The sequence below is a fragment of the Prionailurus bengalensis genome, chromosome B1, assembly GCF_016509475.1.
Source record: "Prionailurus bengalensis isolate Pbe53 chromosome B1, Fcat_Pben_1.1_paternal_pri, whole genome shotgun sequence".
NCBI classification, from domain to species: Eukaryota; Metazoa; Chordata; class Mammalia; order Carnivora; family Felidae; genus Prionailurus; species Prionailurus bengalensis.
In genome coordinates, this window is record NC_057344.1 from 40749058 (window position 1) to 40982990 (window position 233933).

The 233933-nt window shown below is 39.2% G+C and overlaps 1 protein-coding gene across 4 annotated transcripts; it reads left to right on the plus strand.

Annotated features, from left to right (window-relative positions):
* The first annotated feature begins 83195 nt into the window (after window positions 1-83195).
* On the plus strand, window positions 83196-197902 carry KAT6A (lysine acetyltransferase 6A). 4 transcript variants are annotated; one of them, XM_043563144.1, is made up of 17 exons: window positions 83196-83296; window positions 85871-86787; window positions 142514-142622; window positions 146765-146880; window positions 147475-147556; window positions 149826-149961; window positions 151322-151638; window positions 156934-157052; window positions 171609-171724; window positions 179394-179535; window positions 181030-181191; window positions 182271-182364; window positions 184336-184567; window positions 185291-185498; window positions 186684-187286; window positions 190072-190384; window positions 192454-197902. In XM_043563144.1, the coding sequence occupies exons 2-17, from the start codon at window positions 86188-86190 to the stop codon at window positions 195138-195140; spliced, it is 6036 nt and encodes a 2011-aa protein (XP_043419079.1). In that variant the 5' UTR covers window positions 83196-83296; window positions 85871-86187; the 3' UTR covers window positions 195141-197902. The 4 variants fall into 4 exon arrangements, with proteins under 4 accessions (XP_043419079.1, XP_043419092.1, XP_043419089.1 ...); XM_043563157.1 differs by having other exon boundaries at window positions 149826-149940; XM_043563154.1 differs by lacking the exon at window positions 83196-83296 and adding an exon at window positions 85373-85603.
* Window positions 197903-233933: the final 36031 nt, after the last annotated feature.

The window sequence follows — 233933 nt, forward strand, 5'->3', positions numbered from 1 at the left end:
ATCTAGGGTTCAGGAGAGAGGTCTGAGCTAGAGATGTACCATTGGGAGTTATCAGGATATGGATATTAAAGCTAAGAGTCCAGTTGAGATGACTAAGGAAATGAGTATGGAGAAGAGGATCAGAGTCCGGGGGCACTCTGAATTTAAGGGTTCACATAGGAGAGGAAGATCCAGATTCATTTAGTCTTCCCAACTACTCTAAAATGAATTATTGTCATGATCCCCTTTTTATAGATGAGCAAACTGCAGTGGGTGCATAAGTAATCTGCCAGAGGTCAAGTAAATAGGTAAGTAGCCAAGCTGGAGTTCAAGCACACAGGAAGATCTAAGCAGTCTGGCCCAGACTGCACACCTTTGGCCTCTCTCATAAGCCTGGGGCCCCAGTGAAGAAATGTTAAGCGGGAAAGGGAAGTGCTTTCACATGGACATTTCAGAGAGACAAGGGATATGGGATGGGTTAGAGAAGGCCCAGCTTGAGGGTAGGGAGATCATTTAGACTATTGCAGCAATCCATGTGACAGATGCTAGTGACTTCAGCCAGCATGGGGGACTGGAGGGCACTGGACAAATTCTAGAGGTGTTTTTGAGGTAGAATGATGGGGGGTTAATTAGAAATTGAGTAGTAAGGAGGAATGGGGCATCAAGGATCATTCACAGATTTCTGATTTGGGCAGCTGTATGGATGCAAGTGTCATTTGTTGAGATGGGAATCATTGGAAGAGAGCCACATTGACGGGAGGGACAGGGGGCATGAATGCATCCATAGCCATGCCAAGGGTCATGTCCAAAATCAACACCCAAGTATTTTTTTTAGTTTAATCAAACATCATAGATTGGGGAGCTCATATAGTACCATGTCATGGTATTAAGAGGGACCACAGGAAACCATTGACAAATAGCAAGTCTATTTTATGCATAAAAATCTCTGGGAAAAGATTTTCTAAACGTGCCACTGACGCACTATCACAGTGTTTAACAGCTCTCACTACTGAGTTGTTTGTCTACTGTGAGAAGGCAATCTCAGCTCTCAGCTAATAATATTATTACTAATATTTTGGTCTGAGACAAGAGAGGCTTTGCTCACTGAGAAGACATTTTTAAGGGCTCAGTAGTGGGGTCCCAAAACCCCTCTCTGGCTTTGACACATCTCAGTGAGCAAAGCCTCTCTTGTCTCAGATCAAAGCCAGAGAGGGGTTTTGGGGCCCCACTACTGAGCCCTAAAAATGTCATCTCGCTGAGCAAGGCCTCTCTTGTCTCAGACCTCATTCCTGGCCGTGCACTGAAGAAACAGAATGCCTTCCCTCAATGTCTGTATTTTCACTGATCCCTCTACTTGGCATGTATTTGTCTCTTACTCACCCTATTTGTGGAAATTCTTTCCAGCCCTGAAGGCCCAGCCATATGTTTTCTCCTCCACAAAATCTGTCCCAAGCTGGATGCCCCCACATTGGAAGTAATTTCTCCCTCTTCTGTGATTAAGTAGCATTTCACAGCTCCTTCATATAACCTACAGTGCTTTTGACACTGTGCCACACCTTTGGGTATGCAATATGATCACCACAACTGGATTGTAAATCAGTTGAGAACCACAGTGTGCATATCTCAATGCCTAATATACATTCATTCATCTATTAAACTAATATTTATGGAGTGCCTACTGCCGCCTGGACACTGAGGGTACAAAGACAATTAAAGCATTCCTTCGAGTTTACAATCTAATGTGGAAAAAAAGACTCTAAAGAAAGGACCTGGTGTCTTTAAAAACTCAAAAGCAGCTCCTTCAAGGCTGGTCATGGAAGGAGCCTGTCCTTCCAGAGAGGAGAGCCTAAACCTAACATCCCTACCCTCCAACAAGAGACCCATCTTCCTCTTAGGGACCTCCTGCTACTCCCCACCATGCTGGACTTGGGAGATTAGTATTCCTTTAACTCTTCAACACCAATACAGACACACTAGTTTTTAATTTCCCACAGCAGAGCAAGGACCAGGATGGATGCTTATACAAAGCTTGTCTAAAGACTTGGGGATCATAAAGGGGAAATGAACAGAAAAGGGAACATACACCTGACAATGTAGATCACAAGAGGTGATGTGATCAGGATATGCTGGGATGCACACCTGCTTCCAGGTGGCAGAAGTGCTCTCTAACCCTCCTACTCAGGAACCCCAGCAAAGCCAGCTCAAGTTCCTGAAATCCAAACCCTGCCTGACAAGAAGACAGCAGTGTCCCTCTCACTGCAGCCTCAGGCTGGCCTCCTGGTTCTAGTCTCCTGAGGAAAGTAGTCATGGAATCAAATGGCTCCTTCCCTAGACGCTATCCCCAGAAATACCCAACTGTGGATATCCCTGGACTTTATAACGGGTCCACCTAGGGCACAGCACTATTCTGTGTCTTCTTGCTAGATGTTCCTTCATTCTCTCTCTACACTCCTTGCATAGATTACCTCATGAGTGTAAGTACTCTTTTCATTATTGAATTTTGATTTAATATCTCCAACCTCAACCTCTTCATAAACCTCCAGATCTACATATCCAATTACCCACTTGGCATCTCCACTTACGTGCCTCACAGACATCTTAACGGGGCAAAAAGGAACTCTTGAATTTTCTTCCCAAATCTGTTCCTTCTTCCAGCCCTGCGCCACCTCCAGTTTTCCCCATCTTGGTAAACAACATCATCATCCATTCAGCTACTCAGACCAATACCACGAATCATCCTGAAGTCCTCCATTACCCTTGTGCCCACATCTAATATAGAAACAAACCCTGATGTTTCCATCGCCAAAGTATATCAGGAATCCATCCTCTCTTCAACTCCACTGTCACAACCCCCATCCAGGCCACCGTCGCCTCTAGCCTGAAACACCTACAGACTGGTCTCCCCATCGCACTCTAACCCCTTTCAATTCATTTTCTGTACAGCAGCAAAAGTGAGTTTAAAAGAACTATGAATGGTTATGTGCAGCATAGACTCTTCAATGCTTTCCCACAGCATAAATTTAAATGCCTTTACCACCTTGCTATAGACTGTGTCCCCTCAAAATTCATATGTTAAATCCTAAAGTCCAATAGGATGGTATTTGGAAGTGGGGCCCGTGGGGTGTGATTAGTTCATGAGAGTGAAGTCCTCATTAGTGCTCATGAATCCGTCTCTTATAGGAGACCCCAAGGAAGAACCTTGCACTTACCACCATGTAGGGACACAGAGAAAAGATGGCTGTCTATGAAACATGAAGCAGGTCCTCACCAGACACCAAATCTGCTGGTGCCTTGACCCTGCACTTCTCCACCTCCAGAATTGTGAGAAATAACAGTTTGTGGGGCGCCTGAGTGGCTCAGTTGGTTAAGCGTCCGACTTCGGGTCAGTTTGTGATCTCACAGTTTGTGAGTTCAAGCCCTGTGTCAGGTTCTATGCTGACAGCTTGCTCAGAGCCTGGAGGCTGCTTCAGCTTCTGTCTCCCTTTCTCTCTGCCCCTCCCCCACTCACACTCTGTCTCTCTCAAAAATAAACATTAAAAAAAATTTAAAAAAAAGAAATAACAGTTTGTTGTTTAAGCCACCCAGTCTATGTACTTGTGTTGCAGCAGCTTGAACAGACTAAGGCACATCTATCTATCTCCTCCCCTCTCTCCAATGGAGTCTCTTGTCCCTCCTCCAACCCACCCTCCCCACTCCCCATTTCTAGGCCCTGGAATATGTTGTTCTCTCTGCTTGAAAGGTTTTCCCCCTGGTCTTCATACAGCTAGCCCCTTTTCTTTACCTTTAGGCAGTGGAGGAAGAAATTGTTTCATTATATGACTAGGTGAATGAATTATCATTATGTTATATGTCCTGTGATGGTGTATATACAGACTATTATGTAAGCAACTAGTAAGTGTTCAAAAAAAAAAAAAAAAACCCCATTCAATAAAACTGAATTACTAGCCTACTCTGTTCTTATCCTAAATTGGAGCCATCAGGGATTACATTCAGGGGCATGTAACAGAAAACCTAAACTTAAATAATACTGGCTCCAACAAGATAGGGGTTTATGTTTCTCATATTATGAGAAGTCGAGAGGCAAGAAACCCAGGGCTGGAACATCAGCTTCGCATCAAGGATTCAGGCTTCTCTTAGGTTGGCATTCCACCTTTCCTAGGGTGGAACTTGCACCTTCATGCTCACAACATTGCCGTCGTGGCTCCAGGCCTCAAGCTGTATTCCACACACACAAAAAAGGAGGAAAGACAAAAAGCAAATGAACATGAGCCAAAGGGGAGTCAGTTCTCTTGAGCTTTTCATGAGGTCCCACTTTTGCTCTGTTGTTGAGTATTGAGCTAAAAGAGGTCCTGGGAATATTTTTAGCTGGGCACAATACTACCCCCACCTCCCAAACAGGACTCTGTTAATAAGGAAGACAGGAGAATGGAAACTGGATAGACAACTAACAGGATGTCCCCAGCCAGTGGGAGTGAATAGAGCAGTCCATGAATAGATTGGATATTTTATTTTATCAAGTTTATTTATTTTGAGAAAGAGAGAGCAGGGGAGGGGCAGAGAGAGAGGAAGAGAGAAAGAAATCCCAAGTAGGCACCGCACCAACAGTGCAGAGCCTGACACAGAGCTCAAACGGTGAAATTGTGACCTGAGCCGAAATCCAGAGTCAGACGCCCAACTGAGTGAGACACCCAGGTGCCCCTAGCTTGGATGTTTTAAATAAAGTCTAGAATTGAAAGACTTAGGGAAGACTGCCTGGAAAACAGAGAAGTTCCACAAGATAACTTTTATGTAATTTCCACAAGATAAATTAAAATAAGAAAAAACAATAAAAACATGTCCATAGAACAAGAATGTCTGGTAAGTGATGGCCAGGAAAAGGGTAATGTGGTCAGCTCTGGTCTGAAAGGGCTGTAGGATGGCAACTGGTCTCAGGGTCCTAAATAGCCACAAACTGACCATGTGATCTGGGGCAGGTTAGCTAGATAAATTCTTTGGATCAAAATGTTATCTGTGAAATGAGAGGATTGGATCAAACTATCTCTGAGATCTTTCCCAACTCTAAATTTCTATTAACAATGATCTTTCTTTCTTTCTTTCTTTCTTTCTTTCTTTCTTTCTTTCCTAGCAGTGAAATATTTTAGACAAATGAAAGCTTACATAGAAAACAGATAAAGCAGAATGATATGGGGATCAGAATCCTGAAGTTCTGTCTACTTGGTTTCAGTCTTTACCCCCATGGTGACCCCTGAGCTCTATAGAGTGTACCTCTTTATATTTTCATGTGTAACTGTAATAAAATAAAACGATGTCTTTACTGGTATAAGTCAGGCTACAGATACACGGTATTCTTTTCAGAGAGGGAAAGTTGGTTTTATTTGTGAAAAACAATCTTAAACACTTAAAAAAAAAAGTCAAGTTAAATCATTAGCGTTTCAAATTGTGACACTGTGTTGTGACTTTCAGGTGAAAATCACTGGGAAATATTTATCAAATCTCATAGGAAAATTGACAACCTCCTCCAAAATGTGTTCAGTAACATTGGGAAAGAAAGCAGCTTGGATTATAAAGAAAAGTTTTCAGAGTAACATACTTATTATTTTCTAGGTAGTTATTTAGATAAAAATTATTCTCAGAGGAAAAAAAAAAACCACAAACCTTCACTTTGCAAATACTTGTTTCCCGTGTGCCAGACTTGGCTGCTTCCTGTTTACCAAAAGTAATTGTTGGTAATTCAAAGCAAAGACCAGAAAAAAGTACCTCTTGTTAGTCACCTGCTGTACTTCCTTCCCTTTCACTTGTTACACTTTTAACATTCCCAAAGTTTTTTAAAAACCCTTTTAAAACTTTAATTTATTCGAAAAAGTAATACTGGAAAGACTCAATGGATTCTGAAATAGTTATCTTCAAGTTTCTTCCTCTAGTATCTACACTCTTGAGGATAAGATTTTATGACTACTGTTTATTTTTCTGACCCATACAGAAACCTAAGCTTACCTTTATCTCCAAAATAGTCCATTATACCCAGTTTTCCTCTTTCTCCCCACCATAAGCTTCTGCATTTTTCTCTCCACTGCTTTCCTTATTCCTTCTTGATCCTGCTTTTTCTCTCACTAAACGTAACCTCTTTAATTTCCAGATAGGTCTGGAAAACACCATCTGTTCCAAGGATCCCTGGTGCAGACTATACGTTCAGGGGCACTATTCCTTGAACCCAAAATCCCAGACACATGGCCAGCCAGACTTTTTCTCATTTTTTAGTTTAATTTTTGTAAATCTCCTCCCCAGACAAAATAAAGTAAATCGTATTCAGGTATTCATTAAAAGCAATGCAAAACTCAAAAAGTATATATTTTAATGATACATTTCAATTAGATGCTTGAGAAAAATACAGGTTATTGTTTACATATTTGTGTCGCCTTGTCCTCAGCCAGAAGGTGCCTAGCTGTCTGAGTCCGACATCCCTCAGACCGAAGCCTCAGTCTAATGAACCAACTAGTCTTTATTCTAGCGAACGGGCCGAATTTCTAAACGAGCGTGGCAGAGCGTTTACGCCAACAACGGGGCAGACTCGGTAATAAGCTCCTCGCTACAGAAGGTGGTGCTATTGGGTCTGAGGGGCGCAGGGGCTGGCCGGGGAACTCCCAGAGCAGAGTTGCAAAAAGAAACCCGGGATTTCTAAAGCGAGTCCCCCTGCTTGGAACACTCGAGAGTGAGACTTCTAGGGACTCAGAGTTGGAGGTAAAGGCAGAAATGCTCCGGCAGGAGGGAATCCGGGAGGAAACAGACCCCAGAGCTAAGGGTGGCGTCTCGGGGCTGGGCTCTAGCGTCCAGGGGCGCCTTCTGGGGACGGGGTGCAGCGCGCGGAGAAAAGTTGTCGGGCGGAGAGAAAGGGGGGCGATGAAAACCAAATGTCTTTCATCCCCTGGAGACAAAGAGGTGCCTTCTTCTGACAACAGCTGCCAGTGCCACACACACCATACGGCGGGGCCGGAGGGGGAGGGGAGCCGGCGAGGGGAGCGTCTGAGACGGGGACCGGCTCCGACTTTCAATAATGGGGTGGTTGTCATGGCGACGAGCCCTCCATCTAAAGGGGGTGGCTGAAAGGACCCATTGTTCTGGAGCGGGGCTGCCCGGGTTGCGCCTGTTTCTAAGAGACACCTTTGAACACCTCCCCGCGTTCCGGGGAGGGCTGCGGACGGGAGCCGGAGAGCGTCCCCGGGAGTTGCGCGCCAGGACCGCATACCACAGATGGCGACGCCACCGCGGCTTGGCGAGGGGAGCAAGCCGCCGCTTGCGCCCGGGCTCGCCGCCTCCCACGCAGGCATGCGCCAGGGACCAGCGTGGGACTCGCGCGCTTGCCGCCGCTCTGGCGCTCGGTTCGTCACGCCCCCGGCTCCCGCCGCGCGCGAGGCTGACCGATGGCGCGGGGGACGAACGGGCGACTCCGCGAACGCCTGCCCGGGGGTGGGGCCAGGGCGGCGCGGGAAAGCCCCACGGAGTAGCTCTCCCGTCGTCCTGGGAGAAAAACCAGATCACCGTGTCAAGATGAAGTTACAGGGCAGCATTGCAATTTCCCCATACGAGCAAACAGTTCGAAACAACCTGAAAGTCCGTCGCTGGGGGCCGGTTAAATAATGTGGGGCACGTCCCTCTGATGAAATATTAAGCTGTCATTAAAAAATACAAGGCAAAGGGGCTCCTGGGTGGCTCAGTGGGTTATGCCACCGACTTTGGCTGGGGTCTTGATCTCGCAGTTCACGAGTTGGAGCCCTGCGAGTTCCAGCCCTGCGTCAGGCTGTGTTGACAGCTCCGAACCTGGAACCTGCTTCGGATTCTGGGTCTCCCTCTCAGCCCGTCCTCTGCACGTGCTGTCTCTCTCAAAATTAAATAAACACCAAAAAGTTTTTTAAAAAAAATACAAGGCAACTCTGTATGTGAAGATACGGGAATTTTCTGGTATAGTCTAAGTAATCAAGCAAGGTGCAGAACAGTGTGAGCTGCCTGTGTACGCGCATAGACACATATACTGGTGTGTTTGCGTCTCTCTGAGCGGTTGCGTCTTAGTGGGCTGACTGTGGGACTAGAGTATGTAGTGGGGAGACGAAGGAAACTCTCTTTTCAGAAAACCATATTGTCTTCTGTACTTTATGAATTTTATCCTATATACCACGTATTTATTACCTCTTTAAAAAACTTTTAAGAGTTCAAAAATTGTATTTGCTTGAACACGAATGAGATTTGGAACTCTCCGTATGGCATCTAAACACCTTTTTAAAAATGCTTTAATAAATACTAGTTTTAAAAGTATATATGTACAAGCAAATGCCATTAACTCGCAGATATGTAAAGGTAGTCACAGTGACCAGTCGCATATGGAAACATACATTGAGGGCCATCTGATATTGGAGGATTCCACTGTATAATCCATCTATTATTATATCAAATTAACCACAGGGCTCCCAAATTAAATTAATGGCATTACATTAGGGTGATTTTCCTAACTACAAAATGATTTATAATCAGTGAACTGGACTACTGAACCCCAAAGACATTGATGAATTTTCTACACATAAAAATAAAAATTGTTGGGGCACCCGGGTGGCTCAGTGGGTTAAACATCCAACTCTTGATTTCAGCTCAGGTCATAATCTCACAATTTGTGACATCGAGCCCCTCATCAGGCTCTATGCTGACAGCACGGAGGCTGCTTGAGAGTCCCTCTCTCCCTCTCTCTCTCTCTCTCTGTCCCTCCCCTGCTCATGCATGCTCTCTTTCTCTTTCTCTTAAAAAAAAATAAAAAAAATAAAAGCTTTAGTGACTCTGAAAAACAGGGAGAAGGTTGTGTGAATTTCTAGGAGAAAGCACATAGGAAAAGAGCACTCTGCCATTCATGGGGACAGTTGCCACTGATCTTAAAGTAGAACTTTGAAGAAAATTGATTTGGGGGGCTATGAATCCCAGTTACCCCTTCCTCTCCATCGCTGTGCCTGTCACCTTCTAGCTCAGAGCAGTGGCGGTTTCTCCCTTGTTGCACAACCAGAAAGTCCTAGGTTTATGCCTATGGACAACACCTGCTTATAAGAGCCAAAAGCTGTAGGTGTATTTAGGCAGCAAGCCAGAGAACTTTTTGAGTTTGAAATTTTGTTTCTTTAAGCTGGGAAGAACTGTCTAGAAGCTCCTCCACCCAGCTAACAGCTGACTTGTGTTGGCTTGTTTAAAGCACTCATGAAATTGGCCATAGTACAGAACTCTTATGAAGCACTGGACTTACCAGTAGGAACAGAATACTTCCTATGTAATTATGGTAGAGTTCACTCTACTCAATATCACTTAGAGGCAGGCAAACACTAATTCCAGCTAATAAGAATTAAGTTCTGACTATAGAATCTAGGCTTTGGATATATGGGTGTTCACTGTACACTTCCTTCAAATTTTCTGTTATGTTTGAAATATTTTCTAATAAATTTTCAGATAATTTTCTGATCTGAAAGCTCCATTTTCTCAACATTTCTGAAGAACAAAGCAAGACCAATATTTGGGAAAATACTAGAACTTTTCATTTAAAATCATATTTCCCACTCCATAAAACAAAAACAAAAAACACCCTAAGATCATAAGGATACCATGAATAATAACACAGAATGAGATTCAGAGTCTAAATAATTTCAGTGGTTTTCTTAAGCTTGAAAACACTTTGGGGAAAGTATTTGGAATTTCCTAATAAAATAATTCCCAGTATTCTTTAAAAAAAATTTTTTTAAGATGTTTATATTTGAGACAGAGCAAGAGACAGAGTGGAGGCAGAGGAGGGGCAGAGAGAGAGGGAGACAGAATCTGAAGCAGGCTCCAGGCTCTGAGCTGTCGTCAAAGAGCCTGATGTGGGGCTCGAACCCATGAACCGTGGGATCATGACCTAAGCTGAAGTCAGGCGCTTAACCAACTGAGCCACTCAGGCGCCCCTAATTCCCAGTATTCTTAAATTTTAGAGATGATAACACAAATTTTTTTTAAATTTTTTTAACGTTTATTTATTTTTGAGACAGAGAGAGACAGAGCATGAATGGGGGAGCGTCAGAGAGAGAGGGAGACACAGAATCCGAAACAGTCTCCAGGCTCTGAGCTGTCAGCACAGAGCCCGACACAGGGCTCCAACTCACATACTGCAAGGTCATGACCTGAGCCGAAGTTGGAAGCTCAACCAACTTGAGCCACCCAGGTGCCCCGAGATGATAACACAAATTGTGTGTGTGAATGGGATGTTCTTTTTTTCCCCTTTGTATTCAATTTTAAATTGCTATTACTTTGTTTCTCACTCCCAGATTGCCCTCTTTGTAGGCTTCCATCTTCCAGAAGTTCCTAAAGGGCCTCAACCCAGTTTAGATGTCAAAGTCTCAAAGTTTTCTTCTTCCTTTTTAAGCACCCATGGGCATCTCTTCCCACAGCTGCCAAACTACCCACCAACTAATATTCAATCTGTCCTTAGCCCTTTCAGCATACTACGAATAAATAGAAAAGAATCTGAACTATGAAGTGTACAACTAGTGAACATTTTATAGTCAATTAAACTTGATGAGTTTTCTTAGCTTACTATCTAATATTTTTGTATATTAAAATACAAATATAGCACCCTAACTCCAATCCCCCACTCCCTTGATTAAGTGCACAAGAGGTTAAGTACTTATTTTACCAAATTAGAAAAAAGGAAAAAAAAATATGAAGAGAAAATGAAAAGAACAGTAATTATAGAAATTAATGAAGTTGAAAACTGATCAAGAAAAGAGAAAGTAAAAATGGAAAAGAAGTAAGAGATAATCATGGATATAGAAAAGATTTATTTTATTTTACTTTTATTTTATTTTATTTTATTTTATTTTATTTTATTTTATTTTATTTTATTTTATTTTATTTTATTTTATGTTTATTTTTGAGAGAGAGAAAGGGAAAGGAGGGGAGGGGCAGAGAGAGAGGGAAAGAGAGAATCTAATTGAAAGCAGCCTTCACACTGTCAACATGGAGCCCGATGTGGGGCTTGATGCGAGGCTCAAACCCAGGAACTGTGAGATCATGACCGGAGCCAAAGTCAGAAGCCCAACCAACTGAGCCACCGAGGTGCCCCTAGAAGATATTTTTTAAAAAAGTTTTCTTCATAGGGGTGCCTGGACAGCTCAGTTGGGTAAGCATCTGACTTTTGATCTCAGCTCAGGTCTTGATTTCAGGGTCATTAGTTCAAGCCCTTAGCATGGGGCCTACTTTATTAAAAAAAATTTTTTTTCGGGGCGCCTGGGTGGCGCAGTCGGTTAAGCGTCCGACTTCAGCCAGGTCACGATCTCTCGGTCAGGGAGTTCGAGCCCCGCGTCGGGCTCTGGGCTGATGGCTCAGAGCCTGGAGCCTGTTTCCGATTCTGTGTCTCCCTCTCTCTCTGCCCCTCCCCCATTCATGCTCTGTCTCTCTCTGTCCCAAAAATAAATAAACGTTGAAAAAAAAAAATTTTTAAAAACAGCAACAACAACATAAAACAACAAGTGTTGGTAAGGATATAGGGAAATTTGAACACTTTTGGACAATTGGTGGGAATGTAAAATGGTGTGGCCTCTATGGAAATCAGTATAGGAATTCATTAAAAAATTAAAAATATAGAAATATGATCAGGAATTTCACCTCTTGGTATATATTAAAAAGAATTGGAGGGGCGCCTGGGTGGCTCAATCAGTTAAGCATCTGACTCTTGTTTTCAGCTCGGGTCATGATCTTGTGGTTTGTGGGTTCGAGCCCTGCATTGGGCTCTGCCCTGACAATGCGGAGCCTGCTTGGGATTCTCACTCTCCCTCACTCTCTGCCCCATCCCCACTTGTGCTCTCTCTCTCTCTGTCTCTCAAAATAAATAAATAAACTTAAAAAAGAAAAAAATAATTGGAATCAGGAACTTAAAGAGATATTTGCACACCCATGATCATAGCAGTGCTACTCACACAACAGCAAAATGGTGGAAGCAATCTAAGTGTCCACGAACAGATAAATGGATAAACAAAATGTAATATATACATATAATGGACTATTATTCAGCCTTAAAAAGGAAGGATTTTCTGACATATGTGACAACATGCGTAAACCTGGATGACATTATGCTAAGAGAAATAAATCAGTCACAGAAAGACAAATACGATATGATTCCACTTAAGCAGGTATCTAGAGTAGTCAAATTCATAGAGGCAGAACGTTGAATGGCAATTGCCAGGGGCTAGGGGGGAAATGAAGAGCTATTGCTTAATGGGTACAGAGTTTCAGTTTTGCAAGAGGAAAAAGTTTTGGAGACTGATAACCCAACAATGTGAATATACATAACACTATTGAACTGTACACTTAAGAAAGGTTAAGACGGTAAATTTCATGTTATGTGTATTTCTTTTTTTTTTTTTTTTTTAAACATAGTTGTCATATATCTTTTTTTTTTTTTTTAATTTTTTTTTCTTCAACGTTTTTTTTATTTATTTTTGGGACAGAGAGAGACAGAGCATGAACGGGGGAGGGGCAGAGAGAGAGGGAGACACAGAATCGGAAACAGGCTCCAGGCTCTGAGCCATCAGCCCAGAGCCCGACGCGGGGCTCGAACCCACAGACCGCGAGATCGTGACCTGGCTGAAGTCGGACGCTTAACCGACTGCGCCACCCAGGCGCCCCTAAACATTTTTTAAATGTAGTGAAATACACATAACATGGGGCGCCTGGGTGGCGCAGTCGGTTAAGCGTCCGACTTCAGCCAGGTCACGATCTCGCGGTCTGTGGGTTCGAGCCCCGCGTCGGGCTCTGGGCTGATGGCTCAGAGCCTGGAGCCTGTTTCCGATTCTGTGTCTCCCTCTCTCTCTGCCCCTCCCCCGTTCATGCTCTGTCTCTCTCTGTCCCAAAAATAAATAAAAAAAACGTTGAAGAAAAAAAAATTAAAAAACAATGTTTAATTAATTCAAAATAGATCAAAGACCTAAAACCATCAAACTCTTAGAAGGAAACAGGTGTAAATCTGCATGACCTTGGATTATACAATAGTTTCTTAGGTATGACACCTAAAGTACAAACAATCAAAGAAAAAAAATAGATAAATTGGACTTCATCCAAATTAAACAGACACTAGCAAGAAAGTGAAAACACAACTGACAAAATGAGAGAAAATATTTCAAATCTTATATCAGATGAGGGTCTAGTATCTAGAATATATAAAATCTGCATGACCTTGGATTATACAATAGTTTCTTAGGTATGACACCTAAAGTACAAACAATCAAAGAAAAAAAATAGATAAATTGGACTTCATCCAAATTAAACAGACACTAGCAAGAAAGTGAAAACACAACTGACAAAATGAGAGAAAATATTTCAAATCTTATATCAGATGAGGGTCTAGTATCTAGAATATATAAAGAGCATTCACAATTCAGTAAGAAAAAGATAACCAATTTTAAAATATGCAAAGGTTGAATAGACATTTCTCCAAAGAAAATATACAAATGGCCAAGAAACAGTTGAGAAGATGTTCAAGATCTTTAGTCAACAGGGGAATGCCAATCAAAACCACAATGAGATATTTCATACTCACTAGGGAGGCTATAAAGAACAAGCAAACAGACATCCGAAAAATAACAAGAGTTGCGACAAATGTGGAGAAATGAGAAGTTTCACATATTGATGGTGGTAATGTAAAATGATACGACTGCTGTGGGAAACAATTGGGTGCTTCCTCAATAAGTTAAAAATAGAATTATCTTGTGACCCAGCCATTTTACTCCTAGTTATATACCTGAGAGAATTGGAAACTTACGTTCACACAAAAAGTCGTAAATGAATGTTCATAGCAGCATTGTTCATAATTGCCATAAAGTGAGAATAACTCAAATGTCCCATCGACTGATGAACAGATACACAAAATGTAGTATATACACACAGTGACATAAAAAGATAAGTAATGATAGATGCTACAACAGGATGAACCCTGAAAGCATATGTTAAGTCAAAGAAGAACCCAGTGACAAAAATCACATATTATATGATTCAATTTATGTGAAGTATCCAGAATAGGTAAGGTAAATCATAGAGACAGAAAGTAGATTAGCCTGGGATTTGGGGTAAAGGAGAGTGGGAATGAGGAGTGACAGCTAATGTGTATAGAGTTTCTTTTTGGGGTGGTGAAAAAGATTTAATATTAGATTGTGCTGATGCTTGCACAACTTTGTGAATATATTAATATCCATTGAACTGTATACTTTATATGAGTGAATTTTATGATATGTGAAGTAGATCTCAATAAAGCTATAAAAAAAGAATCTCAAAAAAAAAAAAGGAGCTATTATCTCTCTCCCCATCCTCCCTCTTTTCATTGTTATCATGATATTTGCATTTCTTTTCATCTTCCATGTTCTTGGATTACTTTCTGTATACATTATTTTCTCCAATACAGGGTGAGTGTCTTTTTGCCTTTCTACTCTCTCCCTTCAACCTCCATGTGTGAGAACTGGTCACTTGTTGTTTCCTCCTCTCTTATCACTTTGGGAGTGGCAGAAGGACAAGGGGACTGGAAAGAGGCAAGGGATAAAGCAAGAATACCAGGAAAAAAATCCACTGCAATAAGTAAGGTGAGAAACGACCTGGGTAGCCTCGGGAGAGATAGTGGAAGTAGTTAGATTCTTCATAAAATTGAAGGTGGGGCAACGAGATTTGCCAACAGATTGGTTATGAGGTGTGAGAGAAAGAGGAGTCAAGAATGACATTAAAGTTATTGGCCCAGGTACCGGGAAAGAATGAGATTACAACTCTTTACTAACATGAAGAGTCTAGAGAAGCAAGTTTTGGTTGAAATATCAAGAGGTCTCTTTAGACAGTTTGAGGTGTTTAAATCTAAGATGTCTCCAAGTAGAGCTGTTGGGTAGTGTGATATAATAAAGAACATCTCTAGTCTTGGGTGCCTGGGTGGCTCAGTGGGTTAAGTACCTGACTTCGGCTCAGGTCATGATCTCACGGTTGGTGAGGTTGGTGAGGTTGGTGAGTTGGAGTCCCGCTTGGGGTGAGCATGAGCCCTGCATCGGGTGAGCCCTGCTTCTCTCTCCCTCCCCACTTCCTCTCTCTTTGCCCTTTCTCTCTGCCTCTCACTCACTTATGCCCTCTCTTTCTCTCTCTCTCTCTCTCTCTCTCTCTCTCTCTCTCAAGAAAAGAAAGAATAGGGGCGCCTGGGTGGCGCGGTGGGTTAAGCGTCCGACTTCAGCCAGGTCACGATCTCACGGTCTGTGAGTTCGAGCCCCGCGTCAGGCTCTGGGCTGATGGCTCAGAGCCTGGAGCCTGTTTCCGATTCTGTGTCTCCCTCTCTCTCTGCCCCTCCCCCATTCATGCTCTGTCTCTCTCTGTCCCAAAAACAAAAAAAAAAAAAAAAAAAAAAGAAAAGAAAGAATAGATCTAGTGTTTGTCCCAGGTTCCTGACATGCAGCTTCAAATATCCTGAGAATTTTCTAAGTGATAGGAGTGTCTTGTTATGCTAATGAGGTGGTTCCTGGTGTGCCCCTAGGTAACTTCAGGATAGGGACTGATCGCCAGAAAAAACAATCTTGTAATTAGAGGATTGGAACTTTGGGCCAGCCTGACTTGAAGGAAGGAGAGGTAGACTGGAGATTGATTTTAGTCTACTGGCCAATGTGATTTAATCAATCATGCTTTCATATTAAATCCCTAATGAAAACTCTGGACACTGAGGCTTGGAGGAGTTTCCTTGTTGGTGAACACAGTGATGTGCCCAGAGGGTGATGTGCCCTGACTGTGTAAGGAGAGGACATAGAAACTCTGCACTCTTCCCAAGATCATACCCTATGTGTATCCTTTAGAATAAAACAATTGTAAGCATAGCACTTTCAGTGGATTCTGTGAGTCATTCTAGTGAATTATTGAACCTATGGGGATTATACGAATCCCCCAATTATAGCCAGAAGTGTGGTGACCTGGAGACACTGGTGGTTAGCATCAGAATTGAATTGTATTACAATACACTCAATTGATGTCAGACCAGGTAGGGTGGAAAGAGAGGAAGTTGGTAGCTTGATACTCAGTTCTGAGGATTCAGAGAGAGAGTCAGGGCTAGAAGGAAAACACTGTGAGCTTTGAGCATATAGATAGTGTTTAAAGGCCCAAGACTGGAAGAAGTTATCTGAAGAGTGAGAGTACATAGAAAAGACACCTGAAGCCATGCCAACATAGAAGTGAGGAAGATGAGGAAGAACCAGTAAAGCAGACTGAGAAGTGGCCAGAGAGGAAAGCCAGACAAGTGTGATCCTGAAGGCAGTAAACTGTATCTAACAGTGCGGATAAGTTGAGTAAGACAGAGACAGAGAATTTTTCATTAGATTTAACAGTGTGGAGGTTACGGGAGACCAAGTTCAGAGAAGTTTCAGTGGAGTGATGGGAATGGAAGGTGAGAAATCAGGGCAACACATTTAACTTTTTTATTGTAAAGAGAGGAAGAGAAATGAGGCAATAGCTGGAGGAGGTAGTGGAATCAAGGAGGCATTGATTTGTCTTTATAAATGAGTGAAGTAGCAGTAGGTTTACATGTTGATGGAAAGGATCCAATAGAAAAGGAAAAATTTACAGAGAAGAACAGTCACTGGATGGGGCAAGCTGGGTGAGTAGCAGGTGAGCTGGGTCAGAACTTAGTATACAAATGAAGATTATCCATAGTAATCAAATGTGCAGTTCACCTATAGCAATAGGAGAAAAAGTACAGTGCACAGATGGAAATAAGTATGTAGGTTTGATATTAAGAGCTTATGGAAACTTCTCTAATTGCTGTTGTCCCAGGTTGGATTCTCTAGAAACAGACACTAAGACAAAGATGTTCATTAGGGATCAACACCTATGAACAGAAGTGGAGGAAGTGGGATCAGGCAGAGGAAGAATGTAAACGGAGAAGGAAGCCCAACAAAACCTTGGCTAACTCAGTGGGGTGTTATGCAGGAAGTATTGCCCTCCATAGTTGTTTTACTGGGCTGTCCTCTAGATACCAACTTCTCCCAACCCACTCTACAGCCTAGGTAGAGTAGGATTCTCCTGGTTCTCCCGGTAAAAGTCAGTCATACAGGTGGGAGCATGTTTAGTGGGGCTCTGAGCCCCAAAGTGTGCTCTGAGACTGTGCCTCTTCCAGTCTACTTGATATTAGGGACCTGGCAACTTGTAATGTATATACTGGTTCAGTATCTCTTGTCTGTGGGAAGGGAGACAGAGATGTGGTATGCAGGGTGGGGTTGTGGCAGCCTATGTAGGGGAAGAGCCAAAGGAAGATTAAGAAGATAAATGGGATGTAGACCAAACTGAGTTGATTGGTTCAGATGTTGAGAATGGGCTCAAGAATCCATGTTCTGGTCAAGATTAGGTCATTCCCAGTTTTCCATTGAAATGATCCCCTCTCATGTGAATCTGGCTTCCTGTTCATAGCCATGAACTACTCATTAGGTCATCTGGGGGCCCTCTGATGTGGGGAATAACTCCTCTGTACTGTGTATCTTCTGTTTGGCCCTACAGATCCACTTTCCATCCCTGCTTTCTCCTCTGGGAGGCTGACCTGTGTAATTTAGTCTTGTCCCTCCTTTTTCTGGTTTGGGTAGAGTCAGTAGGGAACATCATCAAAAAAACAGAAGCAGGGAGGAGAATGAGGCTACAGTATTTGTTTCCCTCATTCCCTGTCATGGTGCTTTGGGCTGGCTGTCCTTTAACAGAAAGTCACTGGTGCTCTCAAGATAGTTAAATCTACATGACTTTTCTTCAGATTACAGGCAAACTCTTCATCCTCCCATCCCTTCAGGCTACATGCTCCAGATTCCTGTTTAGTTTCTCATGTGGGTCCCCTATACTCTACCCACATTTAGGAAATTAATTCCTTTGTAAATAAACCCTTTAAATATTTAAGGATTAAGTATTTCTTATCCCTGGCTGACCCACCCTCTCAATCCTGATCTGCTGCTGGAACAGCTGGGAGTGTAGAATGAAGAAAACTGGGGACAGAATCTAGAGTCAGAGGAAGAGTATGCAGTAGTGAGGACTCTTTTAGGGGCAGTGGTCAAACCAGCAAAACTAACTAAAGTGGAAAGGGATACCATTGGCTTATATAATTAAAAAACGCAGAGGCAATCTCTCTTGAGACATGACTCATGTAAGGACTTAAACATGTCCTCAAGACTCTGTCTCTTGCTTTAACTGCTGCTTTTGCTTTCTTTAGTGTTGGTTTCCATCATGACCACACTCATTTGTGGAGGCAAAGATGGCTAAAGGCAATATTGTGCTTATTTAATCCTTTAGCTGGAGATTCCATGGAAAAGAAAGCATCTCTTCCCTGATAGCACCAGCAAAAGTCTCCAGTCTTCTGCTGGTTGGCCTAGTTTTGGTCACATGTTTATTCTGGAACCAATCAAAATGGCCAGGGGATAGTGTGATAGAATTGTCCAGACCCGGTTCATCTTCCCAGTTCTGTGGTGGGAGTTGGTGAAGGGCTAACGCCACTTGAAACATACAGTATGAAATCCCCATAAGAAATAAGAGCTCTATAACTAGCAGTGGGGGAAGGGAGATGGTTGGGAAGCAGAAGTTAAAGTTACTACAGTTCAGCACAAGGAAATTCAGCATGGAGGTATGAATGGCAGCTTTTCATGATCTGCTGTGAGAAACTGCTGAGCCCATCTACTCTGAGGGTAGTGCTAGAGCATCATCACAGCACTCTTTCCAAACTTGATGGTCGACCTCACAGGCAGTCATGTTTGGGGGGGGGGATGCAGAGTGTGGGTGGCAGTAGAGAGATGTGGATTCTTTGAGGTTTGGCCATATCTCCTGGGGTGGGAAATGACTTGGAACGTCCGAGTCTGTTTGGATAGCTCACAAGCAATGCTGTGAACAGTATGGGATTCAGAGAGCCATGGCTGGGGGGAGCCAAGTACATCTTTAGCCAACCAAGACAAAGCCTCAGCCTGGGAACCATAGGAGCTTGTGGGCAGATGCGTGTGGGTGCTCATTCACTACCAGCCTTCATCAGAGTGCCCTCTTTGGGGTCTAAGCACTTTCATCATGCATGCAGTTTCCTAATGCATCATGCATTAGGCCTTTTTAGAGCTGTGTGCCTCACCTTTTGGCTCTCTGTCAAGGATTTGTCTTGGACTCAACTCATTGGTTTAATTTTTTTTTTTTTTTTTTTTTTTTTGTAGAAGTTTGAGTAAGAAACCCTGCTCAGTTAAGAAACTCCAAGCCCAAGTTAAGAAACACCAAGCTCATCTCTTCTAACCCCACCATGCTGGCCCCACTATGGAGAGGGGTGTCCACTTCTTGGCTGGCTCTATTAGGGCAGGACCAGCATTTCTGGTTATTACAGCCACCTTATGAAAAAGAGAGGGCTTTTTATGGCTCTAAGGTGGTTCACTCTGCCAATATATTCTCAAGTTGTCCTGCTAAATATGCATTGTTGCAGACCTGTGAAGGATATTGTTTTCCCAATTGTCTCTCACTTGCTCCATCAAATTCTCAGTTTCCTCTCACAGGGTAGCTATGAAGTGAAAGTGTGCCAGGGTCTGTAGGTCAAGAGTTAATGGGCCATCTAACACTCCAGGAACAAGAGTATCTAGTGTCCAGAAGCCAGGAAAAGACATGACCTGGGCTCACTTGGTCTGCACATAGGGTCTATTGGCAGGAAAATGGCCCTGGGCAAGCAGAAAGTCATCTCTTTGGTCAGTAAGACCTGTTGAGCCAGAAGGTGATAAACAGTGAGCCAAGCACTAGCTATGAGACTAGAGACTGGAGACACAAATACAGAGAAATGAATGGGCAAATTTGGTGTCAGTCACAGAGAAGGCAAAGATATGATAAAGTGTAGACATGGACTAAGGTCAGGCAATTAGAAATACTATAGACACCAGGCTTTTAAGAAAACAAAGTCTTGTTTATGTTTAGCTGTCATATCCCCATCAGGTAGGGGGTAGGTCTTAAAGAAGTAGGCTCCACCATATACAAGATTGTCTGTGGATGCCTAAAAGTGACAACCTTATCTGACCAGCTTAGGCTGGAGCCAAAAGTTCTAGGGCCATGTCAATTACCTTTGGAGCCAAATTGCAGAGCCCAGAAGGGTCAGATGCACACAGTCTGTTGGCCTCCATCAGAAGAGTCAACAAACAATCAGGAAGTGAGTGTTTAGGAGGAGGCAGGTAGGTAACAAGTAAATTTGGACACCAGTGAATTGGTTAAGGTGAACTCCTGAAGTTTGAAAGGTCCCTGGAAGCACACGAAGCTAGGAGGATAGAGGTAGAAATAATTATCAATAGGTGGCAGAATTCATAGTTCCCAGCTAAGGCGCTAGTCCAGGATAGGATATGACAGACTTAAATGGCTGGTCCTAGCGTCAGCACTTTTTCTGCTTGAGGCCTTTAGGTGCTTCCAGGACCAAAAGCATGGTTTTGGAGCTGCAGACATTTTCCAGATGCTCAAAGACTATAAAATTATGTGAGGGTTCGGGTAGAAGGGGTGGGGTGTGAGGGGGGCCCTCTAGGGAGAGAGCTAAGCTTAAAACAGGACTTTAGCAATTAGAAATACTGCATATAGATCAGTTGAATTCTGCAGGACTTAGTTTTCCTTCCCTCCCCTCCAAAAAAAAAAAAAAAAAAACGAATAGCAGGAATAGCAGGTAGAGCAAATGGAGCTAACGAAACCAATTTCTGAGACCAGGAATGAGAATCCGTGTGGCTAAGACAAGGATCATTCCCAGTCTTCCATGGAAATGGCCTCCTCTGGTATGCATTTGGTTTGTTGGCCATTGCCACAAACCACTCCTGGGCCAGCCATGGTCATCTGGAGACACTCTGGAATGACTCAAAAGGCCAGTTTTTGGAGGGCCAGGGTAATGGTAGTCTGTCAGTCCTTCTCCAGACTTCCATATGCCACGTAGATGTGGTCACCCACTGCTCACCAGCTCAGCTTTGCTCAAGCCTTGTGTTGATTCTTTTCTAAAGAGGACTATCGTAATAACTCCCATTTATTGAGATGTAATTCAATATTATATAATCCACCTATTTAACGTGTACAGTAGTTTTAATATATTCAGAGTTGTGCAACCATCAGCACAATCAATTCTAGAACATTTATTACACCCTCCCTCCAAAACCCCTCTTATCCAGGAATCATCTCTCCCCACCACCCACCCCTAAGCAACCTCTAATCTAATTTCTGTCTCTATAGATTTGCCTACTCGACATTTCATATAAGTGGAATCACAATATGTGTTTTTTTTAATGACTGGCTTCTTTCACTCTGCATGATATTTTTTCTTTCTTTCTTTCTTTCTTTCTTTCTTTCTTTCTTTGAGAGAAAGAAGGTGCAAAGTGAGTGAGGGGCAGAGAGAGAGAGGGAGAGAGAGAGAATCCTTTAGGGGTAGAGAGAGAGAGAGAGGGAGAAAGGGAGAAAGAGAGAAGCAGGGCTCACCCAATGCAGGACTCGTGCTCACCTGAAGCGGGGCTCAAACTCACCCAACGTGGGGCTTGAACTCAAGAACTGTGAGATCATGACCTGAAGGGAAGTCCGACGCTTAACCAACTGAACCACCCAGGGGTCTTTCTGCATGATATTTTCAAGGTTCATCCATGTTGTGGCAAGTATTAGAACTTCATCTCTTTTTATGGCCAAATAATATTCCATTGTATGAATGTACTACATTTTACTCATCCATTCATCAGTTGATGGGCATTATAGTTGTTTCCATGTTTTTGCTGTTATGAATAATGCTGCTGTAAACATTCTTGTATAAGTTTTTGTCAAACAACCTTTTCATTTTCTTGGTTATATACCAAAGAGTAGAATTGCTGAGTCATATGGTTACTATATATTTAACCTTTTGAGGAAATGCCAGACTGTTTTCCAAAGCAGATGTACCATTTACATTCCCACCAGCACTGTATAAGGGTTCCAGTTTCTTCACATCCTCATCAACATTTTTTATTACCTGTGTTTTCTATTATAGTCATCCAACTAGGTGCAAAGTGGTATCTTATTAGGTTTTGATTTGTATTTCTCTGATAACTAATGATTCTGAACATTCATATTGGTTATTTTTTTTAAATTTATTTAAGAGAGAGAGAGTGCATGAGCAAGCAGGGGAGAGGAGCAGAGGAGGGAGGGAGGGAGAGAGAGAGACAGAGAGAATCCCAAGCAGGCCCCACAGTCGGTGTGGAGCCTGACTAGGGCTCAATCCCACGACCCTGGGATCAGGGCCTGAGCTGAAACCAACAGTCGGATGCTCAACCAACTGAGCCACCCAGGCACCCCCATATTGATTATTTGTGTATTTCTATGGAGAAATGTCTATTCAGATCCTTTGCCCATTTTTAATTGTTTGTTTGTTTATTATTGTGTTGTAAGTGTTCTTTATATATTCTAGATACAAATCCCATTTCAGATATGTGATTTGCAAATATTTTGTCCTATTCAGTCACTTGTCTTTTCACTTTCTTAATGGTGTCCTTTGCAGCACAATAGTTTTTCATTTTGATGAAGTCTAATTTATTTTTTCTTTTGTTGTTTGTGCTTCTTTTGAGGTTCTGTTGTTCTGTGTTTCTTTTGAGGTTGTATTTAAGAAATCATTGCCTAATACAAGGCCATGAAGATTTATGCCTATATTTGCTTCTAAGAGTGTTTAATTTTAACTCTGACATTTAGGTTTTGACCCATTTTGAATTAATTTTTATATATGGTGTGATGTATGGGTCCAACTTTATTTTTTGACACTTAGATATTTTGTTTTCCTAGTATCATTTGTTGTAAAGACTTCTATTTTTCCCACATTGGATTGATACCCTTGACAAAAGTCAATTGACCAAAAACGTATGGGTTTATTTCTAGACTCTCAACTTTATTCCATTGAAAGTTTATTCTTATGCCAGTACCACACTGTCTTGATTACTGTACCTTTATATTAAGTTTTAAAAACAGGAAGCATGAGTCTTCCAACTTTGTTCTTCCTTTTCAAGATTATCTTGGCTATTCTGGGTCCCTTGCAATTCCATATGAATTTTAGGGTTAGTTTGTCAATTTCTGCAGAGAAGTCAGCTGAAATTTTTAGAGAGATTACATGGGATCTGTAGATCAATTTGGGAAGTATTGCTGTTTAAAAAATATTCAGTCTTCTGACCCATAAGCATGGATTTTTTTCCATTTATTTAGGTATTTGATTTCTTTCAACAATGTTTTATTGTTTTCAGAATGTTAAGTTTCACACTTCTTTTGCTAAATCTATTTCTAAGTATTTTTTTTCAAATTGTTCATTGCAAGTGTATAGAAGTACAATTGATTTTTGAATATATTCATTTTGTATCTAGCAAACTTGTTGAACTCTTTATTAGTTCAAATCATTTTTTAAGGGATTCTTTAGGATTTTTTATATTCAAGATCATTTCATCTGAAAGTAGAGATAGTTTTACTTCTTTCTTTCCAAACTGCACATGTTTTATTTCATTTTATTGCCTAATTGTCAACTTCCAGTACAATACTGAATAGAAGTGGTGAGAGGGGAGATTGTTGTCTTATTCCTGTTCCTGTAGGGGAAATATTAATTCTTTCATCCTTAAGTATAAAGTTAGTTGTGGGTTTTTTGTAGAGGTACTTTATTTGCTTGAGGGCCTGTATGCTTTTCTGCAATGTAATAATGTGTCACTATCCCATTGAGAGAAGTAGAGTCATCTGGGCTGACTTCCTTGACTCACTTGTGGCTAGTAGAATGAGGTAGAGTGAAACCACTTGACTTTGGTAGCAAGGTCAGCAAAGGCCAAGCAGCTTCTGGCTTTCTAGACTCTTGGCTCTCCAGATTTGCCCCTCTCAGCATACTCACTTTTGGAACTAAGCCCTCATGCTGTGATAAGCCCAAGTGACATGGAGAGGCTCCAGTTGACAGTACCAGGTAAGCCCAGCCTTTGAGTATTCCCAGCACAGGAACCAGACATGTAAGTGAATGATTCTAGCCTTTAGCCGTGTAAGTCGCTACCAATCATTTAAATCCTCCCACTGAGGTCCCAGACATGGTGGAGCACCATGGTGGAGACAAGACACATCTTGTCCAAATACCTGGCCTACACAATCTACAAGCATGATAAAATGGTTGTTATTTCACACCATAAATTTGGGGTTTGTTACTCAACCACAGATTTCTAGAATAGGTCTCAAGCCTTCCAAAGCAATCATGTTCCGAGTGTTCTTTGCATCAGTGGATGGTGGTTGCATGTCTAAACCTGTGGTACAGTGGGCTGGGAGCTGTGGATGGGGGAGGGGAGGAAATTGCAAGTTTCTCAGAACTTTTCTATAAGCAACCCCTCTGCAGCACCAGCCTCTGGTCCAGGTAGGCTCCTGGGGGTGAAGCCCACCCAGCCTTGAACTTCAGCCTATTTGACTGCTCTTGCTAGTCTCTAGTTACCAAGACTACACTGTTATCCTTCAAGTTCTAGTAGATTCCTGCATTATTATGGACTGTCCTCAATTGGAGCTACTGCCCCGGGCTTTGTCTTGGCCCTGCATCATTTCAGACATTTATTACATCTTTTATAAATGAATGAATGAACTGTGACTCTGAGGCTGAGGATAGCTATAGCCTTTCTGTCCAAGAACCTTCTGGATCAGATTTGAGTTTGCCACTCCTTGAACTTGGTGATTTGAATAGCTGTTTTTATAGAATTTCTTCCCTGGCAAACCTCAGTTTTTATTCTTAAGGCCTTCAGTTGATTGGATGAAGCTCACCCACATTATGGAGGGTAATCTCCTTTACATCAAATCAATTGATTGTAGATAATAACCACATCTGCCAAATACCCTTACAGTAAAACCTAGTTCAGTGTTTGATTAAATAACTAGGTACTATAGGTTAGCTAAGTCAATACATAAAACTAACCATCACAGACATAAACATCTTTGGGGGGGCCATTATTCTGCCTATTTCCAGTGAGAATAGTGAAAATGATAGAAGTGGCCATCCTTTCTTCTGATAACTGGAGGCGGGCCCTTAGGAAGGGAGGGCATTGCACAAAATGTTGATAATATTTGATATGAGAAAATACTAGAGATGAAAATTCCCCATGTGGGAAAAGCAATATGTTCAGCTTACATTTTGGGGTTGGAAAAGGGGTTTCTAAAATGCACTATGGGAGGCTTCCAAAAGAGGCTGTCAAATGGAAGAGAGTAGTAAGATAACAGGTCCCAACCTTAGAAAAGCAGTAAGGTGAGCCCTTAGCCATCCCAAAAGTTTTCAGGTGTGCTAGATGAGGAGTCACTAATAAACAAATTTCCAACTTTCTTGGCATCTCCATGTTTCCTCTACAGTAAATAGAAACTAAGCCCCAAAGTCTTATGTGCTCATTTGTGGAGAGCAGCTTTGAAGGTAAGAGTAAGTGACATTGTGGCCCACTGGTAAGCAGGCTTAAGGAGGTGGAGAGGATGGGGGGAAATGCCCTTAAAATATAGCAGAAGTGGCAGCTTCTGAAAAAAAGGAAGAAGACAGAGTTTTAGGGTCTGTGACAAAAAGAAAATAAACAGATTCCTGCTTTGGGCTTAAGTAAAAGGCTTCATGCGGAGCAGTTGACAGGCACACGCATAATCCCCTAACATTTGGTGAGCTCTGGGAAGCATGAGACGATCTTGAGTCCCCCTACTGATCTTGCTTAGCACCCTTGATTTCATGTCCAATCCACACGTATCCCAGCACAGAACCCAGGATGGTGAAACACAGATATTTTAAGCTTTTCAGGTAAAGGGGAGACTGGATCGTTGGCTCTGGAACTGTCTGAATAGACTGGTTATAGACATGCATTTGGATACCGTTCCCTAAATATGGTCTGGTAATCCAGTGTTCCATTCATCATGTAATGAAGCTTCACCAGATTGAAAGTCTTCAGCAGCCAGCCTCTCTACAAGCCCAGGCTCCCTAAAGCAGGTCTAAGAGATTGGGGAGCACCAGTAGCAGAAAGCAAAGCCTGACATAGCTTTATAATAACATAAACAGATGTCCCAGGACATTTATCAGTAAGATGGCAGCCCTGGCAGGTGAGGTACATAGGCAGACAGACCCATGTTGTAGAGTTTCTCTTCAAGAAGAACTTGTAAGGTTTGTGCCCTTGGTTCTCATAAAGAGATCTGTGCCCCAGGAATTAGGGGGTAACAGGGCTCAGAATGAGCAAATTAAAGTTATTATAAGCAGGTCTGGATTGGGGGAGATTCCTAAAGGTAGGAGCCAAAAAGTTCACTGCTAAACCTTGCTAGAATATGGGAGGGGAGAAGACTTTTGGTAGAATAAAAAGAATTCCCAGCAGCTTCCGAAAGTAACACACACACTGGAATCCTGGAAACACCTAGAGGTTTGAACAAAGAAGTGAAAGCAGCTCAAGGTTTCACATACTCATTTAGGAAAAGAATCAATGAACTTTTTTCAACCTGGGGCTGTCTAATGTTCAAATCTAGCCACTTAACATCAGGTATTTGTGTCATAAAGTACTTTCCATTAATTAGAGCTATTTATGGCCACTTGTTTCCATAATTATATGTGGGATTTGGTGAAAGATCACATGGAGTAAGGTGCTACTTAAGGGCTGAAATAAATGCACCTGAGGGGCAGTTCAGGGTCTTCAAAATGGCCTTGCAGGTGGTAGTTTGACAAGACTGAAGGTAAACCATGGAGGTGGCAATTAGTGGATAGAAAGGCATGTGGCCACAGTCACCATGCACCACTCAGTGGAGTTGCAAAATGCATCCCTATCTGTGAATGTTGGCTTTCTATGGAGGAGGAACCACACCTCTTAGAACATGGTTGCACAGGTTGAGTTGTTTTGCAGAGTCTCTTGAAGCTCGCTGTGTGTCACTATGCAACATCTTCTACTGAGCCCACAGCATATCTGGTCTGCGTGTGCTTGCAGATCCACCCATCTCCCTACCTTGTGTACCATCAGGTGCTAAGGAACATGACCTGATTCACATCTGAAGGTATTCATCCTTTATGAAGATTATGAGTTTCATATGAAGTTTCATATGAGTTTCATATGAAGATTATGAATTTCATGAGATCCCCAACCATCATGATGGAAATCCAAGTAGGCAGCATGGGAACAAAATTTAAATGGGGGAGATCATTTGTTGGGTTCTTACAGAGCCTAATTTTCTGTCACACAGAGGAATTATCTGCCAGCAGAATGGGGAGAGTCGTAGCAAACTCATCTGTGACCTTGCTCACAAATGGGTGCAGTTCAGTGGGACATTTGGTGTCAAATGATGGAATTTGCAGGTCTATCAGTGAGAGTCAATCATATCTGCAATCCAGAAGGCAACAGAGGGGTAGAAGGGGAGGGCTACCAGAAGGCCAGAGAAAATGTTACGCAGGGTTTGTTCCTGCCTTTTCTTTGGTCTACTGTCCCCACATCACATGACCCTAGCAGGCTAACTAACTCCTAAATGTTTCTCTGTCTTTATTCTCTACTCTTGCCACCAAGCATCAGTCATTTCTCTCCTGCTATTGCAAATATTGCCTTAACGGATCTCTTGGTCTCCATTCACACCCCTCTCTAATTCATTATCCACAATCCTCTCACCATTGATCAATTCACTCTCCTGAAATCCTTCAATGAAACCCCACTGGGTATCTACAGTGAAATCTAAACTTTTCTTTTTAGCCAAAAAAATGTTTAATCAAGAAATTTTTCCTGGTTATATGGTTGTTATAAAAACTAGAAGGGAAGAAAGCCTAGGGAATAACAGTAGAGCATGCAAGTCTTGATCTTGGGGTTGTGAGTTCGAGCCCCATATTTGGTGTAGAGATTACTTCAAAATAAAATATTTTAAAAACACACCTAGGGAATATAGATAAGCACAAAGAAAAGGTGGAACATCATCCAAAGATAGCAACTGCAAATATTTTGTCATATAATATGAATGTCTCTGGAAACCCTTTAGACCACTTTAACATGAATGTCAAAATTACAATGACTTTTATTTATTTATTTTTTTTAATTTTTTTTTTTCAACGTTTATTTATTTTTGGGACAGAGAGAGACAGAGCATGAATGGGGGAGGGGCAGAGAGAGAGGGAGACACAGAATCGGAAACAGGCTCCAGGCTCTGAGCCATCAGCCCAGAGCCCGACGCGGGGCTTGAACTCGCCGACCACGAGATCGTGACCTGGCTGAAGCCGGACGCTTAACCGACTGCGCCACCCAGGCGCCCCAAAATTACAATGACTTTTAGATTCCATCTCACAACAATAGAGTATCAATCTCAGCCCTTCCTTGAAGGCTCCCTCAGTTATTTCTGAGGAGTCTGAGATGTGTCTCAGATGGGCTCAGAAACAGGTCAGCATGTGATCTTCCTCCTCATGGAGATTCTGAAGCATTCCAGCCCTTAAGGAGGGGGCTTCTTCTTCAGGTGTCCACCATGAGAACACTCTCCCCCAATCCTTCCACTGGACAGTCCCGCACTGCCCTTGTATGCTGACCCAGAGCAGAAAGAATACTCTTCCCCCATCCCCTGGGGTGACTGCTCACTGGGTTCTGAAGTGCATTGCTTGTGTTCAGAGTCTCAAAGTCTAGCAAGAAGAGACAGACACCACACCATTCCCTCATTTCCTTCATTCTCTAAGCTCCTCCCATAAAAACAAACAGGAGGAGAAACCCCAATAACTACAACAAAAACCTCTTCCTCTCTCAGGGGAAGAAACAACACAAAACGTCCCCAGTATGTAAGAGCAAACACCTACACTGTGCCAGGCACTATTCTAAGCTTTCTCCATACTAGTTCCTTTACTCCACAGCAATTCTCTAAGATCAGTATTACGTGTGGTACTTTCATTTTACAAATGAAAAAATTGAGGCATAGAAAGGTTAAGTAACTTGCCTGAGGGCTCACAGCTAGGAAGCCTCAAAGCTGGGACTTGAGCCCAGGCAGGTTGTCTTGAGCATCTGTGATCTGAGGGGTCACGCCTACTAGTTCTGAAAACAGTAATCCAGTTTGACATTTACTAGGGTTCCATGTTACAGGTATATATTCTTCTAGCTTTTTTGCAGTGCATGTGTACACATCCATAAGTACAAACTTCTCAACATTGCACCGAAGGCTGAGATGACTCCAACTCCCTGCACAGCCTTTTTAGACCCGTTCTCCATCACCCATCCCATGAGGCAACCACTCTGAACCATGGAGCCCTCCCAAAGCTCTCACAGGCCCTTCTGCCTTTGCATATAGCTACTTTGCCTTCCACATTGCTGGTGGATCCTGCCTCATTTTCCCAGTCCTTGTCCAGGTGTGGTGAGGTCTTAGGACTTACTGACTTCTCCAGGTAGTTGGATGTTCCTTCCTCCCCAGTCCTATGCCCCAGGCCTCTGCTAGAGACCCTACCCATGGTATTAGTGTTCTTAGTGTGTGTGTCTGACTTACTGGGGAGCTGAGAGCTCCCGGAGGGCAGCTACTTGTTTTATTACCATATCCCTAGTGCCTAGGTTAGCATTCATTAACTCATTTTTAAAAAACTCATTAGCTTTTACAAATAAACATTTTTTGTTTTTCAACAGTTTCTAGGAAAGGTGATTTCATTGCTTTTCTTATCTGTTGATTCCAATCACTAACCTTCCACTACTTTTTTTTTTCCTGTTTAAATCTGTACACTCACCTTTCTCTCTCCACAATAGTTACAACCTCTGCTTCTTCCCCCGTGTGGAATTTTGCAAAATGGAGTTTACAGACCCAAATGATAGGACATCATAAATAGCTCTAAAAACACAAGCACAAGGACACATTGATTAAGAAACTGTGTGCAAAATAATATAAAAACAGGGAGGGAGACAAAACATAAGAGACTCCTAAATATGGAGAACAAACAGAGAGTTGCTGGAGGGGATGTGGGAGGGGGAATGGGCTAAATAGGTAAGGGGCATTAAGGAATCTTCTCCTGAAATCATTGTTGCACTATATGCTAACTAACTTGGATGTAAATTTAAAAAAATAAAACTGTGCACAACTCCACCACACCCTTCTGGAAGGAGGAACAAATTCCACCTTTTATGGAACGTTAAAGTTAATTGTAATTTTCATTGTTTTGAGGGTGGGGCCTTTGGACTTGCGGTATCTTTTAACTGCACAAACAATATCATGGAAACACTTCTAGTTAGAGTCAAAGAAGTATTATGTCAAAATCGCAAATGTCTGTGATTTTGGTCAAGAGATGTGCATTCTTCTTACAGTATTCTCTTATTTGCTTTGTTGTTTGAGTAGGAGAAAAGTTATTGCCTTACATATTTTTATCATTCAATAATTCCAGTTCACTTAACCTTTCAGAACCATACATGTTTCCGAACACATGTTGTTTCCCCTGGTCTGCATTCCTCTCGGATGCCTTAGATGTATATGTGTCAGCTCATATGGGAGCTTCCCAGAAGGATCTTTCTTACTGGTAAATGCAGGGGAGACACCCCCAGAGGGTTTATATGTCCCAGACTTTATTCATGTTAGCAATAGTTCCTCACTCTTAAATACTCCTCATCAAGCAACAATAAAAAGCAGGGTTTACTTGCGAAATCAAGAGCCACTGGATGCCTCCTGGCTTGGTCATAGTAACTCCTCTAAATGAGAGGTTACTCGTGATTAAGAGATATCTAGACATAGAATTGTCTAGTGGGCTATAAATCTTAAATACAAGATTCTCTGCTACACAATAATGACCAGAATTCTTTGGCTTAGTTTACCTTTGTATTGAAAGTCTACACAAACTAGAATAAATCATCCTGATGTCCTTCCCTCCCACACACTCCTTCTCACACCTACCTTCAGCTGGACCCAGGTGATGATGTTGCCTATACATCTGCTGTCCCCCATCCTCTGTTCCCATCCTCCCTGCTCTCTGGAATGTCTTTCTAGCCCGGGCATCCAGTTCCTACTTAAAAGTTATTGTCTGAATTAATTGGTACTTTGTGCTCTGACATCTTTGCCACCCCTTGTCTTTCCCTGTTAAACCAAAATAATAGAAACCTGTCCAGTTTTTACCACACACAAATGTGCGAATGGCTACCATTTGCTGAGCATTTGTTTTATGCCAAGTATCGTAGGAATATACACAATCTATTTAATGACACAAAACCCTAAAAAGTAAGTATATTCATTTTACATCTGAGACAAATGAGGCTCAGAGGGAATCAAATGATTCCCCAAGGTCACAAAATTAGTAAATGTTAGAGCTGAAACTGGATCCCAGGGCTAACCCAAAGCCCACACTCTATTTTTCTATCATTTTTATGTGTGATAAATAGTTCATGTCTGTAAAATCAATTTTTGAATGTGGAAATGTAATTTTTATTGACATTCTTTTTTTATTTGAGAGAGAGAGAGAGAGAGAGCATGAGCAGGAGAGAGAGAATCTTAAGTAGACTCCATGCTCAGTGTGGAGCACTATGGGGGACTCGATCTCACAACCCTGGGATCGTGACCTGAGCTGAAATCAAGAGTTGGATGTTCAACCAACTGAGTCATCCAGGAACTCCTGCTTATTGATATTCTCGATTTGTCTTTATAACTTGTAAAGATTAAAGACATTCTTTGAAGAAAAGTTGTTCAAATGACCAAGCGAAAACTAGGTGAGTTTTCTCCCTGTGAACGTATCTATCCTTTGACTTCCTATTAGAAGTATTCCCATGATACCGGGGTGAGGCTGCTTCCAGACTCTCTTGGTGGACAGAGCTAGGGAAAGTATGTATGTACGTGTGTATGTATATGTAGGTATGTATGTATGAGTGTACATATGTGTGTATGTACATAATGCCTATGTATGTACATATGAATGTATGTAAGAATACACGTGAGGGGCGCCTGGGTGGCTCAGTCGGTTGGGCGTCCGACTTGGGCTCAGGTCACGATCTCACAGTCCGTGAGTTCAAGCCCCGCATTGGGCTCTGGGCTGATGACTCAGAGCCTGGAGCCTGCTTCTGATTCTGTGTCTCCCTCTCTCTCTGCCCCTCCCCCGTTCATGCTCTGTCTCTCTCTGTCTCAAAAATAAATAAAACGTTAAAAAAAAATTAAAAAAAGAATACACGTGAATATATTCCATATTCACACTCATTTTATTATCCATTGATACATTTATGAAGTTCTTATCCATACCTCTAATTGATCTAATTTTTTCCCTCCCCATTTTGTAATTCCCTTTTTTGATCGTGAGAAAGCTAATTCCCATTTTCCTCAATATATTTACTTCCTGCATGAACCCCTCTGTGTTCATCCATCTACTGTTACAAGTGCCCCAGCACACACGTGTCTTCCTCAGCCAGCCAGGGCTCTGGAACCGCGCGTGCCCCAGCCCCAGCGCCAGCTCCTACACAGGTACCTACTTTGCATGGTCTCACTAACTGTTTTTGCACTGAATTATTCAAAAGGAAAGAAGGAAAAAAGGCCAGTAAATGTCTCTACTTTGCTTTTTGAACATCTGGAATACAGTTGTAATACCCATTTTCATGTCCTTGTCTGCTGATTCTGGCATCGATGTCAGTCCTGCATCAGTTTTGATTGATTTAGCTCCTTATTATGGGTCATATTTTCCTTCTTCTTTGCATGATTGGTAATTTTTTTTTTTTATTGAATGTCAGACATGGTAAATTTTACCTTACTAGTTGCCAGATATTTTTGCATTACTGTAAATATTCTTGACTTTCATTCTGGGACGTAGTTTGTTGGACACAGTTCTATCCTTTTAGGTTTTGCTTTTATGATTTGTTAGGAGGGTCTGGAGCACTCAGTCTAGAGATAATTATTCCCCCCCACCCCCACCCCCACTGAGGCCACACCCTTCTGATTACTCTACCCCAGTCTATGACTCAGCAGGCTTCTGCTCTGGCTGGTGGAAACAGGCGCCAGTCCGGCTCCTGTGTGAGCACCTGGCACTGTTACTGTTCAATTCTTTCGGAGGGTTCTTCTCCAGACCTCAGATAGTTTCCTCCTACACACGTGCTGCTCAGCAGTCTGCTCAAGACCCAGGGAGGGCACTCAGCACATCTCTGGCCATCTCTCTGTTCAGCTCTCTCCCCTTTGGTGACTCTCAGCACCTCCACCTGCCCAGAAGGAATCTCCTAGGCTCTCTCAGTTCCGCCTCCCTATGCCATGCCTAGGAACTCTCTCAAAGCAGTGACCTGAAGCAATTGCAGTGTTCACCTCATTTGTTCCCTTTCACAGGGATCACTGTCTGTTGTCTAGAGCCCAGGGTCCTGAAATCCATTGCTGCATATATTTTGTCTGTTTGGATTGCTGCTCTTGTTTCACACAGAAAGGTAAGTCTGGTCCCTATTACTCCATGGTGGGTAGGAATAGTGATAGTGGTACATACTTTAGGTGAAAAAAAAATGTTTTAAATTCTTAAACTCTTAACCCACAATATATTTCTTGATTCAGATTCAACACCAACCACTGGTACGTGAAAGGTCTCCTAATGTGTCAAAGTTATGAGATTAAGAAATGAACCTAAGAGATAACAAAGAATCTTGGGTCCTGGCTAAATAGTAGTGGTTAGGAATACTACTGACTCTATTTCTGAGAATTAGTTAAACTTACTTTTAAAAATGCTTAGTAATTCTTACTGAATGTCCATAACATACCTATAATTATGCTCAAGCATTTGGGGAGTACCAAGTCCTACCCTTGAAGAAGAACTTGCAGCTTCTCAGGGAGAAAAGACATTTATACATGTGAAATGAAATCACAGGGCAGTATCATTCATGTTGAGATGACTAAGACAATGAGTGATAAAATACCATGTGCCAGAATTTATCTTCTTCCTAATAATGGACATTTTTAGAGGTCCCTCCTCCCCGTTATTATTATTTTTTTAAATGTAGAACAACTATAAAACACTTCCACTCAGATTAACATTCTCATCTTGGGGCGCCTGGGTGACTCAGTCGGTTAAGCGTCCGACTTCAGCTCAGGTCACGATCTCGCGGTCCGTGAGTTCGAGCCCCGCATCGGGCTCTGGGCTGATGGCTCAGAGCCTGGAGTGTGCTTCCGATTCTGTGTCTCCCTCTCTCTCTGCCCCTCCCCCGTTCATGCTCTGTCTCTGTCTCAAAAATAAATAAACGTTAAAAAAAAATTAAAAAAAAAAAACAAAAAACATTGTCATCTTATCTGATTCATTTGCCAAGAACAAAAAACGTCCATGCTGTGGCAGATACAGTAGACTGAAACTCCCAATACTTATTTCAGCCTCCTTCTAGGGAGCCTCCTAGCATTGTAAAAAGAGAAAGGCTAGGGGCACCTGGGTGGCTCAGTCAGTTAAGCGTCCAACTTCGGCTCAAGTTCATGAGTTCAAGCCCTGCAACAGGCTCTGGGCTGACAGCTCAGAGACCGGAACCTGCTTGGGATTCTGTGTCTCCCTGTCTCAAAATAAATAATAAACATTAAAAAAAAAGAAAGAGAGAGAGAAAGACTAAAATGGCATTCCCCAGACTCCCTTGCAGCTTGGGATCTGGAGTGATTTGGGTTCCACCAATCAGATTCCTTCATGCAAGAACTGACTCTGAAACTGAGGTAAGGAGGCAGAGGCATTCATTTTGCTGATATGGATCGCAGGGGGTGGATGTGCTTTGGAGCAGACTGTTCCAGGGGTGCTGATGATCCACAGACTACAGCTAAGACAGATGTGCCTGGAAATAGCAACATGACAGCAGCTTCCTGAACTCCTGACTGAAGCTAAGATTATGATACTTTAAAGCAGTGGTTCTCAATCGGGGGCTGTTCTGTGTCCAGGTGCCATTTAACAACATCTGGAGACATTTCTTTTTTTTTTTAATTTTTTTTAATGTTTATTTATTATTGAGAGACTGAGAGAGACAGAGCATGAGCATGGGAGGCCAGAGAAAGGAGGAGACACAGAATACAAAGCAGGCTCCAGGCTCTGAGCTGTCAGCACAGAACCCAATGTGGGGCTCAAACTCACAAACCGTGAGAGCATGACCTGAGCTGAAGTCAGACACTTAACTGACTGAGCCACCCAGGCGCCCCTGGAGACATTTCTTAACAGCTACTTTTTAAAGTTTATTTATCTTGAGAGAGCAGGGAAGGGGCAGAGAGAGAGAGAGAGAGAGAGAGAGAATCGCAAGCAGGCTCCATGCTTCCATGCTTCAGCACAGAGACCAACTTGGGGCTGGAGATCACGAACTGCTAGATCACCATCTGAGCTGAAATCAAGAGTCCCACACTTAACTGACTGAGCCACCCAGGCGCCCCTGGAGACATTTTCTGATTGTCATGACAGAAAGCATCCATCAGCATCTAAGTGGGTAGAAGCCAGCGATGCTGTCTTACATTCTGCAATACATAGTACAGCCTCCTCAACAAAGATTTATCCTGCCCGAAATGCCAACAATGTCTGTCCTAGAGCCTGAGTTCTAGATGGTTGTGTCCTGATTCCCAAAGCTCTCGATCAAGGCAAAGTAGTCGTTCGCTCGGAGGATAACTTTGGTTTTGTGCTTCTACTTTTACACTGCATTTATTCCCAAGTCATAAGTTTTTGTTTCTGCAGTTTCTTCTGGGATCTTTTCCTTCTGTGAAACCTCATCTTCTGGTTTAGGAACAATCTGCTCCTTTCCAGTAAGATTCATCCCAAGGTGGCAGGAGGAGCTCATGGAGGGGTTAATCCAACCGGGAGCTCTGTAAATCCAGTGGTGTGTCTTGGGGGTTTTGTTCACCTGGATGAACTCAATGACCAGAGAATCTACCATCGAAATCCTTAAGTTCCATGTTACTCTCTGCATTTTTACATATGTGCAACAAAAATTCAACATTCTTTTTGGGCCACTGACCCTGTGCTCAGCCCCCCACTATTTGGTTTTGGCACACCTACCAGCTCTGTCATCGTAACCATGTAATGGCATACATGTCTTCTGTAAAGTAACACCTTTTGGCGCTTTGGGGAATTTTCAGGTATGTATGTATATCTCTGATGGCCTGGGCAGTTTCACAGACGTTCTTGAAGTGAACACGAAGATCTGTATCTTAGATCTGCACAGTTTTGTGGGGGTTTCTGGGTTAAGTAAGCAGTGAAGCATTTTCAGACATCACATCAGGCCACTTTCGGGAAGAACAGAGGGTCACTTCTGTAGAGTCATTCTGAATTAATCCCAAAGGTCCAACCTAGAGCCTGCTTTTCTAACCTCTCAAACAATCTTGTAAACACCTAATTCCTTGAATTAGGTTCATTACCTGTTTAAGATACCCGGAGCAGCTTCTAATGTGCTATTGACAATGGCTCGCACACCATTGCGTGAACTGACCCCCATATGGTACCCCCATTGAAAAAATGCATAAAGTGTAATTTGTGCTAACCAACTATGAAATTGTTAAGCTCTTGCATATTTGTTTGTCTCTCTCCTTTTCTTTTACCAAAGATGTCTGTTGATCTGTCTGTAGAATCATGTGTAATGTGCTTAGATTTTAAGATTTTAAGACACAACATAGGGCATCTGCATGGCTCAGTCAGTTAAGTGTCCGACTCTTGATTTCAGCTCAGGTCATGATCTCACAGTTCATGGGTTTGCGCCCTGTGTTGAGTGACATGCTATCAGCACAGAGCCTGCTTGAGATTCTCTCTCTCCTTCTCTCTCTGCCCCTCCCATGCTTGTGTGCATGCCCTCCCACCTCAAAGTAAATAAATAAACTTAAAAAAAAAAAACACAAAAATGAAAATGTACCAAAAGTAAGAAGAAAATGGAAGGGGTCTTTTGTGATTTTTCAGGATGTAAATACCAGCAAATCGTTTTAAAATATAAGCAAACAGGGCGCCTGGGTGGCTCCATCGGTTAGGCATCCAACATCAGCTCAGGTCATGATCTCATGGTTCATGAGTTTGAGCCCCCATCGACCTCGCAGCTGTCAGCACAGAGCCCACTTGGGATCTTCTGTCCTCCTCTCTCTCTGCCCCTCCCCCCGCTTGCACACACACACACACACACACACAGTCTCTCTCTCTCTCACAAGAAATAAATAAATAAAATATAAGCAAACAAACAAGAATTCACTATGGGCTGGAGAGGGCATTAAAGGCCTAATGCGGGCAGCATGGCATGGGGTGACAGCAAGGACTCTGGTCTGGAGCAGGTGTTTGGGCTCAAATTCTGGCTCTGTGCCCTTGGGAAAGGTTAACTTCTTCTATAAGCTGTAAATGGTTAATAGTCCTTCCGTCACAGTGACGTTGTGCAGATTGAAGTAATAAATATATGGGTAGCAGTTAAATAATGTTTATGCATAGCAATGGTGTTTGTGTTAAATGCAATAAAAGTGAAGGTAGAACTCCAGTTGGATAATATGAGTATTGTTAAATGAAGACATTTCTGAGGTAGGTGCAAGAGTGGCAATGCTAGACGACAGGAGGGAAGTGGGCTCGACTGCTGTGCAAGCTGGGTGCTGAGGACCAGTGACACGAAGTGGGAGCAATAAGGTAAGAGCCTGAGTGGAGAGTCCTGAAACTCTTCCCAAACCGGCTGGGCTTTCACCTGTGAAACTTTGGGGCACTACTGAAGGATATCTGACAGGTGATGTAGAGAAAGTGATGTTTTAGGAAGAGCATTCTGAGGGCGAGTTTTTTGCTGCCATCCTACAGCTTTATGCCAACCTGACACACCCATGAATCACTTGCCAACTGGCCCATAAAAGGATTCTTTGAACACCTACAGCCATCATGGCAACCATGTTGCCTTTCTCTACTCTGAAATTTCTGTCCTGCCCTACACAGCTTCAGGGGTCCCTCCGAGGGGGAAGGGTGTTTGGGGCATCGTTAATAAACGCTGGTCTTTAAAGAATCATTCTATCAAGTTCTATTTTAGTTTAAAAAGTATTGGTGTCCCTGGACTGATTTATTTTCTTTTCTTCTTTTTTTTTTAAATTTTTCAAAATGTTTATTTATTTTTGAGACAGAGAGAGAGAGAGACAGAGCACAGCGAGGGAGGGGCAGGGAGAGAGGGAGACACAGAATCCGAAGCAGGGTCCAGGCTCTGAGCTGTCAGCACAGAGCCCGACATGGAGCTCAAACCCACCAACTGTGAGATCATGACCTGAGCCGAAGTCAGACGCTTAACCAACTGAGCCACCTAGGCGCCCCTATTTTCTTTTCTTCTTTAAATGCCTCAGCTATATCTTTAGAGGTCCTGGATGCCCCCTGATCACTGTTGGTCTTTTAGACATTCATTAAGGTTCCTAGAAAATACCTTTCACTGTTACCCATCTCCTATCATGCCCACTACAATAGGTACTCCAGACGATGAACTAAGTATGAACTATTGTATCTTTCATTCTGATGGGAAGAAAGTATCTTGAGCTTAATTAAAAACAGGATCCTTTAGGGGCGCCTTGGTGGCTCAGTTGGTTAAGCATCTGACTCTTGATTTTGGCTCAGATCATGATCTCAGGGTCGTGAGATTAAGCCCCATGTCAGGCCCTGTGATCAGCATGGAGCCTGCTTAAGATAGTCTCTCCTTCTGGCCCACCCCCCCCTCCCAACTTGTGTGTGCTCTCTCTCTTAAAAAAAAAAACACCAGGATCGTTTAAAATTTCTTTTACTTATCTGAACTAGTCAGTGGCATTTAAAAATGAAGATACTAGAAAGATCTAGAAAATAAACAATTGAGTTCTTTGCAAGGAGATAAGAGAGAAGGAAAAGTCAAGGATAATTCCAGGATTTCTGGCCTGGGTGACTGGATTGATGGCACCATTGATTGAGACAAGGGAAAAAGAGGAGTAGTCAGGGCCAGCTACATAATTTACAGGGTTCAGTCCAAAATGAAATTGCTGGGCGCCTAAATGTCAAAATGTCAAAATTTTAATTTATATTTGAAAACCCAGTGAATAAAATTATTGATTTAAAATAATTAATACTTATAATACTTACACGCTTATAATACTCTGTACAAAAATTGAATAGTGTGTGTGGTGTGGTGTGTGTGCGTGTGTGTGTGTGAACATTAATACCAGCAGCCAATAATGCCATAAGTAGGTCTCAGAGTCAAGGTGGTGGTTAACTTCTGAGCCAACTACCAGGCTATATGTCAATGGATTTACTATCCTGTACTGTGTTGGACCAAATAGACTTTATGATAGTAACACTAGTAGTGACCTTCAGTTTCTTTTTCTTTTTATTAATTTTAAGGACTTTGCTTCTTGGGTATGTGATTGCTGTCATCTTTTTTTTTTTAAGTTTATTTATTGATTTGGAGAAGAGAGAGAGAGTGTGAGAGGGGAGGGGCAGAGAGAGAGGGAGAGAGAGAATCTCATGCAGGCTCCGGACTGTTATCGCGGGCCCAATGCGGAGCTCAATCCCACAAACAGCAAGTTCATGACCTGAGCTGAAACCAAGAGATGGACATGTAACCAACTGAGCCACCCAGACACCCAGTGATTGCTGTCATCTTGACAAACAGGAGGCGGGCAGATGTTGACCTGATATCCTACTCAAATATTATTATTTTGAGAATGTAAATTCATATAACTCTCTACTTAGTGTCTTAGTGTCAAAATGCAGGAAAACTCTTTTTCCTTTCTTTCACTCTCAACTTGTCATGGTGGTCTTCATTTCCCACATGATGTCACACTCTCTTAGGTACAGGGACACACACAGGGTAGATGCAGGCCTTCCCAGACTCCTGGGGCCCCACTTCAAGACTGGGCACAAAGCTACCAGGTTAGATCGTGTGCCAACCATGGATAAACACCCCTGGAACTCAAGCCAGGGGTGTTTTTTTCATGAGGCCACAGTCCCAACCAACGGCAGATGGGTGACTCCCAAGAATATTTTTACTTCTGTGCCAGTGTGCACTAGGTACCTGGATAGGATGGGCAAGAGGTTTGCCCGCCTAGTTCCCCCCTGAATGTGCCACTGCACTGCCAACCTGGAGCTGAGACAGCCATTGCTACACCCTGTCACAAGAGGTGCCAATGTGAACGTGAATGTGCTGATCCTCCCTGCACCCAGGCCAAAGATCCCACCAGTGGGGACATAAGGTGGCAGCAGTCACAGGGGATGAGGAAGAGAGGCCCTTGGTGCTGAGAGCAGGGGCAGTTGTCTGAGAACCTACCCAAGGGATGCAGGGAGGTAGTGGGAGGCAGGATGCTGTGTGAGCCAACACACACGCTCCACTGTCTCATAGGACTCTATTCACAAAACATAAGTGAAAAGATAAAGTTATTAAAATTTTCTTTTTAAAAAATGTTTATTTATTTTTGAGAGTGAGGGAGTATGAGTCGGGGAGGAGCAGAGAGAAAGGCAAACACAGGATCCGAAGCAGGCTTCAGGCTCTGTGCTGACAGCAGAGAGCCTGATGTGGGGCTCCAACTCAAACCATTGTGATCATGACTTGAGCCAAAGTTGGACACTTAACCAACTGAGCCACCTAGGTGCCCCTTAAAATTTTCAAAACAACCAATGCAGAGCATTAAACTTCAAGCACAGTGTCCTTCTGAGCTTGAGGCCCTGTGGGACTGTGCTAGTTGCAGGTCTGTTGCTAGGGACTGAATGTTTTTGTCCCCCACCCCCACCCCCAAATTCATATATTGAAGCTCTAACCCTCAATGTAACTGTATTTGGAGACAGGGCTTTTAGGAGATACTTAAGATTAAGTGGGGTCATAAGGGTGGGGCCCAAATCCAGACCTAATAAGAAGAAGGACACACTCACACACCGAGGAAAGGCCATGTGAGCCCACAGTGAGAAGGCAGCCATCTGCCAGCCGGGTAGAGAGCTCGCCAGAACCCAACACTTGGCACCCTGGTCTCAGACTTCCAGCCTCCAGAACTGTGACAAAATAAGTTTCTGTTGTTTAAGCCACCCAGTCTGTGGTGTTTTGTTATGGCAGTCTGGGCTAAGACACCTGCCAAGCCAGACCTGAGAGCAGGTTGTTTGAGAAAGATCATGAATTCCGCTATGTACCTGTTGAGTTCTGAGGGACCAAAGTGATATTCGACTGGCAATTTCTCATTTATGGACGTGCAGATCCAGCAGCCAACAGCAGGACTGGAAATACCAGTTTGGAAGTCATTAATCCATAAACAGCAATTAGATCCACGGGAGTGGCTGAGATCACCCAAACACAGTGTTTAGGGTGAGAAAAGGGTGAGGTTAAAACCAAGGTGGGTGTGCCAACAGGTGGCCAGAGGTGGAAAGATCACAGAAAAGACAGTGAAGGTGAAGAAAAGATCAGAAAGAAGGAAGGAAATCCAAGAGGAGAGTATGGTATTTTGGAAGCTAAAGAAAGCTTAGAAATTGGTCAGCTTGTCAGATGCTATTAAGAATTCAAGAAAGAAGAAGATTGGAAAGTGGACAGTGGATCTAGGCACAAGGAGGTCTCTGGGAACAGTTGGACTTGAGGATTGAAATGAGAAGCCAAAGTGGGAGGAGCTAAGGATAATGGGCAAAGTATGGAAGACCTGAGTCAAATTGGCTGTATCAGATCCACCCGAGGAGTTTAGAACATACAGATTCCTGGGCTCTTCATTAGATTATGATTTGGTAGATGAGGGCTGGGACAAAAGAACCTATATTATTTAAGAACCTGCCCTGCCAGGTTTGGGAACTACTGATGGGATGCAAAAACATGACTTGCATTCCCATACACCTGGGTTCCGATCCAGATTATGTCACATTTTAGTTGTTTGAGCCAGAATAGATACTTAAATCTCCTTAAGTCTTAGGTACCTCATTCATAAAAAATGAGAGTGAGAGTCCCACTTTGTGACAGCTAGTGCTATTTAGCAGTAAATACAATGAATGTAAACTATTCTCTTAATGAATAGCTTGGCTCCGAGGGGCAGGAGAAAGGGTCCATAGCTATAAGATTTAGAGAGGGATAGTGTTTTGTTTTGTCTTGACTTTTTGTGAGATGGTTTTTTTTTTTTTTTTGAGCATATCTGTAAGCTGAAAGGCAAGAGAGGAAGATGGGGTGTGATAAGCCCAGATCTCTGAATTGATGAGAGGAACTGTCTCCAAATTCTGGGTGGAAGGGTCAGTTTCTGAAAGAATAAACTCCCTGGAAAGAAGTTGGTATGGGGGTAGGACATTCAGGGTTTCACTCTTTTTTTGCCTTTTTTTTTTTTTTTTTTCATTTTGAGAGAGACAGAGACAGCATGAGTGGGGAAGAGCAGAGAGAGAGGGAGAGAGAGAATCCCAAGCAGGCTCCACACTGTCAGAGCAGAGCCCTATGTGGGGCTCAAACCCACCAAGACATCATGACCTGAGCAGAAACTGAGAGTCGGACACTTAACTGACTGAGCTACCTGGGTGTCTCATGGGGTTTCACTCTTAACCATCCCAATTTCCTTACAGAGTAAGAGGCAATATCATATGCTGAGAGTGGTAGGGTTCTCGAGAAGAGGCACAGGTTTGGAAAGAGTATGTTGGAATTTTGAGGAATGGGAGAGCTAGATGAAAGATACATAGAAGTTTTCCAAAATATATAAAGAAATTTTACAAAACAACCAAACAAAACAAATAATCCAATTAAAAAGTGGGAAGAGGACCAAAATAGACATGTTTCTAAATTAGACATACAGACACATATGAAAAGATGCTCAACATCACTAATCATTAGGGAAATGCAAATTAAAACCACAATGAAATATCACTTCAAACCTGTCAGAGTGGCTAAAATAAAAAACACCAAAAGTAACAAGTGATGGCATGGATATGGAGAAAAAGGAGCTCTTGTGTAGTGTTGATGGGAATGCAAACTGGTGCAACCACTGAAGAAAACAGTATGGAGGTTCCTCCAAAAGCCAAAAATAGAATTACCATATAATCCAGTAATTGTACTACTATTTTCCCAAAGAAAACACAAGCACTAATTCAAAAACATTAGTGCATCCCTGTGTTTATTGCAGTATTATTTGCAACAGCAGCCCAAGTATCCATTGATAGATGAAAGAATAAAAGATGTGATATAAATATATATATGTATATGTATATCTATAGATACAGATATAGATATTGATATATATAATATACATTTTATATATACTTGTGTGTATATTTTATACATGTATATATTATATATACTGGAATATTATTCAACCATAAAAAAGAATGAAATCTTTCTATTTGCAACAACATGGATGGATCTATAGAGTATAATGCTAAGTGAAATAAGCCAGAGAAGGGCAAATACCGTATGGTTTCACTCATACATGAAATTTAAGAAAAAACAAATGAGGAGTGCCTGGGTGGCTCAGTTGGTTAAGTATCTGACCTGGGCTCAGGTCATGATCTCACAGTTTGTGAGTTCAATCTCTGCATTGGGCTCTGTGCTAACAGCTTGGAGCCTGGAGCCTGTTTCAGATTCTGTGTCTCCCTCTCTCTCTCTGCCCCTCGCCTGCTCATGCTCTGTCTCTCTGTTTCTCAAAAATGAATAAACATTAAAAAAAATTTTGTTTTAAAAGAACAAATGAAAGAATAAAGAAAAAAAAAAGGAGGCAAAAAAACCAGACCCTTAAATGCAGAGAACTGATTATTGCCAGAACAGAGGTAGGTGGGGGATGGATGAAATAGATAAAGTGGATTAAAAATACATTTATTTTGATGAGCACTGAGAAATGTATAGAATTGTTGAATCATTATATTATACACCTGAAACTAATTTAACACTGTAAACTCATTATATCTCATTAATAAAAATCTTAAAAATAAAAAGGTACATGGAAGGATCAAAAAATGCCCAGTCTTAGCTTAGGTTGGAGACCACTGATTTCTTTTTTGCCTTCTCTGTAATATATGTGGCTTGTTTTAGCCTCTATTGTTATTTAGAAATAGTAGATTATACTAGTGGCATTTGCAGAATAGTTAATCCATGCTGGCATTGTATTCGGAATTTTACATTATTATCTCACTTAATCTTCACAACAACTCTGTGATGTAGGTACTTCCCATCCATTAACCCCACTTTGTAGATGATGAACTGAGACTTACAGAGGTTTAACTAAGTGCCAAGGTCACTCAGTTAATTCTCAGCCTTAGGTTTGTCAGATTTTAGAACCTCTGTTCTTAACGGTGGTATACCATGCAATAATTAGCATTTGGTGCTGGTAGCATATACAACAGAATGGTGAGCTGGGGAGGAAGGAACTGGGCAGATATATCCAGGCTGGAAATCATTAATTATTATCTGTATTATACAATCTATTTATATATATTATTGCTGATATCTTTGGATATCCTTTATCTGTAAAAAAAAATCAAGTTAAGTCTGTTTTTCACTCTTTACTGGTTTTAAAGATATGAATTAAAATTCTTTTCTTACAGACGTGGGGCTTGGACTCATGAACCATGAGGTCATGACCTGAGCCAAAATCAAGAATCGGATGCTTAACCAACTGAGCCACCCAGGGGCCCTGACTACCTACTTTTTAAAAAGCTATAGATAGGGGTACCTGGCTGGTTCAGTTGATGGAGCATGCCACTCTTGATCTCTGGGTTGTAAGTTTGAGCCCCAGGCTGGGTGCAGAGATTACTTAAAAATAAAATCTTAAAAATAAATAAATAAAAATCTAAAGATAATTGATATCTTTAAACTTCAAGTAATGTTTTAACTCCAACAACTCTTCCAAGCTTCAAGCTTACAGTGTTACTGTGGGCCAACCAGTTTGTTCTATCTTGCTGGGATTTTTTTAACCTCACACATTATATATCATTATATGTCATTATTTTCTAGAAACCAATGTTTGTTTGGAATTACCTGCATCTCAGATCTTCTTTCTACGATTGCTTTCAGTTTTTGTGAGGCATGTCCTTTGGAAATTCCTTTAGTGCAAAATAAATTTCTTTTTATTCTTCTTGGAACTTATTGGAATTCCTGAATATGTGGATTAATGTCTCTCATCAGTTATGAAAAATTCTCAGCCACTATTACTTTGAATGTTGGCTGTCCCTCTTTCCATTATCTACTTCTAGAACTCTGTTAGGACAGATGGCAATTTCTCATTTTACCAACACCTACCTCAGTGAGCCTTTAAGAGTCTCTATCATTTTTATTTCTGGGCTGTGTTCTTTGAAATTCCTCCAGATTTATCCTCTAGTTCCGTATTTAAATTCTGTCCATTATGCTGCTTAACATTCCAGATTTTCCCCAAATATTTTACTATGATAATTTTCAAAGTGCAGGTACATTGAAAGGATTTTACACTAAACTCCCATATGCTCACCACCTATATTCTACAGTTAACATTTTACTGTACTTGCTTTATCACATATGTATCATCTATCCCCCTATGCATTCATCAGTCCAACTTTCTTATGTGCATATCAAAGTAAGTTGTTACCCTAAATCCTTCCATTTAGTTTTTATTTTTGATTCTTTTATTTTCCATTTCTCAAAGGTCCATTTGTTCCTTTTTCATATCTATCTGGTCATTTCTGGTGTTTCCTAACATCACTCACCTTTCCACTTCCTTCTTTTGTTTCTCAAACATATTAGACTTATTTACTTTATAGTCCATAAGGCTGTATTTTAACAATTAAGGGGCCCCTGGATGGCTCAGTTGGTTAAGCATCTGACTTCGGCTCGGGTCATGATCTCACTGTTGGTGAGTTCGAGCCCCACATCAGGCTCTGTGCTGTTAGTGCAGGGCCTGTTTGGGATTCTGTCTCTCCCTCTCTCTGCCCCTCCTTTGCTCATGCACTCTCTTCTCTCTCTCTCTCTCTCAAAATAAATAAATCAACTTAACAAAAAACAATTGAGAATATAGAATGCCTAGTTAAATTTGAATTTCAGGTAAACAACACATTTTTTGTGTATGTATGTCCCAAATATTGCATGGGACATATTTATGCTCAAAATGTATTCATTACTTACCTGAAGTTTGCATTTAATTGGGTGCCCTGTATCTTATCTGGCCATCATCTGTTAATTCCCATATCTGAAGTCTTTATAGGACTGGTTCATTTGTTTTGTTGAATCTTCCCATGGTGGCTTGTTTCCTTGAGTGTTTTGTGTTTTGGGGTTGTTGGCTCATCTTCAAGTTTCTCTGTCAGATTTCTTCTAGGCTTCAGCTGAGGGTACATTCCTTCAGGGTATATTGCATTTGCTCTTGCCAGGTGTCTGGGGCACTGCAGATCTGGTCTACTTTAAACTAAAATTTTCAACTGATGCTTTTCTGGATCATGCAATGAGTGAAAATTTGGGCCAGGAAACCTCAAAAAAAGCTAGTACTACAAAATGTCAACAAGAGGCTTTTTCTTTCTTTTTAAGAAAACTTCTTTACAAAGAAAATGTGGAAACAATTTTTGTTGCCATCTGCCTTTTCTAAATGTGTATTCTCCCAGCTCCAAGTCTTGTCATTGCTGAGTCAGGGCTTTATTTTCTCAGGTGTGGGGAACTTACCATCCTGCACAGACCCAATGCCTAGTAGCAGGTGCCCCAGGGCAGTAGTTCTGAGTTAGTATGCAGCATCATCAGTGTTTAGTTCCTTCCTTTCTTTCATGGACTTCTGTGCTGGTTTGTTGCCGGCATCAAAGAAATTCCACCTGAACTCTTCAGATGCACCCATTAATTTAAATGAGTAATTTTAATATTTTGGTTGGCTTTTTAGATGTTTTGTAGACCCTCCAGTTAGCCTTATTCCTGAAAACCTGTGCTCTTTAGTCATCAAACCATTGTTGGATTTTATAAAGAGTTGCTTCAAGTGTTGTTAAATATAGAGATCTAAACCAGAGAGACCCTATCTGATTATAAACAGGTGTACAGCAAAATAAGCAGAATTCCATCTTAGGAAGCTGATCTTTTTCTAGGTACGTCACATGATATAAAAATAAATCTATTAACATAGTCACATTAAAAGAAAAAAACAAAAGCAGTGCAACTGGAATGACCAGCTTTCGCCAGTTCAGTGCACAAATAATGTCACATTCCTTTATTATTCAAAATCCACCTTATTGGAGGGAGAGCTAGAGCCTCTGATTGTGATCAGTGATTCTCATTTCCATTATTGTAGGGCTCTCTCTCTGTGCCTAGGGTTCCCCAGGGACAGACTCTTTATTTCATATTCACACACTCTGCCTAAATTTCTTAAACTCATCCACAGGCCTCAATGGCTGGGTCAGAAGGAGTGTCCAGCCTCCCTCATGTGATAGTGTTCCTAGTTACACTGCCTCCCTGATAATCTAGCCTGGGTTTTATTTCAGATTCCCCTTCCCTCATAATAAATGAGGGATGCTTGGTATCTTTTTCCTGATGGAGGATGTCAGTTAGGCCTGACTCATTACAGCTGAAATGTTCTGACAGTGTAGCTCGAGAAGGGAGGAATGAAGGTCTCAATTCTATAACACCTTGGAGGAATCTTGGTCTTTATGCAGAATTTCCTTTCCCCTTGGCATCACAGCAAGGAATATTGGGAGGAGTAGTCTTTGTTACTTTATTAACAAATGCTCATGCTGCATCCTTATCCTGGGGCATTAAGTGCTTAATTAAGAAGATGCACATAAATGATATGGAGGTGACTTATGATCTCTAATATTAGACAGCAAAGCAGACTGAACCTTTTAATTGCCACCTCATGCCTTAAAAAAATGTGCGACTGGGGGCACCTGGCTGACTCAGTCATAAAGCATGTGACTCTTGGTCTCAGGGTTGTGAGTCTGAGCCCCACATTGGGTGTAGAGATTACTTAAAAATAAAATATTTTTTAAAATGTAAAAGTGTTTATTCCATGAGAAAACCTCTACCGAAAGGTGTATAGTTTCCCCATAGATGGATTATTCACTGCAAGGAGAAATATAGTAACTCTACAGTAGTAAAACTAGACAATAACTAGACTTAACTTTGCAAACTAAACATCTATATTTTTAAAAAAGAAAGATCTCAAATCAATACCTTGACCTTTCAACTTAAGAAATTAGATAAAGGAGCGAAAACCCAAGGCAAACTGGAGGAGGAAAATAACAAAGACCTGAGTGGAAATAAATGAAATCAAGAATGGAAAAACAATAGAGGAAATCAACCAGACCAAAATTTGTTTCTTAAAACAGATCTGCAAAAGTGATAAACTTTTAGCTAGAATGAAGAATGAAAAAGAGAGAAAACTCAAATCTCTAAAATCAGAAATGAAAAAGAGGATATCACTCCACCTTTACAGGGGGAAAAAAAGGATTAAAAAGGAATACTATGAACAACACTGTATATCTAAATTAGGCAACTAGACAAAAGGGACAAACTCCTAGAAAGACAAAAGCACCAAAACTGACTCAAGAAAAAACAAAACAAAAAAGACAGAAAATCTGAGTAGACCTACAGGAAGTTAAAGATTAAATTAGTAATTTAAAAACTTCCCACAGGGGTGCCTGGGTGACTCAGTCTGTTGAGCGTCTGACTCTTGATTTCAGCTTAGGTCATGATCCCGGGGTCATGAGATCAGAGCCCTGTATCGAGCCTCCCATCAGGCTCAGCACTGAGCATGGAGACTGTTCAAGACTCTCTTTTTCTCTGCCCATCTCCCCCAGTTGCCTTTGCTCTTTCTAAAATAAAATAAAAACAGGGGCACCTGGGTGGCTCAGACGGTTAAGTGTCTGACTTCAGCTCAGGTCATGATCTTACAGTTCATGAATTCAAGCCCCATGTGGGGCTCTGCTCTGACAGCTCAGAACCTGGATCCTGCTTTGGATTCTGCCCCTCACTGCATCGGTGAATTCTACCAAACATTTAAAGAAGAATTATATCAATCCTTTACAAACTCATGTCTTTCCCCTGTAAGACCAGGAATAAGACAAGGATATCTGCTTTCACCACCTTTATTTAACATTGTACTGGAGGTTCTAGCCAGGGCATAGACAAGAAAGATAGGCAAAAAAGTAAAAAAGTGACATGATTTTGTATATAGAAAATCCTAAGGAATCAAACTATTAGAGCTAATAAGTGTGTTCAACAGGTTTGCAAGATATAAGATCAAAATATAAAAGCCAGTTGTGTTTTTATACATTAGCAATGAACATTGCAAACATGAAAATGGGAAAGCAATTACACTTACAATGGCATCAAAAATAATAAAATACTAGGTATAAATTTAATGAGAGGTGCAAGATGTATGCTGCAAACCATAAAATACTATTGAAAGAAATTTAATAAAATCTCAATAAATGAAAAGACCTCTCATGTTCACAGATGGAAAGACTTAATACTGTTAAGGTGGCAATACTCCCCAAATTGCTCTGCAGATTCAACCCAATCCCTACCAAAATTCCAGCTGGCTTCTTTGCAGAAATTGGTAAACTGATCATAAAATTCCCATGGAAATCAAGAGACCCAGAAGGGCCAAAATAATTAAAACAAACAAAGAAACAAACAAAGTTGGAGGACTCATAATTTCTAACTTCAAAAGTTATTATAAAATTCAGTAATCAATATGTTATAGTGCTAGTAGATACAGAGATCTATAGACTAGAAGCGAGGGTCCAGAGATAAACCCTTAACATTTGTGGCCAATTGAGGCTGGATAAAGATAACAAAATAACTTAAGGAAGAAAGAATAGTCTTCAACAAATGCTGGGAAAATTGAATATCCACATGCAAAACAATGAACCTGGACCCTTATTTCACACTACACAAAAGAAATAGCTCAAAATGGATCAAAGACCTAAATGTAAAAGCCAAAATTATAAAACTCTTAGGTTGAAACATAGGAGTACATCTTCATGACCTTGGGCTTAGCAATGGTTTCTTTAGAGACAAATCAAAGGCACAAGCAATAAAAGAAAAAATGATAATTTGGATTACATGAGAATAAAAACTTTTGTGCTGCAAACAATACCATAAAGAAAGTGAAAAGGCAACTTGAAAGTTGCTAAAAGAGATCTTCAGTATTCTCACCACACACACACACACACACGATGTAATGGCTAGGTTAATGTGGTAATCATGCCACACTATATATCAGTATCAAGCTATATTATATACCTTAAACTTATACAATGTTATATGTCACTTATAACTTAATAAAGCTGTGGCAGGGGGAAGGGGAAGAAAGTGAAAAGACAATCCACGAAATGGCAGAAAATATTTGCAAATTATATTATTGATAATGGGCTTGTATTTAGAATACAAAAAAAAAACCCCACCAAAAAACAAAAAACAAAACCTCTTATATCTCAATCATGGAAAGGCAACCCAATTTTAAAATGGGCAAAGGATTTGAATAGACATTTCTCCAAGGAAGATATACAAATGACTCTTAAGTACAGGAAAAGATGCTCAACATCATTACTCATTAGGGAAATCAAAACCACAATAAGATTCTGCTTTATACCCACTAGGATGAATATAATTTTAAAAATGGACAGTAACAAGTTTTGATGAGGAGGTGGAGACATTGTAAGCCTCATAGGCTGCTGGTGAGGATGTAAAATGGTGTAGTCACTTTGAAAAACAGTTTGGCAGTTACTAAAAAACTTAAACGTAGAGTTACCATATGACCTAGTAATTTCACTCTTAGGTATACATACCCAGGAGAAATGAAAATATATGTCCACATAAAAACTTGTACACACATGTTCTTAGAAGCATTATTCATAATAGCCCCCAAATAGAAACAATCCAAATGTCCATCAACTTATGAATGGATAAATAAAATGTGATATATCTATGCAATGAGATATTACTCTGCCATAAAAAGAAATAAAGTACTGATATATTCTACAGTATGAATGAACCTTGAAAACATTATGCTAAGTGAAAGAAGCGAGTCACAAAAGACCACATATTGTATGATTCCATTTATATGAATGTCAAGAATAAGCAAATGTATAGACACAGAAAATAGATTAGTAGCTATTTAGGGCTAATGGTAAAATAGAGGCAGGTTGGAGGGGGGGCGGTTAGGGAGGTGGGGAATCACAGCTAATGGTATGGTTTTTTTAGGGGGAATGAAAATGTTCTAAAATTAGATTGTGGTGGTAGTTGCATAACTCTATGGATATAGTAAAAACCAATGAATTATACACTTTTAAGTGGGTGAATTTTATAGTATGTGAACCATGTCTCCACAAAGTTGTTTTTCAAATTAACTTCATCAGTGAGGGACAAGTGGAATTAATATACCTCCAGAGATGATACCCTGAATGGGATATTTCACTTTTGTGGTATTCTGGCTAGGGATGAGTAATGGAAATCTAATCCTAAGAAAACAGAACATAAAGTGCAGACCATTTCATACATTAATTTGTGTGTATTCTTCATATATATATATATATATAATTTTTTTAAGGTTTATTCATTTTTCAGAGACAGAGAGAGTGTGAGCGGGGGAGGGGCAGAGAGACAGGGAGACACAGAATCTGAAGCAGGCTCCAGGCTCTGAGCTGTCAGCACAGAGCCCCATGTGGGCCCAAACTCATGGATGGTGAGATCAAGACCTGAGCTAAAGTGGGACGCCTAACCATCTGAGCCACCCAGGCACCCCTTCCTGTATATATATTTTAAATAGGCTCCACACCCAACGTGGGGCTCGAACTCACAGATACTCTACTGACTGAGCCAGCCAGGTACCCCCAATTTGTCTCTATTCTTAAAAAAATATCAGTGTCATGAAGGACAAAATGAAGGCTGAGGAATTTACCACATTAGAGACTAATGAGACATTCAATATGTGATCATGAACTGGATCCTGGCCTACAGGGGGAAAAAATGCCTTAAAGAACATATTCAGGACAATTAACACAATTGTAACTGGATTGTAGGTTAAAATATCAAATCAAGGTTAATTTCCTGAACTCCATAAGTACACTATGGTTAGGCAAGAAAACATCTTTGCTATAAGGGGAAAAACCTAACAGTAAGAGGCATGGTACATACAATCTACTCTCCCACAGAGAGATTAGAAATCAACATAAAGGAATACAGTAAAGCCTTGGTTTGCGAGCATAACTCATTCTGGAAACATACTTGTGATCCAAAGCACTTGTATATCAAAGTGAATTTCCCCATAAGAAATAATGGAAACTCAGATGATTCGTTCCACAACCCAAAAATATTCATATAAAAAGACTACAATACTGTAATATACAAAATGATAAAGAAAATACAAAATATAAAGAAAAAGAAATAAACCTGAACTTACCTTTGAAAGCCTTCATGGCTGGTGTGAGGGAGACAAGAGAAAGGGTTATTGTGTAGGATGACTTTCACTATCACTAACAGAATCACTGGTATCTATTGGTTCAATGGAATCTTTTTCTTTTCGTACATCTTTAACAAGGAACCTATCCAATGACACTTGCTTTTCCTCCTTTTGAGAATTTCATGGAAATGTGACGATGTTTAACGACAGTTAAACAGATTCATCACTCGCGCTGCCACAGCCTTTATTCAGGTGGTGCTTTTCTACCAAATTTTGCACTATTTCCCACATTTTACACATCTTCCTAATCTCATTTGAAGTGAGGGATTCCTCCGCCTTTTTCTCCTCCTCATCTGCAGACGAAATGCAGACGTAGACTTATAAAATCTTGCAATTTCAGCCATTCACATGCCTTGTTCGTACTTCTCTATGATTTCCTTCTTAACTTCCACCAAAATCATCTTCTTATTGCCTTTCTTTTCAACCTTTTTCTGCTTGGGGGCCATTGTATACAGTCACAAGGATGTTGACTACAGTACAGTATTAATAAACTCTTATTATATACTGTATTTAATGTAACTGGCAATAAGGCAGCAGAGGAAAGGGCAGCCTGACCTAGAATGGAGCAAAGCTTTCCTAAGCTTACTCTTGGATGGAAAAGCAAAGGACTGTCCATAGGTGCTCTGAAGTGACAAAAAATACACTGGTGTCAGTTGTGGGCACCTTCCAACGTTCTGAAAAATCACTGGTTTCTGCCAAACACCATGGCCTGAGACCAAGCATCCAGGCAGAGGAGATGATCACCCACAATCCTGGAGAGAGAGAGAGAGAGAGAGAAAGAGAGAGCCATTGGCTCAGTTTGTGATCATGTGACGTTTGGTGTCATGTACTACTCGTATTGTGAAACATTGCTCATTTAACAAGTTAAAATTTATTAGAAATGTTTGCTCATCTTGTGGAACACTTGTAAAACAAATTATTTGCAACCTAAGGTTGTACTGTATATTTGAAGAAAAGCAAAGGAGTGATGATCACAAAAGTCAGCAGAGTAGTGCAGAAGGAGTAGTGGTGAAGAATATAATTAGAGAAGGACACAAGGTGTGAGAGAACCTTGCAGGGCAAGGGAGAGGGCAAGGGAATACTGTTCTGTTTTAGCCTGGGTGATAGAACACAAGTATTTAGCAGAAGACATGAATAGACACTTTTCCAAAGCAGACATCCAGATGGCCAATAGACACATGAAACAATGCTCAACATAACTCATCATTAGGGAAATACAAATCAAAGCCACACTGAGATATCACCTCACACAGATCAGAGTGGCTAAAATGAACAAATCAGGGAACTATAAATGCTGGTGAGGATGTGGAGAAACGGAAACCCTCTTGCGCTGTTGGTGGGAATACAAACTGGTGCCGCTGCTCTGAAAAACAGTGTGGAGGTTCCTCAAAAAATTAAAAATAGATCTACCCTATGACCCAGCAATAGCATTAGTAGGAATTTACCCAAAGGATACAAGAGTGCTGATATAAACCCCAATGTTTATAGCAGTGCTTTCAACAATAGCCAAATTATGGAAAGAGCCTAAATGTCCATCAAATGATGAATGGATAAAGAAGATGTAGTTTATATATACAATGGAATACTACTTGGCAATGAGAAAGAATGAAATCATGCCATTTGCAGCAACGTGGATGGAACTGGAGGGTATTATGCTAAGTGAAATAAGTCAGAGAAAGACAGATATATGTTTTCACTCATATGTGGATCTTGAGAAACTTAACAGAAGACCATGGGGGAAGGGAAGGGGAAAAAAATATTTACAAACAGAGAGGGAGGGAGGCAAACCATAAGAGACTCTTAAATACAGAGAACAAACTGAGAATTGATTGGGGTTAGGAAGAGGGGGAAAATGGGTGATGGGCATGGAAGAGGGCACTTGTTGGGATGAGCACTGGGCGTTGTATGTAAGCTAATTTGACAATAAATTATATTAAAAATTTTTTTCTTAATGTTTGTACTTATTTTTGAGACAGAGAGAGACAGAGCATGAGCAGGGGAGGGGCAGAGAGAGGGGGAGACACAGAATCTGAAGGGGGCTCCAGACTCTGAGCTGTGTCAGCACAGAGCCCGACATGGGGCTCAAACTCACAGAGTGTGAGATCATGACCTGAGCTGAAGTCAGACACTCAACCGACTGAGCCATCCGGGCACCCCTACAATAAATTATATTAAAAAAAAAAAAGAACACAAGTATTTTATTATTGTTGTCCTTGAAAATAAGCATATCCTTTTTTATTTTATTTTTTTTTTTTTTTAATTAGTCTCCATGCCCAATGCAGGGCCTCAACTCATGACCTTGAGATCAAGAGTTAGATGCTCTACTGGGGCACCTGGGTGGCTCAGTCGGTTAAGTGTCCAACTCTTGATTTTGGCTCAGGTCATGATCTCATGGTTCTTCAGTTTGGGCCCTGTGCTGGGCTCTGTGCTATGAGCATAGAGCCTGCCTGCTTGGGATTCAATCTCTCCTTCTGTCTCTGCCCCTCCCAGATTGTGCTCTCTCTTTCTCTCTCTCAAAAATAAACATTTAAAAAATATTTCTAAAAAAAAAAAAAAAAAGAGTTGGATGCTCTACCAAATGAGCCACCCAAGCATATCCTTTTATATGCTCTTTTGTGTATCTGTTACATTTTACAATTAAAAAATAATTTAAAAGGAATAAACCTAAATTTCTATACCACAATCTAAAAAAGAAAAGCCAAAACCAGAATATTCTAATCCACCTGACGTTTCCTATGACTTGCTTCTGTCACTCAATATTATGATTTTAATACGTTTTCTCTGTTAAAGACACCTTGCTGAGGTCTACCTATTAAATAAAAAAAATAAGTGTTAATTCCAGATAGTGGGTAATAGATTAATAGTTAATAGTCAAATTCTCTAAATTTCTCAGTTTTTTTTTTCTGACAAACTAAAATAAATTTAAAATGCATGCCTGGGGCACTTGGGTGGCTTGGTTGCACTGACAGCACAGAGCCTGCTTGGGGTTCTCTCTCTGCCCCTCCCCTGGTCACTCATGTGCATGTGTACACATTCTGTCTCAAAGTAAATACATAAACTTAAAAAAGAAATATACTATGTGAGACTACTTTTGTTCTCAGGAAATACACACTGAAGTATTAGGAGGTAAATGAGCATGAATCTCTATTCTCAGATGGTTCAGAAAAATAAATAATAATGTTTATGTGTGGGGGGGTTAAAAAAATGTTAAATGTAGCAAATACTAATAATTGGTAAATCTGGATAAAATATATATGGAAATTTTGGGTACTATTTTTGCAACTTTTATGTAAATTTGAAATTACTTCAAAATCATAAGGTGTTTTTTTGTTTTGTTTTGTTTTTCTTTTGAAGAGAGACAATGCAAAGAACACTAGGCCCTTTCTACCACTAGCCCTTGGCTATCAAAATGCCTGTCACCAGATCTTTACCCTACAGAAAGGGGATTTGCATATCCCTCTCTAGGGAGTTTGAGCAGCTCAAGAGGAAAGACCTAAAGGTATATGGAGTCTTCTCTCCCCAACAGCCCACTGAGACTGTTTTCATGAAGGTAAAGGTCTGTGACCCCCAACCACATGGTCAGACTTTCTAATCACCTTTTTAGTTCTCCACACTTATTTATGCACAGAGAGCTAAAAAGGCAAGATACAAAAACAAATAGGAAAATGTTTCTATAATTCTCTGATCCTTTCTTCTCTTGCTCTCTTTCAAGGTTTGTTGGCTTTCTTTAGTGATATACATGGATTCCTTTCTCTTTATTTTTTGCAATATCTATTACAGGTTTTTGACTTGTGATTATGATTAGGTTTGTATATAACATCTTCTGCATATAACAGTCTATATTAAGTTGACAGTCACTTAAGTTTAAACCCATTCTTTACTCTCTCCCCCGTTTTAGGTATATGGTATATTTTACATCCTTTAATTTTATGAATCCCTTGACTGTTTTTTACAGAAATACTTATTTCTTCTGTTTTTATATTTTTTACTTTTCATACTCTCATTTTGGGTCTTCTTTTCCACTCAGAGAGTACCTTTAAATATTTCTTGCATGGCTGAGTTAGTGCTCATGCACTCTTTTAGCTTTTGTTTAAGAAACTCTTTATCTCTCCTATTCTGAATGATAGTCTTGCTAGATAGAGTATTCTTGGCTGCAGGTATTTCCCTTTTAACACTTTGAATATATGAAGCCACTCCCTTCTGGCTAAAAAGTTTCTGGTTTTAAAAGTTTCTGCTAAAAAATCCACAGATAGCCTTATGTAGTTTCCCTTGTATATAACTGCCTTCTTTTCTCTTGGTACTTTAAAAAAATTTTTATTTATTTATTTTGAGGGAGGAGGGGCAGAGACAGAGGGAGAGAGAATCCTGAGCAGGTTCCATGCTGTCAGCACGGAGACTGACCTGGGGTTTGATCCCACAAACCAGGACATCATGACCTGAGCTGAAACCAAGAGTTGGATACTTAATCGACTGAGCCACCTAGGCACCCCTCTTTTGCTACTTTAATGTTTATTTATTTTTAAGAGACAGAGAGAGACAGAGCACAAGTGGGGAAGGGGCAGAGAGAGAAGGAGACACAGAATCCAAACCAGGCTTCAGCCTCTGAGCTGTCAGCACAGAGTCTAATGCGGGCTAGAACCCACAAACCATGAGATCATGACCTGAGCTAAAGTTGGATGCTCAATTGACTGAGCCACCCAGGTGCCTCTTCTCTTGCTACTTTAATAATTTTTTTCTTGGGGTGCCTGGGTGGCGCAGTCGGTTAAGCGTCCAACTTCAGCCAGGTCACAATCTCACGGTCTGTGGGTTCAAGCCCCGCGTCGGGCTCTGGGCTGATGGCTCAGAGCCTGGAGCCTGTTTCCGATTCTGTGTCTCCCTCTCTCTCTGCCCCTCCCCCGTTCATGCTCTGTCTCTCTCTGTCCCAAAAATAAAAATAAACGTTGAAAAAAAAATTAAAAAAAAATAATTTTTTTCTTTATCACTACATTTTGACATTTTAATTACTATGGGTCTTGGCATGGACCTCCTTGGATTGAATTTTGGCGGGGGTACTTCTATGCTTCCTAGATCTGGATATCTGTTTTCTTCCCCAGATTAGGGAAATTTTCAGCTATTATTTCTTCAAATAAATTTTCTGCCCCCTTATCTCTCTCTTCTTCTGAGATTCTTATAATGTGGATGTTATTATGCTTGATAGAGTCACTGAGTTCCCTAAAACTATTCCCCAATTTGCATAATTTTCTTTCCTCTCCTTTACCTTGCTTAGTTACTTTCTATTATTCTGTCTTCCAGGTCATTAATTCATTCTTCTGCTTCATCTAGCCTACTATCTATTCTATCAAGTGTATTTTTAATCTCATTTATTGTGTTCTTGATATGATTGATTCTTTTTTATCTCTTTGTTAAGGGTCTTACTGATATCCCTTCACTCTTTTCTCCAATCCAGTGAGTATTTTTTTTATCATTTCTTTGAATTCTGTATCAAGCATATATTACTTATATCCATTTTGCTTTGGTCTCTTGCTGTGGTTTCATCCTGTTCTTTCATTTGGGAGATGTTTCTCTGTCTCCCCTTTGGTCTGACTTTATGTGTCTGTTTCTGTGTGTTAGGAAAGAGAGCTACTTCTCTTGCTTTTCACAATAATAGTCTTATGAAGCAGAGGACCTATAGTGCCCTGCAGTGCAGTGTTCTCTGTTTCCCAGGGCCTGAAATTCCAGGAACTGTCTCCTATATGTGTTATGTGTTCTTCTACTGAGCCTTGGCCACTTTCTCCTTCAGACCAGGTGTCTGCAGAGACTCTCTTTGTCTTGTTGGCAGCAAGTTGCGTGGTGGTGTGCTTGTGAAATGAGACCTGCCCCATCTGCCACTGGAACTGAGGTCTGGCAAATGTGCAGGTCAGGAGATATGGTGTTGGCTGGGTTTGCACCAGTCTTCTAGGGTAGAGGCCACAGTGTGAGGACTTAGATGAGCATGACTGGGAAGGCAGATCTGCCCAAGTGCAGGGCTGGACCTTTGGTGCAAGTAAGTTAGGTAAGAAGTGTCAGTGTGCTGGTTCCCATAGGTGGCCATTGTTTATGTGGGGGTTGGGAGGGAAATGGCACATACAAACTCCTTTATTTCTGGAGGGGGTCTCCCCATGATCCCTTTATTATTATTTAAATATTTTATTTATTTATGTATTATTTAAAATTTTTTCAATATTTTTGAATTTATTTATTTATTTATTTTTTAAATGTTTATTTATTTATTTATTTATTTATTTTATTTATTTATTTTTACTTTTTTTTTTTTCAACGTTTATTTTTTTGGGACAGAGAGAGACAGAGCATGAACGGGGGAGGGGCAGAGAGAGAGGGAGACACAGAATCGGAAACAGGCTCCAGGCTCTGAGCCATCAGCCCAGAGCCTGACGCGGGGCTCGAACTCGCGGACCGCGAGATCGTGACCTGGCTGAATTCGGACGCTTAACTGACTGCGCCACCCAGGCGCCCCAAATGTTTATTTATTTTTGAGACAGAGAGAGACAGAGCATGAACAGGGGAGGGTCAGAGAGAGAGGGAGACACAGAATCTGAAGCAGGCTCCAGGCTCTGAGCTGTCAGCACAGAGCCTGACGTGGGGCTCGAACTCACAAACCATGAGATCATGACCTGAGCCGAAGTCGACGCTTAACCGACTGAGCCACCCAGATGCCCCTGAATTTATTTTTTAATGTTTATTTATTTTTGAAAGAGACAGAGCACAGGTGGGGGAGGGGCAGAGATAGACACACACACACACAGAATCTGAAGCAGGCTCCAGGCTCTGAGCTGTTAGTGCAGAGCCTGATGCGGGGCTCGAACCTACAAATTGTGAGGTCATGACCTGAGCCGAAGTCAGGTGCTTAACCGACTCAGCCACCAAGGTGCCCCTCTCTGACATATTTTTGGCATGCATCCTAACAGTGGCCCTTTTTTTACACAACTAGATTTCTACTTGTTATACAGTTTTCCAAAAGAATGTATTGTTTAGTTTAGAAATACACTGATGGAAAACTGTAGAAGAGTAAGGAAATTATAAACAAAGCATAATGGTTACTTGGAAGTTAGGGAGGGAGAAATTAAGGGAAAACATTAAAAGTACCAGCAATATTCTATTTATTAACCTGAACATAATTTTTTTTAAGGTGGTTTTTTTTAAAAATTATTTTTGAGAGAGAGAGAGGGAGACAGGATCTGAAGTGGACTCTGCACTGATGGCAGACCGTCCAATGCAGGGCTCAAACTCACGAACTGAGATCATGATCTGAGGCAAAGTCAGATGATTAGCCAACTGAGCCACCCAGGTGCCCCTTTAAGGTGGTTTTATTAAAGCATGGGGACAAGAACTGTGGGCAGAAAGAGCTGCCTAATCTGAACATGTTTAGCGGTGTGTGTGTGTGTGTGTGTGTGTGTGTGTGTGTGTGACATAGAGAAACAGACACAGTGAGATGTAGATGTTGATTGTATTATTATTCTGCAAGTTATATATATTTTATATTATATATATGGTATCTGCATGTTTGCTATATTTACAACAAAAATTTCTTTTAAAGGAGTGCAAGCAAAATTACTGGCACTTTGCTCAAAGTTCTTTTTCATGAATCAAGAATTTATAGATACTGGCAGATAATTTAAAGCAGTTTCTTCCACAAGGAATTTTAAGGGTCCTTCTAAAATCCATTTTTAAATGCTCAAGTAGTTCCATATGGTTGGAGGAAGGATGAATGTAACAGAGTGCAGGAGATGAATTTCTAGAGGCAGACAATGCCCAATCTAGAAGGGCCTTGTATTCTAAAATAATCCTGACCTGCAGGGAGGTCTCTAACTAACTTAGATAAGGCTTACATATGTATGGCTAGTGACTTCCCAATCCCCTAGCCTTTCTTCAACAATGTGTCTGGGGAAGATCAGGAGGTACCTTGGACCCCCAGTAGTAACATGTAACGAGCAAACACACGGGAAATGTGCCAAGTTCTTAGAGTCGGTAAGTATTTTTTTGAGAAACAGCTTTTGGCTTGCCACTGGGCTTTGGTAGAGTTTGAACACCTGGTCATTAAACACCAAGATACCATGTAACCTAAGCTGCCTTACATGGACCAGATGTTAGCTGGTCCAATTAGCTGTTATACTGCACCTGCCCAGAGGTGCTACATCAAAAAAGGGAATTAGTATGTATAATAAGGACGATGCCTGAACAGGTCCTGAAAGACATTTGTTTCAAGAGCAGATGGATCATATTTGCTGTATGTCTACTTATGCTACATTCTGGCTTCTGCTTGACTGTGGACATTACTGTGTCATCATGGGGAATTCCCTGAATCCAACTGACTGAGGATGAGCTATTTTGAGCCTGGTTTATTGATGGTGCTTGTCGTGTAGCCCCTCTCAGAAGTTGCCCTAAAGGACAGCAAAACAGAACATTAGGCAGTGTATCTCCTTGTCCACAGAATCTAGAAGGAGAGATTAGCCTGAATTAAGAACCGCGGTCAATTCATGGACAGAGGCTTGAGTCTTGAATGGATGATCAGTGACTTGAAATGACCATGATGCAGAGAACTGATGTCTGTTGACAAAGAGCTTTGGGGAAGAGGTTTAAGGACAGACCTCTCAGAACAATTTATGCCCCAGTAAATGTTCACAAAAGCCCTCCACTATGGAGAAGGATCATAATAATTAGTTTGGCAAGATGACTCACTTTGTGGATGCCAGTCAACCTCTAATCATTCAGCTTGCTCATGAATAAAGTGGTAGTCATGTCAAGACAGAAGCTATGCAGTCTCATCAACATGGACTTACTCTCACCAGACTTGTATATCGTGCGCTGATTGCTGTTGCTGAGTGCCTAACCTGCCAGCAGCAACGGCAGCAATGATGCTCAGCTCGCAGTGTGGGGACTTTCCAGGGGAATCAGTTGTCACATGGCAGTGGGCTGATTGCATACCATTGGACCTCAGTTATGAAAGGGGCAGGAATACAGCCTCACAAGGATACTTCTTCTGAATTTGGATTCATTTTCTCTGTTTGCTATCCTTCTGGCACTCCATCCAGGGACTTAGGGAACACCACACTGTCATGGTATTCCCAAATGTTACTTCTAACCAAGAAAATCAGTCTGTACTATATAAAAGAAGAAAGTCTTCTCTCGTCGGGATTCACTCATCTTGTATTCCGTCACACAACAGCCATTGGGTAGCTGCCCTTATAGAGTAGTGGAATGGCCTCTTACTGACAGGTGGGAATGGAATTGGAATTGCCTGTGGCCTCAGACAGACAAAGAAAAAAGCTTTCTAGTCTGAATAGAACTGTATATGCAGACACATGTAGATATGAGAAAACACAGCCTATCTGAGGTGTTGCAGGTAATTCAGGAAGGCAGAGAACATGGAGGGCAAGAAAATCAGCTCAGCAGGTAAACTTGATAGGGCTTATGGAGAAGCGCAAGCTTTCTCCCATGGATGATAGGGAGCCAAGCAAGGTTGCCAACAAGAGTGACAAGGACCAGCTCAAATTCCAGTAACATTTATGGTTTGGGGGGAAATTCTCATAACCTCTTCCCCTCCACAAGCTTTGCCGCTCTCCCCTCCTCCTCTGGAGGATAATTCATTGCATGCATGCTTGGTGGTTTCAGCATGTTCCTAAATCCTTTAATACGCTTCTCTTTGAGAGGTAGAAGTTCACCTTCCCCCTGAGTGCAGGTTGAAATGAGTGACTGGCTTCTAACACTATAATACACAATGGAACAATAATTAACTTTACAGTAGGGAAGTCCCCTTATCTAAGCCATTGAGGTTAACATCATTAGAAATGTACCATAGTGAGGGGTGCCTGGGTGGCTCGGTCGGTTAAGCGTCCGACTTCGGCTCAGGTCATGATCTCACGGTCCGTGAGTTCGAGCCCCGCGTTGGGCTCTGTGCTGACAGCTCAGAGCCTGGAGCCTGCTTCAGATTCTGTGTCTCCCTCTCTCTCTGCCCCTCCCCTGTTCATGCTCTGTCTCAAAAATAAATAAATGTTAAAAAAAATTAAAAAAAATAATAAATGTACCATAGTGATATTACATATCCCCTGATATGATGCAGTGCACATCATCTCTGTGTTTTTCCCCAAAGCTGGATGAAGGACAGGTAGGAGCTTTCTGTAGTATCTTTGCAATTTTTTTATAAATCAAAAATTGCTTCAAAATAAAAAGTTTTTAAAGTTATTTCAAAGTTAGAAGTAAAAAATAAAAGATAATACCTTTGCTTCCAAAATTTTCTCACTAAGGAAAATTTTAAAGGACCTATTCAAGCAGGTACGAAATGATCATATATGGAAGATCTGAGATTTAGGAAGGAATGATGAGCAAAGAAAGCCACTAAGTAAACAATTAATAATGTTTTGAGGGCTTAAAAACAGAGACAATATGTATAAAAACAATACCAAGTTTTTAAAAAGGGAAGTATCACAGTTTAAATGTTCTAGAATTCTTGTGCCATTCAAGAAGATGACAAGGATATTAACTTAGACATTGACATCAATACATATTAAAATTTCTGGCAATCCCACTAAAAGAAGGAAATCCAAATCAGTAAAGTTTTGTAAAAATCTAAAAAAAAAATAAATCTAAAAGAAGACAAGAAAGTAACTACAAATAATTATAGAAATATAGGATACATAGAAACCACAAAATAAAATAATAAAATTAAATACAAATAAAATAAACAGATTAAAGCTCTAGTTAAAAAAAAAAATCTTTAAAAATATTTTTAAAAGTTAAGATGTGGGGTGCCTGGGTGGCTCAGTCGGTTAAGCGTCCGACTTCAGCTCAGGTCACAATCTCGCGATCCGTGAGTTCGAGCCCCACGTCGGGCTCTGGGTTGATGGCTCAGAGCCTGGAGCCTGCTTCCGATTCTGTGTCTCCCTCTCTCTGCCCCTCCCCCGTTCATGCTCTGTCTCTCTTTGTCTCAAAAATAAATAAACATTAAAAAAAAATTAAAAAAAAAAAGGTTTAAAAAAAAAAAAGTTGGGGCACCTGGGTGGCGCAGTCGGTTAAGCGTCCGACTTCAGCCAGGTCACGATCTCGCGGCCCGTGAGTTCGAGCCCCGCGTCAGGCTCTGGGCTGATGGCTCAGAGCCTGGAGCCTGTTTCCAATTCTGTGTCTCCCTCTCTCTCTGCCCCTCCCCCGATCATGCTCTGTCTCTCTCTGTCCCAAAAATAAATAAATGTTGGAAAAAAAAAAAAAGTTAAGATGTACCAGATGTACCATGGCTTACAAGAAACACTTCCACCACACGGATATAGAAAGTTTAAGGAAAAGAGTGGGGAAACATATAACAGGAAAATACTAACCAAAAGAAAGCTAGCAGTAGATCAATTAAGCTTTAAGGCAAAAAGTGCTACTGGACCTTACATATCAGTGTGTATTGGGTTTAATTCCCGGGAATGATGTCACAATTCTAAATGTTTATGCACCTAATACCATAGGCTCAAAATAACATAGCCTCAAAATATATTTGTATTTTTTAACTTGGAGAGAGTTTTAAGAGAAAATAGACAAACCCTCATCATAGTAGATTTTACAACATTATTCTCAATAATGGATAAGTCAAGCAGGAGAAAAACATCATAAGGAAACAAGATTTAAACAACAAAATTAAGGGGTGTCTGGGTGGCTCAGTCAATTGAGCATCTAACTCTTGGTATTGGCTCGGGTCATGATCTCATGGTTTTGTGAGTTTGAGCCCCGAGTCAGGCTCGGTGCTGACAGTGCAGAGCCTGCTTGGGATTCTCTGTCCCCTTTGCTCTTTGCCCCTCCCCTACTCTTCCTATTTCTGTCTCTCTCAAAATAAATAAACTTAAAAATAAACATTAAGACGCCTGATCCAATAGTCATAGATAGAGTATTGGTTTCCAAAATTACTTTTTCCCAGACACGGTGAAATTTTTGTGAAATTGATCATGCACTCACTGGGCAATAAAGCAATTCACAACAAACTTTAAAAGGATCAATATTATGCAAGTTATGTTCTGTAATTATAGCTCAATTAAGTCAGGAATGAATAATTAAAAGATAACCAGAAAAATTCCGTGTATTTGAAAATTAACAAATAGAATTATTTTAATGTTTATTTCTTTTTGAAAGAGAGAGACAGAGCATGAGCAGGGGAGGGGCAGAGAGAAAGGGAGACAGAATCCGAAGCAGGCTTTAGGCTCTGAGCTGTCAGCACAGAGCCAGACTTGGGGCTCGAACCCCCAAGATCATGACCGGAGCCGAAGTCAGACGCCTAACCGACTGAGCCATCCAGGCACCGTCTATGTGATAGTATTTTAGCTTTACTGCTAGTAATTGGTATGCCCTGCATGAGAAAACTCAGGAAGTCTTAAAGCCAGGCAATATAACTCCTACAACTTTGTTCTTTCCAAAGTTGTACGACAATTCTACATCTGTTGTATTTCCATTAAGAATTTTAGAATCTGTTCATCAGTCTCTACTAACAAATCCTGCCAGGATTATGATTGTGATTGCATTGAATCTATAAATCAATTTGGGAAATATTGACATCTTTTTTAAAAGTTTATTTATTTAGAGAGAGAAAGAACACGCACGTGCAAGCAGGGGAGGGGCGGGGGGGGGGGAGGAGAGAGAATCCCAAGCAGGCTCAATGTGGAGATTGATCTCATGACTATGAGATCATGACCTGAGCCAAAATCAAGAGTAGGACACTTAGGTGACTGAACCACCCAGATGCCCCTATCCTGCACATCTTTTGTCAGATTTACCCCTAAAAATTTCATATTTTTTTAAAGTTTTATTTTTATTTATGTAATGATCAAGAGTTGCTCACTCTTCTGACTGAGCCAGCCAGGTACCCCTAAATATTTCATATTTTTGATGCTCTTGTAAAATATGTTGTTTAGATTTTCAACCCCAATTGCTGGTATATAGAAATACACTTTATTTTTTTTAATTGTGGTAAATACACATAACATAAAATTTATCATCTTAACCATTTTTAGGTGTAAAGTTCAATGGTGTTAAGTACATTCACACTGGCAACCTCCATTCTACTTTCTGTCTCTATGACTCTGACTATTCTAGGTATCTCGTATAAGTAGTGTCATACAGTTTTTGCCTTTGTGGCTGGCTTATTTCACTTAGCATGATGTTTCAAGGTTTGTCTATATTGTAGTATATGTCAAAATTTCCTTCCTTTTTAAGGGTAAATAATATTCCCCCCTTTTTAAGTGTTTATTTATTTTTGAGGAGAGGGGCAGAGAGAGAGAGGGAGACAGAATTTGAACAGGCTCGAGGCTCTGAGCTGTCAGCACAGAGCCCTAAGCGGGGCTCAAACTTTCAAATTGCGAGATCTTGACCTGAGCCAAAGTCGGACCCTTAACTAACTGAGTCACCAGGCGCCCCAATAGTATTCCTTTAATAATATGAATATACTACATTTGGTTTATTCATTCATCCATCAGTGGACATTTAGGTTGCTTCCACTTCTTGGCTATTGTAAATATTGCTCTGCATATGGATATGCAATTAGCTCTTCAAGACTCTGCTTTCAATTTTTTTGGATATATCCCCAGAAGTGTGATTGCTGGATCAAATGATATTTTTATTTGTAACTTTTTGAGGAACCACCAGACTATTTTTTACAGTGGTAGCAACATCTTACATTTCCACCAACAATGCACAAGTATTCCATTTTCTCCACATCCTCATCAACACTTGTGCCTTCATAGAGGCATCCTAATGCATGTGAAGTGGTATCTCGTGGTTTTGATTTTGATCTCGTGGATTTGATCAATTTTAATCATTGATCCCTAATGATTAGTGATGTTGAGCATCTTTTTATGTGCTTATTGGCTATTCGTATATCTTCTTTAGAAAAAATGTCAATTCAAATCCTTTATCCATGTTTTATTCAGTTTTTAGATTTGAATTTTGTATATTGCCCTGCAACCCTAATAAATATTAATTCTAGTAATTGTAGATTCTGTAGGATTTTCCAGATAGATAACTTGCTTTCTATGAATAAAGACAGTTTTATTTCTTTCTTTCCAATCTGATGTCTTTTTATGTTCTAGCCTTATTGATCTAACTAGAATCTAGAGCACAATGTTGAACAGAAGTGGTGACAACAGACAACTTTGCTTTGACAGTGTCTCAAAGAAAAAGTATTGGTCTTTATTCACTGAGTATCCTGTTAGTTGTAGATTTTTCATGAATGCCCTTTATTGGTATGAGAAGGTTTCCTCCTGTTCTATTTTATTTTATTTTATTTTATTTATTTTTTATTTTTTAAAATTTATATCCAAATTAGTTAGCATATACTGAAACAATGATTTCAGGAGTAGATTCCTTAATGTCCCTTACCCGTTTAGCCCATCCCCCCTCCCACAACCCCTCCAACAACCCTCAGTTTGTTCTCCATATTTATGAGTCTCCTCTGTTTTGTCCCCCTCCCTGTTTTTATATTATTTTTTGTTTCCCTTCCCTTATGTTCATCTGTTTTGTCTCTTAAAGTCCTCATATGAGTGAAGTCATATGATTTTTGTCTTTCTCTGACTGACTAATTTCACTTAGCATAATACCCTCCAGTTCCATCCATGTAGTTGCAAACGGCAAGATTTCATTCTTTTTGATTGCCAAGTAATATATATTATATTGTGTGTATATATATATACATATATATGTATACATGTGTGTATATATATATACATATATATGTATACATATATGTATATACATATACGTATATATGTGTGTGTGTGTGTATATATATATATATATATATATATATATATACCACATTTTCTTTATCCATTCATTCATCGATGGACATTTGGGCTCTCTCCATACTTTGGCTATTGTTGATAGTGCTGCTATAAACATGGGGGTGCCTGTGTCCCTTCGAAACAGCACACCTGTATCCCATGGATAAATGCCTAGTAGTGCAATTGCTGGGTCGTAGGGTAGTTCTATTTTTAGTTTTTTTGAGCAACCTCCATACTGTTTTCCAGAGTGGTTACACCAGCTTGCATTGCCACCAACAATGCAAAAGAGATCCTCTTTCTCCGCATCCTCGCCAACATCTGTTTTTGCCTGAGTTGTTAATGGTAGCTATTCTGACAGGTGTCAGGTGGTATGTCATTGTGGTTTTGATTTGTATTTCCCTGATGATGAGTGATGTGGCGCATTTTTTCATGTGTCGGTTGGCCATCTGGATGTCTTCCTTGGAGAAGTGTCTATTCATGTCTTTTGCCCATTTCTTCGCTGGATTATTTGTTTTTTGGGTGTTGAGTTTGATAAGTTCTTTATAGATATTAGATACTAACCCTTTATCTGATATGTCATTTGCAAATATCTTCTCCCATTCTGTCGGTTGCCTTTTAGTTTTGCTGATTGTTTCCTTCATTGTGCAGAAGCTTTTTATTTTGATGAGGTTCCAGTAGTTCATTTTTGCTTTTGTTTCCCTTGCCTCTAGAGACGTGTTGAGTAAGAAATTGCTGCGGGCAAGATCAAAGAGGTTTTTGCCTGCTTTCCCCTCGAGGATTTTGATGGCTTCCTGTCTTACATCATTTTTGTGTATGGTGTAACAAAGTGGTCCAGGTTCATTCTTCTGCATGTTGCTGTCCAGTTTTCCCAGCACCACTTGCTGAAGAGACTGTCTTTATTCCATTGGATATTCTTTCCTGCTTTGTCAAAGATTAGTTGGCCATACGTTTGTGGGTCTATTTCTAGTTTGTCTATTCTGTTCCATTGATCTGAGTGTCTGTTCTTGTGCCAGTACCATACTGTCTTGATGATTACAGCTTTGTAGTATAGCTTGAAGTCTGGGATTGTGATGCCTCCTGCTTTGGTTTTCTTTTTCAAGATTGCTTTGGCTATTCGGGGTCTTTTCTGGTTCCATACAAATTTTAGGATTATTTGTTCTAGCTCTGTGAAGAATGCTGGTGTTACTTTTATAGGGATTGCGTTGAATATGTAGATTGCCTTGGGTAGTATTAACATTTTAACAATATTTGTTCCTCCTATCCAGGAGCATGGAATCTTTTTCCATTTTTTGGTGCCTTCTTCAACTTCTTTCATCAGCTTTCTATAGTTTTCAGTGTATAGATTTTTTCACCTCTTTGGTTAGATTTATTCCTAGGTATTTTATGTTTTTTTGTGCAACTGTAAATGGGATCGATTCCTTGATTTCTCTTTCTGTCGCTGCATTGTTGGTGTATATGAATGCAACCGATTTCTGTGCATTGATTTTATATCCCTCAACTTTGCTGAATTTATGAATCAATTCTAGCAGTTTTTTGGTGGAATCTTTTGGGTTTTCCATATAGACTATCATGTCATTTGTGAAGAGTGGAAGTTTGACTTCCTCCTGGCCGATTTGGATGCCTTTTATTTCTTTGTGTTGTCTGATTGCAGAGGCTAAGACTTCCAATATTATGTTGAATAACAGTGGCCAAAGTGGACATCCCTGTGTTCTTCCTGACCTTAGGGGGAAAACTCTCAGTTTTTCCCCATTGAGGATGATATTAGCATTGGGTCATTCATATATGGCTTTAATGATCTTGAGGTATGCTCCTTCTATCCCTACTTTCTTGAGGGTTTTTATCAAGAAAGGATGCTGTATTTTGTCAAATGCTTTCTCTGCATCTATCGAGAGGGTCATATGATTCTTGTCCTTTCTTTTAGAGATGTGACGAGACACGTTAATTGTTTTGCAGATATTGAACCAGCCCTGCATCCCAGGTATAAATTCCACTTGGTTGTGGTGAATAATTTTTTTAATGTTGGAGCCATTTGGCTAATATCTTGTTGAGGATTTTTGCATCCATGTTCATCAGGGAAATTGGTCTATAGTTCTTTTTAGTGTGGTCTCTGTCTGGTTTTGGAATTTTTCCTCCTGTTCTTAATTAGCTGAGAGATTTTTATCAGGAAGAGATGCTGGACTTTGTGAAATACTTTTTCTGTATCTATTGAGATGATCATATAATTTTTCTTTTTTAGTCTGCTACTGAGGTGAATTACATTGATTGATTTTTAAATGTTAAACTGGCCTTACATTCCTGGGATAAACCCAATTGGTCACGATACATTATCTATTTTATATACAGTCAGATTCAATTCACTAAAAATTTTAAGAGAGTTTTGGATCTATGCATCTATGTTCACGAAGGAAATTCCTTTTCTAGTAATGTCTTTTGTGTTGGAATTAGAGTAATCTGACCTCAGAAAATCAGTTTGGAAATATTCTCATCCCTTCAGTTTTCTGGAAAAACTCATGTGGAGTTGGTTTTATTTATTGTTTGTTTGTTTGTTTGTTTGTTTGTTTGTAGAATTTACCAGTGAGACCATATATGCCTGAAATATCTTTGCAGGTTTTTAAACTATTAATTCCATTCCTTTAATAGATGTAGGGTTATTCAAATTATCTGTTCCTTCTTGTGTGACCTGTAGTAGATTATGTCTTTCAATCCAACTTGTCGAATGTATTAGCCTACAGTTGTTCATAATATTCCTTATTGTTCTTTTATTGTATGGAGGATCTGTGGTTATGTCTCCCCTTTCATTTTTTTTATATTGTTCATTCAAGTCTTCTCTGTTTTGCTAGTCAATCTTCGTAAAATATAATGGTTTTCTAAATATTTTCAACATGCCCTTAGTTTCATTTATTTTATTTTTCCATTGCTTTTCTGCTTTCCATTCTGTCAATTGCACCTTTTATTATTTCCTCCTTTCTGCTTACAATGGGGGGGGGGAGGGTATTTGCTCTTTTGCTCTTCTTTTTCTAATTTCCTAACGTAGATGACTTGCTAATTGATTTGAGACAATTCTTCTCTTCTAATATAACCATTTAATGCTCTAAATTGCCTTCTAAGCACTGACTTTAGCTGGACTCCACACATTTTGATATGTTTCTTTTCATTTTCATTCAATAAAACATTTTATAATTTCTTTTGTGGTTTCTTCTTTGATCCATATGTGGTTAATTGGCAAATATTTACTGCTTTTCAAGATAAATTTCTGTAGTTAATATCCAGTTTAATTTTATTTTTATCAGAGGTAATACTTTATATAGTTTTAATCCTCTTAGATTTACTGAAACTTGTTTTATGACCCAGAATATAGTCCATCTTGGTGATATTTTGTGTGCACTAGCAGAGAACATGGATTGTTCTTTTGTTGAGTATGATGTTCTATAAGTCTCAATTAGTTGACAATGTTTTCCAAGGGTTCCATATCATTACTCATTTTCTTTCACTGATTTTTATCAGTTACTGATATAGGATGTTGGAAGGTTTAACTATAATTGTAGATCCGTCTATTTCTCTTTTCATTTCTTTCATGTTTTGCTTCAGCATTTTGAATGTCTGTTGAACTAATTTCAAATATTGTTGACCCTCTAACAGCACAGTTTGAACTACATGAGTCCACTTATATGTTAATTTTTTAAATATTTATTTATTTATCTATTTATTTATTAATGTTTTATTTATTTTTGAGACAGAGAGAGACAGAGCATGAGCAGGGGAGGGGCAGAGAGAGAGGAAGACACAGAATCTGAAGCAGACTCCAGGCTCTGAGCTGTCAGCACAGAGCCCAACACGGGGCTGGAACTCACCAACCACGAGATCATGACCTGATCCGAAGTTGGACGCTCAACTGACTGAGCCACCCAGACACCCCCTTATGTGAATTTTTTTTAAACAAATATGTTGGACAATTTTTTGGAAATTTGAGGTTTGTAAAGCTTAGAAATACCAAAACAATTAAGAAAAAGGTATGTCATGAATACAAAAAATGTATGTAGATACTAGTCTATTTTATCATTTACTGCCATAAAATATATCCAAATTATAAAAAGTTAAAATTCATCTAAATTTATGCACACCAACACTTAACAGACCTAACAAGGTGCCAGTTGGTTGAGAGAAATGTAAACAAACATGAAGATGCCATACTAAATCATAGCTGCATACAATTAACTGCAGTATATACTGTTCACCGTAATAATTTTGTAGTCACCTCCTGTTGCTATTGTGAGCTGAAGTGTTGCAAGTAGTCCCTTAAAACACCCTGTGATGCTAATCATTTCCGTGTGAACAGTTTGACTCTCCAGTAAATTTTGTATCACAGTAAAAAGTGATTTCTTATAGTTCTCGTGTATTTTTCATTGTGTTTAGTGCAATACTGTAAACTGAATAACACCATAGGACCCATACAAAGCCCCACTTGGTGATGTCGGAAGTGCTCCCAAGAAGCAGAGATAAGTCATGACATTACAAGAAAAAGTTGAATTGCTTGATACATGTGGTAGATTGAGGTCTGCAGCTGCAATTGCTCACCATTTCAAGATAAATGAATCCAATGTAAGGACCATTGTAAAAAAAAAGAAAAGGAAATTCCTGAAGCCATTGCTGCAGCTATTCCAGAAGGCATGAAATGCCTTTTCCTCCTGTATTGAAAATGCAACTTTAATGTGAGTACTGAATTGCTATAAGGCATACCCACAGACTCTAATAGGTTTGGGGAAAAACTGAAGTTATTATATGACAACTCAAAGCAAAAGGAAGGTGAAGGATCTAAAGCAGGGAATTTAATGCCAGCAAAGGATGGTTTGATATTTCAGAAAGAGGTTTGGCTAAAAATATCAAACCCTAAGCCTTGGAGAGCAAAGATAAATACCAGCTGCCAATCTTTTGGATGTACAACAAGAAGTCTGGGACAATAAGAATCCCTTTTCTTGATTGGTTCCATTGATGCTTTGTCCCTGAAGTTAGAAAGTACTTTGCCAGTAGAGACTGCCTTTTAAGGTTCTTCTGCTATTGGACAATGCCCCTGCCCACTCAGAACCTAATGAATTCAATGCCAAAGGTATAGAAGTGGTCTACTTGCTCCAAAACAGAACATCTCTAATTCGGTCTCTAGATTGGGGGGCATAAGGACCATTAAGGCACGGTACTCTATGAAAAGGATTGTCAATGTTATGGAAGAGAACTTTGACAGAGAACATCATGGAAGTCTGAAAGGATTACATGACTGAAGATGCCATTGCTGTTATAGAAAAAGCTGTGAAAGCCATTAAGCATGAAACAGTTAAGTTCCTGCTGGAGAAAACTGACTGAGTCCAGATGCTCTGCATAACTTCACAGGATTTACAACAGAGCCAATCAAGGAAATCAAGGACTGTGGATATGGCCAATAATGGGGGGTGGGGTGGGGTCAGGGCGGGGGGGGGGGGTTGGTGAAGTGTCTCAAGATCCGGATCTTGGAGAAATTCAAGAGCTAATAGATACCATCCCAGAGGAATTAACAGAAGATGATTTGATGGAGATGAGTGTTTCTGAACCAGTGCCAGACAATGAGAAAAGAGAGGTAGAACAAGCAGTGCCAGAAAACAAATTGACATTAGACAATTTGGCACAAGCCTTCTGATTATTTAGGACTACTTTTGACTTCGTTTACAACATGGACCCTTTTATGGGAAGAAGGATTGGTGGAAGAAGGATTGGTATCATATAGCAACTTTTTAGAGAAATAAAAGAGCAAAACAGTCAGAAATTATGATGCATTTCTATAAGGTACACTGAGCATGTCTTTCTCTCCTGCCTCCTTCCACATCGTCCACCTCTTCCCCCTCTGCCAAACCTGACACAGCAAGACCAAACTCTTCTCTTCCTCCTCCTCCTCAGCCCTCCCAACAAAAGACGATGACGATGAAAGCCTTCATGATGATCCACCTTCACTTAATAGAAAATAAATAAATAATAATAATCATGCCATACAGCTAATAAACCTATCTGTTGTATATGTGTGTGTATCTTTGTGTGAAAATCTAATAACTGTACAGTGAGAATTGCAAGAGACCTTTTTTGTGTTATCATCACTGTCATCACCTAAGTATTCATGGTGTAAAATATCAGGTGCAGGGGTTCTGGCTGGCTCAGTTGGAACAAAATGTGAGTCTTGATCTCAGGGTTATGAGTTCAAGTGCCATAGTGAGTGAGGAGTCTACTTAATAAAAAAAAAAATCACGTGTAAGGCTCGTATGGAAGAGTGAATAGCCTATCCTCACATAGGCACAAGGTGATATTTGATATTTAGTATAAGATTAATAATGTGCTAGTTTTCTTTTTTATAATTTTGCTTTCAAAGAATTACATCACTATATAGTACACCTCTCTCGTAGTTGAAGAAACTATCAGCATATCATCACCAATAAGTGGTTTTTAAAAAGTATAACAATGTTTCCAATACTGCATTATAAATATGATGGTAATACTATATGCCATATATATTGTATAATAATTCATTCATTAATGTATAGGCTAGGGTACTGTGAAGCAATTGTTATTGATTGATTGATTGATTGATTGATTATAGTAGGCATATTGTATTGATTATGGCAATCATATTGCTACTTCTGTTATCAATGCATGAATCATTATACCTGTAAATAAATATGAATTTCTTTTTCACATTATCGTTTTATTTTTGGCATCTACTGTTAATAATATGTATAACATCCACAGTGTTTTGTATCATATAAGACAATATTGATGTAGGTACTGAGAGACATAATCAGAAGATGTAAATTTACAGTACCAATAAATACAGTACAGTATTATAAATATATCTTCTCGGGGTACCTGGATGGCTCAATCAGTTAAGTATCTGACTTACGATTTCAGCTCAGGTAATGATCTCATGGTTTGTGAGTTCGAGCCCCACATTGGACTCTCCGGTGATGCATGGAGCCTGCTTGGGATTCTCTCTCTCCCTCTCTCTCTGCTTCTCCCCTGCTTGAGCTCTCTCTCTCTCTCTCAAAATAAAAATATTAAAAAAATATTTTAAAATGTACTTTCTCTTCTTTATGATTTTCTTTTTTAAAATGTTTATTTATTTTTGAGAGAGAGAGAGAGAGAGAGAGAGACAGAGCACAAGCGGGAGAGGGGCAGAGAGAGAGGGAGACACAATCTGAAGCAGGCTCCAGGCTCTGAGCTGTGGGGCTTGAACTCAAGAACCGTGAGTGAGATCATGACCTAAGCCGGAGTTGGACAATTAATGGACTGAGCCACCCAGGTGCTTCCTTTATGATTTTCTCAATAATGTTTTCTTTTCCTTGGCTTACTTTCTTTTTACATTTAAAAACAATTTTTTTATCCTTATTTATTTTTGAGAGAGAGAAAGACAGAGTGTGAGTGGGAGAGGGGCAGAGAGAGAGAGGAAGACACAGAATCTGAAGCAGGCTTCAGGCTCTGAGCTGTCAGCACAGAGCCTGATGTGGGGCTCAAACTCACAAACTGCAAGATCATTACCTGGGCTGAAGTCAGAGGCTTAACCAACTGAGCCACTCAGGCACCCTATCCTAGCTTAGTTTATTGTAAAAATACAGTATATAAGGGTGCCTGGGTAGCTCACTCTGTTAATTGTCTGACTTCAACTCAAGTCATGATCTCATGGTTCATGGGTTTGAGCCCCGTGTTGGACTCTGGGCTGACAGCCAGGAGACTGGAGCCTGCTTCAGATTCTGTGTCTCCTTCTCTTGCTGCCCCTCCCCCATTTGCATTCTGTCTTGCTCTCTCAAAAATAAACATTAAAAAAAAGAATACAGTATATAATACATATAACATACAAAATATGTGTTATTTGAGGGTTCATGACTGTTCATGTTGTTAGGAAGGCTTCCAGTCAGGCTGTTAGTAGTTAAGTTTTTGGAGAGTCAAAAGTTATACACAGAGTTTTGAGTTTGCATGGGTTGGCACCCCTAAACCCAGTATTGCTCAGGAGTCAACTGTACGTTTAGATTGTTAATGTCCTCTTGATGAATGAACTCTTTTGTCATTCTAAAATATCTTTTTTTATTCCTGATAATATTCCCTGTTCCAAAATATACCTTTTTTTAATATTATATGTAGCAATTTTAGCATTCTTTTCACTAGCATTTGCTTTGCATATCTTTCCCCATTCTTTTAATCCAAGCTACTTGTGTATTTTTACTTAAAATTTATTCCTTACAGGGATGTCTGGGTGGCTCATTTGGTTGAGCCTCTTACTTTTGATTTTAGCTCAGGGTCATGGGATCAAGCCCCATGTCCTCTGTCTGCATAGAGCTTGCTTAGGATTCTCTCTCTCCCTCTACCTGTCACCCCTGCTAATGTTCTCTAAACTTAAAAATAAATTGTTTGTTATAGACATCATATATTTGGTTCATGCTTTTATCCAATCTAATAATCTGTACCTTATAAATTTCTTTTTTTAAAAGTAATCTCTGCCCCCAATATGTGGCTCAAACTCACGACTCTGAGATTGGATGTTTTACCAACTGAGCCAGCCAGGTGCCTCAATAATCTGTACCTTTAAATTGGATATTTTATACCATTTATATCTAATATAACTGCTAATATGGTTGAGTTTAAAATCTATCATTTTGCTATAGTTTTCTATTTGTCTCATCTGTACTTTTCTCCTTTTTTCTTAGAATCTTTTAGATTCTGTAATTTTGTGACTCTATTTCTAGTATTGGCCTATTATGTATATCTTACTTTTATTATTGTTATTATTATTATTACTTTAGGGGTTGCTCTAGAGTTAGCATATGCATCTTTGTCTTACCTCACTCTACCTTCAAATAGTATACCATTGCATGTACATGGTAAAACCTTGCAACCAGGTTGCAACTGCATCTCAACCTCACTTCTACTGAGTTTTAAACTCCACAGACATTATTATTAATTTGCCTTAAAAATCAATCTTATAAACAGATTTAAATTTTAAAAATATATAGATATATATTTATCCACACATTTCTCATTTCCAGGACACTTAATACTTTTCCATAAATCCAAATTTCCATCTAATAAAAGATATATCCTTTTCTCTTCTTTCTGAAGAAAATTTTCCAACATTTCTGGCAGTTGAAGTCAGCTAGTGATAAGCTGTCTTAGCGGTTTTTTTGGTCTGAAAATCTCTATTTTCCCTTCATTTCTGAAAGATATTTTTACTGAATAAAGAATTATAGTTTGTTCTTTTTTATCTTTCTGAAACGTAAAGGTATTAAAAAAATTTTTTTTAATGTTTATTCATCTTTGAGAGACAGAGCATGAGTGGGGAAGGGGCAGAGAGAGGAAGACACAGAATCCAAAGCAGGCTCCAGGTTCTGAGCTGTCAGCACAGAGCCTGACATGGGGCTTGAACCCTCGAACTGCGAGATCATGACCTGAGCTGAAGTCGGGTACTTTACCAACTGAGCCACCCAGGTGCCCCAAGATATTTTAAAAATTTTCTTCTTGGTTGTATAGTTTCTAATGAGAAGCTGGGTATAATTCTTTGTTGCTTTATATATATCATGTCTTTTTTTTTTCCCCCTGGCAATTGTTAAGATTTTTCTCTTTATCATTGGTTTTCAGCAATTTTACTAAAATATCCCTTGGAGTGGTTGTGACTTTGTTTATTCTGTTTGGTGTTCATTGAACTCCTTGGATTTGTCGGTTGATAGTTTTTATTCAATTTGGGAATATTACAGCCATTATTTCTTCAAATCTCTCCACCAGCCCTTAATATAGGAAAAATTCATACTGAGGGATAATATTAAGTCCTCCTGAGGACTGTACCTAAGGCCATAAATGTTTAAAGGTTTTTCTATCCTGGCTTTTGGAAACAGGTACTCTTTCCATCCATATGGGTATTCTGAGAATTGTTTTACCTTTTTTGGTGATTCTTTTGGTAATTCACCACCCTTTTTTGGTGATTCTTTTCCTCAATTAGTTTCTCCTCGAAAAGGTACAAATCAGTGTTCATCCACAGAATCAAAAGGACTCCTCTGTAGATACTGAATTCTGTATCCATGCATCTTCTTCCTTTCTGTTTGTCTGTCTTGCAAATGTTAGCTGTCTTGGTTTCCCTCAGTTCTGATATTAGCCTCCTCAGCTCAGCACTGTTGTGAGCTCTTAGGTCCCCACTCTCTGTGCTATGGCCTAGAAACCTTCTCAAAGGAGTTGGCTGGAACAATTATATGGCTCAATTGTTTACTTCTCTATGTTTTAGTGATCACTGTCTTATGCTGTTATCCAATATCTGAAAACCATTGTTTCATTTATTTTGCCAGGTTTTCTAGTTGTTTTTGAGGGGAGGATGAATCCAGTCCCCATTATTCAATCATGGTTAGAACAGAAGTTCTTACCTGGAGAGTTTTTAAAAATAGAGGACCAAATTCATCTCACTCTCAAAAACTCTAATTCAGTAGGTCTGGTATGGAATTCTGGAATCTTTACTTATTAAAAAGTACTCACATGATTCTGATATACACACAGTTGGAAACTGTATCTTGATACTTTAGGAAAGGCTTGTTCAGACATTCTTCTAATTAAAAGGAAGGACAGACGTTTTTCATTTTTAAAACTTTTCCTCATTCTGAGTATGATGGAGTAATTACAGCCAACCAATAATGATCCAACTTAAAATAATTAAGTGAGCAGATACAATATAAAACATCTATTTGGAGGCATCAGCAAGCAGCTGAGGCAACCAGGACTCAAGAGGACACAATCTCAAAGAAGGGAATCTAAACCTAGAGGTGATATGATATTCTTTAGCACCTTTGTCCCTCAGGAAAATTCTGGGCATCAGACCACCTGAGTTTTGGAACAGAGCAAAGAAAAAGGCCCCAAGAGGCAAAGACACAGGCAGGGATTTGGGCCATTAAGCAAGCATGGAGAGACAAAACTTAAAGACCAGAAGGGCCAGATTCCCAGGGAGAAAGGAGAGTGAACGAGCCTAATACTCTGCTAGTTTCCCACAGGGGACTTGCCAAATTCTGAAGATGCATGAGAAAGAAAGCTAAGCTACCAGGCAGAAAACCTCTGAAAAGCAGAGTGGAGTTTTTTGTTCTGAGAAAACAAGGATTAGACTTGAGTATTCACTGGGGCCAAGGACCCCAGGGAACACACAGGACTCTCAGTTGAACACCTGCAGAGTTGTGCAACAGGAAAAGCAGCAAAACAGAGGTGGACTAAGCCTTGCCAAAACCCAACCTCAAGTTAGTTCAGTTTCTGATTAAGGTGTTCAGGTCTCACTCCAACTACTTTGTGGGACAGAGTGAACCCTCTCTAAATGAGGGTAATACTATCCAGAGCTTCTGTGATTTTTCATACTTAATGTGTGGCATTCTATTAAAAAGTACCAGGCAGGCCAAGAGCCAGTAAAAACAAAATGACCAAAAACAAATGGAAAGTATATACAATAGAAATAGACCCACAGAAGATCTAGCTATTGTAATGATCAGAATGAGGTTTAAAATTGCTAGGATTGATATATCAAGAAAGTATAGGCAAAAGTGGAGAACATAAATAAAAAGATGGAGAATTTCTCCAAATGCATTGATTTTATTAAAAAAAATATGAAAATTCTAGAACTTAAAAATACAATGACCAATATTAAGAACTCAACAGATTGAAGAGAAAATTTAGATAGATGGGTACATCATATACAGACTCATGCAAAAAGAGGCAAAAAAGATGAGAGGCAATACAGATGGTAAAGAGTGAAAAATTCTGACATATGTATAACTGAAATCCTAAAAGGAAAAGAGAGATGGGAAGATAGTGACCAAGAATTTTCCAAAACAGGTAAAAGATATTATGCCATAGATTCAAGGAATGCCATGAGAGGTACTCATCCCACTCAAGAACCCAAGTGAGATACATACAAAGAAAACCACATCTAGACATATCACGGGAAAACTGTTGAAAACTGAAGAAAAAAAAATACTAAAAGGAGCTAGAGGAAAAAAGACATTTCTTTCTTTCTTTCTTCCTTTCTTTTTGAGAGAAAAAGGGGGTGCAAGTGAGGGAGGGGCAGAGAGAGAGAGAATCCCACAGGGGACAGAGAGGGAGACAGAGGGAGGGAGAGACAGAGAGAGAGAAGTGGGGTTTACCTGAAGTGGGGATGGAGCTCACCCAATGCAGGGCTCAGTGTTGTGACTGTGAGATCATGACCTGAACCAAAGTCTGATGCTTAACCAAGGAGGCACTCAGGCACCCCAAAAGATGTTATTTTTCAAAGGAGTGACAAAGGAATGATGGAAACCAGAGGACATCTTCAAAGTGCTGGGGGGAAAAAACTTGCTAAATCAGAATGCTAAACTAGAATTACTATACTCAGTAAATATATTAAGGATAAAATGAAGTTTGTAGGCAAACAAAAATGGAGAGAACTTGTCACCAGCAGACCTGCTCTGAACACAAGAATTATTCAAACACAAGGCAAAAATTCCATTCAGAAGCACATAAATGCATATTGGAACAAGGTGTAAATAATGGATAAATGTGTAGGTAAACATAATGAGTACTGACTGTACAGAACACTGATTATAAAATCTTGCATGTCTTAAAATATATGTGCAATTAAAATCCATAACAACAATAAACAAAAAAGAGGAAGGGGTAAGTGGGAGCACAGTATTCTAAGGTTTTAGCATTCTTGGGGAAGTGGTAAAAGTAGTCATTTATAATATAGTGTAATAAGTAAAACAGGCATGTTGTAATGTAAGACTTCTAAGAGAATGTGTAATTAAGGGACATCTGGGTGACTCAGTCTGTTAAATGTCCTACTTCAGCTCAGGTCATGATGTAACAGTTTGTGAGTTCGAGCCCTGCATCAGGCTCTCTGCTGTCAGTGCAGAGCCTGCCCTGGATCCTCTGTCTCCCTCTCTCCCTGCCCCTGCCCTCCCCTGCCAAAATAAATAAACATTAAAAAAAATAGTTATTTAAAAAATATAGGAGAATGTGTAATTAAGAAGTTAATAGAGGAGATTAATGGCATATTGAAAATATTTTAATTCAAAAGAAGGCAAGAAAGAACAGAATAAGGGATGTAAATAAGTGGGCAAAAGGAAATACCTAGTAAGATGGCATGTATAAATCCAAATACAGCAGTAATTATATTAAATATAAATGGGCTAAAGCTTTTCCTGTTGAAACAAGGATAGAACAGCTCTCCAATTTTAGGTTTGGCTTAACTCTGCGTAAAATGTAGTTAACAAATACAACTGAAAAGTCAGAACTCCTAGAGCAAAATGTGGAAGAGGTAAGTAACTTTCAGCTGCCAATGCCACAAGGCTGAATTCTGCATAAAGTTTAACTAAGAAAAACTGGGGGCACTTGGGTGGCACAGTCAGTTAAGCAGCTGACTTAAGCTCAGGTCATGATCTCACGGTTCGTGGGTTCGAGCCCCACGTAGGGCTCCGTGGGACAGTTCAGAGGCTGGAGCCTGCTTTGGAATCTGTGTCTCCTTCTCTCTGCCCTTTCCCCACTAGTGCTCTGTCTCTCTCTCTTTCAAAAATAAATGTTAAAAAAAAAAAAAGCAAAAGAGACAAACTGTCCTTTCAAGTCTGGGATTGTTGTTTTTTTTTTTTTTTTTAATTTTTTTTTCAACGTTTATTTATTTTTGGGACAGAGAGAGACAGAGCATGAACGGGGGAGGGGCAGAGAGAGAGGGAGGCACAGAATCGGAAACAGGCTCCAGGCTCTGAGCCATCAGCCCAGAGCCCCACGCGGGGCTCGAACTCGCAGACCGCAAGATGGTGACCTGGCTGAAGTCCGACGCTTAACCGACTGCGCCACCCAGGCGCCCCTGGGATTGTTTTTTAACATGCAAAAGATAAGGACTTTAATCTTTGTTGCAAAACTTATTTTGAGAAGACCTGAATGCACCATTACATTATGCAAATGTAAAAGCAAAGATTCTCTATGGAAGCTTTTTGAAATGCTAAACTGTGTTTTGTTGTTGCAAATGGTTTTAAATTTTTGCTACTGTGTGCCTAAACTCCAGTTTGGTCTTTTCACAGGATTGGCTATGAGTTAGTTTTCTTTCAAATTGTCCAAAGCAAACACAACTCATCTCTGTATTGTTTTTCTTGTGAAGACCACATACAAGTCTCAAATGAAGAACTCATTTTTCCCCTCCACCCAACACTACTTTTTTTTTTTCCCTGGATGTATTTCCTTTATAATGGCTCCCATTTTACCTGAGAGTACATCTGTCTGATTCATCCAAGATGGAAAATATCCTTTCTATAGATTATTTTGTGTCCCCAAATTTCTCTCCTCATTTGGGGACATGGCTTGGATATAAGTGATGAATGGTGATTCAGTAAATCTCACCACACCACACTTAGTTATCAGTGTCGGTATTGGATATTGAGTTGGCTCGGCTATCATCTGAAGATATATGTTATGTTATTACTGAATGATCTAGACAGTCTGTAGTGTAGAACAATAAGGCTAAGGATTGGAATGGAGAAAAGCTATAGAGAAAGGAAAGTAGAGGTCCAGGAATAAACAAGGCAGGGCTTGTGTTGGGGGTAAAAATTCCATCTTTTTTAAGTGGCTGAAAAAATTTTCATTCACTAGCAACATTTTTTTAAATGTGTATTTATTTTGAGACAGCTAGTGAGTGCCGGGTAGGGAGGAAGAGAGAGAGAGAGAATAGAATCCCAAGCAGTTTCCGTGGTGTCAGTGCAGAGCCCCATCCCAGGAACGTGAGATCATGACCTGAGCCAAAATCAAGAGTTGGAGGCTTAACTGAGCCACCCAGGCGCCTCTAATTTTTTTTTTTTTTTTTTGAGTCTGTACTGCTTGTACAAGACTATGCTGCTGGAGATGCAAAGAGGCATCGCAGAAGAGCATATGTTTGGGAATAGAGTCATTAAATGTACGCAAGAGCAATGTATCAAGTGCCAAAGGAATAGGGCAAATGGTGAATACTGTAAGAGTTCAGAAAGGAGATACACATTAAAATTAAGGCAGTGAGTGAGAGGGTGGTTTTACAAGGGAACGCTGAGATAACATGAGGTATGGGGAGGACAGTTTATACAGAGGGGTACACAGCAGTTAAAAGTCCAGTAGCAGGAATACACTTCCACTAAGAATTATTAAGCATTTAGTATGTCTTTTTGTCATTTACTGCAGAAAAAACAAAACAAAACAAAACGTATGACTCAATCTCTGCGTCAAGGAGTTTACTAGATGAGAGATAAGACAAAGAAACATACATGCCACCAGAAGACAGGCCATGAAAAGTGCCAGTTCGTGGTTCAGCTTTCAATTTGGAAAAGAGCAATTCTGCATAGGGAATGGGTAGAAGACAAGCACTGGAACAAAAGAGATCAAGCCTTGAAACTCAGATGTGTGCCACAAAAGAGCTGTGTGACCTTGTGTAAGTCACTGGACCTGAGTCTTTGCTGTTTCTTTTAAAAACGGCTTGGTAAGGTCCAACAAGCCTCTCGGATGTGGGGAGGATGAAGTCATTGTGGTGAAAGGGCTTCACACGGGTGTCTAAGTTTCCACCCTCTCCTCCCTCCTCATTGCACCTACTCTTTTTCCTACAGTAGGGTGACATGTGTGGGGTGCGATGGGAGCCAAAAGGGAATGCTAAAGGGAGGCAACTTCCTCCCCGCTCTTTGTCCCCTCCCCACTCCCCCAGCTCTTGACCTCGGGTTCCGGGAGAGTTACTGTGGAAGTGGGGTGTGAGCACAGAAGTGGGGAGGGAGGATCTGCTAACTGTAAACAGACATCATCAGGAGTTCAGATAGTCTGGCTACCGGATTTCCGTGCCATACTGAAGCCACCCCACCCATGCGCCTGCCCTCAGTTTCCCCAGCTGTGTAATGGGGATACACCATTTCCTTTTCCCGCTATCTGCCTGACCTAACCGCGTGAGAAAGACAAGAAGGAACCCCCAGTTCTTGGCCTCCAGCCCCATCAGGTCCTCCTCCCACTTTGGCTTTGGCCTTTTGTACCGGCCCCACGTGACCTGCCCGGCCGGCTCTTCCCTCCTGTCCCGCCCCGCCCTCCGGCCTTTCCCGGCTTTCGGCGCAGCTCTTCCCGCTCCTCGCCCGCCCCCCTCTCGTGCTCCCCCTTCTCCTTCCCCCACGCCTCCCTCCCAGGCTGTTACCGCTCCCTCCCCCAGGCAGCCGTTCCCTCGCGACGCTTCCCCTCCCCCCGCGGCTGTTCCGCCGCCTCGCCTCCCCTCCCCCCGGCCGGAGCTCACTGTCTCCAAGATGGCGGCCGTGTCAGTTTGGGGCATCTCCGCGGTCCGGCCCGGGGCTCCGGGATCCCGGCTCTCTTCTCCCCCGGTAAGTAGCCGAGGAGCCTCCGGCGACTGCCCCTGGCCGTCGAGCCCGAGGCTGAGCCGCTCCGGAGCCGGCTCCGCCGCCTTGCGGGGTCGGCGGGCCGCTGCAGGCCCCGCCGCGGCCTGCGCCGCCTCCCGCTGCTCTGCGCCAGGCCTCGGGCTGGGGCGCCGAGGCCGCCCCCTCGCGCCCGGCCGGCGCCCGGCTCCCCCCGCCTTGCGGCCCGCGCGCCGCCCGCCGGCCCGGCGCTCACGGGCCCAACGCCCCCGCCGCCCGCCCGCCGGCCGGGCCCAGCCCCGGGGAGCCGGCGGGTGGGCGGGCGGAGAGCGGCCCAGGCCGCGGAGCCTCGGGCTGGGCTGTGCCGGCGAGCCCGCTCTCCCTCGGGGGCGCGCCCACCGCCCCGGCCCCACCTGCGCCCGGCCGCTCGCTGCCCCAGGCCGGGCGCGGCCCCTGCTGCCCGCGCTCCCGGGTGCTCGCTCTCCGGCTCCGGCGGGGTGCGCGGAGATCCGAGCGGGGCTGAGGCTGCAAGTGGGGGTGACAGGCTGGCGGGTGTTGTGGTGCGGAGGAGGCAGCACGTGTGGTGTTGTGTCTGTCGGGCTGTCAGCCCCTGAGCTGGGAGGGGAGGCGGCGGGCTGCCTGTCAACCTTCGGCCGGTTTGGACGGGAGCTGCCGGACCTGTCAGGCTTCTTGGGCAGCCTGCGTGCCCCAAACGCCTCCTTTGAACCGGCCTCTGTGGGGCTTAGGATTTGGAGGAACCGGGAATGGGAGATACATTGCTGTTAACTCTTTCACGTGATTTCATTGTTAACTTAGTCTTTGGGTTCTGTTTCCATCTGATGGGTACGGCGAAGCTACCCGTTGGCAAGCTGCAGGGTTGTGCAGTTTGAAGTTTTTAAAGTTTCTCGCTCTTTAAAAAGAGAGCGCGAAGATGTGTTTGGGGGTGGGGAATCCAGGCCGGGGAAGGACTGTCGGAAGCAGGGAGTAGTTTTTCTCTAGCCGCTGGTGTACTTTCAGAGAGTTAAAGTTCAAGTCTGCAGGCGCTTTACTGTCTGAAGACCTGGAGACTGGTGAAAACCCTGACCTGAGAGACAATGACTAGCTGTCATTCATTCTTTCTCCTGCGAGCATAATCAATTAGGACGTTCCCGGCTTCTTAAACTCAGATTGTAGCTTCTCCTTCAGTTTAGCGTTAATGCCTACGTAATGAACGTTCTTGGAGTAATAATACTATGATTTCTGTCCTCTCGAGACTCTCACCAGAATGAAGCATAGCTCTCTCAGGGGGCTTCTTTTTAGCCAGCTAATTTAAAAATAAATCTTGGCTCAAGTTTGAGTGTTTACTTCAGCCTTTTTCTTTCCTATCAGAGTTTATAGCACTGTAGCTTTTCTAATATCTGTTAGTTTTGCTTTTGGTTTTAATATTAATTTTAAGAATAATTACTGCGGGAGCCATTTTTCATATAATTTTTTAGGTTGTAATGTAAATGCTTCTCAGAATAAGAGCAGGCGTCCTAAAAATCACCTAAGTTACATTTATTTTTGGAAGCAAAGAAGTCAATTGGTTTCAGAATTCGTTATTTTGGTGATTTTTAAAAAGATCTGTATCTGCCAGATTCTTTTGTCTGAAAGAAGAATATTGACTTTGATCCTGGAGAGGCAATGTATTTATGTGTTTGTGTTTTACTCTTTCACGTTCATTTCAGGACAGAAATCTTGAATCTATGAGATCTTCTCTTTAGACCTGCCGACAGGCAATATTGTGCATTTGACATGTAGTGTGTGCATTTGAACCCTGTCATTCTGGGCCTTTCTCATTTCTAGTTGCTATATCTGTAGCTCGGTTATGAACATTTTGACAGTTATTCCTGCCGTTATATTGAATATTAGTGTTTTAGTTTGGTTTAGGAGAAGCTATCAGCATGTTATTCTTGAAATTTGAATGAAATTGGATTATTTTAAAATTCTTTAAGCACTTCTGACACTTGATAATTTTCAATATTTTTGTTTCCATTTGCAGTGTTTACTTAAAATATGAACTTGATCTGTGTAAATAGTATTTTTTTTATATAAAATAGTTAAAATTTTCTCAACGGTTTTCTTCCTTATTTTATTGACTGTTTTTATGCAGTCTGAATGTCTGGAATTTTGAAAGATGAAAGATTCACTCTTACTTTCATTGCAGGATTCTTTCTACTAATCCAGATACTTGTTGAAGTGCTGAATAGTTTCTTGGGGAAAGATGACAAGGAAGAGTTTGAATTCATAGACTGGTGAGCAGAGATTGTGGAGTACAGAATAGTCAGCACCCCTCTGGTTAGTTGTAGCCTAAGGTCATTCATAGTATATCTCATCTTGTATACCTGTTGTATCCTAATTATTCATCTTTTTTTCATTTTTATTCCAATCCTTTACATACATACATGATTGTTTCAGAATGTTGATAGAAACTTGTTAAAACTCTACAGGTGCTCAATAAACATTTGCTATTTGATTGTTTTTAAAGATTAGGATGTTTCATTTATAGCTTATTTACAAAGTGGGATTTGATAGGAAACTGATCTTGTTTTAATTGTTTTTCAGGCATAAGATGCACATTTTTCTGCTGGGAATGGGATGTTCTTGAGTTCTTACAAGTTCATGAAGAGACCCATGTGTGGTGCTATTGAGAAATTTATTGGGAAATTTAAAGACATTTCAAATAACAGGTTGTTTTGGTTTCTGAAGTAAAAGTGAGGAGGCACTCTGTTTTGTGCAAGGAGGAAGGACTCAGGCCAGAAAACTTGTATGCTATGGTTAACTGGTTCCCAGCTTCCGAGAATGTTGTTTTCCATGGTATAAAACTTACTCAGCATCAGGATAAGGGATAACGACTCTATGGATATACAGAATCCTTCACCATGGTAAAACTCGCTAACCCGCTGTATACGGAGTGGATTTTGGAGGCCATCAAAAAAGTGAAGAAGCAAAAACAGCGTCCTTCAGAAGAAAGGATATGCAATGCAGTGTCTTCATCCCATGGCTTGGATCGTAAAACTGTTTTAGAACAATTGGAGTTGAGTGTTAAAGATGGAACAATTTTAAAAGTCTCAAATAAAGGACTCAATTCCTATAAAGATCCTGATAATCCTGGGCGAATAGCACTTCCTAAACCCCGAAACCATGGAAAATTGGATAATAAACAAAACGTAGATTGGAATAAACTGATCAAGCGGGCAGTTGAGGGCTTGGCAGAGTCCAGTGGCTCAACTTTGAAAAGCATTGAACGTTTTTTGAAAGGTCAGAAGGATGTGTCTGCATTATTTGGAGGCAGCGCTGCCTCTGGCTTTCACCAGCAGTTACGATTGGCTATTAAACGAGCCGTTGGCCACGGCAGACTCCTTAAAGATGGACCTCTTTATCGGCTCAACACTAAAGCAACCAGTGTGGATGGGAAAGAGAGTTGTGAGTCTCTTTCCTCTTTACCTCCAGTGTCACTCCTTCCACATGAAAAGGATAAGGTAAGAGTGGTATACGCATCAGTGTTCATAGAGCTGAAGATATAGCATGCTACAAAGTCATGTTTCTAGGAAGTATGTAGAAGTTATGATCAAGTTTTGTGTTTGGGGACTTAGGGAATGATCATCTTTGGTTTTTTATTGGTAAGTTGTTGGAATTCAGTAGATACCAGTTGCCCTGATACTTTGAAATATTTGACACCTGACATTCAGAGTGTATTGATGTACCGAAAAGAACAGATTTAGATTAGAGTTTAAAAGTAGCATTCAACTTTAAGGCTGTTATAAGTTCTTAGAATATCTTATTGCTGGAAGTTGATGAGCACTCCTAAATGTTCGAGGCTTGGATTTGAAACAAGCAGGTGACTCTAAGAACCTTTTTCCTTTTTTTCTTTTTTCTTGCACATTACCATTAGGAAGGAGTGAGACTGAGTCTCCTGACCCATCCGTAGTTGTAGCTAAGCAAATTTATCAATTCTTATTTTTGTCATATTCTAACTTTTTGTCATGTATTCTTTGCATATGATGAAGTCCTAAGTGTTATTTATGAGTGGTGTAACTACATGGGTCAGGAAAAAGTATTCTGTATTCCTAAAGTTCTGTGGAGTTGGGAGTTTTGGTACACAATGGTAATGTGCTGTGTTTTATGCTGTTATTTTGTGCAGTTAAAAAAGTATGCTAAGAAACAGCAAATTTTGGCCTTTCAATAGATATTAGGAGATGAAGAGAATTTTGTCAGTAGCAGTTTTTTACATTGACCTAGTGTCTTAGCTGTGAATTTATTTCAAGTGTTCTGAATTGTAGTTGTGGGGAGAGTGGTAGTACTTAATGCACATTTTAGTATACAATAGTAAAATAATCTTTATTTTGCCTAAGATCATGGAAGCTACTTCTAGGATGAGAAGATTGTAAAGTTAACACTGCATGTGTTTAAAAATACTTGAGGTCCAGTCTAAATTTATTGCAGTTAGTAACCCAGCTATAGATTTTTGTTTAAATAGCAACTGAAAAATAACAGTATTTTTCTTTGATGAAGTTTTAGAGATCTATTTTAAGGTTCAATTTTCCCAGTGAACTTTGAAATAGAAACATTATCTTAACCATTATTACTCTTGAAATTATTCTGTTAGAATGGTTGTGTGTCATTTGAGCATTTTATTTAAAAGTGTGGTATTAAAATTTCAAGGTGGACAGATAACTGAAATGCTTTACTCTGTAGTCCAGTGCTGTAAGAACTCTTACTGTAAGAGCTGTTTCTTGATCACATATGGCTGAAGTTAAGTGAAATATAACGATTGATTCCAAAAATTGTTACCAAATGATTTACAGGTTAACTGCATGGAAACAGGAAACAATTTATAGTTTAGAATGAATTCAGTGTTGTATCAGTGAATTAGGTATTATAAATTTTTTGCCAGAACACCTGGGTGCTTGCTTTTACTATAATTTCCCTTGCTTGAATTAGATATTTTAATTTTTGAAAATATTAGCCATATATAAAGTATCAATTGTGTATGTATTTTTAAAAGGTAGCCAGTATAGTACACTATGGGACAAATCTAAGTTTTGTCACCCTGGGATTTTACTTTTGAAAGGGGACCTTGAGAACCATCTTATTTTGCAGTTGGGCTGAGACCTCTATATTCAAAAAAAAAAAAAAAAAAAAGCTTAATCCAGTAGAGATTTGTTGGTTGACTTTAGTTAGAAATATCTTTTAGGTTACATAACTGTAATATATAGTGTTGTTAACCGAAGTAACTAAATTTGGAGTATACATTTAAGAATGTATTTTGAGTTTTGTTGAATAGACTTCTATATATGTGTATGGGTCTGAATTAAAAACTAATTTTATGATATCTCTGGAGTTAGAGTTGATGAGATCTGCTATATATTTTTAAATAGTCTTATTTTAAGTGGTGAATTTCCTGAGTGACTTCCCCCAAAGATAAGAAAAGCTCACATTCAAAATCATAATATGGTGAGGAATTACTCCTCTGAACAGATTATATGTTTGTTCTTTTTATTGTATTTTATGTACTTTCCTTTCTCTTTTAAAAATTGATTGGTTTGCTGTTATGAACCTAGATATTCTCAAAAAAATTATACAGAGTGTATTTGACAGTGATGGAGAAAGGAAAAGATAGGCCAGAAATACTTTCACATTTAGGCCTTAATTAATTCAGCAAATGGTTATTGAGTGAGTACCTATTGTGGGCCAGGCACTCTGGAACTGAATTGGCATTATCTCAAGTTCCTCTTTATTTTTTACTGTATCAATTTTTAACTTTTATTGCTTGGAGATACCAGCCTTTGGAAGGAACCGTAGAACTGTATGTTAGATTTTCAGCAACTGAGTAGTGTTTGCTGCTTTTTGTGGGATCAGCTGTGTAGAAATAGTTTTTTTTTTTTTTTTTTAATTTTTTTTTCAACGTTTATTTATTTTTGGGACAGAGAGACAGAGCATGAACGGGGGAGGGGCAGAGAGAGAGGGAGACACAGAATCGGAAACAGGCTCCAGGCTCTGAGCCATCAGCCCAGAGCCCGACGCGGGGCTCGAACTCACGGACTGCGAGATCGTGACCTGGCTGAAGTCGGACGCTTAACCGACTGCGCCACCCAGGCGCCCCAAGTTTTTTTTTTTTTTTTAAGAGTTTTTGTGAACACACTTGAACTTAAGTGTGTTTTCACACTGATAAATAGGAAAATCCATGGGATACTGTGATCTAAAAGTTAAATCTATGTTGTAAGGGAAATTTCTGAGCTAGCTTTAGGGTTGTGGTAGTTTATGGTAAGTGTATTTAACTTGATGTGTTTACTACGTGCCACGCATTACTTTAAAGGTATACATCTATTAACTCATTTAATTCTCATACATATCCATGAAGTAGGTACTGTTTATGTTACAAGTGAAGAAACTGAGGCATAAAAGAGGTTTACTAATTTCTCTCAGTCGCAGAGATATTAAGTGGCAAAGCCGGGATTTGAACTTGGGCAGTCTGGCTCCGATCTTTGTAACAGCTTTAGCTACCTGCTGCCTCTTGGGAGTTGTTACATACAGTGCCTGACACTGCACTCAGGTACACAGTTGTGAATATTTTTGGTGTTAATTCCATAGCACATTCTCTAATTATGAAAGGCCATATGTCCTTCTACCCCCTACCCCTTCTTGGTTTGTGTCCCTTTTTTCTCTTTCTATCATAGAATGAATTCTAAAACTGACTTTGAATCAGTGATAAGAATGTATCAGAAACCAAAGATTATGAAAAATCTAGTTTTGTGTGCCTGCGATCTATAAAAAAAATAATTTTGTTTACATGACATTTTATTTCTCTTAAAGATAATTTCTGTGATTATTAATTTTCATTTTATTTATCACTGAAATTTTCTGATTTGCACTTTGGGATTTGTTGCATGGTTGTAAGTAGAGTGCTTTCATTTTGGACCAAATGTTGCTTTCCCTTGAATTGTGGCATATAGGTGAGAGTGATAGTGTGACACTGGCTTAAATAACAACTTGCTTCTTGAAAATTTATTTGCTTTTGAAAGATTTTACTGTAAGATAATTTGTTCATTTATTTCATTTATTCATATAACAAACATTTAGATGCCTACGGTGAACAATGAATTTAGGATTTAGGTCTTGTTGAGGATTAAGGTAGAGAGATGTGAAATAAATATTTTTGGAATTATTTTTTAGTTTATGAAATACAGCTTTTAGTTTATACATTCTTTTTTTTCATATCAATTAAGCATTGTGAATCTCAGAAATAACGAGATGTTTCTTGGGTGGGGCTGTATTATTTGAGATTGTGATGGTCTATTTAAAAAATTATCTTTAGGGGCGCCTGGGTGGCTCAGTTGGTTAAACATCTGATTCTTGATTTTGGTTCAGGGCATGATCTCATGAGATCGAGTCCCCGAGTCCCCCTGCTTAGGATTCTTTCTCTTTCCCTCTTTTTCTGCCCCTCCACCCCTCTAAAAAAATAAACACTAAAAAAATTATCTTTAGACACTGAGTCTTGGAAGGAACCTTTTCAGGAATAATTTTCACCTTGATATCAAATTTCTGGGTTCATTTTACACACAGAAAAATCTAGCTTATGTTCCTTCTTACTAGTCCAGAAAACTGTACTCTTAATGATAACCACGGCATTGAAATGTTATTTTGTGGAGTAGTATTGTGGAACAGAGTTATAATTTGCGGAAGCATTACAATTGGAAAGGGAAGAGAAAGTATTGTCAACTAATGTTATTGTTTAGTTATTACCAAGGTAGGTAACTTAGAGTAGAAAGATCAAGCGATACATTTAAAACCTTCTAAAATTAAGTTACGTCAGTACAGTAAACTCTTAGTATACTGAATCCAAATTATTTTTCTGAGTGGAATTTGACATTTTAAATTTGTAGAATAAATGGGACTTTGACAGGAACTTAGATTTTTTTTAAAAAAAAAAATTTTTTTTTCAACGTTTATTTATTTTTTGGGACAGAGAGAGACAGAGCATGAACAGGGGAGGGGCAGAGAGAGAGGGAGACACAGAATCGGAAACAGGCTCCAGGCTCTGAGCCATCAGCCCAGAGCCCGACGCGGGGCTCGAACTCACGGACCGCGAGATCGTGACCTGGCTGAAGTCGGACGCTTAACCGACTGCGCCACCCAGGCGCCCCCAGGAACTTAGATTTTTGATGTAGGGATGCAAATATGTTTTCATATTTGAAAACACTGAGTTAAGAATAATAAAGCTTTGATTTAGCTATTTGGAAATGGCCTTTATAGTAAGATTGATGCTACATCAACTTTTGGTGACTCTAACTGGACTGTGAGGAAAAGCTGGCTAGAAATAAAAAATAAAAATTTGTTACTAACAATTTATCGAGGTAGATTAAATATAAATGGGGTTAGGAATTGACTTTGTCTCAGCAGACTTGTTCTTATTTAAAAAAAAAAACAACCCAGAAATTTAAAAATAATTCAGGCAGAGATATACTTATAATGCAGTATTTATTTAAATTCAATCAACTGTACAGGTAATTTTTGGTCTTCTAGTTAGCTTGTGAGCTCTGTGTGTTTTGGTAATTTTCAGTCCATGACACACCCTGAAAGAAAATTTGAGCTACTAAAGCAACCTTTGGTTTAGCCATTGCTAATCAAAACTTCTATACCTGGCCAATGCACACAACCTAAACATTTTTCTTACACTTAACAGTTACTAGCACTCTACTCTTTTTTGGACTAATTTCTAATAAATTGATGAAATAAAGGGAAGAAATTAATGAAGACATCAGATACTACAAAGTGCTTCAGGAATAGAACCTAGAGGATCTAACCATTTTGACCTTTCTTTGCCCTGTATCAGTAGGCCAAGGGAATGTAAGCAGTTGCTTATAGAAACCTATTAATAGCTAACATTTGTTAAAGGGCTAACAATGCATTGAGTACTGTTCTGAGTGCTTTGACATGTTTTCTTATTGAAGGCTCAGAAGAATTTGACATGGTTAAATTTTATAGGTGTAATATATTTATATAATAGCCATTTAATAACATTTAATAATACAGGTTTTCATTATGGCTTCTCATAAAACACCAAATGGAAAATGTATGCAAAATACATTATCTTCTTGTCTTTGCTGCCTGTTTTTTATTTAGTTCATCCTGACACATGAGCCAGTGTTTTTTTATATTACACTTATCTTTAATACTATGAAAGCAAATAGATAATAGGATTTTTTTTCTTTCTATTTAGAGTATTGGAGAAAGTATATTTTCTATACTGACTTGGATCTTAGCTATATAAGAGGACTGAATCTGGCTGCCATGTTGGCTGGTTAAAGTAGAATTAAGAAGATTTTTAAAAAGTGAACTGGGAAGTGTTAAAATTAGAATAATGAATACTTTTCATGTTCTGATTTAAACATTTTTAAAGAAACAAATGAATGTTACGCATAGGAATTATTAAGAGCCTCCTTCTGATAAAGTTGTTTACCAATTGGCTACTCATGGGTGGAGTCAGTTCACAAAGGACCTACAGCAGATGAATTAGACCTGTAGCGACTTCACCCTTCTGCTTTTCCCAGCTGGAGCAGGATTAGGACTCATTCAGCTGCAGCTGGTTCCCAGGAAAATCTAGACTGCTTCTTCTGGTGTTTTCCTTTGACAGGAAAGTCATAGTTCCCGACAGATGGCTTTCATCAGCACTGTACATAACTCTGTAAATTCAAGTCCAAAGAACTACTCTCAACTTCATTAGGGAACAGGCAAAGAAACTGTTTGTAATATGGTATTATTTGGTTAAGGGTTGAAATTAAGCATAGGGATTATAGTAGTGTAGTATTTCGATTTGCAGAATGCCATTCTGGGTCAAAATAGTTTTTAACTGCTGGCAATTAAAAAAAAAAAGACCTAAGGAAAAATAAGTCTAGCTATGGTGTTAGGTATATTTTATACTTGGATTATATTATGCTTACAAAGTACAGATACATTCTTTGAAAAAAAGAATCTTTTGCATTTTGTAGAATTTTGAGCCAGTAACAGTCTTGGATAACAGTATTTCTAATCTTATTTCATGAATAGAGAAATTGAGGGTCAAAGAGATTTAAGTGTCTAGCTCAGTGCCATGCAGCAGGTTAATCTGGGAGAAAGTGGTCAGACCCTTCTCAGTTCTTTGCTTTTTTTTTTCATTAGGCTGTAGTACTGCTTTAAAGTGTTAGAGAGCAATAAGTATAAAATAATGTTTTTTAAAAAAAATTTTTTTTAATGTTTTATTTTATTTTTGAGACAGAGAGAGACAGAGCGTGAACGGGGAAGGGGCAGAGAGAGAGAGGGAGACACAGAATTGGAAGCAGGCTCCAGGCTCTGAGCCATCAGCCCAGAGCCTGATGCGGGGCTCGAACTCACGGACCGCGAGATCGTGACCTGAGCCAAAGTCGGACGCTTAACTGACTGAGCCACCCAGGCGCCCCTAAAATAATGTATTTCTTAATGGAAACCATAGAATAAACTCTGGTCTAGAGAGTTTTGGTGGTTTTTATAAACCACAAATATGTAAATCAGCTTGTTTCAGTGTTTGAAGATAGCTGTACATTCTTGAAAGTTGAAGCAATATTTTATCGTTTTGTAAAAGACTGCTTTCTTATGGTCCATGTTAGAGGAATTAGAAAGTGGTCCTCTGGTTTTAGGTATGTATCAGAAGAACATGTTGAGCTACCATAATGCTGGAAGAGAAAGTACTTGAATTTTGAAAGAAAAAAAAAAAAGGTCTGCTTATAGTTAAGTCTGATTTTCAGAAAGTCGACAACATAGATCTTTGGAGTGACTTGGATAATTGGTTAGAACTTAAAATGTTTAGGACTGAGATAGAAAGGCACAAGCTTTTCTATTAATGAAGTAATTCTTATTAAAGGCGTTAAATATGGGGAAAACAGAAATGTAGAGTCTACCATGCATTGTTAGGTATACATAGAATCTTAATTCTGGGTGATGATTTGTAATAGGAAACAAACCTTAAAAGAGAAGGCAGCAAACAGATTATGTTTGTCTTTTTTGGTTGTTTTGACTAACAGTTCATCTCTGCATTATTTTACTTCGTGGTAAAATTTTGCAGTGCGTTACAGTAATGGCAAATAAAGATTGAGATTGGAGACAGTTATTTATACAATAACTGGGTGGTTTTAAGATTATTGGTAAAACTGATTAGGGAGAAAATGACGTAGAAAGAAAATCTGTCAGCTAAAAAACTTAAAATTTTTGTATGTGTGAAAGAAGACAGCTGATTCCTTTGCCATTTACCTTTCGTGCAGAAGGTAGAGATTCCGTGTGTGTGTGTGGCGGGGGTGGGGGGGGTGGGGGGGGTGGGGGCGGTGTTATCATGCTTATATTATAGGCTGCTTTTTCCTCCAGGGAATTGTGAACTGTAGTTGACCTGGAGAGGTGCTGTTAAGTTGGTTTTCAATTCTTTCTGCTTAGTAGAGTGCAGGTTTTTCTTTTTCTTTCATTGGCTACAGTGAAGCATTTAACTCCTGAGTTTTCTAGAACCTGTAACAGAACCCTTAGAAACATTATTAAATTTTTTTGTGTGTTGAGTGTGATGCTGTGCTTTAGGGTGGTTTCCCAACTTTTCTGTTGAGCACATCTTTAAATATCTGACTTAGGGTTTAGATCCTCTTTTACCATTTTCCTGCTTTAGTTATTTAGTTTCTTCTCATGCCAGTAAATTCTTAAATTTGTAACTTAAATCTAAAGCAGTGATACTAAATCCACTTTTGACCCAAGGAGCCTCAAAAAATAAACACCAGGGCAGTTAAATTTAGCAGTGGGGCCCAGATATGAGATTTTTAAAATTTTGTTTTGTTTTGAGGTCGCCATGTGCATCTTCAGTACAGCCAGGGTTGAAAACCCTCTATTTCAACTTGCTGAGGGGGTTAGGACAGAAGCAGATGCTTTTTACCTAATCATCGAAATTCAGACAAATTCATGAAACAGCATACTTCACCCCCACTCTCATGAACACACTTTGAACCAGGACAGTGTACTTATGGAAACCTAAATTTTGTTTTATCCTACTTCCTGACCATAAGTGCCCTAATGTTTCACCTTTCTCTCCTACGCACCTGCTCTTTTTTTTCTCGTCAGGGTCTCCTTTGGTGCATATTCTGGAGAAGGTTCCATGTGTGAGTTTGATGGGTGCCCCCCTCCCACCACTCTAATGCTTTTCTTCTAATTGCTTGGCCTTATGGTTTATCACCTCAGTTACTCGCTTTACTCCTCCAATTGGCAAACCCCAGACTTGACATTAAGCCAATCATTTTTCTCTCCCTGCTTTTTATGGGACTGTTTATCATTTTGAAGAAAATTACACGAACCATGTGGTGGGATGCCACTTACAAATTTGTAACATCTAATCAGTTCTGCTTTGGGATGTATGTCTGTGTCTTTAGTCTGTTCTCTCTGCAGCAGTTCAGTATTTCCTCCAGCCCTTTCACTTTTCTCATTGTCAGCTGACCCTCCTGTATTCTCCTTCACAGAATGGAATCTCTCTGGCCATATGAGCTCATTCAGTTTATACCCCTCCCACACAAAACTACATACGTCTGTAGGTATTTTACCCCCTTTGCTACCTTTTCAGAGGTTATAAAAGAAGTGTCTTGTCTAGAGCTCATCTCTCTGTGTATAGGATGTTCTCTCCTGTCTTGGGGGCTTTGTTCCATCAATAATATTCCCAGTCTTCCCCTTAACATGGGGAAGTCTCTCCCATCAAATTAGAGTAAAAGCAAACAAAAACACTGCTCCAAATCCTTCTCTACATCTACACTCTATTGTCTTCCCTTCATTTTGAAACTCCTTGAGAAAAAGTCTGTATTCATTCCATATCTGTTGCAATCTGCCCTTTGGCCTAGAGCACCATTGGAAACAGCTCTTATGGACAGTTTTCAGTCTTTATGTTACCTGACTTCTCTGCAGCATTTATGGTTGTTAACCATTCTCTCCTCCCTTGACCTCTGGGATAATTTTTTGCTAGGTGTCTGTTTCTGCATCTTTGTGATTAATTTATTTTCAGTTTACTGGCTCCTTATCTTTTGCCTGAATCTTATATATTGGACTCCCTAAGGTCCTGATCTGTGCCTACTTGTTGTTTCAACCATCTGAGTTCTGTCTAGACTTAACCTTCACTATACTAATGACTAAATTCATAATCTAAACCTCTCTTTTGAGCTGTAGACTTGTATATCCCATAGTGTAGTGTCTTTCCTCAGCCATTTCAAATTCAGTGATGACCCAGATGGAATTTATCACCTTCAACTTGTTCTTTTGATTTCTTACTGTGGTACAAGACATTGACATTGACTCTGATTCCTAAAAGAAACTTTGGTATTATCTTCTACACTTCACTTGCACTTCTTTTGGATTCAGCTCTAGTCTGCCCCCAGTCTTTTCTGCTTCTTTAACGTCTTTTAATTAACTGCTATTCCAGCTGCTACTCTCTCAGTGCAGGTCCTTGTCATTTCTCTCCTGATTTACCTCAGTAGTTTCCTCATTGGTGTTCCTTCCTCCAGTATCCTTTCCCTCCAGTCCACATTATTGCCAAGAATGATCTTGTTAAGAAGTGATTAAGAACACAGGCCCAAGAACCAGACCATCTGGGTTTGCATCCCATATTGGCAGCACTTGCTTTATGGCCTTGGGTAATTTGCTTAATTTTTCTTGGCCACATTTCTTTCTATAAAATAGAGATAATACAGTACCTATCTCAAAATGAAGTTTTGAAGATTTAATGAGTTAATATGTATCAGTGTTGTCTAATAGTGCTTTGTGTGATGATGGAATGAATGTTCTATATCTGTGCTCACTACAGTAGCCACTGGCCATATGTGGCTCTTGAAATGTGGTTGTTTGACTAAAGAACTTTAATTTAACTGAAATAGCCATATATGTCTAATAGTTACTGGACAGTACAGAATACATAAAATCCAGTGCTCTATAAATACTAGCTATTATTACCATCTTTCTGAAGTTAAACTTACTTCTCTGGTTAAAATTCTTTAGTGCCAAATTCTTTGGTATAGTGTATATAATTTTTAACCCCCTTCACCCCATCACATTGCTCTGAACTTGTCTACTGCTATTTCTTATGCCCTCTGTGTTCCACTATACTAGTGGTTTTCAAAGTGTTGTCCCAGGGGTTAGAAGTAGTAGTGTCACCTAAAAATGTTTGAAATGCAGATTCTTGGGCCATATTCCAGGCATACTGAATCACAAACTGGGGGGTGGGGTCTGGCAACTTGTATGTTAATAAATCCTCCAGGTGATTATGATGCATGCTAAGGTTTGAGAACCACTGTACATCCCAAACTACTTGTAGTTCCTCAGATCCACCTTGTTTTCTATTGCTCTTGTTTTTCTCCTGTCTGGAATGATTATCCTTTCTCTTTTCTTCACTGATTAGCTCTTATTTAATCTTGCAGGCTTAATTTAGGCATATCCTCTTTCCATTTCTTTCTTCATTATTACTCATCCTGCTTCCGGGGTGACTTAGGGCTCTTTATGCCTCTGAGATCCTGTACATGCCTCCATCGTAGCCCATTTTATATTGTATTGTTGCTTTAGCTTGTCTCCTACTAGACAGGGAATTTAGGATCTTGTTTTTTTTTGTCTTTGTATCCCTATCTGGCACAATGTCTGGTATGCTTTGTAAGTATGTATGGAACATTTTCAGGTGCCAGCACAGTGATTAAGTCCTGGGTAAAGGACATACTGTCTGTGTAATTAACACAGTGATAAGGGCTCTGATGGGGAAAAACCGAGTGCTGTGGAAACACAGGAAGGGGTGGAGAAAACTAGGGAAGTCTTCTCAGAGGAAGTCACATGTGAGAGGTTAGTGAGGTGGGGAAGCAAATGGGTGGGGTGGGAAAGAGTGGTTCCTGCAGAGGGAACAGCATGTACAAAGGCCTAGAAGCAAAACATTGTAGGCTCTTTATAAATGTTTAATTGAATATGAATAAAGAACCAAATCACACATCTAACTTTTAGATCTTGGTTTTGGAGTCACTACCCTCCCCAGCCAACATTAGTTAGCATTTATTCTTGTATACTGCTTTCTTTGAGCTGATGGTAAGGTGTGATAGGGTAACCTCCAAGCCAGCAGGATACATTTGTGTGTGTGTGTGTGTGTGTGTGTGTGTGTGTGTGTGTGCGCGCGCGCGCGTGTGCGCGTGTGTTTGCTAGCCTTTTAGTGGTAGAAGATAGGATTTGTTTCATCTGAATCGTGAGTATACATCAGTGGTGGCTGAGGTAAACGAATTGCTCTTATTGCTTAAGAATAGACCAAGATTTGGGGCGCCTGGGTGACTCAGTCAGTTAAGCGTCTGACTTGGCTCAGGTCATGATCTCACAGTTTGTGAGTTAGAGCCTGCGTTGGGCTCTGTGCTGACAGCTCAGAGCCTGGAGCCTGCTTCAGATTCTTTGTCTCCCCCTCTCTCTGCCCCTTCCCCACTTTTGCTCTGTCTCTCAAAACTAAATAAAAATTAAAACAAAACAAAACAAAAAAAGAATAGAGCAAGATTTTAAACAAGCAACTTGAAACTTAAGAGCACTGACAAAGCATATCATTAAGAAGGCTGAAAGGCTACCAGCATGACAGCCACAGCTGTTGGTACTTTTGTAGCTCCACTCTGTATTGGCCCTTTTTGCCCTTATTGCTGCCACCCTAGGTTTCCTGTTGGTCTCATTAACCCTCCATTGTAAGAGCATCAAGGCCTTGGTTAATGTGCTGTGTAAGCTCCAACTTTGAGTTGCAGATGAATACCTGCTTTCCTCTGTTTGGGATTTTACATATGTAACTTTGAGTAAAAATGTACCTTTTTCTTTGAATGCTTTACAAGTGGGTTGGCTTTGTCATCTATTAACTTTGAAAGAACAATAAAAATAAAGTTTTGTTTCTAATAACTTCAGCTAAGCAGAGAACTCTTCAGCAAAGAAAGCTAGAGAAAGAAAAAGTGAAATAAAATATTTCTCCCTAAAACTTCATATGGGTGGTATAATTATGTTTCTGAAGTGTTTCACAGATGATAAAAGATTTTGGTTTCACACATATCTTCTTTTGCTCTAACACTTTCGTAGTACGGTAGGCCATCCAGGTGTTATGATTGCTAGATTTTGTGTATGCAGAGTTATGTGGTTCATTAAGGGAAGAAATGGAACTATAGTCCTGGTCTCTTTCAATCCCAGTACTTCTCAGCAACATCAGGCTGCCTCTTGTTCATGAAAATGACAAGTGTTAAAAAAAAAAGTGGTGTATTTTACCGTTTATTACATACATCTGTCAAACCATTTATCAGATCATACATGTTATTAATCTTTGTATTCACTTTGTAAGATGCTCAGAAAATGTTGACTTGAAACTGTCAGGTTTAAACTGGAAGGAGGAATGATAGAAATCAGGTTGACTTAAAAAAAAAAACAACTATTAACTCTCTTAGTAAACTTAGAAGCTAAACCATTTATCCTCTCAAAATTTATAGCCTCTGTAGATTTAAAAGGGGAGATAGAGTTTCAGATGTTTTTTGCAAATGTTTGATACATCAGCTGTAAAGTATCATTTGCTACTTCCTTCAAGATAATATTTGTTCTCTATTACCCATAAAATATTTTAAAAAGTTTAAGAAATTGTGTTTCCCTAATAGGTAATAATAATTCATTAGTGCATAAAATTAAAAAAGTACAAAAGAGTTCCATTAAAAGTATTCTTTTAACTCCAGTTCCACAAGCACCCAGTTCCCCTCCTGGGATGTAGTCAATGAGTTTGGTTTCTACCCTCCAAAGAGATTCTCTGTGTATATAAGCAGTCACTTATATATATGTTTTTTTCTCCCATATAGAGCATACCTTAGAGCATACCTTAATACACTTTTCTACATCTTGCTTTGTTTTTCTTCCCGCTTAACAATATCTTAAAAGTGTGTTCCATGTCATTATATAAGATTTGGTGGTATTCTGTTTTATGGATGTACCATAATTTACGTAACTGGTTCCTCACTGATGGACATTTCTTTCCAATTTTTTTTTTTATTACAAACAGTACTCAGTAACCTCCATTGCGCATTATTTTAGACTTGTAGGTTCCTAGAAATGGAACAATTGGGTCAAAGAATATGTATGCCTTTGTAAGTTTGGTATTTCTGAATTCCTCTCCATAGAGATTACCCAACAGTGTATCAGAGTACTTTTTGCCTACATCCTTCACAACACAGTGTTATCAAACTTTTTGATTTTTGGCAGTCTTATAATAAGTGAAAAATCATTATTTAAAAAAATTTTCTTTAATGTTTGTTTATTTTTGAGAGAGAGAGAGAGAGAGAGAGAGAGAGAGAGAGAGAGAGTAGGGAAGGGGCAGAGAGAGAGGGAGACACAAAATCCGCAGCAGGCTCCAGGCTCGAACCCACGAGCTGCAAGATCATGACCTGAGCTGAAGTCAGATGCTTAACTGACTGAGCCACCCAGGTGCCCCTATCCATTTTTTAATGTTTATTTTTGAGAAAGAGAGAGCGAGAGAGAGCGTGCGCGGGAGCAGGGGAGGGTGAGGGAGACAGGATCCAAAGCAGGCTCTGTGCTGACAGCAGTGAGCTGGATGTGGGGCTCAAACTCACAAACCATGAGATCATGACGTGAGCCGAAGTCAACTGCCTCAGCCACCCAGGCGCCCCAATCCATTTTTGACTGCATTCTTTGACTCTTATTGGAGTTTGTTCTTCCAACCTAGTGCCCAGAGACAGCCTCTGATCTGTATTTCTACTACTAGTGTGTCTTAAGCCTGATTACTTAAAAACATACAAACATACATACTTAGAGGTAATCAGAAATTTGTTTAGTTGTTTTTTTTTTTATAACTGTTATATGGTGTTGCTTTGAGAAATATGTAGGTCGTTTTGCATGGTCTTTTGTAAGCTGTAACAACTTCTCTCTTGTAGTGGCCTGTACTGTTAGATTACTGTCCTGTAGAATCACCCTCCACACATCCACCCGCTCCCTTGCCCCACCATCTTAGCTTTGTTGCTTTTCTACTGATGGTGGGGAAACCTTGTTTGATTATGTTCACGTTTGTCAGTCTTTTTAAGTGCATGTTATATAGTACTTGCATTTGAAAACTTACATAATTTTGAATAAATATTATGTACTAGATATTTAAGGAAGATTGTCTGTTTTTAGATGAACTAAAGGCTCATAGAGGTCAAGTGATTTGCCCAAGATTATATAGCAAAATATACGTGCTTAGAATATAGAGGCTAGTGGAATGGTCAAAAGAAAAAAAAAACCACTATGAATTCAGAGTTGAGATAAACTAAGATTCTGGTAAATTGGTCCAGTAGTTTAAAGTACTTCGCAAATTATTACAACTCTAATTCTGATTATTTTGAGGCTTATATAAGAGTATTTAAGGGCCATACATCTCAGCCTCATCACTTAACTTATTGTTTAATCTTTAAGTTAGTTTATCCTCAAGTGTCAGTTTCTTTTCTGCAAAAGGGATAGTAATAGTATCTAAATTACCAAACTCGTCGAGTAACAGCCTTTTTGAAGATTATTTTTAGTCCAGGCAGGTCATAGCTGCTATGGTTTTTTAGCGTTTGTTTCCAGAAACAAATATCAGGAAGTAGTGCTGACTTCCCTTTCTTTTCTTCAGTGAAACAACAAAACAAATCAGTTTATTAACCTGCAGAATATTGCCATTGTATTTTGAAAACTATTTGAAGTCTTTATGAACACCTCTCAATTTTAAGAGGACATAGAAACAGACATCTTGATAGGTTAAAATTGTTCATATACTTTATAATCCATTTAAATTAGGATGGACATTCTCTGGTAATACTCCTTTGGAATAGGCAAAATATTTGAATAGTCCCCCCCCTTTGGACCTATTTTTTTAGTAACAGTGTTTCTCCCCCTACCCCCATAAAAGAATAAAATAACAAAGAACCCCCTTTGTCAAAGTCATCAAAATAAGTCTTTATTTTATGTCTTGAAGCTCAGGATTAGGGTAAGGATGAAGTCCTGGAGCTGCTGTTTTTCCCCATGCAAAGTGACCTAGCTCATATTAGGAATCAAACTAATGAGTTTAATATAATTAAGCACCACATTGTATAGTATGGTTTCTCAAATTTTCATCTGGGAATCTTGTTAAAATTCAATTTTAGGTCTTTGGTGAGGCCTGAGATTTTGCATTTCTAACAAGGTCCCAAGTATTCCATTGCTGAGCAGGATACACTTTGAGTAACAAGTTTCTGTAGGATTGAATCTCTCCTGTACTCTTGACTGATTGTGTTAAATCATATGCTTATTTTCAGACATGCATTCAGCAGATATCCACAGAATCTCTGTGTTCCAGCTGCTATGCTAGGTACTGGGATTATTATATAACAGGGATACTACATAGATACTCTGCCCTTAGTCAAATGAGGGAGCCAAGGAAATAACAATAAATTACATGAAGTGGTGATGCCTAAGTCCAGGGAGCTCTGAGAATCTAAGTACAAAAACTGCTTAAAAAAAAAAAACAAAACAGGAAGAGAATGAAACTGATTTGTCTGATGTATTGACATGTAAGTTCCCAATACAGTGGAGCTTTGAATGATTGTCGGTCTGAGATAGATGTTGGCAGACTTTTTCTTTAAAGTGTCAGAGGATAAATATTTTAGGCTCTGTGGGTCATAGAGTCTCTCATCTCACTTCTTAACTCTGTGCAGAGCAACTGTAGACAATATGTAAACGAATGAGAGTGTGTTTCAATAGAGAATAGACTTTACTTACCTAACAGGTGGTGGCCTGAATTTGGTTGTAGGCCCACGGTTTGCCCACCCCTGCTCTAGAACAGCAGTGTTTTACATTCAGTTGTGAAACATGTTGAAAATAATTTAAAGTAAGAAGTGATTTATTTAAAAAATTAAGGTGGTTATCTCTATAATAACATCACTGATTTATTTGCATTCAAATATACTGTCTGGGAATATGAATTGTTTATACAGTCGTATGTTGGAGATATTGCGGGTTCAGTTGCAGACCAGACAGACCATTGCCGTAATTGCAATGAAATGGATCAAGTGAATTTTTTGGTTTCCCAGCGCATAAAAAAGTTATGTTTATGCTATACTGTAGTCTATTAAGTGTGCGATTGTATTGTGTCTAAAAAAACAATGTACTTAAAAGTAGTTTATTGGTAAAAAAAAATGCTGTCATCTGAGCTGTCAGTGAGTTGTAATCATTGATCACAGATCATTATAACAAATATAATAATGAAAGAACAAGTTTGAAATATTGTGAGTTACCAAAATGTGGCACAGAGAAATGAAGTGAGCAGATTCTATTGGAAAGATGGCACCAATAGACTTGCTTGATGCAGGGTTGCTACAGACTTTCAATTTGTAAAAAATGCAGTATCTGCAAAGCACACAAAGCAAAAGCCCAATAAAACAGTAATGCCGTACGTATACTGGGGGAATATATTTTACCTGTGATTGTCATTTGTCTCATGTGTATATACTGGGGGAATATGTTGTACATGAGATTGTCATTTGTCATGTATATATACCAGGGGAATATATTGTACATGAGATTGTCATTTGTCATGTGTATATACTGGGGAATATATTGTACATGTGATTGTTATTTGTCATGTGTGTATACCAGGGGAATATATTGTACATGTGATTGTCATTTGTCATGTGTATCGCTGGGAAAAGAAGGGTAAAAACTGCTCTAGGGGCGCCTTGGTGGATCAGGCGGTTAAGCATCCAACTTCAGCTCAGGTCATGATCTCACAGTTTGTGAGTTCGAGCCTCGCGTCAGGCTCTGTGCTGACAGCTCAGAGGAGCCTGCTTTGGATTCTGTGTCTCCCTCTCTCTGCACCTCCTGGCTCATAGTCTGTCTCTCTCTGCCTCAAAAATAAATATACATTAAAAAAAAATTAAAAAGTGTGGACAACTGAGTCCCACTTGACCTTTAAAAAAACTACTGCTCTAGAATTTTAGTTTGCACTCCTAAAGAGCAGCACAAATGACTTTTCTCCTTTTATTGTGTGGGGAAAGGAGCCATGACAGGTAGAAGAGTTAGGGAATCTCACATAGTTATGCAGTGAAGTATTTTTGTAAATTGCCTTTTCTGGTCAGTATTGAAAAATATATATATAATACAGGACCAGAAGAGGAGAGACCTCCTTGGATACTGAAATCAATTACCATCATTTAGGGTAATAAACAGAATTTGAGCTCTGTAGTTTGCTTTCTGGTTTCACCACTTAATTAGTTGTATTGTCTTGGGCAGATTATTTAACCTCTTTGCCCCTCTGTTTCTTCATGAGATCATGATCCTGCACACAGTTTTGGAGATGATAAGAAACTCTGTATTTGATAGCACCTAGTACAGCACTGGTACATAGTAAGCCCACAGTAGATGTCACTTTCCTTCCCTTCTGACCTGCTTGCAGAGCAGTTTATTGTGTACACTTGGTAAATGTAGACTCAGGTTTCTGACCTCCACAGAGATAGTAACTATAGTCCTGACTGTAAATTAATTTTGATTTCCTTAAAATTGCCACTAGGAACAGTTTTCTATGACATTTTTGTAGCTCTGTAGTAAAGTTGGATTTTTTACAGAGCTTAGAATTTAAATTTACAACATTGTTAGTCTCTTTGAGCTGTATTAGAAGGGAAAGGTGACATTCGCTACTGACAGGCTATGTATAGCTACAAAAAATACATATTTATATATGCATATAAAAAGTAGGGGTGCCTGGCTGGCTCAGTTGGTAGAGCATGTGATTCTTGATCTTGAGGTTGTGGATTTGAGCCCCACGTTCGGTGTAGAGATTACATAAAAAAGTAGTCTTTACATATATAGAGAGAGCAATGGCTGTTTAGCAGCTTTAGTTGTGCCACCTAAGTCTGTCTCCCATTTCCTTACTTTTCAGTTCTTTTTTTCGGCTACTGCATTTAGTTGTTTTTAGGCTGGTTTCCCTTCATTCATCCAATAAATATTTAAGGATACCTGACATGTGGTAGGTACCATTGTAAGTGCTGGGGATTTAGCAGTGAACCAAATGGATAAAAATTTCTGTCCTCATGGAGCTTAGATTATCTAGCTAACTGCAGTCTAGACTTCTCTATACTTTTGTCTTATTACTCTCTCTAAAATATCATGTCCTCCCTTTGTTTAGAATCCTCAAGTGTAGTGGAGCTCTGTTGCCTTTTGGGTGAAGTTCAGGTTCCTCAGCCGTTATGCATTGTCATCTGTTGCTACACTCTGCTTAACCCTCTGCCTTCCAACATATTGCAGTTCCTTGCAGGCACTACACTCTTGTGCCTTTCAGTTTTTATATAAATGTATCTCTGCTTGGAGTGTCATTCTTTTAGACGCTCCTACAAACAAACAGAAAAATAGCTGATGCTCCTCTTTTAAGCCTCCACTACCATTACTGGCTTGGTGAGATGACTTTCTTTATGAACATAACAAACATTCTCGTGGCATGTTAGGCATGCTTGATGCTATGACATTTTTTTCCCTCTCTATTATGATAGTCTATTTATCTGCCTCTCCTAGTGGCATTAAAGGAAAGGGCTGCTTTATATTTCTTTCTCAGTGTCTGTCAAGGGGCCTGGCTCATAGTTTGAAATATTCATTGAACAAATGAATGAAATGCCTGAACTTCAGTCTCTCAACCTGACTGAAGAATATTGGGGGGTTCATTCAATAAACTTTTGAATTTGTGGAGTGTTTACTTTGTGCCAGATAATGGAGATAAATAGATGATTTGTTCTGGGATGAGTCAAAAGAAAGGCTGACAACTTCCTTATTTTCACAGCAGACTATCTTTTTTATTAGACACATACACACAAGTGTGTGCACACATGTTACTAATAAATAAGTCTCAGTCAAGTATCCAAACAGTGCTGATGTTATCTTTTTTTAATGTTTTTACTTATTTTTGAGAGAGGGAGAGAGAGAGAGACACAGAGCACAAGTGGAGAGGGGCAGAGAGAGAGGGAGACACAGAATCTGAAGCAGGCTCTAGGCTCTGAGCTATCACCATAGAGCCTGGCACAGGGCTTGAACTTGTGAACCATAAGATCATCACCTGAGATGAAGTCGGATGCTTAACTGACGGAGCCACCCAGGTGCCCCATTGTATTATCTTTTTTTAAAAAATGCTTTTATTTATTTTTGAGAGAAAGAGAAACAGTGAGTGGGGGAGGAACAGAGAGGGAAACACAGAATGTCAAGCAGATTTCAGGCTCTGAACTGTCAGCACAGAGCCTGATGCGGGGCTTGAACTCCCGAGCCATGAGATCATGACCTGAGCCAAAGTCGGACGCTCAGCTGACTGAGCCACCCAGACGCCCCTGATGTTATCTTTTTAATGAAGTAGTGTTTTAAACTGTTGAAGAAAGGGGCGCCTGGGTGGTTCAGTCAGTTAAGGGTCTCAACTGAGGTCATGATCTCGCAGTTCGTGGGTTCGAGCCCGCGTCAGGCTCTGTGCTGACCGCTCAGGGCCTGGAGCCTTCTTCAGATTCTGTCTCCCTCTCTCTCTGCCTCTCCCCCACTCACGCTATGTGTCTCTCTCAAAAATAAATAAGTATTAAAAAAAAAATAAACGGTTGAAAAGAGACCTAAAAATCTGGGGATCTGCAAACCATTTTAGGATCATATGAACAAGGAATATGAGTCCTGGTTTGTCAGAAAACCTTCTGTAGATCTACCTTCTGGTAGATCAAGAAAGTGTCATCATCTGACTTGCAGAATAGGGTCAGTAGCTTGGAAGAAAATTCTGGAGACCAGAGGGAAATAGTCTTTAAAAATTACCACATCACTGATACCCTGGGTGATTCAAAGAATGACACTGTAAAAATAAGAACAACAACAAAAAATGAGCACTGACAACTTTGAATAGAAAGTGATTAGAAGAGATGAATTCTGAATTCAAAAAAGGTTTGTGGATACTTAATTTTATTTATATTTACATTTTTCTTTTTTGTATGCACAAGATTGATATATGATAAAAATATGTCAGCACTTTCAGTAAGTTTATTATTTTTTAAAACTAATTTTTTTAAGTTTATTTTGAGAGAGGGCATGAGCAGGGGAGGGGCAGAGAATGAGGGGGACAAAACTCCAAGCAGGCTCCACACTGTTAGCATAGAGCCTGGTGCAGGGCTCAAAACCTGAGCCAAAACCAAGAGTGGGACACTTAACTGACTGAGCCACCCAGGTGCCCCTCGGTAAGTTTACTTTAAAATTTTAAGTAATAAAAGAGTTGGGGGAAAAAGCTGGGGAAAATGGGAGTATAGGCAATGGTAATATTTTTTGCACATCCCAGAGGTCCATAGTCATTTGGATGGTTTAGTTACATACAAAATATATTTTAAACAACTGTGTTTGCTCATTATTGTATTGCTTGTCTTTAAAAATGTGAAGGCTTATATATGGAAGTGCTGAATTACTGTATTGTACACTTGAAACTAATATTACACTGTATGTTAACTAACTGGAATTTAAATAAAAACTTAAAAAAATGTTCACACACAAAAAATGTGAAGGCTTGTAAATGTTTTCTTTTTTCCAGTTAATAGTAAAGTTTTGACCTTTTAATGCTACTCTTGGAGAAAATTTTTTGTCTCCCCACTCTCACTTTTATAGTAGAGCTATCTACTCGTAGACCTCCTATTTCACCATCATTCCTCTTTTTTGAAATAGTAGATAAGTCATTTTCATATTGCAGTTCTCTTTGAATCTTATTTTATGGATGTTATTCTTTAAAATTGTATTTGTAACCATTAATCTGTCAATCTGTTGTGTTTACAGGGATATTAACAGTGTTTTGTGTATTCATGCTGATGTTTTTTAAATTCAAGGATATGCATACGTAAAAAGGATTGTTAAACTATACCACGTTATGTATATTTGTTAAAAGGAAAAAAGTTTAATCTTTGACTAATGATCCTTGATGTTAATTTTTACTGCTCACTTTTAATATTGGTTTTAAGACAATAAGTAGGAGAGAGTTGTTTCCTGAATCGCTTCTTTGGTACATCAGTTCCTGAGTATACATTCGAAGAACAGAGGGAATCCCTGTCACAGTAAATTAAGGAAACAGTGCATATTCATAGTTCACGTAAACATATTAAAAGAATTGTGGAGTCCCCAGCTCTATACCTCTTTAATTTTGCTAACCGAATTTATTTGTATAAGGGAAGACCCTAACCCCTTTGTCCCACCTCTTACCACCCTTAAGACCTGTTTAGGAAACACTGCTGTTTTGCTTTTTCTGGGGTTCTAGTATTTCGGAACTTAGCTATTTGGTCACCAATGGCAGTTAGAATCTTTGTGCTTTTCTGCATTTGCAGTAAAATAATCTGTGGGAGTTACTTCAAGGGGGGAAAGGAGCCAGTCTATTTCAGTTGGAAAAGCCTGTCCTTAGGGTCTGTGTATATCCATGAGCGAACTTCTTTATTGTCTTTTAATTCCTATTTGAACCTCAGACTTGTTGGGCTGTTTGGATGGTTGGAGTAGGAATAAATACAGTGATGTTCACATCAATTGTTCATTGCATTGGAAGGGACAAGATGGTTAAAACAAAATTATGATTAAATTAAAATGCCTTTTTTTTTTTAAGAAAAACTTTCAAATGAAGTAAATTACCCTTGAGCATTGTTTTGTTCAGGTAATAAATTACCTGTTTCTCTGCTGAGAGGATAGGATAATAGATATTCTAAGAATTGAAATCTGTCTATAAAACTGTAGGAAGTTGTGAATTGGCATTGGAGGCTTTCTAGATCTACTAATTTGTAAGCACCTTGAAGGTAAAATGTTTGTCTTCTTATTGCTGACAGGCAAATACCGTTTTACGAATGACAGTAATCTGTCTGAATTTAAGGCAGAATGACTTTATATTCACTTACAAAGTGCCTCCTATGTGTCTGACATTGTTAATCACCTGTAATTGGCCATTAAATGCTATTGTGGTATCTGGAAAGTTGTTTATATATTTGCCTTCTGATTCATCTGTCCTCTTTTGCTTCCCAGCTCTGCTTTCCCCCAGCACCTAGGGGCTGTGTATTACATTCCTGCTTACCATAGTGTAGGCTGCCAGCTTGAGAGTCAAGATTCTCATTGGTACAGCAGAGACACAGGCCATGGTCCTGACCTCGTTGGACAGATTGTTATGGATTTTGATAAGTCGGTGATGACTCAGTAGGTTTTGATATGTCTTTGTGGATGACATTGGTGGAGCACCTCTAACTTTGACTTGACATTTTCTAGCTTAGTCTAGTATGTTCTCATTGCCTTAATGTCTTCACTCATATAGTAGTTAAACCATGTGAAATAGAATCTTGAGACTTAAGGATGAGGAGTAGTGGAAGAATTATGAACAGTGATTCCTCAGCTAATTAAAGAGACCTGATCTTATAGTCTGACCTAATCCTGAACTGGTAAATACAAGTGAATCACTGAATGCACCAAAGTATGTTTGTATCTTATGTATGAAATTGCTCATCCTAAAATATCTCTAGATCGCTTAAAATTTTTTTTAATGTTTATTTTTGAGGTGGGGTGGGGGAGACACAGAATTCGAAGCAGGCTCCAGGCTCTGAGCTGTCAGCACAGAGCCTGATGTAGGGCTCAGACCCATGGGCCATGAGATCATGACCTGAGCCACAGTCAAAGCCGTATGCTTAAGTGACTGGGCCACTCAGGCGCCCCTAGATTGCTTTTTTAAAAAATGTGTATAGATAGCTAGATAAATCTGTTGTCTTCCCTGTCCCACTTTATCCTTTTCTTCTTTCTTTCTCTACTTCTCTTGTCCTCCCTTTTGTCTTTGTCTTATTGCTGTGATTTCTGCCCCACCCTAAATAAAAACAAAAATTAAAAACTGGTCATGCTGTGGATTCGACGTGTATTTGTTGATTTAACTTTGTATTTCTTTAAAAAAAAATTTTTTTTTTTAACGTTTATTTATTTTTGAGACAGAGAGAGACAGAGCATGAACGGGGGAGGGTCAGAGAGAGAGAGAGAGGGAGACACAGAATCTGAAACAGGCTCCAGGCTCTGAGCTGCCAGCACAGAGCCCGACGTGGGGCTTGAAGTCACGAACTGCGAGATCATGACCTGAGCCGAAGTCGGACGCTCAACCGACTGAGCCACCCAGGTGCCCCTAACTTTGTATTTCTTAAAAAAAAAAAAAATTGGTAGCTTGAGACTTCTCTCTGTATTTTAAGAAGGAGCATAGCCCCTAAATGTGGTTCTTTTACTGATGTATTGCCTTCAATTGATTTTTCTATGGGATTTGATAGCTATAGCCTGGGTATGCGTGATTGTGAATAGTTTGTATTAGCTGATTACCCAGTTAAAGTCCAGTATTGTATATGGGACAGTTAGGTAGGAAAACTAACGATAGCAAAGAGATTGTATTAGCATATCTGACATCTCCTCTTTGTACACCTTACATGCAGTCCAGTAGCAAATACTTAGGGCTCTGCCCTTAGAGCAGGGGTTGGCAATTTATGGCTACCAGCCAAATCTGGCCCCTCACCTTTTTTGGTACAGACTGTGAGCTAAGAATGTTTTTCACCTTTTTAAATGATTGAAAAAAATCAAAAGAAGAATATTTCATATGTGAAAATTATATGTAATTTAAATTTCAGTGTCCATGTGAAGTTTTATTGGAATACAGCCACACTTGTTCATGGCTTCTTTCATACTTTACAGCAGAGTTGAATAGTTGCAACAGAAGCTTTATGGCCTGTAAAGCCTAAAATATTTACTGCCTGAACATCCTCAGAAAAAGTTTGCCAAATCCTGCTTTAGAGGAAATGCAGAATCCATCCACTTCTCATTTCCTCTGCTGCTGCTATCTGGTTTGGACTTCTTGGCTGAACTATTGCTATTGCCTTCTAATTATCTCCTTGCTTTTTGTCTGTGTCCCCCTACACCTATATAGCCAGAGGAATGATCTTCATAATAGGTAAGCCAGATCTTGTCATTGCTTTGCTCAAAACTATTTAAAGTTTGATGTCTTGTTCAAAGTAAGTGTGAAAAGTAAAAGACTATTTATAATGGCAGGGGTTGGGAATATAAAGTTTCTTTGTTGCAACAATGCAACTTCACTGTTGTGTGAAAGCAGACATAGGAATATGAAAACAAATGGACATGGATGGCTGTGTTTCAGTAAAACTTATAAACACAGGTGGTAAGTCAGATTTGTCCTAGAGGTTGTAGTTTTTTGACTTCTGCTCTAGATAGTATGAAATCCTCCCAAACCCTTACCATTCCATGTATATATACTTCCTGGTTTTACTTCCTATTATTCTGTCTCTCCCCTACTATCTACCAGCTACATTGATTTATAGGTACATCCTTACTTCACGGCATTTTGCATTTGCTGTTCCTTCTACTTGGAACACTTTTCCCCCAGATAGTCCGTATCTGTTGAGTACCTGCTGTATATGAGGTGCTGTCCTCAACTCTTGGAATGTATCTGTGAGCAAAACCTAAAATCCCGCATTGTATGTAGTCAGCATTCCTTTGTGTGTTTATGAAAACAGTGAAAAAATTAGCAAACATAAAAAAATAGAAGATACATTATTTTATGATATATGTGCAGTGGAAAAAATAGTGTGCTCAGAGAGACCTCATGGATAAAATAACATGTATGCAAAGACCTGGGGGTTGGGTATCTCCAAAGTAAATATTTGCATGGCGTTTTTACCTTAGTGTTTGACACGTAGTGTTCAGTAAGTATTTATGAAATGAATCAATCTAGGGGAACTGATAATCCCTAGATTTACTCCTAACCAGTGTATTTATAGCATGCTTATCATCACATGTGTTTATTACTTCTTAATAAGAAATAGGTTACTGGGTAATAAATTTGGAAGCAAAGGAGGAATTTAGCATCACTAAGAACTCTTCAAGATGATTTTATTTCTTTTCAGACCAAATGGATACTTAACCTTATATTGAGGAAGATAGCCATGAAGAAAAGTGATGTTGGGAAGTGATTGAATGGGAGAGAAAAGAAACATAGGCTGTACTCAAATACAAATTTAGTTAGTGACATGGATCTCCAACTTCTTTTGCTATAAGGGAGTCTACCCAAATGTTTCTTCCTTCATCTGTCACTGTTCTGTTTCCCAATTCAAAATATCCTTTAAACAATTGATTTAGAGCAGGGCTCAGCAAACCTGACCCATCCTGTGGTCCAAATCACACCTGAGACCTATTTTTATATGGACCTTCAGCCAGTTTTATATTTCAAAAACAAAAACAAAATAGATAATATGCTCTGGATGATATGGATCTGATGTGGTCTGCAAAACCTAAAACATTTCCTTTTGACCTTCTACAGAAACGGTTTGTCAGTCTCTGACTTACAGGCACCTTCTTGGTTGCTTCCAGGGTAGAAAGATACTTTTCTGCTGTGGTCTTCCTAAATAATGGAACTTCACAGTTGGAACATGCAATCCATCTCACTTATTTTATAGGTTGCATTGAGACTAGAAAGCTACATCAGCTTTTTGGGGTCACACAGCTTTCTAGGTATAGAGTCTCTAGCCCATTATTATTATTTTTTAAGTTTATTTATTTTGAGAGAGAAGGCGGGAGGAGGGAGGGAAAAGATAGAGGGGGAATCCCAAGCAGGTTCTGTGCTTTCAGTGCAGCCCTGTGTGGGTTTTGATCTCATGAACCATGAGATCATGACCTGAGCTGAAATCAAGAGTCCCACGCTTAACCACTGAGCCACCCGGGTGCCCTCTACTTCATGATTTTTTATGTACCTTTTTTCATAGCAGTGATGAGTGGTATTCCCTCTTCTGTGACATCTTAGGCAAACTATCTTTTCTAAGCCTTATTTTTTTTCATCTGTAAAACAAATCGATGGTATAGGGTTTTTGTAATGGCTAAATGAACTAATACATATAAGGTATGAGTATATAGTTAAAAATACCTAACAGAACATAGCTCTGTTTTGTAAAGGTGTAGTTAACAGATTTCTGGTGCCTAGGAATCACTCCCTGCCCCAATATATTTTAAGGGATAGGGTCAGGGAAGGAATGTGTTTCTGTCATCTAGAATTTTAATTCAAACCTCCTTTGTGTCTTGAAAAGTAGTTAGAGATCTATTTCAGTAACATTGTACTTCATTGATTTTTTTTTGGGCTTAACTAGTTTTTAGAGCATCGTTAAAATGGGATATTTTGTTCCAAGTTGTAAACAATTGATTTACAAACAGACTTTTGAACAAAATTGGGTTGCAGATTGAAGATTACTTTCCTAAAAAGGTTAGGCAGAAGAGATTTTTGGTCATTTTGTTCTATATGTTTGTAGTGACTGAATTTGTGAGGAAGCTGAAAGGGAAAGATGGAGGGCAGGAAATGGGGCACCTCTGGGAATTCAGTATAGTATTCCAGGCCAGTCTTATTTCTAGGGCATGTTGACAAAAATGCTTGGCAGTTATTAAATTGTTCAGAATGTCATTCATGTATGGATTAGTGCTGTTTTCAATGTTTACCTAGTCTGTGAGGGGTAGGTATATTAGATTGGGAAGGCCATCATAGTGTTTCAACTGTCTCCCCTCTCAGCCTCTGTCTAGATGAAATAGGGTTAGTAAATTAATATCAAGGACAGTTTTGAAAGAAAGTCACAAAAAGACTAGCACCCTTGGTTAAGATAGGAGCAAAAGATCACATATCTGTTTAAATGTTTATTAAATAAAAGAGTGATTACACGTGTGTATATGAACATTAAAAAAACCCAGCAAATGGCAGTTTACTTCTCTTTATGATGTTATATTTATTTATTAAAATTTTTAAAATGTTTATTTAGACAGAATGGGAGAGGGGCAGAGAGAGGGAGAGTAAGAATCCTAAGCAGGCTCCATCCACACTGTCAGCATGGAGCCAATGCTGGGCTTGAACTGATAAACCATAAGATCATGACCTGAGCCAAAATCAAAGTCAGACACTTAACCGACTTAACCCAGGCGCTCCTATATTTATTTATTTATAAATTTACATACAGTGATGCATTCCATTTTGTTTTATTTAAGCAACTTCTGTACCTATCATGGGGCAGAGACTCAAGACCCCGAGATCAAGACCAAATGCTCTAGTGACTAAGCCAGCCAGGTGTCCCAATGATGCATTCTTTTTGATGTGTAGTATAATGAGTTTTGACAAGTGCATAGGGTTATATAACCACCACTGTTAAGATACAGAAAGGTTCCATTATCTCTTCCCAAAAACTTCCCTCATGCTACCCTTTTGTAGTCAAATCCCACTCCCTGCTGTCCCCCCCCCCCCCACCCAAGCTGGAAAACTGTTGAGCTGTTTTTGTCCATATAGTTTTGCATTTTCCAGATTATCATATAAATAAAATCATATATAGCCTTTGAGTCTAATTTCTTTCATTTAGCATAATGCACTTGAGATTCATCCTTGTTGTGTATATCAATATTTTGTTCCTTTTTATTGCTGAGTAGTATTCCATTGTATGAATGAACCAGAATTTATCCATTCCTCTATTGAGGGATATTTGGGTTGATTTCAGTTTTTGGTAGTTATGAATAAGGCTGCTTATTTATTCATGTGAATGCTTAAACATTCATTTCCAGGTTTTTGTGTGAACATAATGTGTTACTTTTCTTGTGACTGCTGTAATAAATTGCCAAACTAGGTGCCTTAAAATAACAGACGTTTATACTTCTGCTGAAGGCCAGAAGTCCGAAATCAGTATTCCTAAGCTGAAATCAAGGTGTTGGCAGGGACTCACTCTTCCAGGAGCTCTTCCAGCTTCTGGTGGCTCTTGGCATTCCTTGACTTGTTGCTGCATCATGTTAATCTCTGACTCTGTCTTCCCATCATGTCTTCTCCTCTGTCTGTGTCAAATCTCCCTTTGTCTTTGCCTTATATGGACACTGAAATGGCATTTAGGACCCACCTGATAATAGAGGGTGATCTCTAATCTCAAGATCCTTAATCAAATCTACAGAGGCCTTTTCCCAAATAAATTAATATGTACATGTTCCAAGGATTAGGAGCTGATACCTTTGAGGACCATTATTTAGCCTACCACAACAGGCTTTCATTTCACTTGGTTAAACACCCAGGAGAGGGATTGCTGGGTTGCATATGGTAAGGGTATATTTAATTTTATAAGAAAGTGCCAAACAGTTTCCATAGTGGCTATACTCTTTTGCATTCTTACCAGCAACGTATGTGAATTTCATTTGCACTACATCCTTACTAGCACTTGGTACTGTCATTTTTAAGTTATTCTGATGGGTATATAGTGGTATCTAATTATGATTTAATTTGCATTTCCCTAATGATTAGTCATGTTGAACATCTTTTCATGTGCTTATATCTTCTTTGGTGCAGTGTCTGTTCATGTATTTTTCTCATTTTAAAAATTGGGTTGTTTTCTCTGTTGAGTTTGCTTGTTTTTTTAACACCTCTGTTCTGCCCAAAGTTAGTCCAGGGCCTTAGGGAATTAGGAAGATGTTGGTTCTTTTGTAATTCTTGTTGCTTCTCATATTTACTTGGTGCAAACTTGTTTCCTTTTGGAATTTCTAAAGCTAAATAAATTAGACTTGAATTCCTTTCTGGCTCTTAATAGATTTACTCAGTAAAGGAAATAGAATCTAAATCAGCATGTAGTGGGTTAGTCAGGTCTGGGGTTCAAGTGATTGAAACCCTTGAGTAAAAAGAGTGATTTATTTATATTGCATGCTATCAAGCTGTAAGGAAGGATAGGGATGGAGTTGGCTTTAGGGACAGCTGGACAAAGGGTAAGATTATTGCTTGGTTTCTCCTCATTTCTCCTTCTCTCTTTGAATTGGTTACAGTGTCTCTTATTTCAGACAGGTTTTCTCCAAATGGTTGGGATTATGGTTGCAGGTGTCTTACGACTCAGATCCTTCCACCTTTGTGACCCTAGAGGAAAAAAAGGATCTTTTCAAATTTTGTTCAAAAGCCCCTGGAGTTTTGAGTTGAAGTCACATGCATGTCACTAAAGCAGTCACTCTGACCTACTTAACTCAGATTCATCGTGAACAAAACAAACTCTTGATTCCTTTTCCCTTTTTTCCCCCACACCAGTAAATTCACACCTTATCAAAGCCAGAAAACAAGGGGTCCTTTTTGATTCTTCCTTGATACCATTTAAGGAATAGCCAGCCCTTTTCCATATCCAGACCATCACCCTTGCTTACTATATTGTAACCACAATGTTCTTCTCTGTTTCTTTTTTTTAAATGTTATATTGCCAAACCACACACACACACACACACACACACAGGCGCGCGCGCATGTGTTTATATAAAATTTTTTTTTTTTTTTTTGAGAGAGAGCGTGAGTGGGAGAGGGGCAGGGAGAGAGGGAGACCCAAAATCTGAAGCAGGCTCCAGGCTCTGAGCTGTCAGCACAGAGCCTGACGTGGGGCTTGAACCCACAAACTGTGAGATCATGACCTGGGCTGAAGTTGGCTGCTTAACTGGCTGAGTCACCCAGGTGCCCTCTTAGTTTCTCTCTCTCTCTGTCTCTTTCTTTCTTTCTTTCTTTCTTTCTTTCTTTCTTTCTTTCTTTCTTTCTTTCTTTCTTTCTTTCTAGTTTCTCAATATATATCAAGTTCTTTGTCTTCTCGAGACCCTTTTTTTTTTTTTAAGTTTATTTATTTGGAGAGATAGAGAGCGAGCGAGCCTGCATGAACAGGGAAAGGGTAGAGAGAGAGGGAGAGAGAAAATCCCAAGCAGGCTCTTTGCTGTCAGCGTGGAGCCTGACATGGGGCTCGACCCCATGAACCTGAGCCAAAATCAAGAGTCTGACACTCAACCAACTGAGCCACCCAGGCACCCTTCTTGAGACCTTTGCACATGCTGTTCCTTCTGCATGCAGTGATTTACCTTTCTAGGGGCAAAGCTTTTCTTTTGTTATGTCTCTGCTCCATTGTCACTTCCGAGAGGTTCTTTTTCTTATTTTATTTTATTTTTTATTTTTTATTTTATTTTATTTTAAATGTTTATTTTTGAGAGAGAGAGAGAGAGACAGAGTACAAGCAGGGGAGGGACAGAGAGAGAGGGAGACCCAGAATCTGAAGCAAGCTCCAGGCTCTGTGATGTTGACACAGAGCCCGACACGGGACTTGACTTCACAGACCATGAGATTATGACCTGAGCTGAAGTCGGATGCTTAACCGACTGAGCCACCCAGGCGCCCCAGTTCTTTTTCTAAAACAGGTAGCTTCTTCTTCATTCCCGTCTTTTTACAAGCTTACTTATTTGCTTCACAATACTGCTTAAAACAACTAAGAGTCATTTTATCCATCTCTTTACTTGGATTTTGCCTTTTCATCACTAGACTATGTAAACTATTTTAATGTAGGGACATTGTCTTGTTTACTTTTGTATGTATAGTTCTAGTACAGTATGGGGCATATGGTAGGTCTGTAAAGGTTTTTGACTGAATAAATCAATGCGTTTTTACAATTGGCTCAATCTGGGTTTAGTGGCCTTGTAGGGTGGGGATTGGTGGATAGACAGAAACACAGTTGCCACTGTGTTTCCAAGTGAACCTACATTAAGATGCCACATTTAATGCCTTTTTTTTTTACTTTTTGGAAATAACAATTGTGGTATTAATCGTCATGTGTGTTAATATTTTTATTTGAATAGAAATAATCTCTAAGTTACCTGTAGGCATAAGTCCAAACTAAGTTTAAGATCCTTATTTAAAACAATAATCAGTCGGGTGCCTGGATGGCCTAGTCAGTTAAGCGGCCGACTTCGGCTCAGGTCATGATCTCGCGGTCCGTGAGTTCGAGCCCCGCGTCGGGCTCTGTGCTGATAGCTCAGAGCCTGGAGCCTGTTTCAGATTCTGTGTCTCCCTCTCTCTGACCCTCCCCCGTTTATACTCTGTCTCTCTCTGTCTCAAAAATAAACATTAAAAAAAAAAATTTAAAAACCCCCAATAATCAGTAGAGTCTGATTAGCGCTCTTTTTTCTAGTTACTTAATGCAGTGGACTGAATGATATGTATGGGCCAACCAGGTGTTTAAAACATCAGTAATGATATTCATTTTCATGTTGCTCTGTTATACTTACCCTTGGGGTCTTCTGTTCAGCTTCTTGTATTGTCCCTTTTTAGCACTTTCCTGTTGACTCTTTATGTGTTACTCTCTGAAGCAGCTGTGGGAAATTCCAGACAGAGAGGGGTTTGGAGTCCAGAATGTTTGAATACATAGTAGAATATAAGAAGCTATAGGGTGGGTTTGACTGCTGAGTTAGTGAAGGTTGTTAGAGTGATTATGTAATTTGTCATCCAAACCAGGTCATTTTTGAAAGGGTGTGCCAGGTACAGGTGTAAACTTGGACTGTCTCACGAATCCCTTTGACGAGGTGATAATTGGTTTTTGCAGGATAGGATGCTCTGAGTGTGAGGGCTTTTGAATTGGGCAGACTTGCCTAAAAGTGTATATGAGGAAGCTAGGTACAGCTCTAGGCTTTCCTAAATCCTTTTGAGAACTGAATGTAAACAGAGCCAAAGGTTCTATAGATCTGTCCTAATTAGTAAATGTAATTGCTTTATGGATAAGGTTAAAATTCTAGAATCGGAACCTAATTCTCTTTTCCTTTCCATAGGAAACTAGTGCTTAGCTATCCTGTTCACTCAAAGAATATATGGGTTGTCTGATCTGCAGGCTTCTGGCCTACTGTCAATAGAAGGTTATTGAATGTTTCTTTGTACTAGTGTTGAAAGATTTTCCCAGATAAATTGACACTCTCTTGCCATTTTGTCCCATAGATAGTTGTAGTACACATTTGAGAGTAGGTTGGAAAGATGGGCTTTAAGATTAATTTCTAAGTCTTAAAGCACACTTGAATTCTTCAGTTAGGGAGATAGCAGAAGTTTTTAGTCAAGTACATATTGTAGAATTTTATTCTTGTTTTTAAAAGTCCTGTTTGGGGGTTGTTAATAGGAGCATTGTAATTGAGATTAATCATTGTGACAGTATATAGCAAGACTGATTTCATAAAGGTAAACTTATTACTCCAGAATTGGGTTTATTATTTTTTTGGTTAGGTAAAGGTATGATTTTTCTTTAATGGGACTTTTGTGCTTTTGACAAAGGATGCTAATATCAAATATTTTGAGGAAAACCAGAAAAAAAACCTTAGAAGTTTTGCAAAGGATGTAAAACACATATACTCACATGTTAGTCATCTTAGGGCCATCTCATGTTACCTTTCTTATGAACACACTTTTGTTATGCCTTTTCTTTATTTTAATTCCCTTGCTAGGTTATATACACCTAGAATAATGCTATATATATGGTTGTTTAGTGAGAATCACAGTTACTGTGAAGTTTCCTGAGATAACAGCATTTAGAATAATATTTAAAAATTTTATTCCTATGTAAAGTAATAGCAATGCTTTTTTATGTTTCAATTCAGAATATTGTTTTGGTTTTATTTTATTTAATCAAGTCAGACAGATGTAGTTACTGTTATCTCCATTTTATGGAGGAGGAAAGAGAACCAGTATAGGTAACTAGCTATATTTTTAGCATCCAATTAAAATGAAGCCTGAGAACATTATATTAAAGGTGAGGGATGATCTACAATATGAGGCACTTGGTATAGAAAGCAGTCTTGCATGGGGTAGTGTGCATGCAGAGTCATACACTATAGAGTTCATGTTAAAAATTGTTTTTCAAGGTAAATTGCTATGTAGACATTGCTGTATTCACTTTTCATATTGCTTTATTCATTAACTTTAAAATTTTAAAACCTTATTAATCAGCTTTAAACTGTCTTCCCTTTATTAAGTTTTCTAGAACTATACCAGGACAGTTGCCATGAGCCACATGTAGCTATTTAAGTTAATTACACTTTAAGAAAAATTAATAGTAGCCACATTTCAAGTACCCAGTAGCTCACATGTAGCTAGTGGTTACCATATTATCATACCATACCATACCATTACATAATATCTGTACAGATACAGAATATTTTCATCACTGCAGAAAGTTCTGTTAAACAGTGCTGTTCTTAAGAACAGTGTTAAAGAGGGGCGCCTGGGTGGCGCAGTCGGTTAAGCGTCCGACTTCAGCCAGGTCACGATCTCGCGGTCTGTGGGTTCGAGCCCCGCATTGGGCTCTGGGCTGATGGCTCAGAGCCTGGAGCCTGTTTCCGATTCTGTGTCTCCCTCTCTCTCTGCCCCTCCCCCGTTCATGCTCTGTCTCTCTCTGTCCCAAAAATAAATAAACGTTGAAAAAAAAAATTAAAAAAAAAAAAGAACAGTGTTAAAGAAAATATCATTTGAGGACTTGTTTTATTTTTGTTTATTAGGCTTTAGGACTTTTGTAGTTAAAATGTTAGCTTTGGATTATATATCCTAATGAGAGGGGCTTTGTGATTTACTGTCTGTGGATCAAGCTTGTCATGTTCAAACTCAACCTAATATTTTATTAGTCTCTCTGGCCCTGTGTAAATCAGTCATACTGGGCCTGAGGAGTAATTTGGACTAATACAAAATTTGCAAATGTGTGTTTTAGGTTGTTAGTGCTTAATATCTTTTAAGCCTTAATGTTTAATATCGTTTTTCCTTATTCTGTTGGATGAAGATAATGAGATAATAACTACATGGAATTTGGATTAATTGATTGGGGTTAATGAAGTTAAAAAGTCAAATCCTAATGAATCTAGTCCCAGCAGAACTCTTTGCTCTGTTTTGAAGTTATCTCAACTTCAGCTCTCCTTTAAACTCTAAGCCCTTAAAGTCAGGACTCTAAGTTTAGTGCCTTCTGGAACAGTCTACACACTTGTTAAGTAACTACTCTAGACCTGTCAGTGTGTTACATTGTTTACTAATTCATTTAAGACTACCCTTAACTAGATTTATGAGCTCCTTGAAAGTAGGAAACCCTGTTTTGTACTTCAAATACCTGTAGTTGTATATATTAAGAACAAAAGAGACTTTAGAGAGAGTCATGGTATTTTACTGATAAAGAACCATGATAGGTTAAGTTCCTTGCCCTTCTTTGGAGAACTAGGACTAGAGAGCCTTCTATCAAGCCATCTCCTTAATTAGTTGATTGTTCAGTTTAATCTCAGGGAAGTCCTAAGGACTACTGTTGTTTGAAGACTATATTTTGTGTGTATAAACAGTATCAGTGTAGAACAAAGTTATTTATAACTCCTGATTTCAACACACGATATTTCCTGTTTGTTTCTTATGACACATTCTTAGGGGCAGATTGTATGCTATTTTTGGAGATGCAGCATTTTGATCTTGAAAAGCATTTTTGGTTTTTAGACTAGAATAGATTGAGTGGTTTCTCAGGTTAAATAAATGCTCAGGGTTTGTATTTTCATGTATTGCATTTGGTAATAGTAATTTATATAATATGTCATGGGATTGAAGTGTCCATTTATAGAAACTACTAGTCTTGACTGTTTCCCAGCTATGAATTTTAATCTCTATTTTTATATTCCAGTTTCAGTTTCAATATTACTATTGTGTATACACACTCATAGGACTGCTAAGAATAGCAAACTATCCTCCGTATAGTCGAGATTTACGTTTCGGGGGTATCTTAACTGTTTCTTTTTATTCCCTATAGTTATTGACAGAGTGTCATCAGGTATTCATAAGGTAATTGTTACTTGACAGGATACTTTTGCTTCGTAGGAGTGTTACTGGTTTGTTTCTGCAGTAGCATATGTTTGTAGTTGGCATGGACCAGACCAACTCAGCCTTTTTTTTTCGCAGAATACTGGTTGTTTCCTCACAGGGTTAGAATACCTTCCCTCCTCCTCCTTTCTCCCAAGAACTGAAATCAGCTTCAGAAGGGAGTCTTTGGCTTGTGAATCAAGACTTTAATTATAGGCTTTCTTCTTTTGAAAGACAGTTTCCTTTTTCTGCAGTTGTTCTTTGGGTGGAGTGCATGCACGTGTGTGTGTGTGTGTGTGTGTGTGTGTGTGTGTGTGTTCGTGCGCGCGCACACACACACACAGGCGTGTGCGCAGGCACGCCTGCTTGTAGCATTTGGATCTGTGCAGCACGTTGGCTTTCTAGACATCCTTTGTATAGTAACAGCATGTGCAGAGGGTCTGGCAGCCTGTAAAACAGTTTTTTTCTCCTCTTCCCCCTTCTCTCAACCTTACTCCCTCCCTAGATCTGGTGACATTACATAGATAAATGTGCTGGCTAGGAAAGCAGCAGAAGGAATTGAATGTCTGCCAAAAATTTGCAGCATGAAACCAAACTGGCTGCTTCAGCCTCGCTTTCCTGATCTCTTATTGTGTGTGTGCAGTCTACACTTGTCAGGGCTTTCCTTGTTGAGCGTTACGTCACTGTTCTCCACCCTGTCTTTTCTTTTGAAGAGCTACTGTCCTCAGGCTTCAAACTTGTTAAACACTTAAGGCTTTATTTATACTATTATGGTGGTGATATTGAAGATGAAACACATTTAAGTCTGAAAGAGAAATTTTAATTTGATGAATATCGACTTAGGTATGTATGTGTACATGTGAGCACATGTGTTTCTGGGCAATATTATGATAGTGTAGAGAAGATAAGGTACTGGTAACCACCTGAAATTATTACATTGCTTAACAAAAATTCTTCAGCAAAAGAGACATTTTCTTAAAGGACCTTGAAGACAGCTTAGAGAGGTATTGATTTTTAACTGTTGATCAGCATTGCAAGGAGACATTTCTAGAATAGAAGTGATTTAATTTATTTACTGTATGTTGAATTAAAGAAGATAATAGGAGACCTTTAAATTTGGGGTTCTTAGTTTTAAGACTGCTCATAAAGTTGAGGATCTAGACTGTGCAAAATGTGTCCGTGATTTCAGAGAAAAAAATTAGTTTTTATTCTTTTCCACAGTTTGGTGAAACGCTTAAATCCATGTCTAAAGAAAAGGTTTTGGCTATTAAAGCATTACATAGTCCTTAAAAAAATAAAGTAAGGTCCTACTTTTTTTCTAAATCCTTTAGTCTTATTATGATTTAGTAAACTATAATTTTGAATATACCTTTAACTATAGTATTTTCGTTGCATTTGTTCCTTATCATATGCTATTCTGTATTGTAATGTATTTTTAATGCATGTTTTATTTTTACAATTAGATTGTAAGACCCAGCAGCAGGGAACCAGTTTTGTTATATCTTGTTTCTCTAGCATCTAACTCAGTGTCCTTATATATGAGAGATACTATGGATAATGGTATGTGGAAGTAACACTGAATATGAGAATAATGTGAGGCCGTTTCACAAGCTGACTTAGTCATCTAAGGCTCCCCAAACAGAATACCATAGACTGGATGGCTTAAAAAATAAGAATTTAGGGGCGCCTGGGTGGTGCAGTCGGTTAAGCGTCCGACTTCAGCTGGGTCACGATCTTGCAGTCCGTGAGTTTGAGCCCCGCGTCAGGCTCTGGGCTGATGGCTCGAAGCCTGGAGCCTGCTTCCGATTCTGTGTCTCCCTCTCTCCCTGCCCCTCCCCCGTTCATGCTCTGTCTCTCTCTGTCCCAAAAATACATAAAAAACGTTGAAAAAAAAATTAAAAAAAAAAAAAGAATTTATTTTCTCACAGTTCTGGAAGCTAGAAGTTTGAGATCAAGATGCTGGCACAGTTGGTTTCTCCTGAGCCATCTCTCCTTGTCTTGCAGATGGCCACATTCTTGCTGCATTTCACATGACCTTTTCTCTGGGTACAGACATCTGCCCCCCACCCTCCATGTCTCTTCCACCTCTTATACTAGGCTTATAGGATTAGGGCCCCACCCTTGTGACCTCAAGATCTTAACCTTAATTACTCCTTAGAAGCGCTATCTCTTAAGGGTTTGGGCATAAACATATGAATTCTGTGGGGAATATAGTCCAGTCCATAACACTTGAAGATAGACAGATATGCCAGGTTATTATGCTATTAGATAACATATCAGTAAAGTTACAGTAAGGGAAACAGAAACCATGAGTGACTGTAGTACAGGAGTTGATAAAGCAGATGTTGAAGTGACAAAGTGGGAACATTGAAGTGACACAGAGGTAATAACTTCCTTAAGCAGCCACCACTGCTAGGGCTGGAGGAACAAAAGAAAGAGATTTGGGTTCTTAGAACCTAGAGGTTTAGAGGAGGGGCCCCATGGAGCTGGGGTTCAGACCTTTGAAGAGGTCTCACTGCTTGGTTGCTTTTAAAACCTTAGAGAGGGCCTGCACAAAGGTTGGGACGCAAGACTCCCAAGAGGATATGTTGCTCTGCTGCTGCTGGTACTTCTGAGGGAACATGATGAAGCTAGTTTTATGAGAAATCAGTCTTCTGTAGGAAGCTGAAGACTGCCAGCAACTGTTGCTGCTGGGAAAAAGGACCCATGCTAGGGTGACACTGGCAGGAAGAGGAGAGTGTCTGGAAGGAGCAAGTCCATTCTTTTGTCATCTTCTTGTCTCCCTCTAGTGTTCCCTGTTGGTGGAGCCTAATGGAAGGCGGCTGACAGAGGAGAAATGACATATGCGTTCTGAGCCTAGCACCACAAAGCAGAGTAAGGGCGAGCTTGGAATTGAGAGACAACAAACAGCTTCATAGCTGGCACAGATATTATTGGTGGGAGTACAGCCTGTGTAAAATCCAATTTGGCAATATGTATCAAAAATCTTAGAAATGTGTAAATCTTTTGACCTAGCAATTGCAGTTCAAGAAATATATCCTAAGGAAAATAATCCAAAAAGTGCACAAAGATGTATGTATGTACAAGGATTTTTTAAAAAATTTAAAATGTTTATTCATTTGAGAGAGACAGAACATGAGCAGGGGAGGGACAGAGAAAGAAGGAGAATCTGAAGCAGGTTCCAGGGTCTGAGTTGTCAGCAACAAGCCCGTCGTGGGGCTCCAGCCCACAAACCTTGAGATCATGACCTGAGCCGAAGTTGGAAGCTTAACTGATTAAGCCACCCAGGCGCCCCTTTGGGTGTTTGATTACAGTATTGAATGTGATAAAAAACATTAGAAGTGTTAAATGTTTATCTATTTGGGATTGGTTAAATTATCTTACACATGTAGTGAAATGTTATATAGCCATTAGAAAGATGAGGCTGACTTGGATTGATTGATGTGGAAATAAATTTAACAAAACAGATTATATGCTATATGTAGTATGGATTTCTCTTTCTTTCTTTCTTTCTTTCTTTCTTTCTTTCTTTCTTTCTTTCTTTCTTTCTTTCTTTCTTTCAATATATAGGGAAAGTTAAGGAAAAAATACATAAAAAAGAGAGCACAATGCCAAGTTGAAGAGTGCAGGCTTTGGAGCCAGGCAGCTTGGGCTTTGTATGTGGACTCTGCCACTTTTTATGACCTTGGGTAAATTAGTCTTTCTGGATCTGTTTTCTTACCTGGAAGATGGTGATAGTAGTACATACTCAATAGGGTAGTTGTTAAGTCGAAAAGTGTTAATATTTATAAAGCATATGTAGCTGCTTCAAGTGCTCATTAACGTTAAGTATATATAATATATAGAGGAGGAAGAGAAAGATTAGAAGTTTACTGTTTTTTCTTTTTCATTTTTTTAAAAGTTTTTTTTTAATGTGTATTTTTGAGAGACAGACAGACAGGCTGCAAGTGGAGGAGAGGCAGAGAGAGAGGGAGACACAGAATCTGAAGCAGGCTCCAGGCTCTGAGCTGTCAGCACAGAGCCCGATGTGGGGCTCGAACTCACAAACTGCGAGATCATGACCCACGCCGAAGTCAGACACGTAGCTGACTGAGCCACCCAGGTGCCCCTCTTTTTTATTTTATTTTTTAAATTTTATTTATTGGGGCACCTGGGTGGCTCAGTCGGTTGAGCGGCCGACTTTGGCTCAGGTCATGATCTCGCAGTCCGTGAGTTCGAGCCCTGCGTCGGGCTCTGTGCTGATGGCTCAGAGCCTGGAGCTTGTTTCAGATTCTGTGTCTCCCTCTCTCTGACCCTCCCCCTGTTCATGCTCTGTCTTTCTCTGTCTCGAAAATAAATAAACGTTAAAAAAATTTTTTAAAAATTATTTATTTATTTATTTTGAGAGAGAGAGAATCCCAGGCAGGCTCCACCCTGTCAGCACAGAGCGCAATGTGGAGCTCGATCTCATGAACCAGGGATCATGACCTGAGCCGAAATCAAGTTGGACACTTAACCGACTGAGCCACCCAGGTGCCCCTCTCCCTTTCTTTATTATCTAATTTTTAAGGTGAGAATATCATGATTTTGTAATTAGAATAAACAGTAAAGTTTTTCTGTTATAACTGAAAATGATGAAGCTGGCAAAGACACATTCAGTATTTCATTACTTTTGGAAGTCCTGATACTAACTCCAACATGCTTTATGGGTAGAATAGCACTTCCCACTGCAGCCTAGATGCATCTGACAACTGAGGCTTGTCTTTTGACAAGATCCTTATTCCTCATGGGAAAACTTCATTCTTTTCTCAGGTCCCTACAAATGCTCAGGGACTTGCATTATTATGATGCTTCTGACTAGGTTCCTGAGGCCTCCGTCTTACTTTTGCCTTGGTTCCTTGGGTGAGTTCTCTTAGCTCTGCTTAGAACCAAACTTAGTGCTGTGAATAATGCTAGTCTTTGAAGAAGGCAGGAGAACCTCTGGTCAGTCATATGTATATGTATATGTATATGTATATGTATATGTATATGTATATGTATATGTATATGTATATGTATGTACACAGACACAAGTTTAAATCCTGCCACACCATTTTGTTAATAAATAGTATCATTAATTGCCAGTAATGGAAACTCAACACTTACCATCTCTAAAGTCTCTTTTTCAAAAAATGAATTTGTCTGTAGGTTGTTTACTTGGGTGAGTGAGTTAAAACTGTTTTGTGAGTTAGACTTGGAGAACCTGACTTTGAATAACTTTATTTACTTTATTAGTCACGTATAGCCTTTGGCAATGATTTTTATCTTTGGTAAAATGAGTATACAGTTGACCCTTGAACAACACAGGTTTGAACTGTCCGGGTCCATTTTTTGCAGTTTTTTTTGATAAATACAGTATGGTAGTGTAAAGCATATTTTCTCTTCCTTATGATTTCCTTCCTTCCTTCCTTCCTTCCTCCCTCCCTCCCTCCCTCCCTTCCTTCCTTCCTTCCTTCCTTCCTGGTTTTATTTTATTTTTAAGTAATCTCTACATTCAACATGGGGCTTGAACTCACAGCCCTGAGATCAAGAGTCATATGCTGTATTGACTGAGCCAGCCAGGCCCTCCGACCCCTTATAATTTCCTTAATAAGGTTTTCTTTTCTTTAGCTTTATTGTAAAAATACAGTATGTAATACATATAACATACAAAGTATGTATTAAATGACTGTTTATGTTATTGGTGAGGCTTTCAGTCAGCAGTAGGCTTTTAGTAATTAAGTTTTGGGGAAGTCCAAAGTTATACATAGGTTTTTGTATAGGGTCCATGCCTCTAACCCCTGTATTCAAGGGTCAGCTGTATAATGTTTTTTGAAGTTCCCTTCCACTTCCACAGACCATGATTCTGATGGTCGCAGAATACTATTTATCAGTTATTATTTTTGGTAGGTCTTGAAGAAAATGATGCTATTTGCCAATTTATTCAAACCATTACTTCTTTTAGATGTCAGTTTGGCCAAAATAAATGCCTACAGTTTCAGTTTCTTAAAATTGCAATGAATAGGAAAGTCTTGTTGAACATCTTGTTCCTTCTAAACCATTATTTCATACATTTGTAGCATAAAAAATACTCCCATGCTAATACTCCTGAACTCAAGTACTACTAAAGACTTTTCTAAACGTGGGTAATGCACAGTATGGTAAATGTGTCTTAATGCAATCATGTAGATAAGTACCATATATAGAAAATATATTAGTCCACACAAAATTTTCATCACCTTGGCTTTTTTGGGATGTTAAAACAAAACAGAATCTTGTCCTGACTTAAAAAGTGGCAACTGGTTACTTAACAAAGATGAGCTTTGAAGGATAGATACAGTTTTGAAAGGGATATAGGAAATCCGCATTTATTAGATACCTCTTATGTTTGAGTTACACTCCTGTATCTTTATCCCATTTAATCTTTATGGTAACTTGAAAGGTAGGTATGTTGTACCATTTTACACCAAAGAGGCTAACTTACATAGGCAAAGTGATGCCGTAAGTGGCAGAACTCAGTCTTTCTCTAAGCTCTGCTGAGCTGATTCCTAGTGGGAGGAATACAAAGAACTTTGAGGGGAATGGTAAGATAACCAGGAGAAAGAGCATAAAGTGTGATCTCTGAAGACAAGTAAATAGATTGGGAGAAGAGAAAGGTAGTATGAAAAAACTAGTTTGGTATATGGTGGAAGGAATTGAATACCAAACCATAGGAGTTAGCATTTGGGATATGTTTTATAAGTTTTGAGCCAGCATGGTAGCTAGATTTTAAAAATAGTATTTTAGGGGTGCCTGCCTGGCTCAGCCAGTTAAGCTTCCTACTCTTGGTTTCAGCTCAGGTCATGATTTCACAGTTTGTGAGATTGAGCCCTACATCAGGCTCTGTGCTGACAGTGTGGAGCCTGCTTGGGATTTTCTCTCTCCCCCCCTACTCTATGCTCCTCCCCCACGCGCACATGTGTGCTTCTGTGCGCATTCTCTCTCTCTCTCAAAATAAATAAACTTAAAAATCTATATATATTTTAAAAAATAGTATTTAAGGGGCTTCATCTGGAAGCAGTGTGCAGAAGAAAAATCAAAGAAAGGCTAGAGTCAGTCCATGTAGAAGATTGCACATGGTGATGTGACTCTGAATTAGGGAAGAGCCATACTTACATAAAACAAACTAAAACAGAAAGTAAAGGACCACAAAGGGAAGGAGAAGCAGTAATAATTTGGCAGTATCTTATTTGGGTGAATGAAGAGAATGATTTATTACTGACAAACAAAGTGGAACTTTCAATTTAATTGATGAATATGGGAAAGATAACTCTTTACAGTTTCTTAGCATAGAATTTAAGTTCAGCAAATATGCACATTGTTATTTTTTAGTTTTTAAAAATGTTTTATTTATTTTGAGAGAGAGAGAAAGTGGGCGAGGGGCAGAGAGGGAGACACAGAATCCAAAGCAGGCTCTGGGCTTTGAGCTGTCAGCACAGAGCCTGACTTGGAGCTCAAACTCAAGAGCCATGAGATTATGACCTGAGCCGAAGTCAGACGCTTAACTGACTGAAACCCAGGTGCCCGGCACATTGTTATTTTTGATGTCACCTCTGATTAGGAAAGAGAAAATTGTTATAGTATCTTGACAGATGATTGCTATCTCATCTAAATTTATGGTAATGTGTATATGTAGTAAAAGTGTAGGTTGAAATTGATTATTACTATTCTAATTATATCATTAACTTATTTTACCAATAATCTTGTTGTGTCTAATTGTACAAGTCATTGAATGGACTCATCAAAATAAGAATGAATTCAATTTAGTACTCCTCTTAAAAGCTTTGTAATGGCTAATGGGTTATGTTGGAACTGATTAAAATTATACAAGATTACCTTATTGTAGACTATTAATAATGAAAAATGGGCTCTTTTCCAGGCCTAGTTGTTTTATTATTATATGTATTTTGCAACTGTATACTTTGGAGGAAAATGTTTAATAAGCAGCCATGGAGTACTCTTTTTTTTTTTTCTGTTTATGTATTTTTGACGAAGAGAGCACAAACTGGGAAGGGACAGAGAGAGGGGGAGACAGAGGACATGAAGCGGGCTCTGGACTGAGAGCAGAGAGTCCGATGGGGGGCTTGAACCACGAACTGTGAGATCATGACCTGAGTTGAGGTCATTTAGGACATTTAACTAACTGAGCCACCTAGGTGTCCCTGCCATGGAGTGCTTGATAGTATATGGGGTGCTGACAAATTTAAAGAGATTAAATCCTACCCAAGTACAGCTCCTCTGAAGATTACTGAATCTTAGAGGAGAGGCTTTGAGTAAGAATTGATAAACTTATTTGGAGCTAAGCATGATTTTGTTGTATTTTAATTTCATTGCATTCTTGAAATTTAGCACACAGAATTTAGTACATAACTGTGTGCAAGGTACTTAAGAGGTGAATTAAGATGTCTAGCATGATATCTGCTTAGCTAGTGCTGTCTTTCTGGAAAAGATCAAGGAAAGCTAAATTCTGAACTATCATAAAGGATTTGGGAGGAGCAGGAGTTCGTCTAAGGCCATTAGTAGTGAAGACATGAAGCACTGGGTAAAACCGAGAGGAAGGTTTGCCTGAGGAGAAGAGAACACTGTATTAGAATGTTCAGCTTTCTCAACAAAGTACTTTCCAACAAAGCATTAATTTCCTAACGTGAGCTTTGTGTGCTCTTACAGTATTGGAAATAAGTAATTGTGTAGATACCCTCTCAGAAGACTTACTTTTGAATTTTTTGGGATGTAAGTGGATAATGGGAGTAGTATTTAACTGTTTTCTAATTACTTTGTGTGGATTTTGTTTTGTATTTATTGACATAAGTGCTTTGAATTAGGTGGGTGGATTTGAGAGGGGCTTATGATGTTTCATGCAGAGTAACCTGGCTGGATTAGATACATAGCAGTCAAAAAGAGGTTTTAGTTGGTAATTTAGCAGTGCATGATAGATTTTAATTCTTAAAAAAAAGTATTTTTTTTAGTGTTTGCTTATATTTGAGAGAGAGACAGAGAGACCATGCGTGGGGGAGAGAGGGAGACAGAATCTGAAGCAGGCACCAGGCCCTGAGCTGTCAGTACAGAGCCTAATGTGGAGCTTCAACTCATGAGCCGTGAGATCATGACCTGAGCTGAAGTCGGACACTTCACCGACGGAGTCACCCAGGTGCCCCTAGATAGATTTTAATTCTTAGACTTGTCTTGTAAGAAAAATATTAAGGTGTAAGGGTGACCTATTTTTATTTAATTGGATTAAAAGGTGAAACTAACTTTGATGTGCATATAGTGAGAATAAAATGGCTGACCTTTAAATTCAGTAGCCAGAATTTACTATTAGTAATTAATTTTGGGGGGGGGATTAAAGTGGTATTTCTAAGTCTAATCACTGTAGTCAAGATGAACATAATAAGGGGTTCCATGGGAACAGTTAAAAGATAACAGGTTTTGAAAATGAAGACAGATTATAAGTAGTTGCCTCTCTGTGTGACAGGGTTTTTGTTTTTTGTTTTGTTTTTGAGAGAGTAAGAGCACAGGAGCAGGGTGGTCAGGAGGAGAGGGGAGGAGAGGCGGAGGGAGAGGAAGAGGAATCTTAAGCAGGCTCCATGCTGCGTGTGGAGTCTCACACAGGGCTTGATCTCACCACCATGAGATCATGACCTGAGTCCAAATCAAGAATTGGACGCTTAACCAACCAAGCCACCCAGGCGTCCCTCACTGTGTGAGTTTTGACCTATTATTACTTAAATCATGTGACCTGTGAGACTGAAACATACCACTTAAGTTTTTAGTTCAATTTTTTATTGTAAAATTTACCATTTTAAACATTTTTAGTATATAATTGAGGGGCATGAAGTATATTCACAGTTCTTTGAAACCATTAATACTGCCCATTTCTAGAACTTTTTTATCATTTCAGTCTGTACTCATTAAACAGTAACTTCCCCATTTCTTCCTTTTTTCCAGCTTCTGATAACCTCTTTTCTGCTTTCAGCCTGTATGATTTTAACTATTCTAGGTTCCTCACATAAGTGGAATTAAACAGTATTTGTTCTTTTGGTATACCACTTGATTTTTTAAAAAATGAGTTGCAGTAATTATAGATGCATGTTAAGTTTTTAATGAGGTATTTATAATTTTTATAGAATTTTTTTTATTTAAATGAATGATGTGACCATTATTGCTTTAGTGCATCTTTGGGTATTATAGCAAGTCCTATATGAATTATGTGCTTTCATATTCTTAATGTTAGCTATGTTAATTTGTCTCCGTAATTTCCAGTGTCCATAAAACCTGAGAAAATTTGTAGCTTTTAAGAAATCACACATCTTTATTGCCTGATAGCTTATGAAATGCTCTCTTAGAGGTTTCTGAAGTCATAAGTCTAAATTTACACGTGCAGTCTTTTTACTTGAAAATTCTGGTGGTCATAAATTCTAGAACTTCTCATTCAGTTCTGTCTTGAAAGAACTAGAAATAATTACATAGAACAAAACAGATTCTTGACTATTCTTTATGTCAGTGTTTAAGAATGAAGACAAGATGTTTTGAGTTCCTCAGAAGATATTAGAAAATGGAGACAATGACAAGTGGATAATGGCTTCAAAAAAATTAAAGACAAGTTTTTGGGGGGAAATGAAAATTCGACTTTCAGATTGGAATATCTCATAATACAGAAATATTGAAGATATTCTAAATGATTATATCTAAAAATTCTTTTCTTTCATGGTATCAACCTCATGTAGCAGAGCTCATTGGGCAAAATTTTTGCTGTTTTTGTTTTTAAAAGTTATTTCCAAAAGCTCATGTCAGAATGCTGGCTGCTCAACGGCTGTTTACGTATCAGAGTATCTACTTTGCCTCAATGCTGCCATCTGGCGATTATTATGGAGATCGCAGCATGTGCTTAAAGCACCCTAAGAGATGCAAGGTGCAATCTAAGTGCTTCCTGCCACAAATCTCCCCGTTTTTGAGAAATTGAATAAAAGTGGGTTGTGTGGCAGAAATATTAATTTGGTTATTGAGGCCATGAGATTACTTTGTAAACAGAACATTTATATATTATTAAGATGCACATATCTTTATCAGGCCCTTGCCAACTCATTGTTCTAAGATAGTATTTTTGTTATTTTTATTTCTACAAGGTAATTTAAGGTATTGAATGCTTATTGGATGCATACTGTTTGTTAGACACTGTTCTTACTGGATCCTATAGTACTGTTGACAGTATTAGCAATACAGTCGTGAACAAACACATGGAAATCAGAACTTTCATAGAGTTTATATTTATTCATTCATTCATTCATTCATTTATTTATTTATTTAATCTTTAACGTTTATTTATTTTTGAGACAGAGAGAGATAGAGCATGAACAGGGGAGGGGCAGAGAGAGAGGGAGACACAGAATCTGAAACAGGCTCCAGGCTCTGAGCTGTCAGCACAGAGCCCGACGTGGGGCTCGAACTCACGGACCCTGAGATCATGACCTGAGCCGAAGTCGGACGCTTAACCGACCAAGCCACCCAGGCGCCCCCATAGAGTTTATATTTAGTGGGGGACAAATAATAAGATACACACGCACATGCATGTGCATAATATGTTAATTAATGAAAAGGGTTAAGGAGAAGAAATAAAGCAAGAAAGGGGGATATGAATTATTGTGGTTGATGAGTTGTTTTGAAATGTTAGATGCAGTGGTCAAAGAAAGCCTTACCAAGCAGGGGACTTTTGAGTAAAGATTGGAAAGGTCTGGGGAAGAGCATGCAGATAGAAGGAAAGCAAATGCAAAGGCCCTGTGATTAGGACATCTGACTTGCAAGCTAGGAAGCTGGAGTAGAATGTAAGAGGAAGAGGGCAATAGAACATGAGGTCAGAGGGGTGTAATTATGTATTTATATGTGGGGGTACAAGTCACATAAGGCCTTGTAGTTCATTTGGCATGTAATCTGAGATGGAAGGTTCTGGACTGGATGGAGGGTTTGGGGCAGCCGAGTGAGGTGCTCTGATTTACCTTTTAACAGGTTCACTCGGGCTGCTGCGTTTAATGGTATGTAAAGTCATTTGCTACAAACTTTTTTTCTTGTTTTATTAGCTGTAGGAACAGGTTCACTTTATATAGATATGAGAACAGGCTTTAAGACTTAGTGTGGACAGATTTGGGAACAAGCGATTGTATGTCATGTTGCATATCTCTGCACAGGTTTTTTTTTTTTATTTTTATTTATTTATTAAAAAAAATTTTTTTTTAACGTTTATTTTGGGACACAGAGAGACAGAGCATGAACAGGGGAGGGGCAGAGAGAGAGGGAGACACAGAATCGGAAGTAGGCTCCAGGCTCTGAGCCATCAGCCCAGAGCCCAACGCGGGGCTCGAACTCACGAATCGCGAGATCATGACCTGAGCTGAAGTCGGACGCTTAACCGACTGAGCCACCGAGGCGCCCCTCTGCACAGGTTTTTAAAAACTGTATTCATAGGTTATCAGTTATTCTTTGTGATACAGAATAATTGAAATCAGCTTGTAGAGTTTCACTTGGAAAATGGTATTAATATCTCTTCACTGTCCTAAAATCACCCCAGTGCATTTTCAGATTCAAATCTTATAGTAAACCCAATGTAGTTTTAGCCCCTTTCTTATTTATTTTCATGCTTCTTAATATTTTAGGAATGAGAATGATCTGGAGTTGTAATTTTTTATGTTCTATTTAGGCATATTCTAAAACAAATCACACAATTACTGATCAGCAGTGCTGTTTGATCAAAGAAAAACTCAGATTTATGTTGTAACCGAGATAATATGTTTAAACCACTTTTTTGGCTTGTGTTCTTATCAGCTAAAATGACCAATCTTCAGAGTAGTAGTATGCTTTCCCAAATTGCACTTTAAAATCCTGAAATTACCAATTAAGATACAGTCATTGCCAGTAATAGTATTTCTTTGTGGATTTAGTTTTGTTTTGGTAGCTGAAAAATTTATCATATTTGTGCTTGGTTCTGTGATGCCAAAGAGTAAATATCTTCAATGTGAAATGTGTAGGTTAGGGAAATTATAACTGTACCCTCTGTATTACTGACAACTCTCTTTGTAATTTGAATCTGTTTGGACCAGTGTCTTTATTTGACTTAACAAATATCTTTTCAGCTTATGTCTTATTTTCACACTATGCATATCAATACTGAATAACTAAATTGTACACCTGAAACTAATATTACACAGTATGTTAACTGAAATTTAAATAAAAACTTTAAAAATATCAATATTGTTTAAACTTAGGTAAGATTTCATACTGAGAACAATCAGCAAATTGTTTTGTCTAGTAAGTAGGCAAGGTCTAAGACTGTGGTCATTTGATAAGAATCAAAATAATTGAGTTAAACTATCTACACAGCTCTAAGTAGCCAGGCAGCCAGTTTGTCTAAATCACTCCCCTTCTCCCCGCACCAACTTTAATGAACACTTAAATGACATCAGTTATTTTGTTTTGAGATAGATAAAATCTAGTAATACTAAGTGATTGATCATATATAAAAATATTAACAGCAGTAATATTACAGAGATTATACAGGAATATATAGGGATAGTTTTGCTAAGGAATTCTTAGTTATGATTTTAAATAACATTTTCTGTCATTGGGAACTTTATTTTCTAGATGATAAAGACACGTATTTAAAAACACAAATTGCTATGTCAGTTTTAATTTTCGAACTGTTTTCCTGTGCTGAAGAATAACAATAATTTGTTTTTCAGACTTTCTCTTTTCTTCATCCTTGTATGTTTGCTCCCTTAAGTATGATATAATCTCCCTTACATATAATCTAATCCTAAAAGTAGCAGCAGATTAACCAAGTACTTTGCTATTACTAATGTTATTAATTATGGTAACTGAGTTTGAATCATAATACTATTCCTACTCTGCCCTACAGCTTCTTATAATGTAGACTTCTTCTCCACTATGACTGTAGGTTACACAGGATTCTTTATCTGAACCCAAGTTGTTCTTTTTTTTAACCAGACTGCTGCAGTAATATAATATACTTTATATGTGAAAGTGGTACCGGTTTAGCACTAGTAGGTCATTACATTGAATTATAACCTTATGTCCATATGCCACTAGTAGAGCTACTTTTCGTACTCTTACCCTATTGTAAAAGGAGGGTAGGGGTGGGGAGAGACCCAAGAAGAAGAGTTGACACATTGGTCACACATTGGTCTTCACAGCCTCTAAGATGATTTTTGTTCTTTTATTGAACAAATTCTTCTGACATGAAGTTCTTCCCATCTGCTTTTTAAAAAGTGTGTAGTGGGGGCACCTGGGTGGCTCAGTTAAGTGTCTGACTTTGACCCAGGTTATGATTTTGTAGTTCCTGGGTTCGAGCGTGGCATTGGGCTCTGTGCTGACAGCTCAGAGCCTGGAGCCTTCTTTGGATTCTGTTGTCTCCCTCTCTCTTTGCCCCTCCCCCCACCTCGTGTGCACATGTGTGCGCGCGCTCGCGCTCTCTCTCTCTCTCTCTCTCTCTCTCTCTCTCTCTCTCTCAAAAATAAACATTAGGGGCACCTGGGTGGCTCAGTTGGTTAAGCGTCCGACTTCGACTCAGGTCATGATCTAACAGTTTGTGAGTTCGAGCCCCGTATCAGGCTCTGTGCTGACAGCTCAGAGCCTGGAACCTGCTTCAGATTCTGTGTCTCCCTCTCTCTCTGCCCTTCCCCTGCTCATGTTCTGTCTCTCTCTGTCTCTCAATAAATAAACGTTAAAAAAAAAAAGTTAAAAACATAAAAATAAACAGTTTTCTCTAAAACTTCAGAAAAGTTTTTGCAAAACCTCCCTATTCTTGGGCGCAATCATCATTTTTGCTGACTTGAACACATTTATACGATTCTTCTAAAATCATGCATTCCCAGCTTCTTGACTTCTTAATTTTTTTTTAAATGTTTGTTTATTTTTGAGAGAGAAGGGGAGAGGGGCAGACAGAGAGAGAGAGAGAGGAACAGAGGATTTGAAGCAGGCCCTGTGTTGACTGCAGAGAGCCTAACGCATGGCTTGAACCCATGAACCATGAGATCATGACCTGAGCTGAAGTTGAACACTTAACTTACTGAACCATCCAGGCTCCCCTTGCCTTCTTAATTTCGTTGTCTTTAATTATACTTTTTTCTGTCATCAGCTAGTGTTAACTTTATGAAAGTTGAGACTTTGGCTGCCTTTTACCATTGTTCCCTCAAATGTCTGTAATAGTGCTTACTAAATATTTTTTTTTTAATTTTTTTTTCAACGTTTATTTATTTTTGGGACAGAGAGAGACAGAGCATGAACGGGGGAGGGGCAGAGAGCGAGGGAGACACAGAATCGGAAACAGGCTCCAGGCTCTGAGCCATCAGCCCAGAGCCTGATGCGGGGCTCGAACTCACGGACCACGAGATCGTGACCTGGCTGAAGTCGGACGCTTAACCGACTGCGCCACCCAGGCGCCCCAGTGCTTACAAAATATTTAAGAATTCATGCACATTTGCCATTGGAGGTTTCCTTTATTAGTTAGGACTTTAGACTTAGAAATCACAAATTCTAAAGTTTCCCTGTGGACCCCAGTCTTCAATCCTTTTTTCTTCCTGTGGACCTTTGTTTTCATTTCATCAGATTTCCATGGTACTTTAACTCCAGACACTTTTTATCAACCCCCACCTGCTTATGATCCAGCCTCAACGTTGTGTCCCACCGTTTTAGTTGACCCTTCTTAACGCAGCACTCTGACCCCTGTGTAGTCAAAAATTCATATATAACTTTTGGCTCCACAAAACTAAATAAATAGCTTGCTGTTAACCTGAAGCTTTACCAATAATGTAAATAGTTAATTAGCACGTATTTTGTATGTTATATAATTATATACTATATTCTTAGAGTAAGTTAGAGAAAACAAAATCATAAAATAGAGGCGCCTGGGTGTTTCAGTAGGTTAAGCATCCAATTCTTGATTTCGACTTGGGTCATGATGTCATGGTTCGAGAGATCCATCCCCCTTTGCACTGACAGTGCGGAGCCTGCTTGGGATTTTCTCTCCTCTGTCCCTCCCATCAAGAAAAAAGTAAAAAGTAAAAATCATAAGGTAACAACATACACTTGTAAAAAACCCACTTATAAGTGGACCCAGATTGTTCAAACCATGTTGTTCAAAGGTCAGCTGTGTTTGCATTTGCATTCTAGTAGACTTTACCCTTTGGCTTATCTCATCAGTCTACAGCTCTCTGATTTTATCGGTCCAAGGCTGCAGAGGAGTTAAGGAAAGATGTAGAGCTATTCTGATTGGAAACACTACAAATTACACTTTCTGATCTTAGCTGTGTGGTTAGGGCTGATTGACAGTTTTATTTTCCATCACTAATTGATTCTCTATCATCTTCCACATGGAGACTTCCAGCCTTTTTCTTTTCTTTTCTTTTTTTTTTTTTTTTTGCTTTTTGTAAATGCCCAAACTCATACTGGTCTACTTCTGTTTAAGTAAGTGACATTGTCTTCTATTTTAGTGAAGAGATAGAGGCCATTTTGTAGGAACTCCATCAACTTTTCTCTCTTCTATTTTGAATTTATTCTCTATGTTAATAACATATTTTTCTGATTCTTTCTTGCCTGAAAAATGTGTGTCCACTTTCCATTTTGATAGGAGGGTTTTTTTTCTGCTATCTTTGCTCTTAGACCCAGCCAATCTCACTTGTCAGTTTTCTCAGTCAGCTTTCACTTTCTCCTGCTCTATCCAGCCAATTCCTGTCCCACTTTTGGCAGGCAATTTTTATGTCCTATTTTCCAGAAATAATGAATCTGTCAGAAATGAGCACCCTCAACATTTCCCTTTTCCCACCATATCCCACCTACAAATAGTGTGCATTGATACCATCCTATACTATGAAGGACAGTCCCTTTATCCCTGCTTTAAAATTCGTCCTTTTTTCAAAACCAGTATTAATTATCCAGTAGAACTTTCTGAAATGATGGAATTGTTCTATATTTGTATTGTCCAGTACCATAATCACTAGCCATATGTGAATGTTGAGCACTAGAAATGTAGCTAGTGTGACCGAGGAATTAAATTTATTTTATTTCAGATTTAAATAGCCACATGGTTTAGTGTCTACCATGTTGAATAGTATAGCTCTAAACCTTAACCATAAAATATGTTCTTGTTATTTCTTGTTTCTTGAATCTCTCTGACCATGTGTGTCGTCTTCTCCACATTTAAGTAGGTTTAGTCTTTTGCATCTTAAATACCTAGAACACATCAAAACCTTTTGCCATTTTTTTAAGCCATCTCTTGTCTGTTTTCTGTCCCTTCATGGCAGTTTCTTGGTTCCTATGACTTTAGCTCTTATCCTGTCATAGGATAAGACAAATCCTATCCTGAAAAAGGCTCACTATTAGTGAGGTCTTCAACTATTTCTCAGTTGTGCAATCCAGTAGATATTTTATCTTCCCCAAATTGGGAATTGGGAATTGGGATTGTTGGTTGCTCTCTGCTTCTTGAAATTCTTGTGTTAGGACTTCCTCTTCGTTCTGTTTTCCCTCAGACTGGTCCTTTCTTGTCCCCCCTCTTCCCCTGCCCCCATACTCTTCTGCTTAGACTTTGTCTCACTTCTCCAATCCCCTCTCCTTGTTCATTTTTACTACAACTTCACTCCTCTTGCTCACCGGGTGCTGTCAGTTGTCACCTACATGTTGCTGCCTTTTAAATCTCTCTAGCCTATTCTAATTTCCAAACTCCAGTGTTGCCTTCATGAAGCCACCATCCAGGTCAAGAAAAAGAACATTATCAGCACCTCAGAGTCCCTTTCCAATTCACTGCCTCTTCTTTTCTCTCTAAAGGTAACTGCTGTCTCAACTTATAACTATATAAAACTGTTTTAGAACTTTATATAAATAAAATGATACAGTATGTATACTTCTGTGTCTTTTCTCTCATTCAACATTGTTTGTAATAGTCACCCACGTTGCTGACTGTTATTTTTATTACTGTTTAATACTCTGTGGATATAGCACAGTTTATCTGTACACCCATTGCTGGTTATTTGGGTAATTTTTGTTTGAGTAAATTTTGTTATGAATAATGCTGTTCTTACCATTTTTGTGTATGTTTTATTGTACATATGTGTGTGTACTTCATTTGGTGGGTATATTGCTAGGAATGGAAGTGCTGAGTCATATGATATGCCTTTAATTTTAGTGCATACTGTCAAATCGTCTTCAGAGTAGTTTTGTCAATTTATATTCCTATCAGCAGTGTTAAGAGTTCTGTTGTTCTAGTTTCTTATCAGCACTTAACTATTGCCAGTCTTTATAATTTTAGCCGTTCATGAAGCTCTACCTCCTTGATGGCTAATGGGTTGAGCATCTTTTCTTATGTTTATTGGCCATTTATTATTTACGTACCTGCTGTTGTCAAGTGCCTGGTGAAGACTTTTGCCTAGTGTTCTATTGAATTGTCTGTCTTTTACATACTGACAGGTAAGAGTTCTTAATATATTCTGGCTGTGAGCCATTTGTTAGTTAAATATGTTGTTAATAGCTTCCATTCTGTGGCTGGTCTTCTCACTTAGTGTTTACTTCCAATTTCTACTCCTCAGTGAAGTCTTTCCTAACTTTACTCCCTGGTTCTTTTTTATATTCCTTTTTAAAGAAAGCATGCGGTAGTCTTTACCACAGCCACAATTATTAAGACAACTTCCAGCTTTTCATCTCTCATTTCATCTCTTGGCTGAGCAATACTGTTAATTTGCTTGTGTTGGACATTATTGATGTACCATCCAACTCTCTCACTAATCCACTTCCTTTTCAGGATTTTTCCTCTAACAGCCACTTGTATTTTGGTATTCTGACCTTAGGTCTCTTCTTTCTACCTGTTCTCCATGGGAGAACTCCTCAATTTTGAGAATCTTAATGCCATTTTATAGGTATATGATTTCTAGATTATTTCCAGACTAACCATTCTCCTGGACTTCCGATTCCTGTATCACAAAGCCCATGGGCATTGCTACATAGGTGCTCCATAGGCATTTTAAGCTCCATGAGTCAGTCCCAAACTAAGCTCATCCCCCTCCTCTCAAGCTTGATTCTATATTTTCTTTGAACACCTTCCCTGTCAAGTACCTCCAGAAGAACTTAAGTCTGGGAAACCTTTCCTTGCTACCCATTTCCCCTGCTTGATTCCTCTGTTGTTTCTCATTGTAACACTTCTGTAATAGCACTGACAGACATTTTATGTTTTCACCAGTTGTCTAAAAGAATCTTGAGGTCTTTATGCCTCTCTCCCATATAAGTGGTTGAGATTTGACTGAGATTGCCTCCAGCTAAACACATCTAAAATCAGACTCAGCATCTTTGGTTTTCTTCTGATTTTCTTCTTTAAAATGACTTACCTTTCACACCATCTTTTCATTAAGTCACTCTTATTAAACTCATTTCCTTTTCTATTACCTTCCACAACTAGTTTATTTCTAAGTCCATAGCTGTTTTTTCTGTTCCGTTTTTTTAGCTTTGGTTCAGGTTCTTGTCTTCACCAGACTATTGTGGTCATTGTTTAAATGTTCTATCCATCTTTAGGTTTCTCCTCATTCATCTTTGATATTGCTACTGGATGTTTTGCTCAAATACAGGTGATTTTCTTTTGGTTCAGTAGCCTTCTATTGTTTTCTTCCTGCAGTGTAAAATCCAACTTTATAAGACATTCAGTGGCAGTCTTCACAAACTGAAGTGATCTACCCACCCTCTCTACTACCACTTATGACAGAAACCATATCCTTTAAGCACTGGCTTTAGCAGACTGCACACCTAAATTTATCTTATTTATGTTACCTGCACTGCCTTTCTCTCCATCCTTTGGGCTGGAGGGGAAGGGGGTAGCGTTGTAGAGCCACATGTAAGCCTAGGTTTAAACCCAGTTTTAACAATTGTTTTGTCTATTGTCCTTGGACAAACTTCTCAAGATCCCATAGCCTAGTACTAGTACTTAATACATGTTATCTTCCTCTTTCAACCCTTCTCCTCCAAACCACAACTGAAATTTATCTTTTATACTTGTACAGAGTACTTATTGGTTGTCTCTTCTACCACTTAAGGTCTGCTGCCTTGTATGGTGTTTATTTCTGCACATTTTATCACTTCTCTGACACCACATACCTTTTAAGGTCTGATACTGTGATTTCTTATGCCTAATTCAGTTTAATTTTTTGTTTTAGGTGAAGGATTTGCTTTGTCCAATCCATATTGTGTCATTTAGTTTCTGAGTGAAAACGATGGTTGGTATGTGATTTTTTTGGACCAAAGTTGTCACTAGAAGGACTAGTTGTAAAGGCCCAGCCAAAGCAGGCTTTGTTAAAACTCCCTTACTTAGTTGGAAATTTAGGAGAGTGATACAGTTGTCTTGGTTACATGTAACTCTCATAGGAATTTAAAACTGTAATTTTAATGTCTTTGAATTAATACTGAAAATAAAGTACTCGTACCTGAGTGAATTGTTTTTTTCTTTATAGCCCGTTGCTGAACCAATCCCCATCTGTAGTTTCTGTCTTGGTACAAAAGAACAAAACCGAGAAAAGAAGCCAGAAGAACTCATCTCCTGTGCCGACTGTGGCAACAGTGGTATGTAATCTCCTTTATTCCTTCTGATGTATGCTCTCAGGCAGGAGGGAAGTGTATTTAACTGAGATGGTATCCTTGATCCTTATAAAACAATACTGTGATGCTGGTTTTAGGTAACTGAGATGAATCTTCTAGGTGAGGGAGGGATTTAAATGTATAGTTGACATGTTTTATTCAGTTAATTTCAATCAGGTCTTAGTTTCGGATTTTTGTTTTTTATAAAAATCTTTCCACAGACTTATTTTTTCTTGTTGATCTTTATATTTGACTATCAAACATCTGTTCAAATCACAGCAATCAGTTTGAAATTATTGCTAGCTTCTTTAATAATCACTACTTATCTTTCTTGATTTATGCATCAGGCTTTATGAATAGAACGGGGATGATAACACGTTTGTTCTTCTTGATAGAAACTTACATGTGTCACATTGGGAAATGGAATGTTGACACTGCAATTTAGTGAGCTGTGTGAGATCCTGAGGTCTAAAAAAGATTTTGCAAAGACTCTTCTAGTTTGTCAATTCTAGAGATATTCTTGGTCTATATTTTCAGAACTTAAAAGTTTTTGTAGGAAGGCCTTAGTAAATCAACATTATCTCTGATCATTGGCTTAATTTTCAGTGTTTTATATCTATAACAACCATGATTTAGTCAAGAAACCAGAAATCACTCTAGATACTTCAAGAGGAAAGAAATTTAATGAGAGAACAAAATATTTGTGAAATTATTAGAAATGCTGAAGGGGAGAGCTCTAGGCTGGGCTTTAGGGACTAATCTTAGAATATCGCAGAAGTGATCCACCAGGGGAATCACTATATCTGTCTCCATCTGGAAGAGGTGGAAGCAGGGGGCTACTGGGCTGTAGCTGGATACTGAAAGGCTGAATTTGGCCATCGCCACATTTACCTCTGGATGGCCACGAAGGTGAAAAGTGGCTGGGTACTGGCAGTACCAGAAGAAAAGTGGTCTTTGTTTCATTTCTCCCTTTCAAAAAGTCACTCAAACATCCAGTTGGTAGGAGTTAATTCATATCTAGAGCCAAGCTGCAAAAGAGTCTAGGAAGTACAGTTTTTAGCTTTTTGGTTTTTGTTTATAGAAGGCTTTAAAAGAAGGTGGGAAGAGATCTTGAGTGGTAGGTGACCATATTCCAGCATAATAATCACAAACAGTAATGAACTTGGGATGGATTTTACAGTTAAATATAAACCATAAAATCATAAAATATTAGATAAAAATATAGTGACATGTCCTATAATGCATTGACTTCCAAACTATTTTAGTAGGAGCACCCTTAAGAAATTGTATGGGAGCCCAAATACATAAAACAGATAAAAATCTACTCAGGTGAGGTGGGAATAAAATGGGGGTGGAAGGAGAGTTGTGGTATACCCCTGTCTTCTAAGAAGCATTATATTTGGGGTGGTCTCTGAGTTCTTTGCAATTTGAAAACAGTAGAGGGAACTTTTAAAGAACTAGTAGAATAAATAACTATTGGTTATCTGTTGCTATAGAAGCAAACCACCCCAAAACATAGCAGCTAAAAGCAACAACAGTTTTTAATTCATGTTGTTCCTGTTAGGAATTTGGGAATGGCCTGCCTAAATCATTTTTACTTGGAATCTTTCATGAGGTTGCAATCAAGATTTTAACTGGTACTCAGTTATCTGAAGGCTTCCATTCCATGATGACTCACTTGGCTGGCATGTTAATGCTGCCTGTTGACAGGGAGCCTCAGTTCTTTGCCATGTGGACCTCTTCATAGGGCTGTATGAATTGCCCACAGCACATTGAGGAGGGCGCCTGTTGGGATGAGCACTAGGTGTTGTATGGAAACCAATTTGACAATAAACTTCATATTAAAAAAAAAAAAATGAATTGCCCACAGCATCCCCTAAGCAGGTATCTGATAGAGGTAGCAAGGTGGAATCGGCAGTATCTTTTGTTACCTAGCCGTAGCCTGTCATTGCAGCACACAAATCAGCCCTATTCTGTGTGGGAGGGAACTACACAGGTGTCAATTGGTATTCTTGCCAGAAGACAAGAACGTTTGGAGGGCAGCTTGGAGCCTGACTATTACAGTAGGCAAGGAAGAAAACTATGAACATAGTTAAGTATATGATATTTGATATTGCCAAAGTGAGAACTAAAATACCCAAAATTTTAAAAAGCAAAAAAGTTTTGGGGAAAATAATTGCATTAAATATGATAAAGGGCCAAAAGCTATGAAGAGCGTGCTTACATTTCTAGCATAAAGTCAAAGGGCAGAGCCTATGAACGAAAGTTAATTGTTGAACATATTAAAAAAACATTTTACCCAAGTAATTATAGGCATGCACACCAGTGCAGCAGTGAAAGCTGTTTTATAACTTTTATAATAATAAAATTTGAAAGATAAAAGAGCCCAAACCTAGAGTTGATGAAATTGTATTAAAACATTGGTACTTTGCTGGTATGTTTCTTTCATTTCACTTACCAACCCCACTTACAGAAATTTATTTTAAGGAATTAATTTAAAAGAAGGATGGGGCACCTGGGTGCCTTAGTCGGTTAAGCATCTGACTCTTGATTTCAGCTCGGGTTATGATCTCACGGTTCGTGAAATCGAGCCCCACATCTGGCTCCATGCTGACAGCTCAGAGCCTGCTTGGGATTCTCTCTGTCTCTCTGTCTCTGTCTCTCTCTGTCTCTCTGTCTCTCTCTCTCTCTCTCTCTCTCTCTGTCTCTCTCTCTGCCCCTCCCTTGCTCACATTTGAGTATTCTCTCCGTCTCTCTCAAAGTCAATAAATAAAAGAAGGGAAGAATCTCTAGATATAAAATAATTCATTGTAGTATTCTATTACAGGTAGTAGTTTAATTAGTTAACAATAGGGAAGTAGTGTCAGGTAGGTTATAGGCTATCAATCAGTTTAAAGAATATAAAGTTTACTTGACTAAAAGTATGAAGAAAAGCAAAACAAAACTGTATATACTCTATAATTAAAACCATGCAAGCACCTTTAGGAAGTCTACAAAGGAAAAGTAGAACAGGAAATGGCTAATCTAGGATGAGGAGATTATGAATGAGATTTTTACACTTTCTCTCCCATTTTCCTTTAATGTCAGTGATATTTTGATAATAAACTTCATATCATCTCAGAGAAATTTAGGAATAGAAGGGAGAGGAGAAAAAATAACCAGCCTTTTCTTTCACCAAAGAAAAATAAACATAACCAACTTTTAGAGGAAAAGGACAAATCTTCCCAGAGTGAAGGCAGATTTACTTTTCTATAATTTTGAGAATCAAACAGATACTAACTCTTTTGGAAGAGGAAAATTTTTTCTGTTGCTGTTAATTTTGATCACAATAGAAATATTGTTTAGGTATTAGTTTTTAGCTTGAGTGCCTTAAAATATGAGGAAGTAGCTCACTTTAAATGATGGGATTTAATAAAAATAGATTTTCAGTTATAAAAGTAATACGTTATTGCTAAAAAATTGAGAGCACAGAAGGGTATAAAGTGAAAGGTAAAATCCTTATTCAAAATGTTTATAGTTTTGAGGCACCTGGGTGGCTGAGTCAGTTGAGCATCCGACTTTGGCTCAGTCATGATCTCATGGTTCGTGGATTTGAGCCCTGAGTTGGGCTCTGCGCTGACTGTAAGGAGCCTGTTTGGAATTATCTCTCTCTCCCTCTCTGCCTCTCCCCGACTCAAGGGTTTCTCTCTCTCTCTCTCAAAATAAATAAATAAAATTTATAAAAAATATTTTAAAAATCAAAATGTTTATAGTTTCATATCTTAGGACATTATAGTTGCAAACAGTTTTTGTGTCCTTCCAGAAATGACCTGAGCATATTATGTATTGGTATACGTATAAGCATGTGTATACCCATGATGCTTTAATGCAGGCTTATTACAAGTTAGGAGTTTATCAGGTGTTTTATAATCATATTGGGGAGGTGGTGTACTAAATTACACTTAGCATCAGTACAACTGAATTGGAATGCCAAATCCTGATGAGACACGTATGGCAAGCTTTCAAGGGCATCTCTTCTTTGATATATATTTTGATTTAAGGTAATTGCCTTTTTCTTCATCATTCCTTTAATACAATTACAAAATGATTCTTGATTGTTTCATTTGAGAACTTTCCCCTCCTGTTAGGTCATCCATCCTGTTTAAAGTTTTCCCCTGAATTAACGGTTAGAGTGAAGGCCTTACGGTGGCAGTGCATTGAGTGTAAAACGTGCAGCTCCTGTCGAGATCAAGGCAAGAATGCAGTGAGTATCCTTGCTTTCTGATGTGACTATTTCATTTAGAAGTGGAGTGTACACCTAATATTTTCCTCAAAGTTTTGTTGATTATTTTTCATTCCCTTGGTCCAGCAGAATTTGAAACACTGGTCCCATTCAATTACACATCATTGGTTTAGAATACTTGGTATTTGAGACTTGGATTCTTTCTATTCTAGGTAGTTTCTAAAACACCTTAATTCTATGTTTTCAGAAAGACTAAGCTACTTTAAAGAAATACTTCTGAAATTTGTTTGAGTATTATGGAGGCATTCATTTAGGAATGGTCAGTGTATTAACTACAAATCATCCTTTTCTCTTTTCCATTAGAACAAACTAAAGTTAGCTTATATCTGAAAGTTATGAAACTGTAGTTCTTTATTAAAGATTAGATGAAGCAAAACTTTTTGCTAACTTGGAGTGTCCATTTACTCAGTTTAATGCAAATTAAGGAAACTTTTACTACTATAGTAGCTCATCATCTTTGTGAGATCATTGAAGCTTTCTAGGTTTTATGAAGCTGTGATCCTGATGTGTTTTTGTTTCATAAGGTTAAGCAGAACTGTTCCTTCTCTTTTTTAGGATAATATGCTCTTTTGTGATTCCTGTGACCGAGGTTTTCACATGGAGTGTTGTGATCCGCCACTCACCCGGATGCCAAAAGGTGAGAAGTACTTCCTGAAGTCAGACTGGCACTGTAATGGGCAAATCCGTGAAAGCACTTTTTGTCTACTTTGTTAAAATGAAAGAATAATTTCCGTCTTTCTATTTGGGGTTGTATAAGTAGGAAGTGAGCTGGCACCTTAAAGGTGGGGACAGTCTGTTTAGGCATCTTGACATTCCTATGTGTATGGATTCATTATTATCTTCCTCTATTTTCAATGTTTAAGTATCCATGGAGAGTGAAGTGGTTCATTTATGAGTATTTGCCAGTCCTATAGCTAGAGGACAAAATACATGCCTTATGTAATTTTGAAATATCTCTTTCTATAAAGGAAGAAATGGAATTGTATTAGATCATGTTGATTATATCAGTATTGGTTATTTCACTGTTCATCACTTTTGAAAGGCCTAGAGCCTTTTTTTTTTAATAAAATAATTTGTAAACAGATAATTTTTGTGTGCTAAATCATAAGAATATAGCTTAATGTATTCTATTCTTTTGACTCCTATTCCTTGACAAGTATTTGGTTGGGATGTAACTGCCTGTTGGTTGAACTTCCATCCTATTATATGCTTATAGTTTCTTAAAAAAAAAAAAAAATCCAGTTAGTGTCTCCTGCTTTGCCTTATCATAAATTCCATTTTTAACTCTGTTTTTGTGACTTAACAGGTTCCTTAAGTAAAATGCTTATAGAGTATTTTATAATTTCTGCTCAGAAAAAATTTTCCTGTGGATGGAAAGGGACTCAACCTTAGGTATAGTTAAGTTATTCCACTTAGAATCTTAACTTGAGTCTCTTCTTATGTCACTCTGTGGGTTGTTAGCTTCTGGAAAATCTTAAATTGATATGTATTGGAAGAATAAATACCCCCTTTGCTACCTTTTCCATTTACTTGGAAGTTCGGGCAACAGGTCTTCTGAGAATCCTTCAAGATAAGAAAGATTTTCTTAGGACTTCATTTGTTTGTATTTAATGCCTACAAAAGAAGTTTTATAGCAGCTTAAAGCAGGAATCATTTTATTTTGAAATAATTGCAGACTGACAGACAAGTGGCAAAAATAGTACAGAGACTTCCTGCTGTACCCATTACACAGCTTCTTCTAATGTCAACATCTTATAAAACTGTAGTACAATTACTGAAACCAGGAAACTAACATTGATATGATACGATTAGTAAATCTATACACCTTATTTGAATTTGTGGTCCAAAATCCAGTGCTGGATTTCATACTGCATTTAATCATCATGCTTCCTTAGTCTCTTCCAATCTATTAATTCCCTAGACTATCTTTCCTGACCTTGACACTTCTGAAGAATACTCGTTAGCGATTTTGTAGAAAGTTCTCCAATTTGGGTCTGTCTCTTTCTTTATAATGATTAAATTAAGATTATGAAGTTTGACAAGAACACCACAGAATTGATACTGTGCCCTTCTTAGTGCATTGTAGTGTAGGTGTATAATACTAATATGTCTTATTACTGGTAATGTTAACTTTGATCACTTGATTACAGAAGAAACCTGACCTTAAAGTTATTCTTTTTCCTCTTTGCACTGACTGTAGCATCAATCAGTGATTCTTGTTTGTACCAGTTTTACTTTGGTGTTTGCATATTGATGATTTTTCAGCTTCCATCATCCCTTCTGTATTTACTAATTGGAATTCTGCTGTAAAGAAGAGCTATCGCTTTTCCCATTTATTTATTCAATTACTTATATTCTTATGGACTGATGGGTATTTATTTTATTCAGTGGGTTATAATCCATTGACATGATTATTTCTTTTTTTTTTTTTGTTCAGAATGACCCAGATTTGGCTATTGGGAGCTCCTTCAAGTTGGCTTGTAGGTCCTTTTGACATGCCTTCCTCATCTTTTGAATACTTTTCCATTTTCTGGCACCATGAGATGCTTCAGGTTATCCAGTATTTTCCCTGCTTCAGTCCTGGAATCATCTATTACTTAAGGGAACCTGGCTTCTTTTCTTGTAGAATCTGGGTGCTAGGTATAGACCATGGTTTTTTTTTTTTAACTGAGGATCAGTGGACTTCAACCATATGTGGGCTTCAGAATACTTGTGCGTCTTTTCCAATCATTTGTAGAATTTTGTGTGTGTATGTTTTCGTGTTTATTTTTTTAGGGGGCTTTCATCAGTGTTTTAAAAGAGTTCTTGACCTAAAAGTGGTTAAGAACTACTGGCTTAGAGTATCTGAATTCTTTCAGTGTATCTGTGTCTATTGTGCTTTTATGTGGAATTTGATTTTTTTATAGGTATGTGGATATGTCAAATATGTCGACCTAGGAAAAAAGGACGAAAACTTCTACAGAAGAAGGCGGCACAGATAAAACGGCGCTATGCTAACCCAATAGGACGTCCAAAAAACAGGTTAAAGAAACAAAACACGGTGTAAGTTGTACTTGTGGCAAGGTGAGGGGAGAAAAGAATAGGGTTTGTCTATAGTGTAGGAGTCACTTGTTTGCTTTATGAAAAAAATTTTCAGTTGTTACAACTGGCACTTTCATGTAATAAAAAGGGCTAATACTTACTGAGCTCTTAATAAAGAGCTCTTTATTCAGTAGAATAAAGTTAGAACAAAGTTATTAAAGTTCTGAGTGTCTTACAGTGTGTTAATCATTTAATTTTCCCAACAACCAAATGAAGTAGATACTGTTGTTACTCTTATTTTTCAAATAAGAAGGAAATAAGGAAACTACATTTTATAATAAGTGTTGAACTGGGATTAAAACCCAAGTAGCCTGACACCAAAGTCTGACTCAACCACTGTCTTATATTGTTCCTCTTATGTAAACAAAGAAAAAATTATGTTGCTATAGCATTTCACAGATTTCTCATGTAGTCTCAGTAGTTTATATTAGATGTACAAATCACTGTGTAGCTTTTTCTGTTGAGGTCATAGCTAAGTCGCATTTCTGTGTCCTGACGTAAAATAAAATAATGTGTTTTTCATCTTTTAGCAGAAATCAGGTATATAATTATCCCTTGTGGGCTAGGAAACTGGGCTATGTCTGGAGGAGGTGGGGCAAGATTCAGTAGTAGTTTTTTTTTTTTTTTAATGGAGTATTTCTATAAGTAATTCCCCTTTGGTAATATGCAAAATATCTTTAAGCCTATAAACCTCTATTAAAAATTTTACCCACCTTTTCTACACTTAAGAGTGTCTTAAAGATGACAGTCTTAATAACTGAAAGGAATGGGCATTAACAGCTTGAAATATATAGCACCAGTATTGTAGTTCATATTTTAAATCTTAAATCTAAGCTTTAAAATATTTCTATGAGATAATCTTTTGATTTCTGACTTTCAGAGGGTAATACATCCTTGTGTTTAAAGGTAAAGTGTAACTCTGAGTTGGTGCATAGATCATGAGACTTTATACTTGGAAGGGTCTTAGTTGTCATCTGGTCCAACTCTCATTTTACAGATGAAGACACTGGTGTTTAGACAATGTGATTTCTCCAAGAGGTATAGCTAGAAAGTGGCAGAATTATGAGTCAAATATGCCTTCTGACTCCCAACCTAGGATTCATTTTGCTATAAAATATTAGGCTTCCTGGAAGTAGATATTTCTAATAACTATTTTTTCTCATTCCCTATAGTATTTATGATTTATGGAATATTCTTAACTGTGGTTTTTTTTTTTTAATAAAGCCATAGGTTATTTACCAATTACAAGTTATATATTAAATAGAAACCTTTTAAAAATTTCTTTTTTAATAGTTACCCTTTCCCCTGTTTGATTCTTTAGATCAAAAGGTCCCTTCAGCAAAGTTCGAACTGGTCCTGGAAGGGGTCGTAAACGTAAAATCACTCTCTCCAGCCAATCAGCGTCGTCATCAGAAGAAGGATATTTAGAGCGAATAGATGGCTTGGACTTCTGCAGAGATAGCAGTCACCCCTTGAAGTTCAACAAGAAAACCAAAGGGCTCATTGATGGCCTTACCAAATTCTTCACCCCTTCCCCTGATGGGCGGAAACCTCGAGGGGAAGTGGTAGATTACTCTGAGCAATATAGAATCAGGAAAAAGGGCAACAGAAAATCAAGCACTTCAGATTGGCCCACAGGTAAAAGTTCACTTAGAAGCAAAATGTATTCCACAAGTGCATTATTTGAAATAACACTAGTTATCTGGAATAGGTTTATTTGATTATTAAACACTGGTTATGGAATAGAAGAAGATATTAAAGATACTTATTTAGATGAAAGTAAGGTGGTAATAACTATGGCAGAAATTGAGAGGCTGAAGATGAAGTTGCAAGAATGGACAAATAAGAGCTCATAGGAAAAGGATGGTGCTTTTTTGGTAGAACCACAAAGAATCTTCCTATAGAAATTTAAGCCATAACCTTAAGTCAAGAATATCTTTACATTTCATAAATTACAAAATAAATCATGTGATGAGCATCATGATGCTTGCTTTATTTCCAGAAAGAAATTAGAAAGAATGTGGGTAGATAAAATACTGTTGATCAAGTAAGTATAGAGAAAATAACAAAATTTTTCTACTTCAGATCTTGGCAAATAGATTTGTAATTTTTCATGAATTATACTTTAAAAGAGAGAAAGAGAGAGAACTACAGCTTCAGATAATTTACTTATGTATCAGGCTGTTTCCTACTTTTCATTTATTTACTTAAAATTCAATTTATTGAAACTGAAAAACAAAAAAATTCATCATTTCTCCTACCCTCTACCTTACCCCCTTCTTCTGGCAACCACCAATTTGTTCTGTTCTCTGTATCTAGGAGTTTGGTATTTATTTATTTAGTTAGTTAGTTAGTTAGTTAGTTAGTTAGTTTTAGATTCCACATACAAACAGCATACATGGTGTTTGTTTTTCTCTGTCTGACTTACTTCACTTAACATAATGAGGTCTATGTTGTCAGAAACGGCACGATTTGTTTTTTTGGGGGGGTTAGTTTTGCAACATACCCACTTTATTTCATTTCAGCACAGCTGGTGGTTGGGTTAGGAATTGCTAGGTTTTTGTTTTTGTTTTGGCTGAATAAGATTATACACTTAGACACACACTGCAGTTTATTTATGGACACTTAGGTTGCTTATATATCTTGGCTATTGTAAGTAATGCTGCAGTGAACATGGGGGTGTACATATCTTTTTAAATTGTTTTTGTTTTCTTTGGATACATACCCAGAAGTGGAATTGCTGGATTGTATGGTAGTTCTATTTTTAAGTTTTTGAGGAACCTCCATAATATTTTCCATAGTGGCTGCACCAATTTACATTCCTACCAGCAGTGCAGAAGTTCCCTTTTCTCCACATTTTCACCAACACTTGTAATTTCTACTCTTTTTGATGATAGCCATTCTGACAGGTGTGAGGTGATACCTTCTTGTGTTTTAGATTTGCATTTCACTGTTGATTATTGATGTAGAGCATCTTTTCATGTACCTGTGGCCCATCTTTATGTCTGTGGTGGTAAAAATGTCTGTTCAGATCTCCTCATTTTTAACTAGATTGTTTTTTGCTATTGAGTTGGATGAGTTCTTTATTATTTTGGATATTGACTCTTTTTTGGATATATGATTTGCAGATATCTTCTTACTCAGTGTGTTGCGTTTTTATTTTGTTGTGCAAAAGCTTTTCAGTTTGATATAGTCCCACTTACTGATTTTTGCTTTTGTTTTTGCTTTTTGGTATCAGATTAAAAAAAATTATTGTTAAGAACTGTTGAGGACTTTACCACCTATGTTTTCTTTTAGGAGTTTTACAGTTTCAGGTCTTAAATTCAAGTCTTTAATCCATTTTGAGTTACTTTTTGTGTGCGGTATAGTAGAGTTGTGTAGCTTCGTTCTTTCACTTGTGGCTGTCCAGTTGTCCCAACATTATTGAAGAGGCCATCTTTTCCCCCATTGTATATTCTCGCCTCGTTTGTTGTAAATTAATTGACCATATACGCATGGGTTTATTTATGGGTCCTCTACTCTGTTGCATTGATCTCTGTCTGTTTTTCTGCCAATATTGTACTATTTTAATTACTATGGCTTTGTAATGTGGTTTGAAATCAGGGAGCTTTTTTTCTCAAGATTGCTTTGGCTATTAGGGGTCTTTTGTTGTTCCATACAAATTTTAGGATTGTTTTTTCTGTTTTTGTGAAAAACCTCATTGGCGTTCTGATGGGAATTGCATTGAATCTATCAGATGGCTTTGCGTAATGTGGACATTTGAACAATATTCTTCCAGTCTGTTAGTATGGAATATCTTTCCATTTATTTGTTTTTTCATTAATTGCCTTCATTAATGTCTTATGTATATCTGTACAGTGTTTTGTCTTCAACATACAGGTCTTTCACCTGCTTGGTTAAATTTACTTCTAGGTGTTTTATTCTTTTTGATGCAGTTGTAAATGGAATTGTTTTCATAATTTCTTTTTCTGGTAGTTCATTAATGTATAGAAATACAGCAGATTTTATATTCTTCAACTTTACTGAATTCATTTATTCTACATTTTTTTTTTATGGAGTCTTTAGGGTTTTCTCTATATGTCATCTGCAAATAACAAGTTTTACTTCTTTTCCAAATTGGATACCTTTTATTTTTTTTCTTGCCTGATTGCTCTGCTAGGACTTTCAATCTGATGTTGAATAAAAGTGGTGAGAATAGGCATCCTTGTCTTACTCCTGATCTTAGAGGAAAAGCTCTCAGCTTTTCACCATTGAGGTTGATGTTAATTGTGGGCTCATCATATATGGCCTTTATTATGTTTAGGTACATTCCCTCTATACCTGCTTTTTTTGAGCGTTTTTATCATAAATGAAGGTTGAATTTTGTCAAATGCTTTTTCTGCATCTGTTAAAATGATCACCTGATTTATAGCCTTCATTTTGTTAATGTGGTGTATCATATTGACTTATTTGGGGATATTGAACCATCCTTGAATCTCTAGAATAAATCCTACTTGATCATGGTGTGTGACCCTTTTATTGTATTGTTGAAATCGGTTTGCTAGTATTTTGTTGAGGATTTTTACATCTGTGTTCATCAGGGATATTGGCCTGTAATTTTCTTTTCTTGTGGTCTCTTTGTCTGGTTAAGTTACATTGGTCTCATAAAATAGAGTTCCCCATTTTGTTTTTTGGAAGAGTTTGAGAAGGATTGGTATTAAGTATTTTTTGAATGGCGAAATTCACCAGTGAAGCTTTTGTTTGTTGGAAGATTTTTGATTATTCATTCAAGTCTGCTTACTAGTAATCGGCCTGTTCAGATTTTCTATTTCATCATGATTCAGTCTTGGTAGGTCATATGTTTCTAGGAGTTAATCCATTTCTTCCAAATAGGCCCAGCATTTTGGTGTATAATTGTTCATAGTAGTCTCTTGTGATTTTTTTGTATTTCTCTGGTATCAGTTGTAACATCCCCTCTTTTATTCATTTCATACTTAAATATGAGGCTAAGGTCCCTAGTTTTCAAGGTAGAAAAGATCTGTAGAGAAGACTTAATAGTGTAGCAGGTAATTCAAATCAGAGGAGAAAAATTTTGATTATCTATCTTGATAATTAAAGCTTAAACTGGTCTTGCTATTTAGTGCCTTGAATTTAGAGAATGTAACCCTCTGAAGTAAGTAGAAAAGTCTCTGAGGAAAGTAGAAGAATGAGAATGGATTCTTGGTTCACAACGGCCAAAGGTGTAGTGAGTGTCTAATATACTGCAAGAGAATTTCTTAGCTTTGATTTCTTTCCTCTGAATTTCCCATTGGTAGTTGTATTCACTGCTTCTTCATTCCTGCTTATATAAATGGTTGATTGGTCCAGCACAAGAGAGGAAATCCTCATCATTATCAGTTCCCTCTTTTTATGCTTGTATTGATTGGCTTTTCACCAGAGGGGCAATCAACTAATTACTCTTTGAGCATTCAGGTACTTTTCATGTCTTTATCAGCCATGTACACTGTAGCTCCAGCCTGAGTATGTTTAAGAAAATATACAAGTCCTTTAGAGCTTAGGAAGAAAGAATCTAAAGCAGATTCTAATGAAAGCCATTTTTGAATAAACTGTTTGATTGGAGATGGATTATTATAAGAATCTCCTGGAAAGTTTTAGAAATAGAAATAATTAGAGCAAATGTGTAAAATATATGGAGAATCAATATTGACTTTTCTGCATTGGTGTGAGTTTTTGCTATAATTGGCTCTATAAGTTTCTTATGAATTGTAGAGTTTAAGGAACAATCTGCACCATATATATGATAGAATGCTACTGAATGCCGTACTAGATTTGTGCCTGCATCCATCTGTGTCGTGCACTAGGGGGCATTAAAATCACAAAGGATCTTCAGATACATATTTTTCAATTTGGGAATATTTTCAGCAGTGAGTCCTTGTCCTTATTCTTCTTATACTAAGTGCACAGGTGTCTGTTGACAGCCTATATGTCTATTTAATTTGAAAAGAACTGTCTTTTCAGCCATACTCCTACAAAGAGGAAATTCGTCCGTCAACAGTGTCATATTCAAATGCAGAGGATAACGATCTACATAATCCCTCCAGTACTCCTTTCATGAATTTCCTTGCCCATCTGAGGAAGATGTGTCATTTATGGATGTTTATTATAATTTCTCATACTTACCCCGAGGATTATCATCTGTGATCCTCAGATTTGTGGAGTTCTGCTTTATTTAAAATGGCACCCAGAATGTGTGGGGAGTTACGGTAGTTATTTCAAAGGTTATCTTCTTGCTGAGATAAGAATGTACTGGCCTTATATTGATTGTGGAATCATTGAGAATTATAAAAGGAACAAATTTTCCCTGTTTTGGTCCCATATGATGAAAATCATGTCCTGGTAAAACATAAACAACTTCCATACTACTGAAGTATGAAAAAGCAATATTTGAATGTTGATATGTTAAATTCATAGTAAAACTTTTATATTCAGATTATTTCAAAGTAGGTTTCATATTCCTTAGACCTTTATTCTGATTTTGTATTATTATTAAGTTTTTATTTAAATTCTAGTTAGTTAACATACACAGTATAAAATTGTGTAATACTAGTTTCAGATGTACAATATAGTATTTCAGCACTTCCATACATCACCACTTGGTGCTCATCAAACTTTTATATGTATTATACTAAAATCTAATGTCTTGCTGAAGTTCAGATTTAGTTATGTGATAATTTTAAGAAGTTTTAGGACAGTTCAGATTTTCCATCATAAAGCAGATAGAATATGTACATATTATTTACTGATACATCTTTCTAGGTGTCCATTTACTCGTATCCTCTTCTTTTATAATATTAAGGTCTTCAAACTGAAATCAACACTTTTGAAATGTTTCCTAATTCATGTATTAAACTAAGGATAAAGTTAATAACATGTGAGCCCTTTCTTTATGTGCAGACAATCAGGATGGCTGGGATGGCAAACAAGAAAGTGAGGAACGGCTTTTTGGGAGCCAGGAAATCATGACTGAGAAAGATATGGAATTATTTCGTGATATCCAAGAACAAGCACTGCAGGTAAAGTTGGATATGCAGAGTGGACAATTAAATACTTTGGTCGTGAATGAGAAACAGGATTAATTGTATTGGGATAGAGCAGTAAGTAACAGCAATTTATTCATCCATCTGATCTGCAGATAGATGTGGTTTGTGCATATATGTAGTTCTGCTTGTTAAGGTATTCCTTTTAAACATTGTGACTTCTTTGGTTTTGCAGATAAACAGGTTGCTTCTGACTACCAGTATTAAATGAGTTTGGTGTATTTATTTTCTGTCTTATGTATGAAGAAGAGTTTGGGATTTGACCAACAAACAAAAACCAAGCTCCTTTCAAGTGATAAAACACCCATTTTCATTACTTCAGTAAATATTTCTTAACTGCTTTTGCCTTGATCCTTTGGGACATGTAGCAAAATATAAATGTATAGACAAAGAACCTGATTAGGCTTCAGATGCTGAAGAAGCCAATGTGAATGACAAGATTCCTTCTCTCAAGTATAGTCCTGGAGAGACTAAATGAATAATTTCATTCATGTAAAAAGTTTAATTATAGGGTACATGGTGTTTTGGAAGAATAGGGAGCAAGCATTTGTCTAAGCCTGGGGAAGTCAGAGGATTCGTTGATGGGAAATACTATTTGAGTTGGTCCTACAAAGAATATGTAGGAATTGATCCAGATGACAAGGAATGGGGTCCTTTATAATCAGAAGGAACAAAAATGCAAAGACTTGAAAATGGGGGGAAACAAAGCATGTTTTCACTAACTTGTGGGAATAAATTTCCACATAGGATAAAGAATACTGGGTGTAGATAATGACAAGAGATGAGATTGGAAAAGCACAGGGCTAGATCATAAAGGCTCTTCTATATTAAGTTCATTTATCTTGTGTTTTTTCTTTCTTTGCCACCAACTCACTATGTTAGCCAAGTTGAGTTCTGTCTCTTGTCTTGAAAGTAAGAGTTTATAGTTTTGTAAACATGATACTGGGGATTCCTGTTGTGCAGGTGAAATTCTTGGGATTAAGAAACCTATTTGTGCATAGATTGTTTATGTAGATCATTCTGTGAGTATTTTTTTTAAATAACAATATGAATAGTCAGCAAACATTTACTGAGCATTCTACCATCTTATGATTTCACAGAGTGTTAACTTTGAGTCAGATCTTCATTCAATTTGTGGTTTGTCATTTACTAACTTCTACTTTGGGAAGGTTGTTTAACCTCTGAAAGCACATTTCTTTTCCTACCAATAAGTAAAACAAAGTGCTATAGGTACTATAGTAGAAATTCACATGGAGTTCAGTGGGAATTCAAAGAAGGAATTAGTAGTTCCTTTGAAGAACTTTTTTTACTGATTAAGTTGCAGACATAATGCTAATGTCCATTTACTCTTACTTATTTGTGTGTATTTCCTAAAAACAAGGACGTGCTTGTACATGACCACAGTACAATCATCAAATCAGGAATTTAACACAGATAAAGTATATTATCCAACCTGGAGGTTTTATTCAAATTTTAGCAGTTATACCACTAATGTTCTTTTATAGCAAAAGGGGGAAAAGAAAACAACTTGCCCTGGTTCGTTTTATCTAGTCTAGGATCATGTGTTTCACTTAGTTGTCGTGTCTCCTTAGTCTCCTTTAACCTGGAACAGCTCTTCAGTCTTTATCTTTCATGATCTGGACAGTTTTGAAGTGCGCAAATCATGTATTTTGTAGACTATCCATTAGTTTGTGCTTGTTTTATGATTCATCATGATTAGATTCAGGTGATCTACTTTTGGCAGAAATACTATAGAGACGATGTGTCCTCCTCTCTGCATGATATCAGGAGGTGTGTAGTATTAATTTGTCCTATTACGAATGATGTTAACTCTGATCACTTGGTTAAGGTAGTATTCTGCCTTGTTGCTTCCCTGTAAAATTATTTTCCTTCTATAAATATCTTGCAGCAATACACTTTGAAACCACGTAAATGTACCCTATTTCTTATCAAACTTTTATCCACTAGATTTAGCATCCAGTGGTGATTTTTGCCTGAAACTGTTGTTTTGTTGGCTATTAAACAGATGATATTCTAATTTCATCATTCCTTTTATGTCTATTAATTGGCATTCTAGTGTAAGGAAGGTCCTTTTTTTCTTTCCATTTATTCATTTCATTTAGACTTGAAGATTCTTATGACTTATAATTTGTTGCTATTAATATTTGTTTTGGTGCTTAAAATTGTTCCACATTTGGGTAGGGGAGCTTTTTCAAGCCTGCTCCTGTGTCCTTTTGACATGGCTCTGTCATTTTTTTTTTTTTTACTTTGTCCGGTTTATTCAACTCTTTTTTTTTTTTTAATTTTTTTTTTTAATGTTTATTTATTTTTGAGACAGAGAGAGACAGAGCATGAATGGGGGAGGGGCAGGGAGAGAGGGAGACACAGAATCGGAAGCAGGCTCCAGGCTCTGAGCCATCAGCCCAGAGCCTGATGCGGGGCTCGAACTCACGAACCGTGAGATCGTGACCTGAGCTGAAGTCGGATGCTCAACCGACTGAGCCACCCAGGCGCCCCTCAACTCTTTTTTTTTAATTGAGATAACTGATATAGAACATTATACTAGTTTCAGATGTACAACATAATGATTTGATTTTTTTTTTTTTAATGTTTATTTTTGAGAGAGAGAGAGAATATGTGTGTCACAAGTGGGGCAGGGGCAGGGGCAGGGGCAGGGGCAGAGGGCGAGGAGGATAGAGGATCTGAAGCTGTCTCTGTGCTGACAGCAGAAAGCCCAATGCAGGGCTCGAACTCCCAAACCATGAGATCATGACCTGAGTTGGACACTTAACCAACTGAGCCACGCAGGTGCCCCAACATAATGATTCGATGTTTGTATATATAATCATTCTTACCTTTGACCACAGCAATATGTTCCAGGGTCTTACTGTTCTGGCTGTCGATTTAGCCATTTCTCTAAGAATCCTTGGTTTCTTTTACTGGAGAATGTGAGTAAATGGCAGTTTTGCCCTTTCACTTGCTCAGGTTCAGTGAGGTATTATTCTTGATTTTTTTCTCTCTCTTTTTCTATCTCATACTCCATATTTAATTCATCAGGAAATCCTGATAGTTTTCACCTTCAGAATATATACAGCTTATGACTACTTCTTACCACTTCCACGTCTACTACCTTAGTCAAAGCCACCATTATCTCTTGATTGGGCTATTGTAATATCTCTATACTAATTTCCTTGCTTCTACTTTTGTCCCTCACCCCAGTCTGTAGTCCATATTCTTTATACAGGGCCGAGAGTAAATATTTTCGAACTTCAGTTGGATCATACCACTCCTCTGCACAGAAAATCTTTAATGTCTTTCAGTCTTGCTTAGAATTTTTAAAACCAAAGTCTTTATCCTTTTTTTTTTTTTTTTTTCCTTTTTCTTTAGACCCAGTATCATCTTGTGCCTGCCTGTTTCTTTAGCTCCTCCCCTTGTTCTGGCCCTTGTTCACTCTACTCCAGCAACAGGCCTCCTGTTTCTTAGACACACCAAGCACTGTCCTGCCTGGGAGCCTTTTGTATTTACTGTTCCCTCTGCCTGGATTGCTGTTTCTCTAGTCTAGATGTCTAGTTGGCAGGGGTTGGAATAATAGGGTTGCAGAAAGAAAGATTGATAGAAAGAGTTAAAAGGGATGCTGAGGCCAAGTGGAGACAGTATAAATTTGTATCAACAGTAATCTAACTGTTTCTTGCACATTTTATTAAACTTGTGATTGTCCATGTGTATATCGGCACCATGGAAATAAACAGCTAGATATTTAAATTCTAATTGGTCCTTATTTTCATTGGCAGCGCACTAAAATTCTTAGGATGGTGGTATTTGTCCGTGAGGTTCATTCATTTAGTATTCATGTGCCTGGCATGCTATGAGAGCTGTAGGGTGAACAAAAAGACATAGACTGCTTTCACAAAGCTTTCAGTTGCATGAGTAAGACAATAGACAATCATATAAATAAATCTGTAATTTCAAACTGATAGCTAATAGGAAGAAAATAAAAATGCAGCAAGAGATTATAACAGGAGCTTCCTGATCTAGATTGCTGGAGATTGGGATTCCTCTTTTAGGGAAGTAATAATTTACACAGAGACTGAAACTTAAAAGATAAGTAGAAGGTCAGCAAGGCAAAGAGCTAGAAAGAAGAAATGTTCCGGACATAAGGGTACTGCTTGTGTAAATGTTCTGAGGTACCTAAGCACTTGGTAAGTTTGAGGAACTGTAAGAAGGCCAGTATAGCTTGAGTACGATGAATAAAAAAGCCATGTAAAATGAAGCTGGAGAGAGAGATTGAAGAGGTAAGTTAGGATTTGAGTTTTTATTGTAATTGTGGTAGGAAACCATTGAATTATTTCTAGCAAGGAAATAGCAGGATCATATTTACATTAAAATTTGTTTTTTCCTGGGGTGCCTGGGTGGCTCAGTCAGTTGAGCATCAGACTCTTGATTTCGGCTCAGGTTATAATCTCACGGTGTGTCAGTTTGAGCCCTGCATTGGTCTCTGTGCTGGCAGTAGGGAGCCTGCTTGGGATTCTCTCTCTCCCTCTTTCTCTGCCCTTACCCTGCTCATGTTCTTATTCTCTCTCTCTCTCTCTCTCTCTCTCTCTCTCTGTCTCTGTCTCTGTCTCTCAAAATAAATAAATAAATTTTTTTTTAAAATGTTTTTTTCCTGGCCACTATATGAAGAATGGAGTGGAATTAGGCAAGAGAAGGCACAGAAATCAATTTAGAAATCAATTTATTGGCTTTTTCAATGGTTCAACTGAAAGAAGACAGTAGCTTAGACTAGAGAGATGGCAGTGGAAATGGGAGAGAAGTGGATGGATTTAGAATATATTCTGGAGATGGAATCAATAGAACTTGGCGATAGATTTGCCGTGTTGTTTGAGGGAGCAAGAGAACACTAGGGTTGACTCCCATGTTCTCTGACTTCATGGAATAGAGAAAGTGGGTTGAAACCAATTTTATTTTGTATATTTTTTATTTTCATAGAGCTTACCATCTCATAGGAAATGTGCCCAAAAAAGCAAATCCAGTATTTGCTTTTGAGTGATTTTATTGAGTAATTGGGTTTTGTATGGTGCATTACCTAAGTCAGTCAAGAATTATTGAAATGTTTATAAAAAGGGGGCCCTATTAATTGGTTTTGATTGTTTTTTGTTTTGTTTTGTTTTAGTTTCAGGAGAAGTAAGGATATCATTTACCTGGTACTGTGTTTCATTAGCTATACAATGAATATGTTCATAAAAAGAAAAAAAAAAAGAGCCACCTCTGAAAATAAAAGCATGAAAAATTAGCAGTATAAGCTTTTGTTCTGGAATTTTTTTTACAGTAATCTTATGGACTTGGAGTAAATGGTTTTTTTAAGAGTTTCACCACCAAAAAGAAGCATTTGTATTTGGCTCATCTCATTGGAGCATAGCAACCTTTCTGAAATATATACAATGATTTTTACGTAAAATGTCACCAAAGAACATGTTATATTTCCATGTTAATTTTAATGCTAATTTTGAAGTGTGTGTGTGTGGTTGTAGAAAGTTAACAGAGCAATTTTGAAATCTATGTGGGCTATTAAAATATTTTTTTTCTTTGCATAAAGAATTGAACGTTTATTAGAAATGGAATAAACTAGGTTCACCAAATCTCCTAACCTCAAAAGGATTGTTATTACCATTTTACATATGAGGAAACCAAGACTTTTAGTTGAGTGACTTTCCTGAAGTTATGTAACTAGTAATGGCAGAAGTGGAATTTGAACCCAGGCCTGTAATTTTATGCCCTTAATCATAATAATATCCATATTACCCTGTTAAAAAATGTTATGGAGGCATCAAAATCATAAGGCATGTGCATTTATGCAAGTAGGGCAAAGTACATAGGAAGACAAATAGCAAACAGTGACATAAGATTACCAGTTAATGTAAGTCATTGCTGTATTGAATGATACAGATTGTTCCATGTGGCAACAGTATATACTAAGATGAGTAAGAGCTGGTGTGATCTGAGATGATTACAGAAGAAACAGGCTTAAAGGATGATTCAGATTTAGGTAAATGGAGAGAATGAGGGCTTCCCAGATAGAGTAACCAGCATTAAGTTGAGCTTTGAGGAATTAATGACAACTGTAAATGCAAGAGACGTTGTGATTATTGGTCCCATGAGATCAACAAATACTTGTGGGCCTAATATGTGCAACTCACATTGTGGAGTTGATGTAGAAAACACAATAGCTGCTCATAAAGGTGTCACAATACAGGCAGTCCTTGCTTTGCACGTCACTGTGTTAATGGAAACATATGCCTGTTAGAATCGTGTCCATTCTTTATACATTGCTGTGGTGACTGATATTTGATCTCAGTTTAGGTATTCTTATGTTTCAGTTAACATGGCACCATGTAAAGTAAGAACTGCTTGTGGTTTAGTTTAATACGTAAAACAGTGAACTTTTGTTGGGCATTGGTAAGAAATATATTGAATTAGTAGTATAGGGCTGAAATATGGAAGGCTTTAAAAGCTAGAAAGAGGACATTTGTCTTGGCATGCCAGGATTTTAAGGTAACCCCATGACTGCTTTTTTGTTGTTGAAATGATTTCTCTTTGGTACTGGTGAAATTAGAGATGAGGAGTGGGAGATTGTTTTAGTGTCTTAAGCCATTTGTTAAGTTACATATTAAAGGCTAGTTAATTGTATTTTGAGTTCATTCTTTTGACAGTTTAGCACGGTTTTATTGAGTATTTATTAAGATCCTGGTTAAGAGCCTAGGTATTAGAAATAGCCTGAACAGATCCAAAGCCTACCTCTGCTAAGTGACCTTGGTCAGACAAGTTACTTAATAGGTTTGTTGAAAGGATTAAATGAGTTGATATTTGCAAAGTGCTTAGCATGCCATTCACGTAGTGAGCACTAAATAAATGTGAGCTTCTGCTAGTTATCTTAGTGGTAAGTGCTAGAAATACTTAGATAAATAGGAAATGTGTCCCTGTTCTCCAGTTGAAGAGTCATTTATAAATAAATAAAGCCATGTGGTTAGTAATAGTATCCTTTTACTGTGTGTCAGGTACTGCATTCAACGTCATATATAAATTTTGTCATTTAGTTCAACCTTGTTACTTGTTCCTGTTTTACAGATGAAGGAACTGAAGCTTTAGAAGGATTGTCTTACCTAGAATTATATAGTTGTTGGTATCAGAGTCAATATTTGAACCCACAGTCTGACTTCTGATCCTTAACTCTTAATTTCTAGTTCATGGTCTGCTACCATAGAGATAGGCATAAGATGATATGAGAATGAACAGGAAGGCATCTGTCTAGGGATGTTAGGGGAGCCTTCATAGAAGAGGTGCTATTTGAGCAGGCTGTTGAGGGAATGAGTAAGAATTTACTATTGGGCAAAAGGAGGAAAGCATTTCAAAAAGAACAATTTGAGTGTGAGAAAGCATATTGAACCCTTGGAGCTGCAGGTAGCTTGTTTGGCTGAAGTTCAAGTAAGAGATGAGATTGAAATGGTAAGGACAGACCAGATCGCAAAGTTCCCATCGTCCTTGTGAAAAAGTTTGCACTCTTTTTTAGTTACAGTAGCTCTTTAAAGTAGTTAAATAGCTCTTGAGTTGAAGACTTTTTAAAAAGAGTGACATGATTGTATTTGCTTTTAGAAACTCAACTTCAGTGATTCGGTAAGCATTGGATTGACGAAGACCTGGACAAGGACATCTACCAGTCTGATGATTACAGTAGTCAGAACGAGAAGTGACTAGGACTGAATGAAGGTGGAGGAGATACAGTAGCAGAGATTTTGAGAAAGATTTAGGATAGAATGGGAAAAATATGGTGTTGGGAGTTGGGGTTGAAGGAGAGGGCAGAATCAAGTAAGCCATTCTAAGGACTATCGCTTTTACTTTGAGTTAGGTAGGAACTCTTGGAGGACTTTGAGTAGAAGAGTGACATAGGTTTTAAAGGATTACTCTGGCTTCTGTGTAGAATGAGGGGAAAATACAGAAACTGTGAGAACTTAGGAGGCTATTAGAATTATCCAAGTAAGAGATACAGTGGTTTGTATCATAGTGGTAGTGGTAGAATTGGAATTCTGATTATGTTTTGAAGGTGGTAGACCATTAGATATGCTGATGGATTGGATGGTTATGAAAACCAGGAATCAAGGATGATGCTAGAGCACAGTTGGAGGAAGGAGTTGCTGTTTGCTGAGATGTAGAAGAATACCGGAGGAACAGGTTTGAGGGGGAAAAAAAGATCAGGAGTTTGATTTTGAGCACATTAAACTTGAGATTCCTATAAGGCATTCAGGAGAGGAGATATCAAGTTGACAGTGGGATAGTATATGTCTGGAGCTCAAAGTGCAGGTCTGGACTGAAAATTTAAATCCAGGACTTGTTAGCAAGTTGGTGGTACTTAAAGAAATGAGGCTAGATGAGGTCACCAAAGAAAAGGAGAGACCTTTGAGAAGTCCCTTTTTAGAGATTGGAGAAACTGTGAATGGCTAGGGAAGGAGGAAAAAACTTGGAGATACTGGTTCCTTACAAGCCAATTGAAACAAAATGTTTCAAGAAGGAAGGAATGGAAAATTATGCGGATAGGTCTGAGGACTGAAAATTGACCATCAGATTTAGTAACATGGATTAGGTAATCTTGAGAAAGTTTCCATAGTGAGGGAGGGGGAAGATGAAAATATAATTGGAACTGGTTTGAGAAAGAAAAGAGAAATTGGTTATAGAAGTAATATGGGGCTACTATTTTGAGGTAGTTTGCAGTGGAGGGGAACAGAAGGAGAATATTTGGGTGAAGATGTGAAGGCAAAAGAAGGTATCCATTTTTTTTTTTTTAATATGGGAGAAATAGCAGTAGTTTTTATGCTGATAGGAATGATCTAGTGGATAGAAATCTGATGATGCAAAAGAGGGAAGGGAAGATTGTTGGAATGTAAGAGAGGATGTCATCTAATGCACAGGTGAAAGCGTTGGCTTTAGATGGGAGCATAGACCATCTAGACATAATATTAAGGAAAGGTAGGCTATGTGGGCACAGAGGGTAGACATACAGATGTGGCCTTGGAAAGCTTTGGAAGTTCTCTTGTGATTGCTTCTTAGTTTTCTAGTGTAGTAGAAAGCAAAGGCATTGATTGACAGTGAAAATGGGGTAAGAGGTGTGTTGGAGGCTTAAAGAGATAGGAGAAAGTATAAAAGAATTTTTTAGGAGAATTGAGAGAGTGAATGGAGTTAGAGAACCATCAAGGGCCTGTTTGAGGTCAGTAGTTAAGAATTACAAATTACAAGTTAAGGGGCGCCTGGGTGGCTCGGTCAGTTAAGCAACCGACTTCGGCTCAGGTCATGATCTCCCAGTTTGTGAGTTCGAGCCCTGAGTCAGGCTCTGTGCTGACAGCTCAGAGCCTGGAGCCTGCTTCGGATTCTTGTGTCTCCCTCTCTCTCTCTCCTTCAAAAATAAACATTAAAAAAATAAAAAAAAAAAAAAGAATTACAAATTGAGGGGTGCCTGGGTGGCTCATTTGGTTAGGCGTCCAGCTTAGGCTCACATCATGATCTTGTGGTCCGTGGGTTCGAGCCCCACATCAGGTTCTATGCTGACAGCTCAGAGCCTGGAGCCTGCTTCCTGTTCTTTGTCTTCCTCTCTCTCTCTGCCGCTTCCCCGCTCGCAGATTCTGTCTCTCTCTCTCTTTCATAAGTAAATAAACATTAAAAAAAATTTTTTTTTAAATTACAAATTGAGTCTAGTCAATTTGTTCTGTGTTTTTCTCTGACCATATCCAGATGTTGGATTATGTGGAGAACTGAATTTAACGAGAGTTGCGATTTTGTTGTTGAATTGGGAGAATATCAGGGAAGTTAAGGATATATGTAGGCAAAGATGAAGTACAGTAAAAGACCTTGGAATTTAAGCTGGATAAAGAGAAGGAGGGCATATGGAGAGTGAAAAACTGGTAGATCATTGGATTATAGGTCCTGTGGAAAGAAGGGGTAAGAGGGTTAAAGACAAAATCCTAGATTTTAATCAGTATTTAACGGTAAAGCAAAGGAGATGTCTAAGTGTAGATGAACAAAAGAGACATAGGAGAAGAAAGAGACAGAAGTAGCCTGGAATCACATCTACAGTTCTGAGATCTGGAATCCTGAAAACTTAACAAAAAATTACTGTGGCAATACATTGTTGTACAACCATCACCATCATCAGTCTCCAGAATTTGTCTTCCCAGACTGAAACTCTGTACCCAATATACCATAATTTCCCATTCCTCCTTTGCCCATCCTCTGGCAATCACTATTCTACTTTGTGATTTTGAATTTACTGTAGGTAGGTCTCAGTGGAATCATAAAATATTTGTCCCTTTCTGGCTTATTTTACTTCGCATAACTTCTGTAAGGTTCATCCATGTTGTAGCATGTGTCAAAATTCCCTTACCAGAATTTATATATATATCACTTGATATATGTATATACCATGAACGTTTAATGCATTCATCTGATGGACACTTGAATTCCTTTTACCTTTTGGCTGTTGTGAATAATGCTACTGTGAACATGGGTGGACAAATACCTGTTGAGTCTCTGCTTTCAATTCTTTTATATATTGCTGGTTCACACGAAAATTCTGTTTAATTTTTTTTTGAGGAACTGCCATACTGTTTTCCACAGTGCCTGCATCATTTTACATTTCCACCAGCACTGCTCAAGAGTTCTAGTTTTTCCACATCCTCTCCAACATTTGTTATTTTGTTTTTGTTTTGTTTTTTTGATAATATCCATTGTAGTAGGTGTGAAGTGGTATATCTCAAATGCATTTGCATTTCTCTAATGATAGTGATTTTGAGCATCTTTTCATGTGCTTACTGGCCATCTGTATATCTTCTTTGGAGAATGGAAAAAATTATAATTCATTTTGCAGTAAGATCTCATTTACCTAAACAGAACTGTTGGCAAAACATGGTGTTAACTGACATGAAACTATACATATTCTTTACTTACCCCATGTAATGTGAATATTTCCTATGCTTTGCTAAAGAAATACTAGTTTGTCTGATTATGGAGTGTTGCCCCAAATCCTACTGGGATTTCAGATACATATATAATACTTCTCTAACATTAGAAAAATTCACGATTCCAAAGCACATTCCGTGTGAAGGGTTTTGGATAAGAGTCTGAACTTGTAGCTTCACTTCTTTGGATTTCAGATACATATGTAATACTTCTCTAACATTAGAAAAATTCAAGATTCCAAAGCACATTTTGTGCCAAGGGTTTTGGATAAGAGTCTGTGAACTTGTAGCTTCACTTCTTTGGAAAACTGAATTCCCGTTCTAAAAACCGTAAACAGAACTTTTGGAATTCAAAACATTAATTAATTGAGGGCAGTGCATCCTTTGTATCTCACCCCTCCCATTTTGTTCTTTTCTGTCTTTGTTCTTTACTGTTCATGCTGCTTTCCTGAAGTTTTTTGCCTCTTAACTTCTCTGAGCCTTTTTCCCCATCTATGAAGTGGACATATTGTTTTCTACTTTGAGGAACAGATTGTGGGTATTAAATGAGATAAACAATATAAGGCATAGAGTCTGGCATAGTATCTGCTCCACAAATGCCGATTCTCTTTATTCTCTTTTTTCATGCTGTCTCCATTTGGGAGCTATGTGAACTCATCCTTACATATCTCTTTCATCATGCAACTTCTGATCCCTAATGAACAGAATTATTTTTTATTACAGTGTTTCTATAGGAAAATGTTCAGATACTAGAAGACATCTCTTTTCTCTACACTTCACATTCTGATACTAATAATAAGGGTATAGTCCTACCCTCTATTCCCACTTCAAAATGCCATTTTCCCGTGAGAAATGGAAAGGGTAGGCCAAGGGGGAACTATCTAATGGAAGGCAAGAGGAAGGGAGCAGAACTGTGTCAAGATCAGTTGTAGATCAGTTGTAATCTTCATGTTTGTACCAATCTGGACTTGGAGGGGACTCTGGAAGAGTTGCTTCTATACATTGGAAATTGGAATTAGATCAGCCATTTAGTGGAGGTGGAGTTTTTGCAGAACAGTAACTTTTCTTATAAACTCCTACTAATAAAAGTTTTATTATCTAGAATAGGCATATGTAAAGTTATCTTTTGGTTTAACCCAATTATTAGTGCATTTAGTGTCCCCTGCCCCTTGCTTTCTTATATTGAAAGCTCCATTCTGGCCAGGAATGTATGTCATCCTTTCAAGATGTTGGCATATTCAAATGAAAAGGAGGCACAGAGTGTGGCAGAATTCTAGTTAAAAGTTTTAAATATTATTTTTGTGCTCTACTGCTTTGGAAACCTTCATGTTTAATGAGAGAGTATTTGGCTGAAATTTAAAAATAAAATGACCTAGGAGAAGTGATGTTGTAATTTAGATCGGGCAGTCTGATTTTGGCAAGGACTGGGTTAACGAGTGGTTTGGATGCACCTGTTGCTTCCTCACCGCAGAGAGCCTTTGTTAACTTACCTTAGTGAATGGAAACACAGCAACATACTGGCTCTTGAGGCTTTCACAAGGGAGTTAGAGATGGTGGTGGAGGACAGAGGTGGATGAGCGCATGTGCCAGACATTTCGTAGTGCAAAAGGGTGAGGATAGGTGAAGGCAGTGGGGGAAATCTGCTGTGAATCTAGTTCTACACAGACTCTCTTAGTTGCGGTGATGTGCAAACAGTTATACTGGAACTGGATATCCACTTTCACATCGGGCATCCGCCTGGAGGAGCGACGGGCAGCTGATGGGAAAGCCCTCAAAGAACAGGCAGTGCTGTGGCAGGTGCATCTTCTTCAACTTTTGTGCTTTCTATTTGATCAGGAAGTTAGATTTGTTTTCTGATACTTGGTCATTCTGATATGTTCTATCCTATTCTTATTGTTTTGAGCCTTGAAGATAGGTTAAAAGTTGCTACTTTATGAATTATAATACTTGATTCTGGAATGTAGTTTAAAGAACAGTGTTTTTAAAGCCTTTTTACAAAGTTCTATTTTGGTTTTGAGAAATGAAAAAATCTAATTTTAACCCTGTCTTGTATTTGGTTTTAATGGTTTTTGCATTTGGGAGAGTCCCAGTATTCCTTGGCATCATAACACAATTGATCCAACTAATAGATGTTTGTCTTTGTTTTGAGATGTCTGAGGAAGAGGTTGAGGTTTCTCACCTGGCTGTACTCCAGTATGAAACTGGAGATAAGTCCCTTGGCCTTTTTATAAAAGGGAATGGTTAGAAAGGCCAGGGAGAGTTCTCATGAGTTGTAGTGAAGAGGCTTCTTCCTTAAATGAATTTACATAAATAGAAAATACCTGGTCTCTTTAATTTTGTTAGAAAGTGTGTGTGTGTGTGTGTGTGTGTGTGTGTGTATCTGTCTGTCTGTCTGTGGTCTCCAGTGAGACTCTTAATATATTATCTTGGTTTTTAAAGCATAAAATTGAAAGATAATATTGTTTATTCTTTTGATGAAGAGTTATTAATACTGGATTAGGCTAAATTCTAACTCTTTTTCTTAAGTCAGTGTTAATGTTAAATCTTAAAAATGAGTGTTTACAGAGTATTCATGATAAATGTGCATATAGTGCATATATATTATATACGTAATACACTCACCTATGTGTGTGTGTGTGTGTGTGTGTGTGTGTATATATATATATATATATATATATATATATATATGAATCTATTCCTGTATTGGTTGTAGAGCAAATCAAATTGCTCTTGAATTTAAGGTTTTAAAACTTGATCTTTGTGCTTGTCAGTAATGTCTTGTATTTAAATTGCTGGTGTGGACGTCATAAAGGCTTTACAAATTATTCTTCTTTTAGATAGTATAGTTCAGGTTATTGCAGGGATGGGGGGCATCGAGATTGTTTTCATTATAAACAGAAGGCAGATAAAAGGGGTAACAGTATGTGTATAACAGTATTTTTTCCCTTTGGTTTAAATCTATAAAGAGCTACTAATGAAGGGAATTTTAGTATAAAATGAATGGACTCTTTTGATACTTGTTTTGTCATATTCTTCTAATACTATCTACTTTCCCAAACCAGAAAGTCATTCTTTTCTCTGTGTGCATACATGTTTAGTAGGTCGTTTCTGTTGTCAGGTGAGGGAGGCACTGTATGTATGACGTGGGCGAGTGTGCAGAGCTCCCTCTTCCTCCTTGTTAAAAATTATGCTTTATCTTCTGTCCCCAAATGCCAGCAGTTTCTCTTTAATAACTAAGTCATTAAGGAAGTAAATTTAAATGCGGAAAATATTAGCAGTATTATTAAATATGGAATATGCAATGAGACCAACTGCATTTGGTTCTAAAAGATTTATTAGCATTTTTGTTCTTCATTAAAGTACCCTGTTTACAAAGAATAAGACTGCTTATTTCAAAACTTGTTAGCTTATTTCTGGCTTTTTTTGTTCTTCTGTGGAATCCTAAGAAGATGTTTAGTTTCAGATTTTTTTTTTTATATCTATCTCAGTGTATTTAATTTAGCTAACTTTTGTGATGTATTTTTTGACTGCACAGAAAGTTGGAGTGACTGGTCCCCCTGATCCACAAGTTCGCTGTCCCTCTGTCATTGAGTTTGGGAAGTATGAAATTCACACCTGGTACTCCTCCCCATATCCTCAAGAATACTCAAGGTATGTTTTGAGAGACCCTTTACCTTCTGTTTTTAGATTCATAGAACTCCCAACACTAGATCTTGAGGACATTTTAGTCTGGCTCATCTTTATATATTTGAGGAAACTGGTGGCTTTTAAATGTCCATAGTAACAGGATATTTTGGCAGCCACTTAAACCCAGTTGGCTTTAGATTTTCTTTTTTCTCTTCTGTAACCTGTCCAAAGCTTTTATTTAAAGTTGGAAACCTGACGCGTGGTCACAATGACAAGGGGAACATTTTTTCTTTAAGAGAAATTTGCCTTCATACTTCACACTAAGAATTGGAGAGAGATTCTTACAAGTTTTACTGGGTAGCCATTTATCTAAATTTTTATGATTTAACAAACCTAGTGAATGGTTTGTTTTCCCAGAAATACTTGGATAAATGGTATACAGTTATGTTACATGTAAATAGCTTGGGTTTCCTGACATTAAAAAGTCCTCAGTCACCAGCTTTTTGGGATGAGGCAGCATGTTTAGTGAAGCCAAATTGGTTTCATGACTCAGTTCTGACATTCATAAGCTGTATAACCTTAGAAGTTACCCAACTAGTCTGTACTTCAGTTTCCTCATCTGTAGAATGGGGATAAAAATAGTATTTACCTCATAGGGTTTATTTTGAGGACTGAGTTAAAACATGTAAATTGCTTAGAAAATGATTAAGTGCTCAAAAATGTCAGGTATTTTTTTTTCCTTTAGGGTTGAAATTAAAAGAGTTGGAAAGTAAGATTTGGTCAAAAAATTAAACTTTGACATGTGACAGCTTACATTAATGTTCTCTTTAATCTGTAAACTACTTATATCTCAAGTTTCTCATTTAGCAGAGTGTTGTGAGGAATAATAAGTGCTCTGTGAGTTAAACATATGTTCAGAGTACTCTCGTTATTTGGCTTTTTACCTGTCTAGTAACACTGCTAGTCTAAGACATTAGCAAAAATAATTATAATGACATTAATTTATTTAGTACTTTACAGTATACAGAGATCTTTAACATGGGTTATTACCAGAAGCTGGGAATAAGCCAGTATATTTGTTAAAAAACTAAAACTCAGTATTGTTTTTACTTTTTCTGTCCGTGTAATTTGATAGTTGGTTTCCAAACCTAAGCAGAAGTAGAAAAAAAAATGAGTGAGAATGTTGCTATAGACATAGACCTCAGTGACCAAAAAAAAAAAAAGAAGAGAAAGCAAAACTTCAGGAAACTAACACACAAGTTTATAAAACAGCAACTGAGAGCCAATTATCGTAAGGTCAGTTAACCCCGAACACTATGTTAAATCTTTAAGGCAGCATTCTATTTATATCCTGGGATAACAACAATTAATATGAGTTTGTTAAAAGAACATTAAATTATATTTATTGGTGATTATGTATTTATATTTATATATGTTAAAAGAGGGCAGGAAATTCCTCAACTACCTACAGAGCTCAGGTACTCAAGGCAGTTCCTCAGGAGTTCTGGATAGCCAGAGAATTACAGGATCAATAAGAAATATGCTGAAGAATTAATTTCTTCATCAGGTTTAAAGTAAATTATTATTATAATTTATTTAGTGAGCTCTTTGCAAGCTATTCAAATCAAAAAAGCATGCTCAACTTAGGCAACAAAGTTTGTTCAACATGTGCATATATCAACTGTTGCACGGATTGTGGTACAGATAGACTGAAACCGTTGGCACCTTGACTCTTGTACTCAAGGGGAGGAGAGGAAATTGACTTAGAAATGGAACTAGAGGGCCAGCCTCAGCACGCACTTTTAAGAGAATAATGAGAATGTAACCGTGAGGTTGTTGTCTTTTGAGATATGAAAAGGTTTCATTAAAAATGTTGCTTTTTATTCTGATTAGATTGTCACTAGAACCTGATTTCTTAATAAGATTTGAGGGAATTGGTTATCAGCTTATTCTTAATAAGCATTGAAGGCAGAAAAATAAATAACCACTAAGTAGGAATCATAGCAGACGGCAGCAGTGTGATAAGAACTGTAAAATTTATCAACTTTCTTAAATAAAATTTTAGACATTTTCTGTACATTTCCTTATTCTTTGTGCTGTGTTCCAAGAAAATATTCTGTAGTTTAATAGGTTCTTTAGTAATTATGACTTTTTCTCTATTAATAATTATCTTAGTTACATTGAAAAAATTCATATATTGGGGTGCCTGGGTGGCTCAGTCGGTTAAGCGTCTGACTTCAGCTCAGGTCATGATCTTGTGGTTTGTGAGATCGAGCCCTGCGTCGGGCTCTGTGCTGACAGCTCAGAGCCTGGAGCCTGCTTCGGATTCTGTGTCTCCCTCTCTTTCTGCCCTTCCCCTGCTCATGCTCTTTCTGTCTCAAAAATAAATAAAACATTAAAAAAAAGAAAAAACCATATGTCTAATTTAAACGAGTTTAGGCTTGTTTTACTTCTGAGTTCTATTAAAATTGAGTTGGCTAAAATGTTTAGAACTCTTAATGTTTTCCAAATAATAAACTTATATCCTTACTTTGTTAATGACTATTTACTATTCTTTGCCAAATTCTAAGTTATTTTTTTGTTGTTAAAGGTTTTAAGGACTTTTTTAAAAATTCAAAATCCCAAAGCATGCAAAAACAGAACAATTGGGGCAAATGAAAAAGAAAAGATCTCAGTGTACTTGTGTGGGTCAGTCGGTTAAGCGTCTGACTCTTGGTTTCAGCTCAGGTCATGCTTTCACAGTTTGTGAGTTTGAGCCCCACGTCGGGCTCTGTGCTGATGGTGTGGAACCTGCTTGGGGTTCTCTCTCTCTCTCGCTCTCTCTCTTTCTCTCCCAAAATAAGTAAATAAACTTAAAAAAAAAAAAGAATCCCAAAAGGATATTCTTTTGGGAAGTGGGATTATGCGTTATTTCCCATAATATCCAGATATTTGTGTGTGCATTGTATATGAAGTAATCTTGCATCCCTGACTTAAAAAAAACAAAACAAAACAAAACAAAATCAACAACAGTGAAGCAGTAATGCTACTTTATGTGGAGCAGTATGATTAAGTCTTAGACATTGAATAGTATAAACCAGAGTTTTAACCCTAAGTTTCTCCAACAGGGCTGTGTGATGCTCATACATGGCAGACAGGTTCATAGAGAGCCCCACTCTGCCAATAAAACATGACATGGATGGGCTGAAGGCAAGAGTAACTGTTGATCATGGGATATCCTCTACTCCCGAGTTGTTTAGAACTTAACTTTATAATAACGTTTTTACAGTAAGATCATTAAAATCCTAAAGGATGGGTTCTATATAACTGAGTAGCTTAGGAAGTTTCCTCTCCCCTTTGATCCTGTTCCTGACTTGATTTGATGCATAGATTATGTACAGCCTCAGTTACTAAAGACCAACATCCTTAAGGTCTTTGGATGACTGTTAAATGATGAAGTAAAATGAATGAAAGGAGAATAAAATTATTCATAGTCTTAATCATAAATTAATAGTATCTTTAGTTATCATCATTGAGCGTGGTACTGGACTAAATATCTCTGGAATAATTCTGTATAGAGGTGGATATTACTCTCTTCATTTTCCAGACCAGGGCCCAGTAAACATACTCAAGACCATGCAGTTTCCAAGTAGCAGGACCAGGATTTAATCTCACTTTTCTCTTACCACATTGCCAAAGCTTTTAACCACTGAGCTTGTGCTGCTCCATATAGCATCTGTGTGTCTACCTTGATCTCACATAGCTTGTACCATAATCTTTTATTTAAGTAATATTTGATAGAATTTTTATTAAAATTTTACTGCAGGTGGACCTCTTATAAAGGCCACACAAATTGCTACTATCTTGGGCAATGTTCAGAAGCTAAGAAGATACTGTAGGAATTCCTGGGAAGAGTATTTGTATCATCTTAGAAGTAAGGGAAGCAATGCTTCTAAAGCACACATAGCTGCAGCCTAGTCCTGACTTCACAGGTGAGGGTGTCAGCAGAGTGGCTGATTTAGAATAAACTTTAGGTATGGAGGCTACATCCCATGATGCAGTTGATCTGGGCAACCATACACCTATTTAATAGTCAAGGACTAGGGCTGTCAGGAAGACAGTGACAAAAAGCAGCAGCCATCTTTAGGGCTAAGAGTATTCATACTCTATGACTATACTTCATTTGATGTGATCTCATGTTCTTCCTATATATTTTTTCAACAAGGAAACTTCAGCTATTTGTACTGTTAAAACTCCTGGAAAAACAAAATGTTTTATTATCAGATGATTCCCTTTAGACTAATAGTGTCATTCCAGTGGGCTTGGTTATAATAAAGTAAGAGGCTTTTAAAATGTTTTCAGCAAGAGCTGAATTGGAGTAAAGTAGATTATGATATTTGCTTTTACTTTGTTATTTTTTCAAATACTAAGATTTGCTAAAGTTTTTTTTTTTTAATCAAGAAAATGTCATACATCTTGCTATTCCAAGGAAATAGCATGAACTTAAAATTCACCAGATAAGACTTGGCAGTAATTTTCTTATAGGTTTCATTGCTTCCTGTGTTTTCTTGAACAACTTGCTTACTACAAGAACTTTAAAAATTAGACCTTCTTTCATAGGCCTTAGGAAATAAGCTGTACTTTATTTTCATGTCTTTGTACCAAGACGTAAAAGTTAAATTGGATGCTTTTAAAGTTGGCATTTATCTTTAGCATAATCTAGAAATTTTAGTTGTCTGTCACTCCTCTTTCCCTTCCTTTTTTCCCAGGATTTTATCTATGTTTCTCAGATTCACATTGTAGGGAATATTTAGTTGTAATATTTAGGTCTCAAAGTGAAACTGTGTTCATGGATTCTTCTATGTCTTCATGTTGCCGCAAGTTAAAATTGCTCATTGAAAATTTAGCACAGGTAAATAAAGGTAAGCAGTAGAGTAGTTGGAGGGAGGAGGATGCCTTTAATTACATAGGGAGAATTCGACCTTCCTTTTTAAGAAGAAATTATTCAAAATCCACATATTCAGTAAAACAATCTGGCAGTTGTGGGTCAGCTCTGAGACTCAGGGTATCTAGTGCCCACATTAATGATGAAGTTTATAATTGCGGCCATTTCCTTTTGTGATTTTTTTTTTTTTTTTTTTTTTAGTTCTGGTTGGTAAGGAAGGAAAAAGCTCAGGGCGCCGGGGTTCCTCAGTCTGTTAAGCAACGGCTCTTGATGATCTCATGGTCATGATCTCATGGTTTGTGAGATCGAGTCCTGCATTGGGCTCTGTGCTGACAACATGAAGCCTGCTTGGGATTCTATCACTCCCTCTCTCTCTGCCCTTCCCCTCTCTTGCTCTTTCTCTCAAAATAAACCTTAAAAAAAGGGGGGAGGGGGAAACCATCTATCTCACTGCCCTTCCTTCTCTGAGTAGTGGAATTTGAAGCAACATGCAAAGGAAATAAGCACAGTTGCCTAGGAAACCTTTCTTTTTCATGCCCTTGGTTCCTGTTTCTTGACTTCAGTTTATGATGTCCTTTATTATTTGTTTTACTCAGTACCTTATTTTGGAATGACTTGTATTAATGATATAATTTCGAGTTGTATTGGTCTGTCTAATATGAGAGATGTTGGAAAACAGTATTAGATATTGTAGAGACTTAGAAATATTATACTGAAATAGTTCCCTCGAAGCTTTTAGTGCACTGAATGGCAGTTTTCACCCTTATTTGAGCATGAAACACTTATTACATACAGGACTAGTGTTTCCATAAATACGCCTTGGCAAAGGCCTTGGTTGAATGTTAGATGTTTTCAGATAAAGTATAATTAAGTTTTAAAAGTGGCCTCCTGGGGCACCTGGGTGGCTCAGTCCATTAAGCGGCCAACTTCAGCTCAGGTCATGATGTCACAGTTAGTGGGTTCAAGCCCCTCATCAGGCTCTGTGCTGACAGTGCAGAGCCTGGAGCCTGCTTTAGATACTGTGTCTCCCTCTCCCTCTGCCCCTCCCTAACTCGTGCTCTCTCTATCTCTCAAAAAATGAATGAAAAAAAAAAGTCTGTCTCTCAAAAAAATGAATGAAAAAAAAAAACGTTAAAAAATGTGGCTTCCAAAGTGGTACTTGAAAAAATAGTGTGGTCTTGACACTTTAACAAGTTAGACCTTTTGTGTGTTAATCTTTTCTTTAATTCCATTGTAATCTTTTTAAAGCATAGCTGTCCAAACTGATAGCAACTAAATTAATGAGGTTTATTAAAATTTCCTTCAGCCTCAATACTTATTTGAGAGACAAATTTATTTGGATTATATATTTTGTCATCCTATCCAGTATTTTTGTGTATGTAGTTTTTAAAGATAGTATCAGATCTCCGATTACCAAGGCATGACCAGTTCTGGACACACACAGTTCAGGATGCAGGGAAGTCTGTGTGCTGAGGATAAATGAAGTGTGTATTTTATAATAGAAGAGCCATGTGGTCTTCTGGATTAGACTAAAACCAGGTATAAATTTTAATTAGGTTATATTCCTTCTTACGAACTAATCCAGTCACTTTCTTGCCTAGCTCCTCATAAAAGGAACATTGTAAAGAAGAAGTCCTGTTAAATTATTGCTAAAATAGCAATACTGTTGTATAAATACAAATTAATACTAGAATATCTGAAAGATTAATTTGAACTTTTATTTCATTTGTTGAATAATAGACTTTTAAGTTACAGGATGTAATGTGATATTTAACCAGAGGAAAAGCCAGAATTTCAGGGGTTTCATAAGGAAGGAGGTAGTGCAGTATGTCCTAACTTGAAAAAACATAATCATTATTACAATTTTATACTTAAAAAGATAATATAAAATCTGCTTTTATAGTACCCACCCTATATCCGTTTTACTCAGCACTCTGTCCCTAGTGCAATTAGCACAAGGCCTAACACACTGTAGTATAGTTGACCCTTGAACAGCACTACAGTTAGGGGCCCCAACCTGTGCAGTCAGAAATTCATGTGTAACCTTTGTCTCCCCAAAAGCTTAAGTGGTACTAATAGCTTCCTGTTGACCAGAAGCCTTACCAATAGTATAAACAGTCAATTGACACATAATTTGTATTAAATGCCCCATATATTATATTCTTACAATAAAAATAAAGTAAGCTAGACAGAAGAAAATGTTAAGAAAATCATAAAATACATTTACAGTACTGTACTGTATTTACCAAGAAAAATCCACTTATAAGGGGACCCATGCAGTTCAAACCCATGTTGTTCAGAGATCAGTGGTATTTAACAAATGTGTATTTTCTTTAAAAAAAAAAAAAAAAAAAGAATGATCAAATAAAGAACCAAAGAAAATATATAGCTTGACAAAATCTTCTTAGTGGTGTGTTTTGAAGGTAGACTTTATTTTCTACTTATTAGAGATTATCAAGGAGGGGAGAATATGAGATTTTCATTGTCTGCCAGGTGGGTAGCTTTTAAGAAGACTAGGAATTACTAGTCTGATAGGAAGAGCACTGAATCTCGGGTATCTTCTCACCCTTGCCCTCCTATTAATTAGTTGGATGCTATTAACCAAATTAATTTTGTCTTTAGTTTGTTTTCTGTCTTTCATTTGGTTAATGGGGATGATAATACAGTCTCCACCTTTTTACTTGAGTAGTAATGAGAGTCAAAAAAGAATAGCTGTGAAAGTTTACAGTCTTATAAAAAGTCCTGTCTTTCTTTAATTATTATTTACAGGCTGCCTAAATTATATCTTTGTGAATTCTGTCTAAAATACATGAAAAGTAGAACTATTCTCCAGCAGCACATGAAGAAATGTGGTTGGTTCCATCCTCCTGCCAATGAGATTTACAGAAAAAATAATATTTCTGTCTTTGAGGTAAAGTAGATGTTTTATAGTTGTCTTCCTATCATTTCAAATGCAGTACCACCTATACTGTATCTAATTGTAGTTGTCTTTTTTGCAATGTTATTTTACTGTTGTACTCACTCTTGAGTCTGATAATCCAGTTTATAGGAGAAGCAGAATTAGGCCAATCCAGATTGTACTGAGGTCACAATCTTGATCTCAGAATAAATTATTCTGTATTTCAGGATTCCATTTGATTATAAAATACCAAATGATTTTTTATGTTTAGATGTGATAAAATTGTGTCTTAGAATCTATGAAATAATGGTATTTAAGTGAAAAAATTTCTGTTGCCTCACTTAAAGGAATATTTGGTAGAGATATTTAATAACTGTAGTAAGTTGTATTTTGTAAAGTTATAAAAATATATATTTCTTCATCATGATGATATGACTTAGGCTATGTCCGTGATTTTGTGTTGTTGGTCATGGGGTTTTAGTTTCTAGATCCTCAGTTCATGGTTTTACTGCCAGGTATTAATTAAACACCTGCCATGTGCTCAATTCTGTTAATTACTGTGATGATAGAATTTCAGATTGTGGGGATCACTCAGTCTCTAACTTTCTTGATTTTCCCTGCACCTTCATTTTAGGTGAGAAGTAGTGGATCTCTTCACCCGCGGGGGGGGTGGGGGGGTGGGGGGGTGGGGGGAGGAAGAATGGTGTGGTCTACAATACCCAAGAGCAAAGTGCTTCTCGCCTTAAGCATATATTGGTGTATATTTTAAAAGAAGTAATATTAAATTACTTAAATTGTTGAGGTTTCTATCCTGAAATATTGATGTCTTAGGGTTTAATGTGGGTATCGGTTGGCATTTGTGTAAAAGAGCAAGCTCTCGAAGCTCCAGCAACCCAGGGGTGTGTCAGGAGAAATACACAGTGGTGCTCCTGATCTTGGCCATCCTGATTCCAAGGAATCTCTCATTTGCCAGGTTGCTACCTAGGGAACCTGCTTGGTTGATGCCTCTGGCAATAGTTAATACTCCTGAAAATAGCTTTATTTCGGGGCAAATCTGATTGTGGCAGCCAGACTGCATTGCTTTTGGATGCTGGCATAGAGTGGACTATAGTTATACCTTATTTTACTTAACAAATGTATTTTAGAAGAGGCTGCTTTTAGATCTTTTGTTGAATTACTTTAAAAAATGAATCAAATCAGCTTGCTGTCTGAAGGATTACTGCAACCAATCTTGTTATAAAAGCAAAAAGTGCTGTTTTTAAAAGGGTCATCATCTCCTTGTCTTGCTATTCGTACTTTGTTGAAGTGCAGTATTTTATATATTTAGTTGTCTTACAACAGCAGGTACCATAATGCTGCTGTTTCAGAGGATAGCTTCCAGGTTCTGATCACTGACAGCTCTCTTAGGCTGGGCTGTGGATACTCACAGGTATTGTAAGTGATGTGTATTATTGTTCTAGAACTAAAGAGCGACTTTACTGACCATTTTGTTCTATTATTTTCTAGGTTGATGGGAATGTGAGTACCATTTATTGTCAGAACCTATGTCTCTTGGCAAAGTTGTTTCTTGACCACAAAACACTCTATTATGACGTGGAGCCATTTCTTTTTTATGTACTAACACAGAATGATGTCAAGGGCTGCCACCTTGTTGGCTACTTTTCTAAAGTAAGTATATCAGCTTAAAATATGTTTGAATTCACACGGAAATCTGAAGCAATCTTTGTCAGTTCTCACTAGAACACTACAAAGTGCAGCACCTTCTGGGCACCATCTAGCTTTTGGAAAGGAAAATAGAAGGAATATTCAGAAACTTACCAAGGGCTAGAAGGTATCTAGTAACATTCAACAGACTGTAGTCTCCTAGGAACATGAGCTGCCGATTATACTCAAGAGGAAGAGTTTTAAAATGACTTCTATTCCCATGGTAATAATAGATAGAACTTGTGAAATAAACACAGTCATTACCTCTTTGAGCTCTTTCTCAGTGTAAGTCTGCTCTTCCTACTTTAAATTTGAAGCACAGAAATAAGAATAAGCCCTTTTTATTAACGGATGTTTTCTTCCCTTCCTATAGTCTTTCATTCTTTTGGGGTGAACAAAAGGTTTTTTTTTTGTAGTCAAACAACGTAAAAGATGTACTTTTATTTAAGCTGGCCTGTGGTAAAATCTAAGTATATGAAATGGCTAAGTGGAAAGTACCAGCTTTCTGTTGGCTATTTCAGAAGTTAAATATCATTTTATATATATTGCCTTATTTTTAAAAGTGTACACAACATTTTGGGGTTATTTTTGTAAAGTTAGGTACAACTAATGGGGAGATGGGACTGCCCTATGTAGCACCAGAGCAGGAAACAAAAGAATCCCTGAAATAGTTGAAATAGTTGTTCCCCTGAATTTTCCCATTTCTGGAGTGTCACATCGACTCATGTCTATAGCTTTGCAGATTGATTGGGACTGAGATTCCTCTGTTCATATTAGGCAATGACATACTGTTTTTGAGTTGCAGATGGTGTTGGATGGCATAATTTTATTTTATATTTTTATTCTCCTGGGATGGTTGCTTTGTGGGTAGTGACAATGACTTAACGTGGTCCTGTCTCCTCCCACTGGGGTATTTTTTCCTTGATGCATATGGTATTCTCAGAGGACTAGGGCTGTGGTTTTGACTGTTAGTCTTTGTTTCTTAATAATTAGCATTACTATTCAGTCTTACTAGCGTGTTGTTTTAAAACTTTCTTTACCAGGAAAAGCACTGCCAGCAGAAGTACAACGTTTCCTGCATAATGATTCTTCCCCAGTACCAGCGTAAGGGCTATGGCAGGTTTCTCATCGATTTCAGTAAGGATTATAATAATATCATTTCTCATTATCTCTTTTTGTGGGCCTTCCGTATATATTTTTAAAGATTTGCAGATGATTTATTGGTTGCTAGTATCTTTTGTCATACTGCTGTATGGGACTTTAAAACCTAAAGTCATGAATTTTTTCTTTTTTCTTTTTTTTGGATTGGACATGAAATATTTTTAAATAGCCTATACCGGAGGTGCCTGGGTGGCTCAGTCAGTTAAGCGTCCTACTTCAGCTCAAGTCATGATCTCATGGTTTGTGAGTTCAAGCCCCGTGCCGGGCTCTGTGCTGACAGCTCGGAGCCTGGAACCTACTTCGGGTTCTGTGTCATCCTTTCTCTCTGCTTCTCCCCTGTTCATGCCCTTTCTCTCTCTCCTACAAAAATAAATAAACATTCAAAAAAATAAAATAAAATAGCTTATACTGAATACTAACTTCTGTGTGATCTTTTGCAAATAGTTTTAATTTTCAACTGCTAACTTACAGTGGAACTTAGTTTTATGCTAATTCTAACTCACAACAATACTAAACACGTATAACTACTTAATACAGTAAAGTACAGGACTTGCCTTATTTTTGTTATTCAATTATCTGGGAAAGTGTATACATCATTTCTTACTTACAGACTCTACCTAGTGGTTAAAATATGCAGTGCACCTTTAAAAATCTTAAAAATAAATGTCTAGGAAATAATTTATAGGAAATACAGGAAATAATTTAATCTGACTTAAAAAGGGAAAGGAACAGTTCTGAAAAAAGTCATCATGGAACATGTTGATAGTCTTGCTTAGAAAGTAAATATATGTTTACAATAAATTTTATATTGATTAATAAAATAGTGATTTTTCAGGGAATATTTTGATACGGTTTTTCTTCTAAGTATCAGATGGTTATATCACCAGTGGTAAGAAGTTAATTCTCAAGATGGACCAGCACAGCTTACTCCACTTGGCCTTAGACTGCACTTCTGACCATATTTTATTGGAAATATGCCACTGATTATTTTGTACATTTTCTTGGCCTTTTTGGATTAGTAGTAGAGAGAGCAGCTTAGGTTATTTAATATCAATATATTGTGTTGAAATAGAACTCATGTTTGGATGTGTTATTCCATTACACAGCAAAGTTAGGGGAAAATTTGTTATATATTTGAGATAAACAATAGTCTAGGATTATTATACTAATTGTTTTCATTTGCTTTTCCTAATGTAACCTAATTTCCCACATTACCATTTATAGATTGCCTTTAATAAAGTTTCCTTTGATGACAAAAAAACTATATTTCTTCTGCCATCTCCATTTTTGATACTTCTTCTTAGAACTTATGCCTTTCTTTTCCTGATCTTGAGAGTCATGCTCTAGACAGGAGGACAAATGCCACCATACACTCACTGTGACAGCCCCACGCTGACATCCTTACTTATCAAGAATTACGGTGACGGGTAATTGCAAAGAGAGCTTTGACTGAAGTGAGAAATTGTCATCTAATTCACTTGCAGAAGAATCATAATCTTAATAGATAGAATTATTTAAAAACTAAGGCATCCTTTTGTACTGTTCTACAGTTCAGGTATAGCTGTTGCCATCTGGTGGTCCAGATAAAACATGCAAGAGTGGTTCCCCTATAAAATAAAAAGCATTATTGCCTTAATCTTATGTAGCCTGTTAATATGAGGTTGTATGATTTTTTTTTAAGTTTGAATATTTTAACAATGTGGTTTATAGCAAGTATAGACAAAGTAATGCTAACCTCATGTTCTCTCAGTATATACAAATTATATAATCTTCTGCAAATTTGTGTTGAAGTAATTTTTTAATTTGTTTTTTTTCTTGGAGGAATTTGCTTTTGAAATTGTTATTTCCTGTACTACTTAGATTGGTTGTGGAAGAGGGGATTGTTATTTTGGTGAATTAGCCTATTTTAGGCTCGCTGACATATCTGTGATTTGGTGGTTTCTTTAGGTTATTTGTTATCAAAGCGTGAAGGCCAAGCAGGGTCTCCAGAGAAACCATTATCCGATCTAGGTCGTCTTTCCTACATGGCTTATTGGAAAAGTGTAATATTGGAGTGCCTTTATCACCAAAATGACAAGCAAATCAGCATTAAGAAGTTAAGCAAGTTGACAGGTATCTGTCCTCAAGACATTACTTCCACACTCCACCACCTACGAATGCTGGACTTCCGTAGTGATCAGTGAGTATCACATCCCTTTGTTACACTTTCAAAAGATAATCAGGTGAAAGTTTTTGGATCAGGCAGCCAGATATCAATGAAAGGGTATAAACTAATATAATAAACTAATACATTTGGTAATCCTGAGACGACATTTTCCTTTCTATGATCCTTGATACTGTTGACCTTAACTTTTTTTAAATTGTTTTTTCTGGTCTTTCTTCTAACTTTTGGACATAAGCTACTGAATCTTTTCTAATGTTGGGAGCTTCTTCACAATATGAGAACAACTCTAGAAATAATGCCTAATAAAATATATGTCCATGATTTATTTCCATTATATGTGGTATAAAATAAAATATAGGTCAAGGGAAAGTCAGCTCACTCTTATCTGGAGTGATTGGGAAAAGATCACAGAGAAAGGAAGGAAGCATTGGGCTAGAAAGATGGAGAATAGGAGATAGTGTACAGGAGAGTAGCAGAAATTCCAGAGCTGGGAAGTATGAGACAGTGAATGGTTAAAATAACCAAATCCATTGCTGTTGTTGAGTATGAAGTATGTGTCCAACTTTGTATTTGTTCGTTATCTTGTATGGTGGCATATTTCTGTATTTCATCTTCTCAGGCAGGCTATTTTTGAAGCATTTATCATCATCTCCAGGTTTTCTAGGGGTTATAGCTCCATATTCATTGTTAGGTACTCTTATACGTTGTTGATTGCTATAAACTTTGCTCTGGTTCCAGATTTGTGATAATCCGCCGGGAAAAACTTATCCAGGATCACATGGCAAAGCTTCAGCTGAATTTGCGGCCTGTAGATGTAGATCCAGAATGTTTGCGCTGGACCCCTGTCATAGTCTCCAATTCTGTGGTCTCAGAGGAGGAAGAAGAGGAGGCTGAGGAAGGAGAAAACGAAGAGCCGCAGTGCCAGGAAAGAGAATTAGAGACAAGTGTAAGGGCATGAGTAGTCTCTGTTTTTGATAACAGAAGGCTCTATTTTTGGTTTTCATGATTATTTGTGATATGTGTTACAATATCTTAAACCAACACAGTCAATTCACATTAGATTTTCAGAGATGATTACAGTGATAGAGATTTCAAGAAAGCTGGGTTTTGTTTACTTAAATTGTATATTTTTAAGCCTTAGGTCATTAGGAGACCTTCAAATTTGTAATAATGTGTTATGTAGAACTAAATATTTCTTACCAGAGTGCTGATAAACAGCTAAATCTTAAGCTGTGTAGTAACTGACAAATCTGAATTTAATTCTGACCATTGTTAAAACAAATTAAGATACCTTTTCCTTAAAGTAAAACATTAAGGAAATAATGTAAACATGTATGTTCTAATAGAGCACTAAACAGTTCAGTGGGTACACAGATGTCTTTAGCCATTAAAGGGTTAATGAGGGACTGTATGACATTGTATAGTTTTCAGTATTTTTTGTCATGTGATGCATACCTTTCTCTGTTTTTTTTTTAAAGCCGTGCTTTCTTCCTTTAAAAATCTATGTCCTCCTTTGATAAACGTAAACAATCTCATGCCCCTGTTTAATGTAATTTAATTTTCAAAATGAAATTAATATTCAGAATAAAAATAAATCAAAATAATTACAGAAATTTTCTTTCATTTTTTTCAAACACCCCCTTTCTCTTGCCCATGCCCCAGAGTCCATCTTCTCTCCGTTTATAAATTTTTATTTCTCATAAATTTTAAAATTATATCATTTAACATTTATAAGAACAATGCTGTTCATTTTGTTTATTGAAGGTGGGATTACATAGTGGTTAAGAGCACTAACTCTTGGGTCCGACTGCCTGGGTTTATATCCCAGCTTCTATATTTGCTGTTGCATGTCCTAAGGCGAGTTACTTATATTTTTTTGTGCCTCGGTTACCTCGTTTGTAAAATGAGGATGTAATAATAACACTTCATACAATTGTTAGGAGGATTAATGTATCCTATAAAGCATTTAGAGCAATGTCAAACACATGAGAAATATTCATGATAGCTACTAAATTATGCTTTTCTTTTTTAAAGCTTTGTTTTCTTATCTCTGTATTTAGGAGGTCAAATAGGAGATATAACTGAATAAGGCTGAAAGATTAACCAACATGGTTTTATTTTCTAAAACCAGGTGGGAAAGTCTGCATCTCGGGAGAACAAAGAACAAGATTCTTACTCTTCGGTAGAAAGTGAAAAGAAACCAGAAGTTATGGCACCAGCTAGTTCTACGCGTCTGAACAAGCAAGTCCTTCCCCGTGATAGTCTTCCTGCAAACAATCAGCCATCTCGGAGAGGCCGCTGGGGAAGGAAGAACAGAAAAACCCAGGAACGTTTTGGTGATAAAGATTCTAAACTGCTCTTGGAAGAGACATCAGCTCCTCAGGAACAATATGGAGAATGTGAGGAAAAATCAGAAACCTCCCAAGAACAATACACTGAAAGTGAGGACCAGTCAGCAGCCTCTCAGGAGCAGCCCAGCCAGGATGGGAAGCCAGACATTCCCAAAAGAAGACTAAGTGAGGGGGTTGAACTCTGGCGAGGACAGCTAAAGAAGAGCCCGGAGGCACTGAAGTGTAGGTTACCAGAAGGCAATGAGAGGCTGCCCCGTCGCTATAGTGACGGTGACAGGGCTCTCCTCAGAGGCTTCAGTGAGAGTAGTGAGGAAGAAGAAGAGCCAGAAAGTCCTCGGTCCAGCTCCCCACCAATTCTTACAAAGCCCACACTGAAGAGAAAGGTAAGGCTTTTCTCGTGATTCGTTTCTTCGAGTTGTCTGTTCTTTCCCCAGTTGCAGCTTACTATATACATTTGTCTATCCCAGAGTTCTGAGAAAGTAAATGTAGAAATTCTTAGTGTGTTATTTTTTAGACTTTATACCTTGGTGTATTGTAGCTTATGATCCTCCCAGTGAACATTTGAAATGTGTATAGGACTTCTTTGGTTCATGGAAATGAACATAGACACCATGAGCTTATTTAAGAGCCAACAAACTTTTTTAGCTTGCTGGTTTGATGTTCTGATCATGACTTTTAGGGATTTGTAAAATATTTTAAAAGCATATATAGATCGGAAATGTTTATGTTAGAAAAGGAGAGAAGTATTTGACAGTTTGATGGACAGTGGTGCCCTGTGTCGGGGGTGCTCTGAGTGAGGCCATTCGTCTTGAGTGGGACTTACCCCCTGTGGTCTCTTCTCCCATTTCTGTCTCCCCACCTCCCCCCCCCCCTTCTTCCAGTGGTTTGACTTAACCTGGTTGTGAAAATATTTTCTCAGTTCTATTTGTCATCTTGCAAAGTTTGAATGAAACCAGTTTATAAATGCGATGAGAGGATGAAAACAAGTTCTGGTAAACTGTATACCAGAACTTCCCCAGGCTGTGGAGTGAACTTTAAGCATTTCCACAAGCCAGCCACACTGAGCTCAGCAACCTGGATGAACCACCGTGTAGTAGCAGGGTGACAGCTTCCACCCAAAGCAGTGAAATTGTTCCTTTCCTTAAGCAGAGCCTTATGAAAAAAAAAAAGGGGGGGGGGGGCTATATATAAAAATACAAGGTTTTAATTTTAGAACAGTTTGAGATTTATGCAATTATTGCGAAGAAAGTACAGAGAGTTCCTGTATTCCTTACACCCAGTTTCCCCTATTATTAACCTCTTAGGTTGGTATAGTACATTTGTCACAAATAGCCAATATTTTGTTAACTAGAGCCCATATTTATTTAGATTTCCTCAGTTTTCCCTTATGTTCTTCTCTTCCAGGATCTCATCTACCATACCACATTACATTTAGTAGCCATGTCTCTTTGGGTCCCCTTGGGTGTGACAGTTTCTCAGACTCCTTGTTTTTGACAACCTTGACAGTTTGACGAGTACTGGCTAGGTATTTTAGAGTGTACCTCATGATATTAGAATGGGCTAATAGGTTTGGGGGAAGAAGACCACAGAGGTAAAGTGTCATTCTTATCATATAAAGGGTGTGTGATACGTGTGTACGTGTATACACATGCACACACCAAACCACAAGAGTATTACTGTCAATATGACTTATCACTGTTGAGGTTAGTCTTGATCACCGGGTTTGAGGTTGTGTTTGTCGGTTTTTCCACTGTAAAGTTACTCCTTTGTTCCCCTCTCCCATACTGTACTTTTTGGAAGGCAGCACTGCCCACAGGCCACGCTTAAGATGTGGATAGTTGCACTGTATTCCATAGGAGTTCTGCTTGGAGATTTACCATTTTTCCCCATCTGCTTATTTATTCAAGCATTTCTTTATGTCAGCATGGACCCAGATATTTACTTTTACACTTTGAGTTATAAACCAATAGTACTACTTTATTTAATTTGTTCCTCAGATTCTTCCAGCTTTGGCCATAGGAGTCTTCACTTCTGTGTCCCTTTAACTTAATATGTACCCCCATTGTTGTGAAGGTGTTTTGGGTTTTTTTTTTTTTTTTTTTTGAGCACTTCCTTACTTTCTAGTACTGCGAGATGATCTAAGCTTATCTTGTATATTTTATGTCCCAGTCCTAGAGTCAGCCATTTTTCCAAAGAGCAGAGCCAGACATGTTTAACCTACTTTGAAAATTGTACTTCAACTAAACAGACTAGTAAATTTGAAGTGGAGAGAAATTGAACCCTGGCTCACTCTGCCATTCATTATGTGATCAGGAAGACTGTATTTTTGCCATTCCAGGCTTCTATTGCCTATTTTTAAAACTGTGCTATTTCCTTGTGTAAAAAAGAGAATATCGTAACAGGCAGTGAGATCATGTACACAATACCTGAAGTTCTTACAGAAATGCGCCAGACTGGGAGTCAGAGACTGTCTTTTACAACCGTTTCCATACTGACTGGGTATGTGACCTTACACAGGTCCTGTAACCTGTCTCACCTCTGTGGAGTAAGGAGATTGGATTAGATTATTTCTGGTGCATCGTCTCTATCATTTTGTTTTATCTGTTGTGTAATTTAAGGTATTATTAGATCAACCCTAGTACAAAATTGTGCCCAGTGTGCCACTTTCCAGTAACAGATTTATTACTTTTGAAATACTTCGTATCAGGTAATTACACATCAGCTCCATGTTTTTACATTTCACCATAACTCCTTATGGGTAGCTCATGAAGATGGCATACAGCTTTACTAATAGTTCTGTTGATCTTCAGAGAGCTATGAGAGCAACAAAAAGTGTTTTAGTCCTTTTTTTTCCCCTCTTGAAGTAAGAGAAGTTAAAGGACTAGCTTCTGTGTCATTTCAGTATTGAAATAGGCAATTCCCTAGGGTGTTAAATTTAACTGAACTATTAAAGGGAATTATAATATCTGCTCTCTGTGCCTTTTATAAAGTTCTATTCAGTTATCCAACATCTTTCTTTGATACTTTATGGTACCTTATTATAGTATTTTGAAATAATATTCAAAATGTCTGTTGGCTGATTCGAGTAGGTTTAAAAACTATTAATCGTGTTATTAATAGAAATGATAGTATTAATTCCTGTAAATGCTTTCTTTCTCTTCTAAATAGAAACCAATTCTTCACCGAAGAAGGAGAATCCGAAAGCGCAAACACCACAACAGCAGCGTGGTCACAGAAACGATTTCTGAGACTACAGAGGTATTGGATGAACCTTTTGAAGACTCTGACTCTGAGAGGCCGATGCCACGATTAGAACCCACGTTTGAGATTGATGAGGAAGAAGAGGAAGAGGATGAAAATGAGCTCTTTTCTAGAGGATACTTCCATCGTTTGTCCTCACAGGATGTGCTCAGGTGTCGATCCTCTTCTAAGAGGAAGTCTAAAGATGAAGATGACGAAGAAGAGTCCGATGACGCTGATGGTATGTTTTACAGAACCCACTGCTTATGGTAGTTTTAGTGTCTCTGAAGAAACACACTTCAAGTGATAACTGCAAACCCTTCAACAAAAAAGCTGAAAAATGACACACCCCACTAAGCAAGTAAAGGACGGCTTGATAATCTCTAAAAATTTGTGTCAAGCACATTCATCCCCATTTTCTCCTTTAGTCCTCTGTCCTTTTAAAAAGTTTTTTTTCTAGTCTTCCCTTCAACTGAGGACCTAGTTTTTCCACTGGAGAAAATATCTTGCTGTTAGGAAATTGTTCTTTTTTGCCTAATCCTTTCTCAGCCCTTATCTGAATCTTCAGTTAGTTGGTGGATTGGAGTTAGCCTCAGGAAGATCTTGAAGTAATAACCCTTTACCAGAAAGTACACTCTTGTGGACTTACCTGTTTTGCTAATTGTTGTATGCTGAGTGCTTAAAATGGACACTCAGTAAATATTGTTAAATGAATACATGCTAAGATGGTTCTAAGATCCGACTCATGTAAATTGGACTTGCCTCACATCTGTTCAGGATGTGAATCATATCTGAATCATATCTCTAATTTGCCTTTCTCTACGAGTAGTAAATTTCTAATAAAAATGGTGACAGTGCCTCAAAATAGGCTCAATTTTTATGGCATAGCTAAAAATCCAATGGTTTACTTTTGAAATAGCCTTGTCATTTAGAGATAAAGAAATGGGCTCAGAAATGTGCTAGGTCACAGACTAGTTCATCCTCCCCTAAAGTTTCTGCCAGTGCCTCATGCTGCCTGCAGCTGCAATGTTTGCCTCACCATAAGGTCAGACTGAGTTTTTTTTTTACTTTGGTGGGTGAATTTGAAGAAGTCTAGTTGTCCTCTCTTGGTGGATGTATAGCTTTTATTAACTGAGTTTTTTTATTCTTCTCTTAAAAATAAATCCACTCAATTTCGTATCTAGTGGAAACTTGTGTTTTCTCCATTCTCCTGTTTTTATATAATAAATAGTTTTAAATAGTGATAAGATGACTGAGTTATTTTATTGTGATGTATATATTAAACTAAATATTTATTGTATAAATTTGGCACTTCAGTAAAATTTCTGTCTTGGATCATTGTAGCTCAAATAGTATCCCCCGTTTAAGTTCTTATTGACTTGGACAAATTTTCTCTGATGCAACCATTTCCATTCTTTATTTTCAAGTTATTGCTAACTGTACCTTCTTAGTTCTCCTCTCCAGATCCTGTTTTTGCTTGGTGTTCTTCCTTTTAGAAATTAATAGGAAATGTGAAGGTACTTAATGCTGCACCACACCTAAATATGGTTAAAATGGTACATTTTATGCTATGCATAGTTTACTACAATCTTTAAAAATAGAAAAAAATTAATGGGGAGAAAATAATACCAATATCAAATTTATTTCTGATAAATCATTGTCATTAACTTGTTTTTTTTCAGGTCAGTATTTATTTGGGACTAAATGCCTTGCAGCTGTTCCCATACAAACACAACATTGACTGAGCATGTCAGATTGCTTAGTCATGGCCTGGAGTAATTAACTCATGATATTACCTGAAGTCATGATTTTATGGAAACTAAAAAAAAAAGCCAGAGAGATAATATAAATTGCAAACAGGGGTAAAACAAAAAAGAAGAAATGAGTTGATTTGTAACTTACATAGTAAAGACAGCTTGTCTAAAGTAGTTGTAATAACTATTGAGTATTTGCATCTTTACACAGCTTATCTCCGTTTTCTAGATGATAAAACTGAGTATTTTAGACTAACTTACAAAACCATGCAGTTGGTGATGATAAACCTGAACTGGCTTTAACTGGTGGCTGGTAACAGAATGTTGACCCGGATTCTTTCATTGTTCTGCCAGCTCACTGCGTGACTTTAGAAGATGTCATTAATTAGTTTTCTCCTTTAGATTCTTAGCTTGTAAGAGAAGGTAATCAGGAGTTTGTGATGATTAATAAAATCATTCCCATTGCACATGTGGTCTCAGAAAAAAGTACTAGAAAATATACAAAATCTTTTAACTTTTTTAACGTGTGTGTGTGTTTTTTTGTCCCTCTGTGTAGACACTCCTGTTCTAAAGCCAGTATCTCTCTTGAGAAAATGTGATGTGAAGGATTCTCAGCTTGAGCCAGATACATCCACACCTATGAAAAAGAAAAAGGGATGGCCCAAAGGCAAGAGCCGCAAACCAATCCACTGGAAGAAAAGACCTGGTCGCAAACCAGGATTTAAGTTGAATCGGGAAATCCTACCCGTTTCTACCCAAGAATGCATTGTTGAGCCCACCGTTCCCATTCCTAAACCGGGACGGAAACCCAAACTTCAAGAGAATGAAGAGACTGTTGAACCAAAAGAAGACTTGCCTTTAACGGAAGAAAGGAAGGATGAGGAGGAGATGCACGTGGAAGCAGAAGAGGTTGAAGAGGGAGAAGAAGAAGATACAACCAGCAGTGAAGTTAGAGCGGCGTCTCCAGTGGATAGCAACAGTCCCGAGACTGAAACGAAAGAACCCGAAATAGAAGAGGAGGAAGAGAAGCCCCGTGTCTCAGAAGAGCAGCGGCAGTCAGAGGAGGAGCAGCAAGAGCTGGAAGAACAGGAGCAAGAGGAAGAGGATGAGGTGGCTGTAGAGACAAACCAGAATGAAGACCATGATGCAGATGATGAAGACGACGGCCATCTGGAATCTACCAAGAAAAAAGAGCTAGAAGAGCAGCCCGTTAGAGAAGATGTCAAAGAGGAGCCTGGTGGCCAGGAGTCTTTTTTAGATACTAATATGCAGAGCAGTAGGGAGAATATAAAGGATAAAGATGAAACAGAACCAGATTCTGAAGAGGAACAGACTTCCCACGAAACATCCATGGTATCAGAGCACATGCCAGGGTCTGAGGACGATCATGAAGAAGATTCAAACTCTAAAGAAGAATTAATTGAGCTAAAAGAGGAGGAAGAGATTCCTCACAGTGAACTGGATCTGGAAACTGTGCAAGCAGTGCAGTCTTTGACTCAAGAAGAAAGCAACGAGCATGAGGGAGCCTACCAGGACTGCGAAGAAACTCTGGCCGCGTGTCAGACCCTGCAGAGCTACACCCAGGCCGATGAAGACCCTCAGATGTCGATGGTGGAAGACTGCCACGCTTCAGAACATAATAGCCCGATATCTTCTGTTCAGTCTCATCCCAGCCAATCGGTCCGTTCAGTCAGTAGTCCCAACGTGCCTGCCCTTGAAAGCGGTTACACCCAGATCAGCCCGGAGCAAGGATCCCTGTCCGCACCCTCTATGCAGAACATGGAGACCAGCCCCATGATGGATGTGCCTTCCGTATCAGACCACTCTCAGCAGGTGGTGGACAGTGGCTTCAGTGACCTGGGCAGCATTGAGAGCACCACAGAAAACTATGAGAACCCCAGCAGTTACGATTCTACGATGGGTGGCAGCATTTGTGGGACTAACTCTTCCCAGAGCAGCTGCTCCTATGGTGGGTTGTCCTCCTCCAGCAGCCTCACCCAGAACAGTTGTGTTGTCACTCAGCAAATGGCAAACATGGGCAACAGCTGCAGCATGATGCAGCAGAACAACGTCCAGCCTGCTGCTGCCAACTGCAACATCAAGTCACCTCAGAGTTGTGTGGTGGAGAGGCCTCCCAGTAACCAGCAGCCACCGCCCCCACCACCGCAGCAGCAACAGCAGCAGCAGCAGCAGCAGCAGCAGCAGCAGCAGCAGCAGCAACCAGCACCACAGCCTCCGCCGCCCCAGCAGCAGCAGCAACAGCCACCGGCGCCACCACCACCTCAGCCCCAGCAGCCTCAGCCCCCGCCCCCGCCCCAGCAGCAGCCCCCGCTGTCACAGTGTAGTATGAATAACAGTTTCACTCCAGCGCCTATGATCATGGAGATACCAGAATCTGGAAGCACTGGGAACATAAGTATTTATGAGAGGATTCCAGGGGACTTTGGTGCCGGCAGCTACTCTCAACCGTCAGCCACCTTCAGTCTAGCCAAGTTGCAGCAGCTGACTAACACCATTATGGACCCTCATGCCATGCCTTATAGCCATTCTCCTGCTGTGACTTCCTATGCAACCAGTGTTTCTTTGTCTAATACAGGACTGGCTCAGCTAGCTCCGTCTCATCCATTAGCTGGGACCCCTCAAGCACAAGCCACCATGACGCCGCCCCCAAACTTGGCATCCACCACCATGAACCTCACGTCACCTCTGCTACAGTGCAACATGTCTGCCACCAACATCGGCATTCCTCACACTCAGAGGTTGCAAGGGCAGATGCCAGTGAAGGGGCACATTTCCATCCGCTCCAAGTCCGCGCCACTGCCCTCTGCAGCTGCCCACCAGCAGCAGCTGTATGGCCGCAGCCCACCAGCGGTTGCCATGCAGGCTGGCCCTCGTGCATTGGCTGTTCAGCGTGGCATGAACATGGGGGTTAATTTGATGCCGACCCCTGCCTATAATGTCAATTCCATGAATATGAACACTTTGAATGCCATGAACAGCTATCGAATGACGCAGCCCATGATGAACAGCAGTTACCATAGTAACCCTGCCTACATGAACCAGACAGCACAGTATCCTATGCAGATGCAGATGGGGATGATGGGGAGCCAGGCCTATACCCAGCAGCCTATGCAGCCAAACCCTCATGGAAACATGATGTACACTGGCCCCTCCCATCACAGCTACATGAACGCTGCTGGTGTGCCCAAGCAGTCACTCAATGGACCTTACATGAGAAGATGAGCAAGATGAACTTGCAATTAAAAACTTAAATATATATAAATAAAGGAACCTTTTATACTGACAAACCAGAGAAAAATGGACCTTTTTCCAGTTAAAATATTGCTGTAGATTTAGAGGAATTTTTCTTTGGTTTATTTTATTTTTTAGAAAACCTGGTCTTCTCTCTTTTTTTTTTTTTTTTGGGTTCATTTTGTTCTGGGTTTTGGTTTTCTTCATAATCTTGAACATTTTACAATAGAACTCATCTAAAAATGGATTTGGGGATAGGGGAAACATGCACAAAAATCTTTTCATAATTAAAAAGAGCCTTACTTTCTTTACATACCACATGGACAGAATTTGTGTAAAAGTGAATTATCTTTATTTTATTTTAAAATGTATGTTTCCCCTCACTGTTTGCAGCTCCCAATGTTGTCATTTTTAAATGTTATATATACATCTCGGGGGTTAACAAGACCCCTTCCTCCAAACCCAACCTTTCATTTCCTACTTCATTCCAGCAGGAGGCACTTAGGGGAGACTCGGATGGGGACATGGAGAACAACCCAAGCTCCTTAAACTTATTATTATTGTTAATATTATTATTATTATTATTAATAAAGCGAGGCAGGAAAATGCTTCTCCTTTTAAAATCCCCTCCACTCCCTACACACACACACACACACACACACACACACACACACACACACACACCCCCACACCCCTCTTGACCTCTTGAAACCTTTCCCCAAGAATGTTTCTTTATAGATGGACTTCATTGAAATGTTTGTTTTTCTTAAATCAAGTGTAATATAATTTGGGGGGGGGGTTGTTTTTTACTATTCCCACTCAGCACTCAGAGACACAAAAATACTGTAAGTCTCAATTAACAGCAGAATCTCAGAGGAAAGCTGTTTGCAATCCTAATCCAGCCTTGGAGGAATAGAGATGGTCAGTTAACAATCAAAAAGAGGAAATTAACCTCTTGTTTTTTACCACCTGGTGAATCAGCCATAACACACATATTCCACGCAGCCTCTTGTTTTTAGTATGTACTTTGAGATGCTAAGGGTCTTGATTCTTGAGCCTTTGACTTTGACTAAACTCAAACAGCAGTCCCCAGTGCTTAGCCTCTTACATTCTTATACAAAGTGTTGATGGATGACTGTACATTTCAGTGATTTGAAAAATACCTGACAGACATTTGACACTGTTTATTTTATGTTGGAAGAGATGATTTAAGGGAGATCATGGTGTGAGTTTTATAGCTACTTAAATGATACATACCTCTAGTTTTCATTTTCTTGAGATCCTGAGTTCATTCCCTGTGAATCAGAGTGCACCAGCCCCTCTCCTGTGAGTGGTTAAAAGAGAAGAGGGATAAACCAACCACCAGCATAGTAGGGCAAATCTGGACAGCAGGGTTTTAGCAGGTTCCTTTGTTGCTCCCAACTCCATTATCTTTTCTCTTGTGCAGCCAGTTCGCCCATTCTCTTCCTGTTACTTGCTCCAGGGATAGGTAAAAAAAAATATATATATATATCTATATATATATCTATATATATGTTCCATCATTAGAAGATGGAAAATATTATACCACTCGGTATGTGCAGTCAAATATCCAAAAGGGGGAAGTACTGCTTAAAGAAATACCTGTAAGCATTAAATTCTCTCCTTTATTTGTACATTTTATATAGATAAATTTTTGAAGTACTAATTAGGCATTAAATTTTTTCAAATGCACAGGTTTGTTGTTTTTTTTTTTTTTAAATACACTTTAATTGACTTTCTCAATTAAATGTGTTAGGTAGAAAAAGGCAGAATTCCACATCTTAACCGCTATCAATTCTGAGCATGTGCAAGGCTGTGTAGGACCCAGTTTCTCTGTATATACTCTTCCAGTTCCCAATCATCTATGTAGAAAGTGCACTGTGCTGCCCTCTCCCTACATCTTCAGCTATGTCATTGCTTCCTGGTTGGGGTGGGGATGGGGTGGGTCGGGAGGGAGGTATATTGGGAGGAGGGTGGGTCAAGGCAGAAGGAGAAGCTGTTGAAATGAGGGCCGTGAATTCAGTTTCTGTTGGTTTGCGGTTGTGTTTGGTTTTATTTGTTTCTTTAAAAAAAAAAAAATTCAATCGGGCAGCTCCCTTTTCCACAAGCCTTTTTGTGACTGTAGAACTATTGTAGAGAAAATGTTCTTTTCTATATTATAAAAGAAATTATCCAACACAGTAATATTGGTACCTGTCATTTTTTCACTTCTGTTTAAAAAAAAAATGTATTTTTAGCAAGATAACTTGGGTAATCTTCTAAAAAAGAAATTTAAAAAACTCACTGTTAGTGACTTTGATGCCTTTTAAAATAAGAGCTTTTTCATTTCATTCCATCTTTAAAATTTTTTATCTTTGTTGTAGAATATTAAAAACTATTTTAAGAAAGATAAAAATTCTCTTTAAAGAGATCTCTAGAGTGTGTGAATAGAGCTCCAGATGCCTCTAAAAGCCGCATGTACAAATGAAGCTAAGTCTATTCCTGTCTGTTTATATTTGCTTTTCCTGTTTTGTAACCTCTTTGTACTTTGTTCATGGTGACTTGTAAGCTATGGGGAAGGGGTGCCTAGATGCCTTTGTATTTCTCCATGTCATGCGCTCCTGGGCCAGTCGGTCTCCCTTCCTCTCCTTGTATGTAATATCACTTTTTTTTCCCCTTTCTAGCAAGTACTTTCAAAAGAACTCTGTACATTTTAACATAAAAAAAAATAAATTATGTTGAGCCATTTTGGATGTCTGTCTTGCATGTGGAATTTTTCTCCCAAATATTTCAAACTCTCAGGTTCCTTTTCTACACACCGAGACTTAGAAATATTAGCTTTTTCACATTCCTCTTTATGTAGCAAGTATAAGTTCATGGCCTTTACTTTGAAATGCCAGTCTTCGTTCCTATGTGTGTTTAAATGCAGACAGTATAGATGGTTTTTCCTCTTCCGGTGAAAATGGTATTATAATCTCCCTTTGGAGTTTTTAGGGGAAATTCCATTGAAACCTATAGGGACTGTAATTCATTTAAGCAAAGAGAGGAAATATGGTCGCAATAACAAGTAGCTCCTAGAACTGGAACAAAGCTGTTTTTTCTCAACTTAACTGATTATGATATAATTGAGGAAGATTTTGCCAGAAGCCAGGGTCTTGAACATTTATGATCTTCTCTGATGTTTTCCAAGCTGTTGTACTTGCCTCTCTTCATTTAGAATTTTGGATAGAAGGCAGACTCCAGAAACTTGGATTTGGCTTTGAGAAACTGATAGCTGGGGGTAGGGAGGTAAGGCAGGTGCAAGTTTTAGCTGCGACTCTTTGCTGAGTGAGGAATTCATGAAGTGTCCATGAACAGTACCTATAGCAGACATTTGTTCTTGATCTTAATGCCATTTAAGTTTATAGTTCTGTCATCTCCAGAAAAGAAATGATTTGTTTCCCTTGATTTCTTTGCCTGCTGAAGTAACTATAATTTGGACCCATTGCTGGCACTTGTACTATGCAATCATTAGTGGATTGTCTCCAAAACAAGCTTCTTTGTTCCTGCAGACTACCTGTTGTGAGTTCAACAATACAGCGAGTCTGATTTTTTTACAAAGATGTGACCACAGAATGTATTCTAGATTTTTAAAGTGCTAACACTCCCACTATATTTAAATTACATTTAAATTATAATTTGAATAATATTACATTTATAGCCAACCCATGAATGATCTCACTAGAAGGAGGTACTCTGGTTTCTTTATGGTCCACCTTCTGGCCTTTTCACTCTACATCAAAAGGTAGATGTGGGAGGAAAATGATAATGCACTTAATTCATGTATATTGCTGAGAGCCTTGGCCTACCTGTGTTAGACTTTATGGCCTTGCATTCAGTAACTAGGGTTCCAGGAAATCTATTCCTTTTGGGCCTCTCTGAGCATCTCAGGTAGTGCCTAGCTTCCTTTGTAGCGTAGTGACAACTGTGGGTATTCCCTGAACTCCAGGGCCTGTCAGGTAGACAAGTCTAGCTCTTTAGGTGACCATTATTGTTTCAGATTCTTCATGTTACAACTGGGGCAGTGTATAGTGGGGTTTTGTCCTTCCTCTTAATGTGCAAGACGTACGTCAATGATGATGGAAAGGGAAAGGCATAGTGAAAAGAAATAAGGAAGAACTGTCCTTGGCAGAACAGAAGAAGCAAGATCATTATGACAGGTGGTGGGGAAACAAACTCCATATTCTCGGTGTGACTTTAAAGAAATCTAAAAATTCAAGTGGCCCATTTCTGTAAATGAACTCAGAAGACCACATAGAGTTAACATTTCTTAGGTTGGCAAATGTCTGGGATTCTTGAACGCAGTCATCCCAACAAAGCTGACAATCCCCAGAGTAAAACTCAACTCATTTGTTAATAAATTTCTGGTAAGGGACAGGGTGGGTTTGTTATGTAAGCTGGTGTGGTCACCTAATGCAGTACAGACCAATGGATTTTTTCCCCAAAGTGACAGCTACAAATTGGGCTTAATGAGATTTCTTGCTGTATTAATAAGGAGACTAAATATTAGTATTGGTACCAATTACATAAATCCTCAAAAAGGTGGCAGATGTAATTTCTGCCCGGAATAAGGAAAACCCTGGGGCATCATGATGGGCTTTGGTGTTTTGAGATCTTTTAAAACACTAGGCAGAGACGTTCTCAGTGAATTGTTTTCTGGTGATTTTTCATGAATAAACTTTTAAGTGTGAGATAATATATTCTTGTCGTCAAGAGAAAAACATTCCAACATTTAACTCTACTACACAGACATCTCTGAAAGCCACATTTAAGCGACATTCAAAAAAAAAAAATGTTTAACGTTCTCTGAGATGACATTTTTTTAACCAACCATTTTTAGTTTATATGTGTACAGAGATGAGCAAACAAAGACAAGTGGATGAACTGACATCAACTGGTCACCTGTACTTTAAAGCATGGAATGAGGGCCTGCTCATTGGCATTTCTGTGAATACACACTGAAAAACTGACATCTGGTTCATGTTGAAAGACACAAGCTGTTCAGATCACTTCTCAAGTTATTTAAGTTGGCCTTAGCTTTTTGAACCCCAGAATCTTCTTTTTGGGAAATTTCATATAAAACCTTTAAATTGGTTTCCCAAGATTAAAGTCTCTTATGAACAAAGTAAAGAAAAACATTCATACATAGAACTTCTATGCTAGGACTCAGGGTCTGCCCATGTACAAGTTCAAACTGTTTAATTGGTGTATTACATTTAATAAAGTTGACTGACTCAATTTTCTTTAGAGGCAAATTAGAAAAGCAGTTGTAGTCAATTATGTCAAAATGATTGAATTTGATCCTAGTTTTCCAGAGAAAATGAAAACAGCAATATATTGAGCAGGAGGCAGCAAGGGCGGCTTTACTAAACGCAATGACCTCTTGGAAAATAGAATAATTACACCATTTTTTAAAAAGTTTGTCTATCTCCTATTTAAGAAAAGTAACTAGAGTTGACCAGAACTCCTAACTTGACAGCCTCAAAGGACTCTTGATTGAAAGTTTTAAATCTGAAAACTGAGGAACGTGGAATATTGAAAGAACAACTTTATAGGGCCAAGGAAGTAATTCTGTTAAAGTTACAAAGGAAAACAAAGCAGACCCAAACCAGCCACTACAGTCTATCTTTGCTGAGTTACTTTGCTGGGGCTCCCAGGCTGTGGAATGGCGTTCATCAATTTGCTGCATCCTCCTTAGTGCAGCCAACTTGGTCTTCAGCTGTCCTCCAGCTGCCTCCTGCACGGTTCCAGGCGTCCCATGAAAAGGTGAATATGCCCAGAGAAGAAGAGTGACTTGGTGGTTCTGTCTTCTTATGCCTGTTTTTATTGTGAAAATAGAGTCTACACAGAGTCCATTAAACACAGCTTCATGTGTCTGTTTAAAGTGAATAGCTTTGTACAACTAAATCTGTTCGAAAAGTAGAACAGCCGCCCAGAAATGTGAGGGCCCTTGTCTAATTGTAATCTTCTCTCCCAACCAAAGATAAGCACCAGACATATGTGTAAATACGTCTTTAATTTTTAAAAAAAATTTTGCAACTTAGGTGTGCACTTTTTTTTAATGTTTATTTTGAGAGAGAGATTGTGGGGGGGAAGGGCAGAGGGAGAGGGAGAGAGACAATCCCAAGCAGGCTCTGAGCTGTCAGCATAGAGCCAGATGCACCACTCCATCTCACGAACTGTGAGATCATGACCTGAGATGAAATCAAGAGTTGGACGCTTAACTGACTGAGCCACCCAGGTGCCCCTGGGTATGCATTCTGAAACACTGTAGTTTCATTTTGCCTGGTTTTGAACTTTATAAAAATGGAATCATGTAAAGCATAGGGAATATAGTCAATAATATTGGAACAATGTTGTTTGTATGGTGACCCATAGTGACTACACTCACGTTGGTGAGCACTGCATAATGTATAGAATTGTCAAATCACTATGTTGTACATCTACAACTAATGTAAAATTGTGTGTCAACTATACTTTGATAATGAATTTTTTAAAATGTTTATGTATTTTGAGAGAGAGAGGGTGCACATGAGCAGAGGAGAGGCAGAGAGAGAGAACCTCAAGCAGGCTCTGAGCTGTCAGTGCAGAGCCCGACCTGGGGCTCAGTTTCATGAACAATTGGATTGACCTGAGCCAAAGTCAAGAGTAGGATGTTTAACCAACTTGAGCCACTCAGGTGTTCCAAAAATTTTTTTTTAAGAGAACGCATTTTCACTCTAAGTTTATGGTACCTAAAATTTTAATTAAGACATCATACCCATCTCCTGAAGTTCAAAAATCTGTTTCAGAAATAAAATTGGGGGCCCCTGGGTGGCTTAGTCAGTTAAGCCTCTGACTCTTGATTTCAGCTCAGGTCATGATCTGGGGGATTGAAGACTTGAGTTTCATATCTGGCTCCACACGCTGAGTGAGATTCTTCCTGTCCCTCTCTTTCTCCCCCTCTCTTGCGCATGCACACAGCAATGCACTTTCTCAAAACTAAAAGTAAACATTAAAAAAAAAAAGAAAATTGGATAATGAATTTTCAAAAAGCCTGTAACGCTGAAATGGAATAATTTACTAGAAGTTGAGATGGTTTAAAAATATTTGACAATTTTACAAACCTAAAAATGCATGTAATAAATCTTCAAAAAATGGAATTCTGCAGTTTGCATCTGGTTTCCCTCAAAATATTTGTGAGATTTTTTTCCTGATGTTGCATGTCACTATAATTCTTTTATTTTCATGGCTGTATAATATTCTATTATAGAACTATACAAAATGTATTTATACATTTTAAGTTGACATAGATTTAGGTTGTTTCTGTTCTGGGTTATTACTGTGATATGGCTATGTTTAATCCTGTGTACGTCTCCTGCACACATTTGCAGACATTTCTCTTAGTATTCTCCTAGAAGGGGTATTGCTAGATGATAGGATGTAACTTCTGTACTAGACACTGCTAAAGAGTTTTCAAAAATAGCCATAATATTTCTTTTTGCTCCCATCAGCAGTATATGAGTGAGAGCTCCTGTTATACACATTTTCTCCAGTATTTGATATTTTCAATTATTTTATATTTTTGTCAACCCACGAGATATGTAGTGGAATCTCTTTGTGGTTATATTTTGCATTTTACTGAATTATTAATTAGATTGAGTACCTTTTCATATGCTTATTGGCTATTTGAAAACCCTCTTTTGTGAAGTGTCTGTTCAAGTCTTTTCCCTGTAATACTATTGAGTTGTCTTTTTCTTATTGACTTGTAGGAGTAGTTTATGCATTGTTGATGTCTTTCCGCCAGGTACATGTATTACAGATATCTTCTCCCATTCTGTAACTTGCCTCTCACTTTCTTAATGGTGTCATTTGATGAACTGAGTTCTTAATGTGATCCAGTTCAATATCTTCCTTTATGGGTAATTACTTTTTCTGCCTGGATTAAGAAGTCTTTTCCTACCCTAAGATTATAATAGTATTCTCTGTAGAGTAACTTCTAATACCTTCACTGTTTTGCTTACAAAGTTAATTCTTTAATATCTCTAGAGTGATTTTTGTTTTTTAGCATGAGTTAGGGGAACAGTTTCACTTTCTTCCCATATAGATGTACAATTCCAGCACCACTTGCTTGTCCTTTCACCACCACTCTACATCAAGTGTCTATATGCATAGGTCTATTTATTGTTTCATTGGTCTGTATATCCATCCTGTCTTAATTACTGTAGCTTTATGAGAAGTCTTGACAGTATGTAAAGCAAGTCCTCCTAAGTTGTTTTTCTTCTTCCAGAGTGATTAACCCCTTCTAGATTTTTTGTATGTCCATATATTTTTAGAATTTGTTTACCAGATTCCTAAAAAGTTCCTACTGACATTTGATTGTGATTTCACTGATCCTCAAAATCATTTTGGCAAAAATTGACATCTTAACAGTATTAATAGTCCCACTCATTGAACATGATACATTTGTGTAAGACTTTAATTTTTTCTTTCTTTCTTCTTTCTTTCTTTCTTTCTTTCTTTCTTTCTTTCTTTCTTTCTTTCTTTCTTTCTTTCTTTCTCTTTCTCTCTCTCTCTCTCTCTCTCTCTCTCTCTCTCTCTCTCTCTCTCTCTCTTCTCTCTCTCTCTCTCTCTTTCTTTCTTGTTAGGACTGCCACTTTTTTTCTCAGAAAAATCCCAGGTTTTTTTTTCTTTTTTTAAAAATTTTATTTATTGGGGCACCTGGGTGGTTCAGTTGGTTGAGTCCAACTTCGGCTCAGGTCATGATCTCATGATTTGTGAGTTCGAGCCCCGCATCGGGCTCCGTACTGATAGCTTAGAGCCTGGAGCCCACTTTGGATTCTGTGTCTCCCTCTGTCTCTGCTCCTCCCTTGCTTGCACTCTGTCTCTCTCTCAAAAATAAACAAACATTAAAAATTATTTATTCTAATTTACATCCAAGTTAGTTAGCATATAGTGCAATAATGCTTTCAGGAGTAGATTCCAGTGATTCATCCCCTATGTAGAACACCCAGTGCTCATCCCAACAAGTGTCTTCCTTAATGCTCCTTACCCATTTAGCCCATGCCCCCACCCACAACCCCTCCAGCAACCCTCAGTTTGTTCTCTGTATTTAAGAGTCTCATGTTTTGTCCCCCTCATTTTTATATTATTTTTTCTTCCCTTGCCTTGTGCTCATCTCTTTTGTATCTTAAATTCCACATATGAGTGAAGTCATATGATATTTGTCTTTCTCTGACTAATTTCACTTAACATAAGACCCTCTAGTTCCATCCATGTAGTTCCAAATAGCAAGATTTCATTCTTTTTGATTGCTGAGTAATACACCATTGTATATATATACCACTTCTTTATCATCTGTCGACAGACTTTTGGGTTCTTTCCATACTTTAGCTATTGTCAATAGTGCTGCTATAAACATGGGGTGCATGTGCCCCCTTTGAAACAGCACACCTGTATCCCTTGGTTAAATACCTAGTAGAGCAATTTCTGGGTCATAGGGTAGTTGTATTTTATTTTATTTTTTGAGGAATCTCCATACTGTTTTTCAGAGTGGCTACACCAGTTTGCATCAGTGCAGAAGAGATCCTCTTTCTCCGCATCTTTGCCAACATCTGTTGTTGCCTGAATTGTTAATTTTAGCCATTCTGACTGGTGTGAGGTGATATCTCATTGTAGTTTTAATCTGTATTTCCTGTATGATGAGTGATGGTGGGCATTTTTTCATGTGTCGGTTTGCCACCTAGATGTCTTCTTTGGAAAAGTGTCTATTCATGTCTTTTGCCCATTTCTTCACTGGATTATTTGTTCTTTGGGTGTTGAGTTGGTAAGTTCTTTATAGATTTTGGATATTGACCCTTTATCTGATATGTCATTTGCAAATATCTTCTCCCATTCCATTGGTTGCCTTTTAGTTTTTCTGATTTTTCCTTTGCTGTGCAGCAGCTTTTTATCTTGATGAGGTTCCAATAGTTCATTTTTGCTTTTGTTTCCCTTGCTTCTGGAGACATGTTCAGTAAGAAGCTGCTGTGGCCAAGGTCAAAGAGGTTTTTGCCTGCTTTCTCCTTGAGGATTTTGATGGCTTCCTGTCTTATGTTTAGGTCTTTCATGCATTTTGAGTTTATTTTTGTGTTATGGTGTAAAAATGCATTCTTCTGCATGTTGCTGTCCAGTTTTCCCACCACCATTTGTTGAAGAGACTGTCTTTATTTCATTGGATATTCTTTCCTGTTCTGTCAAAGATTATTTCGCCATATGTTTGTGGGTCCATTTCTGGGTTCTCTATTCTGTTCCATTGATCTGAGTGTTTGTATTTGTGCCAGTGCCATACTGTTTTGATGATTAAATCTTTGTAATACATCTTGAAGTGTGGGATTGTGATGCCTCCAGGTTTGGTTTTCAGGATTGCTTTGACTATTCGGGGTCTTTTGTGGTGTCATACAAATTTTAGGATCATTTGTTCTAACTCTGTGAAGAATGCTGGTGTTATTTTGATAAGGATTGCAAGACTTTAATTTCTAACAAAAATTTTATTGATTTCTGCAGAGGTTCTGTGCTTTGTTACTTTATTCTTGGGTGTTTATTATTTTTGAAACTATTAAAAATATTAACTTTAAAAAATTTATTTTCTGGGGTGCCTGGGTAGCTCAGTTAAGCGTCCAACTCTTGGTTTTGGCTCAGGTCACAATCTCATGGTTTCATGAGTTTGAGCCCCTCATCGGGCTCCATGCTGATGGTGCAGAGCCTGCGTGGGATTTTCTGTCCCCTTCTCTCTCTGTCCCTCCCCTACTTGTGCTGTCTCTGTCTCTCTCAAAATAAATAAATTTATCAATTATTTCTTTCATGCTTTATGCCTTTAGGGTTGTATCTAAAAAGTCATAGCTATACCCACAGTCATGTAGATTTCTTTTATGGTATCTTCTAGGAGTTTTAGTTTTACATCTTACATTTAGGTTTATGATGCATTTTGAGTTAATCCTTGTGAAAAGTTTAAGATCTGTGCCCAGAGTCATCTTTTTGAAATGTGAATGTCCAATTGTTGGAACATCATTTACTGAAAAGATAATCTTTTCTTCATTATATTGCCTTTGCTTCTTTGTCAAAGATTAGTTGTCTATATTCATGTGGTACTATTTCTGGACTTTCTATTCTGTTCCATTACTCTATTTTTTTTACTTTTGTTTGTTTTTGGTTTTGTTTTTGCCAGTAGCACGCTGTCTTAAGTACTTTTTAGTTTTATAGTAAGTCTTGAAACTAGGTAGTGTCAGTCCTCTGATTTTGTTCTTCAGTATTGAGTTGACTTCTCTGCGTTGGTTTTTTTGTTTGTTTTTGTTTTTGTTTTGCTTCTCCATATAAACTTTAGAATGATTTTGTTGTAACTCACAAAATAACTTGCTGAAATTTTGATTTTTATTGCACTGACTCTATGGATCAAGTTGGGAAGAACTGACACGTTAAAGTATTGAGACTTATCTATGAACATGGAATATCTCTTCATGTATTTGGTTGTCCTTCCTATCTTTTATCAGAATTTTATAGTTTTATTAATATAAATCTACATATCTTGTTGGATTTATACATAGGTATTTAATTTGGGGGCAGCTAATGTAAATGGTAGTGTATGTTTTATTTTAAGTTCTACTTGTTCATTGTTGATAATATAGGAAAGCTCAGAGTGGGAGATTTTAAAAGACTTTTTAAAGTGAATGACGTAACTAGCAGATAGAAACCAGGCATGATATAAAGTAATTGAACAAGATTAACAAATTGTCCTTATGAACACGTATAAAACACAGCATGCAAGAATAACAGAATATACATTTTTTTTAATTGCACATACTAAGCAATAAAGCATGGTTCAACAAATACCAAAGGATTGAAATCACACCAAGGAAGTCTTCTGACTGCTATATGATTATGCTAGAAGTCTGTAACAACAACAACAAAATAGAAAATCCCCATATGTTTAGATATTAAGAAATATGCTTTTATATGGAGCTCCTGGGTGGCTCAGTCAGTTAAGTGTCCAACTCTATGTAAAAAAAAATTTTTTTAACATTTATTTATTTTTGAGAGACAGAGACGAAGTGGGAGAGGGGCAGAGAGAGAAGGAGACACAGAATCCAAAACAGGCTCCAGGCTCTGAGCTGTCAGCACAGACCCCAATGCAGGGCTCAAACCCACGAACCATGAGATCATGACCTGAGCCGAAGTTGGACACTCAACCCATGAGCCACCCAGGCGCTCCATGTGTCCAACTCTTGATTTTAGCTCAGGTCATGATCTCATGGTCATGGGATCAAGCCCTACTTGGGTTTCGTGCTGAACGTGGAGCCTGCTTGGGATTCTCTCTCTCTCCCTTTCTCTCTCAAGCCCCTCTCCCACTTGAGCTTTCTCTCTCTCTTTCTCTCAAAACAAATAAGTCAACATTAAAACAATAACTTATTAAAGGGGCACCTGGGTGGCTCAGTGGTTAAGCATTTGACTTTGGCCAGGTCATGGTCTCACGGTTTGTGGGTTGAAGCCCCACATCGGGCTCCACACTGGTAGTGTGGAGCCTGCTTGGGATTATCTCTCTCCCTCTCTTTGCCCCTTCCCCACTCATGCTTTCTCTCTATCAAAATAAATAAATAAACTTAAAAAAAATTATTGGGTGGCTCAGTTGGTTGTGTCCAACTTTGGCTCAGGTCATGATCTCATGGCTCATGAGTTTGATCCCCACATTGGGCTCTGTGCTGACAGCTCAGAGCCTGAAGTCTGATTCAGATTCTGTGTCTCCCTCTCTCTCTGCCCCTCCCCCATTCATGCTCTGTCTCTCAAAAATAAGTAAACATTAACAATTTTTTTAATAAAAATTAAAAGATTATTAAAAAAAGAAATGCTTTTATAAAATTCATGGTCCAAGTTAGAAAGTATTTTCAGCTGAATTATTTGCAATCCATATGAAATAGAGGATCTAAACAAAGATCACCAAATGCTGCTAGCATCACAAAAAGAGAGACATCCAGGACATAATATGTTTTCGCACTACCTATGAAAATATTCTTACCAAAAAATCAACCTGATTCTAAATAAACCTCGATCTGTCAGTTTACAGAAAATGTAAGGGATAGAAGAACATGTTAAACACCACCACAGGGATGCAACCAACAAAACCTAGAATATGAGAAACATTACTGGATGAATGACCCAAATTTTCTCAACAGATAAATTGCAAGGAATAATAAAAGACTGGAGGTGAGGGAAAAAGTAATGTGGTCGTAATTTACAGATTAAGAGATTTAAGAGACATGTAAATGAAATGCTATGTGTGGACTTTGTTTGAATCCTGATTCTAAGCAATTAACTTAGAAATGTATTTATAACATATGAAAATTCAAACACTGCATATTTGATGATACTGGGAATTTCCTATTATTTAAGTGTGTTATACTATATATGTATATATATACATATATATGTGTATATATATATAATTGTATATATATATACATACATATGTATATTTATTGTATATATATACATATATATTATATATATAATTGTATATATTATTGTATATATAATTGTATATATACATACATATGTATATATGTATATGTATATATGTATATATGTATATATGTATATATTATATGTATATGTATATATGTATGTATTATATGTATGTATTATATGTATATGTATATATGTATATATTATATGTATATATATGTATATATATATAATTTTTGGGTGCCTGGGTAGCTCAGTCGTGTAAGCATCTGACTTCAGCTCAGGTCATGATCTCACAGTTCCCGAGTTCAAACCCCACATCGGGCTTTGTGCTGACAGCTCAGAGCCTGGAGCCTGCTTCAGATTCTGTGTCTCCCTCTCTTTCTGCCCCTCCCCCACTTGCTCTCCATCTCTGTCTCTGAAATTAAATAAATGTTAAAAAAATTTTTAAAGATCATTTTCTTCTAGAGTTAAATGTTAAAATATGTATAGATGAAAGGATATGCTGTTTGGAATTTGCTTCAAAACAATCCAGCACTAATGTGAATAAAATAATATTAGCAATGAGCTGACAATTGTTGAAACTGGCTAATGAGTACACGGAAGTTCATGATACTCTTCACATTTGAATACATTTAAAATTTTTCATGATAAAAGTGTTTTTAAAAATCACCACATGCAAATAAAGAAGTATTTTGTGAGGAATGTATGGCCTTAATTGAAATACATATATTTAAAAACAAGGGCTCATTCTAATCACTGAGTCTTTTTTATGTTCCTATCTGTAGCTACTCCCAGAAGCTTGTAACCTAAAATTTCACTGTCAGTTCCGTGTTGTGGATCTTTTTTCACTCGTCTTGCTGGAGGTTTGATAACCCTTTAAACCTGCAAATTCATGTCCTTCTGTACCTGGTTTTTGGTTATTTTGTGGATGATCTCTCTTCCTCTCCCCGGACATTTTCTCTCTCCTCCTTTTTTTTTGGAAGACCTGTTGTTCAAATATTGAACATTAGAGTGGTCTTTTAAATTTCCTATATTACCTCTCCTATTTTTAATCTCTCTGTCTTGTCTTTTTCTCTACTTTTTGGAATTTGCCCTCAACTTCATCGTCCAAGTGATATAAAGAATTTTCCATCGCCCTTCTCATTCTTTTAACTACAAGAGCTCTCTTTCTCTTTTTAACTTTTTTTTTTACAGCACATGATCATGTTTATTCCAGTTGTTTTTCTCTGTGTTTATTTTTGTCTTTATCTTTTGTCTTTAAGGATTTTCTTGATATTTCATAATTCTTGGCTATGATACTTTTTTTCTCAAATTTTTACTTAAATTCGAGTTAGTTAACATACAGTGCAATATTGGTTTTATTTGCTTATATTTTCTTTTTTTTTTTTTAATTTTTTTTCAACGTTTTTTATTTATTTTTTTGGGGGGGACAGAGAGAGACAGAGCATGAACGGGGGAGGGGCAGAGAGAGAGGGAGACACAGAATCGGAAACAGGCTCCAGGCTCCGAGCCATCAGCCCAGAGCCTGATGCGGGGCTCGAACTCACGGACCGCGAGATCGTGACCTGGCTGAAGTCGGACGCTTAACCGACTGCGCCACCCAGGTGCCCCCTATTTGCTTATATTTTCAAATGAGAGGTTAAAACATTTTAAAAACTTGTCATTTGGGTGATGCTTGTCAACTTGAGATTTACTATATAGTAAAAATGGACCATAAGTAAACTGACTGAGGCATTTATTGAGAGAAATCAAAATATAACTTTTTAATTATTCTCATGAGGGTTTGTCATATTTCCTAGAGAAAAGTATTCTAATATTCTGCTAAGAGGGAGGTTTGGGGGTTAGGAAGTTCTCTTTTTGCCTCATTTTCTTTGAGAATTGTTCTCTCTTTTGAAAAAAATTTTTTTTTCTTTAGATTGCATAAAGTTTCAGGAGAGTGCAAAATTAAAGTGTTCTATTGTTGGGGTGCCTGGGTGGTACAGTCTGTGAAGCCTCCGATCTCAGGGTCATGAGTTCAAGCCCTGCGTTGGGCTCTGCACTGGGTGTGAAGCTACTTTAAAAAAAAAGGAAAGAAAAAAAAGTGTTCTATTATTATTTGTCTTCATATGTCCTTTTATTCACTCAACAAATAATTATTTGTTGTCCTACATATTAATATTGTTCTGGATGCTGAGGATACAGTGGTGAGAAAGGAAGACAGGACCATTGCCCTTATGGAGCCTATTTACATAAATAGGCTGTTACTGGGAAGAGATAAATAATAAAAAGTAAATAAATTTAAAAAAAGAAAAAAAAAAGAAAGGCTAAAAATGAATGATCACAATGTACTCACCAGATTGGTAAACATGAAAAGGATAAAAAATATATACAAACTATTGATGAGAATGTGAAGTACCTGGAACTCATAAACCACAGGTGGGAGTGTAAATTAGTTCAACTACTTTTAGAAATGTCTTGGTATTTTGTAGTACAGTTGAATTTATATAGATCCTCTCACCCAGCAATTCCACTCTGTTGTAAACCTAGACAAGTACATGCACCTATGCCCTGGGATACACATACAAGAGTTTTCACAGCAGTAAAATTTGTAATGGCCAAGAACAATCCACATTTCCTCAATAATAAGATGGACATATTTTGAAGTATGTGCCTACAAAGGAATTCTATAAACTACTGAAAATGAAAGGACTACAGTTACATGCAGTGAATGAATCTTAAGAGTAATGATGACCAAAGGAAGGCAAACAAAAAAATACTTAGGACCACAAAGACATGAACCATAAAATAAAATAATTGATAAATTGGATTTTATAAAAATAAAAATCTTCTCTTGAAAAGACACCATTAAGGGACTCCTGGATGGCTCAGTTGGTTGAGAATCCAGCTCTTGATTTCGGCTCAGGTCGTGATCTCAGCATGGAGCCTGCTTGAGATTCTCTGTCACCCCCTGCCCCTCCCCTGCTCATATGTGCTCTCTCTCTCTCTCTCTCTCTCTCAAAAAAAAAAAAAAAAAAAAAAGACACCATTAAAGTTTGGTCACAGGCCAGGAGATATATCTATTTGCAATGCATATACCTGACAAAGGATTTGTACCCAGAATATATAAACAATACTTACAAGTCAATAATAAGCAACCCAATTCTTAAAAACTAGGCAAGATACTTGAACAAACACTTCGACAAAGAAGATATACAAATGACCAATAATGTGTGAATAGATGTTCAACATTGTTAGTTATCAAGGAGATGTAAATTGAAACCACAGTGAGATACCACCTCACACAACTAGAATGGACCTCACCACTAGAATGACCTTACCACGTGTTGATAAAGTTATGCAGTGATTTGAGCTCTTGTACCCTGCTAGTGGGAATGGAAAATGATACAACCACTTTGAAAAAACAGTATGACAGTTTCTTATAAAGTTAAACACAAACTTACCACATACTTCTTCCACAAGCACACTAGGTATTTACCCAAGAGAAATGGAAGCTTCTGTCCCCCCAGGGATCTGTACATAACTATTTGGAGCAGCTTAAATCACAAATGCCCAATACTGGAAAGAACCCAGTGTTCATCAACTGCTGAATGGGTGAACAAACTTAGTATAGCTATTCAATGGGATACTTGTTTTGCAATAAGGGAAAAACTAGTGACATATTATTGATAACATAGATGAATCTCAAAAACACGATGCTGAACAAAAGAAGCCAGATTCAAAAGAGTGCTTTTTGTATCATTCCATGTATAAATAAAAGTAAAAAACTAACCTATAGTGACAGAAAGCGGATCAGTGGTTGCCTATGGGTGGGGGAGGGACTGACTGCCCAGAGTCACAAGGGACTTCTTGAGGTGATGGAAATGTTCCATATCTAGACAGCACTGATCAAACTGCACATGTAAAATGGGTAAATTTTGTTGTATATAAATTATACCTTATTAAATCTGACTTAAAAACAAAAGGTATTTGTACATGTATGTTTATAGCAGCATTATTCACAATCGCTAAAAAGTTGAAGCAACCCAAGTGCCCACTGATGGATGAATGGATACACAAGTGTGCTACACACACACACACACACAATATAAAACTGCTCAGCCTTAAGAAGGAAGAAACTCCTACAACACGGAGAAGACGTGAGGACATTACCCTGAGTGAAATAAGCCAAACACAAAAGGACGAATGTTATATGATTCCACTCAAATGAGGTACTTCTAGTGGCCAAATTCATAGAGACAAAGAGTAGAATGGAGACTACCAGAGGCTGGGGGGACCGGGGAATGGGACGTTATTGTTTAATGGGTGCAGATGAAAACGTTCTGGAGATGGATGATGGTGATAGCTTCACAACAGTGTGAGTATACTTAATGCCACTGTATGTTTAAAATGCTTAACATGGTAAAATTCTGTTATAGGTATGTTATCACAATTTAAAAAGAGAGGGAGAAAGGAAAGAGCCAACAAAAGAGAGCTAGGGACCAATTTTTCTTCATGGGTCTTCTGAGAGATTGCCTTGAGTGTAAGTCTGGGGCTGTCACAAGGACCTGTGTGCCAGCAGGAAGGAGGGTCCACCACCTGGCACAGTGGTACCAAATGATGGACGGGAGAAGAGTTGGGAAGGCACTGATAGGCTCACGGGAAAGATAAATATGGAACAACAAGAAAGAAATAGAGCCATCTTAACCAGATTTACGCTGGCCCAGACATAAGTCCTTCATCTGGACTTCATCTGCCAGGAGATGACTGAGGAGACAGATGCAGGGAAAATCCAGAGCAACCAAAGAACAGCCTAAAAATGCTGGTCTTAGCAGCAATTAACTACTAATTAATAGTAAAGAAAGTGGGGCACCTGGGTGGCTCAGTCGGTTAAGCGTCCGACTTCGGCTCAGGTCAGGATCTCACAGTTTGTGAGTTCGAGCCCCGCATCAGGCTCTGTGCTGACAGCTCAGGGCCTGGAGCCTGCTTCACATTCTGTGTCTCCCTCTCTCTCTGCCCCTTCCCTGCTCATGCTGTGTCTCTCTCTGTCTCAAAAATAAATAAACATTAAAAAAAAGTAAAGAAAGTAAGACATCCACACGTTAAAGAATTAAAACTGCATAAAAGGGTATCCATGCAGTGAAAAGCTAAACCCCCCCTCTCCTCCCCAATTTCTTGTTCCCTTCCCCAAAGGCAGCCTCGTGAAGAATTCCCCTGTGTCTTTCAAGACACTTTCTCTGCATGTCTAAGCATAGATAGATATATTTGTCTGCAAATAAGCATGGGGCTCTCTCAAATAGCTCTACTCTTCTTCTTTTATTATCCAGGTAAAATGCTACCACCACTGCTGTTTTTCATCTTATTTTTATTTCACTTGCTATATCTTGGAGAGATTTTGTGTATATTTCACTACCTTGATTGACCTCCTCCTTTTTAGTGGCTGCATAGTTTTCCATTGTGTAGCAATGTTCCATTACACCTATGGGCTAACTCACACTGCTTCTCACTTTTTCCTGTGGCCTGTAGGGTTTTCCTACTCAGTGGTCCAGCTGGAGTACAAGTGCTCAATGCCACAGACATTTCCTCTGCATGGGGCTGTGCCACAGACATGCTCAGTAGGAACTTGAATGAAGGGACCTCTGTGTGTGAAATCTCTTAAATTCCTGGGCCCTGAAAACCTCCCTGCCCTTCACTTTTGCTTTCATTCTGCTCCTTCTCACTTGTGTTTTTCCTCTTGTTCATTTTCTCTTTCTTTCACCCTACTCTGCTGCCTATGCACCCCAAGGGCCTTTAACCTTTTGCTGGATTCGAAACAAAATCAAACCTGTGTTTAGAGGTTAAAAAGAATCCTCAGCAGCTTGTGTTTAGACATCTTTGAAACTCTTCATGTTGATACATATGTTTCTAGACATGTCTACTTTTAAAGTACTGGGCAGCTACACTTGGTCCTAGTAGATGAGAAAGTGATTTTTCATTTGTACAACTTTCTGGAATCTGAGAACGTACGAGGTGGAAGGGACCTTGCAGAGCATCTTGCTTTATTTATTTTTATTTTTTTTTCAATTAGAAAGTAGGTTTTATTTTTTATTTTTTTATTTTTTTCTGAAATTTATTGACAAATTGGTTTCCATACAACACCCAGTGCTCATCCCAAAAGGTGCCCTCCTCAATACCCATCACCCACCCTCTCCTCCCTCCCACCCCCCATCAACCCTCAGTTTGTTCTCAGTTTTTAACAGTCTCTTATGCTTTGGCTCTCTCCCATTCTAACCTCTTTTTTTTTTTTTTTCCTTCCCCTCCCCCATGGGTTCCTGTTCAGTTTCTCAGGATCCACATAAGAGTGAAACCATATGGTATCTGTCTTTCTCTGTATGGCTTATTTCACTTAGCATCACACTCTCCAGTTCCATCCACGTTGCTACAAAAGGCCATATTTCATTTTTTCTCATTGCCACGTAATATTCCATTGTGTATATAAACCACAATTTCTTTATCCATTCATCAGTTGGACATTTAGGCTCTTCCATAATTTGGCTATTGTTGAGAGTGCTGCTATGAACATTGGGGTACAAGTGGCCCTATGCATCAGTGCTCCTGTATCCCTTGGATAAATTCCTAGCAGTGCTATTGCTGGGTCATAGGGTAGGTCTATTTTTAATTTTCTGAGGAACCTCCACACTGCTTTCCAGAGCGGCTGCACCAATTTGCATTCCCACCAACAGTGCAAGAGGGTTCCCATTTCTCCACATCCTCGCCAGCATCTATAGTCTCCTGATTTGTTCATTTTGGCCACTCTGACTGGCATGAGGTGATACCTGAGTGTGGTTTTGATTTGTATTTCCCTGATAAGGAGCGACGCTGAACATCTTTTCATGTGCCTGTTGGCCATCCGGATGTCTTCTTTAGAGAAGTGTCTATTCATGTTTTCTGCCCATTTCTTCACTGGGTTATTTGTTTTTCGGGTGTGGAGTTTGGTGAGCTCTTTATAGATTTTGGATACTAGCCCTTTGTCCGATATGTCATTTGCGAATATCTTTTCCCATTCCGTTGGTTGCCTTTTAGTTTTGTTGGTTGTTTCCTTTGCTGTGCAGAAGCTTTTTATCTTCATAAGGTCCCAGTAATTCACTTTTGCTTTTAATTCCCTTGCCTTTGGGGATGTGTCGAGTAAGAGATTGCTACGGCTGAGGTCAGAGAGGTCTTTTCCTGCTTTCTCCTCTAAGGTTTTGATGGTTTCCTGTCTCACATTTAGGTCCTTTATCCATTTTGAGTTTATTTTTGTGAATGGTGTGAGAAAGTGGTCTAGTTTCAACCTTCTGCATGTTGCTGTCCAGTTCTCCCAGCACCATTTGTTAAAGAGGCTGTCTTTTTTCCATTGGATGTTCTTTCCTGCTTTGTCAAAGATGAGTTGGCCATACGTTTGTGAGTCTAGTTCTGGGGTTTCTATTCTATTCCATTGGTCTATGTGTCTGTTTTGGTGCCAATACCATGCTGTCTTGATGATGACAGCTTTGTAGTAGAGGCTAAAGTCTGGGATTGTGATGCCTCCTGCTTTGGTCTTCTTCTTCAAAATTCCTTTGGCTATTCGGGGCCTTTTGTGGTTCCATATGAATTTTAGGATTGCTTGTTCTAGTTTCGAGAAGAATGCTGGTGCAATTTTGATTGGGATTGCATTGAATGTGTAGATAGCTTTGGGTAGTATTGACATTTTGACAATATTTATTTTTCCAATCCATGAGCAGGGAATGTCTTTCCATTTCTTTAAATCTTCTTCAATTTCCTTCATAAGCTTTCTATAGTTTTCAGCATACAGATCCTTTACATCTTCGGTTAGATTTATTCCTAGGTATTTTATGCTTCTTGGTGCAATTGTGAATGGGATCAGTTTCTTTATTTGTCTTTCTGTTGCTTCATTGTTAGTGTATAAGAATGCAACTGATTTCTGTACATTGATTTTGTATCCTGCAACTTTGCTGAATTCATGTATCAGTTCTAGCAGACTTTTGGTGGAGTCTATCGGATTTTCCATGTATAATATCATGTCATCTGCAAAAAGCGAAAGCTTGACTTCATCTTTACCAATTTGGATGCCTTTGATTTCCTTTTGTTGTCTGATTGCTGATGCTAGAACTTCCAGCACTATGTTAAACAGCAGCGATGAGAGTGGGCATCCTTGTCGTGTTCCTGATCTCAGGGAAAAAGCTTTCAGTTTTTCCCCGTTGAGGATGATGTTAGCTGTGGGCTTTTCATAAATGGCTTTTATGATCTTTAAGTATGTTCTTTCTATCCCGACTTTCTCAAGGGTTTTTATTAAGAAAGGGTGCTGGATTTTGTCGAAGGCCTTTTCTGCATCGATTGACAGGATCATATGGTTCTTCTCTCTTTTTTTGTTAATGTGATGTATCCCGTTGATTGATTTGCGAATGTTGAACCAGCCCTGCATCCCAGGAATGAATCCCACTTGATCATGGTGAATAATTCTTTTTATATGCCGTTGAATTCGATTTGCTAGTATCTTATTGAGAATTTTTGCATCCATATTCATCAGGGATATTGGCCTGTAGTTCTCTTTTTTTACTGGGTCTCTGTCTGGTTTAGGAATCAAAGTAATGCTGGCTTCATAGAATGAGTCTGGAAGTTTTCCTTCCCTTTCTATTTCTTGGAATAGCTTGAGAAGGATAGGTATTATCTCTGCTTTAAACGTCTGGTAGAACTCCCCTGGGAAGCCATCTGGTCCTGGACTCTTATTTGTTGGGAGATTTTTGATAACCGATTCAATTTCTTCACTGGTTATGGGTCTGTTCAAGCTTTCTATTTCCTCCTGATTGAGTTTTGGAAGAGTGTGGGTGTTCAGGAATTTGTCCATTTCTTCCAGGTTGTCCAATTTGTTGGCATATAATTTTTCATAGTATTCCCTGATAATTGTTTGTATCTCTGAGGGATTGGTTGTAATAATTCCATTTTCATTCATGATTTTATCTATTTGGGTCATCTCCCTTTTCTTTTTGAGAAGCCTGGCTAGAGGTTTGTCAATTTTGTTTATTTTTTCAAAAAACCAACTCTTGGTTTCGTTGATCTGCTCTACAGTTTTTTTAGTTTCTATATTGTTTATTTCTGCTCTGATCTTTATTATTTCTCTTCTTCTGCTGGGCTTAGGCTGCCTTTGCTGTTCTGCTTCTAGTTCCTTTAGGTGTGCTGTTAGATTTTGTATTTGGGATTTTTCTTGTTTCTTGAGATAGGCCTGGATTGCAATGTATTTTCCTCTCAGGACTGCCTTTGCTGCGTCCCAAAGCGTTTGGATTGTTGTATTTTCATTTTCGTTTGTTTCCATATATTTTTTAATTTCTTCTCTAATTGCCTGGTTGACCCACTCATTCGTTAGTAGGGTGTTCTTTAACCTCCATGCTTTTGGAGGTTTTCCAGACTTTTTCCTGTGGTTGATTTCAAGCTTCATAGCATTGTGGTCTGAAAGTAAGCATGGTATAATTTCAATTCTTGTAAACTTATGAAGGGCTGTTTTGTGACCCAGTATATGATCTATCTTGGAGAATGTTCTATGTGCACTCGAGAAGAAAGTATATTCTGTTGCTTTGGGATGCAGAGTTCTAAATATATCTGTCAAGTCCATCTGATCCAATGTCTCATTCAGGACCCTTGTTTCTTTATTGACCGTGTGTCTAGATGATCTATCCATTTCTGTAAGTGGTGTATTAAAGTCCCCTGCAATTACCACATTCTTATCAATAAGGTTGCTTATGTTTATGAGTAATTGTTTTATATATTTGGGGGCTCCGGTATTCGGTGCATAGACATTTATAATTGTTAGCTCTTCCTGATGGATAGACCCTGTAACTATTATATAATGTCCTTCTTCATCTCTTGTTACAGCCTTTAATTTAAAGTCTAGTTTGTCTGATATAAGTATGGCTACTCCAGCTTTCTTTTGGCTTCCCGTCGCATGATAAATAGTTCTCCATCCCCTCACTCTCAATCTAAAGGTGTCCTCAGGTCTAAAATGAGTCTCTTGTAGACAGCAAATAGATGGGTCTTGTTTTTTTATCCATTCTGATACCCTATGTCTTTTGGTTGGCGCATTTAATCCATTTACATTCAGTGTTATTATAGAAAGATACGGGTTTGGAGTCATTGTGATGTCTGTATGTTTTATGCTTATAGTGATGTCTCTGGGACTTTGTCTCACAGGGTCCCCCTTAGGATCTCTTGTAGGGCTGGTTTAGTGGTGACAAATTCCTTTTTTTGTTTGTTTGGGAAGACCTTTATCTCTCCTTCTATTCCAGTTTTTGTTTGTTTGGGAAGACCTTTATCTCTCCTTCTATTCTAAATGACAGACTTGCTGGATAAAGGATTCTTGGCTGCATATTTTTTCTGTCTAGCACCCTGAAAATCTCGTGCCAATTCTTTCTGGCCTGCCAAGTTTCAAAAGAGAGATCAGTCACGAGTCTTATAGGTCTCCCTTTATATGTGAGGGCACGTTTACCCCTTGCTGCTTTCAGAATTTTCTCTTTATCCTTGTATTTTGCCAGTTTCACTATGATATGTCGTGCAGATCGATTCAAGTTACGTCTGAAGGGAGTTCTCTGTGCCTCTTGGATTTCAATGCCTTTTTCCTTCCCCAGTTCAGGGAAGTTCTCAGCTATTATTTCTTCAAGTACCCCTTCAGCACCTTTCCCTCTCTCTTCCTCCTCTGGGATACCAATTATGCGTATATTATTTCTTTTTAGTGTATCACTTAATTCTCTAATTTTCCCCTCATACTCCTGGATTTTTTTATCTCTCTTTTTCTCAGCTTCCTCTTTTTCCGTAACTTTATCTTCTAGTTCACCTATTCTCTCCTCTGCCTCTTCAAGCCGAGCTGTGGTGGTTTCCATTTTGTTATGCATTTCGTTTAAAGCGTTTTTCAGCTCCTCGTGACTGTTCCTTAGTCCCTTGATCTCTGTAGCAAGAGATTCTCTGCTGTCCTGTATACTGTTTTCAAGCCCAGCGATTAATTTTATGACTATTATTCTAAATTCACTTTCTGTTATATTATTTAAATCCTTTTTGATCAGCTCATTAGCTGTTGTTATTTCCTGGAGATTCTTCTGAGGGGAGTTCTTCCGCTTGGTCATTTTGGATAGTCCCTGGCGTGGTGAGGACCTGCAGGGCACTTCCCCTGTGCTGTGGTGTATAACTGGAGTTGGTGGGCGGGGCCACAGTCAGACCTGATGTCTGCCCCCAGCCCACCGCTGGGGCCACAGTCAGACTGGTGTGTGCCTTCTCTTCCCCTCTCCTAGGGGTGGGATTCACTGTGGGGTGGTGTGGCTCGTCTGGGCTACTTGCACCCTGCCAGGCTTGTGATGCTGGGGATCTGGCGTATTAGCTGGGGTGGGTAGGCAAGGTGCTCGGGGGCAGGAGGGGCAGGCTTAGCTCGCTTCTCCTTAGGTGATCCACTTCAGGAGGGGCCCTGTGGCAGCGGGAGGGAGTCAGATCCGCTGCTGGAGGTTTGGCTCCGCTGAAGCGCAGAGTTGGGTGTTTGCGCGGAGCGAGCAAGTTCCCTGGCAGGAACCGGTTCCCTTTGGGATTTCGGCTGGGGGATGGGCGGGGGAGATGGCGCTGGCGAGTGCCTTTGTTCCCCACCAAACTGAGCTCTGTTGTCAGGGGGCTCAGCAGCTCTCCCTCCCTTTGTCCTCCAGCCTACCCGCTTTCCGAGCAGAGCTGTTAATTTATGACCTCCCAGACGCTAAGTCGTGCTTGCTGTCGGAACACAGTCCGTCAGGTCCCTCTGCTTTTGCAAGCCAGACTTGGGGGCTCTGCTTGGCCGGCGAGCCGCCCCTCTGCCCCGGCTCCCTCCCGCCAGTCCGTGGAGCGCGCACCGCCTCGCCGCCCTTCCTACCCTCTTCCGTGGGCCTCTCGTCTGCGTTTGGCTCCGGCGACTCTGTTCTGCTAATCCTCTGGCGGTTTTTTCGGTTATTTAGGCAGGTGTAGATGGAATCTAAGTGATCAGCAGGACGTGCGGTGAGCCCAGCGTCCTCCTAAGCCGCCATCTTGCCGCAACTCTGGTTCGTGAGTTTGAGTCCCGCATCGGGCTCTGTGCTCGAGCATCTTGCTTTAGAGATGAGGATGCTAAAACCCAGAGAGGTTAGGGGGGTTGCCTGTGGTCACACAACCTGATTGTCATTTTGAAGCTCTGTGGGATTGTGTATAGGGAAATACGTCTCACTCCTTTACTCAACAAGCATTTACTAAGTTCTATGCCAGACACCGGATTAGGCTGAAGGCAGAGTAGTGAAGGGACCAGAGAGACAGAATGAGTCACGCTCACACTTGCTGAGCCTCAGTGAGTCACAGAGCAGGTCCTTGGGCAGTGTGATGAGGAAACAGCTATTCTGAGTTGCTGCCTTGGCACTTGACAGTGTGACAGCCCTGCTGATGTTCCGAGTCTGGACATTTAGATGGGACCTGGGCTCAGGATTCACCCCCAAGTTCCCCCTGTGCTTTTCCCGGGGCCACCTTTACAATAACCACTTAGAGTTGAACCCATGAAAAGTTAGTGACCTTCGCCCCAACCACCTCCTAAGTAGTGGGTGCTTGCTTCTCTACTCTCTGTCCCTTGCTTGCTGGTGACCCAGGACGGAAGACCCAGGACGGAACCCATCCTGCCAGGTTTCTAGAATCTGTTCGCCATAAATCTGGGACTCGACTTCCTTTGTGTGAGTGAATTGGAACTGTGCCTTCAATCGAAATGACCCTGGGGTTTTCACTTCCCCAAAGTGGGAGCTCAGATGCTGAGGGGGCTTACCATCCGACCCTAGGGGGGTGGCTCATGTCTGCAGGCAGCAGATTATAATCTGCATGTTCTTTTTTTTTAACTTAAAAAAGTGTTTATTTATTTGAGAGAGAGAGAGAGAGCACAAGTGGGGGAAGGGGCAGCGAGAGAGCGAGAGAGAGGATCCCAAACAAGCTCTGCATTGTCAGCACAGAGCCCGACTTGGGGCTCCATCCCAGGAACCGTGAGATCATGACCTGAGCCGAAATCAGGAGTCAGATGCTTCACCAACTGAGCCACCCAGGTGCCCACATTATCTACATGTTCTTAATTTATTACACCAGCTCCAAGCCCCCCACGCAGGGTCACAGCCTCTCCCTCGGGACTCAGCCTGACCTGGGCAGGGTGCTCCCCTCTGCTCACTCACTGTGCCAGTGCTTTCACTCCTCATCCCTCCCCCGTGCTGGGGCCATCTCTAGCGCCCTTGACCAGGCCCCCTTGCAACCTCTGTCCTTCTCTGTTTCAGGCCAGGCCTTGTGCTGGAGCACCTTGTGAGGTGCACCCCAGCTGAGCTAAAAGTGCCTGTCAGCCATCAAACAACACACACTCTGGGCTGCATCCAGAGGTCTGTCTCCTCCCTTGAGCGCCACTCTCTGGAGACGCCAGCCCAGGATGTCTCAGGGAAACCTGGCCCTCCCTCCTGGTCCCTCAGGGCATCCCCTGGTGGCCTTGGGCAAGTCACACCCCCTCCCTGTGCCTCCGTTTCCTCCTCTGCAGGATGAGGGTGGGGGGACCTGAGAGGTGCCTTTTGGCTCTGACATCCAGTGATGCCATCAGGGGTTCTGGAGGTGGCCCTCCTTCATGACTTTGAAAACCTGATGGATAAGGGAGACTGTCTTTGAAATCTTGAAATCCCAGTCTGTGATTGCCTTTCCCCTGGGTCATAGGTGATATCAGAGGAGGCTGTGAGGGATACCCGGGCTGGGAGCAGTCGTGTGAAGCTGGTTTCCCTGCCCAGACTCCTCCACATGGCCCCATATCACCCTCCTGCTGCCCTGTTCTCACACAAGCCCTGATCCCAACACTGGGAGCCCAGAGCAGCCATTTAGAAATTCTAGGGAGAAGGAATAAAAAGGTTAAGAAAAGGTCTTTACCCCCAAAATGGCAGGACAGCTATATCTAACTCGATGCTGTACTGGTGCTCAAACTCATTCTGTAGGAATGAAAATGTGTAAGCCTATCCACGTTTGCAAAGCACAGAGGAGAACCATCATTAAGGACATGCAAACTGAATCCTTAAAAGGAAAATAATTTTTTAAAAAAGAATCTTTTACTAAGGCATTGCCCCCTCCTTAAGTTTTGGCATCTTAAACTTTTTGTATATTGGGTCTTCTTAAAGCAGGGCCCCCAATTACAGAAAATTCACTGAAGGAAAAAAAGCTGCATTTATGCCTCTCAGAGTGCGTTTTTAAATACCAAACAGAAGGGTAAGAGGGAACAAAATTATATGCTTTCTGCTTCCAAAAAGAGGTTAAGAACCAAAAAGGCTTTTTACAGTTGGATTGAGGGAAATGGTACCAGGGAGAAAACAGTCTGCTAATAAATGGGCAAGAGCATGTCATTAATGATGATGGCAAATGTTTTAGATGAGAGTCCATTTTCAAAGCTCATTTAAAAATCTTTAATAAAAATAATCAAAGAAAGAAATACGAGCGCCAGGATGCTCTAGAGGCCTTGCAAAAACAGTTGTGGCTTTAGTGAATTAAATATGTGAATTATGTTGTACTAGCATAGTACTTGCTGTATACCAGGCTCCGTGAGAGGCACTGCAGATAATGCAGTGAACAAAACAAAGTCCCCTGCCCACTCCGAGCTCATACCCCAGTGGAGGCGAGAGATGAGAACACACCATTACAACACATAGTGTGACAGATAGTGGTAAGTGCTGATGAGCAAAATACGAACAGGAGAAATGTAACGTGTGGGGTGGAAGGGGATGAAATTTTAGGTAAAATGGTTGGGGAAGACTGTTACAGGCTGAATTTTGCATCATCCCCACCCTGTTCATATGTTGACATTTTAACCCTCAGCACCTCAGAGTATGACTATATTTGGAGATTGGGTCTTTAGTTAACAGTTCATTAAGTTAGGGGCGCCTGGGTGGCTCAGTCGGTTGAGCATCTGACTTCGGCTCAGGTCATGATCTCACAGTTCCTGAGTTCGAGCCCTGTGTTGGACTCTGTGCTGACAGCTCGGAGCCTGGAGCTTGCTTTGGATTCTGTGTCTCCCTTTCTTTCTGCACCTCCCCCAATCATGCTCTGTCTCTCTGTCTCTGTCTCTCTCTCTCTCAAAGAAAGAGGTCATTAAGTTAAAATGAGATGATTATGGTGGGCCCTAATCCCATAGGACTGGTGACCTTAAAGAAGAGATTAGGACACAGGCAGAGGGAAGGCCATCTACAAGCCTAGGAGAGAGGGCTCAGAAGGAGTCAGCCCTGCAGACACCTTATTCTTGGACTTCCAGCCTCCAGAAGTATATTTCTCCAGAAAATAAATTTCTATTGTTGGAGTCACCCAGTCTTGGTACTTTGTTATGGCCATCTTAGCTAACACAAAGACCTCACTTTTTATTTTATTTTTTTATTTTTGTTAAAAAAATTTTTTTAACGTTTATTTATTTTTGAGACAGAGAGAGAGCATGAACGGGAGAGGGTCAGAGAGAGGGAGACACAGAATCTGAAACAGGCTCCAGGCTCTGAGCTGTCAGCACAGAGCCCGACGTGGGGCTCGAACTCATGGACCGCGAGATCATGACCTGAGCCGAAGTCGGCTGCTCAACTGTCTGAGCCACCCAGGCACCCCTCACTTTTTATTTTTTGAATTTTAGAGAAAGAGTGGAAGCAAGGGACAGGGGCAGAGGGAGAGAGAGAGAGAGAGAGAGAGAGAATCTTAAGCAGACTCCATGCTCAGCATGGGCTGGATGGGGGGGGCGGGGCTGGATTCCATGGCTGTGGGATCACCACCTGAGCCAAAATTGAGAGTAGGACACTCAACCGAGTCACCCAGGCACCCGACTGAAAAAGAACTTTTGAGTAGAGATCAGAAGTGAGCCAAAGGATGAGCCAAGCAGGTAGGTGTTAAGGGGATGACATGGACAGTGGGTACAGAAGCCTGATGCAGCGATGTGCCCTGTGTGTCTGGAACAGAGTAACGGGAGGTCAGGGAGGTGACAGAGTGTGTGAGAAAATGGGGGGTGGCGTTGGCTTTTCCTCTGAGATTGGAAACTGTTAGAGGGTTTTGAACAGAGAAGTGTGACACGGTCTGACCTATATTTTGACAGAAGCATTCTGGCTGCTGACTTGAAAATAGATGTCAGACAAGGGAGCAGGGAAACCAGTGGAGAGACTTGGGTAGTGCTTCAGATGAGAGCTGATGGCGACTTGAACAAGGGTGAGGCAGAGGAGTGGGTAAAACGTGGTTGAATCCTGGATGTCTTTTGAAGGCAGAGCTGGTAGGAACAGCTGACAAATCGTATGTGGAATGTTATAGAAAGAGGAGTCAAGAGAACTCCAGTGTTTTTATTCTGAGCGTCTGGAGGAATGGAGTTGCCATGAAGTGGGACGAGCAAGCCAGTAGGAGCAGGGAGTGGGGGAAATGTCAGGGGTTCCGCTCTGGGCATGTTAGAAGCCTCTGGGCTCAGAGCATCATGTTAGAAATCCAAAAGGAGATGTCGCGTCCAAAGCTGGACGCCGGGCCTGCATTCAGGAGAGGGTACAGCCTGAAGAAGTAGGAGTGGGAGCCATTGGCAGACACAGGTGGCTAAACCCACGAGACCATCGGGCGCCAGAGTGTGGGCAGAGGGAGCAGGGTGGCCCATGGAGAGAGTCCCGGGCCATCCAATAAGCAAAGGCAGGGGGGCGAGAGGGAGTGGCCAGAAAGGTCAGCGGGGAGGTGGCCGGCAGGTGCCCCGGGAGCCAAGGGTATTCCGTGCCTGCGGAGGCAGATCAGCTGTGTGGAGTATCCCTGCTGGGGAAGGTCAGGTGGGACCAAGGGCTGCTCTGGAGCAGGGGTGGGGGGCGGGTGGGATGAAGGTCAGGAGAGAGAAGGGGAGAGGAGCTGCAGATGGCAAAGGCTGAAAATTAGTGCAAGGAATGTCGAAAATCTGCAAAGTCTTAAAATAGGGAAGGGCCCTAGATGTGAGTGGCGGTAAAGAGCTTGGCTTCTTTCTCTCCTTCACTCCCTGCTTCATCTGTCTTCATTCAGCAGACACTGACACGGGTTTCGGCCCAACACTGTGCGAGGTGCTCGGGTTGTGTGCATGAACAAGGCGCACTGGCAGTCCCTCCTGATTCCCAGCCCAACGTCCCTCACCTTCTACTGAGCCACTGGACCTAGTTCCGGTGATCGGGTCGCCTTCACTCCTTAGGGCCATTCTTTCTTATCTCTTTTGCTGACTCATCTCCCTCTATCCATCTCCCTGTATCTCCAGGATCTTCTCCCTCTCTCACACCAGTCTCTTAACACCCCCTGCAATTGTATACAAAAAGATTTGTAGTGACACAGACAAACCACCAGGGTCCAGTCCTGGTGTCACTCAGGGTGAGGCAGGGACCAGTCTATCTGTGCTCTACACCACAATACCCCGGAGTGGCTGTGAGGATCCAGTGAGACAATGAACATGGCTCAGCATAGTGGCCGGTGCCCAGCAGGTGGTTAGTCTTTGCTTGAGGGTGAATAGGATGGGGTGAAGGTGTACTTGAGCTGAACTGAGAGTGGCCAGTAGGATGGAGGGACATGAACAGGTAGCGACAAAGTTTTGTGATGAGTCTTAACAGCAGTGTGCATAGAACCTGATGGAGCCTTCTGGGAAGGCTCTTCCAGGCCCACACCTGGATGGATGGCTGGAATTGTGTGAACAGAGGGAACGCCAGAAAGGAATAGAAGGGCAGGACCATCCGGGCAGAGGGAAGCCAATTAGTGCCAACACAGAGCTGTGAGATTAGGGGATACTTTCCTCTGCTGGGGTCAGAATGAAGGGATGTGGAAGAATGGACTGGATGCCAAGGAGGGACCAAGCCAAGGGGAGCCCTGAGAGTCATCCTGAGGGAGCCTTTTCTTCATTTGGCAGGTGATAGGAAGGCAGCTGCTAAAGATTTTTAATAAAGGAACGAAGCGAGTGTTATGGGTTGAATTGTGTTTCCTAAAAAATGTTGCAGTCCTAATGCTCAGTACCCGTGAATGGGACCTTGAGGCTAGTCACTTAGCTGTGTGTGTAACATGTGACTATGTTATTTGGAAAAACAGTGGTTGCCAATGATTAAGATGAGATCATTAGAAAAGTACAGCATAGAAAATATAGTCAATAATATAGTAATAATGTGTGGTGGCAGATGGTGACCACACTTACCTGGTGAGCATGTGCAGTGTATAGACTTGTCAAATCAGTATGCTGTACACCTGAAACGAATATTACCTTTATGTCAAGTGTATTTCAATTTTAAAAAGGAAGAAAGCAAGCCAGCCACACTGGCAAGACATGACATTTGATCTAATATCTGAAGCATAAGCATGGGTTAAACTGTTAAAAGAAGAAGAGGGAAGGATGACCTTTGTTCTGTCCTCTAAACTGTTCTAAATAGATTTGTTCTCCCTTCCACATGAAAGCCCCCAAATGCTATGCGCATTTATCATTTAAAAAAAGATGAGGTCATTAGGGTGGACCCTAATCTGATATGACTAGTATCTTTATGAAAAGGGGAAATTGGGGCACAGGGGAAAGACAGTGTGAAGACACAAGGAGATCGCCATCTCCAGGCCGGGCAATGCATGAGCTTCAAGAACAGGAGACAGGCCTGGAACACTTCTCTCGAACGGTCCTCAGAAGGAAGCACCCCGGTGGGCACCTTCATCTCAGACCTCCAGTGATACATCTCTGTAGTGTAGGTGGCCCTGTCCACAGCACCTTGTTCCAGAAGCCCTTGGAAACACCAGCGTATGTGAGGAGGTGCTCTGCTCTCTCGCTGGAAAGGTTACACCCAAAACCCATGACAACGCCAAGTGCTGGTGACGATGTGGACCAACCACAATTCTCTTACGTTGCTGGTGGGAACGTACATTGGTATATCTACTCTGGAGAAGCAAAGTATACGTATGCCGACTGACCCAGCAACTTCACTCCTGGGTATATACCCAATGCAGATGAGGGCTTCTGTCTCCCAGAAGAAATGTGATGGGTGCTACGTGCACACTAGCTTTATTCATGGTAGCCTCAGAGTGGAAACAAGCCACGTCCATCAACATGAGAAGAGATATGCAGTAACTGTGTTACTGAACAGTTTTCAGTAACAGAAAAGAACAAACTGCTGAAATACACAACACCATGGGTAAATCTCATAGACATAATGTTGAGTGAAAGAAGCCCTATATAGAGGGGTATGTGTTGTATGATTCCATCCATATGAAGTTAATCCAGGCAAAGTTAGTCTAAGGTGACAGAGGTCAGAAAAGTGCCTAACTCTGGGGGGCGAGGGGTGGGCACTGAGAGGGAGGAGGCAAGAAGGAGCACACTGGGGGCCAAAAGCATTGCCTGTCTCAGTGTAAGTGGTGATACACAGGGTGTATATATTGAAGTTGCTGTGTGCAGGGTGGGGCAGAGAATAGGGGCCATTGTTGCGAGCCATCCGTACCTACTGTACAAAAAAATATATTTTAATAAGATCTCTAGGTGATTTGAATGCACATTCAAATTGAGCAGTAGTCTTTGAGAAAGACTCTGGAATCTAGTGGGTTGGGTGTGTAAAGGGAAGGAAGGAGGGAGCTTCATGGGACCCTGGGATTCTGGCTCAGGAGAACGGGTGAACGGTAATGCCATTAACTGGGAATAGAGATGCCAAGAGGGGTGATGATGGCTGTGACGTCTGATGGTGCTGTCTAGGAGGCCTTGTGTCTCAGTCATAGGAGAGAGGTCAAAGCTGGGTTAGAGGTTTGGCATCATTGTCAGGTGGGTGCTAGTTGAAGCCAAGCTGAGACCATGGAGGGAGAAGTGATAAATGGAAAAAGGGCCAGGCTGTAAATGTTTATTAATGAGCCCTGAAAAGAACATTCAGGAGATAGGAAAACGAGGGGCAGGGTCCCAGAAACTAGGGAAGTATGCAACCAGATCAAATGCTCCAGGGAGTTAAATTCAAGATGGGAATGAGACTATGGGTTCTGCAATGTGGGGACAGAATTCAGGGTGAGGAGTGAGTGGGGTAGAGGGGAAGCACTGATGTCTCCTTCTGGCATCCTGGCTGTGGAGGGAAGGGAGAGGGTCATTACATAGTCATGGTTTGTGGAGAGTCCACCGGCCGAGTGGAAGGAGCTGGTGGAGAGACATGTAATGAAGATTTGGGAGGGAAGGGATAATTCATGGCCACATTTTCTGAAGAGGTGAGGGAGGATGAGATCCAGAGGATAAACCAAAGGAAAAGCATTGTCAAGAGGCTTGGTGTAGACAGGTACGAATGATGAGGATGGGGAGGAAGCTAAGGACAGTCAGCCTGGTTGCTTCCGTTTCTTCTGGGAAGTGGAAGACAACGGCCTCTGTTGAGAGTGACAAAGGACAGATGAGGGGGACATGTTTGAGGTGTAGTAAAGCAGACAGGAGAATAGCAGATGGGGTTACTGAATGAGACTGAGGGCCCAGGTCAGGTTGAGTGGATAAATGAATTTTATTCCAGCATTTTCCAAGAATCCAAATGTAAAATATCTTCCTATTTTTCCGTTTTCTCTGAACACCTTGGCTTAGAGGCTCTTTTATCTTTTCAAATTCCACCCTTGAAAATGCAATGATTAAAACAATATGTTGCCTTTATTTGTAAATTTTGGACAGGAAATAGGAATTCTTGAGCTCAATGTTCACCTTCGCTATGAACTCCTGACATTATTTTGGACAAGTATTATAGGGAAGAAGTGAAAGCTCTCCTCAAATATTTGAAGGGATATCACACAGAAGAAAGGTTTAAATAATTTCTGCGTCTTGACAGAGGGCAGAGCAGAGGTTAATGTCTATAGGTTCTGGGAACGTGGTTTGGGCTCCCCATGTGGAGCAGAGAAGCAGCCCTGTGGGGCAGGCTGCCTGGGGGGAGTGATTTGGTCTGGGAATGTGAGAGCAGCCAGAGGAATCCAGTTCTCCTATTGGCTGGGCAATGGAAACACCATTTCTTCAGATCCTGAGATTCTCATATCTTCCACTTGCCTCTTTGTTCCACCTTCAACATCCATGCCTCATGGATGACATTTTCTGGTTCAACCTTGAGTTGAATGCCTGCAGTGGCATTGTGCTGGGTGGTTGGGATCCACAGGTGAATGGGACAGCCTCTGTCCACAGAGGGCTCAGGCCTTGGTAGACACTGGCTCCTTCTTTCCTAAAAGGAATTATGGGTGCAGAGACAGAATAGGAGGGGCCTTCAAGGCTCAACCTCGACCTAGGATGGGAGCTCTAGCAGTGTAGTAAAAGCAGAGACTCTGAGATTCACTTTTTGGTTCAGTCCTACGTCCCATGGCTAGTAAGTCTTGAAGAAGTTATTTTTTTTCTCTCAGCACCTCAGTTTCTTCATCTATAAAATAGTGATAATGATAATGGCATCTAACTCATAAAGTTGTTTTTAGGGTTAAATAAGCTCAGAAGAATGGTGCATTCAGTGTGTTTTAGCTATTTATATTATTTAGTGCAGGAGGCAGCTTTTATCTTGGGAAGCTTTATTAATTATTAATAATGTTTCTTTTAAGAACACAAATCAGTCTAGTTGCATAAACACATAATAACAGAATGGGGTTGAGGGAACCAGTTGGAAATCTCAGGGAAGAAAGCAAAAATATAAAAATGGATCCCTCTCCTTTTACTTAACAGCTGAAGGGAGTAATACTCGTCACCAGGGAGAAAGAAAGGAGAGGAGCTTCTAGAGATGGTCTCCTGTGCTAGGGTTTCTGCTCACTTCCCACAGCCACGTCTGAGCCCCACAGATGCCTGGTTGTCCCTCGGCTGCTTTCCCATACATCTGAGTGAGCAGCCGGTCCTCAGTGTGAGTGCACGCGGGATGCTGGGGCGCCAGAAGAAAAGGCAAGAAGGGCCTGAGGAGGGGGTCACAGCTCTGTCATCAGCAGTTGTGTCAGTGACCACAGAGGGGCAGTCTCTGGTTGCTGCCCAGAGCATTTTGTTTCTACAACATCAGGAATAGGTTGGCCCTTCGGTTGCCTGCCTGGGGATATTATTGCATGCATCTAACTCAAGTAATTACTATTACTTCTGCACTGCAGGAGACCCCGCTGAGTCACTGGCAAAACCAGTCACCTAAGGTCAGACTTGGAGTTAGCTTGGGTCTGAATTCTGACTCCGCCCCATTAGACGTGTGACCTGGGAGTGGGGTGGGGTGGGGAGTCAGGTAAACACATTCAGCCTCTGCTTCCTCCTGTGGGAAGTAGGGGTGACAAGGCTTTTGTTATGAGAAAGAAATATTATGTAAACGATTAGCAGTGCCTTGGGCATAGCAACCTGTCCATAAATGGTGATCATTATTATTGTCTATGACATGAGGTCCGTAGATGCCCAACATTGTCTGTCCTCTGACTGGGAGGAAGGAAGGCCCTCCAGCTGATCAGATGTTCTGTCCCATGTCATCTGCTGTAGGAGCGCAGTGTGGTTGTGGCCCCCTCACCCCTCTGCCCTCATCCAGATCAGCCTGTGGGAGCAAATGCCTTCAGACAGCACAGTCCCATTTTCTCCTTCTTAGTCTGCAGTCGCCTAACATATACTAGGATCCAAGGGGACTACCTTACAAATGAACCCTGACACGGACACATCTTTTTCCCTAATGGGTTTTTGGAAATTCAGGGCCAGGACTGCCACCATTAGGGGTGATTTGGGCCAGGGCCTTTGTACTCACCCCTCACTGTTCATTAATGATAAGGTTTCCCCTCTGTGTCTCAGAATTTCTTTTCTTTTTTTTTCTTTTCTTTTTTTTTTTTTTTTGATCTTCAAAAGCTCCCATGAGGATTTTGATATATAAGAGAAGTTGGGATTCTGGAGCTGAGAGGTAGCTTGGACACCAACTTGTCCAGTCTTGCATTCCTTGCTCTAAGAAAACTAAATCTCACAAAAAATTAAAAATAAAAATACCGTATGATCTAGCAATTTCACTACTGGTTATTTACCCAGAGAAAATGAAAACACGAATTCGGAAAGATAGATGCACTCTCATGTTTATTGCAGCATTGTTTATAGCCAAGATATGGTAGCAGCCCAAGTGCCCATCCACAGATGAATGGATAAAGAAGATGTGGTGTATACATACAAGGGAATATTAGCCATAAAGAAGAATGAGATCCTGTCATTTGAAACAATGTGGATAGACGGAGAGGGTGCTATGCTAAGTGAAATAAGTCAGGCAGAGAAAGACAAATACCATATGATTTCACTTATATGTGGAATCCATAAATGGAAACAAATGAATAAACAAACAAACAGACTCATAAATGCAGAGAACAAACTGGTGGTTGAGGGGCAGGGGGAGATGGGCAAAATGGATGAAGGGGAGTGAGAGACACAGGCTTCCAGATAAGGAAGGAATAATCACCAAGGCTGAAAGGCACAGTAGAGGACAGCCAGTGGTGTTATAAAGTGCTGTATGGTGATAGATGGTAGCTATGCTTGTGGTGAGCACAGCATAACCTATAGGGCTGCTGAATCACCATGTTGTGCATTAATGTTGTGTGTCAACTATACTTCAATTAAAAAAAAAAAAGGAAACTGAAGCTCGATACAGAACTTTATGTTTTACCGAATCATTTCACATTCACTCTCTCCCCAGTTCCTCCCAAAAATCCTTTAAGGGAGGTATTACCAGTATCCTTGTTTGTAGGTAAGGAAATTACATAATTTAGTACAGCATAATGGTAAGAGTATGTGCTCCTGAGCCAGATGGGCAGGGTCAAATTCTGGCTCCACTGTTGACTAGCTTTGTGACTTTGAGGAAGTTACGTAACTTCCTTGTGCCCCATTTTCCCCATCTGTAAAGTGGAGACAGTGCCTGGTGCAATGGAAATGCTGGATACGTGTCAGCTAGTCTTACTGTCATTCCCCAAGCCAGTACACAGCAGACTAGTTGGTCCTTCCACGCGTGTTTACTGATCCCCTGCTATGTGCCAGTCACCGTGAAAGGTACTGAAGATACAAGGGTGAGCCGAACCAGACACTATCCCTTCCCTTATGGAGTTTAAAGTCTAGTAAGGGAGACATGCATCAATCAAAATGAACACACTAATGTAAAATTGTACTGACAGCAGGTGGCTGTGAAGGAGGCACAGATGGTGTTATAATGAGATGGTAGAGCTCATCTGGGGCTCCAGAAGGACCTCCTTGACGAAGTGAAGACCACCTTGACGTGGATGAGTGAGTTGGAATTAGCCAGATTGGGGGCTGGTTGAGAGGACAGTTAGAATGGGGCAGAGCAGTCTGGGCAGGGGCAGTGAGGACAAAGTGGAGGGACAGCACTGACACGTTGAGCTGGAGCACTGAACCAGGGCACACCCGGGGTAAGGCCAGCAGGTAGTAGGAAAAGCCTGATCATTTGGGGCCTCGTAGGCCATGTAGAAGATTCTGATCTTTGTCCTAGAAGCCAAAAAGAAGGATGGTAAGCTGAGAAGTGACAATGATCAGATCTGTGTTTTGAAAAGATTAGTATGACTGCAGAGTGGGGATATAGATTGGCCTGTGCCAAGAAGGGATGCAGGCATGACAGGTAGGAGGCCTCGGGTGACAGGGACATGGGCCCACATGCAGAGGAGAGGTCTGTGCCAGAGGTAAAATGTGTGTCTCCTTGGCAGGCTGATTATAGCCATGGCCATGGGTGAGCTGGCCTGGGGGGGTGGGGAGACAGTCTAGAGCTGTGCCTTCCAATACAGGAACCACGAGTCACATACACCTCTTAAACCACTAAAATGTGCCTGGTCTGAATTGACATGTGCTGTAAGTATAAAATACACACTGAATTTTGAAGTATAAAATAATGTGAAATACCTCATTAATAATTTTCTATCGGTTGCATGTTGAAATGATAATATTTTGGATACAGTGAATAAAATAAAATTAATAATTAAAAGTAATTTTACCAGTGTCTTTTAACTTTTTTTTTATGTAGCTACTTGCAAATGACATAGGGGACTTGTGGTTTCCAGTAAGGGGGAGTTTGTGGTTCCCAGTAAGCTTCAGTTGGACAATGTTGATGTAGAGTCAGAAGGGAAGAGGGTCCAGAACCCAGTCCCAGCCAAAGAAGATGGTCAGCCAGCCCCTTAATTATTGACCACATCTAGGTGGAGCGGATTGCAGGGGGACTGGGGGCAGATAGGGAAATGGAGGGGGAGTAGGAGGTCGAGGGAGGAAATGTTCCAGTAAGGGGAAAAAGCATGGAGTCTGGAGAGCAGGTGGGTGATTCAACCACTCCCCAAGTTTGTACCCTATGAGGTGGCTCAGCACAAAGCCGTTTGAGAGACATT

What these genes read in the sequence shown, in the direction of transcription:
- KAT6A (XM_043563144.1), top strand. Translation starts at nt 86,188, where the DNA reads ATGGTAAAACTCGCTAACCCGCTGTATACGGAGTGGATTTTGGAGGCC. An exon ending in ACTCACCCGGATGCCAAAAG is followed by an intron (nt 147,557 to 149,825) that starts GTGAGAAGTACT and finishes ATTTTTTTATAG; the next exon opens with GTATGTGGATATGTCAAATA. An exon ending in AGCCCACACTGAAGAGAAAG is followed by an intron (nt 187,287 to 190,071) that starts GTAAGGCTTTTC and finishes TCTTCTAAATAG; the next exon opens with AAACCAATTCTTCACCGAAG.